This window comes from Pleuronectes platessa, chromosome 22 (genome assembly GCF_947347685.1).
Source record: "Pleuronectes platessa chromosome 22, fPlePla1.1, whole genome shotgun sequence".
In the NCBI taxonomy this organism is placed as follows: Eukaryota; Metazoa; Chordata; class Actinopteri; order Pleuronectiformes; family Pleuronectidae; genus Pleuronectes; species Pleuronectes platessa.
This window is the reverse complement of record NC_070647.1, coordinates 15,264,015-15,506,303: the sequence shown is the minus strand read 5'-3', so window position 1 is coordinate 15,506,303 and position 242,289 is coordinate 15,264,015. Positions and strand designations below refer to the sequence as shown.

Below are 242,289 nucleotides of genomic sequence, written 5' to 3'. Positions count from 1 at the left end.
GGATGTTTTTAGCAGGAGGTTGTGTTTAAACTAATTGTTGTTTCCTCTTGTGTTTCCTCTCAGGCTGAAAGGAGGTGGGATACTCTCAGCTGACATATGAGCATTTACCTGCACATGTGTATATTTTTTATATTCCTTACACTTCAGTATTTCCTCTTACTTATTACCACTACTATTTTTGACTCTTGCTATAAAAACCTTCAGCCACAATATGCACACTTTAAAGGTTGTCAGAAAAAAGGCCAGTTCAGATTGCTCATTAACAACTGCCACAGAAATGCAGACAGGTTTACAAAACATTGCTCGTTAGAACCAAAATCCTTTGTTTTCCCAGTGGCCGGGCTGAAAAGGAGCATCTAAATCCTCCACCCAACGCCGTAGGAGGCAGCTAAGCTGTTACGTAACCCCTTACACAAGAGCAACAAATACTGAGCTGATGTTCGGAAGGGATAGCCCATGAAACACTGACCGGGAAGATTAAATCATGGAGAAAGGAAACAGGCCGTACAGGAAGCATATTCATAGGGCTGTGACAGTCAAGAAAAAGTCATAATAAGCTCAAGAATCAGGATAAAAGTGGGTGGGTAATTAAATCTAACATGTTTTGATGCTATATCAGAGCTTGTGAAATGGGTTTTTTGGGGAGCTGTTTAAAGTTATCAACTGTAGCAGTTGCATTTTATTATGACTTATACGATTTATTGATCCTCTGTTGGAGGAATTCACAATCGACTCAGCAGCACAAGGGAACTGCGGTGGAAGTCAAAGCTTGACGTCATACTGAAGCTCGTGTAAAATATTATTTATTTTGGGGAGTGTCTGTCAGCTGTCCCGTTATCGTCACTGGTAAAAGTTGCTGTTTACAAACATTTTGATGAAGCTAATATTAAACTACTGATCCACACACCGGGGGGAAATTCAGCTGTTACAGCAGCAGACAGGTCAGAATAAGGGAGACACGAGAATAAAAACATGTACATAATAAACATCCTTCACTGTTTGAATAGAATGTTATAAAGTAATCTGCAGTGGCACAGGATTTGAAAATCCGTTTGTACATAAATATAAGGACATATTGTGATGTGCAGATGACACACAGGTGCAAAAAGTTAATTCCCGTTAGACACACTGCGAGGGACATGAGAATAAAGACTAATTTCACAACTAAGTAAAACATGAATCTTGTGAGTATACTGCTGTTGTAGTCGCTGTTCGTTCTGCAGAAAAAGGCCTGTAACAAGTCCCATTGACATCACATGTTGCGGGGATGTTCTCATCGTTTCCATCTCTTGACCCCCCCTCCCCCACCCTGAACCGCATCCCCCGGCGCATGCGCACTGATAGGGGAGCTATACCCCGCAAATGCTGGTGCACGAGCTGCACGGACGTTTTTGAAATAACTTTGCGGGACGGACGCATTCGAAAGTCGGGGCTCGATCTGATCGTCGTCAAAATCGCAAACGTCCATAAAACTGCTCCGGAGGAAGAAACGCCCCCTGTCGATTTCCTTTTTTTCCCGTTGTAGTTTTCGGAGAGGATAACGATGAATTCACGGGTTTAACGTGAAGGCGACGCGGTTCACTTTGAGAATTAATGGCGCACGGCTGCTGAAGATCGGGTCAGTTTTTGGGAGACGGTTGTGATGACATCATGCAGCCAGTATGTGTGGGCGGGTCCTGAGCTGAGAGGGGAGAGGGGCGCACCCGGAGATCAGCTGCGATCCGGCGCCATTAGCGAGCAACGTCCCCGCGGTGCGTTTTCCAAATCCTCACGCAGACTTTTCCCCCCGACGAGAAACAGCTGATCCCTCGCGAAGTGATCCCGTGTGGCAGTGTGGGAGCGCGGAGGGAGACGCCAGATGACCGCAGCGGGCGAGACGCGACGACTTCATTTCGTCGCTCGGTCGCCGCTCGTCGAACGGGAACAAGATGGCGTCGAGGATTTTTTTTCCTTCCCTTTCTTCTGCTTGGTCGAGCACTCAAGGGCGGAGGCGCCGTGCGCGTGCCCGCCACTGTTATTGTTTCCTGTCTTGTGTTAAATTCACAGATCCGAGTGCACGTGGTGTCACATTTGTTTGTGGTAAAAAACAAAACAACGACGCGTTACTGTGGGAATGGGTCGCGATCCAACGGAAAAAAACGACTCTTTTACATTTCTGCACCTTAGTTGTTGTGAATATGTTTGTGCTGCAGTTACATAAGCACCATTCCCCTCCGCCACTGTGGCAGAAAGCAACGTGAAGGGTTGATACGTTCACCAACATCTGCTACCAGCTGTTATGAGCTTCTGACACCATCTAGTGGGCCACGCAGGTGGAACATAAACCCCTTTGCATCCCTGTTGAACACAGTTTGGTTATTACCACGTTATGAGGAATTCAATGAGGGTTCTTTTAAATGATATCAATAAACATCCCACATGACAAGGTTATTGCCACTAGAACATTTAAACACCAAAATTGTGGAACAAAATAAACAGAAAACCAAGTGCATCACTATGTGGAGGTTTAAGGTGGTCATAACTGCCGGCCAGGGAGACTATATTTTATGTGTAATACATTATATGTCATATTCTATTTTATCAGTGGCTCCCATGTTTTGTGAAATTTCATCATGAGGGTTAAGGGTGTATCAGATTTTTCTTTTTACAGCTTAATGTTCTGCATCAAAGCTGTGATCCACCAAGAGTCACATCTTTCCATAAAAGCAAGATCGAGCACACAGCTTATAACGAGGAAATTGCAATGATCTTCTGTGAGAGATTAGATAAAATCATTCTGAGATGAGCACTGAAATAGCCAATAGTGTCGTAAATAATATATATATATATAATTATAATAAATACAATACCAACAGACGGAGGAGATATAATATTGCAGACATACAACTTGAATCTGATGTCAAACTGTGAGGAGCAAGTTTTGGGCAAACCGCAGCATATGATAAACTGTCGCTGGGGTCTATGTACAACTGTGTCACATTAGATTTATATATATCAGTTTTTCAAAACAACATTTTACACTTATGAAGTGCATATCCTTTTTTAGAGATAATCAAGAATAGTCACTGCACTCAGTGCACTGTTCATGTATAGCATTAGTTATGCATAAAGACTTATAAGGCTTCATCCTTTGGACCAAATATAGTTTACTTTACTTGATCTAGTATTGCCACATTGAAAATACTCAGTCCAAAATCCTTCATTGCAATGTCACATAAGAAAAAGTGTGTCCACTGGTCAGTAATAAGTAGTCAGTATGTTTTTTTAAAGTTAATTCTGTGATCAAGATATTATTAATCTAATCGGCCTATTACTTAATTTGTAAAGATTAAGGGAGAAGTGATACCTGCTCACCATATTCCACCATGGGTAAATTAACATTTTAAAGGAATAGGCAGAAATTCTTCACATTTGAGAAGATGAAACAATGACATATATCTTTACACGAAAAAATACTGTTGACAGTGCTCAGAACAGTGTCTGTGAATTAATTGTTTTGGCTCAATGTGTGTAAACGTTTGGAATGTTACATTTTTAATAAACCACATAATTACTCCTAAATCAGTTCGGTTATTTTATTTCATGTGCTTAATCTGTAAAAGATCAATTAAAACTTGAGTTGACATCCAAAGTAGCAGACAGTAACAGAAGTACAAGTACTGAAGAACTGCATTTGAGAAAATGTATTTGTTTGCCACAATACCATTTTTTATAGTGTAGCAACACTGGTTATAATCGGCCCTCATTATTTTTTACGATTCATATTACACCTGCCTGGAAGAAGTATATACCCACCACAACACAGCAACATTATTAGTATTATTATTATTAGTAGTAGTAGTAGTTACACAAAATAACAACTAACAACAAAAATGTTCCGAAGGGAGCCTCAGACACTCTAACTGTGTATTCTGTTAATCCAGGGTCTAGGTTTAGGATTTCATTTTAATATTTTAAGGCTTAATATTTGTATATACAGTATATGGGTTTAATCATAGACTGTATGGGTTTAATCAATGTATTTCCAAGAAGCAGATTCGACGAATTATTTTTATTAGATTTTTCCAGTTTAAATTGATTGAATATACTTTTAGATGACTCTGCTAATCAACCACCTTCTGTGTGAGTCTGAGTAGTTTCTAGGAAATGTACCGACGTGTGCTTGAGTTTGTCTTTTGGAACGAATCTGCTGCCGCTGCTCGTCATGCTAGCTAACAACACTACGTCACTTCCGGTGAGTTCAGGCGGGCTGGTTGAAAACGCAGGAAGGAGGATCGTCTGCTTAATGTAGTGCAACACAAGTAACGATCATCCGCTTAGTTTAACGCGCTAGTTCGCGTTCAACTACACGATTCACCCGCTAAATAATCGCACGCACGTTTGTGTTAAAACCATCGACAGTTAAAACTAGCTTAGCGTGTAGCAGCTAGCACACGTAGCCTGTGTCGACACTGGTCGGTGTTTGTGTTGATGTAGCAGCGGATGTAACGTTCTGGTAAATTGTGTTAACCGGATTAAAAACTTCTTTAACGTGACCAACTATGGAGCGACCATCAAGGTAGGAGGAGATTTTGTTTCCGCCCCTGTTCATTCTGTTGTTAGCGTATGTTGCTTGACAAGTTGTTTGTTGTTTACACACAGGAAGACGAAGAGTGTGAACTACCGTGAACCCAATGACTGTGACGATGGTGAGTTCGAACTCACAACTCGTTAAAATTATAACAACATAACGGCTAGATATAAGAGATAATAATATTACTACCGTTGGATGGCAGGCTTAATGTTTTGTACTTAAATCTACATGTCAGTTTGATCTTCTATTTGACTTAATATAAACACAACAGTCATCATCCCACATGCAAACAGCTTCCCCAATGTCATTTAGTCCCTTTAAGAATTCACACATCCTATTTATTAAAGTACAAAGTGCTGTCAGAGCAGGAAAACTAAGAATACATAACCACCATAACATCTGCATTGTCGACACTGACCAGACGCCCGATCAGGCAAATACGGAGACTTCACATCAGCCTGTAATATTTGCTGTTTCACATTCAGCACATTGTGGCCACCCCGAGGCCGGACCCTCTCTTTTCGTGGCACACAAGATGGATACAAATCGGTACATTAACACAAGACCTCTCTCACCACTAACGCACAGTATCTTCATGTCGTGACAGATGACGATTTTGCCTGTGCGAAGGCTCCGCCCAGCAAAAAGGCCAGAGACGATGTGAAACATCAGGAGCACAAGAAAGCGTCGAGGCAGTCGTCCAGTCAAGAGACCGACTCTCAGTCCAGCGAGAAGAGCAGGTGGGGAGTGTGACATCTGACCCTGTATATAATGACTAGAGGGGTACTCGGAGTACATACCTCTGTCAAGGGCAACGCTCTATCTCGCAATGTTCATTTTCTAATTGAATTTCTAATTACCAGGGATGACACACTGTATAACAGAGTATAAAATGGATCAAATCTTGAATTATTTCTGACATTCCCCCCCCATAGAGGACCATTAGATGAGAGGTTGTGTGAACGAGCTCTAGAGGCAGCCATCACGCTTTCTCTGCTCAATACTGCAGAGGAGGTGGAGAGCCAATCACCATCCAGTAAAGGTATGCTGTGTCTTTTAACAATATAGATTGAGTGTGTATGATGAAGGTGTTTTTCAAAATTTCTAAAATCAAACATTTTAGGAGACGTCAAGGTTCCTATTCCATTGGATGAAAACACAGATCCCTCGTCCCTGCACACGTCAAACTGCAGCGTGAATGCTGCAAGTCTGGGTAAATCTCCCATATCTTTGTCCAATGTGTTCAGTGCCTCATAATTTACAACTTCATGGTCATCCATCCTCGGAAAAGGTTTGAACAGTTTGTGAGTCTGCTGTGCTTTGATTTCTTCAGGCCTGGATGAAATCTCATCAGAAAAGGTGTTACCAGTCTCATCCAGACAAAGAAAAGCCGCCATTGAGGAGCAGAGGAAGAACTTGAAGGAAGAAGATGACGACTATCGACCCAAACCGATGCCAGGTTATTATCACTTGTTCTTACGTTTGTGTTTTTTTTTTTTGTGTACCACTGTTGTTTCGATGTGATTAAAATAACAATAATTTCCAGATTCAGAAAGTGATGACGATTTCAGCGAAGCGGATGAGAGTGAAGAGGAGGAATTCACCGTGAAGAAAGTCAGCAAGACTAAAAAGAAGGAGCACGTCGCCAAGAAAGAGAAGATTAAATCACCACGAGCCTCAAAGAAAGAGAAGCCGCCATCAAAGCCTAAATCTGTGGCAGCTGGTGAGTTCCCAAGATTCATCAAAGCACATTCAGCTTTTCTCCTTGAAGAATTATTCTAATTATTATGACTACTTTGATCCACGAGCAGTTTCCACACCAGTGAGAAATCCTCCAGCTTCCAAACTGGCATCCGAACGACCCGCTTCATCCCCCACACTTCCCTCCTTTAAACCTTTGGATTCTCTGAGTCCAGCAGGGGGCAGGATACCCAAGTGGAACCCACCAGGTGCAGCATGAGTGAACAGCAGCTGTGATGCCCACAGGTGTTTACACATTTAGTCTGAGTCACTTGAACTCTAAATTAATTATCTTTTCCTTCGCAGGTCTGATGGGTAAAAGTCCCACGTCGTCCCACAATCCCTCAGGGAAGTCTCCGGGTCAGGGTCTGCGACTCGGACTGTCTCGTCGTGTCAGAGTTAAACCGCTTCATCCCAGCGTTGCAAGTCACTGACTGAACTCTTCCACTGTCCATGTTTGTGTCAGTGATGTTCAGCTATAATATCCTTTTAGCTTTAAATACTACTTTTAAAAAATGTCGCTTGTAAATATTTCTTTCTTGATTTGTACAATAATAAATATGACGTGATTTCCTGCTTTGGCCACAAATGCCATATTTTGCCTCAAGAAAAAAAGGTCAAGAAGAGTTATAGTGATAATAATTAAGACATTAATTTGTCATGGTTTCATGAGTACAGTAATTTTGGGAGATTTACAAATTTCACCTTTTCTCTTTTTTCATTCTTGGTCTTATTTTACTAATCTCTCTATCCATTTTACAATGGCGTGCAATTATTGTATATTGTGTACATAAATTTGTCAAATAAAAAGTAAAAGGCAGTTTCAACACCAGGAGTTACTACATACATTTCAAGTTTTCCTTGTTCACAAATAACAGAGTCTCCAGCAAGGAAGAGCGCCTGTAAAATGGAGAAATTAAGTGATATATATATTTTATCTTTATTGTTACTTTTGAACCGACCTCTTTCTCAGTTTTTCCCGTCTATGAACCAAGTTCAACGTCTCATCAAGCTCTGGGGAAGAAAAATTTGGAATAGTTTAACTTTCTGGTAAATATTTCATTTTCCTGAAGAGACGCCGGGAGCTCTGTGAGATTTTACAGTAATGGTCCACTTTGCCTTTAGCAGTGGGAAATCCATACTTCCACAATTGTACTTAACAAGAAAGGATTGTGATCTCAGATTACACATTATCCTACCAGTTTCTCTATTGCTGGTGATATCCTGAGTTACACTTGGTTTCTTTTCATGTACAGTAATAAGGAAATTCTTTTGTCTGAAAACACGGGAGGACTCCGCCCTTCATTATTTATGAGATTGAAGTAAGAAAACAATAATATTCAGGTTGCTAACTGACTACGATGAGAGTGGAATTGCTGAATAATGTTTCAGAACAAGGTTTGAAGGTCAGGGATTTCGAGACCTCACCTGGAAACATTAAATATTGACACAGTGGATTTGTACAGCATTAAGCAATATTTATTATTATAGATTAGTCTGCCGTTTATTTTATCAACTGCAGAAGAGTGATTTGTTTTATTAAAACTTTTGTCAATACATAGTGAAAAACGTCATTGGAATGGAGCTTTGACTAATGATTAAAAAACAGAAAGCAAATGAAAGCAACTTAATAAAAATTTTAAATACACATAATCAAACTATAAAAGCGGTTCAGTATCATTAATAAATTATTTTATTGTTGATTAAAATTGTAAGACCTCACACAAATAAAATTAACATCCAAAGTTTGCTATTTAATCAAGAAGAAAACCTGTTTTGGCTAGATGATATGATTTTTTATGTTTTATGTTATGCTTATATAATATTTTGTTTATGTCGTTTACGTAATTATTTTCTGTGTTTATTTCGCATGAGCCATCATTTTTTAGCATGATACAGAAATAAAACCATTTCTTTAAGGGAGCAAGGAAATCATCACAAGGCTTGCCAGGTGTGTCCCAGAGACAGAAGAGCTGAGAACCACCAGCACACGTCGGTGAACTACAGGATATCAGATCACTCTCCGGTAAGATGTGTCACTGCATGTGGGTGTGAAGGGAGGGAGGGACAAAGATGTTTGAAGTTGAAGTACTGTTTACTCCTTTTTTGATTCAATGTGACACTTGACTTAAAGTCTCAGCCTACGCAGCAGCAGCAGCAGCATGATAAGGTGTGGCTATTTCAAAGTGACGGTTTTAGCCTTGGCCACGGCCTCGACCCTGCTGTACCTGAGCTCCATCAAGAATGAGGTCCATACCCACTCGGAGAGACTCGAGACGGCCCAGCACAACGATTCCATCAGGGGCCAGGGGATGCTCATAAGGTTGGACAAGATGGAGAAGGATATAAACAGGCTGCGTGAGTAAAATCCAAATAATCTAAATCAAAGTTTATAAATTGGTTGAACTTGATTTTTAAGCTGGAAAAACTCTGTGTGTCATGATCCAATAAAGGAGGTTGTAGATTATAACTGGGTTCAATTTGTTTCCAAAGTAAAGTTAAAAAATTTAATGTTTCCACATGTAATGGACCTGCTTCATGCTAAAGTGTTTATATGGACAAGAGCTGCGACCATCATTTTAATTATCAGCTACTATAATTATTTCCCAAATTAATCAATTATTTGCCCTGAGACCAATGTGGCCGTGTCAAATTTCTTGTATTTCATATATTATCCAACCAACATTTATAAAAAGAAAGCCAGAAATTATAGTAAAAAAGTGATCACAACTAGATAAAGATGAATTTCCTGCAGATCACAGAACTTAGTGACTCACTGAGAAACTTTTACCGAAGAAACAGTGACTTTTAATGAAGTTAGGTAAAGTTTGACTTTACAGGGAGCCAGTGACAGAAAACATCCTGCTCTCTGTTTTCTGTCCACAGTCGGTGTGATCGGCAAGGTTGAGATGAAGGTAGCAGCGGGGCAGAAGGAGGCAGAGGTGAAGAAGGAGAGGAAGGTGGTGAGGAAGCTGTTCCCCAACTCGTACCTGTTCAGTAAGTGGGGACAAGAGCTGTCGGAGGAGGAGCAGAGGGAGGCGGAGATGCTGTTCAAGAGGTACGGGTACAACGCCTTCCTCAGTGACCGACTCCCCCTCAACAGAGAGATAGCTGACACCAGGCCCCCCAGGTAACCCCCCCCCCCCTCGGAATCTCCCAGATCATCTCTGCACACACACCACACTCTGGTTAAACACGGGTGGAGTGGCTATCAATCAGATGACAGATGAAAGCTTATATTGATGCACAAATACAATTAATATCCTCGTGCATCACTGTCAATCAAGTTGTGTGTTAGCTCCATATTCTGCCAGTTAATGAACATATTCCCAGTGTGTTGGTTCCGGTATCTTATCTTATTTTAGGTATATACCGTATTTTATAATCCAATAACTAATCTATTCCAGGATGTGTCCGCTTATGTTTCTTAGCTCTGAATAAGTCTATTTCTGTTGATCAGAAAATGTATCATTACCTAAATGATCTAATAAACATGAGCAAATTCATTAAACTGAGGAATATTTATCTTAGTCTTGTGTTAAATAATTAATAACATTAATCCTGCTCACACTGTTATTGCATATTGTAAAGTATAGACTATATTATATCAAATTAATGACATTTAATATTAATATGATTTATTGTATTTATCTATCCTAGTATATGCATGTATACCTTTTTTATTTGATATTATTTTCCCTTGCACTATATTTGCTTTACCCTTTCTAAACATGAACCAACATGGATTTATCTTTTATTCCCCAGAAAACAAACTTTTTGTTGAATTGGACAAACATGTATACAAAAAAAAAAGTAGATTTTACTCTTTTCAGTAAAGTAGGTGCCTTTTTATTTAATGCGGATTTAATGTGAAAATAAAACCCATAATTTATGCATTTCTGATTTACAAACTGATCAATACGCGATGGAGAAAAACAGCAACAAAGAATTTTGGCTCCCGAGATATCCTTCCTACATTTACGTCTGATTTCCCACTTTTCTCCTGTGACCATGACGAACACCAGAACTACATATTTAAATTTGGATTTAAGATGTCAAAAATAAACACGCGTTCCCCCCCGTCACAGATGTGCTGAGAAGAAGTACCCAGCTGATCTGCCCACCGTCAGCGTGATACTGATCTACCTGGACGAGGCTCTGTCTATCCTCAAGAGGGCGATTCGCAGCATCATCGACAAGACGCCGGCTCATCTCCTGAAAGAAATCATCCTGGTGGACGACCACAGCAGTAACGGTAAATTAGATAATCTGCTTTAAGGCTATGGGAGATTATTCTGCGATATAGGCTGCTTTCATTTTTTCCACCATTTGTCTCCGACACATTATTTAAGACGTACAAAGACAAACAAAATGTTGACTGATGCTTCAAATCAAGTAAGAAGTGTTGCCCCCTGCTGGTCATTTGAGAGAAGACAGGTTCCACTTTGGCTTCACTTTCCAGACCTGGAGTTTATAAATCCATTTTTAGAAGCTTACAATGTTAATGCTAAGCTAACTACCTCCTGGCTTTAACTTCAGATTTAATGTAATGTTCAAAAACAATTCTTTTAAATATATATATATATTTGAATACAATAATATTTTTCTTCCTTGTTGGCGCCACCAGTGAAATTATCTTTATTATGCTGGGGTGACGTTTTGGTGGTGGACATTTCCAAATCAAAATCAGCTGCATGGCAACCGTCACTTTTAAGGCTAGTTTTTAATAGAGTTTTGTAACTAGACTGAGCCTACAGCAACATTAATAAAACCTTCACTGTCAGCAGAGGATATAAAGGAGAAACTGGACGACTACGTCACCCTGATCAACGAGGAGCGTCCAGGCCTGGTGAAGAAGGTCCGGCACTCCGAGCAGCTTGGCCTCACGCAGGCCAGACTGTCGGGCTGGAAAAACGCAGTGGGGGACGTGGTGGCCATCTTTGACGCTCACATCGAGGTCCATGTGGAATGGTTGGTTCAACACCTGAGTGATGCAAGTTAATTTGTCTTTTGGAGCGTTGCCGTGCTGGAGAAGCTATCAGTGCACACGTTGTTTCTGTTCTGTCGAGTTGACCTGTCACTGTTTTTGCAGGGCAGAGCCGCTGTTAGCTCGCATTAAGGAGGACCGCACCATCATAGTCACACCGGTGTTCGACAAAGTCAATTTCGATGACCTGACGCTGACTCCCTACGAGTCTGCAGCCGACGCCTTCGACTGGGCTCTGTGCTGCATGTACGTGCCCTTCAGACCAGAGTGGTACGCGCTAAAGGACGATACGCTACCTGCCAAGTAAGTTCAACGATAACTAGCCAGTTTAGCAAAACCCTACTTTGGTTAGGTCAGAAGGTCAACACGTATATCCAGCGGGGGAAGGTTTTGAATGTTGAGAAGTGGTAATCATGAAAGATAAAAATATTACTTTATTTGCAGCAAGAACGTTTTCAAAGCATCAAAATTATGCTGGAGATTATGTTTTGAGTGTCGTTGAGTATGCAAAAACTACTGAACCAGAGGTTTTTCCAAATTTTCGTGAATTTCTCAAGAAACTAGACTTTTTAAATACAATAACTTGCATCAAATAACACTCTCATTAAGATCGATGAATTACTCTCTGGGAAAACGTCGGATATGTTGAAAAGTTAAAGAAAGTTAAGGAAAATCCCGGAAATGCATTCTGATCCGGATTCGGCGCCAAAATCGAATGAGATGGCCAAATATAATTACAGTAGCTAACAGCATTTTCCCACAATAACACATTGTAAAAAGGACAGGCAAGTTGTATCCTGACTGTAGATGGTGCATGTTACAGTTAAATACGGTTGATATCAATTGCGTTGCACGAGGCGGTTTTGAAGAGGACCTCGACAAGAGAGCATGGAGTATAAAATATAAGGTAATGTTGTAAACTAGATTGATTAATTGTGGTTTTCTGTAAAAAAACAAAACAATAAATTGTTGTAATTTATATACAACAAAAAACTGTAAAACTTATCCTGTAATTTACTGTAGTTCTTTAAGTAATTAAGCATACTTTATTGGCAACTTTTTGCCAGGTATTTACTATTAATTCTACAGTCAATTCTTAACATCGAAGGCAATAAAGTGGCCAGTCAGCCTTGGTGGAGGTATGGGCTCGCTGAGTGTCCTTATAGTAATATATATTGAATTTATCATATTACAAACATTTGGAAATCTGAAAATTACGCATAGATTAGCTCTTTAATGTAAATATCATGTATTTGTCAATCTTCCCTCTTTACTACTCTTATTTCTGCTTTTATTAACCAGCGTTTCAATTGATTTCCACATTGTCGACCTGTCACCAGGAGTCCCTCCGTCATGGGGATTCTTGTAGCCGATCGCAAGTTCTTCGGCGAGATCGGGAGCCTTGATGGTGGGATGAAAATATATGGCGGTGAAAACGTGGAGCTCGGCATTCGGGTAATACTGAAGAACTCGGACTGTTTTTTTGGCTTAGGGTTCTGTTTGTCAAAGTCCGGGCTTTAAGATGATTTCTCCGGAGGTAATTATCTCACCATATCATTTGTTTTTCAGGTGTGGCTCTGTGGAGGCAGCGTGGAAGTCATACCTTGCTCTAAGATCGCCCACATTGAACGAGCATCGAAGCCTTACCTCCCGGACCTGAGTGTCATGATGAAGCGAAACGCACTGAGGGTGGCCGAGGTTTGGTTGGATGAATATAAATATAATGTAAACATTGCCTGGAACCTTCCTTTAGAGGTGAGAGCTTTTAGCCTCCGAATTCAAAAGACTGTTTTCAGAATTTGAAACTGACGCGAACGCTGCACTTCCTCCCACAGAATCATGGGATAGACATTGGGGATGTGTCGGAGAGGAAGAAGCTGAGGAAGAGTCTGAACTGTAAGCCGTTTCAGTGGTATCTGGATAACGTTTACCCCTTGCTGGACCCCTGGAGTGACCTGGTCGGCTATGGAGCTGTGAGTTTAAAATAGAAAATCATTCAGGGTGTCGTTTGACCTGGGAGTGAATACCATCTATTTCCATTCCCATTGCAGAAAAAAACCCAGATGTTAGTGGGTGTTTGTGAGTTTTTCGACCAGTGGAAAATTTGATTTTAGGTTTGATGCAGTGACACTTTGGATGCTATAAGAGTACATGTCCATGTCTGCTTCTGTCTGCAGCTGCAGTATGACTTAAAACCCAACCTGTGTATAGACCAAGGCCCAGTTCCCGGGAACACACCAATTATTTATCCATGTCACTTCTGGTCGCCTCAGGTATGTTTAAAGATTTATTGCAGGCAAACTGAGTCATTGTCATCTGTTCTAACCTACATGCACAGACTGATGTGCTTTAAATGTTTAATTGAATGTTTTTCCTCCCACATTGAAACAAATATTCCAATTTAAAAAGGAAAAGTTGCTGTAACACACAGACTATGATTTATATCTGTTGAATAACTGCTTTTCTCTGGTGCAGCACTGTTATTATCGCACTAATGGACAGATCTACATCGGCAGAATCAAATCTCACAAGTACAACAACCGCTGCCTGGTGGACTCGGGCTCTGGAGCTCCCCCGGGGCTGTACGACTGCAAAGTGGCCAAGCAGAAGAATTTCCCCATGCTGTGGGATTTCAAACAGGTGAGTAATATGTCAGTTTGAAGAACAGAAACAGAAATTGAACCTAAAAATGAGTAAATAAAAGCTTTAAGTACTCAAAAGGCAAGAGTGTTATAATATGGGAAATGTATTTACAGACATCTGATCCATATTGATGGAAAACAAGAATGCAAAAGTCAAAATACAAATAAAAAAATCCCATCGAAACAACCGCAACAACACAAAAGTATTTAGGTATTATTTAAAAAAAGGAAAAAAATAAAAAAGACGCCTGCCTGTCTGTTTGAGGTATTACAGTACAGGTGTTCTTCCTTTTTGTATGCTCCGGTACCGTAACATCTCAAACAGACGGGCATCTTTTTTTTATTGAAACAAACACATATAAGAGAAATAGTGGACGACAAACAAAGTTATACTAGGAAAGGAAAATAATAATAATAAAAAAAAGACAGAGGATATTATGAAAGAGAGAAAGGCTCAAATAGAGCGTAAATAAAAATCGTCGGCTAACTTGATCAGAGAAAGTAACGGTGCTTGTCTCATCGTCAACATCTGTCGTTGTTCATTTTCCGCTGTGGTTGCGTTTCAAAGTTGTGTGACCTTTGCATTTGTGTTTTCCATCAATGTGCTTGTATGGCACCTCTCAGCCACCGTAGAGAGGTTGACTAAAACATGTTTCATACCCAGGGCGAACCGATCCAGAACAGAGACACAAAGAGATGTCTGGAACTTGGGAAGGATGAAAACGGCTACTCCAAACTGGTTGTTCAGCAGTGCACTGGGCAGAACTGGAAAATTCAGAATCTCGTCGAGGCCCGTCTGCTAGGCCCTAAGAAGACGATATGAGAAATGAGCGTTTACTGCTCAAAAACAACAAACCAGAACAACCTGTTGTGCGAGGCGGTGGACTAGTGGCAGAAACTTGGACTATGGGCAGAAAAGGTCTCTGGTTCGTCTCAACGGAGAAACAACAAAAAGACGAACCTGGATTGACCTGTCCAAAAATCCAAGAGGATTCTCCCTACCCGGTCTAGTGCCCCTGAGCAAGGCACCTTACTCCCCCAACATTAATCTTAATCTTAATCTTTGCTTTGGTTTCGAGGGTGAAGTCGTGAACTGGAGCCCAAGAAGTGATCAGTTTTTATTATACGGCTTTTGACACTGATATATCTATCTATCTATATATATATATCTGAACTGCCACATACCTGAACTGCCACAGAGCAGTAGTGATTTTCAGTTTTTGCTTTGCTTTGCATAGGAAAGAGCTTTTCTGTTTGAATTTCCCACCAGGGCAGCCTTCCCCTTCCCGCCCGTGTCAGCCTTTTCCTTTCACAGAATAAACGGCAGTTATCAAGAGGGCACTCATACATTTTATAAATAAATAAAAGGCCGACAATGTTTAATTAGGGTGGAGTTTTTAAACAAACATTCAAGTCCACAGGATCCGTTGTGGTTCAGTCAGGAATGATCAGCGATGAAAGTGTCCCATCGTTTCTGCCACATGACGCAGCCCCTGTCCTTAAGGTGAGCCGGCAGCGAGCTGTACCTGCAGGAGGGAGGAAGGGCTCATGAGGGGGAACCACCAACAGACGAGGCTGAGACACCACCACAATTAAACAAATAATAAGTCTGTTTGTCCTCCGGCTGGATCAGGAGGCGGATCCAGGGATTATTTTTCACTTTCTTGTGTGGCATTATTTTCAGATTTCTCACAGAATCCTTCATGGATATTAATTAAAGGGTGCAATTTGGTGCGGATCCAAATATGGATGAAGATGATGCCTTCATGATCTGCATTGTTTCTTTGCTTTAGCGGTGGATTAATACACATTCTGAGCTCCAGTGTGTATTTGGGGCAGCAGGGGGATGTGGTTTACATCCGAACACAAAGTGTATGTGTGTTTATGGTAATTTAGGAACTTTGCGAATTGTGTGTCTCCTGCATTTTGCTCCATGGCACAGAAAATAAGTTTTGAGGTCAATTCCCTGATTGTTTTTGTCTTTTAAGGGGTTTTGCTGAAATATCATATCATATCCCCAGTTAACACGTTAAAACCTGTTGATTCCGACCTGATGGAGTTGAGAGCCAGTTCCTTCAGAGTGCCCAGGTTTGCTTTCAAACCTCCGATGCCCACAAAGGCTTGATAGAAGTCGTAGGAGAGGCCTGTGGTGCCGAACAGAGACGGGTCGTCGGAGCTGATCACCATCGGGTGGCCCTCGGACATCAGCACGGCGGCCGGGTGGTTCCTCAGGTCTGATACCAGCTTCAGCACCTGGAGGCCGGAGGTCAAACTTAATATACAGACAGGGACCTGTTTTCTCCTCGTGTGGGCTAAGAAATTCAACCTGGTTTGAGATGGGGCACAGCTCCACAGCCACGTTTCTTCTTCTGGAAAGCTCCTTCGCTAGCGGGTGGTGTGCCAGAGCGTAGCCGTGCCCAATGCGGGTGGTGTTGAACAAAAGGGCATCGAGGATGTTCTGATCCACGTCCGTGCCTTCGTCATCTGCAGAGAAACGAGAGGTGTGGCGTTGACGGGATCTTGGCTTTGCAACGGATGATAATGAACTTGACCGGCTCGTTCCCGCACCCACCTGTTTCTCCCGCATGAAAGAAGTATGGCAGCGTGACCCCCAGGTCAGCTGGCATGGAGAGCGCCTCCCTGAAGTACCACAGAGACCTGCCGCTGTCCTCCCTGCCCACCTGGAAGCCACAATGTAGGCAAACTTGGGCGTCACCACAAAGAGAACAAGAGCAAACCTTCTCTGCTACTGTTTGTTTCCTGCCATGTCGCTTTAAAAAAAAACATCAAACCTGAACCCCAGAGATGTTGGAGTGTGTAATGCCGTGAGTTCACTGAACGATTCTAACTAACTTGTTAAGGGTGCGTTTTAAATTCATCGTGAAATGTTCAGAGCATCAATTCATAGTTTGAGATCACTGCCGTCAATGTAGAGAAGGAGGGAGGGGGACTTTCATCAGCTCAATGGACACTATTGTACATGCATTCAGTCAAACACCTGTTTAAGGGTGGAGCTGTTTTGAGTCTTAGATAATCCTATAGTTTGCCCAGTGGAGGTTGGCTGCAGGGGTATAAATCTATAAATGCAACGTCCCCCTCCCAGGCTCCTCAAAGATCTGGAAATCTACAAATTAAGCCATGAAAGTTTACTTTTCCTTGATTTGTTTCCCCTTTTTCTTAAAAAAAAATTCACAAAAATAACCTTTTTAGTACCAGATTGAAAAGCAGCAGGGATTCATTTCTAATCTAAACGTTCCTTATTCTCTTACCAAGTCAAACCCTGCCACGACGTCTGGGAAGTCATTCTGCAGCTGAATGGCCTCTTTTATGGCTCCTTTGACCTCAGACACACTCAGAGCCCTGGAGGAGGCAGCGAGGAGAGAACACAGGAGTGAGGACACGACTCGGTAAAACAGGATCGGGCGACATGCAGCGTCAGCACTAAAAATATACATAAAATGTCTAATGTTCAATCGAAGGTGAAAACAACCGGTGCATTAGTCAGAGTCCAAAGATTATGATGCATTCAGAGGAGGTACTCAAACATTTCACTTGAGTAAAAGTAAGTACTTGTTTCTGGATGTACTTTAAGTACTTTAGAAGTACCTGTCGCGTATTCCTAAAGCAACAATCATTAACTGTTCCCACTGTTTAAACATGAATAATACAGGTTCTTTCATATTAATAAAGAATTAGCAATATGGAATCTTGGCCTCTTTCAAATCTATTTCTGGTGTTTTTATATATTTAGCAATTTCCCTGCTGATCCAAATAAAAATCTGGATCTAGTGGATTTAAATCTGGTTTCATAAGTGTCAAGGGTTTTTTTCAGCCGCTGCACAGAAACAAACAAACTCCTAATATGTAGCTGAGAAACAATACTGAGTGCCATCTTAAATCTTACTGATGAATTTATTTACCTGTGGACCGAAATGATGATGCGAGCCCCAAGAAAGTCTGAATGATCATCGACAAATTTCTTTGTGACTTGTTGAAACGTCTTGAGAGTCCAGACCTTATCGTGAACGGTCCCGTCGAGCTCGTACGTCTACAAAACCCAGAAAACATTTTTCATGTTGCAACGTGCAGCAACGTCAGAGCTCCTGCTGCTTTCTACCGAGGCCGGAGCTGCAGGGATCAAGTGGGAAACCAAACGAGGGTGAATGAAACCTTGGAGATGCCGCTCCTGAGCTCCAGATACATGATGTTGTCCTGGTGGAGCTCCTCCAGGCCCTTGTAGAAGTAGTCCCTCAGCACAGGAGCATGGGTGATGAGCCCCGCTGCTGCGATGAAGGCTTTCTCAAACTTCTCCCACACAACGTCCTGGTTTGGATACTCGTTGTCTGGATCCTCGGTGAAGAGAGTGAGGTGCTGCATCAAACTAGAACGAAAACACACACAAAATGAGAATGAATAATGTGTATTAAGTTCCCTTTGTTACGTCTTGACCTGGATATGTGTGAGGGGGAGTTTTTAAATATTCCTTCAACCTGCTGTCAAAGCCCGTGGGGTCTCCTATCTTGGCTCGCAGGGTCTCAAGCAGCTGCCAGTAGAAGCAGTCCCACCGGGGGAACGGCCGGCGGTCGGAGAACAGGAAGCGGACCGAGTTGTCCCACGTGAAGCAGATGTAGCAGTGAGGCCTGTAGGTGACGTTTCTCACCAGCCAGTCCACGCCGACCAGGGTGGAGCCGTGGATGTGGAGGGCTGCACCTGCCGGGGACACAGCAACGTGACCTCAGGACTTTGGGCATCGAACCCATGAGACAATGGGCCCCTGAGCACATGACTACAAGGTCATCCTGTGTATCATTGTTTTGGACGTCTTAGTAGTCCGTTTCTTGTCCCTTTGCAGTATTTATTTTGACATAACTACATCATCTTGTTTCTTGGTAGTCAACTAACATCATTTTGAGCTAATTGGATGTTTGTGTCATTGTTTTGTGTATTTATTTATCCTTCACATCATTCTGTGTTTCATTGTTGTCAGTTTGCCTTACCGTTTTGTGTGTTTAATTTTTGTTCTATCACCTTTTTCCCTCTCTGGAGCTACTGACGATTCAAAAGTTGCACATCTGCACTAAAACACCTCTGCGTAGATATTAGGCTGCAGCACAATATACACATTACAATTGGAATTCATGAAAAAAAACCTCTGATATGCAGGTTCTGTTTCCTCAAAGCAGAGTAAAACCTACTTAAACCGATTTAGCCATGTTACTGTCTCTTAAAGAAATGACCCAGTTTGCTGTAACATGAAGGAAAAACCTGTCTGTGGCTCACTTGCTCCCATCATCACCTTTAGGCATCTTCTGCAGCAGTTTGAAGATGGAGCTCTTCTGAATGAGAGGCTTTGCTTTGAAGAAGTGAATGGCCGGTGGGAACTGGGCAGCAGACATCTCCCGCTCCTTCTGCCGGTGCAGGGACGCTCCCAGCTTCTGCTCGGCCGCCGTCAGGGCCACCCGGCCCCCGGTCTGCCTGGACGCCTCCTGACGCATCAGCAGGTCCCTCTGGGCGGGGTCTGGCATCCCGTCAGCCGACCCCATGAGCCCCAGGAGGAGCACATAGGGGGCCACAGCCGGGAAGATGGAGATCATCTCTGGGTGCCACTGCAGGGTGCCGTCGTCCTAGAACATGGTCACACTATCTGTGACTGGTCGTGTAAAGAGAGAATTACTGTGCGAATGAACTAATGAGATTTAAGTCTCTGCATCGGGAGCAGGAGGTCGCAGGAGTAACAGACATGATGACACGCTGCTCATCTCGCATTACAGCGCTGACAAGAGTCCATTCACTAACTTGACCGTGACCGCTTAGCTTTCTAAATCAGACATTTCCGGGAGCAGAGCGGAGGAAAGTGAAATAATCCTCATGGAAGCTTTTACAATAGATTCGAAAAAACTAAAACTAAGTTACAGGCTAAATGAAGCAACTTTAGAATCATAAAAACACTCACAAGCAAGCCGGAGCTCCCGAGGTCCTGCGTCTCAGCCGTCTCCCAAAAGACTCCTCTTGTTTTCCACACGCCTCTGTCGACATGTCAGCAAAATACTCGGAGCAGCCGGACAATTGGGGCATTTTTGTCTGACAAATACCATGTGATAAACTAATGAATGAAGCATGAATGGCCAGTGTTACAAAATAAAAGTAAAAGCCGTACGTGGATCGGCAGCGAGGTCACAAATTAAAAATAAAAAAAAGCACACAAACAATCATGTGAACCTAAGGATTTATATTTTATTATGTTTTACATTTTCCACAATTTAACATTTTTCCAGTTTGAGACACAATCTCAAAAAAACAAACAATAAAACAACAACCACACATACGTATAATTTACTCTGGAAACCTCATACACATACAGTGCCCGCTCTGGAATGACAGCACCCACTCTTGAACTCATGACGGAAGAATAACAGACAGGTCGATGCAACGGCAATAAATTAACTGCGGAAGGTCAAGCTCGGGTTCGGTCTCACGGACGCTATTTGTTTTTTGCCTCTGTTGTGATTGGTTGGAGCAGACACCCGTTAGCAACACAATGCCCCGTGCAACTTCTAATTGGGGGAGAGGTTAATGACAGAGGGAGAGCTGACACACAGATGACGTGTGCGTGTCATGAAGCCTGATTCAATAAGAGGGCAACCTGTTAAAACATCCAGCCATCCCCGACTCATCAGTGTAAACCGAGACCCTCGGAAGGGGGGGGGGGAAGGAGAGTAAACCATAACAGCTGTGCAGTACCTTCGATGATGATGATGAGGACGATGATGATGCACATCTGTCAATTTTAAGTTGCAGCGTTTATCTCGTCCCTAAATTCACAGAAAAATACAGCAACACATCACACAACAACAACAAGGCGTCTCTTCGGCGTCGGAGATTCCATCGCCTCGCACACACGAGGAATGACGTCTTTCATTTGACCACATAAAAAATAAAAAGGGGGGGATTTCCGTTTTCCTCTGATCCAGCAGCTCAGTCCAGGAACTTGCGGTTTGGGTTGGCGCCGAACAGAGCCACTCGGATTTCAGGCATCATCTGCGGACAGAGAAGAAAGTGTGTGTATGAGCAGGAGGGTAAAGAAAAAAAAACTCAGTGTTTCCACATTGAGACAAGTGCTGTCAAAAACATGTTTGTTAAGTGCTTCGCTTGGTTTATTTTAAATGGTAATTCAATTTCAGGCCAATAAACGTCTGTTGACCTTAAAGCCAGCTCTGCTTCATTGAACCGGGGACAGACTGACTGGAGAAAGAATTAAACCAAACCTTAAACATATATATGAATCACCAGACGATAGCTCAACTGGTACATGTACGGCAGGATTACAATTACCTATGAGGATGTGTGAGCTCTAACTACCTCCTGTGTTTAATGACAGTTTAAGTGGAGACAATTTAACAAAGTCAGGAGTTGTTTGCTGCCGGTAATTATATTTATTTAAGAAGGTGAGAGGAAAAAAATATACGTGACATGTAAAGAGTCTCTAACTCGCCTTGAAGAAACCTGTCCATAAATTATTTCTCCATTTTAACGATAACACTTTAAATACAGAATATTTATTGTCACATGGTTATAGATCACAATTCAAAGACAGAATTTAAAAACCATAAATAATGCTGATAGATGAATAAGAAAATAATGTACGAGGAATATTTACACAGGGATGAAAAGGAGGATTTAATATGAGCCATCACTGTTTCGTACCTGCTGAGCCATGAGGTCCAGTCTGCTCTCCAGAGTGTTGGCCACCTTGATCTTCCCGTTGCTGTTATAGACCTCAATGCCTCCACAGCTGAAAGAGGAGAAATATTGTAAACAAAATGCTTAAACATTCTGGAGCAATTTTTTCCCCTTGATTCAAGTTTCCAGTGTGACGGTGCTCACATGTCCGGGGAGAGGAAGTTGTCCTGGTCGATGCGTACCTCCAGGTTGTTCTTCACACCTTCCTTATAGATGGGAATGTTCCTCTGGATGGACGCCTGAGGGAGGAGTCACCGTGAAATCTCTTTTATACTCGTCTCACACAAAGTAAAACATAAATTTCCTCTGCTAATATGTCTTACTACACGCACCTAGGACATACGACCTGTCATACATGCAACATGCCGCGGCCCCTGTGCTCCTGCAGCCGTCTCCTCAGTGCCCACGTAATCAGCTTGTTTCTATCAAAAGCAGCAAAGCCACTGAGGAGCTTTTCACGACTATTTCCGTCTTAATGTGATTCATTTTGATTCACTGGGCAGTGACAGTTATTTGGGCTGAGGAGAAGGAGCCAAATCCTTGCAGCTGACAAGGCTTCATCTAAACTGATTTGATGTTAAAAGGGGTCGTGACATTACTTTAGTTCTCACTGGTTTTATTCGATGTTTACCCTGATGAGGCCGAACGTGCACTCGCTAGCTTCACTCACCTGGATCAGCGGCACGTCCTGTTTACGGCAGCGAGTCGTCACCTTGGGCTCCAGAAGCTGATAGAATCCCTGGTGTGAGAGATTATACAAGGTTTTCAAACCTCAGTTTGTGACGTCAACACAGTCTCATCACAGAAAAACATAATATACACTCAGGGGCCAGTTTATTAGGTACACATAGCTAAAACCAAGGCAGTCAGTGAAAACAGTCCTGTTATTAGCTTCCCTGCCACTCCTCTAAACTTGACAGTTAGGAGTGGTTGTTCTTTCCACTTATTGAGCCACATCCCACCACTATTAATAAGACAATCACACGCAAAAATATTCATTTTAAAGCATCATATCACTGGTACAGAACGTTTAAGGTAAAAAAATGCTAATAAAAATTTGATTTTATTTTGAATATATTTAAATACTTTTTTCCACAATCATCTGGTGATGCCCAGTAATTATTCGAGGGAGTTACATGTACACTTTGAAGTAGGGAAGGAATTGAAGTATTGATATAAATCTGTCTGTAAAACAAGTCAACCATCATTAAGTTGACTTATCCTCTGCCGAACATCAGGATTGGTTGCAGCACTGTTTTATTAGGTTGTTACACTATAGGCAGCTGTACCTAATAAAGTGGTCACTGAGTGCACGTGCTTTATGTTAAGTGAGAGAACAGACGAACCTGTAAGATCAACCCATCCAAGAGAGAGGGATACCTCGCCGGGTCTTTTGCGACATTAGCGAGCCGCTGGCGAGCCTCATTCAGCATTTCCTGTCGATCCAGACACACAAATGTTTTATCATCCACACAGAATCTTTTATTAATCTCCTTCTCCTGCTCCTTTATGGACATTAAATATTTCAGCACATCAACAGGATGGTGTTCAGCGTCTTACGGAGATCATGTCATCTCGGGCCTTCAGGACCTTCAGTCGAGCCTGGTTCATCAGGTTGGACATTTGACTGTAATGTTGACAGATAAAACACATCTGTTAAGATTACTAAGGGAGCTATGTTTGTTCAGTGAGACACAAAAGGGTCATTGTGTGATAAACCAAAGAAATAAAATCACAGGAACATGGCATCACACACAGTCATTTATTTGTCCTGAAAACCGAGGGCAGGACTCGCCCTGTCCTGTGAAGTCTCGTGGTGACTCACATTTTCTTCTGCTGCTCGATCTGCTTCTCCTTCTTCTCGTAGTACTCCATTATCTTCAGCCTCTGGGTTTGGACCAGACGGCCCTTCTCGATGTTGAACTCCTCCTCCGCCTGCAGGGGGAGACACAGTTCACTCAGAGGCGGCAGGGCTCTTCCGTTACAACACCAGAGTTAAGAATTAAAGTGTGTCCACAAACATCTGCACGGCCTGGTCATCTATAATAAGTCACAACTATGTTAATATGTATAAAACTTTTTTAAGTTTTTTAGTTAATTGTAAAGTGTCCACAGTTTCCCTGAACACAAGGAAATGTTGCATTTTTATTTCTTAACCAAACTAGCAACCCAAAACCCAAACAAACTAATAATAAATAAACTAAGATGTATAATATGTTCAAATCAAATGATTGTTTTAACCCTGAAAGTTCATTTTAGTGTTGTTATTATTATACATAATATTTCATTACTTTATTTTTGTCCAAAAGAACATTTAATATGAACATATATATTTTGCAGCTAGAAAGAAAAAAATTACACTTGAAGCTTAAAATAAATTAACTCTGTGGCTCTGTGTTTTGGCAACTTCTACACTGCCTGGTCAGTAGGGGGCGCTACAATAAACTTCAAACTCTGAAAGGACAAGTGCAACATTACAGGCCAGGATTTAATGAACCCTTGTGCAAAGATTGGGGTGAATAGGTTTTCTTCGTGTTTTCCTAACATTTGAGATGGATTAGTCAGAGGCTCTGACTGGGACTGAAGGTGCTGACGATGACCAGTTCAAGTTGAGCTGGTGACTTCTGACTCTTTCCCATCACTCCGCTGCTGACTCATTCAGAAAAGGGATAAAACTGTCTAGAGCTGATGTGCACGTGTGTTTATACCTTTGCATCAATTTCCTCTGCCTTCTCGTTGGCCTCCTGCTCGATGAAGGCCATCATGTGCTTGATCTGCGAAACACAAACAGGAGAAACATTAAGAGTCACTCAAAAAATATATTAAATGTTGTTTCCACCAAAGCAGGATTCGTTGAAGCTGCCTCATGTGACAAATTCAAAATCACAGCCGGGGTTTTCCACAATCACCAAAGACTCTTCTCACCATCTGGGTGGAAAAATATATTCTGGATGTTGCACAATAAAAAAAAAGAGACCACTTCCCGAATTGTAATTTTACTTCCTCAAAGCTGTAAATGAGCCGGGGATCAAACCGACAACCCTCAGTGGACGACCCACAGCCTCCCACCCACAAGACATAAAGGAATAAGACTGGGAGTTTCATTCTTTTTAAATAAGTGTCAGTTCCTATTCTGAACATTGATTTAATTTAATGGACTACATTTATTTTGAAAGTGCTCGCAGGGGTTATGTTGAGTCGTGTTGTTTTATTTTAATTTGTATGTTGCGTCCTGTTGTATGTTGCTTCTAGTTGTTTGTTGTGCCCTGTTGTATGATGTGTCCTGTTGTATGATGTGTCCTGTTGTATGATGTGTCCTGTTGTATGATGTGTCCTGTTGTACGATGTGTATTGTGTCCTGTTGTTTGTTCTGTCCGGTTGTACGTTGTATGTTGCATGTTGCATGTTGTGTCCTGTCGTTTGTTGCATGTTGTGTCCTGTTGACACACTGGAAGGCAGTTTTCCTCAAAATGAAAGCAGGGTTTTGTTGTGTTGCTGTGAAGTGACTGGTGCAGCCTCTCACACCACGATGAGGAATAGCTCCTCTGATTTACTTTCACACATGTACGACTTGTACACCCCAGGATGAAGCAGATAATTAGCCTCTTAGCTTTACATTCGCTTGTGTAGCTTTACATTCGCTTGTGTAGCTTCACAGTAGCATGTGTAGTTTTATTCCCCTCTGACTGAAGCTCACCCCAGTTCCTCATCAGGCCCCTGACATGGGTCTATCACGTGATCACGTGGGAATATGAGCCTCCACATCCCAGCTACAACTTCCACACAACACGGGACACAAAATGGCTTCTTATTTCCACCAACACTTTATTTCTCATATCTAAAAAAACAGCAGCTAATCAGTGGTTGAGCTGCAATGTTTGGTTCGATGCTAGCTTACGCTGTCAATGTCATCCCCCTGCACAGACGCATTAGCATTAGCATTAGCCCGTGTGACGATGAGAGGAAACCGGGTGCGTGGAGCGCTGCAGCCGCTTGTTGGATGTGGATGTTTGAATCGTGTCATGTTGAAGGTGAAGTCGCTTCGTTTACCTGCTTCTGAACGTCGGCATCGCTGAGCGCCATGGCTGCGGTTGTTAAAGAGATCCGCCCGGGTCCTGCCACACACAAGAGCAAAACACCGAATGACACACGAATCAAACGCACCCACACGCACACAGCAGAGCATCGTGTACACACGTGAGAACAGAATCGAGTGATGTGAGTGTTTGTCGGATCTTTCTTTACCGGAGAGTCTCAGAGGAAGAGCTTTGAATTAATCGCCGCAGTCGTGACTCTCAAAGATGTCTACGGAGGGTCAGCTGATGCCCCAGGTCACATGATGTTTACTTCCGGCCCCGCGGCCAATCAGGCGCGAGGGCCAGAGAGGGGCTTACGTCAGTGCAGAAGATGGAAATAGTAATTAATATATATTTAATGTGACATTTCTATTGAAGGATTATTGTCTTTTTAATTATAGTAAATTGTAGTAAATTGTAATGATAATATATATATACAGTATATAATATTCACAACATTGCAACACAACATCCGTTTTAATTGAGGTTGCATTATCTTTTTATTATTTGAGTCTTACTTTTCCATGAAAAAAATTATTTATGAACAAGGTGTCTTATAATTAATAGATATATTTATAATATATGACAGGAATGTTTTTATTCATGTACTTCCTTCATTTGTTTTCCTGTTGTACAGTGCTTGGTACTTTGTGTTGAGAAGTGCTCCATATATGTTATAATAATTATTATATATTTTGTATGTAATATTTTTATGGTTAGAGGCACAATGTCATATTTTTATTCCATATTATTTCTACGATATATGTTTTATTATGACTGTGTTTTATACTGTGAATTGCCAAACTTTAACTTTAGGCAAAAAAATAGCTTAGAGTGTATATGTTGTTATACTGTGTTAGTGAACCACATGGAGCCTCCTGGCACAGGTCCCTGTCTTGTTACGCCTCTTGCCAGCAGAGGGAACTAGAAGGTGGAAAGTTCAGCTTCAGAAATAGCCCCTCTCCCCGTCTGACATGCATTTTCCACTGAGTGTCACTTGCACACACTGTTTAACCTGCTGTTCGAGCAGTGAACAATGAACTCAGAAAACAGACCTGGACGAGACCCACTGACCCCTGTCGACCCCTCAGACAGTGGACACACAGGTCAAAATCTGATTTCACAGTTAAACTGTCTTTTATTTTTCAATATTTACTTCCATTAGTCATGTTTATTCTCACTGAGGACAGACAGCAAAGTCACAACTGCGTCCTCTGCAGCCAACTGTTATGTCATGGATTTAAATGGGATGGGGGGGGGGAGAGAGAGAGAGAGAGAGAGGGAGGGAGAGAGAGACAGAGAGAGAGAGAGGGAGCAAGAGAACAGCTCGTCCATCCTGTCATTCCTGTGCCAGCTCCAGTGTGCATGTCTGCCTCTCTGTTATTCCGTGGCTTCGTGTCTGGATCTCACTTTGATTTCCAGCCTCTGCTCGTCATCTAAAGACTCACTCAGCACAGCACCAGGAGGACACAGGTACACCGGGACGTTACTTTTCCTCTTTGTTCACATTGCAGAAAGTTTTAAAGCTTGAAATCACGGTGAAGTCTGAAAAGTGAGGAAGATTGCCCTTTGCTGCAAGAGTCAAGACTGTGATTTGATTATCGAGGCCTTTGTGCGCTGAGTGTATCAAATGTAAACACGTCAGGGTTAGAGGGGTCATTCTGGGTCACTGATGTGGTGAAGGGTAAATATCTCACTCTGCAGCACAGAGACACAGACTCGAGGAGCTGGTTTGTCTTTGTGTCCGACGTTGACATTGAAAGGTGACCTCTTGTAAATCGTGGTGTGTGTGTGACATCAAATTGTCTTCATCGCACAGCAGCACAGAAAGCGTTGCCTAAATCACACTGATCATTCAGTTCACTATGAGTCTGTTATCTCTGGGACGGGATCAATGTCAATCCAATTACTCAAGTAGGCCAGCAGGTACAGGAGGATCACAGAGAAGAAAAGGTTGATTGGTTTGTGTACAGACAGGGACCCAGACAGTGTGTGTGTTTGTGTGTGTGTGTGTGTGTGTGTGTGTGTGTGTGTGTGTGTGTGTGTGTGTGTGTAAGCTTTTAAATGTTTGTGTGGACAACTTTACCCGAGAGTGGCACTGCAATCTGCCATATTGTCTCTGTAGAAGGATGACATGGCAGCTAATGGGTCATCAAATCACTGATGTCTGGGCGACTCAGGGTGGAGCTAACCCTTTAGCAAAGGAGGAGGGGGGGGGGGGGGAGTTATATATTTACATTAATAATAAATCATGAATAAAATATAAATATATTTACATTTCAAATAATCCCTCATTAGTCCCAAAATTGGGAAAATTGCCGTGTTACAGCAACAAAGGGGAAAGTGAAAATAAGAAACCTTATGTAAAAGCAATAAATAAGTGAGCATGCAATATAAACACAAGAAAATATGAAAAAAATAAATCACATATATACATATATAAATGTAAACAGGGAGGCACATATACTATACGTTATTGAAATTGTACAGGTAGAAAATGAGGATTGCACAGTTGAATAAACGACTCTACCCAAGTGAAGAATCAGCTGATTTTGTTGAATTGCTGGAAATGTTGATTCAAAGACTAATTCAGAGATTATTACGATTTAAAGTTATTATGTGGAGCTGTTGTCGTCTCAGAGTCCAAAGGCTGAGTTGAACGAAAAGTACCAAACTATTGCACAACTCTCAGGGAGCGAGTTTACTTTCCCCTCTGAGGCAACACAACAACACAACAGAAACACAGGCGTGCATGTGTGAGTGTAAATTTAGAGGAGCATTTTAACCTGCATTTCTTTTGCAGGTTACATTCATCGAATTTCTTTCAGACGTGGGAACAAACATCAGTAGTTCTTCGCAATTCAGAGCAATGGTGCAAACTGAAACAGGAAACAACATTAATCAGCATTAGCTCTTAATGTGTAGGATGGACTTACAAATAAGGTGGAGTGTAAATGTAGCGGATACTCAAGCTCCTGTCAAAGGATTTGTTCTTGTTAGGCAACATGATGTGAAACCAGAGGAGACACAGACAGACCATATGTTGTGGGTGTGATACAACATTAGTGAGAGACGAGCGAGTGTTGAGAAGAAAAATCTATTCTGGGGCCGACGGGGGCGGGGGGGGTTGAATACTCTCTGCAATCAAAGCTGAGACGTGGGACAAGAGGGTGTAGTGGGTCAACTTAGGTACATTCAAACTGAATTCATTCAAGAAGCCATTTATACTGTGATATTTGTTGTGTTTAGCAAGAAATTGGGATTTTTTATTTTAGAAATTAAGCGAAAATCCTGGTTTGGGTCCGAACCAAAGGGCGACAGACAGAGTTTTTATGTCTCCCACGTAATGAATGAAAAGTCACTTCCATTTTACGTTGGCCAGATTCTCACGCATGTGAAATATCTGAAATAGCTTCCACTCGTGGGCGACAGATGGAGATGCATATAGTGGCTAAACATAGTAAGATATGCAGGTCGAGGCTATAGATAGCCACGGGCACTGTACTGCATGGTGGCCCCTGGACAACTTTTTCCAGTCACAGTGTCACTGACGTCACAGCGCAGCCAAGTAAGAAAATAAAGTTGATGAGCAGGAGAGCGTATAGCCGGGCTGCCCAATATCATTTCATCATGTGAAGAAATAGTCTTGTTGTCCTCCAAGCAGAAGGTCGGCAGCTCGATTCCAAGTCTTGCCCAAGATAATGATCTGCCCTCATAGCAAAAGGAGAAGAACTGAGAAGGAAATAATAGTACTACTGCAGGACTTAGGGGAGTTTGGTCTGGAGCTTCAGACTTTTCAGTTGAGTCCAGTGTGAAAGGGGCCTCGGACCAACAGACCAAAATGTAGTCCGACCAAAAGAGCCTTTTCCAGTTACTTGGCCCCGCCCACAAGCGGACAGGATTGGTTTCTGAGGTTTGTGACATCACAAAGCCTGGCAGTCTGAATCCATTTTTCACACTCAGCGATAGTCTTGACTGTTTAATTCACCAAAATGTGTCATTAACATGTTTAGAACTTAATATTCAAAGGACAGGGAATTAAAACGGATCTGTTTTGTCCCTGCAGTGTTCAGCTGTCATTCTGGAGGGAAAGGCCCCAGTCGAGTGGAGCAGGGGGGATGGAGGAGATGAGGAGGCCAGCTCCTTGAGCCCCAGCCCCGCTGCTCTGCCTCTGACCCACCCAGAGAGCATCGGGCCCTGGCAGAGCGAGAGCCTGCTGGCAGAGTCCTGGTCCACGATGGGCGACATGGACGCTGAGGACGCAAAGAGCCTCGACAGCAACGACGGGGCGGCTCTGGCCGGAGAGGAGAACCACTCCTCCAACTCCGACATGGTTCACCTGGAGCGAGAGGAGGTCGAGATGCTGGAGGAGGCGGTGGAGGAGAGGGCGAGGAGAGCGGAGGAAGAGGAGGAGGACGATGAGGAGCTGCAGACGAGTGTGTTGAGTGTTTTAGGTGGGGAGAGGGAGGAGCAGGACCTCCAGGCTCCAGAAACTCAGGAGCTCCTGGTGTCAGCAGAGGAGCCCCACGTGGAGAAGGAGCCCGCAGAGTTCAGGCAGGTGGTTCCCCCGATGGCCCTGCCTCCTCTGCCTATCGTCAGGCTCGATCCCCCCTCAGCAACCACCACCCCGGTCCCTTCCACCACAATCTCTGAAGCTGAGGAACTCCTTTCCCTTCAGGGGCTCCACCCTCCGTGCATCCTCTCGCCGCTGGCAGCAGAACCCCGGGTAGAACGTCTCCAGCAACTCAAATTCTCACAGATCCCTCTTTCAGAGGAGGAGGAACATTCAAGTAAAGAAGCAGCGTCAGAGAAGCCACAGGCCCCTGCTCCTGAGACCAAACCTCTGAGCTCCACGGAGCTGCTGTGTGGAGGAGCTGCTCTAGTAGCTGTTGTCGGAGTCATGGCGTACGGAGCTGTGGCCTACTGCCGAAAATAAAACCTCCCACCCTTTCACCACAGGCTCTGTTTTTAAATATATTCACGATCGATTACTCCGCCTCACTCTCTGAATTCTGGATTTCACTCGTTGTATTGTCATTATTAGTCACATTCGATTTTTCAGGTTCATTTTGTGCTACCTCAGCTCATATCAGAGCTCATGGCCTTTGTTTCTGTTTTTCTCAAAGGAAATTAAAGCTGTAAAATGTTAAAAAAAAATCATGTACAAGCTGCAATTTTAAAGAATCCTGAAACTTGAAACGTTTGTTGGATTTTTCTTTGTGTGATTGTGTCGCCCGTCACGTCAAGAAGTTAGTGACAAATTCCTCTTCTACCGAACATATGTCAAGTTACTCAGGATATTGGTAGATTTAAATTGGACTATAAATTTTTTTAACTCAGAAACTAATCTCATCCCCACAACAACACTGACCAATCACATTGTGTGGTTCTTATAGTAGAAATATAAAAGATAAAAAAGGAAGTTGTCTGATTACTTACATTTAATGTGCTCAGACCACTTCCTTTTTTTGGCAAATGAATAATCTGGATAAATAATTTGAGTTCTAAATCATTTATTCGTCAAAGTTAAAGTAAGAACAGAGTAATTCCTGCATCCACAACAAAAATGTGACGCTTTATTCCCAGAACCGGGCTTTGTGCCTCGAGACACTATAGATATCAGTAATAACCAATATTCCTGATTTCCTTTTTTCAAGATCCATGAATTATTCTCTGATAAAACCATGAAAATGTGGAAAAAGTGTTGAGGTATTAAAATCAGTCATAGTTGCTGAAAACTGAAGCTGTTGCCCCAGTTGAGCTCAGCCTCATCCAGCTGTGCCATGGGATAATCCAATAAGCAGTCGGTCTGTTTACACCAACAGCCACTGGGATGATATTCTAGTGTCTCAACAGAAGCTGAAGCACCAGTGTGGCCTCACGATGCTGTGGAGCAAGAAACCACTTCCAGCTCACGTGATATGAGCCGTGACCTTTGACCTCCCTGCATCGGGAGAATCAATGAAAAAACGAAAACACAAAAAAACATGTTTTGTTGAACATAAGTTTTGCTTCTGGCAGTGGACTGAAGCTGACTGTTGGTTTGATGCTCTGTCCTGTCACCTACTGGTCAGGCAGCATCATTACAGTGAGACCAATGTCAACCTCAGGGTCAGAAGCACTCAAACTATGAAGCATCAAAGGTTGGATTTTTTTAGGGACACGACTACAATCTCATTGCTTTCAATAATGTATTATTATTAGTATTGGTAGTATTAGTAGTAGTTGCAGTTGTAGAAGTATAGTAGTAATGGTAGTATTTGTATATTTGGGGATATTCTTTTCAAGAAACAACAGATAAAACCTTCATGAAAACCAGACAATACATTTTTACATTAATTAATGAACTCACTTTTGGTTAGAAAGGGAGAATAGGTCTAAGTTAATCGTTAAAACTATCTATGATGTAACTTTTGAAGCTTTAAGAGCCAAATGAGAGGAACTGGAGAAAAACATGCATGAAATTGAAATTAAAATGCAAAAGAATAAAGTATTTTGCTATGAATATAAAAGCTAAATAAGTGGTTTATGGAAAAGGGCTTAAAACTGAAATAAAAGCATGTTAATTGTAGCACAAAGACAGAGTCTACACCGACTCGACCAACCATGTCCATCAGTGTTTTTCCAATCCTCTCAACCAGGACACGAGCACGAGCCATAAAGATGATAATCCTGCGGTCACACAGCGCTCGGCCTGATAGATGAAATACACCCAGTGTGGCTTTGACACTTCTTGATTTTCATCTAGTGACAGTAAATAAAGAAGAACAATGGGCTCCACTGTTGGGGCTGTTCCCGCATCGGTGTCAACAAGCACGCAGCTATTGAATTGAGAAGGGGAAGGAAAGTGCTTCTTTGTTTGGAAAGATAAAGCTGCAGCGTGTCTGCATTGAACCTGAAAATATACTGTACCACCTTCACAGATAAACATTCATCTGTGTGTGTGTGTGTGTGTGTGTGTGTGTGTGTGTGTGTGTCTTTTTCCCCAACCTACTCCCTCACGCTCAACACACCCACCTGAGCAAACCTAACCGCACAGTCACTGGGGATTTACTGTCGCCCTCATCATTTTAATATCCAGATAACAGTCATAAAAGCATTATACCACAGTGAATGGTGATTTAATGTTGTTATTCCATGTCAGATGAAGTCAAATGATCCTTTAATTGGGTCAAATTAAATAAATTAAGAGAGATTTTTTTCTTACTCAATTAGAATCAGATGATTCACCTTCATTCATCTGCGCGAGGACAATAGACGCACAACAAAAAGGAGAAGAAAGAGGAAACTCTGTTAACCACACAATCCAGGACTTTAAGCATAAAAGCTTTATATGAGGAAGTTGTCAGGCATGATCTAAAGTAATAAATGTTACGTCTAAAACATATCAGAAATAAAGAACGCAGAAAGAAATGAAGCTACGCAGCAGCTGGAGACGTGTGAGGGGCTGAGATATGAGAAGATGAGCAGCAGGCGGTATAAATGATTTGGAGGTTAAAGATAGTTTCATGACTTGCTCTGGATTTAACTGAATTTAAGTTTCTATTACTTTCTCGATGTCTTCAATCTTTTAAAGGTAAAGCAGTCTGTTGCCCGTTTGATCCATTTAATCTAATTTATGTCGTCTGAGAGAAGTAGAGACATGTGCCCTGAACCCATTTAACTGAAGTGAACACAATATATAAGAATAGAATGCGGCATAATGAAGTAGAACAGAATAGAATTGAATAGAAGACAATGAATTAGAGTAGAACAAAATGAATAGTTCACAACAGTATAGAATAGAGTATAGGACGGAGTAGAATCAAGCAGAATAGAATGAAGTTGAATATAATAGAACAGAATATAATAGAACATTCAACATTAAATAATGTAACGGAACTGAACACAATATAATAGAGCACAAATAAAAACGGGTAAACCTTAAGAGAAAAATAGAAATGAATAGAGGAAAAGATTATGGGACAGAACAGTCAATCAGTAAAGTTTTATGCTTTGATGATTTCTAATCTTATTCTATATAAAACCTACAACTACTGGAAACAACTTGGTTGGAGCAGCGTGGTCCCAGCTGCAGTGCCACACCAACACACTGCCACCTTTCACTTAGGAAACGTCCCTGAGTGGAGAGAGAGAGAGAGAGAGAGAGAGAGAGAGAGAGAGAGAGAGAGAGAGAGAGAGAGAGAGAGAGAGAGAGAGAGAGAGAGACAAGCACCAGGTTTGTGGTTCTTTGTTTTTATCAGCGTGCTGCACAGGCAGGAAACACACACACACACACACACACACACACACACACACACACACACACACACACACAAACACACACACACACACACACACATTTGCATGCTTGCCCACATACACACACACATGCAGGTAATTAACTATGACAGCTGTTTGTTTTCTTTGCTGTTTCTCTCCCCCTTTTCTTTAAAGCTAAAAAGCAAGAAAACTTTCGAAATGAGTGAAATTTCAATTGGCACAAATCAAATCCCATCAGAACCGGGTGGTTTGATAAAACCTCTGTCACGTGTTAGTGGGACGTGCTGATATAATCTGTGCATCTCCACTTTCTCAGGCTCCATGAGGTTTCCAGCTCAGGATTCAGGCCTGACCGCCGCCGCCGCTCTCTAACGGGACTGAAAGGGGAACTTCAGGAGCAAGTCAGTTGATATTTAAAACTGCACGCCTGAGAGAAATGCACTTCTCAAAAAGCCTCTGTTTATTTGAACGGGGGGAGGGACAAACACACAGGCTGTGTTTAACAGTATTAACCATTAACCTTTACAAGACCATTTATCAGGAGCTGAACATGGCCAATTGAAAATGCAAATAGTCATTAGTCGTATTTAAGATTAAGAGTAATTTTATAACGATTTCGTGACACTATTGTAACAAGAGCATCATTAAATCAATTAAATAAAACAGCAACATGATTAAACAATAGGTTTATAAAATATTGGGATTAAAATGAAATAAATATTAAATGAAATGATACAAATCATTTAAAAAGAATGTAGAGGATCAGTTTTATTGAAGAGGTTTATGAAGAATGCAGATGTGTTAAATGTTTTTTGTTTTTATTGAATATGTCAGTAGTTATAACATTGTTTTTTCAAATGTTACGCAATTTAATGGGAGAAATGAATTATAATAATCAATTACCTTCCAAAATATTCACAAATGAATAAATGAACTTGACACGTATTTTAATTGAAAGACAAAAAAACATTTAAAAAGTAATTAAAGTCAATGAATTAAAAAAAAATTTCACTGCTGTGTGATAATCAAATGTTTCCTTCAATTCTTCATCTGTTTATGGTGCTACCTTAATAAACGTTATTACTTAAATAGATATTAGCAATGAAGATATTTCATGATTTATGTGTTACCAGTTACCAGACGTTTGTGTCCAATAGGGCCCCAGGCTCGTGTCGTGCAAATATTCTTCTCTACTTGTGATGTTTATGCCAGAAAACAAAGGGGCCACTGAGGGGAATTCACAGAAACTCCTTAGGTCTTATATTTGAACTTATAGGACAGTAAATAACTGAAGAGCACTCATTGTAGATGTGTGTTAGATACATAGTGTATCTCGCCTGCTATGCAAATTCCCCGGTCAGAGAGAGAATTGGTGGTATTGCTGGGAGTGCACAATAAAAGAAGTGCTTGTTGTTTGTAGATTGTAATCTCCGCTGTGAGAGATGATGCTCGGGAATCAGATCATATCTGTCCTTCCCAAAAAAGAAGAAGTGTTCGGCGGCATCGCTCGGTGACGTTAACATATTTAAATTGACCAGCCTCTCAACCTGCTCACCTGGATGAATGGTAAACAGGTACTGTAGGTCTGGGGCACATATATGAAGCCGTCCACAAGCTGCAGAGCTGCACTCACACTATGGCCTCGACCGAAGGACATACTCCGACGTATAAGATGGTGAGTTGACAGGCTGATGGTTTTTATCCTTCAGATATTCAGAGGACAAATAGGATTGTGAATTTTTGTCCTTTACAAGTTCATATATTCACTTTTTATTTGTGTTTGTTTTTTTGTGTGTTTCTAGATGTCCTTGGACGGCGACATCAACCAACACTTCCAGGATGCAATCGACGTGATTCAACAGCATTCGAATAACTCATACTACGATTCAGGTACAGCAAAAAAAAAAACTTATTGTAGAATAAAAGGTATATTTCTATATCTTTTATTCTACAATTTATTATATTTATAGATTTTCTCTGCAGAATCTTTGTGTTTAAAAACCTAAAACGTTCCCTCTTTTTGATCCATTGATTTACATTTGATTTGTGTTGTTCTCTTTTCAGAGTATCCACATTATGAGACTCTGGGCGCTCAGCATCCGTCTCTGCAGTGTCACATCTCCTGTCGCGTGGTCACACACCCGCCTGACGCTCCGGCTCCGGTCTACGACTGGAGCGACACAGCTGTAAGTTGTGCTCACACAACAGGAATTATAAAAACTATGTGTGGACGCACAAATATTCAGAGGTTTGACTCGACTGTTTTGTCTCCCTGCAGCAGTCCTGGCCTCAGGTCATCCCTGACGTCTCACTGGGTCACTCCATACCTACTGAATCCCCTCAGTTCTACTCCATCGTGCCACCACAGAGGAAAGGTGAGCGTCACACATCAGCACTTTACACACAGGTTAATTATAATTTTTCCTCAAGAGTGAAAAAAGAGCATTTCCATGTCCTCAGGTCGCAAGAAGCTCAGACTTTATGAATACCTCCATGAAGCCCTGAACGACCCCAACATGGGCGACTCCATCCAGTGGACGGACAGCGGCAGCGGCACTTTCCACTTCATCTCCAAGAACAAGGAGAAGCTGGCCGAGTGCTGGGGCCAGCGAAAGGGCAACCGGAAGACCATGACCTACCAGAAGATGGCCCGAGCCCTGAGAAACTACAGCCGCACGGGCGAGATCATCAAGGTGCGCCGCAAGCTCACCTACCAGTTCAACCCGGACATCCTGCACAAGCTGGGCTCCACTCAGGGGCCCCTGCGGCTGCCCTGTCACCCGGCACAGGAGGAGGCCCACGGCCAGCAGCAGCCGAGCCCGGGCGAGCAGAGCTACTACAGCCCCTCGGCGGTGGACTGGCACAGCTGGTACAGCCACTACCAGCTGCAGGAGGACTACGACCTGGCCGCCAGCTTCACCTCACACAGCACGACCAAACTCTGAGGAGGAGGAGGAGGAGGAGGAGGATGCTTTATTTGAAAAACAAAACAATAAAAAAAAAGCTAGAATAGCACTCAGAGAAGTAAATACCTGCGTAAAAAGGCCCAATCTTCAAATTACACGGACTCATAGATACCGGTTCCCTAAATGTGCCGTTTTTCATCTATGATACATAAATTGTTCCCTGGGAAATTGTTGAAACTGTCAAAAAAAGGCCAAATATATGAGGGTCAAAAATACTCCTGGATTCACCCCCTGATCCAAAGTTCAGTGGGACCCAAACCGTAAGATACTTTAAAAACCATTTCATGAGACTACATTAAATAAGCTAAATACATTTATATCTGCATGTAGCTGATGCTACCACTGTAACTATATTTAAGGTTTATTTGTATATAATATTGTGTCCTGCTGAACGATATGATATCTAGAAAAAGGGAAATATTATTGAAAACCCGTCTACAGCTTCAGCTTTCAACATTGAGACAATTTCAAACGCCTTTTTATTTTACTGTTGCAACCACTTACAATATAATAAATACAAATAATTTCATAGATGAATTTAATTTAACATATATTTTCGAATCAAAGCCGTTTCCAATACATTTCCAAAATGTTCAAAATGGTATTAAAGATTGTATTTGATCATAATAATGATTTACATGTAATATAATTTACTTACAGTTCCTGTTGTTCGAGCAGCAACTAGTATAAGTATTGTGTTGAATGACATGTATATATTTATGATTTTCTTGTTAAAGATTTTATACTTGTTGTATTTATAATGTAACTTTCCTTTTTTTTCACAATTTGTTGGACCATTTCAATATGATCAATAAATCAATCTGTGTTTTCTCACATGTGCTCGATTTTACTGACTTGACGAACAACTAATTTCAATCGTGCTTTTGTCCCCAACACACACACATGATCACAGTAAAGATACAAACACTGTGTTGAAAGGTTTGGCACTTTCTCCATTCCGGTGAAATATTACAACAGACGCGCTGCAAAACACGAAATTAAGACACATCCTGAGAGGAAAAATATGGCAGCAAGTGTGTTTTTCCTGAAAAGAGCGTTTTGCGCAGCGGCTGCCTCCAGGCCGGGTCTTATCTGCTGCAGCGGGGAGGATGTGGTCAGTGCTGGGAGGCTTTGTTGATGGGTTGACTGGTGCTGGTGCTGGGGCTGTGTGGGATGGTTGGTCATTGTTCCTGTGAGCCCAGGGTAGAGAGCGTCTGGTGGTTATGCAGAAAGGCACTGCTCCTGTCAGGGGGGGGGGGGTATAATAAGAGGCCGGGTCCTTGAGTGCCTCATAGTCACTTTTGAGAAATTCTCCCAAACTGTCAGGACTCTGCCGCGTTCAGCTCAACCTCATCTGTGATGGTAAAGATCGCATCAACAGCAATTCATGCATTGATCAAAGATGAATTTCAATGTCTTATCCTTATCAGAATTCTTTGCAGGACGCTCAGTCTGATTTGGAGGTGATCTTAGAGTTCCTGGAGGAGTACTACAGACAGAACTCTGCAGACAACGGTAAGAAGGAGAGCTCCAAAGTTAAAATGTTTGATCCTTTATGAGTCTTATGAGTTATCTTGTGCTTCTTCCAGAGGACAAGGTGCACCACAGTGAGGCTGGGGAGGAGAGGAGTGCACCTGTGGATGAAGCATCGTATGAGCAGCTGTGGACGTACTGTGACCCACCTGTGAGCATTGAAATGTGATGTTTTTATTGCCGTCTGGCCAATTTAGGGGCCTGGGTGCCACAGAAAATGATGAACTGTGACCTTAAAAGATGTAAAACCACCTAAACAAAGTGGGAGTTGCAACAGTTGTGTTATTATTGTGTTATTACACATGTTATAAAGGTTATGTTTCTCTTAATCTGAACCAGCCCTGCTTCAATTACCTTTGCCTCTCGAAAAGTATTACCATTATTCCTCTTTTTTATGATTTACTTATTCTTTTTATTATTTCTGGATGTATTTGTGACTAAATATGATTTTGTTGTTGCTGCTGCTTGTCTAATTTGGGCCACTCTTCTTTCTGTTGGGCTTTGGCAGAGGTATGAGCTCTATTCAGCGACAGTCTAGTTTTCCACGACACACCCTTAAACCATATTCTCATATTGAAAACTCAACTGAACATTTGTCTTTTTCATTTCCTCCATCAAAGATCACCAAACCTACACCTGAGCCGTTCCTGGCACGCGACGCCCCTCCAGCCCTCGGCCAAAACCCGGCCGCGGCAGCACCTGAGGGTGGGTCACTGCCAAACTGTGCGTCGGCAAGACAAACAACCAAACGCCCGGCCACAGCAGCAGGGAGTGGTGAGTTCTGCTTTTTCTGGTCAATAGATACTGTTATTACCCCGGCTGCTTGTAGCCTGAGGGAAACAAGACCAAGAGAGCAAATAAGAGACCTTCCCTTTACTGAAAAATAACAATGGAGCCGTGCATGGCTTAGCTCAGTAGCTGTTTTTACATACCTATCAGATAACCGCAGTGTTTACAGCTGTGTCTCCACTAAAGGGCATCCCGCCAGTGAAGAGATTTTCGGGGAATTGCTGTATTTAAGGAAATGATTAACTGTAAGCAGCACTAACTGGTTGTGGTGTGGCACAGCAGCTGTGATATTCCCTAAATCCTACTTCCCGGTGGCTGCAGGTAAGAAGATCCGACTCTTTCACTTTCTCTTCGAGATGCTGGAGGATCCCGGCATGGCCCACTGCGTGTCCTGGGTGCCAGCGGCTGCCGGCGTCTTCCGGTTCTCCTCCAAGAACAAGGACCAGGTAGCGGTGCTGTGGGGCCAGAGGAAGGGCAACAAGAGGCCCATGACCTACCAGAAGATGTCCCGGGCCCTCAGGAACTACGCCCGGTCCGGAGAGATCTTCAAGGTGAAGAAGAAGCTCACCTACCAGTTCAGCCTGGACACCCTGACGTCACTGCAGAGGTGTCGCCGAGGAAAGATGTGTGATGAACACAAGATTGTGTATCGCTCGGATCCTCTCGTATAAAACTCTAAATGTGCTCTTTTTTATATGTCTTTGATATGTTCTCTTCACAGTTTGTGTAAAATATAAAATGAATTAAATAAAGGAAAAGATGTTTAACTTTACTGTCACGGTTTAAAGTCACTATTGTTAAAGTTGGTGAATTCAAGAGTTTGGTGAAAAATATTAATAAAAGATAGATAGATAGATAAACAGACAGACAGACAGACAGACAGACAGACAGACAGACAGACAGACAGATAGATAGATAGATAGATAGATAGATAGATAGATAGATAGATGGACGGATAGACATTTTCCTGAGCCGTATTTAACTTTGCATTTTATATTTTACTGTAACAAGACTTCATTGTCCCGCTGAGAGAGAAGAGTCCAAATGTCCATGTGTGTCCTCCTCTGTCATGTTTGACGGCTGTTGGAAACCAGAGGGTGTCAGTGTCGTCCATCTCATGGCCTCGGCTGTATTCCCCCCCCCCCCCCTCTGTGACCTCATGGTTAAACCGCCTCTGTGATGTGACCTCTCCAATACCAAATGGTTTTGCGCTCTTTGTAGTGGACCCACATGATGCTTCCCTAAGCCCAGTATTTACTGCTGGAGCCCACTCTAAGTTATAAATGGGCTAACTCAGGCCACGGGGGTCTGGTTACAGAGAAAGGCCACATAGTTCCAGCTGAAGGATGAAAACAGGCTTTTTAAGGAGAGAGTGGGCTCTTGATGAAAAGCTTCCACCTCGCACCACATGCATCATGCTGGAGTATAGATTTTGTTTTGGAGAATAAGTGCCAAAGATCTTTGTGTTTTGACTGAGTGATGATGATGATGCTACGTTTCTGACGTCAGTTTAAAAAAAAGAAAAAGGCTGCATTCCTGCTCACAGACAGTATGGACTGGAAATAGAGCTGTGCCTCGCCTCGACTGTCCCGATGGCTTGTCTGAAGAATTAATTGTGCATGTTTCGAGTTCTCCTCCACGTGGAGACCATTAACATTCTTCGGTGGTTGGGGTATTGGAAATTAGGCGAACGGAGACGGTGCCCTCGTGAGAGTCCATTCTCAAAACGCACTCCTGACGAGAAGCCCTCACTGATTTCATCTGAGTTGTTTGTTTACTTGAATAAGAATTTAGGAGCCACCCTTTGTTCCTCAGGGATGGAGAGATGCGTTTGTCTGCCTCATTTGAAGGAGCCTTTGAAACGGGATGGTCTTCTAATGCCGGCTCAAAGGAGGCGGCCCCCGGATTGAGTCGACTGCAATTTAATATAAAAATAAAACTAAACTCCGTGTCTGACTATACAGACCCCCCCCCCCCCCCCCCCAGGCCTCCTTAAAAACCAAAGAACACACCGGTCTAGTTGCTTGTAAATCCAGCAGCTCTCAGCCTCTGGTTAATCCCCACGACATTAACAGGGGACACGCTTGCTTTGTCCCTCGAGCTGGATGTGTTAAAAGATTAATTGGGCCCAAAGTAGCCACTTGGATGACATAATTCACAATAAAACCCTCTTTTCATGTCAGATACACACGTCAATGTCAAGGTTTATGACGGCTTCTAAGTATAGGCCACCCGACCGCCGCCCAGGCATCTCCCCAGTATTGCTTTGCCAGGTCGGAAAGCTCTGCTGTTCTTGGACAGCCCTCCTCCCGGATTAAGCTGCTATCTGGTATCTGCCATTGCTGCACTCCTCACTCATCTCAAACCTTTTCTCTTAACAAAGAAATACAAAGATGCTCCGGACATGTTGAACATCATCTGAGGGCAGCGCAGGATGTCGGAGAATATGACATCAGTCAGTCCGACCTGTGACCATGACGGCACCTTTTCCCTTTATATCACACCACCTGATTTACCAGTCTCCTCCCTCACCACCTGCTACTGTATAATAACAATAATAATAATAATAATAATACCAATAATAATAATAATAATAACATCATAATAGAGTTCCATCTGGAGCCCCACCCAGCCTGCAAATAACACCACAAGTCACAAAGAATGGGTCGCCATAATGATACTGGATAATAATATCTTTTGAAAAAGTATTGTCCTCAGCAGCAGGACGAACACAGGGAGTGTAGTTTATTTTGGGTCGATCCCACACACACTATCCTGCAGAAGCTTTAAATACTCTCCAGGACACCAAATCTGCCGCCACAAATAGTCCCTCAATACATCATTTGCTTATGTTTGAGAAACATTCGCTAAAACTGAAATGCCTTCGAGGAAGTTATTTACTTTATTCTATTTGTTCTTGAGTGATTACGATTTAAAGATTTGCATCTGCGTTCGCTGCTGATGAGATTAAACAGAGATTTGTCCCAAAACAGCTGTGGTTCAGGAAATAGATCTCTTTATTTGACCGGCTATCAGATGGTAAAAATACTGCACAGCAATTTATAACAATCCAGTAAAGTAAAGTTGTTTTTGCGTTAGTGGAAATATTTGGTTCAAGTTACAGAGAAATCCAGCAGGAATGGTCGCTTCTATGCAGATGATGTTGTGTTGCGGCGAAAGTTGAATTAAGTTCAACTTACCGACGCTCTGGTTTGGCACAGTGCCACCGCGATGGCACCGTGCCCACGGCAGAGAGGTGAATTCAGGTAAAAATAAACCGGCTGTTGTATTGTTGCTTTTTCCATTTGCCGCAAAAGGAAAAAACTGAAATATTACTCGAACCTTTAAGTAAAAATCACAAAGTCATTTTAAAACCAAAGTGTGTTAAAGTAAAAGAGCTGGCACAGGAGCGCGTGGTGGGGGGGCAGTGATGCTGCAGATCTCCACTTTCAATTACCGAGAGGAGGAGCGTACCCCCTCTCTATAAAAGGCCTGAGAGCCTGTCCCCCCTGTATGTGTCCCTCGTCCTCTCTCCTCCCACACTGAGACTTCCAAGCCGTATCCCTGAGCCCTTCTCATCTCCCATCACTGTGGTCCGAGGGGTCCCGGAGGTTTTTGTCTGCCACCATCTCATCATCATCATCATCCTCAGATTTTTTTGACTCCTCAACGCTTTTCCTGGGACACGGCTCAAGATGCCAGAGCCCACAAAGAAAGGTAGGAGTGTGGAGAGTGAGGAGGGAGTCAGTGTGATGCTCTAGCATGTTTTATCTGATTGTACGACTCCTTCAGTGAGTTGAAGCGAATTCTGTTTCTCATTGTTCTTAATTGAGAGGAGCAGACAGTTGATGTTTGCGGCTGGGAGCTCCATCCCCAGCCGGCTTGCTCATAGGAATCCTCAAAGTGACTTTGACAAGGGTGTTGTATTACTGGTGCCTGCAGGAGAAGATTTGAGGTTTATGAACAGATTCTATTGCTGCTGGGGGGGGTCGGGCACGTCGGATGGTCCTGGGTGATGCCGCTGAAGAAAAGACGAAGCGCCGAAGCTCAGCGGAGGAATGTTGTCGAGGGCCGAGCCAGACGCGAACCCATGATGGATGATGCAATTGGGATGAACTGAGCGAGGGTTGGGCCTCAGGAGGATAAGTGCTAGCTTGACTGTGTTTGTCAATCTGATGACTGGAGGGACAGAAGAGTTCAGACCCCCTCAGACTTGCCCTCCTCGCGCAATTCAGGTCCAAATTTAACCGCACACATCATCTCAACCCGTGTCCGTCCTCCACACCGTAACGCCATTCATCTGCACCATCGTGTCCATCAACATTCCCCTTTAATCTGCTCTTGTCTGTCATTACGATATGGTGTTACTCCCACCCTCCCCGCTAGCCGCGCTCTTTGAGGGGGAGGGGGGGGGGTGGGTCTGCCCGATGAGCCAGACATGCCCATGTAGAGGAAACTGAACATTTTGTTTGGGTCTTGGAAGCCTTCCTGATGAGAGCTGATACAAGTTTTTAATAAACCTGTCATCCTTACATGGACCTCTGACCTCCTCACATGTCAGGCCTGACTTGTACAAACTGTAGATGCTAACGAGGTCCGTCCTAGATTGTCCTTCTTTGAAGATGTCTTCCTTCCTACGTCTCAAAATAGCTTTTGTGGAGTTTTGTCTTCGGCCTAACAAAAGTTAAAGCTCCACAGGCCAGTAGGGAAAATTTGTGATTTGAAATATCGGGTTATTTAAATAAATAAAACCTTGACTGAGTGGACTCTTGCCTCCCTTTTGAGACGGGGTCTTTCATTGGCATTGATGCAGACTGGCTCCCAAAATCCAAATATTAGAGTAAGAAAACCAGTGTCTCATAATGTAGCTCTGTGCGGTGGATAGTGTACAGTACAGATGCCCCCACAGTGATCCCTGATCCCCTCAGAGACAAAGCAGTGGAGAAATAGAGGCAGCAGATTCCTGTCTACTGCAAACACCCCCCCGCAAATAGCCACAGAGCAGCAGATAAATGAGGGTAGAAAAGTATTGTTCTTTAAATGAGTCTGAACAGCTGAGGAGGAGGAAGCCAGAGCTGTTGTTTTAGACGCCCCGCTCTCCGGCCTTTAAAAAGTCCGAACCAGAGATGACGGACTGGCTGAGTTGTCCCCCCCCCCCCCCCCCTGGATCTCTTGGGACCGGGATTCTTGTCCCTGGAATAGTTCAGAATGAGTGCGCTTTTAATCCCCATCCCTTGTTCCATCTCCCTCCGCTGCCACCTAAACCCTCGTCCTCTCCTGTGCCACACGCCAAAACAGACACCTCCCTCCGTTAAGGATGGATCACTCAGTGACCCCGTCCCCCGGGGGCCCCCCCAGGACTACCCCCGCTGCTGCTACGTTTTGGGTTTCGGTTGCGGTGAAGCCCGTTGTCTTCACGTCGTGAGATTTACTGTCACAATGGCCCTTCACTCTCCCCGGGTTTTGTTCTCCGGCATTGTTGCTTTGTGTTACTGAACACCTCCTCATAAATCAGACCTGTGGTAAAACCCGAGGGGAAAGGCCTGTCAGCAGCTAATTGCCGCCGCAGCGCAGCTCTCATCCTGCAAACAGGGTCATGCAAGTTCCCCCCCGTTGTAAATCCCTTTCAACACAGAAATTAAAAAAATAAACAAGGAGTGAACAGAATGAGAGCATCCACATCATTAATTCAAGCTCATCATTAATAAAGTAACGGTCTATATTAGGAGAAATGAAGCTGCCGGCCGTTTGGCCCTTGCCGGAGCCGGTGTGAGCCCTTCTGTCTGCAAGCCAGCAGCGGCAACAGCTGAAAATACCTGCAGCCCTGTCAGCTGCACTGGGAGTCCTCAGAGGTAAAACAAAACCTTTCTCCACTCTCATTATCTCAGCGGTGTTGAGACAGGGAGCGAGCAGGGCTCATTCCCGGCCGCATGATGTGACCCTCCAGGATTGTGGCCCGGTGGCCAGCGACACATTGTTTGGAAGTGAGGTGGGAGAGCGGCTAATTTTGACAAAGGAATGCTGAGAGGGAATCACAAATGGAGGGATATCAGAAGCAACGGGGCAACAGGAGAAAGTGGATGGTAACAATGGTGCATAGTGCATTGACATACCAGGAGTTATAAATATTCATAGACTGGCCAAGACTTATCGAAGGGGAGGAAGGAGTTTCCATTTGCAAAGGCGCTAAAAGAAGAGTCTCGGGTCTCGTTGCATAAAGAGATTTAAAAAATGTATTCATAGTCAGTCACCAAATACATGAGGAGAGAGAAAAACTGTGTTGGAGTATTGATTTTATAGACGCTAATAACTCTTCATGTTAACTATTAAGTATTTTGAGGAGGTCCATGTCAGCTGCGGCACCGACACGTGCCGGGTCCAAGGATCTGTCACTCAACTCTTAATCCCCACCACCAGGAATTCAAACTGAGCGAGGACAATAAATATATCTGCTGCTCCAGATGTTTTATGAGGTGCCTGAATCTCTCATGCGTCCTAGACAACCTCTGGTTGCTCCATGTGTCATTAACCCACTAATAACAAAAGAGGTTAACGTTTTAACCCACGTCATTGGATGCCAGGGGCTGTGTGGAAGCTTTGATCGGCTGAGGCCCCCACCGAGTCCTGTTACACGGTTTTGATCGTCGCATCGTTACATGTTTCTGTTGGTGCCCCCCCCCCCCCCTCCATCATTAGCTTCATAGGTCTAGACGAGGCAGAGGGCAAACTCGTGGTGCGTCATGGGGCCTCCGTCATAACCAGTTCAGACTACGTGGTGTCTACGCTAGAGGAGCCAGTCTAACAAAAAAAAGACAAAGAGATTTAATGAAGGTTGATCAATGAAGTGAGTCACAAATGGAGAGAGATATTTGAGTGGATTGTTTCCGGAGTCTTATGACAAGAGATCTTGATTTCCTGCTTGACACTGATGTTTTTTCTTTCTTTAGATGAGATGACTAACGGCCAACCAGAAGGTGAGTGGTCCCCCCCCCCCCCGTCACCTCACAGTCAAGCAGATTGTATCTGTGCACATATATATTTTGCCTGAAAACACTGGGGGGACTAGTCGAGTCGTGCAGCTTCAGAAGAGAACACCCGACTCAAAGCGCGCTCCTCAAACACTCATCCCTTATTTACACTAAGGTGCATAAGCACAAAACCAAACTAAACACGTCTTCACTTGCAACACAACAATCACAATTTGGCTTGAATGTGCAAACACAGCCGCACATGAGTGTAAATGTGGGTCCGACAGTCTGCCATGCGGATGTGCTGCTGCTGAGTGATCTGTGGCGACGGTCGAGCTGTCAGCATCTCTGACATTCCTCTCGCCAGCCAGCTGATCCCTCTCTGTTGATTCAGTTGACGCCCCCCCCCCCCCCCCCCCCCCCCCCGCCTTCCCGTGTGAGCAAGGTGCTGGCATGCGACTGGCCTTTTGCCGGCGCTAGACTTTGACCTTGCTGCAGCATCTTGAGGCTCCAGCGTGGTCGGGGTGGAGGGGGAGCTCAGCTTTTTAGGGTCCAACTAAAAATGTTTGTATAGGTCACATGTAATGTACCAACATTATTCGCTGCCGTTTGCTGCGTAACATACATAAAACTTTATTACATTATTGAGTCGCCTCAACAATAGCGTTTCGACTGATTGACCCCTAGTGGCCGTTAAAGTTACATGTTGTACGTATTCTCATAGTGTGTATCTGCCCAACACTGCTCATAACACATGAAACTGGATTAATTAGGAGTTTTATATGTATATAATATACAGTATGTGTAGTGCAATCAATAAAATAATACATAACATAGAAACAATGCACAATACTTCCTGACAAAGCATCAACAGTCACAAGGCTGTGATTCAGCATATTAACTATAATGATTTTACAAAACTCTATTCAAACCTAATATGTATAGTTGATGATCGAATATCATGGATCTATATCTATATTTCCTGTCTGGGTCATGTGTACATATCGAAAGAAGTACTGTGAGAAAGTGTGAATGGCGACATGCGGTCAGGTGGGTGGATGAATGCGTTACTCCACGTTTGTGTGTTTCTAGGTCTGTGTGTGTGTGTGTTGGTGTGTGTGTTTGTGTGTGTCTGAGACATGAGAGAAGTAGATGCTGAAGCTTTGTGCTCATTAAAGCAGCTGTTCCATCCACCGTTATATTTGTCACACGCTCAGAAAGTGTTGCCCCAGAAAGTAACGGCGCTCCGATGCCGCTACCTGAGATTACCCTGGAGGTTTCTCCCCCGCCAGGTGGGTAACCCTGATGGACGCCACCCCCCCCCACACACACACCCCCCTTCACTCTGTGCACAACGCTCTCACATCACGTGTTCGTTTGGTGTGTGCCATCACTGTTTTCTGTTGTTACTCAATTCACTCTGAGAGGCCTGACACTGCACTTTTCTTGTGAAGGTATGATTGTTCGATATGTTCACGCAAAAGGTTACTTAGGTTAGCTGTAAGTGAGCCCCCCCCCCCCCCCCTCCCCACACACACACTCACTGTGCACATGTCCACACACCCGCACTGCTCTACATGCACTTTGCCTTGGGTCGTGGAGCTGTCACTAACCGGTGCTGTGGCTGCTGTTGTATTTGCACGACTTTGACAAACTGAGTCATGACACTGGAGGTATGAAGTGAAGGGATTAGAGAAGTTGGGTTTTACTGACTCTGTTGACAGAGAAAAATTGAAACTAGTAAAAGATATCAGGTGAATTAATTAGTCATTGAAATGAAAGGAAATTCATTTGAAACTATTTTGATAATAGATCATTAATTTCAGTCTGAAATACAAAGAATTCTCTCAAGTTGAGCTCTCAGGGCCACCGTAGAATGTTGGATAAATAATAATTGGTTTTCTTGATAAAATTCAAAACTTAATTGAATTTGAATCTTTTAAATATAACATTTCTTTGTCTTCCGTGATAAAAGATGAGATGTATTTAGGTTTTGAAAAACTGAATACATTTATATAAAAATATAAAGTATAAAATATTTTTGCTGTTTCAATTTTAACAGGTTTATCTTTCTTATTGATAATACGGATATTTTATGCATTCTGTGAGAGTCAGTGAATCCCTGCTTCTTTGATATCTTCACAGTATAGATATTAAATGACCAGATTAATGTCCAATCACAGCTCCAGACACCATCGTATACCTCGATTAAGCTTCAATCATTTCACAACAGTATTTTGGACGCTTAATTCGCTCATTTTGTTCAATTTGATGAAATTACACCTCTGGAGGATTGGATCTGGTCATTAGATATCTATACCATTCGAGCAAGCATTGTCTCGCAAGGCCTTGGCCTGCCCGTGCTTGTGCGCGATGCTTGCCGCTGCTCCAGCCCGGCGCTTTGTCTGCTGTACAGAGGCGGTAGCAGAGGGGCAAGAGCCAGTAGAGCCTGTTGGGAAGATGCCAGAGCCCCCAGAGCCTGAGCCGTTACAGGCTGTGGAGGCTCAGGAGCAGAGTCCCCCTGAGAGCGGCTCAAACCAACCGCCGCCTGGTGGGGTTGGGGTGACAGAGCAAGCAGAGGCCGCTAGCCCGGCTGTAAAGGAAGAGCCGGGCCCTTGCTCCCCCCCACAACTTGGTAAGTATTCCTCTTAAATACAAACCAGTCCGACGTCTCTCCTTGTTTAGGTGCATGTTTTAACCCCTCAGACAAATCAATAAGAAGCCCCGAACGACTCACTAGATCGTTAACTTGCACAATACATGGCTCAGCAGCTTCTTTTTATCTTGCATATCTAAAACGTGGCTTTTCCTGCAGCAGAAAGCGAATAGATGACCTTTACTTCCCTGCTAAGAATGCAATGGACTTCGCTCTCACTGACTGGAGCCATGCATTGAGTTATAATTTGCTTTTAAAAACGATGCTTCCGTCCCAACTTGGTTTTAACAGCATGTAAACTTCGAAGAAAGAAAAACAGATCAAATCAGATTAAAGACTAATATAGACGAATAGATAAGGATTTATTGATGTAGTGTGGATTAAATCCTGAAAGGCCACAGGATTCTATTTGTGTGCAAGGTGAGTAAGCGATCTGAATTCATTCCTCTCTAATCCAGAACCATGAATGTGAGAACAGAGCTGCAGAAACATGCTGACACTGTGTAGGAAGGACATGTCAGCTGGTATCTACTGATGCTTTGATCTTCATCGTGTGGAAGCAGAGAAACACAGCTTCACATTCTCTTTAGTAACACAAGGTTTTCTTCTTTGTTGCTTCTTCTTTTCATGCTACAAGTTCATTGCGAGTGCGCTTTTGTCTGCAGCTCGAGCACATGAATATTTCCATGCACATTTTTTCTCATCCCTCAGTCACAGAGTAGCTATGTCTTCATGTGACACAAGCCAAATTGTTCAGTTGACATTCTGGTCCCCATTCCAGCTGTCCAAGAGCTGCATGTCACAACCATCCATTCATAGTCTCGTCTCGCATGTGAGTCTTGTGTCTTGTTGGCCTGCCAATGATGGACTTGGAGCTTTTTGATAGGTGGGTCTATTTGTCTATGACGCCTCTATTGCAGATGACGATCATGAAGCAGCCACTACCCCGTCCCCGACCCCCCAAGCAGGTTGGTGACCATAACAAACCTCAGTACCTTCCCCATTTGTTCCTCCTCACCTCACTCCTTGAGGACGGTTGCGATGGCCCACTCAGCATAAGTTAAAACCGACAGGAATATGGTGGGGGGGATATTACGTAATTTTACAACATATGTTCGTGTCAAACCTGTAGATATTCCGATGTATGTCGCCGTAGACATACATGTTGCAAACGTGTGATTTCTACATGCACAGTGCCACAGAAAAACTCATACAAGCACATCAACCTTTATTTATTGATCTTAAGTGAAGGTATAGATGTGACTATGATTATTTCACATGTATGTATTCTAAATAAATACATGGACGTTTTGTGTTTGTGCTTGTTAACATAAGTGCACTTTACTGGTTCACATTTTATGTTGAATCTTGTGTATTTGTTTGTTGATGTTTCTTTGTTCAAGAACACTTTGTTAGCAGTGAAATTTAAAACACAGCATGAATCACCTCGGATATTAAAAATGGCCAAACTCCGGCCGTCAGAATTATAATTTAAATCTCACATCAGTGAACTTTGTTTGGATTTGATAGAAAGGATTAATGCAAACGAAATATCTTAAGTTGTTGTTAGGCCATATTCCTTTTAATGGTGATAGCCTTGCTTTTTTCATTTGTCTTTGTAAAATACTCAGACATTTGGGAAATTTGCTTGATATCAATTTTAATTTCGAGTCTAGCTAGTGCCTTAAACTAGGTAGGTGACGTACACAGTATTGACCCAGCTTATCAGAAAATAACTGGCCTTTGTCATAGTGAAAAGAAAATATGAGAGAGTACAATATTGAATACTTACATATTATAATAAAAGATAATGTGTACGTAAGACAAAGCTTTTGAGAAGGAGCTTTGATGGAGCTCCTTCTGCATTTAGCCTCTATGCTTTAAAACGATTTACATGTTCCAATGTAAATCGTGTTAAATCAGCAAGTAGAAAGTAAATCCACCAAAATGTCTGAGTATTCCAAATTGTATTGGTTATATTTTAAGTATTATATGTTGATGTCAGTATCTGGAGCTGTCTCAAAGACCATCCTTGATGCTCCCCATTAAAAAGCTGAGTAAAGCAGCTGCATGTGGAGCCTTTTGTCCCGTAAAACCAAAATATATAATACAATTTATAAAATATATAAATTTCTCATATGCAGATTATCCAAATAAAGGGCCTAAGTCTTGTCACCTGATTAATTTCAATGATGAATCTGCTTTCTTCACAGAGGATGCCCATTCAGTCAAGAAACTCTCAGTTGATCTGCCTAGTAAGATCCCTCTATTAAAACCTTCCACTACTGTAGTAGCAACCAAACCAGTAGTTTATTTTAATTCAGACCCTGACGCCTGTCTGAACATATGAAACATGTTGGACACATGTTTGTTTCTAGATGTTTTGTTGTGTGCAGATTTAAGATTCTCAATAGACGGAAAATGTTCCAATTTTTCCCTTTTAACATATTAATATTGCCCATTAATGGTCTGATGCAGTTTTTTGACCTTTTAATTTGAATTATTAGGGAGTTAAATCCCTCAGGTCAGTGTGTTGAAGTCTTTAATTGCTTGTTGGTTACTTCTCATCAGTGTGTGCCTGCTCCAGTGGACTTTACAGTACTATTCTGCACAATATGCTGTAAACTTCTCTCTGTCTTTGTTCAGATGATAGCGTCCATGTGTCAGCCATGGGGAGAAAAGACTCAGGTAATAAAGTGGAAGACGAATACGAGACTATTAGAGTAAATAAGTTGATTTTTAAAAACACCACGAGAAGAATCTCAACTGATCGAAACATTTGGTCAAATCAAACCTTGCTCAGCAGCTTTCGGGGTTAATTGGTCTAAATGTTGTGAAAAGTCTGTTTTCCTGGAGTGTTATCTGTCCTCCTGGCCACATAAAGGGTATGATGGGGCTCTGGGGGAATTAAATGTCTTCGAGGATTCGATAAACAACATTTTGTCGAATGAAAGCATCTCAAGTAAAGACGGCCCCCAGACAACAGTGTGGGATTCTGGAAACAACCAGATTAGTGTGATTCATTCGCAGTCAGGCCTCCAGGACCACACAGAAGAGTGGAGCATCAGGAAAAGGAGGAATTTACAATCGGGAGTTTTCCGAATAAATACACTTGCTGAAAATGTCCCTAAATCATGTTCTGCCTCGGAAGCGATCCACCCTATCTGTGCTTCATATTGTCCGTGCCATGCTTTCCATGCTGCAATGAGCTTAAACTCCGCTGTTGTACGTGGTGTGTGTGTTGAAAGTGAGAAAATGTGCGTCTCTTTAAGTCTCTTTCGGTTTCTCTCTGTAACTCGACTCTGGTAAGGTTAAATCTTTCAGGTGATAGAAGGTGGCTGTGTGGAATACTCACTGTAACACTCTTACACAATGGCAATGGAGATCTGTGTCGTTTGTCTCTCCTGACGGAGCAGTGTGGTCTCTGGGAGAAGGCCAGAACCCAGATGAGCTGGACAAGCCCATTAACACCCCGCCGCTGTCCATCCTGCTGATAGAGAAACCTCAAGGTGGCACCATCCCAGTGGGTGAGTGACAACACAGGGGAATATGTGTTAAAGAGGAGAATACAGACGGGAATTCCTCACACTGGTTCCGTGGCCATCAGGTGGTGAACAGCCCAGTTATTACTTAAACAACTGATTGGTTATTTTGTGCCTTGTGACCAAAGGGGCCGACATCAGCTTCGTGGCCAAGGTGGAGTGCAAAGATCTCCTCCGCAAACCCACCATCAAGTGGTTCAAAGGGAAGTGGATGGATCTGGCCAGCAAAACAGGGAAGCACCTGCAGCTGAAAGAGACCTTCGACCGACTCACCAAGGTACCCTACAGCAAGGCAGCAACACACACACACACAACCTGTCAGCAACACACAACATGCAAATGATTCCTACCGATCACCCTCCCTGACAGATCCACACATTTGAGATGCACATCATCAAGGCCAAAGAGAACTATGCCGGGAATTACAGGTGTGAGGTCACCTACAAGGACAAGTTTGACAGCTGTTCCTTTGACCTGGAAATCAAAGGTTTGTCCGAGTGATTATGTTCATTATATTTATATTTATAAACATTGGGAGATACAGACTATAAATAAAGATAGACGACGCGTCTCCGGTTCCTCCCACGATACAAAAATGAAGCCAAAATATCTTCAGATGCGCGTGTTGCCAAAAACAAGAAATTATTTGATGCATAGGCCTTTTTATTTTGGTCCCATCGACTAACTTGAAGGGAGCATGGTTTATGATCTATACCTCAGCTAGCCACCAGGGGGCGATCAGGATGCTTTGGCTTCACTTTTTTGAGCTGTCTATCTTTATATAAAGTCTACAGAGGAAAAATAGCACAAACGCTGACTAGCATGTGTGTTGTTACTGTCTTCCAGAAGCTGAGCAGGGCTCACAGAATATTGATATCCGATCAGCTTTCAAAAGAAGGTAACAAAAAGAATGTGATAAGACATATTCATATTCAGAAGAGATCAACAGCAGCCATTTTTTGAATTCAGTATTCAAAAGTATTCTTAACTGTTTCGGAGGATCTGGTCTCTAACAAATGTTCTGTACTCATAATTACTCCTGAAACACCAAAGAAAAGAGAAACTATGAACATTTCACCTTCAAGTAATATATTCGATATTACATGTAAGTGTGACAAGATGGTTGTAATCATGTCATTAACCGTTTGTCCCGGTAAGTAAACTCCACGTGGAATTAAAGGCCAACACTTGGATTTGAAATCTCCTTTACAAAACAATGACAGCAAACGCAAAGCATCCCAGCGTCATTGCATCACCACAATGTTGCTGCTCGTTATGTTGTCTCAACATTGACTCAACATCGTGGGGATGTAACCTGGGACGACTCTCGACTTGTCTCACACAAACCCCCTTGTTTCAAGCTTTTACCCCGATAAGGCTAAGAAAGTTAAAAAAGGGCGGGTCTTGTGTGCGGACCAATCGCGTTAGCTCGGAGTTAACACGTTGACGTCGAGAGTCTTCTGCTTTGGGTTGCTCTTTTAGCATTGTTGTCTAGTGCCTGTAGCTGTTCCATCTCTGATTACGTCTTCATTAATCTCTCCTTGTTAACAACAGCAGTGAAGGACAAGAGGATGCAGGCGAGCTTGACTTTAGTGGTCTCCTTAAACATAGGTGAGAATCACATCCACACCCCGAGTGGGGTTTTCTGTTTTTTTTTACACCATTTTAAGCCCCTTTTTTTCCTGGATGTGCTTCTTCTTCTGTTTCTACAAGATCATGTATCTGTAATTTGGTTTGTATGAGGCCTCTGTTTGAGAGGCGAGTTCATGTCGACATCAGCTATGAGGCTATAGCCGGGGTTTTCAAAGTCTAACACTGTGAGCGCCCACTTAATTAACAGTGAAACAACTTTAACCCCGCCCCTTTATCTCCACCCTGAACAACACAGTTTATCCTAATGACCAAAAAAATATCAGAATGACAAGATAAGATAAGATCTGAGTCAATGCTGGCAAAATTCACATGTTACACCAGCAGATAGTCAAAAAGAGGCAACGAAATATATATATGTTTACAAAACGTAAAGATACATAAATAAACCTTTACCAACAGACTATGTTGGGTAGAGGAAGTAGAATATATATTCTGATACAAACATATCGGCAGGAAAACCATGAATATCTAAGAATATACTATGCAACATGAAAGAAGTTAATATTAATTGATTTTGTCGACCATATTATCTTCTTTGACTTCGACTAAAGCCACATTTGTTGGCCCATGTATGTTGAATTGAATGGAATTTTCTAAACTTGTATTTTTTCATTCTTAGGAAAAATTTAAAATTAATTATTTTTTAAGATCCCCCCCCATGCCCCTGTGGGCTAAATGCCTCAGTTTGAAAACCTCTGTGCTATACCAGAATTTCTATGGTGCCTCCAAACACCATCATGCATATTGGCATATTGGAGCTGACACCCTGCAGCGTTTTAAAGTGTGAGCTCAAACAGACCTATAGGCAGTGACACTGTTCACCGGCGACATTCCACATTTATTTTGGGCTTGTCTCTTCTTCTCCCCCTACATATTCAGAAATCAAAGGTTAGTAGAGAGAAAACCATAGGTATTAAAACGATTAGACCTTACTGCGGGTGAGTACTGTAATCCTGTAGAGTCCCCAGCATGACATGTAGCTGTAGGAACTGGACGAGTAAGAGTGTTGGCCTACTGTAGAACGGTAACACTTCATTTGAACGCAGCATTCCTATCGGCTCCGACGGCAATCGGCGATGATGGAAATGGGCCTCGCAACCGCACACACTCTGAAGTGACCGCTTCACGTTGAACGGCACCTTCACGAGGCAGAGAGCGCCATTTTGGATCATTCACGATGTGCTCGTTGGCCGCGGAGAAATGAGGCTGGAGAATAGTGCTACCGCTACATTGTCATTTTATTTCAATTTAGAAATATAAGACAAAACCCCACCATGTTTATTTTGGCCTCCTTCTTAGTTGCCTGAAAATAAACGGATGAGAAAACACACGCAAAGCAAAAATGATATAATCCTTGACGCTATTCACCTCCAATCTTTCAGACATTTGGGTAAATGTCTGTGAAAGAGCGGACTGACTGAATGTTCTTTATATAGACTAACGTACCGTATGCACTCATGTGCAGGGCTATATCTCCTCTAACCTCTCTGCTAACAGCTCCTATGGACACACACGTCATCTAACAGTGTCGGAGCCGCTCTGAAGTGATCAACCAAACCAACATTAAACAAAGGGATGGGCCAGTTCACTGGAGCGACAGGAAAAACATCAGAGTCCTCATTACAGAGTCCCTGCATGCTGCAAATCAACATCTTAGTACACAATGATTGACACGTTTACAAGAACAAAATCCTCCATTTTACATTCGTCCACCAATTTACCTGGTAATCTGTCTAACGTACCAATAAATAAACATAGAAAGCTGACAAAAACAAACAGACGGGGGAAAACAAAGGAAAATTGAATTTTGGGTATTTATTTGAAATTTTTATGCTATTCCGGCGAATAAAAAGGAGTTAATGAAGCATTTCTAAACGAGAGTCCTCTCCTTATCAGTGTAGAAAGATATTTTATACAGCAAATCAAAGCAAAGAGGAAGCTAAATCCTAGGGGACGTGTATGTTATTTAAAAAAAAACATGCAGACACAATTAACCCACAACAACTTCCAGTTAGAGTAGAGAACAGCTCTATGTCGTGTATTCATAGCACTGCCTCCCTGTCACCGTTAACATATGACTTCAGAGCCAATGTTAACACACAGGTGGACAGCTCACCATGCCCATCCCTTTGTGTGACATGTCCTGAGGAACGTTCTCTAAGAAAAACAGTTTTAATAAAGCTTAATGTCTTAGAGTAGGAATCCCCTACCTTTACTAGTCCCTTCTTATATAGACACCACTGAGTAGCTCCTCAGGACACGTTGCAAACACCAGCCGATGACTCGTTCCCTCACGCTGTTCCTCCGTACTCGGCACCACTAGGGAGCCGAGACAGGACGACACCCCAGAGGTGGACGTGTGGGATATCCTGAAGAACGCCCGGCCCGACGAGTACGAGAAGATCGCCTTCATGTACGGCATCACAGATCTGAGGGGTCTGCTGAAGAGGATGAAGAAGATCCCCAAAGAGGAGAAGAAGAGCGAAGGTGATGCAGAGTGTAAAGGACTTGAAATGAAGGGGGTTTGAATGTGCTTTGTTTGGTGAACTTAATTTATTGTCTTTTCAAAGCTTTTGCAAAGAAGCTGGAGCCGGCTTACCAGGCGGACAAAGGCGGGAAGATCCGCCTGGTGGTCGACCTCGCCGACCCCACTGTCGATCTGAAGTGGTACAAGAACGGACAGGAGATCAGGCCCACTCCCAAGTACGACCCCCTCGCCTCTGTGTCTCCTCTCTGTCTTCTCTCTGTCTTCTCCCTGTCAACACCACATGAACAAAGTGCATTTTTCCTCCTGTAAAAATGCACTTTGTTTGTATTCGCTTACTTCTTCTCTGATATTCTGTGTTTTACATGTTGTGACATCTCAAAAGCACAATGGTTCACATGTTTGATTCCACACGCTACAAACATCCCAACAGCAATACAACAGAAAGGATTTAACCTTAGTTCAGTCACACATTTATATAACTCTGACTGCACTGTGAACCATTGCCCGGTGAGCAAATAACATTACCTCGACTCTAATGTGGCTCTAATTAGCTTCCATGCAGTTTCACACACATAGGCAGCATAAAATAAACGAGAACAGAGCTACATTTGGGTGTGATGCAGTGTATGATGTCAACTGTTCACATTTACTGTTGTATATGTGATACTTTGTGCAGGAAAAAGGCCGTGCCTCCTTCACAGGTCTTTAACCAAGTCTGGCTTTGGAACAGATTTAATTCTGTAGACGCTAAATCAAACAAATATTGATCATGTATTTAAGAATAACTTCTAAATCTTTCAAATCCACCAAGGATGAAAGAATGAGTATTTTTTTTTAGGAATCTGGAAAGTGAGATTTAGGACTCATCTTAGTGAGTGGCAACAAAAAAGTTTAAACATATGAGTAGCATTGTGACAAATCTTCAAGTTAAGATTGTCTTGCCAGAGTAAAATACTACTATATGAGATTGATTTAAAAAATGCTCAAGCTTTAAGCTCCATAAAAGCATTGGATCAAATTTACATTTTCAATGTGAAAGGGGTCGTTTGTACTGACACTCTTTCCTAATAAGGCTAATACCAGTTTGAGTAATAACCTAGGAGTCATTCTAAAGTGTTGAATAGATTAAGTTTCATGTAAACTACATACATACTACTATTAACCAGGCATACAGTGACTGAGAGTTCTGTTCAAAGCCACTTGAAGTTAAAGCCATCTGGGAGGTTATTGCTGTTTTCTGCTTCTGGTCTCCTGGGGCTCCCTCTCTCCTCGAGGCCTCGCTGTCAATCGCTGTCTCTCTTCTGATCCTTATATCTGTTGTAACACTATTGCTGACAACATTCTGTATGCATCCAGGCATGATGTCTCTCTGTCCTTTGTCTATGTATCTGTGTGTGTGTCCGTCTGTCTGTAACATTATGGTGGTCCTTCCTGTCTGTGGCACCATTCTGGCTCCTCTGCCGACCTTTAGTCAAAGGAAGTAAGTCTATCAGTCCGCCTCAGTCAGTTTTGGTACAAACCTGCTTTCACTGTCTAGTCACATTTCTGGGTTTGCACCAAGTATTAAATGCATGTTGACTGAATGATCACATATTATTGTAATGTGGTTTTAGGAATGTTTTTGTTTCCTGTAGATCACCAGTTTTGTCTTCTTCTTGTCTAAAGTATTTTCTATTTCAATCTGAACTGCTTTTTATTGGCTAATATATTCATCTGACCACTGTTGTAACTAATGGACTTACTGTTTAGGTATATTTTTGAGCATAAGGGAACACAGAGGATTATGGTCATCAACAACTGCAGCATGAACGACGACGCAGCCTATTCTGTGGCTGCAGGAGACGAGAAGTGCTCCACCGAGCTGTTTGTCAAAGGTATCTCCATTAAATGTTCACGTCTTCCTGCACTTATATAAGATTCTTCAATCTTTTTAATACCCGTCCATCCATCTGACTTCAGTCTCTTCTTCTGCCCTCGTCCCACAGAGTTGCCAGTTAAGATCGTTAAAGGTATTGAGAAGGTGAAGACGACAGTGAATGAGAGGATCGAGCTGGAGTGTGAGGTGTCAGAGGAAGGTGCTCAGGTCAAATGGTAAGATTTAAATAGGATAAAAAGTTTAAGGTGCATAATTACTTAAAATAAATGCAAGATACAGTTTCGAGACTTTGTATTTTCTCAAATTACATTGTTCTTTTCTTTTAGAATAACATAAAAATAAAATAAAGCTTCTTCCTCCTTCAGGATGAAGAACGGTGTGGAGGTTCCCACAGGAGTGCGCTCCAGATACCGAGTCAAGTCCGAGGGAACCAAACACTTCTTGGTGATCGACGACGCCTCCAGAGAGGACACTGGGACATACTCCATCATGGCCACCGGGGGCACATCTGAGGCTCGCGTACAAGTCGACTGTATGTAACGTCTTTTTTCTTCTTTTTTTTTAAACGTTCTGAATTGCTTTAACGCTTTTCAGAGAATTCAGCGTTTGTTGTGTTGCTGTTCTTTAGTGAAACCACTGAAGATCTTCCAGGACCTGCAGGATATCACAGTGAAGCTGGGTCAACCATTCAACATGCACTGTGAGATCTTCCCTGGCAACGTCCCAGGCCGCTGGTACAGGAATGGACAGCTGATCCAGCCCAATGACCGCATCAACATCATCCACAAACATAAGTATGTCCTCTCTGTTGAACTTACTCAATCACAAGCAGCTTCAAATGGCTGATAAGTGACATTAATTTGATTTTTTCAGGGTCCACCGACTTGAAGTTGCGACTTGCTCTCTCCACGATGCAGGAGATTACACTTTTGTACCTGAGGGATACTCACAGAGCCTCTCTGCCAAAATTCACATCATTGGTACAAACACAATTCTTTCCTGAAATGGAGCTTTGAAAATGTTTCTATATATTATTTTATCTTTTAACAATCTGATTTTATGATGTGCAGACCCTCCCAGAGTGCACTTGGACAGCTTGAACTTACCGGAACAAACCATGACGATTGTGGCAGGGAACAAACTTCGCTTGGAGGTCCCCATCACTGGAGAACCAGCGCCCAGAGTGGTGTGGATGAAGGGAGAGCGGGTGAGTCTTCAACTCTTCTCAAAGACGAGACTGCTTTGAAATGTCATCTGTTGTTCACCAAGGCTTCTATTCTATTTCATTTTATAGCTATAGCGTTTCGTTTACGTCTCTTCCGCCTCAGGTCATTCTGGAGTCAGGCAACCGGGTCCGAGCTGAAACGTACGGCGATCAGACCAGTCTCACAATCGACGTCACAGAGAGGGAGGACACAGGGAACTACAAGATCGTCCTGCAGAATGAGGCCGGTGAGGCCACGGCCAGCATCAAGATCAAGGTTGTAGGTGAGAAATCACAAGAGGTTTGAATCTAAAGAACATAGAGAGGGTTGTAAATGTCTCTTTTGAACCCTGAATAAACGTTTGTGTTGTCTGCAGACATTCCTGACCCTCCAGAGGCTCCCTTGGTTCCAGTGGTTGGGGGGGATTGGTGCTCTATGACATGGGAACCACCGAAATATGACGGGGGTTCGCCAATATTGGGTAAATGTTTTATGCATCCTTTTTATTACCACAGTTTTAAATGCATGTGTTGGTTTTAAATGCCTCTGATGGTCCTGTGAAGGCTACTTCATCGAGAGGAAGAAGAAACAGAGCTCCAGATGGATGAGACTGAACTTCGACCTGATCAAAGAACTATTATTCGAACCAAAGAAGATGATTGAAGGCGTGCCGTATGAAGTGCGGATCTTTGCGGTCAATGCCATCGGCGTGTCCAAGCCCAGCGAACCATCCAAAGCCTTCACTCCCCTCGGTGAGTAGCCCAATGTCTCCACTTAGCAGTCTATTGAGCTGCTCGGCTTCACTTTATCTATCAACCCTCCCCTAATAGTGGACACAATTTCAAACAGTGAGCCTTTGGTGGTGCATGTGAAATCTGCCCTTGGTACCCCGGCAACGCAGCTGTTCCTCCCCGTACTCCACCATCCCAAGCATTCTGACTGTGACCTCCACGAGACACGCAGGAGCTTTAGGGGATATTAAATATGTCTTTATAATGGCTGCCAAATCATCTGTGGATTAGAGGTTTAGGCGATCAGGTCTGTCATGGGGTTCAATAGGAGTTAAGTATGATTCAGAATACAAGAATAGACGGCAGGAGCAGGGACTAATGAGATCTGCCAGGGAGATTGATACCACACCAGCCGCAGAGAGAGGCGCCTCGCTCATGTAGCTTGTGACTCATCGAAATGAGTGTTTTCCGATCTTCTTCGTGCCATTGTTGGGATCAAACTGTGGCTGCTCTGATCTCCCCTCAGCTGTGACCAGTGAGCCCACCATGCTGGTTGTGGACGATGTGACGGACACCTCAGTAACTGTAAAGTGGCGTCCTCCTGAGACCATCGGAGCTGCCGGTCTGGATGGATACTTGGTGGAGTACTGCATAGAAGGAAGTGAGTCAAGTAAAGAGATACTAAAGGGTCTAACAGAACTCCTGTGATCTGGGGTTCCATAGACACCTACCACACCTATGACAATGTTCTTTCACATGGAGCCAATCCCCAACATTGGGAAAGAGACAGGTTATAACATGAACAGGTCACCTGAGTATAGCAGGGACAACACACAGAGTAAAACATCCTCCACAGTCACACCCACACTCAATTAAGAGGCTCCAATGTCTCTGGTCTGTTGGAAGAACGTAGAGTAAACTGAAGTAAACCAACGCAGACACAAGGAGAACATGCAAACTCTGCACCTAAAGGTCATCAGGTTCAATCCCTGCACCTTTTTGACATTTATATTGTAGCCTTACACACGATATTATGTCATCAGCGTGTGAAGCAGAAACTGAAATTAGTGACTGTTTTCCCTACAGCTGATGATTGGGTGACATCCAACACTGAGCTGACGGAGAAAACGAAGCACACCATCACTGGACTCACTCCAGGCACCAAAATCTTAGTTCGAGTCAAGGCCATTAATGCTGCAGGTGCGAGCACTCCCCGGACCCTTCAGCACTCCGTCATGGTCAAAGAGGTTATTGGTGAGTTTAAAATTTAGCGTGAAAGTCTGACATTATGGATGAAAAGGTGAAAAGGAAATATCTAACATCATTTCACAGGAATTAACCTACGAGCCTGTCTCCTCCTCAGAACCGCCCAAGATCCGGGTCCCCCGCCACTTGAAGCAGACGTACACTCGTAGAGTCGGAGAAGCGGTCAACCTCGTGGTGCCATTTATGGTAAATCTCTTCTCGCTCCAGTAATCCTCTCTCTTCATCTCTGGAGGAGAAAAACTGAACTCATGCTGTTCTGTGTGATGTCTGCAGGGCAAACCCAGGCCAAAGGTCTCGTGGTTGAAGGACGGGAAGCCCATAGAGCCTTCCCACGTCAACATCCGCAACACAGAGTGCGACAGCATCATCTTCATCCGTAAGGCAGAGCGCAGCCACTCTGGGAAGTACGAGATGGCAGTGCAGGTTGATAACCACGTGGACGCAGCCATTATTGACATACAAATCGTAGGTGAGCAAATGTATCATGCTCAGAAAGATAATCCAGATCATAATACAATTCTGATATTTTGAAAGAAACAAACCATGAACTCATTATCCATTCTGTGACGTTTAGACCTTCCTGGACCTCCCCAGTCCATCACAATTGAAGATGTATGGGGAGGGAATGTGGCTCTGGTGTGGACTCCACCAAAAGACAACGGCAACGCCCCAATCATTGGCTACACTATTCAAAAAGCAGACAAGAAGACAATGGTAGAAGATTGATTCATACGATAATAAAGATGCATGAGAAACATCCAACATATTCAGCACTTCTGCAGAGTTTACCCCTGCTTCTCCTCTCTGCTATTCAGGAGTGGTTCACGTGCATCGAGCACTACCATCGCACCTGCATCACCATCACAGAGCTGGTGGTCGGGAACGAGTACTTCTTCAGGATCTACTCAGAGAATATGTGTGGCCTGAGCGAGACCGCCACCCAAACCAAAAAGAGCGCCCTCATCATGAAAGAAGGTACAATTGACTGAGATATCAGGGGGTGGAATCGTGCGGGTTTGTGTGTATGAAGTAGAGATTTTAATTGGTTTGAATGTCTCCGGGGTTTGACAATAACATGTGAGGAAATTGTTGTGATCAAATGCGATCAGGAAAACGTCCGGAACATTCAGGAGGTGGCGTTTGGATTGAGCAGGAAGGAGGCTCCACATGACGTAGACAATGTGCGATACGTAGCTTCGGGTCCATCACGTATTAGATAAATCAAGACGCCCAATTGCTCACTGAATGTTCAGAACATTTTCCTGTCGTATTCTGGGTTCACTCAGACATTTTCTGGATATGCAGGAAACTGGAAAGAAAGGTTTCCAAAAATGTCTGGAGTAGCCGACATTTGCACTCTCACATCCAGCCCCTTTTGGAAAAATGTCTGGAGTCTGGTGCATGTCTGAAAGTAGCTTTAGATAAAATTTTAAGTTTGTATTTCTGACTTTAAAAACTACTAATTTTCGATGAGGGAAAATGCTTCCAAAGTGAAAACTCTTGGAACAAACCACACTGGTATTGTATATTGAAAATATTACTCAAGCAATTTCTGTTATCTGAAAGGTACTGTCAGTGATCCACCCTCAAATACAACCGGGGGTGGGGCTATGACTGACAGGCCCCTAAACGTTGGTGTCTCAGTCGCTGATAAATAAAGAAACATTGTCTTTCCCTCATTACATAGGGATTTCCCCACATGATACCACTCAGTATCATGCACAACCCCATTCCTTTACCCTTACCCCCACAGGCTTGCAGGTGAAGACGCCCGAGTACAACGACCACGACTTCAAGGAGGCGCCAAAGTTCACGCAGCCGCTGATCCACACTTCTGCCGTCGCAGGCTACAATGCTACTCTGAACTGTAGTGTCCGAGCCAACCCAAGGGTAGGTGGGAGAACTGCAGGTAGATATGGCACATGTTTAGGACACACTCAGGTAAGTGTATGCTGCAGTAGAACTTGTTTTCTACATAAATACCTTGTTATATCTCATTTTAAAGGATGGGACCATTTAATGGAATTCTTTGAGTTTAGGAAAACATAATAATAATATAGTTTTCATCAAATTAACTACGGAGATCAGGAAATAATTCAGATGGGTGGTACAAGAAATGTAATTTAAGAGAAATAGATTCTGCCATTAAAACCACAGTATGTAAATGCCTTCTCCAATCTGTCTGCTGGTATAACATCCTCTGTTTCCGCCTGCAGCCCAAAGTCGTCTGGATGAAGAATAAGATCATGATTGTCGACGACCCGCGCTACCGCATGTTTAGCAACCAGGGAGTATGTACCCTGGAGATCAGAAAGCCCAGCCCCTATGACGGTGGCCTGTACACCTGCAAGGCCGTCAACGACCTGGGAGAGGCCCAAGTGGAGTGCAAGCTGGAGGTCAAAGGTCAGTGTGGAGCGCTGTGTCTGTATCAGAGTCAGGTTTCCCAACGTTTTATTTTATTTCCGCTGCTTATTAGTCATGTCTTTGCATCTAAGAGGAAATCTACTGAACCATTTACTGTCATGAGTCTGTAAAGAATGTTAAATAGCAAAGACAACTTTGGGAAACCTCCTCCATCGGGGTCCCCCGGTGTTTGAGCTGTGTGTTACAGTCTACCAAGCGGCTGACCATATGGCGATGGATGTGTAAGTATCTGGACTGGGTTGCACCAGCTATTCGTAAATTCAGTGAGTTCTTAGAGACAAATAGATAGTTTCTAAGTGAACATTTGCGAAATCGGTTGAAGACATTTCTTACATAATAGATTTAACTAATGTGTAAAAAATCTGTTGCAAGGACCTAACAACACATTAAAATTAGCTGACAATCATGAATAAATAATTTATTTTATTTTAATGACTTTATTTGTTGTACATGTGACAGTGAGAAGCTCTCATAAGGTTTATAATGAATAGACAATATCCAATGATACAAACCTAGCTCACCCACTTCATTGGCTGTTTCTATTTAAGGTATATTGGGGTTTTTCTATGCATGTTAAACAGCATTTTATCATGTGGGTCAGATTTATATATTTACAAAACAGTTCATTATAAATATTAAGTTAAAACTAATTTGGTGTTGCCAGTTTTTTCAAATGTAACGATAAGTAAATCTCTACCTAGTAAACACTTATAATAAAACTTGGGAAGGTCTGAGCTTATGAATATCTGGTGCAATGGGCCACTGGACCCCATATATTAAAATAGATGTAGTAATAATCCGTTCCACTTCTCCATCACCACGACATGTAGAGGTTTATCCCCCTCTCCTCACACACCTCTATCCAGCCCAGTTCATCCAGCCATCTCATCCCCACACACCATATCAACAAACAGGCCTTGTCTACGCTACTGCAGGTATTTCTCTGAACGGATATTTTCCCCGCAGTTCCGTCTCTGTCCACATGAACTTCGTTGAACAGAATATCCTTGTCCGGACGAGAACGCAAAAACAACTACAAACGCTCAAACAAGCATGTCGGTCCAGTAGGTGGAGATACGATCAATGAACCATCAAACACTAAGTCATATTTGGCTAAGGCAGACGCCTGTGACTCCCGATAATGTGGTGCAGTGATGCTAAATTGAGCTTCAAACTTGTAATTTCACCTTGCCTTCCTATCCAAACTAGCAAAATCTAACCAGGGTGCGCAGTAAGCCGTGACAATATCAATTCCCAAACGGAGTTCTTGAAAATCTGCACTTTTGGAGGGCGTGTAAAAATCACTTGCTTTTAGTGACCTAAGTGTGGATGAGAGAATCAAGAGCAAAGGAAAAAGTTTGTTTCGCAAACATATCTGCATTAGCGTGGACATGACGAGAGCCTGTCACCAGTCACTCCTCAGTGGGCATAACTTACAGAGTAGTTTTAGTTAACTGTTCTCCACAGATTCCACATGGTTAACTCCTCATATAAAAGAGTTCAGTAATAACTCAACAGTATTCCCTGGTGCACACATATAACTCCATGTAAACATTGTGTTAACCCCTCTTCTCTTCTCTCTCCCCCAGTCCAAACTCAAGAATTGTGAATGTATGTTCACATAAGGTAAGCTTTCATATGGTTTTGGCATATGAAGCTTATGTTACTCATCATGCATCTTCTCAGCCGGCCCTTGTAACCTCGCTCGTCACAGTCACTGCGACTCGAGCAGCTTCTCTTCCCCAATAAACAGGAATCAGAGAAATAAAACTGGACGTGCATGATGGCTTTTGCTAAACGATGAGTATTAGCTGGCTGACTTTAACCAACTGTTTTGAATATGTACATTGAAACTATGTGGATTTAAAGTCAACCTCTCATGTTACTTGAGCCGCAGAAAAGGTGAGTAAAAAAAAGTTTTGCCAACTTCCTAACTACCGAGGGCAGCATCTGTTAAAGCTGGGACTGATGTTAATGCTATATAAATGTCTATATACATGTTTATAGACAGAGGATCAAACTAACAGCGGGTATTTTCCATGTTGTGTTTGTAACTGCCAGACTACTGACGACAGCATTTTATCTGTTGCAGGCTTTGGCTTGTTGTTGATGACGAAAAACATTATTCAGCAATGCAACAATATTCACATGCATTCATTTGCAATAATATGTGTCTTTCCTTCTAGTTCTGTGAACCTGAGCAGATAAAGCTCTGTCCCAATTCCCCACTAGACACTAGTTGTTAGAACGTTTATGGCAAGTCTAGAATCTGATGAGAAAACACGATATAGAACATAGAGTATAACTACAATTTCAATAGGGCCTCTCACCATTCGGTGCTCGGGCCCTAATAAAGTATTACTAGCAAGGGAAATATCTAAATTTCTACCAGATGGACTGGCACAAGACTTTCCTGGCAGAGCCACTGTGACGTTGACATCTGCGCTTTTGTGTTCAATAATTAGACTAATGAGTAGATTTCCAATCATTAAACATGAAAAAGGTTTTTCCTCATAACGTCGATTGCCGCAGCTCCTCCTTTCAGCCTCTGCCTGAAACACTTGTTTTAAGCTCCTGTTTCTTTAAGGCCCTGCTCTAATTGGCCAGCCGGCTACACTATTTTGTGATTGGTCAACTGCTAACAGCACGTGAAGGAAACGTCGGCCTCAGACTAGCTGCTGGGCGGGCATTATTTAAATATGGGGCATTGTGACGTCAAAAAGATGAGGAAGTATCGGCCGAACTTTTCTGTAGGGTAGAGGAGCTCCTTCTCCGAGACATTTAGTGTATAGTGAGGACTTGGGACGTGTTAGAACTGTGGACCTACATCCATGAACTTTTCTGACCACCTGTCTTCTCTCTTTTCACTCCAGTGTTGTGAACGTCTGGCCTGATCTCTTTGCTTTGTTTGCTTTGCTTGGTTCGGCCTGTTGCTCCTCAGCTTTCTTCTTCTCTCTCTGTTCTTCCTTCTTCACCTCCGCCTTCTCTACCTGCCGCCAATATTACAAGAGTTTTTTCCTGTCGTCCACCAGGGGGCTTCACCTTCTACGAACTCATGCAACGCGGCGTGCCCCTCAACCTGATTGACAAGTACCTGAGCGAGGTGAAGGTTGTCGAGCAGGAGAAGTAAAAAAAAAAGAAAACCAAAAAATGGACACAATTGCAATGAGACACTTTAGCTTTGCAGACATTTGTTGCCTTTGAGTGAACCTCGTCTCTCACCTACGGAGGCTGGTGGCCCGAAAGCGGATGGAGGGACGGCAAGACGTATAACTGGGAGTGGGAGAGAGCGTGCTGGTCTGTGGTGTGGCATGCTTTACACCACAGGGGGGGGGGGGGGGGGAAGGCAGTCCACTTCTTTGTCCCCCTCTTGTGTTTGTAAGACTGTGTCGGTTCAGATGCATGTCAGCAGTGTTTTGGTTCTAGCTTCATGTCGAGTGTAAAAAAATATATTGAAGCACTTATAACACAAGCAGTATTTACATGTTCTTTGTTTTTTGAAGAGTGTTTGTTGAAGATAGGAAAAGGGGATGTACACTGTAAAAAAAGGTTTTGTGTTCGTATGGTGTTGCTGAACTTCTATGTGGAAAGAAACCGGGAAAAAAACAACTTGAGTAATGTTGGATAATGTATGTGTTGACACTTCTGAGGATAATACACGCTGGTATTTGTTAATTTCACTTGGTTTAAGTCAATTATGTCCAATAGAAAAATGTAGAGGTTTAAAAAGACAGTCCATATTTTGCATGATGCATTATGATGTTTGAATTCACATTGGACTTGAAGCTTGACTGAGGCTCAGACATGTGTGCATGACTTTACCTTTGTAATTATGACCCACAATTACAATAAATAGTTCATTAAAAACTCCTACTGTTGTGTGTTCTCTTTAAGTTTGGATCTACTTCATTTGTTCATCATCTAACAAATCCAACCCAAAGAATTGATTGTGGCACAAAAGTCAGACCAAATCATTAATATGGCTTTTTATAACGTCAAGAATTTGTCTCTGCCCCCTTATTATTGATTTTCAACTATACTAGACTGACAATAATACAATAACATAATCCTGACCTTATAAATAAGAGACACCTTATTCATAATTAGGATAACTCTGATAAATTCTGTATGTAATCAAATTGCTGTTAACTAAACTGGGTTGTTAAAATACTGTACAAATAAATACATTTAGTTAATAAATCCTTTACATAGATGAATAATTTTGTAAACTAATGTGCATACAACAATTTAGTTGATAAATCCTGTACATTAATAAATCAACGTCATAAACTACATTACCTAAAAAAATTATGTTTTAATAATGATAAATGTATGTTATAAACTAGTGAACATACATTTATTATGTTATAATAATGATAAATTAATGTTGTAAACTAGTAAACATACATTTATTGTGTTATAATAATGATAAATTCATGTTATAAACTAGTGAACATACATTGATTATGTTAAAATAATGATAAATTATTGTTGTAATCTAGTAAACATACATTGATTATGTTATAATAATGGTGAATTCATGTTATAAACTAACCTGACTGCTGCTGTCCTGAACATTTGTTCAAACCTGGCGGTTCTCCGGCATATGTCTTCCCTTCCGGTCTGTCGCTTCCGGTGGAGACGTTGCTCGACGGGAAACGTTGAGGGACTCGTCGTCTCTTGGTTCCGCAGTGAAAATGGCCTCCCGTGCCGCGAGTGACAGATGAGCCGCAGTCCACCGCCGTTCACCGACACTACTGAGCCGTGGTCCGAGTCCCTGCGCCCGGGTGTGTTGCGGAGCTCGTCGCGGAGGGTCTGCGAGGCTGACGAGGCACAAGAAGCAGCAATGCCACATCCCCTGTGGCCGGAGCCGCTGTCCGCAGCTCAGCTCAAGCGGCTGGAGGAGCACAAATACAGCGCGTCCGGCCGATCGCTGATCGAGCCCCCGTGTCAGATCTACTGGAACTGGCTCGTGGAGCAGACGCCGACATGGGTCGCCCCGAACACGCTGACCATCGTGGGCCTGATGGTCAACATCGTGTCCACCGTGGTGCTCGTGTATTATTGTCCCACGGCGACGGAGGAGGTGAGTTCAGCGACCTTGGCTCAAAGTTGCCACCCGGTGCCGCGAAGCCTGTTTAGAAAACTACGTGAATTAAAGTTCCATCGCCGTTTGCTAACGTAATATACATCAAACACCGCGACGTGGCGTATTTTTCCAAATCAGCAGAATCCATTTGTTAATTCGGCTCACACGCGAACCTCGTAACTACTTTAATCTTGAGGTTATATCAGATCAAGCCTCACGGTTGGGGTCATGTTTCCCGCTAACGCCCTCAGCGTTTCTGGGACACGACTTGAGGAATCAGTGCAGAACCAATACACAAAGTGCACGTGTTATTTATTTATACCCTCATTCATGTATGCCCCCTGAAGCCGAATTACAGATGTTCCCATGCTGATTCAGGAAATATGCAACATTTTAAGGTGCAGTGTTTGTTTGGCCTCACACAAGCTAGGACTCGTTAAACCATCAGATCTTTAACGGGGTTCGCTGTGGGTAGATTGAGACGTGATGGGAAGTTGACATCTGGGACACGTGGTTTTGCCCCCGACATCATGTGATGCAGATGCTGTTGATACCAAAACAGCAGTTTGCACAAAGATGGGATTTTGGCTCAGATCCCTGTTAAGAGAGGAGGCTCCCTGTTCATTAGCTGCTGAGGTCATTGGAAATTAACTGTGACTTCAAAACTCAAAGAAACGTCTGTTGATGTGAAATGAGTCCAGATCCGCCTCAGCTACGGATGAGGAACTGTTTTGAAACTAAAATACATAAAAACAGCGGCTGCAGGGACCAACTGAGCCCAACACATGACCTGTGATCCACTTAACCTGTGTATCTGGGTTCACTGAGGAGCAGCGACCTCAGCCTGACATGCATAGGTGTGTGTGTGTGTGTTTATCAGATGTACACCTTTGTCCAATCTTCCCAGGAGAACCTTGCCACTCAGTCCACAGTCCAGGCAGCACGCTGTGACTGTCAAATTCCACGAGTGCAAAGGCATTTCACTTTCCTCCCTTTTACAATCGAGCAGCAGTAAATCAGGCCTGCGTCCACTCCTCTGCTCTGAAAGTCAGCCTGTCCCCGTGCAAACAAACATAGATATCACAGGCACGTGAGCAGAGTTTCCCCCGAAGTGACCTCTGTGTTGACCCTAAACCCTCCCCAGCACGTTCGGGCTGATAGAGGAAAAGTAGCTGTCTCTGGTCTCTGAGTGTGGAATTCTTGATCTCTCTGGAAAAACAGACGTTCTTTGTCTCGCACACAAACACAAACATGCTCACACACTCACATTGTGGTGGTAAACACGCTGTGTTGGCGCAGCTCTAGTGTCCAGATGGTCGGTAACCTCCACCCTAGTTGGAGGAGCCGACACACTCCCGTCAGCTGGAATCCCTCCCTCTCCTCACTCTAACTTCACTCACTGATACACACAGTTTATGTTTGGATGATAAGACGACAAAATGACATGTGTTTACATTTGATTATCCACATGTCGGGGGATTAAATAAATCTTGATTGTGTTTTTCTGCCATTTAAACTACTGACATTCTCACTCTTCCTTGCAAGTAACAGAATCAAGCTCAACTAGTTTCATAGTTTAAAAAGTTTTGATCATGCTTCAGACAACACTTTCCAAACATAAATAGAGATAATAATATAAGTGGTAAAAAGTTAGTTTGACTAACAAGTCAAAAATAACTATAATGTGCTAAAAGGGCTTTCTGTGACACACAAACCTCGGCCAACAATTCAGTCAAGCTGCGCCAAATTCCACACACTCATAGATATCAGTCCACTTTATGTGCCAGGTTTTTGTTTTGCCAGATCCATGAATTATTCCCTTAGAAATCTGGGTCAAAATTCACAGTTTAGAAGCCAGAACAAACTAGAAGATTGAATTGTTCAGGATCCAAACAGCTGCAGATAACGTTTCTCTCTATTGATCAGTCGTCTTATTGTTCCAGCTCCTCTACTTCCTCCCTCAGTGTGAGTTGCTTCACAGTAGAACAAGGTTCAGGTCTTTTTTCTGATCAGGTTTCCCTAAATAAGAGTCGTGCTCTGTCTCCTCTTTCCTCCCAGGCTCCGTGCTGGGCCTTCTTACTGAGCGCTCTGGGCCTCTTCATCTACCAGTCTCTGGACGCCATCGACGGGAAACAGGCCCGGAGGACAAACAGCAGCTCGCCGCTCGGGGAGCTCTTTGACCACGGCTGCGATGCCGTCTCCACAGGTGCTTTGACAAAACTTCCCCTGTATTCATGGAGAAGATCTTCATCATGTGCTTGTGGACTAACGCTCTCTTTCTCTCTCTGTGTTTCCCTGCAGTGTTTGTGGCTATCGGAACATGCATCTCGTGTGGCATCGGTAGATTTCCAGACTGGATGTTCTTCTGCGGCTTCATTGGGATGTTCATGTTCTTCTGCGCCCACTGGCAGACCTACGTGTCCGGGACGCTCCGCTTCGGCCTGTGAGTCCCGTGTTCAGCAGCTCCCCGCCTGTCCGGCCTTCACCCGCTTGACTTCAGCTTCTCTTCTTATTTCAGCTAAAGCTAAAACTCACTCTCCGCTGTTACTCTCTGCTCAGGGTGGACGTCACAGAGGTGCAGTTCTCCATCATGGTCATGTACGTGATGTCGGCTTTCGGAGGCGTGGGCCTTTGGCAAACTACGGTAACTCAGGAGGAAATATTTGCACGGCCACATGTACACGTCTTCAAATGTTTTGCACACCCACACACATGGGAACACTTTCATTTCACCATGAGTGAGAGATTCTTTAGCTCCACACTAATCTTATCTGCATCAATTCCTAGTTTTTTTTTTTAGTCGTCCTTCTACACTTTGAATAGAATTTGTGTTTTACTTTCACTCTGCTGCCTCTGGAGGCTTGACTTAACATCACATGTGAGAAGGTAACTATGGGTAGCTAACGCCAACAGGTCATCTACTGGACATGATCTGGCTCAAAAAGCTGATGATGTCACCCGCATTTCTACTTTTATTTACTTTTTACTTATTTACTTTTTTTTTTGCTTTGCCCTCCCATCCCGCTCAGCATGCCTGCAGCTCTCATAAAAGCCCCGTATCTTATTTCTGTGAGGAGGCTTTTCGGTCTCGGCATTAATTTTGACCTCCCTGTGTTTCCGTAGCTGCCGATCATCGGACTGGAGCTGTACGTCTTCCCCATCCTGGGCATCATCGGGGGGGCCCTCTACTCCTGCTACAACTACTTCTACGTCATTTTGAACGGGGGTGTTGGCAAGAACGGCTCCACCGTGGCTGTAAGTCAACACAGATTCGGGAACATGCCTGATCTTGTAAAGCAGATGACGCAACTAATACAAAAATCCCTGTTGTGTAGGACACCAGCGTGCTGAGTCCTGGTTTGCACATCGGCCTCATCCTCACCTTGGCCTTCATCATTTTCAAGAAGTCTTCCAGCAGCCTGTTCGAGAACCACCCCTGTCTCTACCTGCTCGCCTTCGGCATGGTCATCGCCAAGATCTCCAACAAACTGGTGGTAGGTTTGATTTCATTTTGAAATCCTCCCTTTGAGACCTTATTATTCCTCCATGTTATTCAGAGCATGTGAGTCATGGTTCCTTTGTGTCTCTTCTTCAGGTCGCTCACATGACCAAGAGTGAGTTGCACCTCCCGGACTCGGCCTTCATCGGCCCGGGCCTCCTCTTCCTCAACCAATACTTCAACAGCTTTATAGACGAGTACACCGTCCTCTGGATCGCCACGGTCAGTACCACAGATACTAATGATTGTTCTCATTAAGATCCAGGAGTTATTCTCAGAGAAATCTGTGAACATGTTCTTCTCCTGCTCATACATATCCTGGCTTTTAGTTCCAAACATGGGCGGAGCTTAACAAACACATGGTCCTACACTTCCCACAATGCAACTAGCATTTGTTTCCATCAGACTTCATTGTTTTCCTACTTTATTAGATGAGTAAATCTTAAATCTACGGTTTGCCCCTTTTGTTTATTTGTCGCCTCGACACTGATACTAGTGACCATCTAATCACCTCTCAGCCTGTCCTGTGCAAAGTGCAGCAACCGATCTGACTGTTGACCTGCGTTCACTGTGTCTCCCAGTTGTAAATGATAAGTTCTCTTGATTCGTAAGATATTGTAATGGTATATTATCTTGTGACATACATTGGAGTCACTTGACGACTTCTGAGGGATTATATCAGGTTAAGTAAATATTTAAATACATGTTTGCTGTAGATAAATGCTCCGTGTTTGTCTAGTGTGGTGTTAAATAAACGTGTCACTGCACTAATGATAAATACACCCACACCCCCCCACTGAAGAAATGCAGAGATGTGTCATCAAGACATGTTCCCAATCAAAGCCCTCCGTGATTGTTGACGATTATCTGCTTCCGTTCAGAGCGGTATATTAGATTGACAGTTTGATTAGGGGGTGGAGCCTCAGCAGAAACCTGCAGGACAGGTGAGCCTTGTTGACTAAACAGGAAAAGAAGCAGCTTGTTGCATGGTGGTTCAGAGACGCTGGTTTCATTTAATCAGAAACTTAGTTCAGCTGCAGGTCACGGTCACGTCCCTTCACACCGATGACGTTAGATAAAACTGCTTTGGCAACTCAGCAACTATAATAATACTTTAGAGGCATCCTCTTTCCTCCTCAGTCCTAGTTTCCTCTCCATTTAATCCCCAAATACATAAACTCACTCGTTACCAAGGAGGTTGTGTTTCCTTCTGCATTTGTGAGTCATCAGGATTACGCAAAAACTACCCAGACAATTTCTGTGAAATCATGGTGGTGGTTTGTGTTCTAGTTTCAAAGTAGTGCTGTAATACATATGTTTCTAAAATTGTTAATTGTCTGTTTTCGCTCTTCACTTTTAACGAAGTAACTTTTCTTTTTTTTTCCTCCGTCAGATCCTCTCTCTTCTGGATCTCGTGCGCTACTGCACAGGCGTGTGCATCCAGATCGCGGCCCACCTGCGCATCCAAGTGTTCAGCATCACGCCGCCGGGCCACACGCACCGCGACTGACGGCCTGCCCGGCGGGAGGAGGCGGGGGGGGACACGGACATCTCCCCGCTCCTGGAAGCAGACGAGAAGCACGAGGGCGAGAAGCGACCCTCGGCCCTGAGCCACTGCAGCCTTGACAAAGTGACCACTTCGGATTGAAAACTGCCTCTTTGAGCAGACGGGGAAAACAAATTAAAACCAACTGGAATCTACAGACCAAAAAAATAATAATAACAAACGTTTGAAAAGCACGGATATGTGGAATTAGGAAATTAAGCGGAACCAGAGTTTCCCTTGAAATGGTTTTTAATTTAATCACGAGTGCATGTCCAAATAAAAGAGATTTTTTACGTTGAAAGGGTACTCTTTACAAATCAATACCAAAATGTTTATTTTTCAGTGGATATTTCAGTTTGGGCAAATATCAAAGCATTTTTATCAGCTTGGAAGTTTTAAAAGAATTTGTCACATTACGGTCGTCGCACATTAAACACGTGGCCATCAAATTAATCAAAATTAATCAAATAACTGTCTGCCCAAACTGAAAAGAGGAGCCACCGAAATCTTTCTGTTTTTATTTATTAAATGAATGTGAATCAATCGGGGGGGGGGGGGGGGGGGGGGGGAATGAATCGGTTTTAAAAATACGGATTAAAAATGACCTTAAAAGCCCAAAAAATAGTTTCCAGTGAAGTTTGCGCTGTGGCAGATTGTCAGTGAGCTACGTGAAGGGGCAACGGCTTCGTGTTAAGGCTGAAAAAACGCTGATCGGGTTTTCTATCGGGCTTCGCTCACCAACATCAGTTATTTCATCTCATTCTGCAGACGTGGAAAAATAAAGATAGAAGATTTACCTGCAGCCTTTTAGTGCCGTCAGCTGATGAAGCGTTAACACTGGACTCGTCCTGCTTTCTCTGTTCTTCTCCCTGAAGGGCTAACGCTATAATTATATGTGATTGTACAGAATTCAACTGAAGACGCCTTAAAATATTTTTGTTGTAATTACTGTTAAACTTTGTGCATATTTAAAGTTCCTTTTTTTTTTTTCCTTTCCTTTTTTCCACTGAAATGTCGCGTACCATCGGAAGCTGTTCCCTCGGGACATTTCTTCACTTATACAAATGTAAATGATGTATAGGTGAGTGATTCATTCGCAGATTTGTTGGGTTGTCGGTAATTTTTACTCATTATTCAGGTGCATTCTGGAGGAAAAGGGATATTTCTGTAGTGCCGGGAAACTATTTAGAGGTATAAAAAAAAACAAATTAACCAGCGGTATTCTTGATTTGCTAAAATAACATTTCTTCAGGATTGTGGACTTTATAAAGAGACATGTCCTTAAAAAAAAAAAGTTGATTTTGCATAAGTGAGGATGGAGTGTGGAACTATGCATCATGACGTATAACGTTGATTTGAACACCATGTTGCACTGTTGAATTATAGGAAGACGCCTTTCTACTAACAGACACGAGTGGAAACGATTGTAATAAAGAAAGTATTTTTCCTGTGGTTTTGTCGTCCGTGTCAGTTGTGGGAAAAGAGTCCGAACCAGAACGAGTTCAGAAGAGAGGAATCCAAAAAATGTAGATACAAGTAAAAGAGAGGAAAATTACCCCTGTGAGTAATTTGATGTGTCGTAACAGAGCCTCTGACAGAAAAACATTTAGATAAAACCTTAAGATGAGAAGTACTGGAGTGAAAAGTACAATAGATCAATATAAACTGTCCATAGAGTAGAAGTGTGAAGAAGAATGAAATGGAAAAATGCCTCATAACTGAGTCAATGTAATTTTCTACAATGACAGAACACGAACACACAAAAACAATTTAGAGGACATAACCAAACCACTTTTATTTCAGTCAGAGGAACTGCTCCACTGATGCAATCATCATAACCACATTTCCAAAACACACGACTCATCGGCTCGCCTGCCTCGCCCGGTGACGCCGCCCCCCCCCGAGGAATCACATGACTCAGAGGCAAAGCGCTGACAACATCTGGGAGTCGCCTCCGTGTCGATTTGACATTATTATAGTAAAGAAAGTTAGTAAAAGTGACATTCAGAGATAAAGGTCATGAAGAGGTGACGAGCAGCATTCACATCGGACGCACACGTCGCTTGTCTCACGACAACAATGAAAGTGAGTCGGAGAACATGCCGAGGGCGTCTGAATTTCAGACAGCGGCGATCCTGTCGAGTCCCACAGGGACACACGTGCAGGCGGCCATGACAGGTGCAGCATCACGTAGCTCCGACAATCAGATGCATTGGTACCAGAGTAAGAATGATCATTATATTATCCTGTTTCCCATTCATTCCCATTGTACATCACTAGGTCAGGGTGTGATGTGCACGGGTTAATGTTTATAATCAGACGTTTAAAAAAAAAACTAATGTTCAAATGAGCAGGAATGAACAAAGAAGGCACTTCAAGTTTTCATGGTTGAACGACAATGGACGTAAAACGACACGCAAATGAATTACTCCTTATTCGTCCTCTAGGTACTTCACGCACCTTTCCTTTAAAATAAAGCCATCGAGGTAAACGCCACACAACCAAACACCAAGTTAGAATCTTCTTCATCTGCAGATCAATTTTCAGACGACTGGCTATCGGGACGTGACGAGGATTTCAACAAATAAGATAAATAAGATGATTAAAAAGTGAGAGAAGAGAAACAACTTACCAACCCGATCTTTTATCAATTCATCGTTTTGTCTATAAAATTGTGAAAAAAGCGACATCTTCGAAAAAACTGTCTGTACCATCAAGTTAATTGATTTATGAAGATTTAAGAGGAAAGAGTAGAAAATAAGAGCTTTAAGGAGTACCATCATTTTTGGCTTGTCTGGCTTTCGGACTTCGTGATTAATATCTTTTTTAAATAGTTGAAATGATTTGTTCCAGGTGTACACACACACACACACACACACACACACACACACACACACACACACACACACACACACACACACACACACACACACACACACACACACACACACACACACACACACACACACACACACACACACACACACACACACGCACACACACACACACACAGTCCGATCAAGTGTTTGACACCTCAACACATCGATCACTGACACAGAGGACGGGACATGAGGAGTGGTGCCCTGCAGGAGGGGAAGTGTTTTATGGTTTGTCTGTGTGAGAGTCTCTGACGCCCCCAGTGGACGACATGAAGATGCACAGGCTTCTCATCATTTCGTTCGTCGGCCAGCCCCGTCCATCATCTTCTGAAATAAAAAACGTCTCATCGCCACATCTCACGTGTGAGTGTCTGTCGTCCGGCCGTGCTGATGAAACACGAGCGGCGAGGACGTCGGGTTCCTGTTTCCACTCCTCGTCTGGATCCACCCGACTGAGCCGGGAGGAGAGAGGGGCGGAGGTGGAAGTGCAGAAAGGAGGAGGAGAGGGAGGTCTCCCTGTATCACACCCGCTCGGGGTTGATGTCCTGGTTCACTCTGCGTCTGGGGAACAGCTTCCTCTTCAGGAGGATGAGCTGCAGGAAGAGAGGAAAGGGCATAATGAGACGTTGCATACAGGGAAGAGAAAACAAGAAACCCTTGTGTTGTCTGTCTGTCAGCGGGAGGACGACTCATATGTGAGAGAGGTGAAGCTGTTTAGCTAAACGTGGGAAATACTCTTCTTCAGAATCACTTTCTGGCAGAGTGATAGATCCGAGAATTGATAGCAGGAAGCTGTCAGGATGTTCCGATGCCATCTGTCCCTTCTCTCTTTTTCCGATACCTGATCTTTGCCTATCGGCCGATGTGACATTCCTTGCTTATGTTACATGTCAGGGTTTTAGTTGAGGGACTTTCCAGAGTGAAATATGACCAAACTGCTGATACTTTAACTCTGGCTCACAACGTACTTTGAACAAATATATTATAAAGACGTTCATCAGATCGGTACATAGATTCCTGTTCTCCTGACCCAGTATTTTTGGCTGGTACTAGTATCGAAACATCTCTTCTGCACGCCTCCGCCAAGGACCCAGCTGCACCACATTGGACACAGTCATGGATATCAGTTCCCTAAACATGCCCTGTTATCTTATGTCATGTTAAAAGAGTCACCTCCTGGATCTGGTTTAAATCTAACAAAGCTTAAAATCCTGTTTGGGACCGAGTGACCAGCCGAGGGGTCTCACTCAGAAACATCTAAAGTCTTTGTGAGGTGACAGACCCAGTGGACAAGTCCGGCACATTCCTCACTGGGAGAACTGGTCCCACGGGCTCCTGCAGGGGAGGGGGGGGAATTCTCCTCAGGTCACTGCAACTATTAACCTTTCTTTCTGTTCGCCGTGGAGAAACTGGAAACCCTTGGATTAGGGAAGTGCCTCCAGGAGCTCAATGTCGAGCAGAATTAGTTAATTAATACTTTAGTTTGACAGGAGAAGTCGCAGAAGAACAGGATCCAGATTCATAAAAATATTCCTCTGACTCTTTCACAGCCAGAGCTAAAACTTACCTGGCAACAAAGCCGGTAATGACAAGAACTGTCTGACCCAAGCCAACAAAGAGCGACACGTCTCTTCTTTCACAGAGGACAACTGGGGGTCTTTCATTTCTGTAAAGTCCGGTCCTGGCTCAGATCTTCTCACTCGTGGGACACACGAGACGGACCCACCTCTCGGAGCAATCCCACTAACGCAGGTTTCAAATCATAGCTCCAGTGGGAATCGGGGGGAAACGAGGTGTGTGTGTGAACCTAAGTCCCTTCGTTTGAATCTGTACATTAATGTGTGTGTGGTCCGGCCCGTGGACGCACTGACCTGTTCGGCGAAGAAGGACAAGACGGTGAAGATGACGAGCGTCACGAGGACACAGTGCGTCCAGAACTTCAACTTGTCTCGATAAATCCGCCTGCGGGAAACAAAACAAAAATCAGTCGGTTATAATTACAAGAAGCAGATTCATGCGTCGGTTCCACGTCCGACATCAACAGATGCAGGTGTAAAATACATGATCCCTGATCAGGACGTCCCCCTGGAGGACAGACCCGCTGTGATATTATATAACGAGACAGAAGTGTGCATTATCCAGAGGTCAGCGGGGCAGCAGGGTGACGAGGTGACATCACCTGACGCCATCCGCCTGGCACCTCACAAACCAAAGGGGAGGAGGGGTGGGGGGGACGAGAGGCTCAGCTGTGCTATGATCTTACAAGTATCTTGAAGCTGGTGGCTGGTCTTAAGCAGCGGGGTCTAATGTTACAGTCTGCTCGCGAGGCTGGCATGAGCACAAGAGCAGGAGCCATGAAAAAAAACAAAACTCTAAACCCCCCCCCCCCCCCCCCCCCCCCCCCCCCACCGCTCCGACCTGGCAGCGCTCCACCACAGCCACGGATTCTTAACTCAGAGCGACTGGAGGGAAAAAACTAAAACAAGACCTTGACAAATTACCGGCACACAAGCGACAAGGACCCCACTTCAGATCTGGTGTGTGCGCTTTTCAGACATCAGTAACTGGTCGTCTGTGATGAATCAAGTTAATTGGTTGACAGAGAATTAATGGGCGACCTGATCCGATCGTTAAGTCACTTATCAACGTGCACTTCGCTTTCTCCAGTGTGAGGATTTAGAGCTCTTCTGTCATAACCTCTGCCAAGACCGTCACATTTCCACAGCTCAGCAACTACTCAACTCATCTCCGTCACATTTTCCATTACATTTAGGAGCAGATCCGGATCAAGGAATATTTCTTTCGTTTTCTTGAACAAAAAAACACCTATTTTCTCCTTTTCATCCCTCACTTTCCTTCTTTTGCTTTAACCGTAACTCTGGCATTAGCGTTGTCTACCCGATGGAACGTACCACTCCTGGAGCTCGTCCATGTGCAGGAACCTGTTGCGATATTCCCTGGGCAGCTCGAACTGGGACGCCAGCGGGAACATGGACTCGTAGAAGTCTCTGAGCACAGCCTTCACTGTGGCAGCGTCTTTGTGGCTGTGGTCGATGTTGTCGTTGAGGCAGATGAACTTCCTGTTGGGGGGGAAACACAGACGTTAGTGCAGTTTGATAACACGTGCATGGAGGATGTTAAGAGGGAAAACTGATCTGTGCAAGACCTCGGATTCTTCCTGATGTCGTCTAACTGGCCGACCACATGCGACACGTTGGTGCGCACCATCTTGAACGCTATCTCCTGCTCTCCCATGATCTCGAACCTGTCCGACGGAAAGACACGTTAGCAACGGGAGAACCGGACGTCTGAATTGTACGATGTTAACAGTGCGTGAAGACACACTTGTACTTATTCTGTTCTCTGAAGGCTTTGAGGACGCGTTCTGTGATGGGCTGACAGTGGAGGACGAGGCCTTTTGTAACAGGAGGCTGAAAAATATCAAATCAGAGCCGAATAAAGTCAGCTACAAGTCCAATTTTAAGGAATTTACAGAAGTGTTGAATATGTCTCACCATGCTGGGGTCGTAGTAGGTCTCCTGAGTGGGGTTCACCAGGTGGAGCAGGGTCAGGTTAGTCGGGAGAGTCTTGGAGCAGTTGATCAACATCTGCTCCAGACCTGTCAGATCCTACAAGACGCCACAACGACAGATTTAAAGAGAATGACGTTATCTTCTTAAAATATGTTAGTGGGAGATGTGTTTTTTTTTTACAGCCAGGACCGACCTGGAGGCTGAGGGGCAGCTCGTGGATCCTTGTGGCGAGAGTTCGAATCTCCCGGTCGGACAGAACGCCCGAGTGATCCGTGTCAATCTCGTCAAACACCTCGGAGACGTTGAGCTGCTGCTGGGCGCTCATCAGGAAGTAGAAGTACGAGAAGGCGAACTGCATGTCCTCCGAGTGACGCACGTGGTGGGCGGACGTCTTGTCAAACTCCTCTGGGAATCTGAGGGAAAGTGTAAAGATGATTTTAAGATGCTGCCTCTTCAGGAAAACGTATATATGAAAAACATATAAAAGTCTCACGTGTCCTGCATCTCCTGCATGATGAGTCGGTCGATCATGTGTGGCATGTGTGCCGGGACTTTGCGGGACGTGAAGCCAAACTGCTTGTTGAGCAGCTTGTTGACGTAGCGAAGGGATTCGCCAAAAGTGTCCCGCAGCCTCCGGGCTGTGGCGCCGCCGTCGGTCACGTACATCAGCTCTTTCTTCAGACGCTCCCCTTCCTGTGGAGGCGACACAGAGGACATGATGTCAGAGGAAATACAAAAAAACCTTTAGATGAACCGTGAAAGTCGTGGGCTCATACCTCAAGTAGTCCCTGGAAGTACTTCCTCTTCTCCCAGGGCAGGAAGCCTCGATCTGAGGAGGTGAAGTGCTGGAGCCTCCTCCCGCCTGGAGCTCCTCCTCCTGCAGCGTTGGTCGGATCATTCTGACTCTCAGCACTTCTGATTTTGGAGATTTCCTTCAGCAGCTTGAAAGGTTTTTCGATGGCGGCTTTCACGGGAGGTTTAGATGTTTCCAGCTCTTTGTGCACATCATCGATGAGGACGGGGACAAGAGGAGTGACCGGTGGTTCTTTCAAAGCCGCGTCTTTATTTGCGTTGTGATTTTGCTGAATGATACTTTCAGCTTCTTGATTTGGCTCTCCCTCCAGGTCTTTATAAGGCTTCCTCTGAACCCTGGCTTCACCCTCATCAGCGACCTGCTGCTGTTGAGCTCTCTTGAAAGGTTTGAGAAGCTCGGCCTTCGTGTGGTTAAAACCCTTCACAGTAATGTCCCCGTTGAGCAGCTTCTCCTCCAGCTTCTGCAGCTCAGTGCGGACGACAGCTGGTAAAAGTGACACGTTCAGTGAAGGGACCTCGATGAAGATCTGCTGCTGCCTCGTCTGGATCCTCGGACCTCGTTTGTCCTCTGGAACATCGGAGAAAGCCACAACGGGCTCAGGAGCCAGCGTCGGCTTTGGCTCTATGCTCTCGTCTTTGCTCGTGGTCTTGGACACGTTGGCGAGAGGAACCTCGCGGGTGTCGATAGCTACACCGAAAGTCATCGTGAACTCCGTGGCGTCGTATCCTTGGAAGGTGAGGTTGTACTGGATCTGCGTGGCGTTGTGCCCGGGATAAAGAAGCAAGTGCACGGTCTGCCACTTGTTGGCGACAGAGGTGTGACGGACCACCGGGTTGTCGCTGACCTGGGCCTCGGACACTCTGCGGGCGAAACTTTTGAAGCTGAAATATGGCCTGACCTCTCCCAGGGGGAGGGTGTAGAGGGTCCGGTTCCTCTGGAGGGTCACACCGTGCAGCTCGTCAAAATGCTCTACAGACATAAATACACAATCAAGACTATGACGCCATTAAAAGGTCGACCGAAAAGAGTCGTCCTTGAACAAAAGTGAGGATTCTCTTTACATTCTCTTTATCTTGAAATCATAAGCATCTGATTGGCTGTAGATTTACCTTTGCCACAGTCGCCCACGTCGAAGCCGCACGCCAGGACATTGCAGGCCTGGTCGCAGAACTTGTCAGCCAGCCAGGAGTTGGCACAGCCTTGATTGCAATAGGACGTCCCCCCGAGTCCTCCGATACCACCTCCGTACTGCCACAGATGTCCGGCCCCCACACCGGGCTCGCCACCTACACCCGGGGCGAACCGACCGTTCCCAGATGAGCCTGTAAGGAAGAGGGCAGCACTTCATATGTGGACGTGTAGGACCAGGGAGCTACGGTTACAAACAAGTTGTCTTCTAAAACTTCTTCAATCCATTTTTAATGCCACTAGAAATTAAAGCACATATGTGTACGTTAGATTTCACCACCTCAAACCCCAGGGTCCCCAGTTTGAAAGACTTTGAAAGTCACTTCCAAGTATACATCAAACTAGTATTCAGGTATCCTTGAGTACTTTTCAGGGACCTGCAGCCGCCCTGATGACAAATACAAGCGTGTGAACACAGACTTGACAGTGCTGGCTTTACCCTGGCAGTCTCCTCCATCCCAGTCACACAAAGAGTTATTGCAAGTTTTGTCACAGTAGCCATCTTTGATCCAGGAGCCTGGGCAGCCCTCAGCACAGTTAGGAACCGGCCAGGTGAGATACACCTGCAGAGAAGAGAGAGAGGAGCAGACTCAAGGTCAGTTTGTACTCAACTATCACAGACTACTTCCATAATGATATTTGATACTCCCATGATGCCGCGTTCTCACCTTCTGTCCTTTGGAGTGGCTGTAGAAGTCGTCCGGCCACACCTCCTTGCCAAACATCACGTCGTCGTTGAGGTAGATGAACTTCTGGGAGAGCCCCGGGATGCGGTGGATGTGGGTCTCTATGGCCGGAGAGCTGAAGGTGGGAAGGTGGCTGCGGTTCTGGAAGATGTCCTGCAGGTCAAAGAAGAAAAACGTTGATAAAACAACAAACACTTCCCAGTGCGACAACATATGCAAGCATTAGTTTGGTCACTCATTTGTAACCTTTCATTTGCTTATAAACTTGAACACGTGACACATAAGATTAGACGTCAGTAAAAACCCGTCTGACAACCGAACACGTGGTGGAGCCTCTTACCTGATGTGAGACCACGGTGACTCTGGGGTTGTCCAGGTTGAGCCAGGAGGGAATCTGCCCGTTGGTGACGATGAAGATGTGCCTCACCCAGGGGGCGTGTTGCTCCACCGAGCGCAGCGAGTAGCGGAGCTCCTCGTTGTCCTCGAATCTGCTGGCGGAGACGTCTTCATCGTGTTTGGACTGAGGATGAGAAGAAGAGAAGAGAGAACTGAGCCGTCAACGTATCCTGGCTGTTCTAAAATGAACCTACACAGTTTTCATTACTTACTCATATTCTTTGACATGTGAGAGACAGGAAGGAGCAGTCGTACCTGAGAGATGGCGGTGAGGTCCCAGAACAGGTAGCCGGGGCTGATGGTTAACTCTTTCCCGTCCAGGGTCAGGTTCTTCTTCGCCTGCTGCGTCAGGTCAGAGAAGTCCTGCTGGGTGTTCAGGTGGAGCAGGGCGATGCTTGCCTCCGAGTACAACTCAAACTGAGGAAGAAACACACAGAGATCATGGTGAGCGAGCTGTTTGTATGTTTTTTACTAATTTAGGATTTGTGTTTTAGGGAACCTCTCAAATATTAGATCTCCAGGAGCTTCATCATTTCCATAAATTAAAATAATACAGTGAATTATCATGGAAACTAAGCATCCTCCTCTTCCTGGTGCATCTAATCATGATCTACTGACTTCTCCTCTGCCGCCACCGTGAGGTCGACATTTGGGGATTTGAGTGAAATATCATGACAACTGCCGGGTGGCCTGTTGTGAATGTGGCACAGATAACGCCGGTCAGATGAGGACAAACTCTCATAACTTCGGTGATCCCCCGACTTCCTATGTGGCGCCATCGTCAGGCCGACTTAATTTGCCAGATAGTTTGGCTCGTGACCAAATACCTGCAAAAACTAAAGACATTCCCGGAGATAATTAGCAAACATTGGTGTGATCATGGGCCTGACCTAGAATAGCCCAAAGTAGAGTGTATATCTCCGCCCAGGCCCCAGAGTCTCCTTATGAAACCCCATTTAAATTCACAGGATCTGACTTTCTATTTGGATCTGCACCAAGTTGCAAACCGGGATTTTGACAAATGCTGAAACATGGAAAAACAAAGTCCTTGGCGCAGGTAGTGTAGCAACTGTTTCAGGATACAGAACAATAACTTATAAGATCTACTTTACAGTACAAACCAGTTGGTCTCCTGTTGCAAATCCTTTCCAAGCTCAAAAGCATCTCAAGTCCTCAGAGATGCAGTGTTGTGCAACCTCACTGTCATCAGGTCAAGTCCGTAGTTTCCCAACTTTAAGCCCAAACAACTCAAATCCTCACATGCACTGTGGGGAAATCCCAAACAGTGATTTCTCAAGAGTCACATGACGAGCAGCGTGATGGGATCTCGTGACAGAGACGTCTGTCATCGACACGGGAAGATTTCTGAAAGATGGACACGAGATTTATGATGGGATTTGTGATCCTGACAGCTCAGGGTGGACCTTTGACCCCAACGGGTACAGAGGTCAAATCAAAGCTCCCCATGTGTGTGTTTGTGCTGGTGTGATTGTGTATGTAAAGAGTTGTCAGTTTGGAAAGTTCTTCTCCGAGGGGGTATGATGGAGTTGACTCTCTGTCTGACCTCGGGGGAGCTATGAGAGGCATCGTGTGTGTGTGTGTGTGTGTGTGTGTTTGTGTGTATGTACTTGATGTATGTTAGTGTCCCCCTGTGGCCTCGTCTCTTTTAAAACCATCTGTCCCGCCTCCCTCGTCTCTCTAACTCTAATCTTCCCAGAAAAAGACCGACCTTGTCTCCCTCCATCATCCTGAACCCACAACAACGACCCAGCGTCTCGTGTTCTGTCTCGACTCGTCCATTCTCCTCCGCTTCCGTTTTTAGGTGAGGAGACTCGCAGAGGCTTTAAAACACAGCCGGGGTCCAGCCGTTGAGAATGCCTGGCCCCTGGATCAGGTTGCCATCTTTATTGTAGCTCTCTTTATAGTCTTGATAAGTGTGTAACACATGCACACACAGCATAGGCGTGAGGAGGCCTCACATAAACACATACGGCTGTTTACTTACATCACAATGCAGATAAAACATTAAAATAATAAAATACAGAGAGAATATTTTGATTCATTGACTTTTGATGAGGATAAGCAGCATAGATAAGGGATGGATAGTGTTGTGGAAATCGTGTTAATTCACTTTGATTGTTTTTTATTAGTCTGCATTGTTTTCAGGCCGCTCTAACCCAGGATGACAGAACATCGTGTAAAGTCAGGAAGAAGATTTTTCCATATTTGTGCCATAATACCGAGTTCCCATAACTAAACCTTCAGTCATGTGCTTATAATGACTTATACTTCAGGTGAGTATCAGTCCCCGTAAGCAGGCATGATTAGGGGATTGATATTTAGGAGTGTGGGCTATTTAATGCAAACTAGAAATTCAGATCTAGTGAATGTTAATGTGGTTTCTTAAGGGGACCGTTGGGCCCATCAGCACATAGGCAAACATCGTGAATTTTCCTTGTCGGTGGAGACGAGCCACCGTGTGACCCGATACACACTCATAAAACTACACACTAATACAAACACATCAACAGGCCTTTACACAAACGCTGAGGTCACGGCTCGACAGGCGACGGCCCGGGCAGATGACCGGGGCCGCGGGGCAGCTTTCATCACCGGGACACAGTCTAACACCGGCTATAAATACCGACCGTCTCTCACTGCTCAACCTCTCCCTCCACACTATGCACATCATCCCTCTTTCACAGAACTGGCCCGGCGACGCCAGGAAATACCTTGAAATCCAAACTGTGCATTGTGTGGTGGCGCGTGGAGCTCCAATCCCTCCGCGGCCAAACACGCACACACACACACTTTCCATCATCCCTCCTGAACCTTGTGTGACTCCACATGTCCCGGAGTCGTCTCTAGTCCCAGTACACACACTCAGTTTGACGCCTGCTACACTTGCCCCGGCTTGTTCCACTTGTAAAACATCTCAACTGGTGTTCAAACAGGTAAATCCAGGTATAAATAATAATAATGATACGAGAGGACGGGGTGTGGGTGTATGTGTGTGTGTGTGTGTGTGTGTGTGTGTGTGTGTGTGTGTGTGTGTGTGTGTGTGTGTGTGTGTGTGTGTGTGTGTGTGAGAGAGAGAGTGCAGGGAAGGTCAGTAAAATCCTGCCGACCTTTCAGCGCACTGGTTGGCGCCATGCCACCCCAAACAGTTGTTCCCCTGTTAACCCCCGCACCGCCAGCTAAGGTTACAGGCAGAATACCGCCAGTTATTATCACATGACCCAGCAGGCTGCACCGCGGCAGAACCTGGAGACGAATGGAATGGCACGATGGGACAACTGGGCTCCATGATGATATGTAGGTTAAACACTGTTAACCTACATATCATCACACACAATGTAAATGCACTTCTGACTCCGCTGAGGGACGTGGACGCCGCTCGTTCACTTGTGACTGTTACAGGATCATAACATTGTGTATTTGATCTATTAAAGGGTTTAATCAGACTCATTAAGCTGAGTTTAACATTAAGATCAGTGAATATAGATTGTTCATAAGACATAACATTGTTTAGGTTTGTTTTATTTTGTCTATATCAAACATTAAAATTTCCATTTTGAAAAAAAACACCTCTCAGCCAGCATCACAATATCATTTAGACTAAAAAGAAAATCTGCACATTCCAAATTAATCATGTAGTATTGATTATTAGACTTAAAAACAACATGTACATTACTGTTTTACTTACTTTACTTGTATTATATATTAATATCTTCGTTATATTATAGTTTTATATTTTGAATTTCATGTATTTGTGTTTTGTTCGTCTTATGTTTTGTTTTTAATGTGTTCCAGCTTTGTTAACTGAAACAGCAACAAAAAATAATCTCTTAAATCCCTGCATTAACATCCATAAATAACATCATACTATTATTTTATGAAAGTACTGGAGAAATACTTCGGTATTTTCAGGCTTTGTAAAAGATCCACAGATAAATCGAACTGTTTCACACCTTTGTTTTGCAACCAGCTGATAAAAGGACTGTTAGAAAAGACTAATCTCCAATTAATCCTCATCAGCCGTGTGATAATGTTCATTATCAGAGGACGGGACAAACACCTGACTCGTCCCCACACGTCTGATGTCCACTGACTGTCTTGTTTTCCTTGATCATTTCACAGTAATCCAGGCTCATTAGTGACATTCCTCGCTCTCAAAATATACAGCACGCCCCCCCCCAAGCTAAACACAGATAAACTACTCTTCATCCACATCACAACAATAGTGATCAGAATGGAAAAAGAGCTTATTTAGCAGGACGGAGCAGATTATCTGATATTTGTTAAGATGCTGTGATGAATAAAAAGATCAAAAGGTAAAATAGAGTTGATGTGTCTTTAGTGACAATGACACACAAACATCCTCTGACAGTGCAAGAGCGACATCTAGTGACAGAGTCAGTGAAGTTCACATGAACTTTACAGAAACTTACATCAACTTAAGTGATGGAAACTGCAGTGACTGTTTGTGCAACTCTGCCTCCTGCTGGTCAGTCAGGAAGACAACATGGGCTCCAACTGTTTGATCGTTTTTATGGATTTATAAATTGAAATTTGATTTTTTTTTTTATTATTAAACCATTGAACCATAAACGAAAAGGGTCGGACGCATCTAAAAATGTGGAGTTGTCCCTTTTGGTTATTTTTACAAAATGCAGTGTAATAAACAACAACAGAATGATTTCAAAAACTCGGGATAGGATCCAAATCTGTTTGACATAATTGTCTTGTAGTGGGTGAGCCCTAAGTCAGTCGTGTAGTATGGACTCACAACTTGAGGATTCCGATGACAATAGGTTGTGTATTCTGAACTTGGCATCAGCATCACAAAACCACCGGGACTCACTTCAACTAGGAACCAAGTATTGTTTTTCCAATTCACTGCCTGGTGATCTGCAGATTTTACCTGTTTGATCTTGCTGGTTATGACCGAGGGGAGTTTGACTCTCAGCGTCTCCGTCTCCTTATAGGACGCCGGGAAGCCGCTCAGATACGCCAGAGTCTGCATGCGGATCAGACCTGGAGCTTCTTTATCGGTCGTCTGCAAAAACACACAACAAAGACAAAATTCTTTTAATCTGAGTGGGAAGGGGGGAGGGGCAGGGTATTTGCATCACATTTCAGTACAGTTAGGAACTCACCAGGTAACATCTGGACACCGTGAATTTCTGCTCTTCTCTGGACACATCTGTAAAGGCTTTATCAGCTGTAAAACAAACAGCAAGCAGAGTGAGTGACACAGCAGCAGCAGGATGTTAATAAACAGATAAAAGATGTGACCGCAGACTTCTCGTCACCACTCAGACTGATGAGTTTAAATGTGGGCAGACTACAGGAGGGAGTAAACACTTTCCCAGCACAATACTTTAAACAGACAGCGCTTCTGATCGACTAACGGCTGCGTTTCTCTGTGACAAAAATCAAGTTTCTTTCTGGTTTTTGAATCAACGTGTGTGTGGACATTTCTTGTCCTCTGGTTTCCATTGCATCGGTCCAGCAGCCAGTGTTTATCATTGTTACCGTAGACAGAGCAACATCGGAGGCTCAGTCACCAACAATATTCACACTAGTCAATAACGAGTTGATAATCTGACAGCTCAGGAGCGATAGAGCAACATATTTCTATATTTAACCCCTTTATAGTGTGTGAGAGTTAATCACTGGCTTATTAAGTCTTTAAAGGGAACATAAACCCCTGTGACGTGGGTTCACTGTGGGTGGACAGTTTATTCTTGTGTCTACATGGGTCACATAAAAAACAAGTTATGTGCAATCAGTCCATCGGCTATTGTCTGATGATAAATTCGCCTAAATCAACGGAAATAAGGAGGCTTCTGAATTCTTCTCCCTCGCCCACAGATTCCACACATTCACATGCAGAGTCTGTTTAGAGACAAGTTATGTGTGTCACACTTGTTTTTTTCCATTTCTCTCCCTCCAGAATCTCTCGCTCCATCAAATCAAAGAACTCTCTGATCTCATTCTAGCATTTAAGTGTTTCTGAATTCACTTGTTTTTACCGTCAGCCTGCGAGTGGAAGACGACCACAGACACCAAGGGTTTGGTGATCAGCTGCAGCTCTTTGGCGGCGGCGAAGGCGGCGGAGAGCGACGGCAGCTCTTTGAGGGAGACGTTGGCCGGCAGGGCGGGGTCCAGGGCCAGCATGGGCGCCAGGATGCAGTGGGACAGGAGACATTCTTGCTTACCACTAAAAACAAGCAGAAGAGGAAAATCATATACATCTCCACGCCATCTAAGTTTGTGGTTTTTACAATGAAAGATAACTTGGGTGGGGGGGGGAAATGCGCATTGAAATTAGTCATGTTCACACAGTCTGCAAAACATTTCCTTTGTGGAAATGTTGCATCGAGCCCCTGTTTGCATCTTCAGGTGAAACAAATAGACGGATGGACGAATTTAGAAACTCTTAAATCTTCATATGGCAGAATCTTTTCTTTGCAGCACACAAAGGGTTAAACTACAAAATTAGTAAGTTACTCTCAACTAACTGATATCCAAAGACTTTTATTCGATCCGTGGCGAAACCCGACTCGACTTCCTGTTTCAACTTTAAAGTCTGGGTTCACACATGTGGTTTCATCATGTCTTTAACTGACACTTCAAAGAACAGGTCTGAGAGTCAGAGAGTCTGAGGTGTTTCTGCAGTTTTGTCGACCTCATTAACCGACACCAGGGGGAGAGGTTAAAAAAAATAATATTCTGTGAAGTGCGATAAAGAAAAGAACACAGCACTCGCTGCAACCTCAAGATATAAAGATACAACATATTTAAAATTAAGAGCTTTCAGAAAAGGAGTCTTAAGGTTAAATTCGTGCACATAGGTGTTGTACTTGATGTAAAAAATAAACGTGGCCAGTGAGTGTGTGTACAATGAGACAAAATACCGTTGTGTACACAAAGGTACAAATCCTTTTCACATATCTAGTTATATTTTGTCTTTGTGGCAAATGGTTTCAAAATGATAGAGCTCAAATACTTTATTACTGTTAAATCGGGCCATGTTGAAGTTGATAATGATTATAAATTGTATTTGTATGACTCGTTTAACAAAACTTTACAAACTGTGGGATTCAAAATAACAGAGAAGGCAAATAAAATCAATGAACTTATTTGGAGCCATCTGTGATATATTGGAAAAAAATATAGGAAAGTAATAGAAAACCTCAGTAGCATTATAAACGACACAATGATAAAACAGCATGCATGTGTAGTGAAACATTATGGAGGTTGACTAAAGGGAGCATGTAAAATGACTGCATTAGTTTGAGTTGTGTCCTGTAACTAATAATCTCACCTGTCTTTTGGGACTTCAGTTGTCTCGCTTATATTTTTCCCCAGACGTTCCCTATAAGAAAAGATTCACAACAAATTGAATTCATATTATTTCATCACAGCGGCAGATTTTTTTCATATCATTCTACAAGATATTTCATAAGAGAAGAAAAGTTTTTGAGGCACTTCTCCTGAGGCGTTTTCAAACCTTTGACCTCTCTGAGTGAAGATGACAAATATTGCAGCACAGGTTTGTATGTTAATACTAACTCTATTCAGGCTGTGAAAACTCGTGAGTGTGTTTGCTCCTGATAGTTTCATAGACTGAAGTAAAAGGTTTATGTTGAACTGTGACCACAGGTTACACAGGCTGCAGTGTTTCTGCATAACCGTCACATCGGCATTGCAACAGCTCAGGACTGTGGAGCCACATCTACCTCAGAGCTCTTTGTTCCTCCTCCAGCTGCTCTTTGACCGTCTTCAGCTCCTTCAGCAGAGCCGTGTCTGTGCCGTTCACCCACGTGTACACCACGTCGATGGGCATGGGCAGACAGAGCCTGGAACACAGAGACACTCGTGTAACTCAGACTGAAACTGCAGAGCTGCGACCCCGTTTCCCTCCCCCACAGTGAGCACCTCGCTGCACCTCGTCAACTTCAAGAGAACGATGCAATCGGTTTGGCTCGTCAGTTTTTTGCAGATATTCGGATCGTGATTTGCATATTTCTGCAAGCCTGACAAATCCTAACCCCTTTATGTCAATGTAAATTTTATCTCAGGTTCCATATATTTGGTTGCATTTCCATATTCATTTACTGATGACTATTAATCATAAAAATCTTTATGGATGAAAAGAGCATTAATCACATTTCTTTGCATGACAGGTTTGAATAAAACAAATTAGGAATTATTGACGATTTGGCCAATATGTCAGTATGGAAAATGTTTTAGTCGTAATTATCTCGATGAATTAATTCAGACGTATTCAGGGCACTGACATTTCTCTCCCCTAGACGATTTTTTAAACCTCTCGCTCTGACTTCAGCAATAAAAAACAATCGTCTGCTTTTGAACTTTCCCATTTGAGTAAGTGAGGGGGAGAGACAGTTGTGAAATTCATTGGTAAATGTAGAGTTTGCTCACCTGCTTTGGAAAGATTTTCCACCCACGTTATCTCTGTAGGAGTCAAACAGAACATGATACTGGTCTCGACTCCACTCAACCACCACCTGTAAATGCAGAGAGGGGACGTGAACCCAGAATATCACACTGGAAAAGTCACAGATTTCTTGATTCTTGCACCGATAGTGACTCAGAAATATTAGGAATTGTTATTTAAGGTGGAAAAATATCAAAACAGCACAAGAAGAAAACAATCTGGACTTCCTTAACAACTTTTATGCCAAATTCACAAATGTTTCTCAAAGAACTGATGAAGTAACAAGGTTTTTACAACGTTCTTTGAATCAATTCTTCTTGTGGGGGTTTATTATGAGGCCGAATTTGCACGAGTACTTTAAAGATTCGTGAAACGTCTCGATTACAGCTGATTAGTTCGGTTAGTCGAACAAAGAGGTTGATTACTCCCTAAAAAGGAGGATTTCTAAGTGGAGCCTGGTTGGAAGGCAGGAGGTGCAGCTCAGCCGGAACTGCACCGGGTCGGCGGACGCTCGCTCGCCCGGCGGACCTGACAGGCTGCCCGGGGAGAGAAGTCAAGAAGAACCCGCTCACCTCTCCGAACTGGAAGGCGGAAACGATCATGAGGACGATGCCCCCGAAGCAGAGGTAGAGCCCGTAGCGGTGCGACAGGCATGTGTACGTCTGCCGCTGGACGAGCTTCAGCACCGAGTTGACGACTACCATGATTCCACGCGGCGACGCATAGCGCTGCATTCATTCAGAGAACCGCGACCATCATGGGAAAGTAAACAGCACACGGGCCGACCCCGGATCTGTCAGCTGACCCGACGCTGCCCGAGTCACATGACCGCCGACCGCCGGGGCCTGGTGCCGCCCCCTCGCTGCTGCCGCACGTTGACGCCCTCTGCCGGTGGGGAGTAAGATCCTCCCCCTTTCCCTGTGATACCCTGACTGACAAGTGGGCACGTAAGAAGGACATAAAGTGATTAAAACACTTGCAGATAGAAAATAACATGCAAATAGAAAACAATACGTGCAAATCAAGAAAAACAACTTCATCAACTTAACGCAATACATGCTACACACGCAAATACAAAAACGTGCTGCAATGAAAAAACGCAAACTCACACGTATTTGCATGATCTGGCACTATTCTGGCTCAAGATGGCAGCGTTGGTATCCGCTACAACTTTTGGCTTCATTTTTGGAAAGTGTGAGCAAGTGGAGAAGCGTCGTCCATCTTTATTTACAGTCTATGGTTCAAGGGCCACAATAATCACACTGCTCCTGTTACAACCTGTAACAATTGTTCAAAGAGTAAAAACATATTGGCCACAAGGGGGCGAAAGAGGATACGTCATCACAACACTGACATCATGTCATACTATCACCCTATGAAGTTGTAAAGGGCAAAAAGGTCCTGATTCACACATTGAGCAGATACAAGGAAGCAAATATCATGTATTTAGGGTTACTTAGAAGTAACATATAGTTGTACTTCCATTGCCTGCGATATATTCTAAACTCAATGTTCACTTACTTTTGAGTTGTCCTCAGAGTTTTCTGTTGTATTTCTCCACCGTTGTCAAGAGGAACTTGCTCAGGTGTCCTCTTGTGACCGAAAAGTGGTTTCTGGCACGTGCATGACTTCCTTAAACTCTCTCAGGGCATCAACTGACTCTTTATTTTGTATTATGATTGTAATGTTTTCATCACAAACAGTTAAACGTGTTCCCTCAAGCCAAGAATGAAACTCTGGGTCCTTCAGTTATTATGATAAATGCAGGGGTAATTTCAACAGTGCAACATTTCATTGTCCGTTATCTCAAAGTTTTACTATTTCTGTCTCCTCTGCAGCTTCTCCCTGCTGAGTCACTACAGTGGAACCGAGCAAAACGTTTCTTAAAGTTGCATCCAAGTCAGACTTTGGCGAGTTTCATCTTCAGCTGCAGCAACAGCCGAGGCTCAGAAGTGACTCCACTCGGCTCAGAATGTAAGAAACACGTGTTTAGAAGCGTGAGCTGAAAGACGTCTGGGTTCCACTGGCTCTGTCCCTTCGTCTTTACAGTCAACTCAACTCCAGTGGTGGAAAACTTAACCCAATTTACCCAAGAATTTAAAACATGCAAGAACATATACACTCCAGGACTGTACCACTAACTGAGGGCATTTCAAAACTGTGAAATTGTTTGTGGTAATTTGATTCGTTGCAAATTTGTAGGGAGAATTGCTCAAATTAGGTTTCATAGACCTTGACTGTAAAGGGTCTTAATGCATTTCCTGCTTCTTTACCACATGGCCATGTCCTGTAAAAAGGCCCATTGTGTCAAATCTGTATTTGTGTATTATTTTTAATATTTAGCCGACATACGTGGCAATGGATTCAATCAAGTTATCTCAAACTGTCACGTTGTGGTTGGATTGTGGATAAATGGGCTGAGGGACATTGGTCGAGGGGTTCAGAACTCATTTCTAGACTCCTCATGGTCGAGAGCATTGTGTTTTCGTGTCCATTTATCTGTCTTTTACCAGGATAACTCAATACTGGACCAATTTCCATGAACTATTTTATTTTTTCTATGTACTATGGCGAGAGTCGGCCTTGTTGGAGGTGTGAGAAAGAGTCTGCTAATTGGGGACCTGTTCCAATTTCAATTCAAACCACAGACTTTGCAACCGGAGTTTTTCGGTTATTCTACTTTTACCTAGAAGTAAAATATTAAACACATGACTCACTCACGTTTAGCTCATTTCTTCTTCCAGCACGGTTAGGCAAGCTTTCATTTCCTCTCAACTGAATTACTGTAACTCTCCACGTCTGAGTCGGAAGAGTCCACGTTAGTCTGTGTCAAAGGCAGCAGCCAGACTTCTCACCAAAACCACAACAGCACATGACTCCGGTTTGTAGCTTCTCTCCATCGAGCTAAATATTAGAAATGATTTTAAGACTTTATTAACTTTTAATGCCTGGTCCTAACTTGACGCCTTGTTAGGAACAATCTCCTTAAATAGATCCATCCAACTTAATAAGTTATTATTTTTAGAATTGTTTTTATCGAGGCGCTGATCATCTCCTGGGTCATTTACATCATTTTAAAACATTTTATTTAATTGTTTTTAAACTTTTTTTATCATCTGTCACATCTTAAATTTTATATTTCTGCCCATAAAACTGGGAAATTCCTCAACCTGGTTTGAAAAGTTCCTTATTATGTGGCTTTATTTCATCATTATTCTCTTGAAAAGCACCTTCTGACTGGATTTGAGGAGGAACCCTTCCCCTCTTGACTCTGAGATCGTACAAATATCAACAGCAATTGTTTAAGTGATGGGAAGGAGGAGGAGGAGGAAGAGGAGGAGGAGTAGGAGGAGGAGATCTGTGGATGTAACGGGTGGTTTTATTTGCGCAACGCCAGCCCACCCGGAGTCATTTTGGGGAAGAGGTCACCGGAGCTGTACTGTATATGAGTTTATTGGAAAGAGGCAGAGCTCATTCTGCTGCAGACGATCACCACCATGTGACTGTCGTTAACAGACTCACACAGAGAAGAGGCGCACAACCTGATCCATGCGTCTGGATCAGCAGCATCAGACGTGGATTCCTCCTTCTCCTCCTTCTCCTCCTGCTCAGGTGGTGGCACGGTTTTCTGGAAGTTAACGCGTAAACAAACTTCCCTGAGATGTTTTGGTTCACGCAAGGTCTGTGCTTCCTGCCAGTGTTTCTGGTCGTCTGGTCTTCCTCCACCTTCATCATTTCCTATCTGATCGCGATTTTCAGGGGCGACGTCGATTTAATCTTCCCATACATCAGGTGAGATTTACATGTTGATCTTTAACAACCTGCGATCCAAAAGCACACACATGTGGTTTTGTGTGTTCATACAAATCAGACAACTGTGGTGCCGTAAAGTTCAGTTTCGTTTTCCTCGAGCGTAAAGCTTGGCCGGTACCCAACCTCCAGCTGCTACTTCACAGGAGCTGTGCAGCTTCACGCAACCTTCTTTCACTTCTCCCTTTTTTAATGTTACACGTGTACGTTGACTAGTTTGAATTTAGAAAGTCATGATCTGTTCTGTGTTTAGCTCAAACCACAACATACACGATCTCCACGCCAAAGGTTAACGGGAGACAAGAGAGGGAGAGGTCAAGTGTAAAATCAGGGCTAAAAAATTGCCTTTTTCCCCTTTTCAGTGACACAGGTGCTAAACCCCCGGAGAGCTGCATTTTTGGCCTGATGACATTCATCTCTGCCTGTGCAGGTATTTCTTCTTCCCCCTTTATTATAAATGTGAACTTGGGCACTTGGTTTATTAAGCAACGTTGGGTTTTCCAGACTCTCCAAAGATGTTAGTCACATTTCCCCTTCTCAAGAAAGAGAAAGCAGAATTTATGCCTTAGGATGCAACAAGGGGGGGGGGGGGGGGGGGGGGTGCTTTATTCTTCTTTTTTTTATCCTTTGTTGTAAAAGCACAATCTGACTTTTTCGTGTGCAGGAATATCCACCATTTTCGCCCGATACAAGTTTGTGGAGAAGCTGGGTGAGGAGAAAGGGGCGAGGAGGACGGGTCTCAATAGATGTGCTCTGGTGGCGGGGATGCTCTCCTGTCTGAGCATGTGCATTGTGGCCACCTTTCAGGTATGTCTCGATATGTGTGTGTTGCATGATTTTAAATATAACGCAATGAGACCTCTAACAGCGCCTGTCTTGTTTTGGTTTGCAGGAAACAGCAGTGATGTCAGTCCATGACCTAGGAGCGATGCTGTTCTTCGTCTCCGGCATCGCGTACATAATCCTCCAGTCGTTCATTTCCTATCTGACCTATCCGTTCGGATCCTCCTGCAGCCTGTATCGAGTGCGTTCGGGCATCGCCTTGCTTGCTGCGCTGGCGTTTTTCCCCGGTATCCTTTTCCCTGAAGTCCAAGCTGAGAAGATGCTCAGACTCCCAGATGTTCTAGTGTCAGTTATTATTGCCAGTAGATGTGTCTGTTATGCTTCATTGATAGTTTTTTCCTTAACGTATAATTCAGCTGTCATCTGTGCATCTTTTGTGAAGCAGAGCACGCTGATCCGAGACCGAGACGCGAAGGTGAGCTGCAGACGTGTCAGCATGTTCAGACCTGGTGTTAACCTCCAGCCTGAGAGATCACGTGTAGACAGCTCCAAAAATCATCAGTTCAAATCAGTCACACATAATCCAACGTCTGAGTGTGATCATCCAACAGTTTATTAGGAATCTGCAGCAGGTCAGAGGTCGGCAGCTAAAGAGGCTTTTAAATGTGACCCCCACAGCTGAAAGAATGAGACCACACTGCCTCAGAATGTGTCCATGGGTCTTAGCTGCGTTCACACCTGAACTAAGAGCTGACCACTTGGGATCGGATCCCTCAGGACGGAGGTTAAACCAGATCTGAACAGGGTCTCCATTAGAAGCATTACTTACCTCCATCAAGGAGTTTCTTTCTTGGTCCATTTCCCATCCTTCCACCAAGTGTCGGTATGGGGGAGGAAACCTAACCTCCTTGGTTTTTCTTTATAAACTGAATTTATTCATGGTTTTAGACTCAGATGTGAGAGGCCATCTTGGGTTTTAGGAAACCACGGCTTTAGTTAGATGACCTGATGATGAATGTACTCCATCATTTTCCACGTGGACTGACTTGTGGCCTCTTTTCCAGGACTATCCTTTCTACCTGGCCAGCGCTGTGTGTGAGTGGGTCGTCGCCTTCAGCTTCATCCTCTTCTTCCTCACGTACATCGACGATTTCAAAGTGAGTTTCGGACCATTAAACACAAGTTCAAGTCTTTTTTTATTTACTGGAAATGAGTGACATATCTCTCCCTTCTACTTCCTGCAGGTTTTTACTTTACATGTGAGAACAGAGCTGGAGGAGTCGTAGTGATCTGCAGCTGAACGCCAGTATTTTTCTTTTTCTTTTTTTTTTATGAGAGTTTTATGCCGTTTTATTTTCATATTTGGAGTTTATTGGGAGAACAGGTTATTTTCGACATTTTTCTATTATTACATTGTAACAGCTGGCCGTCAGATTTGGGGTTTAAGGAAAAAATAACTGACCACAGCCTAATTCTTTATACGACCCCCAAGTGTACTCATGTGTTCATGCCGCCCGTGGTCACAGGACCGTCACTTTGCACTTTGCTCTCCTGACTCCTTCCACATCAGCTGAACACTTCCTGTCAGACCTGTGACCACTTATACGAGAAGTTGTGGTCGTGCAGTGATCACCTGACCGCTGCACATGTGATTTAATCTCAAACCAATTAAGTGTTGTTCTGTGGGAAGATTTGAGAAATGCCAAACTAATACTGTATATGCATATGAGGTACTGTGTTTACATTGCACACCAGGAAACTGATTTTTTTGTAAGCATCACTGTTTGGTACTGACAACAATTAAGGGAGTTAATCTCTTTCAGTGGATGCTCCAGTTCAGAGTTTCGGTTGCATGTACTGACTGTACACTGCGGTCATATAGTGCAGCTGTAGATGTGACTGTGCACGTGTCCACATCCGGGAATCATGCACTTAGGATCAAGCTGTTTAATAGAGGAGAATTAGATCATTAGTTGCTCAATGAAACTGCCAAATTTCATTCTTATAATAAACAGGAAGAGGTGTGTTCGATGTGCTTTAAAGCCGTCTCAGAGAATGCATGGTGTTTCCCTAAATTCTTAACTCATGACCCTTTAGGACTAAATGAAAGTCTTAATTTCTTTCTCTTGTTTTGAATCAAGCACTAGGATTTATCCACATTCTAACGCCTTCACAAGAACACAGATTCACCTTTTTCCACAGCAGATACTGTATTTACATGGGAAAAGTTTTGTTTGTTCAATTACTTTTGTATTTTTGCTTGTGACAAAATACTGCACATATTATAATTCCTGCTGAGCTTAATGAGAAGATAATATGATAGTATGAAGAAGAAGGATGCACTTTTTGAACAAATTGTATGAGTGTTTATTACAGGCACAAATCACAGATGCAACAATTATCTCTCTTGTAACCAAAGTGTTTTTCAGACGTCTCTACACACTTGTGTAATGTCCATTCATAGAAATCTTATCAAAAGACAATAAATGTATTTTGTACTAAAACAATCTTGGCACTTGGCGTAAAAGTAAAATCTACAGGCCCGAGAGACATTTCAATGTAAAAATGTTAGTTATGGACGAATCTAAAACAGACAACAAAATATTTCCAGTTATCGCTTACTGACTTTTACATCATCAGAAAAATGTATTGCCGTGAGAGTTATGCACCTATGCAGAGGCCAGCCACCAGGGGGCGAATGTGAAGCATTGGCTTCACTTTTAGGGAATTGCCATTTCTCCATCTTTATATAGTCTGTATACTTTCCGAAGCCACTTATTCTGCCTAAGTTAATAAAGTCAAAGCAACAGTGTCTATACACTGAATCTACACAAACCCTTTACAACATGGTCACCTTCTATGCTGCAGTAAATCAGGGTAAAACACTTGAAACACATTATTCTTCAAGTGCAGCTTGTTAACTGTGATGAGACATGTATTGTTTACTGGCTCATCATGTCATTTACTGCTCGTGCACTTATTTAGAGTATCAGTGTTTCAAGCAATCGGAATTCCAGCCAAAAATGCTAACGTCACTGATGCCAAACCAAACCTTACCGAGCAGGTTTAAAGATAAACAGAAGACTGATCCTGTAACAACATTCATGTGAGTTTTTCTCACCCTGACATTAACTCAGAGATTAGAAAAGGAAAGGACTAAAAGAGACATAAGATGATTTTTTTCTTCCTCTTGTGTGTTAAATAGGGTTTTTGTAAAAGTTCTGCAAAGTGAAAACACCAGAGAGTCTGTGGTAACAAGAGCTTCTCTCCTCCACAGAAAACACTGGAGCTTCTGAAACACCACATCAGTAGTTTGGCCGATACTTCTGCACCATCGTAATGTCACATGACTTGATTCACCACATTTTACATGGTTATCGTCTTGTGGTTTGGCTGGCAAGTTGGAGTGGGCCAGCTAGCCAATCAGAGCAGAGTGGGCTTCATCAGGAGGGGGGGGGGGCACTTAAAGAGGCATGAGCTAATTCCAAAGTGTTTAAGCCAGAGGCTGAAAAGAGGAGCTGCAGCATTGGATAGTGAGGGTAGCGATGGGTTTTATGAATATTGGAGCACGTCAAATGTTTCAAGTAATATCCAAAATTAGAATGATGATATGAGCAGAATATGTCTCCTTTAATCAGTTAAATCTCCAACATATATTTTAAAGTGTTATCTGGACCCTGTAACAAAAACAGCAAGAACTGTCAAGTGATGACTGTGATAGAAACATCACTATCACAGAAAACCTCCAGTTTAACTACTCCTCGAAAACTACTTGCTAGTGCCATGTTCTGAGGACCACAGGGTTCATTATCAAAGAGGGAAATAGTTCTCTCTGAGTTGGAAACAACAATTGTTAATCAAAAATGCTTTTGAGGAATCAAACCACGTATCGAGGAGGTCCGATCGACCCTTCCAGTTTGTTCAGACTGAAATCACAATCACTCGGGACACGTTTCCAGGCACCGACATCTGCACCTTCTGTATCCTCGTGCGAGCAAAGTTCTGAATCTCACACAGTGATGTAAGGCGCCTTCGCCGGAAAGCTTTGCAGTGAGGATGACGTAGATGAAGATGTCAGTCGCTGAAAGATGATTCGCTGTCGGAGCTGGTGGCGGCAACATCCGGATCATCGGCGCTCCTCGCTCCTCCGTCGGGAACCGGGGCGTCCGGCGTGCTGTCGTCAGCAGTGAGGGAGTGATTATTGGTCAGTTTAATGAAACACAAATGCAGAGACAACGATCAATGTTAATTGTAGGGACACTCACTCAAGCAAGCTGGAATCTAAACCCTCCAGGACCATTTTGTTCCTTATGGCCATAACTGGAACACCCTGTCACAAATTAAACATCTGATGAGATGCACACATTATTTCTATTTTTATCCTCATAGTGCAGGTGTGATCCTAAACTCACCACTTGAACCATTTTCAGGTATCGGGCGTAACGTGGGTCCTTGGCCACAGTCAGGACATTTTCTGCAGCTGCTTCTGGAACTGGTTTCTGCGTCGGAGCAGCTTCTTGCACAGTCTGAGTGGGCTACAGGGGAGTGAGGTAACACGTGGTTAGAAGGTTTAGCATTTCTGGTAAGTGTTCTACCTTTAGAGTTTAAGATCCTCTTTTTATCAGATGTTTATAACGGAGCATAAAATACTAAAAACGCAAATCTCACAGTGGGCGAACGAGCCTGTTGATGAAGTTTGTGACAGGCGACTGACACAAAACTGGAAGAATATAAATAGCTCAGGGTAAAAAGAGGAGCCAAACACATAGAAGACAAACTCCAGAAAGAGTCTGGACCCATTTTCCAGAGTTCATGTCTGAAAACGGCTCAACTGTTGTTAGAACCAGTTAGCAGTTTAGCTTAGCATATCATTTGGAAACAACTGGCCTGGTTCATTCCTAAGCTGAGCAGCATCAGCAGTATCTAGTTTATTTTATCAAGTGTGAGTGTAAATATGACAGATTGTGGTTTTTAAGTGCAGTTACGTGCTGAAACCTTTTCTCTCTGGGTGAAGTTTCCAAGTGGACTGAGGATCAAACAAACCACATGTAGCATTTATTTGTGTGCATGATGGTAAGTGTACCTGTGGGGGTGGTAGCGTCTCTGCCGGTGGACCACTGGCTTGGCTCTGAGTGGCAGCAGTCGGCCCGTTAGCCTGAACAGTTGGCTGCTGCGGCGGCTGCTGACCGATTCCCTCGATTGTGACGTCCTCCAGGCCAGGAATGGAGGATAGCTGCTCAGAGCACAACAACGTTACTTATAAGATGAGTGCCCGGACGCGTAACTGCAGAGAGAACAACAGAGGAGGCTCGGGAACTCACCTTGGCTTCCAAAATAGACAGAGTGGTTTCAATCTGCTGGATGCGAAGAGATATGTTTGCAAGTTTCTGTGGGGAAGAGGTGCGACAGGTCAGGATCTGATCTCAAGAGCGACAGACTCACGTAAACATCGACGTTACGGTATAATTAAACAAACCTCTTCGCACACTGTGGAGAAGCGGTTCAGGAATCGAACCGTATGCACAACAAACTGATTCAGGTAGGCAACTATTCTTCTCTGTTGGATGGCAGGAACCTGGAGGAAGCAGAACAGATACTTAAGCACGAGTGGTAAGAAGCAGATAAGCAGCAGAGTGTGAGGTGCTGAGGAAGTGAAGCAATTCACATCATCTGTATGATGCAACTTCTCTCTCTCTCTCTCTCTCCCTCTCCTGCAACAGCCAAAAAGACATTGACAGATGTTTCACCTGACTCGTGTTCATGGTGACCTTCACTGTCTGTGTGTCAAGTTTCAAGGGATTTTACTGCAGAATTTCAGAGAACAACAAAGGCAAAGTTGGCTCCTTTTCCATTGTGCCACTCTGAACTTTTAATATATATATTGCTTTTAATTTTCTCAGACATTCTACAGTAAAATATCGGGAAAACAGGGCTCAATTGTTTCAGGACAATAAACCAGGGATGGACAGATGAGCTTTTCAACCACACATCAAATTCTCGTGACTGTTTTGAATTGTTAGTGAATAATTTGAGGAATTTCTTCGAGCACAGACCATGAAAAATGATCAATGGCTCTATTGTTTCTCGTTCTCAAATATGAGGATTTCCTGCTATTCTGAGAGACGCGTTATTATAAAATGAGTAAATTCAAACATTTGAATCTCATGTAGTGAAATTAACATGTTTATAGTCTTTACTTTTGGAACTTACGAAGAAAGAAATTGAACCTCACTTAAAATGTGCATAAATTAACAAAGAAACGTGGATTGTAAAAGCCTTGTCACGTAGACACCTCGAGATTTCACAGGATTCAAACGTGCTGCTTATAGTGAGATGTTCGTCCGCTTCCATTAAAGCTCAACAGTCATGAAACCATCACTGACAGAGGATTTCCTCTCATCGTGTCTGTGTTGACGTTAGCGAGCCGAACACGAACCTTGGTCAGATCCACTCCGGAGCCCACGATGGGAAGCCCGTCCTCGTCCATGTTGGATCCACGACGGCTCCTGTTTCACTTTCACTTCGCGGAAGATGTTTCAAGCAGAGAGAAATCAGTGAAACGTGAAGAAACCAAACAACATTTAGCAGAAGAAACGTCTCATGTGACTTGAGGACTGAGACAGGTCGCGTCCTGACGTCACCCGAGCCACGCGAGAGTAGGTGGAAAACCCGGATGGGATTTGTGTTATGAGCTTTTATTTTGTAGTCTGTGGCAAGCAACAACATCCGGCAGTGAGTCCTCTGGCTGAATATGATTATATTTCTTTTTTTCAATAAAGATCTAATGTATTGGCATGTTAGAATGATCCTGTAAAGAAAATCTAAGAAGATTATGCTTTATCTAGCCACCGTAAATTATCACTTTATTATTATCACAACAGAAATGTACATTCGTATGTATATAAAAGATAAAACAGTTAAGAATAGAGATAGATTATATGTATAGGCAGGGGTAGATATGTAAAAGAAAAGTGTTGTAGATATTGTGGAAGTGAGTGTGAAAATATCTGTTTCTGAATATTTATTATGCAGAATCATAAAGTTGATCAGATACCAGAGGGCGCCATCTAATGGATTAATATTGTAACAAATAACACATTCAAGGGGCATATCAGAAAAGATTAAAAAAACTCATAAAAGTATCATTATCTGTGTATACTTGGAAATAGTAGAGTCTATTTTATGTTTAACTTCTTTAGCATGTTTTGATATATTATACAAGGTTCACAAAGCTTGTATTCTCAGATTTTAATCGCTATAAAAAACTCTCCTCTAGACACAGTTTTCTGTTTGTAAGATAGGGACAGAAACAACATTTCATATTAAAAGCACTCACTGCAAGGCTTCTAAGACTTTTATTTTGAAAACAGGAAACGCGGGGCAAAAGTATGTTTATTGCTCAACGCACAACAGTCGTGTTTCAGTCATGGAGGTTTAAGAGTCCTCAGAGAAAATAAACGCTGAGTTTCGGGTTCTGTTTATGTTCAGGGTCTGTCTATATCTATATCTAGGAGTCATGTGACCTGTGGACCTGTCACATTCAAATAAGAAACTTTATTGATCAAACACTGGGACAGCAGCAGATTGTCAGAAACAGAAAGCATAACAATATAATGAAATAGGTAATAATAATAAACATGAAGAATATTTACATAATATAAATCTTTCACTACAGGTGGAGATATTTGTTGAGAAATTTTACTTGAGTAAGGTACATGATGTAAAATGTTAAGATATTGAGATTGATATGTATATATAATCCACAATAATTTAATGTACAGCAGTCTACTGTAGTATATATTAAAACAGGGATGCGTGTAAATATAAACTTATAATAAAGCTCTCTTGGCATTTTTCTTGGGACTTTCTTATTAGATATTTGTGTTTTTATTATTTTCTTAATTTTTTGCCATTTAATCGTTTAACTATTTCTTTGTTCAGGCCAGTTTTCAGTGGCGTCGAAGCACATTATACTTTAGGGCGATGTTTCCCAACCTGGTGACCATATGAGAGGCCAAGGTCCAGAACAGAAACAGAAGACTTGTTTCTTGAGACCTTTATTTTTTCCTACTGCTGTATTTCTGCATGCACTTGATGTGTCTTTTTAATGATGGAGATCATTAATTTCTGTCCAGAGTTCTCATAAAACGGAACGACTCTTTGAGCTGAGCAAAGATTAACCAAAAATATCATTTCATTTCCTCTGCAGACGTCCAGCTGTGTGTGCAAAACTCCAACAGCTGGAGGCGTCGGAGTTTACTGACAACAGTTTGGAGGCGTCTTGTTGTCTGTACTGACAACAAGATGCCTTATCTGTCTGTGCAAATTAAATTACAAGATACTATTGTCAGCTGCATTTTATTATTTCAATTTTTCTAATCCAGGAGTTTTAAGTTTAGCTTCTACAGCCTAAACAAACAGAATCTGTAGTATGAGTCTATACCGCCCACCCTTCCTCTGCCCCCACCAGTCTGTCTGGGCATTCCCGTCTGTGCCATCGTGACAATATTACAGTTGCCCTTTTATAAAAGAGTCATTTTACTGCATTTAATTAACGGAGAGGCTTTAAATAGCTCTGCATAGGCGGGGGGGTTAATGAGAGGGAAGCCAGACAGGAATCACCAGGATGGTACTGACTGCGTCGTCCATCAGGGAACCCACACAGAGATTTCCAATGGAGGTTTTGTAATGTCAACTGTTCTTTGTCTATGCACTAATTCATGTTTTTCAGGTTCAATTGTAAGTAACCTGCACTCCGGACTATGTTCTCTTAATAATTTATTTCATAAAAAGACCAATAACCTTACTAATAGTAGTAAACTATTACTGCTAATAATAGTTATCTCGAATATTCTTGTAATTCTATATCAGCAGATGTCTGAGAGGAGCTGAGGATTTGAATTTGAGTATTACAAAATCTGTGTTTTGCATGTCTTTAGGAAGTAAATTATTATTATTTGTCCATAAATTAAAATGACCTTTTTTATTAAACTGATTTCTTAATTGATTGCCCATGTAGGAATTTATTACTTTCACACTGTAATGTTATTGGTTTCAATTATCTATAAATATATGCAGACTAACAGCCTATTTATTTTTCTTAAAAGTTCAATATCATTAAAGTTAAACTCAGAGAAGGTTTTAATGTTTTACAAATATCACAGTGTAAAGTCAATGATATTTTTCTCCCATCATTTTTAACAAATGGACCAAAGTCAAACTCTCCTCCACACCGGGAGAGGGGGTGCACAGTCGGACTCCTCAGTCCAACCCACTGCACTCACCTCTTGCCTTCACAGGAGTGAGGGGCAGCAGTGCGCGAGCAGATGTCTGGATGTGACTGTCAGCGGAGAAATTCCGAGAGCTGGTGACCATGCAGGTGGAAAGAACGTCCGAAATAAACAGATAAATAGGTTGGAAACAAGGAGGCTGCGGAAGAAGATAACGGCCCGACGCAGCACCCATCAGCAAGATTTACTGTCCAGTCGCTGCTGGTCGTCTTGCTGGTGGCTTAATAACCAGTCATAAAGAGGTGGGAGGGAGCTTGTGTGTTGGAGGAAGACGAGTGTGAAAGCATTGATAAAGGAAATTAGAGAAGGTGAGTGTGTAAAAGAGAGAGAGAGAGGAGTAGATAAACCCGGAGCAGGGACCATGAGCTCTGCACTGCCGTACGACTCGCTGTCAGCTCGGCCGAGTCCCAGCAGACGAGCTTTGGACTGGGAGCGCGACCAGTTAGCGGTGCGAAGACTGTCCTGCCCACAGGGTCTCAACCTTCTCACTCCTCCTCCTCTTCCTCGTCGACCCTCGGCCATCCCCGGCTACCTGCTGTCGCCCTACCAAGACCAGGAGGAGCACCACCAGCAACAGCGACTATCCTTGTCTATGTGCTCAGAGGCCTCCCTGGGTCCCCCTGCACCTCCTACTGTGGGGACTCCCCCACCCTGCTGCCGCCCAGTGGGAGTCATGCACCTCCTGCGCCTGGCACTCCTCGCTTTCAGCTGCCTTTTCTGGGCAGCCGGCTTGGCCCTCTTCACCCTGGGTGTTTGGGCTCAGATTTCCCTGGCAGACTTCATGCTGTTGTCTGCCAATCGCTACCCCAACGCCCCGATCATCCTCCTGTCCACCGGTGCTGCCGTCACCACTTGGGGCTTTTTAGGTTGCCTGGGGGTGGCTGCGAACCTGCCTTGCGTGCTGAGGGCTTATGGGTTCTTTCAACTTGCCGCACTTATAGCCGGTTTGGCCGCTGGACTCTCGGGCCTCTTCTACCGTGAAGATATCGCTGGAGGATTTCGCAGTGGCTTACAGCGAGCGGTGGCCGGCTACACAGAGGATGAGGGCCGTGCCGATGCTCTAGACAGCCTTCAGAGGGCCCTGGAGTGCTGTGGAGCTGAGGGTTGGCATGACTGGCTCACTTCAGATTGGGCTTCCCAACATATGACCTTCCTGCCGAATGAGAACAGTTCCTCGGTGTCCCTGCCGGACAGCTGCTGCGCCAGGCGCAAGGGTTGCAAGAATCGTCCTCTTCTGTCAGATGATAACGACGAAGTGGTTGCTGCAGGAATCCATCCACACGGCTGCTTCCGTAAAGTCTTCAGTCTGGTCAACGACAACGTCTTCCACATTGCTGCCACTGTGTTGGGATTAGCCTTCACCCAGATTGGAGGCATTGCCCTAGCTTGTCTGCTCGCCAACAAACTAGCACCCAGACAGCATCGTCGGGTGGTGGCCCATTAAGGCTCAATCTTAAACCAAGGATCGGTAATTAATGCCATAAAGGATCAGTGCTGTTGCAAAGTTGGGGGAGTGTTTCTGGGCATTCAGGGTTCCACAGCTGCCCCTCTCACTTTGCAACTCGTTGACCCTCATTGTTTGCATGGCTCTCTTTACTGTACAGGTTTAATTGATTCAGTCTAAGGTGAAAAGAGATGCAATTAAAAGTCCAATTCTGTCCATTTAGTGCATTACTAGCTAGTCTGAGGTCACATGATCTTGGGGCCAGATTGAATAGCTTCTTTTATTCCCACAGACGATGGCATGATGCCCGGGTCTTTGTTAATTTCAGAGCGACAAAGTTGAGATTTTCTGTCCAGTGGCCGCATTGTGTGAATAGTAAATACTCTTGTCTCCATCTGAGCATCCATTGATGTGTTAATCTTTAAATGAGGTGAGGTCAGGTGCGTTTTTGGTGCATTTCTATCTTGTGCTGTTGACCAACAAACATCTGGTCTGAAGTCTAGGTAGAAGTATTTTACTGTTATGGTACAAGATCAGTATAATGAAATAGACCAACTATAGGTTGATGCACAATGCACATACACTCTGCTATCCACACCTGCTTCACCTCAGGGATCCTGTTGTTGCTCTATATGGTTTAACTTGTGCGCTTCACTTCCGAATGCATGAGCAGATGGTTTTTTTCATACAACCTGGCAACTGTGCCTTTATTATTATAATCGGCTGTGGGGCAAGCATGCCAGACTTTTAAAGGGAATAGGAGATGGCGCTCTGATTGGCTTATAGCATGTTAGCAAGAACACCCATGATTTTATTCAGAGACCAAGTAAAACCCTTTCGAACCCAATGCGCCTGGTGCAACGATCTTTGTCACTCTTTAACTGTTTGGACCCTTAATGTACTCGCTCCACATGCGTAGATTTTTACAATAGAGCCTGATATGCTTGTAAAAATTATGTTTTTCTGCCTTTTATGATATATTCAGTCAGAAATATTAAAATAATGAATTAATTAATGTACCGTTATTGGTTAGACTTTAACTTTTCTCATGTAGTATACGTGAATGCACAGGAATGTTCACCAGCAGTTTTCCAATTTAGACGTTTTTGTCTGTTTGTGTTCAGCAGATGTTCATCTTCACATCATTTAGTTTTGCCATCACAAAGGCGACACTGTGCTGGAATGGTGCTGTAGCAACTGAGCTAAATACTGTCTGTGAGCTTTTGTCTGTGCCATTTTTTACTCTATCCTGCGCTTTGTAAAAATCAGCTTTTCAGATTTGGTGAGAAAATGAACGCTTTTCCGTCTCTGAAGGCTCGAAAGGCTTTGAAGCACAAGTTTATCTCACAACATTAAATGTTAGCGCACCTTCCCAAATCCTTGATTGCATCAGCTCGACCCACATATGGGGTTTTAGATAGATTTTAGAATACTGCGGTAAAATAATACAAATCCATTAGCCTCGCTTTGAGCCTCATCATCAATTATGTCACCTTTCCTCTTCAGGATAGGCATTATTAATGCTTTAGTAATTGTAATATATGATATATGTTTACATTCTGTAATATATAATCCATATTTATTGTTACCAGCGGTGCAAACACGGCATGATTGAAACTGTTAACAATACACGAAAAATCTTTGCCTCATATGATATCAATATGATATTGATTCGACACTGGGAATGTCATGGTCTGCCGTCCTTGAATATATTAAATGTATAAATGATAACAGCATTATCGTGATGTAATGGTGGTGTAAAAATCTGCACCACACAGCAAGGCAAATGTATATATTAAAGATTGGGTGAATGTTGAAATCTCGTCAAGAGTCATTATTTTATTATTTTTTTGGGGAATTAAGTGAAGTATTTATGTATCAATTTGACAGGAGGGAGAGAGCGAAGCTGCCATTTGCATTTTAAATACCTTTTGAAACATGTCTGAGTTACAATTTTATGACCAAGGCCATAGTGGACGAATACCAGACTGGTACATTTTCTGCCCTGGGACTGGTCGATCCTCACATGAGACCTCTGGAGACCCTATACTGAATTATGGCCAACTGGACGACATATCATTTGTAGCACCTGAGACGACAGTGATTGGATCCGACCTTGAAGGGAGACAACACAACAGGCCCCGATGCAGCAATCGTTAGTTTATGGAGCAGAAAATCATGAAATACATCCTCAGCCCAGAAGATGATTTTCATACATATATCACAAACCCCCTTTTCCTTAAACCCTTCATACGTCAGTGATTTGATACAGCCTGCCTGCTGCGCTCCAAACTACGACGGACGTTTTCATGACCTAATTATGCTATTGATTAGCCTACATTAGGCTCTAACAAGGCTTGCGGATGCTTTCTGTCTGATTGCAATGTCCCAGTTTAACCTATTTGGCTTGAAATCGACATATCCATGATCATGCTTTCTACATGCATAAGATGAGCTCGGAAATATATTATACATCACACCTCAACTAAGGGAAAACACAAGGGGATCTCTATCTAAAATCCCTTTGTTAATTCATTGCGTACAGTGATCTAGATTACACAAAATACATTTAACTATACCGTCAAATCAAATTACAAAATTACATTGTAGTTGCATACAGCCCATAATCACAAAAAACTTCTTTACAAGGTTCAATAAGGAGGGAAAAGACACTCAGGAGGGTCACAGGTGAGGGGTGTTGTGTGTCTGTGTGTGGGTTTCAATCTCTAAAAACACAACCTAACTTCACTGCTATATTTCACATTACAATACATTCAGAGTTATTTAGAATTGACAACATGCTGTGGGCCACTATTATCATGTTCCTGCACTTGGAGCCACTGAAAATAAAGCTGGCCTCGGGCCTCTACACACATGGGTGTGTCCTGAAATCCTCTGCAAACCTCCGGAATCTGAAAACAGCTCTGATCCCGTTTATTTGCTTTTGGGACTTGGCAGTTTCACACACCCGTGCCTGGGCAGGCTGGACAGACGTCTCACACCCGGGATATGTAGCTTGGATGTAGGTCTGGATTTGGCTTGTGGGGCCCAAGGTCTTTTTATGCAGATGTCGTTAAAAGTAGAGAAAAACAGGGGGATGCATCTTTTCTCTCCTCGTCTGTCGCTCTGCCCTTCATCTGACTCTTTTTAGTGCCTTGCAGTTTGCCCAGCAGCCTGCTCTCTGCCCTATATTTTGTTTGGCAATTCTCTCCACCACCACCAACACAGCAGCAGCAGCAGCTCTCCCGCTCTCTCTCTCTCTCTCCAGTCCGTCGCTGCGTAAAAACCATCAGCCGCGCTGCGCATGGAAATGTAGCTGTTTTTACGCACGGCGTCGTCTCCAAAAAAAGATGGACCTAAAATCCGAGCTCCTCAAGTCCATCTGGTACGCGTTCACGTCGCTGGACGTGGAGAAGTGTGGCAAAGTGTCCAAGTCCCAGCTGAAGGTGAGTGAGTGGTGGTTAGTTTAGATCAGGAAACCGGGACAGACTGACTTTAACTGCGTTTTTGTGCCACTTTTATCCTCTGTTGAAACAAACCAGAACTCTTTGGATTCTTTATCTGCCTTTATACCGTGTATACAAAATCATGTGAGTCTATGTTGTAATCTGTGCACTTAGTGAACACACACACGCCCTCCAGGCTCACAAACAATCCCAAATATGTCCCACCAACAAACACGTATCCCACTCAGATTAGAGGAAAACCAGCTTCGGGCTCAAAGTCCAACTTTTTTCCCTCTGTGGCTTTTCCTACTTTATTACCAGAAACATAACAACACCAGCTGTGTCAGGGTTTCTTTTAGAGAACGTCACATGTGAGTGTTATTCAGTGTGTCGTCAGGCTTTCTGTCCAGTTCCTACATGTCTGTGTGAGCCCCCACTGCAGGGAAGAATCCAGGGAAAGAGCTGAAAGCTGCCCTGACATGCTCACTCTCTAGAAACCAGCTGTCTCTGCTTGTGTGTGGATATATGGAGAGATATAATCTGCACAGAAGAATCAGTCTGAAAGTGTGATTATATATACCTTATACATGCACTGTGTGTGTGTGTGTGTGTGTCTAGGTGCTTTCACACAACCTGTACACTGTGCTGAACATCCCACACGACCCCGTGGCTCTGGAGGAGCACTTCCAGGACGATGACGATGGGCCGGTGTCCAATCACGGCTACATGCCCTACCTCAACAAATATATACTGGACAAGGTTAAAAAAAAATAATCGGAACACATGTTTGTTTCACTTCCAGTTATTGTGATTGTGACTTTATTTCTGCACTGACTGTAAATTATGAACAGGAAATGTCATAAATTGGCCCATTGACAAGGTTACTCAGAACTCAGCCACTGATGAATTCAGCTGTTCTACTATGTAGCTTTCCTAAAACTTTAAGTAAACGTTTTTGACAAGATATAAGATATATGCACCTATCATTGGAGTTTGAGCTTTTTTGGTTGCTCTACAAGGAAAACTTGGACATTTCAAACGTTACTCAGAAGCAGAAATAATCGTAATAGTTAAAGTTAAAGCATCTTTCCATCGATAACTCTTTTATTTCAGACATAACAACTGATGTTCACACCCTGTTTCCTGAATGTTTCATTCCTTACGGCCCATGTTGTTCAGGTCAAAGCGGGGATGTTCGACAAGGAGAAGTTTGACGACCTGTGCTGGATGATGACCATGAAGAAGAACTTCAGGGGGTTACCACAGGGGGCGCTGCTATCGGAGAGAGACTGTTTCAAGCTCTTCTGTCTATTCAACCTCTTGTCCGAGGACCGCTACCCGCTGGTGATGATCCCAGAGGAGGTAAACCATGATGTCAGACTGGGATTGTTGGTGGCATTCAACAACGGAGATCGTATATTTTATAAAGTAAAAAAATGATCCGTGTGCATCAAGAGAGAAAGTCACCAACCGATATGAAACATGGAACAAGTGCAAAACTTTGTTGTGATCAGCTAATTGCGTGAAATAAATATTAGGTTACACAGAAACTTAACGTGTGTCCAAACCAAATCGCTCAGTATTTTCACAGAAGTGCAAGTAAGTGAGTTAATGAGGCTCTTCCTTCCTGCGTTTCCTCCATTCTGCTCTTTGTTTCCTGTCGAGACCAAAATAAACGGGGTTTGAACCCTTGACACAGAAGCCTCCTTTAGTAAGAGTATTGAACAGAAGTATACTGATGCAGTACGTCAGCGTACTATCAGGATCGGCCCATATAGTGTACTGATTTTTTACAACCACGCATTTGGTTTTTATGGTTTCAATGGCTTGTAGGTGGAGTATCTCCTCAAGAAAATCTCCACTGCGATGAGCGAGGAGTGGGACGGGAAGCCCCTGGAGGACTTGATATCCCAGGATGCCACGCTGCTGGAGGAGGGCATCACTGTGTGGACGTTCCTGGAGCGGATGATCGCGGGCCAGCTGCTGAGGGTCACCAGTGCCGAGGCCTTCAGTCTGGCTCTGCACCAGGTCTTTCTGGAGATGTACCACAACGTCCTGAAGAGGGTGGGTATTTATGATCGTGTTTAATTACCCAGTTCTATATGTTCTCTTTGTCTTTTTCATTCTGACCAATGTTCTCTTCAGGGTTATATGTGGAAAAAGGGGCACGTGCGTCGGAACTGGACGGAGCGCTGGTTTGTGCTGAAGCCGTTCTCCATGGCGTACTACGTCAGCGAGGACCTGAAAGACAGGAGAGGAGAAATCCAGCTGGATAAAAGCTGTATCATAGAGGTTGGTGAGGAGGTGCATTGTGGACGTGTTCACCGAAAGTGTTTGTTTCCCACGTACAGCCCCCCCCGGAATATTTCAAGAATAGTCAGGACTTCGGTGAATGTCTGAAAGCAGCTCAAGATGTTTTGTGTCTCCTCCTCTCCTCTCTGTTCCAGACTCTTGCAGACAGGGAGGGGAAACGCTGTCTGTTCTGTGTGAAAACCCACAATAAAACTTTTGAGATGAGTGCGTCCGACCAGAGGAAGAAAGTGGAGTGGACTCAGGGTGAGTTGTTGCGTCTGAGTAGAAACACAAGGACAAGGTCACCTTTGAACTAATCTGATTAGAATGTGTGTGGCCGCTGCTGTGTTTTGCTTGTTGTTGTTACCTGAGGATTCAGAAAATCCTTTTAAAACGAGTTGTGGAACCAGGCTGACAAGGAATGTGTATATATTATGTGTATATATTTTTGAGTTATTTGGGCGTCCTTGGAGTGGCCTCTTCGATCAGTTTAAGATATATTGGATAATTAGATTTTCGTGCATTATACAATATTAAAGGCTGTTTGTGTGTGTGTGTTTGTGTGACCTCTCCAGCCATTCAGACAGCCCTCCGTCTCCAGGGCGAGGGCAAGTCCTCCCTTCACCACGAGCTCAAGCTGAAGCGACGGGTCCAGCGGGAGCACAGCCAGCGGGAGCGCAGCCGGAGCTCCCGCAGCAGCTGCAGCAGCCAATCGGACGACTCCAACATCCAGGAGATGGAGCGGATGGAGAAAGAAAAGGACAAACAGGACCTGGAGATTGAAAGCATCATCCAGGTGAGAGGGGAACGGGGTCGATAACGGAATCACAGGGGTCAATAATGCCATAATTATAATTATGTGTCAGCTTCCTATATTATCTGTGTCCGCAGCATGCACGGGAACTGGAGAGCAAGCGAAGGGAGGCGGAGGAGATAGAAAGGAGGAGACAGAGGGAGGTGCAGATGGAGCTGGAGAGGCAACTGAAAGAGGCAGAGATGGTAAAAAACAAAAAGAAGTTTGATAGATGACAACATGTATTTGCTATTTTTCTGAAATGGGATTTAGCATCCATCCCAATCTCTCTGTTCTCTGAAAACAGCATTAAGACTCTGGCATTATAAAATTCAGATTCAACCCTCAGTGATTTTTAGTGCTTTTAGAAAAGGTTACAGGATTCCTGGAAGAGGTGAATCAGGAATAGGACAGTTCTTTCTACTCAGCTGTTGCTGCGTATGTGTGTGTGTGTGTGTGTGTATGTGTGTGTGTGTCCAGTTGAGAGACAGCATGCAGGCGGAGATGCAAGAGAAGGAAAAGGAGGCCGAGCAGCAGAAGAGGAGGATTCTGGAGCTGGAGTTGACGCAGCAGAAATTGGAGGCAGCGCTCAACGTGGAGATCCAGGCTCGGCTGGAGGAGGAGAGGGTCCGACAGGAGCTGGAGAGGTGAGAGAGACACACAAAAACATTTCAGAGAACAAAGATCACTATCACTACCTTTCCATGCATATGTCTCTGTTACCTCTTATAGTCTCTTGGCCTCATGTCTCTAAACTTCTGCTCTGAACCAAGATGTTTTCTGGTGTTTTCAGCAACCTTCCTCTTCTCTTTAGGTTGCTGGAGGCTGAGGAGGAAAAGAAGAGGCAGTGCCAGCTCCTGCAGGAGCAGCAGAGGGCACAGCAGGAAGTCAGCCCCGTAGAGGAGGCCTCCGATGTTAGGACGGAGGAGGAGACCCCCTCTGCCCTTTACTCAGCCTCGCAGGAGCTCCAGGATCTGCAGGCGTCTCGCCAGAAGAGCCACCAGCGCCTCGAGGTGCGAAATGTGTTTGGATCATCTCAGTGAACCTCATTTTCTATACAACACCAAACCTAACTCCCAGTTTCTACCTATCCTCTCACTCCAGGAGGTTCAGGAGAAGCTGAGGAACGCCACTCAACATGTGCGGCACTGGAACGTCCAGCTGAACCGCCTGATGACGCCCATCGCTCCTGGAGGTGCAGTATTCTCTTTGTTGTGTTCAGGTCACCCAACAATATTAAAAACTAAATGAAACCATTGCGATATCAAGGAGCAAGAATTTCTACTCTGCTCTAGGGGCTATAATAGATTAAATCATCCAAAGAATGAGTAATTGTTTGGTATCACAATTCATCCACACAAGAAAATAGGACAGGATAGAAATGTGGTATACATGAAGATAACAACAATAATTCAAATCTCATCCATTTTGTTTTTGTAGAGTGTTTGGGGCAACGCCAGTCGTCCAAACCAGTGTGTCCCAAACAGGAAGGAGCGCTGGCGAGTAACGAGTTCATCACTAAACTCAAGAAACGATCAGATCAGATCGAACAGATCGATCACATGACAGAGGACGACCGGACGCTGGATGATTACATGGAGGCCGCCCACCTGTCGGACGGATCCGAGGAATCACAAGGAAAACCCAACGGACAAATGTGATAACCATGCTGACTGTTTTCAAATGAACAATTCAAAAATGTTAAAACTAAAAAAAATGTGTAGGACTGTGAGTGGAGGCAGACTCGTCATTTACAGTAACATGTAGAGAATCTGCAGAAAGCATGGTAATATATTTATATTCAGAGTTTTACCCTGAGATGATGGAGGACAATGATGACGAGCTCAATGTGATGCTGGATTCAATAAAGACCCATTTGACTGAGATCAACAGAGATGTACAGTTTTGTACAATAAAGTTTATTGCTGAACAATAAAACTCGATGATTTTCTGATAATTGTCATCTTTTACTACTCTGCTCCTGAAAGTTATCTGCTGTGATCTGACGACAACTGGAAACCACAGGAAGTTTTGGAAGTAAAGTTTAAAAACACAATTGATGAATTTACCCTTTTTTGATCATCTAATTAGCTTTACCTATCATTCTTTGCCTAATGTTCTTTTACCTTATAGAATCAATATGTCTAGTGAAATCCATTTAGTAATTTATAATGTATTAATTATATATAATAATATATAATAATTAGTTGATGCATAAGCTATCATATACTTCACATCTATATATATTCACATAAGGATTTATATAATCATGTATATTTTATAAACATGTATTTACTTTCGTTTATTATATATCGTTTTAGTTATCTTATTTATTACTTTTGAATTGAGTTGTAAAGTGTAAGTATATATAAAAATGTTATGTTTTATATTATTTCGTGAATAAAATTTATCAATAAAATCATGGCAGAATCTGACCTGAGGGGGGCGCTGGAGTTCATATGGGTCTGACAATGACCCGGAAAGAAAACAGTCGAACACTCCCTGGTTCAGACAAGATGGCGGCGCCCTGCACTGGGTCATGCCGGCAGCTGGAGCCTCTGTGTCGGGTGTAACAGTTGATTAATCTCGGTCGGTCCACTGGTTCGTTCCACAGGTGCACGATGGGGTGGCTGTGACCTGTGAGGACGTCATCAGCGGAGCAGTCCACCATGTTGAACCCGGTGCTCGGCAGCATGTCGGCCGCCTGCAGAGGGAAGAGGCTCGGCTCTCTGCTGTCCCTCAGCCGGAGTCTGGCCAACAACCAGCGAGGATCCCCGGATCCCCCGCCGGAAACCTCCGCTCCTCTCCCGGACAGAGAGCCGGAGAGGAGCTGGAAGCGGCGCAAGGACCCCAGCAGCCGCTCGGTGTTCCTCTTCCCCGGGCAGGGCAGCCAGTTCGTGGGCATGGCCCGGGGTCTCCTGAAGTACCCCAACGTGAAGGAGATGTTCGACGCCGCGCAGAAGATCCTCGGGTACGACCTGCTGTCCCTGTGCCTGCACGGACCCGAGGAGGAGCTGATGAAGACGGTGCACTGCCAGCCCGCAGTGTTCGTCACCTCTCTGGCTGCCGTGGAGAGACTCAACCGGGAAAACCCAATGGTGCTGATCACTCGATTAATCGGATCAATCTGCTAAATCAGTTAACTGAACGTTTTAATCATAAGACATTGGTTCTTTTGTTGGTTTCTCTGATGACTGCATCATGGCCTCAACTGACATATTTGTCATCAAATTTTTTAGTAAATATTAAGTACTCAATATACATTAAAAAGGTTGTTATTATGAAATGGCAAAGAAAAACATCTAATTCTTTTATTCATTCATATTCATTGATTCGTGAATTTGAGCTTGATACATGATTGGGATTGTCTAAATTGATGATTCATTATTTGACAGACTTATTAATAGACTCATAGCTTCAGCATTTATTCAACATATTAATATTATTCATGCACTTTATTTTATTTTTCCTCACACATGTGTCTGCAGGCTGTTGAGACGTGCGTTGCCGCTGCAGGTTTCAGCGTTGGAGAATTTGCTGCTCTGGTTTTTTCCGGTGCCATAAACTTCACAGAGGGTAAATATGACATCACATCCTGTCGTGTGCACCGCGGACAGTGAGTGCGCCGTGCTTACCCCCTTCTGTGTCCTGCAGCCCTGTATGCGGTGAAGGTGCGTGCCGAGGCCATGCAGAAGGCCTCCGAGCTGATTCCCAGCGGGATGCTGTCGGTCCTCGGACGAAATCAGGCTCAGTATAAATACGCCTGTCTGCAAGCTAAGGAGCACTGCAAGAGTCTGGGGGTGGAGGAGCCGGTGTGCTCTGTGGCCAACTACCTGTTCCCTGACGCCAGAGTCATCGCGGGACATCAACAGGTAAGGATCCAAATCCAAGTTACAACCACACCATATCAGGTTATACATTTCTACCTGTTATAGGTGAGACAGGGCTTTAGATCTAAGAGGGGACATATATCTGGGTCACAGCTGTCAGAGCGTCTCCTGTGTCATGTCTTTTAATCCGATCACTCTTGTCATTCTAGGCTCTGGATTTCCTGCAGCAGAACTCGAGACGTCTCCAGTTCATGAGGACCACGCCTCTCCCGGTCAGCGGAGCGTTTCACACAGAGCTGATGGCCTCGGCTGCTGAGCCCCTCCGAGAGGTTCTTAGACAGGTGGAGGTCAGTCTGACTGCTGCTGACTCACATCTGCCCTTCATGGTCTTTCTATACGTTTAAAGCTCACAGCCTCACAACTCAGTTTGTTTCGGTTTTATCGTCTGACTCCTGGATGTCTCCTCCTCCTCCTCAGGTGCGGCGTCCCGAGATCAGCGTGTACTCCAACGTCGACGGCAAGCGCTACATGAACGAGAGCCACGTGCGGCGGCAGCTGGTGAAGCAGCTGGTGTCGCCCGTGAAGTGGGAGCAAACCCTGCACGAGATCTACGAGAGGACGCAGGGGGAGCGGTTCCCTCAAACCTACGAGGTCGGCCCCGGAAAGCAGCTGGGCGCCACGCTTCAGAGATGCAACATGAAGGCGTTCAAAACGTACACGAATGTGCAAGTCACCACGTATGAGGACTGATAACAAAGAGACGTGGATTTGGAATTCAGCAGCAGGAGGAGGAAGAAAAAAAATGGACCTTAGCAAGACCAACTAAACGTGCAAGCTCCTGTGGTTGCTTCTCAAGGTCTTTGTTTGTGTGTAAGTCTGAATTAAATCAGTTTTTTTTTTTTATTCAAGACACTGGAACATTTTGTCTTTATGATTTTTTTTATTAGCATTACAAGAAAAGCAGTTTCAAAAATCTGCAACAGAAAGTCCAGCTCCCGTCATTTTATATTAAGCCAGGGTTCATATCATCTGTAAAAAACACATTTTTTCTGGGCCTCTTAAACCAGTAAGAAACGATGTGGATACAAAAGACTGCAGGCCAGCAACAGTCCAGTCATGGAAACGTGTGTGTGACCTTAAAAAACAACATTTCAGTGCTACATGAAACTGGCCAACTCCTTGGCTAATGCTATAAAACTGATTGAAATCCACCTGCGTTGGGATATTTTTTTGTCACTGGTACATTTCCCAGTAAAGCTGCCCACAGCCACCTGCGTCAACTCCAATACCGCTCGTTAAAATAGTACAAAAAGAGAACTCAAAGTAAACACCAGAAACACATCAGTTAGCAATAATTATCACTCGCCTGCAAACTTTTTTTTTCTTGTCAAATATAATAATGGTGGAAAAGTCATTATTATTATGGCTCTTTAATCTTTCCACTCCATCCATAAGGCACCGAGGAGGGTCACTGCAGCCACCAGTGCCACAGTCACCAGGGCTCCTCTGGTCCAATCAGTGCTGGTTATTGGTTTAAAACTGGAAACCTGCAAAGTAAAGGAGTAATGAATGCAACATGAAAACTATGAAGACTTGGGTACCTTACAATACAAGTTTGCCAAAGGTCAAAACGTGGAATAATATTTGTACATGTTTAACAGTGACATGACCTTGACATTTGACCTTGTTAAACTGAGACACATGTATAATGCTAAGGAGGAGGATGAGTGTTACCCAGTCTGTCCAGGCCTCAGCTCTGAAGAGGCCCTGCCCAGGAGCAGTGCTCAGTATCCAGGACTTCACTGCAGCAGAGAGGCCCTGGAAGCCCCATAACTGGTTATGGAAATCCCTGGAACACATAAACACCAAGTTACACCATCAATCGTTTGAAAATCTGATGAGTGAAGCATAATAAATGTGATTTTAAAATTGTTTTACCGATACATGGTCCTGGTCAGCACCTGAGCAGGTCTCAGCATGCGTAGAGGAGTCGGGAGCCGGTTTCGCCGCCTGCTGGTCCACTCCCGGTCCATCTGGTCCCCGATGGCAGCCAGTTGGCGGGCGAAGGCACGTGATGTCCCGTCACCGATTCTGAAACAGGAACAAGAAAAGATTCTGATCAATTAGACAAATAATTATTATTTGAGAAAAACGATTTTTTGTCAAACTACAACAACAAAATCCCTCTTCATCCTCCAGGTGATTTGAAAGCGTTTGTTTTTGGCACAACTGATCCCACATGGTCCGTTGCCTGAAGCTCAGCCTGTGTTGCTGTTGTTATTACCAAACACACTAGTGTGTGGAGGGGGGCTCTGCTGTACCTGAGGTTAACGTCCAACAGGCCGCCAGTGTCCCCCTCACCAGGTCCAGCCTGGAGCGGGACGACTGGACTGGGCTGTCTGCTTTGTTTCACCATGTTTGTTTTCTGAGAGAGGAGACAGAGAGAGAGAACCGGTATTATGCAAATTGATCATTATTAATACAAGTGCCTGGAACTTCATGCAGGACACATAATGGCTCCGTGGTTCGACACTGGTGTTTGTGCTTCAGCCTTGCTTGACTTCCAACGTTCACAAACAGTCTGTGTAAATAGTGGCTCATGTTACCAGGATAGGTGGCGGCTGTGTTACCAGGGAGAGAACATCCAGGTTGATAAAAACAGGCTCTCCCAGGTTTGAAGAGGTGACATCATGTGTTTGGATTAAGTCCAATGGTCGTTGTCCACCTACGTCTGGATCGATACTCAGGGAGTTTCAGCTCTGGGGTGGACATGAATCTACCTTCATCACTACACTCCTACATACGACTTGTTATTTTCTGCAGGTTGGGATCCTCCTCCACACACCTGCACTGATACCAGTTCCTGTTGTACATTCAGTCCTGCCCCTGAATGCAAATGCACCATTTCCATAACTCAAATCAACCAAACTGCCTCTGTTTGTTTTCACGTAGAAGAAATAAAACATAATTTCCTCCAAAAAATCTGCTCATATAGACATTGAATCTGTATTTCTACAAAACCTCAAATATCCTGAGGAAATCCCATCCGCTAAATCTGACTTTAATTAATAAAAGCATCAAATTAAAACCATACATTTTGGGAAATTAATCACACAATCATACACAAAATGAAAAAGAAAGGTTTTGGAGTATAAATTATGTAATAACCTGAAGTGTTTTTTCCATATTGCCACAACAAAGAGGTGATCTCATCCCTCTAAAGCAAACAAAGGTCGTTTTCAAGATCACATATTAAATATTAAATGACCCATTAGATCCACAGCAGTGAAAAATCTAACACAAACACCATTTCCTTGTAATAAGGTTATTGAATCATATTGCAATAGATACTAATCGAGTATAAATGTCCCCTGTCACCATAAACGTGTACACATACAATAAAAAATAAAGTAAAACCAACCTTCTGAGTAGATTAAAGTCGACGCCGCCCTGTAATAGATATCAACACATTGCAAGTTAAAATGTATAAGAGATGATAAATTAAATAAATATTCTTTTGTTGTTTTCCTGAACTTACAGCAGCGTCCTTTAATCTCGTTGCTCTCGGGTAACTGCCACGAATGAGCCTGGCCACGCCTTTACCTGCTGATACAGAGAGGAGCAGAGAGGTGACATAACGTGAGCACTCTGACAAAACAAGATGGAGCTGAGTTTCTCCTTTATTAAATTACTTTATCTTTCAAAATATACTTTTTTTCAACAGTGGTAAAGTGAATTATAGTTAAATCTTATACTACATAGTAATACATATGAGTTAAATCTTTGAAACATTGCAAAACATTGCAAAACATGTATAGTTGAATCCCATAATACATTATAATAGATTTAAAGGTGAATTTCATAATACATTATAAGACAATATATGGACTTAAATCCTGTAATACATAATAAGACATATAGAACTACATATTATAATAAATCAAACATCACGAAACAAGTTTAGTTAAAACTTAAAATACATTATAATGCACTGCAATACAAATATAGTTCAATATTTCTATACATTACAATACATCCTAATACATATAGATTTACATCATATAATACATTATAATACACAATAATACATAGTCTCATGATAGATTCATGGTGTGAAATGGTTTGTGATGTATTCTGAGGACATTGTGTTGCTCAGTTTGTTGTTTTTTAATGTGTCACGTTTTTTGTGAGTTAAAGTTTTTAGACAAATAAAGGTTGATTGAAAATGAAGATACCGCCTCCTGCTGGTGATCTGCGGTAATGACACCCTGCAGTGACACCACTGCGTCCTCCGTTGCTAGGTTATTTGTCCCGGGGAGGCCGAGCCCACAGCGGGCTGTCTGATGTCTTTGACAAATTATTAAAATATAAACAGTTTAGAAATTAATCGCTGAGGGTGGTCGCATGTCCTGATTAACACCGGAGACTTTTATTGTGAAGAGGAGTTTGTTGTCTGTCCGGCTTCACGTCGCCTGCCTCCTCGCTAGCATCAATAACAAGCCACCATGGGAGGGACGTCTGTCCTGCGGTGATGTTTGACCGACCCTCTGCCGCTGTGCTCGGCTGTGAGTCCCGCTAACCTCGGCTCCGGTGACCGGGTGATGTCAGCCCAGCTTCCGCAGCAGCAGCATCAGCAGCCCGGGGAGGATCCAGCAGCAGCAGCCCGCTAACCTCAGAGCCAGCCCGGCTAGCCGCTGCTGATGACTGGCTGTTTTACTGACATTGATTTTCAGGTAGGCTGCACATGCGTCTCCTCCCTTCCACCCTGCATCGTTCTCCGCCTCACAGCCTTGTTCACCCCCTGGTGTGTGTCTGTGTTTCACCTGCCCCACCCCAGAGGGAGGCACCATGGCCGGTAAGGTGAAGTGGGTGACGGACATAGAGAAATCAGTGCTCATCAACAACTTTGAGAAGAGGGAATGGATCCCAGTGACAGAAAACGAGGACTGGAATTTCTACTGGTAGGTTTCACACCCACACTGCACATGGTTCTTCAGTCTTGGGACACTGTTCGTAAGCAAGCATCGGACACAATGCGTTAAAGCAACTGTGGAGGAAGCACTGGGATTGTTTGCTTCTGTAGAAGTACCAGTATCATACAGTTAAAGGTTCAGTGTGTAGAATATAGTGACATCTAGTGGTGAGGTTGCATGGTGTAGCTGAATGCCCCTCCCATCACCCTCCCCTTCCAAACATGATGGAGAACCTGTGGAAACCTTCAGTTGTCCAGTCTGGGCTACTGTAAAAAACATGGCGGCCTCCGTAGAGGGGACCCACTCCCGATGCAAATATAAAGTATTTCAATATAAAAGGCCCAGTTCTAGTGTAATGAAAAGATTAATTTGTTCACTTTAGATGAAACACACTAGTGAAAACTGAAAACTAGGATTAATTATATAAAATTTCTCCCAATAGATCCCTTTCACCTACATCTTACACAATGGATCTTTAAAATATGAAGTTATGTTCAAGTTCAAGTAGTTGTTATGCAGAAAAGTGCCCTCAGTGACCAGTATGTTATTAATTTCTTTAATCATTTTGATAACATTGATGCGGAGTGAGGAGGAACCAGTTGTAACCACTTTATATAGTATATTTTTGTGCAGTGGTTCCCAACCTGTATTCAAACCACTTCCTAAGGGTCCTATAAGAGGCTCTAACCAGAGGAGAAAGTCCAACAATTTGCACAGAACTATTTTACTGTTTCATATTTAAGTACCATCTACTGCAGATGTATTTGTGCCCACGTGCAGGATGAGCATCCAGACCATCAGGAATGTGTTCAGTGTGGACACCGGCTACCGCCTGTCAGACGAACAGATGGTTAACCACTTCCCCAACCACTATGAGCTGACCAGGAAGGACCTGATGATCAAGAACATCAAACGCTACCGGAAGGACCTGGAGAAAGAAAGCAGCCCGCTGGCGGAGAAGGACGAGAATGGAAAATACATTTATCTCGGTATCTGAAAATGCATATTTACCTGCCTCTCTTCTCTTTTCCCTCACAGACACACAATATAAAAAATGTGACAAAGCTGATTACATTCACCTTTTTTCTCCATGTTATTGGCAGATTTCGTGCCTGTGACGTTCATGCTCCCGGCCGATTACAATTTGTTTGTAGAGGAGTATCGGAAGAATCCGTCCAGCACCTGGATCATGAAGCCCTGCGGGAAGGCCCAGGGCAAAGGCATCTTCCTCATTAACAAACTGTCCCAGATAAAGAAGTGGTCCAGAGATAGCCGCACCTCCACGTGAGTTAACAAAGACATCACACTAACATGCGAGGCTGCAGCCATTACTCATTTTTCTTTCTATTTAATGGCAGAACTATCACAAATCATCATGTTTTAAATCAAATTTCAACTTTTTAAATGAAATGCTCATCAACACCTGTATAATCTTACTGTTTGAGCATTGGATTTCCAGGTAATCATCAGAAACTGCTCATGATCATTCTTGTAAAACATCAGCTTGGTCAGAGGCTGTGGTTTTTGCTGACGCTGGGTGTCTTGCTGTGTGCCGCAGGTTTGTAGCAGCTGCTAGTGGTAAGGAAGCGTATGTGATCTCCCTGTACATTGATAATCCTCTGCTGATAGGAGGGAAAAAGTTTGACCTGCGTCTCTACGTCTTGGTGACGACCTATCGACCTCTGAAATGCTACATGTAAGACCTGGCTACTAGCATCATTCAATAATCTAACAATATATCTACTGCAGCATGATTCAGGCTATTTTCTATTCAGCTGTATTTGAAACATTACACGTTTTCTCACTAGTTTTTTTCGGTTTTGTCTTTCAGGTACACGCTGGGCTTTTGTCGGTTCTGCACAGTGAAGTACACGCCCAGTACGAGTGAACTGGACAACATGTTTGTCCACCTCACTAATGTGGCCATCCAGAAACACGGGGTAAGTCTGTAACGTGTCTGGTCCTGTTTGAATCACTGTTAGTCACCAGTAAAAGGTTTTATTGGATTTTAAATGGGTCTCAACTTGCAGCAGACGCTGTAGCATCCTTCGGCAGACATCACCTAAGAGCTAATGAAGATATATTCAACTGTATTGATGTGTTAAATTGGGGGATTGCTCCTGTAAGCTAAAAGGTGTGTTATGTAGCGTTTGCCGAAGAGATCCAAAGACACCAATCAATTCCAGATGACAAGATATTCCAACACATATTTAGACTGTGTGCCTCTGATGCAGGACGACTACAACCACGTTCATGGAGGCAAGTGGACGGTCAGCAACCTACGTCTGTACCTGGAGAGCACCCGAGGAAAGGAGGTGACGAGCAGACTCTTCGACCAGATCCACTGGATCGTGGTGCAGTCGCTGAAAGCCGTGGCCGTGAGTAGACGTGATGTAGAAGTTCCCTTTTTACTCATGTGACAGTTTCCCTCACACTTACTGGTTGACTTTATAGGAAGAAGAGCCCAACTGATATGGATTTGGAGGGACTTTTATTTTGTATTGTGAAACATATTGTCCAACACTTAAAGGTGCAGTGTGTACGATATAGGTGAAAGGGATCTATTGGCAGAAATGAAATATAATTAATCCTAGTGATGTTTTTGCTAGTGTGTTACATCTAAATTGTACGAATTGTTTTTTTTCTTTACCCTAGAGCTGGCCTTTTATTTTGAAATACTATATATTTACATTGGAAATGGGTCCTCTCGACGGAGGCCGCCATGTTTTCTACAGAAGCCCAGACTCAACAAACCAAACACCTTTTGAGTTTTTATGCAACTGAATGCTAGCACAGGTTCTCTATCATGTTTGGAAGGGGAGGACGAGGGGAGGGGTATTAAGCTGCAACTTGCAACTTCACCACTAGATGTCACTAACTTCTACAAACTGAACCTTTAAGTTATATTAGGCACGAACTGACAGGATAACAGATGTTAATGTTTGAATAGTGGGTTAGATATGTCTCAAAAATTGAATTTCTGATTCTTTAATGCTTCTAACTTCTTTGATATGATCTGATTTGTTTTTAGCCCAACACTGCACTCAGCTTAATACACACTTCTCCTTCAAAGTGATCTATTCCACTTTCTCTCTCTCAGGCCTCTATACTCAGGCTGCTGTGTGCTAATAGTTACGTCCACTGGTGATGTATCACAATCGCTAATTGTTTACTTTCTCGCTCTAATTTGGTCTCCCTCTCTTATTTCTCACAGCCCGTGATGAACAACGACAAGCATTGTTTTGAATGTTACGGCTATGACATCATTATCGATGACAAGCTGAAGCCGTGGCTTATTGAGGTGAGTCATTTAACAGGAGTTCATTTTGCAAGCACACACACCCACAAACTCAAACTCAAAAAGGGTTTAATTGAGTAAATATTAACCTCTGCTCCAAAAAAACATGTTTTCGGTCAGTTCCTGAAGGCAACAGTTACATATTTTCACCAAGCCCATGATACTTCACATGCTTACACAGTGACTCCACTTTGGGTTGAGCAATTTTAAATGGCCTTAAGGGTGATCTTTGTGTCTGTTTGGATGTGTGCCTCTCTGTCTTTAATTGTGTGCTGAGGGCGTTTCTTTAACCCATTCTAGTCTGATTATCCCCGTTGTAAAACATTGCAACAAATGCAGTGTGTGAACCAAGTGATACAGGCTGTTGCAGACTAATCACTGGCTGGTGTTTTCCTTAATAAAGGAGGCATTTGTTATTGAATGTCATCCTTGTTGAGAAGCTGTCATCTTTTTACTGCACTCGCTCCTGACAGCTGCACAATGAAGTTGCTGGGTTTCCAGGCTAGGTCTCAACTATTTTTGTTCACAGACACCGATCTGATCTATTTTGGTCGACACCCAGTTGGTTGTAGGGCATGGACGCTCCACAGCGACAGACGGATCAAACATGTGCCACAAACCTTGTCAGTAGCACTCCCTGTCAGTCATTAGTCCTGCTACTTGCCACTTGCTCTGTTTCTGGTTGACCTTTCAATAGTTGTGAAGGCTTTTGTGTATCAATAGAGCGACAAAAGAAGTCTTTGTTTGTTAACTCAAGACAGTAAGCATGTGTATGTTTTGAGAGTAATTGAAAGTAATTGCTTAATGTCTCTCTGAGCATCCATGTACGTTTCTGGCTCTAGCTGTTGTAGCACAGTTACAGCGGCATTTCCTGCCTGATAAGAACTCGTTGAATATGATATTTCAAGTCTGCCTTGAGAGAATTCTTCATAAAGGCCACAGAGACCCCTTGGGAGTCTGGCAAAAAAAAAGTATGCTGCCTGCACTGGTTGGCGGAGGCAAGCAACGACAGGGCAGTAATTGTCAACCGAAGATCAATGTCTTTAGAAGCAAAGCACCTCCTCTTCAAACATGAAATGTACTTTTCTGTTTCTCTGTACTCCTCAGGTCAATGCATCCCCCTCACTCACCTCCAGCACAGCCAATGACCGCATCTTGAAGTACAATCTCATCAACGACACCCTCAACATCGTCACACCCAACGGGGAAATCCCAGACTGCCGCTGGAACCGCAGCCCACCCCGGGAGGCCCTGGGCAACTACCAAGTCCTGTGAGTGACACCGGAATCCATCAGCTACGTTTAGACACACTGAGCGTAGCTGGAGGGCCACACAGCAGCTAAATATAGCACTCAAAAGTGAACGCTCACTGTTTTATTAGGGGTGTTGCACTCTGAGTCCCAACCTTCGATAGCTCAGTTGGTAGAGCGGAGGACTGTAGTGGAAATACCAGGTATCCTTAGGTCGCTGGTTCAAATCCGGCTCGAAGGAATCTTTTACTCTAACATTGTTGTCCAGCACAAGCTGAAACAAGGACACAATCTGACTGAACAAGTTTATGCTGAACTGTAAATCATTAACCACCATGTAGTTCAAGAGTAGTTGACAAGTAGCAGCAATATATGTCTCTGTTTGTTTCATTAACAAAAGACAAAGACTGAGTTTTTGTACTGATTCATCAGATACACCGCTATAGGTCTTCTTTAATTCCAATACATTAATGTACAGACTGATTTTGCTGCAGAACAATACTTTTTTTTTTCTCTTCCAGTACCTTGAACCTTTACTTCATACTTTACAGATATTATCTCTGCTACACTGTAAAATTAAGTCTCTTACGTTGTAATAACATAAAATAAAAAAAATTGAGTTTATTTTTTGCAGTGATGCATCCTTCGATTGCAATCGAATGAAATAAATGATATTTTACATATTTTACACACAGTATATATTTTATTTGTACTGTGCACTACATTGCATATGGTTCAGCCTACAGGATCTGAAAAAAGACCAGTCCTACTCTATAAATCAAAACTAGAGCAATAGTTGAGGACTACCAGGATGAAGCACTGTGGGGGCCAGTATGTCTCATGAATGCGAAATTGTTATAAAATAAACAGGAGAACGATTGTCTTGCAATTCATCCTATCGGGACAAATCATGTTGTTTTGATATTTCAATAAGGGCCTTAGCGGTTAATGTCATGGTGTTGTTTTTTGACAAATTTGGGGACTTTGTAGGAGAAATCCTCAGGGGACAAGGATAGTCTTTGGTGGTATTTTGAGTGCTAAATTGACCTTGTGCTGGTTAAAATGTGTCTCCTTCGAGCCGGATTTGAACCAGCGACCTAAGGATACCTTGCATGCTCACTACAGTCCTCCGCTCTACCAACTGAGCTATCGAAGGGACAAATGTGACATTTTACAGCCGAAAATTTGACGGGAAACTTTGTACTGTGCACCGCATTGCATATGGTTCAGCCTACAGGATCTGAAAAAATACCAGTCCTACTCTATTCATCAAAACTAGAGCAATGGTTGAGGACTACCAGGATGAAGCACTGTGGGGGCCAGTATGTCTCATGAATGCGAAATTGTTATAAAATAAACAGGAGAACGATTGTCTTGCAATTCATCCTATCGGGACAAATCATGTTGTTTTGATATTTCAATGAGGGTCTTAGCGGTTAATGTCATGGTGTTGTTTGTTGACAAATTTGGGGACTTTGTAGGAGAAATCCTCAGGGGACAAGGATAGTCTTTGGTGGTATTTTGAGTGCTAAATTGACCTTGTGCTGGTTAAAATGTGTCTCCTTCGAGCCGGATTTGAACCAGCGACCTAAGGATACCTTGCATGCTCACTACAGTCCTCCGCTCTACCAACTGAGCTATCGAAGGGACAAATATGATATTTTACAGCCGAAAATTTGACGGAAAACTTTGTACTGTGTACCGCATTGCATATGGTTCAGCCTACAGGATCTAATAAGACCAGTCCTACTCTATTCATCAAAACTAGAGCAAAAGTTGAGGACTACCAGGATGAAGCACTGTGGGACCAGTATGTCTCATGAATGCGAAATTGTTGTAAAATAAACAGCAGAACGATTGTATCGCAATTCATCCTCTCAGGACATATCATGTTGTTTTGATATTTCAATGAGGGCCTTAGCGGTTAATGTCATGGTGTTGTTTGTTGACAAATTCGAGGACTTTGTAGGAGAAATCCTCAGGGGACAAGGATGGTCTTTGGTGGTATTTTGAGTGCTAAATTGACCTTGTGCTGGTTAAAATGTGTCTCCTTCGAGCCGGATTTGAACCAGCGACCTAAGGATACCTTGCATGCTCACTACAGTCCTCCGCTCTACCAACTGAGCTATCGAAGGGACAAATGTGACATTTTACAGCCGAAAATTTGACGGGAAACTTTGTACTGTGCACCGCATTGCATATGGATCAGCTTACAGGATCTGAAAAAATACCAGTCCTACTCTATTCATCAAAACTAGAGCAAAAGTTGAGGACTACCAGGATGAAGCACTGTGGGACCAGTAGGTCTCATGAATGCGAAATTGTTGTAAAATAAACAGGAGAACGATTGTATTGCAATTTATCCTCTCACGAATGCGAAATTGTTATAATATAAACAGGAGAACGATTGTCTTGCAATTCATCCTCTTGGGACAAATCATCTTTGTTTTGATATTTCAATGAGGGCCTTAGCGGTTAATGTCATGGTGTTGTTTGTTGACAAATTTGGGGACTTTGTAGGAGAAATCCTCAGGGGACAAGGATAGTCTTTGGTGGTATTTTGAGTGCTTGACCTTGTGCTGGTTAAAATGTGTCTCCTTCGAGCCGGATTTGAACCAGCGACCTAAGGATACCTTGCTTGCTCACTACAGTCCTCCGCTCTACCAACTGAGCTATCGAAGGGACAAATGTGATATTTTACAGCCGAAAATTTGACGGGAAACTTTGTACTGTGCACCGCATTGCATATGGTTCAGCCTACAGGATCTGAAAAAATACCAGTCCTACTCTATTCATCAAAACTAGAGCAAAAGTTGAGGACTACCAGGATGAAGCACTGTGGGACCAGTAGCTCTCATGAATGCGAAATTGTTGTAAAATAAACAGGAGAACGATTGTCTTGCATTTCATCCTATCGGGACAAATCATGTTGTTTTGATATTTCAATAAGGGCCTTAGCAGTTAATGTCATGGTGTTGTTTTTTGACAGCGACCTAAGGATACCTTGCATGCTCACTACAGTCCTCCGCTCTACCAACTGAGCTATCGAAGGGACAAATATGATATTTTACAGCCGAAAATTTGACGGAAAACTTTGTACTGTGCACCGCATTGCATATGGTTCAGCCTACAGGATCTGAAATAAGACCAGTCCTACTCTATTCATCAAAACTAGAGCAATGGTTGAGGACTACCAGGATGAAGCACTGTGGGGGCCAGTATCTCTCATGAATGCGAAATTGTTATAAAATAAACAGGAGAACGATTGTCTTGCAATTCATCCTATCGAGACAAATCATGTTGTTTTGATATTTCAATGAGGGCCTTAGCGGTTAATGTCATGGTGTTGTTTGTGGACAAATTTGGGGACTTTGTAGGAGAAATCCTCAGGGGACAAGGATAGTCTTTGGTGGTATTTTGAGTGCTAAATTTACCTTGTGCTGGTTAAATGTGTCTCCTTCGCGCCTGATTTGAACCAGCGACCTAAGGATACCTTGCATGCTCACTACAGTCCTCCGCTCTACCAACTGAGCTATCGAAGGGACAAACCAGCTCTCCTACAGGCAACATATTGACAGAACACTTTAGACAATGCATGCTTGTCAATGGAGTGTCCATTCTCAATTGGTGGGAGGTTTATATGTGCTTAGTGCTCACCAGGGGGCTGTTGTTGGAGTTAAGAGCAGTAGAGTGGAGCGTTGTAGTAACTATGACAGACCTCCAAAGCTACAACAATGATAGCGGCTAATGAATGGAATGGAAACATGTTCGTCATGTTTGGCACACTGTCGAAGCAGAAGAGTTTTGTTTTGGCAGCGTTAGAGATCCATGACTCAGTGGGTACATCCAGTTTAAAAAAGCAGCATCTGTCAAAACAAACTGTTCAACATCTGCTCAGCACAAGGGCATCGACCCTTCGGCCTGTGCTCTTTTCCAAGTACCCTTGTGGTACTCCAGGGGAGAGTCAGATTCATAAGCCACACAGCTTTCAGTGATACTCTGTTTAATGTGGTTAAATATCAGTCCTTCAGGCCAGATTAAAACCTGCAACCTAAGGATGCCTGGTATTTGCCCTACAATCCTCCGCTCTTCGAGCTGAGCTATCGAAGGCCTGGTAGAGCTCACCCTGACCTTCATAGCAAAAGTAACTGTAGGATTGATCCTCTGGAAACTATGAATGTCTGGACAAAAGATAAGTTCCAGGGTTCGATACAAACAACAAATTAGGCTTGTGTAGACCCGCCCTCATACAGTAAAGTGCATAGAAGTAGCCTATTGGGGTGGTTGACAGGATGGCACAGCTAAAATGTAACCTCCTTCGAGCCTGATTTGAACCAGCGACCTAAGGATGCCTCTTTACCCCACTACAGTCCTCCGCTCTACCAACTGAGCTATCGAAGGGTTAGATCTATAGAACATGTCGTTTTTGTAGATGGATTGCTCTTTTGACTTCGAGGGCCCATTTTCAATTGTTTGGAGATGTTGTGTACTTAGTGCCCACCGGGGGGGTATTGTTTGAGTTGGACACAGCGGTTATAGTGGAGGATTTGAGGTTACACTTACACCCATTGATAAAATGATAGTCGGATTGATCCTCTTGGGACCATCAACGTCTGTTGACGTGTCGCATTAGTGGATCAATTAACTAGTAATTCTTTAATGCAAGTCAGAAAGAAAAGACACATTACCAATATCTGCCATATGTGTGATCTGGGGACTTTAAACATACGTTCAGATATTGCAGGGGTCCAGTGACTGACATCCTCCTCTGTTGAGTGGCTAGCATAGTTAAAATGCCACTCCTTCGAGCCGGATTTGAACCAGCGACCTAAGGATACCTTATATTACACCTACAGTCCTCCGCTCTACCAACTGAGCTATCGAAGGGCTGGGGTTGAACCCTACTTGGCTATAGCCCACTCTGAATGGTTGTGAGGGTGATGTTTGCTTAGTACTTACCAGGGGGGTATTGTTAGCGTTAAGCCTCTTGTTCCCTATGTAAAGGCAAACAAAGGTGGCAACAGGAACGCGCTCACATGTGTTTCTGTACTGCATCACTCCACTGACGAACTCCTTCTCGGTGTCACCAGGTACGACGAGGAGCAGGCACAGAGCGAGAATGCTGAGCGCGACCTGCGGAGCCGCTCGGGTCAATCGCTGGGGTCAAAGGGCTCCAAGGGGAGTGCAGGCATTCGCCCCGCCGCCGCCACCTGGAAATGAGGTGATATTGTTGACTCTTAATGGCTTCCTGTACAATATTACAGGGTCCAGCGTGGGGGATACAAAAAAGGACCACCCATACTTTTTTTAATACAACTATCCAACAGAGGACTGTTCTCTCTCTCTCCACATCTGACTGAATGAGGCACACAGGGCAATAACCCTACTGCTGGAAGGGAGAAAATCAATAATGAGGTCATGCTGTATTTGGAGTTTAAAGGTTGGAGGCTGTTCTTATCAATGTGCAACCAGAAATGTAAAAAAAAAAAGAATGGTATGGGATTTCAGTGCGGTCAGAACAAGTTTTGGTCTCTTGAAACAGCAACAGGTCTCGACCTAGACCAAGCTCTTTCCAAAGAGAAGGAAAAATGACCCAAAAAATGCTTTGATAGAAGAAAATATTGAGTGAAACCTCTTGAGACGGCCCCGACAGCTGGAGATTTCAGGTACCTGCCACAAATAGAATAGTGGCGGTTACACAAAGTAAAAAAAAGTTTCGCCAGTTGGAAAACAAAGTACGAAAAACCAACCTGAGCAAGAAGAATTAACAACGTTAGCGATGCATGATTACTGAGCACTGATGTCTTAACTCGACTCACCACACAGATGCTAAAATGAAGGAGCTCTGTGAGATGAAGTGAATGGAAATAAAGATGTTTTAGATATGATTTATTGATAGGCAGATGATACTTAGATAGATAGAATTATCAGAAAGAAAATATATCATGACCTTTAAATAGATGAATTGAATAATGTTTTATTTGTTCATTATCTTTTCGCGCGGGGGACGCTTTAAGATTGATTGTATTCAGTGCTGAACCTTGTTGCACTTTATCACTTTTTTTTAAATATCCCATTATGCATTTTGAGTTGGACTGCTGCATATTTTCACATTTATCTTATATATAAATCTGCATTTTTCCTGCAGAGGCTGAGATATTGAATCAGTGATGATGAATAAATGTCCATATTTTGAATTTTACTAATGTTGGGCTTAACAGTATTGAGAAATAACTGCAAGTTTTGTGATCTTATTTAAATATTACAATGCATACAGTTTAATGTTAAAGCTGGATGAATACCAATCAAACCATAGACTGTATATAAAGATGGACGACGCATTTCAACTTCCTCCCACTCTCCAGAAATGAAGACAAAATATCCCGGATACGATCACTGCCATCTTGTGCCTATGACGTCATTTGGAGCCATTTGGAGTTCCTGGACAAATGAACACTTTAACAAACATCAGTGTGATAAGAACTATTTAAAATCACTGAAACCATCTTAGAGAAAAATGTATTTAAAGTGTACTTGCGGTGTCCATGTCCTGTCTGCTAACATGGAGTTTATGACTCCATGTTTATGACCTACACTGCAGCCAGCCACCAGGTGGCGATCGAGACATTTTGGCTTCACTTTCGTGGAGCTGTCATGTCGTAAATCTTTATTTGCAGTCTATGTTTGAAACCTAATCTGATGTTTGTTTTTGTATTAGTAGTACCTAAAAAGGCTTTTTCACCTTGTTCCTGCAAAGCAAGGTTAATACAGTCAGTCAAATGTGTGTTGATCTATTATTTCCTACTAAATTCCCCTTGTAGCCATCTGATCTGTGTCAGGCATTGCTGGACAGTGAGATAAAAGCATAATTACATTCCTCTGTATGACAAGTTTATCATTTCAATTCATTTTCATTTTTTGTCTTGGTTTCAATAAAATATCCATATTGGTGCTGCCTAGACACGTTTTTTTACATTTTAATCAGGGGTATGTTGGATTATATGGGTGTACTGGCCCTTTAAGAAGGTTTTGACACGTTTAAACCTCATTGATTGGCAAGAATCTTTTTTTAAGTTGTGGTCAGTTCTTACATCCTGTTACACTGCAACTGATGAAGAAAAAATAGAAGTTAAAATATACAGCTCTAGATATAATACTGTCTATAAATATCTGGTCATGTTTAAAAAGTGAATGGCTTCTGCTTGAGTAAAAGTGTCTCTCTCTCTATATATATATATATGTGTGCAAGAGACGGTTTAAACTTATTTTTAAAAAGACTTTCGAGTCTTTTTTCTTTATTAATCGCGGTGACTTTCAATTTGTTTTAGGAGACTCACTTTCAGATAATTATTTTAGTTTGCACCTAAACATGTGCCAGGTTTACTATATTTTACATGTACTATAATATAAATTGTGAACTTGGCTGCCATAGATAACTATTATTATAAAAAAAACTTGAACTAAATAACTTCCTGAGCAGGTCCTTCATCGTCACCTTACCTTTTCAAACCAAAATATAGTATTAAACCATTTTTTTCACTCATCATAATCAAGACCTGAGTGGGTTTCATAGAATTGCCTTACGTGAAGTGAAATGAGCTGAAAAGCAATAAATCCTCCTGACTCTTTCTCTGATGAGTTTATAAGAGAAATCTACCTGACCCTCATTTGACTCCTCATTTACTCATTTTACAGCCACAGTTTTTTCAAACCCCCTGTTGGGAACCACTCAGGGTGCTATTGATGAGATTGCCCAAGGGATGTGACGTCAGACAGGCGCGCCTCTTCATAGTTTGCAAAAAGCTTACCAGTCTGCAATAGACTGAGAGATCAGGAAGTCTGTCTATCAAAGTAAAAATGTTGATAGTTACTTGACACCGGAGAACAATCATGCCAGTTATTGTTTTCAAACAGAATTATTTACATTACCAAACAGGATTTATGTTGTTTGGTTTTAGCTGATGTTATATTTAGATAAGTTATATTAAATTATAGCTCAGTCATGCAAAGTTCAATAAAATAGATGGCTGTTACTGCAAAAAACACTCAGATATCAGAATCAGGTATTATTGCCGAGTAGGGTTACACATAGAAGGAATTTTCTGTGGTGTGTGTGTGAAAGTGTGAAAAAAATATATAAAATGTATGAAAAATATATAAGAGGGGACATTTTTTTTATTATTAAAACACCCTGTAAATGATACCGCTTTGAGTTGAATTTGAATGTTGGTTCTTACAGACACTTGGGCGACTCCACACGAGCAGTATGGAGGCATGTCATGTTTTTTTTATCTTAGTTTTTTACGTTTGAAGAAGTGGTCACCATTAACTTTAGTTGTTTTGGATTTGGCTGCAATGCTGTTTACCCCTGAAAGTGTTTTGTGGACTCAAACACTTCACCCACCACCGCTATCCGTCTATGTTTTACCAAATATGCCGAAAGCTAGACAATGGGAAGCAATAGAATGAAACAGTTAAAAGTCACCCGAAGATCACAGATCATCAGAACACAAATTAAAGAACCAAAGTCCTAAAAGTGGTTCTCTAAGTTTCCTCCCAATTTCCTCCTTCGATGTAGAAACAAAACGCAGCCTGCCCCCTCTTGGTTTTATTCTGAAAATCCATACAGGATGTGCTGTGCGGCTGTCACCTACGCTGGATGACGCTGGTGTCAGTCAGTCGATCGGTGGTTCCGCTGCCGAGCGGAGAAAACGACCCAAAAAGAGACTGTCCGCGGCCCCGAGCAGAGAAACAGTTCTTCAGCTGAACCCGAACCGTCCGGAGGAATAACACAAACCCAGGTACGTTCACACCGACGCTTTAGAATTGTACCATTTAAACTTTTTTTTCGCCCTTGTACTTCAGCGGGGCAGCGGCTAATTCGCTACCAGTAAAGCTAGTGAGCTAACGTTAAAGTTCACTAACTCACTCTGGGTTCGATGCTGTTCGGACCTGGAGATATTCAACACAGGGGTTAAAGTGTGGAAGTGCAGTCTGACTAGTTCCGCACTGATTCACTGGGACTCGGTTCGGGTAACGCGGGTGTTTCGGGTTGGAATTCAAAAAGTCCTCAAATGGAAGCTAGCAGCGTCAGGTTCGTGGTTAACAATAACTTTTGTGATTAATGGGGGGTTTAAGGTTGTCCTGAACCGGGTTAATTCCCGGAGAGGTTTTTATTTTTTAGCCCAGCTGTCTTTTAGCCGGGAGACACTCGTGTTTCGTTGCCTGGAGTGATAAAGGGTGGGGCAGCTCACCCGAGTAGAGATAACGTGAAGTCCGCGTCGTGCCCTCCTGCACATGCCTACATGACAACATATACAACAAGTCCACTTCTCAGCTGCTTGTGTAGCTGCCAGTGCTCAGGGCTGTGATCTGGTCTGGGCTGTGATCTGCTCTGGGCTGGGATCTGCTCTGGGCTGTGATCTGTTCAGGGCTGTGATCTGTTCAGGGCTCTGATCTTCTCAGGGCTGTGATCTGCTCTGGGCTGGGATCTGCTCATGATTTTGATCTGCTCAGGGCTTTGATCTACTCCGGTCTGTGATCTGCACAGGGCTGTGATCTGCACAGGGCTGTGATCTGCTCTGGGCTGGGATCTGCTGCAGGGCCACCGAGCTTCCAAGTTCATGCTCCTAGTCATTCAAATCAAGTTCTGGCTTATTAGACTCCCGAGTCCTTTCGATGCGTTTCACAGTGAAATCCTTATCAACACGAGGTCAAATTAATCACAGGGAACAGAGGAACCTGGGGGCCACAACTCACCGTATTGTAATGAATGAATCACTGGAAGTTATCAGTCATGAAGGAGTGACATTAAGAAAGGGGGGGAGGAGGGGGGAGGGGGGGGGGGGGTTATAAATGTGTGTGGTTTGTGTTTGTATGAGGAGTAGTGTTGTCAGGGTGAAGCAGTAGTGAAAGCCCACGTGAAAAAAAGACGCTGGTTCCCCTTTTTTTAAAAGTGGGTGTGGCTGTTCTACCGAGTTAAAGTTAGAATAGGTGTTCCAGTTTAGGCTGCTCTCCAGTTAAGGATCCGTGTTGGTGTATTAGTCTCACAGAGCTGTGTCCTGTCGGTATAAATAAACTTGAACTTCCTCTATGAAACAAAAAATCAAAAGGGATTAGAAAGAGTGATTTCGATTCCTCACTAAATTCATCACAAATCGGACTCTCCTAAATTGCTAAATGTGCTTTGATAGCTGAGACCATTGGGCCGTGTATAAAGAGGGTTGACGCCTTTCCACTTCCTGCCACTATTCAGAGATGAAGCCAAAATATCCAACATATACGAACGCTGCCATCTTGCGCGGATGATGTTATTTTTTTGGAGACAGCGTCTGTTCAGGGATTGATCTGTGGTATCGTGGTCCTGTCCATACAGGTGCTTGGATTCAAGGAAATCATAACTGGAATTAGCAATCAAGAAAGTAAGCACCAGTCTATAATGAAAAATTTGAACACACTGGTCCTCTGTGATTATTGTTTTTGTGGGAGAATCTCTGATGTGGACACTACACAACTTCTAAAGGTCAAAGGCTGATGAACTTGCTTTCATCACACTTTCCTGAAGCGTCTGCAGCTTTAAAATGCACCACATGAGGATTTGCCTGCCGGTGACGCAAGGATCTCCCCTTCCCTGCCATGTAATACTGTATTTCCCTCCATTATGTTCTTCTCCGCTCAGCAGGCGGTTCCAGTGGAAAATACCTGAAAGTGTGGAACAAATGCCATTGTTTCCCCCTGACCACAGAGCAAAGGGTTTTTGAGCAGGCGGACCAGTCAGTCATTCCTCAGCTGGAGTTGACACTGGTGTTGATGGACCAACGGTTTCATTGTCTTATGTTTAGATTCACTTGACCGTGGAATAAAGCTGTGGATATGGTTGTGGGTCTGTAATGGAGAGACTCTACATTGAAAAGGCCATATTCTTCAGTTCACTAGTCGCATGCAGCTGTTGAGCTCACATGAGGAACGAGGGCAGAGGTGATTGACTGACAGGGAAATAAAATCAAGGCCCTGACCTGCAGTGGCCGTGGAAACTTCTGACCTTCAAGCTTGAGGAAGCAAAGGAATGACTGTATTATTTTTTCTCTCGCAGCTCAGTCGGGATTTAGCAATGTCCTGCTGTGGTATTGCAATATTGAAGGGATAGATCAGCTCAGCCGCGCTCCCCCCTCCGTCTGTGAGGTATTGCAGGCGTTTAATGCAACAAAAGAAGGAAATGGAAAACGTACAAAAAACACCCGCGGCCAGATAAGCAATTTTAATTTGGCAATGCAGAACACTTAGTAAGCTTTCAGCTCTTATGTAATCACTCTGTCTTCCTGAAATGTTCATGAACAGCAGGGCTGGTATTGGTAGTGTGTGTCGTTATTGCAAAATGAGATCCTAGAGATACTTACTGTAGCAGGTACAGACTACTGGTGTTTGTACCTGTTTTATCTGCTTGTCTGTCTTTTTGTTCGTCCGTGCGTCGGTCTGAGAGTCCGTCTGTCTTTCTGTTGACAGATTTTGTCACCACGATGGAGTCATACCCGTGCAAGTTACAGTCACCAAACTTCCGGTTGTGTGGTTAAGATCAAAATGAAGGTGCAGTTTGAAAATGGGTCTGGTCTATCTCTATGTAATATAGTAATGATTACTCAGGCAGAGGAAGTGATGTTTTCTTTTAAATGTGTACACCGTGTTCTCTTGGTTGCAGTGACGATAAGGTGGACGGGACTTGGAGGTCTCAGTATTTAGCAGGAAACACACTATGATGTGACAGTAGCCCCCAGTGTAGTTTTGCTTACTTCACTTGTTTCCCCTCTCCAGCAGCTACTGAGTCAAATAGAGACAGAATGACTGTTTTCAGATTGTGTGACATTAACAATAGCGATGTCCTTGCTACACACTCTGATAAGACTCTGTTCTGTGACGGGTCTGATTCCACAGAAGTTTAAACAACTTAACCTCACACATCTAACAAACATGACTCTTTCTCTGGTTCAGAAATGGCCATTTATAAAGTGTATGTGCAGTGTGTGACGACTCAGGTTGGTCTGTACATGCTCTGATTATATTTTTCACACATCAATAGAAACAGTCACAGACTTTAAGGCTGGTCAGCTGTGTTTGTACTCGTCTCTTTGGTCGGTATCCTGTTGTTTCCTGCAACTCTGCTTAGTTCCTGATCCTGACACTGTTTCTGTGTGACGACCCCCAGAGAACCTTGAGAAACATAAACATGGTGTGAATAGACAGCTCGCTGCTGGTTTGTGGGAAAGAATATGTTCAAGGATGCATTCTTCCTTCCATCTGTCCAACAGTAACCTCAGTCCCTCTCTTGCATCTACGTGTCTCCTACCTCCTCTAAACCCGTTTTTATTGCATTAATTAACTAATAAATACCAAACTCACCAGAGAAATTAACACTTGAAAAAACACCAGTGTGATAAGAACTGCCCTAAGTGAGAGATAATTGGCTGAGCCCAACCCGAAACTCGACAGGCAGATCTAGATACTAGATAGCCTGGCACTGTTGACTGAAAAACCCGACCTGAACCAGAATATCATTTAAAAATGGTCAGGTATCGACATTCTAGTGGCAAACGAGACAGTGCCGCTTAATTTCGTCCTTCTTATTACACCGTCTATGATTTCTTCCCTTTAATTCAGTCGTCGTCATCTCCTTCGAATTGCTCCCTCCTTGCACCAGCTGGGAAAGGACACTTGGATCTCGTGTCTGTTGCTTCGTAGTGACTCAAGTTCAGCGTTCATGTGCTTTTAATAACACACGAGTCACCTTTTCCCTTTGCTGTCTCACTCTGTGCATGTCCTCCCCCTTTAAACTGGCTGCAGGCAGCTGCTGCTCCCTGCACCACCATTCACTAATTATCACAGGACACCTTCTACTGTAGAAAAATGTATTTGATAAATGGGTGAGATGGATAATGAGAGCATGGGAACTTGCTCCTAATGCCAAGGCTCAGTTGAGGCATGGCAGCACTGAGGAATGCATGTGCTCACTTCTATCTTGAGACCGTTCTGAGCGGCCAGATTCCAGTGTGCTCAGTACATTTACTTATCAGCTGTTAGTGGATATCATTGTTGTGTTTGATTACGTAATCTCAAAGGCTGTAATCGTAAGGACCCACATTCACACAGGTTCTCTGCAGCTTTGATGGAATCATGCGTTTGTTGCCTAGACAGATTGTCCTGTGTAATTATCTCTCGCTGCTTATTTACATGTCAATAAGACACTGTTAAATAGCAGTTTATCCATTTAGCGTTGTTTACATATTCTCTTCATTCCCATGTGGCAGAGTGTGGAATTATATCAGCGTTCTCCTGCTGAGTGACAGATTGAGTGGACTTCAGACCTCAGCTTAGTCAAGAGCATTGTTTACAGATCTGGGTCAAGTCATGTACAATTGTTTAACACAGCCCCCCCCACACATGTCCTAGAGAGCCAAGGGTGTGCAGACGTTTGTTCCTGTTTGCTCCTGATTATATCGGACCTGGATAAAGGGCTTTTGTGCTGAAGGAATTCCCAATAGATTGTTGTAGATATCATAGATGTTTTTGGCTTGCAAGGTCATTTTCCATTCATCAGTGTATTTAAAAATATCTAGTCATTAGAATGAAGCTGCGTAAAGGTCGAAGGACCAAAAGACGAGGTCTCAATCCAGAACAAACTGAACCAGGGCTCGTTTCGTTTACGATGGGAAAACCATTTTTTTCCCAATAGTTTGGACTTTCTGACCAATTGCAAGAAGTTGAGACGACATTAAACAATAGAAGAAGAAAAAGCAAAGGAAGTAGCTGGCAGTATTACTTGCAGACTACATCACGCCCCAATGTTTGAATGAAGAGGACATTCATTTGGCGGGTTCTAGGCTACTCCCCTCCAAATTGACAACGGTGGCGTCACAGAAGTCAGATGCCCATCTACAAACCAATCATTGTCAAGTATAGGTAGAAGCAGCCCATTCAGGTTTTAACGACAGGACCTACTACAAATTTTGCATCCTGAATTACGATCTGAAACCAAATATAACAAAAACGTGAAAATGCCCTAAAACTAAATGTTACGTTGCCATTGTGCCAACATCACAGGATAATTTCTCAAAAAATTGTGTGTGTAATATCATGTAAAATCACCAGCAGTCACCAGTATGGCATCACCGGTAACTGGGTATTTATTCATATGTTTTGTGTGATCTCTCAGCTCTTCCTGCTTGTGTGTCAAAGGAGGAACTTGTTCATACTAAAGTTGTCACACGTTGTAAATCTCACTGTTGTGATTGTGTTGTGGAGGTTTCTCTGAAGCAGCGGCACTTGTTGCCATGTTTAGAGCAGATATTTGCGGCCCGCTCCATGTGTCCCTCTCTGGGGCTGCAGTAGTGATTGGTGAATGATGAATATGGACAGCTGGTGGGGAAACGTCTAAAGGAGCAAGACGACAAAAACTGTGTGGACAAAGTGTGATCTTCATACTCAGACATGATCTTTGGAGTATTTATGCATAGTACAGTCCTGTATGTGCTTTGTGGCCAAAAGCTTCTTTGATTCAAAATGATTTCAACTCTGATACACAAAATATAAATACTGAAATCATAGACTCAAATACAGCTTGATTAATATAATGATATTAACTGTTTTCTACGGCAAATAATTACTTGACAAAAGATTACGATCACATTAAACTGACCCCTGACTCCCTTTCTTCTCTGATTATGCTTTTGATCTTTTATTTGATCAATAATTTAATTCAAAGCTTCTGTCTTGTAAAGATGATAATCACGTTATCTCTGGGAATATGACAGAAATCAGTTTTTGCGGTTGTGGCTTTGTGTGTCTTTGGTTGTGTGACTGACCTGATTGTAAACTACAAATACAGTTAAAGGGAGGATTGTTCGTTCGCCTCCTCGTCCTGTGGTGACCACAATACTACCCTCTGTCCAAATGCTGCCCTCGAGGGCCACGGGCCACTAACCATTGACCAACACACACACACACACACACACAATGCATCTTCTGATCACAAGTGGACCACTCCAAATTAGAGATGGGGAATTTTGTCATGAATCACATTTTGTGCAAAAATCACGCGGCCATAAGTATATTTAATTGTAATTATTTTTTAAACAAGAAAAATAGTTTTGGCTGCAAGCAACCATTGTAAATATACTGTATGTGTGAATTATATATATATATATATACACACTAAGTCCTTTGTCAGTCTGTGTCAGCTGGACGGTCTGAATGTATTTAGTTGCAAGAGATACTAGAGAGGAGAAGAGGCTCCAGTCTGAAGATGAGGAGAGGAATGAGAAAATGGGCAAAGGAAGAGGATGGAGGGGAGGAATGAGGGGATAAATAAAGAGACTGTTTGGGGGGGATGTTGGGTTTGAAATGGATGTGAGGACAGAGGAGGGGTAGAGGAGAGTAACAGAGGACTGTCTGTGGAAGCATTGAGACGGATACGGAAGCTGCCCGCAGTGTCTAGTCTCCTTTTCTATCTAGCTGTCAGAAACACACACACACACACACACACACACACACACACACACACACACACACACACACACACACACACACACACACACACACACACACACACACACACTTCTGTAGTTCAGCGGAGACTGTGCTGCTGCTGCCAACAACCACTGTGAATTGATTTTGTCCCGTGTTGAATGTGATGAGTTTATAAAAATGGATGAAAACACCCACCTGCTGCCTCCATTATCAAACCCCTTCACACACTTTCTCTTCCCTTCCACTTCTTCCATTCTCCGTATCAGTACTCTCAGCACTGTTGGTTTGATGCTGTAGGTTTCATAGTACACACACACACACACACACACACACACACACACACACACACACACACACACACACACACACACACACACACACACACACACACACACACACACACACACACACACACACACACACACACACACACACACACACACAAAGAGATCAATGCAATAACAATATGTCTCTTCTTCTTGGTTTCACATATTTCACTTTCTTGAATGTCAGCGTAACTCCTGGTGTTTTTGAGCAGAACTTTTAACAAGATAAAGCGAAAGATGAAACAAAAAATAATGTTTACTGTATGTACATTTTTAATTAGTAATTTATCATCTTTATAGCTGTACTTTAAAAACGGAAAGTGACAAGTTTCCAAGACATATTACAGCAGGTATTTTTCACCATGACATTTTGCTCTTGAAGTGATTGTTGTAGATGCAGATATTCAATGAAGTTGTTCGTCTTTGACTCAGTGATGATGTTGTATTCATAATATTCACATAAGTTAATGTTTGTAATTTTCCAGGCCCCTACAATCTGAGTGTAACTTGAGGCAGCAGCGATGTCGGGCTCCTACGACGACTCCATGATCGATGTCTCCAGTGATAGCTTCTGGGAGGTGAGACAACATAACTTCCTCTGCACGTCCACATTTCCCACGGATGTTCTACTTCCCTTTCTCACCTCTCTGTCCCTGTTCCTGGTTCTCAGGTCGGTAACTACAAGCGAACAGTGAGACGGGTAGACGATGGCAACCGGCTCTGTAATGACCTGATGAACTGTCTCCATGAGCGGGCACGTATTGAGAAGTCGTACGCACTGCAGCTCTCAGAATGGGGCAAACGGTGGCGGCAACTCGTAGATAAAGGTACTTAAGTAAAAATGCTTTTAATTCATTTCTGTATATAACATAAACATCAAAATGTGATTGTGTTCTTCACTCTCTTAGGAACGATGCGCTACATTGTGCTAATGCAGTTATTATTAATGCATTTACATCAATGTCCAAATACTGACAGGTGATTATGTCCTTCTCAGGTCCTCAGTATGGTACACTGGAGCGGGCTTGGTCCGCTCTGTGCACGGAGGCAGAGAAGGTGAGCGAGCTCCACATGGAGGTGAAAGCAGCGCTGATGGGAGAAGACTTCGAGAAACTGAAGAACTGGCAGCGAGACTCCTACCACAAACAGATGATTGGCGGCTTTAAAGAGAGTAAAGAGGCGGAGGACGGCTTCCGCAAGGCCCAGAAACCCTGGGCCAAGAAACTCAAAGAGGTGCGGGTTTCTTCAACAGTTGTTCAAACATGTTTGCAAACTAAAAGTGCTAACATACAAGCAAACAAACGACGAAGCATTTCACCTCTCCTTTATGTGTTTCAATGAATCATGATTCATTTCCTCAGTCACACGTCTTTAAAACGATGATGTCAGGAATGAGAGGAACAGGTCTCATCAGGCTCTAAAGAGAGAAGCACACCTGGACCTGGTCTTTATGTATCTGTACCTTAAAGCTGCACCCAATCACACACACTCATAGATATCAGTACCCTGAATATGCCTGATTTATTAATATCTAGATCAATAAATCATTCCTTAGGAAGTCGGTAAATATATAACAAATATTCCATTTGAGTGGCAAGCTATAAACTTCCGAGCAAGTGATTTCCCACCTCACTGATTAAAGCCGTTCGCGTCAATTTTACCGTTCACTTCACATGATTAAATATTACTGACACATCATTGTCTCTTTTCTCTCCATGACTACCTGCTTACTGAACAACAAACACGCTCAGGGATATCTGACGCCACTAAGTGCTGCTCATGAACCTGAAGCTCCTGCCAAACATCAGTCACATTGTGCCGAGGTGGCAGCCAGTTATCCTGTCTGACTTTGATTGTCAGTGGAAAGGAAGGAAACACCGAGGCCACTGTCACCTCTCAGTTCAAAATAAGCTCCATGTTTTTCCTACTAATGCGTTCACTTTGGCAGCCTGTTTACTCTGCAGCCCTCACGCTCCTCTATGTTTCTGTGTGGTCTCACATACACATGTACAAGCAGATATGTGTGTGTTCAAAGCTGCTGAACATTTTTGTAACCTTCAGGCTCTTTTCCCCCCCTGTTTCCTGCGCGAGTGATGTCACCAGAGGGGTTGTGACATCCTGGCCTCTTCACCAAGCAGAAACAGAACAATGCATTGTTGCAGCCATTAGTGACTTATTGATCCACTGTATAGACGAGGACAAGTAGTGGAGGGCAGAGAGGAAATGAGAGTAATTAACTGGTCTAGAAAATTAGGGGCTGACATGGGTGACGTAGGAAGAATGTCAATATTACGGGAGTACATACATTCCGAATGAGAGCTTAGTGTTGGAATTTTATATTAGAGGACACTCACTCAAATAGAAGAACACATGCCGGACAGTTTGAGCAAATTAAAGAGAAGGAAGACCCTGTTCAGAGCTGGTAACAACATCCGGCCTGAGTGATCAGAGAAGTGGTCAGTGCTAGGTCCTGGTCTGAAAACATCCATATGCGTCCTGTGATCTGATCCCTCTGACCACATTCTGAGCAGATCAGAGACTCATGGGGCCACATTCTGTGACGGCTGTGGCTCAGTAGGTTGAGATAAGGTCTAAAAGAAGGTCGGAGGTTCGATCCCCCACTCCTCCAGTCTGCATGCCAGAATGTCCTTGAGCTAATTGCCCTTGACGGCTCTGCTGACAGTGTTTGAATGGTATGTGATACAAAAAGCACTGTGTATAGAACCACTGTTTGAATGTGACTAGTCAGGAAGACTGGAAAATATACGTTCTGTCCATTTATCATTCTCTTCGCTGAACGAAATGCCTCCCGGGTCACTTAGGAAGAAACGTCTACTCAGCTGACGTCCTCTGATTCTCTACAGTTTCACAATGAATCTGACTTTTATTTACACTCTTCAATTATCATATGTACATTTTTTGTGGCCACAATATCAACATGAACCACCATCTAATGATTTAAATGTCTCTCTCTCCGCCAACACACACGAAACAGGCTCATCTGTATAATCAGACACACAACATAATTAGATCTTCTTGAAGAGAAATTATATATTAGTGTATTTGCGTATAAAGTGGGGAAGTAAGATCTGATCAAAAGTGGTCATACATCCAGGACGTAAATGAATACCAGGTGAATTAAGCCCTGTCCATTTGTAATTGGACCTCTCAGGACGGATGTTAATACCAGATCTGACATGTCTGCTCGAGCCTCGGCCAAGAGTAACACTGTACTACACGATGTTTCATAAATAGACCCAGACTGGATGAGTTTGCTTCCTCTATTTTTTAACTGTCTGAGCATTAGCTCTTTCCTAGACCTAGAAAAGATAAAGTACTGGTTTATCTAATCACTTGTGTTGATATTAAAGATATTAATTTGAATCCACAGGTGGATACGATGAAGAAATCTTATCATTCCGCCTGCAAAGAGGAGAAGCTGGCGGCCAGCAGGGAGACCAACAGCAAACTAGAGAGCAACAACAGCCCTGAAGCCCAGAAGAAGCTCCAGGAGAAGGTGGAGAAGTGTCAGCAGGAGGTGCAGAAGGTAAGACTTCAGTACTGTGGGATGGGAAAATAAAATTCTCTTTTGCATTTTCCTTTCAAATACAAAATCATGTTTTAATTGTAATCTCGTCGTCCCTTCTTGTCGTCCAGACTAAAGAACGCTATGATAAATCCCTTGAAGAGCTGGACAAGGTGACCCCTCAGTACATGGAGAACATGGAGCAGGTGTTTGAGCAGTCGCAGCAGTTTGAAGAAAAACGCATCAATTTCTTCAGAGAGTTGCTGCTGGAGGTTAAACAGCACCTGGACCTCTCAACCGAACACAGGTCAGTCACATGACCCCGTCCCAAGTAACCAAGTCCGTCAAATATCTAATCAAACGCTCAGAAAATAATGTTCTTCCTGTTCCGTACCGTCACCTCAGATTCCAGACGATCTACCAGACGATGGAAGACACAATCTCAGCCACTGACGCTGAAGAGGACTTGAAATGGTTCCGGTCCAATCACGGCCCCGCCATGCCAATGAACTGGCCCCAGTTTGAGGTAAGTTCATGAGGGGGGAAGAAAGTATGTGGATCATCTAGAGTGGCTCCAAAAACTTTTTCATGTCATAAACAGACACACACCAGGTTATGAACCCTTGATTTACCTAATCACAAGTACTCTTAAGCAAGGATTGTTGCTGTTGCTGCTGACTTCAAAAGATGAATACACAATAGTCTTTATTTATTATTTAGTAGAGAACTTATGAGTGAAGTCCTTATTTATCTGGAGATGCCTACTGTGTCCTCTTAAGAACCATTGGTGCTCTGAGTGGCCCAACTGTGAGAAGCATCAGTCAGAAGGACAAGACAAACTAAACATGTTTGAGGGAAGGGAACTTCAAGCGGAGCACTGCTATAGTTTTATTTTCCATGTGCATTTATCCGAAGCTGGAGTTATGGCCTGGTATCAGTCTTGTCACTGAAGTGTGCTGTTTGGCAGCAGAAGTGGAAGTTAATCTCTCCTTGGCCATCGGGGGGGCGACAGTGAGAGCGATGTTATGTCATCTTCTCAACAGGAGGTGAAAAATGAAAAAAGGAAGGAAAGGCCCAAAATGTGCTGCATGTGCTTTCTGCGCCATAATTTAAGAAGCTGCTGAGTTTTCTTGGAGGTATAACTGTTCCAGTGAGGCCCCCCCGCTTACAACTTCCATCATTATTACTGCTTGGTTTTTGCAAGACTATTTTGACAAAGAGGATTAAATCTTGTTTCTGTCAAAATACACTCTAACATGAGCCTCAACGCTGTAGATGTGCACAAAACATTTATAGGCTGTCAAAAACAGCATGCAGGAAAAATGTTAGTTGCTTGTAGAAGCTACTGACTGTTGTCATTTCACTGTATTAAGTTGATTTAACAAGCTGAAGTAATTAGCTGATTTAGGTTATAACTTCTGTGAAAGGCTCATATAGGCTAATAAATGAGTGTTTTTTGTTGTTGCATCCACAAACTAACATTTTTTGCAGCTTGTAGTTTGTTCCTCTCCAGTTTCAGGATTAGACGTTGTTGTTTGCATTAACCCTTTTTTTTTTTTTACACCTGCTTCCCTTTCCCATGTCTGACAGAATTTGGACTGGTCCCATCCTCGCTCCTTTAAGAGAAGGTCCATTGTAGTGAGTTCTGCATGGGAGGGCTGTTCTGTCACAGCAGCCATGGGAGGGGGGGGGAGATCTTCTTCTTTTTTTTATAGAGCACTAACACACTCACCACTTACTGCTTCCATTTGTGTGTGTTTGAGGTGGTTGTGTTTGTATCTTTTAATTCAAGCTCCAGAGAATTATATAAGATATAAAAGGCAAAATCCCAGTGCACTGCACACAGACACCACCGTCTCTGCCATAGTTCTGTATGTTTATGAAAACGTTTGGCAAAACCTGCATCAACTCTCCAGCCTCTTCTCCTTTTAAATAAGGGAGGTTTAAGTAGATTTTCCTGGACGTAAAAAATCCTAGAATCGATACCACTATTCTCGCAGCTTGTTGTTGCCGTTCCTTTTAAACAGTGAACTCTGACCCCTCAGTGACCCTCCTCAATCATGAGTGCTCTCCATGAGGAGAAGAACATCAGCTCAGCAGCGCCACAGAGTCTCAGGTCGTCGGCCAGACCGGAAAACAACTTTGATCTTTAAAATTTGAGAGGCCTGAGAAATCAGAGCGGTCAGACGAGCCCTTTGGAAGCTTAGAGGTCACACTTACTATTGTTATATATAACATATAATTTATATATATATGAGAGGCATCGCAACTGCTGGCTTCGTTTTAAACCCCATTACCTAAGCAACATCTTAGCAGATCAAAGTGTACGAGCAGTGGTATAAGGAATGAGGAGGTCTGCAGGGTGAAGTGGTGCAGGGCCACTTCAATGGTTAGAATGGATTTCAAGCACCACGGGTAACTGGGTAGTTCACCATTACAAAAAATAGAGCGATGAAACCAGACATAATGCTTTGGAGCAATATTTACAACTGAATTCATAAACAAAAGACACAGGTTGTTTGTTTTGCTCACTCTCCCTGGTTGGACTCTGGTGTGAGGGGGGGGTTCCCTTGGTGCTATGTTTCTTTCAATAGGTGATGGATTCTGTACATTTTTGTGTCTCTCATTTTATCAGGAGGTTTGCACAGTATTGTATAAACACACATGTGCATGTACAGTTTCAAAGTCCAGATTTGGTGCCACAGTCTGGGAAATGTTTCACAGATTGTTGGATTGTGTGATAAAGTGTGTGTGTGTGTGTGTGTGTGTGTGTTTATATTGCAGTGCATGAGTTGTTCTCCCACCGCTTTCAAAGTCAGCACAGTCACATGTGTCTCACAGTAATATGTGTGTGTGTCTGTGTGTGTCTATCAGGACTGGTCCATAGACCTGAACCGAACGCTCAGCAGGCGAGAAAAGAAGAAGCCATCGGAAGGCGTCACGCTGACCGGCATCAATCAAACTGGATCAGACCAGCCTGTTCAATCTGTCAAGACCAGCAGCAGGTAGATATCTAATCACTCAACAAACACAAAGGAAACTGGGCACAACACAACCACACACACACACACCCCCGCTCTGACTTTCCATTCCAAACCTCCCCACATCTCAGATAATCCCCCCTTCTTAAGGAATCCTTGTAAACATTGCATAAGTGCAGGGAAGCTCCGGGTCTGACGTCAAGTTGCACGGACGCTTCCATAGCGACAGTAAACATGTAGTTACAGTTTGCTGGGAAAGAAGTCGTCCCCGAGAGACGGGGAGTCTGCTGCTGCACAGCTGGAATGAGGCCAAAAGTAATGTGGAAAAGTTACTCATACACAGGGAGACGTGTATATTTATACTGGTACTGGAAAATTCAGAGAAGGCAGGATTAGTGTTGTTAAAGTCAGACACACCTGCAATTCTCTTTTAGACATTTCTGGTTCACATAAAGAATAAATAAACATTTAGATAGAAAACCGTTTTTTAGTCCATCAAAGCGAAGAGAAACCTCGTATAATTTACTTTATTTGAAATTTACGGCAACAAAATCCTTTTTATCCTTCACTCTTGATTTGAATGCAGGACTTGTGATCATTGATTTAATATTCTAATGATCTAATTACATATAAAGAGATTAAATGTCTCTACAAGCTTCAGAGCCACCTGATGTTCGATTGGCATCTTTTAAAAACATTACGCAATGTCTCTGACACGAGATGAGACAAAGAAGTTATTTTGCTCTGGCAGAGAAATGTGTGTGTTTGGTGTTGTGGCAACAGTGGTGCATGGAGATGGCAACAAACGGTAGATGAACGTAAAAAAAACTTTCATGCCGTGTTCATCACAGTAAAAACACGACACAAAGTCATTTGCATAGAGATGTATCTGGAAAGATGTGAGCTCCTGTGTGTGTGTGGGTGTGTGTGTGTGTTATATATTTCGGGATTAAGTGCGGTTTGCTGTGAGCTCCCTGGCCTGTGTCTTAATGCTTCACATTCCTCTGTGGCGCCGTAACGAGGTTTCCTTTATGAATTAATGTACAAACACCTGCTATCAGCCCTTATCCACACATCAGTACAAGTGGTGTGTGTGCAGAAACCACAAGCGAGGAGTATGTGGAGGAGTCGACACGGGGAATGTAAGGCACGGAAAGCATTTGACCTCTGAACTTAAAAACGTCAAACGCTCTGCTGCTCCATCAACACTGCACATTGTTCCCCCGGTCGTTTCCTCCACATAAGGATGCTGCCTGTCTGAAATCGAAATCTTGTATTGTAGGCATGTTTTAAGATTCAAGAGAAGAATATATATGAAGATTCTCCATATGTTCATGATGAAACCCAATTTTCAAGTTGGTTAGGTATTTAAAACTCCGGTAGCTGGTCTGAGCTCAGCTTTCGTCCCCAGCTGTGGCCAGCAGAGCTCCATTCACACACCTAAGAGACACCAATTGGTGATAAGGAGAATTTTTAAATAAATACACAATAATGGACATTGATAAGACAGAAATAAAGCTCTTTACATACTTCAGTATAATTTGCAAGATCAAGTGTGTTTGTTTACTGAACCCATCTAAAGCTACTTTGTGCCAGCCTCTTACCCGAGCTGTGTTTGCTGTTACAACTCCTCCGAGTCGAGCCTGAGGAGTCATGCATGGCATGACTGTACAAACAAAGGCGTTCAAGTTTCTCCGCTTCACACTCTCCAGGGCCAACTGATGTCTCCTGCTGTTAACGGCCCCAATATTTCTGTAAATAGAGAAAAAGAAACCCTGTGTTTCCTCTGATGAGGTGGACTGCACCAAAACTTTGTCCCTTGATGTGTAAAGTCACAATGGAAGGAAACAAACTGCACTCGTGTGACTTTTTCAGAGAGATTTTGCAGACACAACTCGCAGCAGACACAGTGTGTGATGAGTCACTCAGGGAAGTGACTTATTAATGTTTTTCTAAGGTTGTGTTAATTATAAGGTGCAGGCTTTATCATAACAAAGCCAATTGGTGCCACGTTGTCTCTTCTATCTGTGTTTAGTTTTAAGTTTTAAGAAGTTGTTCTATTCTCTGATTGTAATACCTTGTTTATTGTAAAATCGAAGTACAATAATGATTGGCTCATCTGTCTCCGTAATTTTCTGCTCAAAGTATCACTTCCCCAAACTGACTGTGGCCCGCGGTTTTCTTTCACTTCACACATTCAATTCTACAATGCAGTATTAGGGAGATTACGAGGATAATGTGTCCATTCCGAAGATGGAATTCCACAGACTGGGAGGAAATTAACTGTGAGGAGAAGGAAATGGCGGATTGGTGGTTGAGGGATGTTGGTGGCATCTGTGTGATATTATGATACATGATACACTGGGTGGTTGATTTCTGACAGATGAAGACGAGAGAAGGGTTCTTATTTTTAAGAGGCAAACCATTGAGTCTCGCCATCTCAGAAAACTGCAGCTCAAGTAGCGAACAAGTTAAGCTTAAGTTTACTGAATCGTTCTTTTTTTTAACTCCTTAACAGGGTTTTAATTGTATACTTTGTTACAAAAATACTACTGTTCCAGACCAAAGTCAGTATTTGATATGTGCAAAAGACACTGTTTGGGGAAGTGGTTTTATTTAAGGTCAGAATATCAAGCTGAGCATCTGCTGTAGAAGATGCTGCTTTGGCACCGTCTTTGTCACGCTCCCCCCCCCCCCCCCCCCCCCCCGGTCATGTTTGTCACAGGTCTGTACCTATACGTGTGAGTTCTTGTCAACAACCCATCTCTCACTGTGTTCCATGTCGTCAGCCTGACTGTGCCCACTAAAACAGCACCAGTGGGCTCGAACCCCTTCGAGGAGGAGGAGGAGGAGAAGGAAGAGGAAATGGCTGTGGAGCAGGAGACCACAGTCAACCACATCAGTGTGGAGAAAGAGGAAATAAAAACGTTGGTGAACAAGGGGGCAACTACTGTGCCAACCCACAAACTTCTCGCCTCCCCTTTTCTCTGTCTCTTCTCCGTGGTTTGCCGTTCACTCCTCGTCTCCTGCCTTCACTTTGTTCCCTTCTCTCTGGTGTTCCCCCTCTCGTCCTGCAGGTGGCAGGTTGTTGTGTTGCTCTGCATGGTCACTGGAATGACACGGCACACAAAGTCAGTGTGTGTGTCTGTCCTTCACTTCTAACAGTGCCATGTTTTTCAGAACGTTACATGTGATGTGCTGTCTTACAGTCAGATCTGAATATCTACACACTCGTTAACACTTTACACTGGTTGTTTATACGTTTTCTCATAGTTAAAAGATGATTAAAACACAATATAACATTAAATAAAGCGCATACACATGTATAGACATTTTAATTGGTATGATTACGGTACAAATACATGACTTCAACCTGTTTGATGAAATGTCATGCTGCCTTTTTATACTCAAATTGAACAAGTTGAATAGTAGATGTTGCAGCTGTGTCCAGGTCTGACTGTAAATAATTTGTGTGTGTGCTGGTGTGTATTTACTGTGTTACAACTATCATGTCTGTCAAAGCCCAAATCTCTTTTTGGTGTTTTAGTGGCTCCCCCTACTGGCCATTCAGGTCAAACACCAATCATGCATCCACTCACATGATTTTCGTCGCTGCTTGTTACTGAACTTTTCACGTGTCTTCTGATGTGTTGTCATGTTGGTTTTGTTTCATTGTGTGCACTTTCACTTTGAGCCTTTGATTTTGAAGTGGTAACTTTTGAATCATGTTGCCTGACACAAACACAAATCTTGCCTTGTAGCTCTGATGTCGTACGAAAGCATGTTTCCCACTTGTTGGAGTTTGTTTTTCAGGATAAATCCCAAAGCTGCCCGTGGATTCAGAGAAGCTTTCGGGCTTTGTGTGTGTTTTGTCGTGACTCTACTTGGTGTTGTGTTTATTTTTCTTGCCTTTTCTTGCTCTAACATTGATCTTTTGCTCCTGCTTACGCCTGCCAAGCTGGGTTGTCCTGTCCGTCTACGAGGCCCTGAGATTTAGAAGGGTTTCTAAATGGCTGGCCTATCTTTGTTCTCCAGTGTGGGCAGCATGGAGAAGACTCCAGACTGGTCAGACGAGGACACAGGAAGTAACCCATTCTCCGCAAATGGTGAAGGGAACCCATTCGAGGACGAGTCAGCTTCTCCGGGTCTGTCTGTGGCTGTCAGAGCCCTCTACGACTACGAAGGGCAGGAGCAGGACGAGCTCAGCTTCCAAGCAGGTAAGGAGCCGAGATGAGGTGAAAGATTCCGAAAGGAACCAGACTACAAGAACAAAGTATTTATCTGATTCTTTCTCCTTTTCCAGGGGATGAATTAACCAAAATTGGCGATGAAGACGATCAGGGTTGGTGCAAAGGCCAGCTCAAGAACGGGAAATTGGGCCTATATCCTGCTAACTATGTGGAGGCCATCCAGTAGTGGATTGTCACAGATGAATCCGAATGTGAAGAAAGTGTTTTGTTCAGAAATTACAGTGCGGCTGGAAAAGGCTCGGCCTCGTTTTTCAACCCTTCTCTCCCTGTTGATGGAGACTGGACCGGCGTGGGAGAAGGACGGAGAGGATGCGGATTATAACAGGACCACTCGACATGTTTTAGCTTTGACCCGTCGTAGAAAAGTGCTAAAGTGGAGATTAACCTCCAGTTTCCAGATGATTCCAGGCGAGGGAAGAAAAACAAAATTGCTGTCAGCGTAAAAATATGTTACTTAAAATCCCATTTATGCTGTTACAAAAATAATAAGTATTCTAGTAAATATATATATTAGATAAAACTCAATGAACTTTATGTGTGAATCTATATATTGTTTTAATGAAACACTGGGATGACTCCGACAAATTGTTTTGCAATGTTAGCCATGCAGACTTTATACGTAAGCCACTGTGGATTCATGAAGGGAGACGACCCTTTTTTTATAACTTTGATTAACCATTTCTGTTAATAAGAGTCCATTTCATAAATATTTCAAGAAACTTTTGGAGAAAAAAGGCCCTTAATGAGTATTGTGTCAGATTTAACTTGCATTGTTCTGTCGTTCCTTTCAGGGTTTTTCATTTCACTGTTCGGGTTGTTTTTTTTTTTTACAAGGAATGATAACGACATAATTCTCACATAGTCCTCATTTAGCTCACAGTGGGCGGGTTTTCCTCGAGTCACTGCGAATGAATGTATATTCACTGATAGTATTTCTTCACCTGTCCATCATTCACTATCACTGATGCTGGGTTTTCGCCATCACTCACACCTCGAACAACTCTCCACCCAAATATCTGTAATGCTCTACGTTTTATTTCAACTCGACACTGAAAGATTTTCGCACTTGAATCTCCAATGTTTTAGTTCTCTCACTTCTTGTCAAATACAAAGTTATGGGAGAGTTTTAGTTTTTTGGGGGGTTTGACAATATATTACAAGTTATAGCAATAAAACCATACGTGCATGTAAATAGCCTGGATTAATTGAACCTTACGTCAACATCAGATGAAATGTAGTTGGAAATTGATGATTGTTAATTTATGATGCCACAAGTGCTTTTTTGTTCTACTCTTGTTATAATGCTGTGACTGAGAATCAGTTTGTACGTTAATTGAATGTCTAATGGAAAAATATCCCTTGAATTTGTCATTTTGTTGTGTTTGTAAATATGACTATTATTCCCCCCCCTGCGTAGAGAGGGCTATATTCACGGAGTAAATCAACAAATACTTTGTGAATAATTGTTGATTTGTTTTCTCTAAGGAGCTATGACATGAATGGACGTGCCTGATTTCATAACCTTAAAACATGTTTGGATTAAGTAGTTCTGTCTGCTTGAGTTTTTTTTGTAGAGCTGAACTTCAGGCGAGAAACCTCTTGTGCCAGCTCGAAATTCATTAACTGCCTAATGTTCTGATGAAATCACTGAAATATGCTATTTGATGCCCTCAACTGCAGCACAAGAGGAAGATGATTATTTTTTTGTCTTGAATAACAAAGAGAAAGAAGACGTTTTCAGGGCGCGTGCTGTCGTCAATGCGCAGCAGCAGCTGTACTTGTACAGTAAGGTTTGTAAATGTTGTCCCACAACATAATAAATGAATTTATTGGAAAGAAAATACTACATTTTGTCCTGAGTGCTGATTTTATTCCGTGGTTAAAATTGTAGTATTATAAGCACCAAAATATTCACAATTTATGTAGTAGGAAAGGAAAATTAAGATTTTTGGTAATTAAAAACAAGATATTTAATGAATACTTAGGATATTAATTGATAAAATACATAAATATATAGCAAAGACACACTCATGCATGAAATAACAGGAAATTAATACGGGTCATTAGAAGGGTAGTGATACATAAATGTTTTTTATTAAAAAAGTAACAAATGAGCCCTTGTTAATTATGCTTTTTTTACAATGATGAAACAGTATTATAATTTTATTAGAACATTTTATTTTGTTATTTTACTGTCCTTTTTTATACCATTGTATGATGAACATAACATTCTAAATAAACTTAACGTTAATAGATAATTAAATAACCCTCTTACAAGCAGTCATTAAATACTACTAGTAAATATTAATACTTATAAAATACTTATTTCTCATTTGTTTAGTCAGCTGAGCCACAGGCGTCGAGGTGAACTACGTTACCCAGAATCCCCGGCGACCACAACACAACCACGGGCTCCTCTCCTCCAATCAACGGCGAGACGTGCTGTTTCTCCACCGACGTGTCGCACTGACTTTTTTTAACCGTGGTGTTTTCCCCTCATGTAAACGTCACTCGTGTTTTCAGCGGGTGAAGAAGCGACCGACAGACACAACACAACAACCGACCACAGCGACGATGTCCGAGCCCAGTAAACCGGACATCTCCGCCATCTTCAAGCGGCTCCGCTCCGTCCCCTCCAACAAGGTGAGTTCTCCCCGCGACGAGGAAGTTCAGCTCGGGTGTCTGACACGTCGCACTGAGGCGGCTGCCACTGGAATCTCCACCACCCTGCTCTTATCCGGTTAATGTCGCGTTGGGAAACCAGTTGGTTCCGGTGGAAATCAGCCTTCGTTAACGTTTCCAACGTGAATTACAACGAGAAACTGCGAGAAACTGTAACCGGACGTTGGGTTAGCTTTGTGGCTAGCAGCCGAGCTAACTAGCTCCGTGTTTTGACAGTTGACATTAGCCGCTGTTTGTTTGGCTACGAGCTTTCCCCTGTCCACTTCCTGTGTGTAAAGAACGTCGTGTGGGATCGTTACAAAAGGGAAACAGGAAGTGACACCAGTTTAATTCACATCCCATTTCACGAACAGCTGTTAGAACCAGCAGCTGCTTCCACTACTGACCCAGTCTGTTGGCTTTTTTTTACACTCGCAGTGAATTCAGGGGTGACATGTCAAAATGTCAGCCCTTCTGTTTTTTAAAGGGACAGTTCACTCCACATCCACCTCACCACTGTGGCGATGAAGGTGGAAGGTGAAGGGTTCGAGTCCTCAACACATGTTTTTGGAGCTTCAGGGATAAACAGCGTTTCAGCCAAATCCGATACAATTGAAGTGAATGGCGACTGATTCTACAAACGCAAAAGAAAAACATAACCTGTCCCCAAATGTCCTCTGTGAACCACGCTTCGACATTTAGGATAAAACATGGTTTCGAGTTATATATGAATAATGTGGATTACAGACACCTGCATGACACAACACAAGCAGTATGGAGGCATTTTCTGTTTTTATTATACGTTTGAAGAATTGGTCGCCATTTACTTCAATTGTATTGGATTTGGCTGCAACACTGTTTACCCCTGAAACGTGTTTAATGGACTCAAACCCACCCACCCAGAGTTGAGCTGAAGCTTCATTATCTTTCTTCCTCTCACCCCACAGGTTTGCTTCGACTGTGCAGCTAAAAACCCGAGCTGGGCCAGCATCACCTACGGCGTGTTCGTGTGTATAGACTGCTCGGGCACCCACAGGTCTCTGGGGGTGCACCTGAGCTTTATCAGGTAAGTCAGGATTTATTAATAAAGCTTTTTAGACCAAACCTTCACAATATACTCGAGTCTGAGAGACTTGTTCATCCTCTCGACGGCAAACATTTCAGATATGTGCTCAGGGCCCTGTCCATAAAGTGAGAGCTCCACACACTGCAATTTAAGAAAACACATGCAAATACATAGCGAAAACGACAATGGAGATGTTTCCAGGGGACCCAATGAGTGATGAACCTGGCTGTAGTTCAGTGTTCAGAAGTTGTTTTCTCAATATTTGCACGTGCTTTTTCTATTTGCATTGGTTAAGCTCTCTCTGCCATCGTAATAAAGCCACTTTCAAACACGACCTCTGGAGAATGTCCGCACACAATCCCCTTTCTCATATGAAGATATACGCAGCAGGAGATTCATCAACACAGAGCGTTCCGGTGAGGGGTGGCTCAGCCTGAAGGAGTCAAATCTAGATATAAAGACACAAAAACAGGATTCAATTCTCTGCAGATTCTAAAGAAAATTTTGGTCTGACATTTGAATGTGTCTTTATTGGAAAAAACAATCGTGCTAATCTCTAAACAGGAACAGAACGTGGGTTAGTTAGAGATGTAGCTTGTCTCTGTCTTATCACATATTCTTTAACTCTACTTTGTTACACAGATCTACGGAGCTGGACTTCAATTGGTCCTGGTACCAGCTGAGATGTATGCAAGTGGGAGGGAATTCCTCCGCTGTAAGTACTCAAGGACAAACATCAACAGGCTGTAATTCCGGCATGACGTCACACAGACACACATGATTCAATGTGATGACTCGTGTTTGTTTTGACTTTACTATTGCAGACTTCTTATTTCGGTCAACATGGCTGCATAACCAGCGCTGCCAACGCCAAGTACAACAGCCGAGCCGCTCAGCTGTACAGAGACAAGATAAAGAATTTAGCCACACAAGCCACCAGAAGCCACGGCCGTGAGGTAAATACAGATGAATGAATGAATGAATGAATGAGAAAAGGCTCGAGCTGAGTCCACACGTGGTAAAACATTTTATTTGCTTATCACACCCTCACAGTTAAATTGGTTCTTTCTTTCTCTTTGCAGCTGTGGCTTGATTGTCAGGCTCCTCTCTCTCCACCGCCACCAGAGGACAAGCATGTGGATTTCTTCAGTCTGCATACAGTGGTGAGGTGGTGCACTTGGACTAACTTTGGTGTGACTGCAACCACATATATTTGCGCGCTGGGTATTCAGTCATTGACAAAGATTCGTCATTTCATCGTGTGCTTCTGTTCAATTCCCAGGAGGTTCCAAAAAACGTGAATACTGCCGAAATGAATCTGAGCTCCTCCACATCAGAGAAGAGTTTATACCCGGAAAAAGATGAAGACAAAAATGGTATCAACTGCTTCTCCTGAGCCATGTAACAGATAGAAACATCACAAAACCACACCAGTTGTATTTATACCCACACAATTCATGGGGTTCCTCATTTTCAGGTAATACAGAGGAGGGTCCAAGCGTGGATTCGCTGAGTGTTTCTCCAAAAACTAATCCAGGTTAGTCTTCATGTTTTGGCTTCAATATCTTATTTTTGTATTTGTATTATGACTAAACTGCAGGAGATGTAACATAAAAAAACGTCCTTCAATCCTTCCAGAGCCGTCTTCTCTTTTTAAGAAGAAGCCCACTGCTACCAAGAAAACGGTATGTACACAGCAGTATTTTGAAAGTAGACTCATTGTATTACTGCTTATTTGACGGTGTATTTAACTGAATGTTTGCTGGAAGCTGGGCTCTAAGAAAGGCGGTCTAGGTGCTCACAAGGTCAGCAGCCAGAATTTCTCCGAGCTGGAGAAGAAAGCTCAAGCTGCCGACAAGCTGAGAGAGAAAGAAGATGGCGCCGTGAGCACCAAGAAGAGTGTTCAACCCGAGGAATCCGTGTACGTCCTTTTTCTTATTTTGAAGCAAATGATTCTGCCGCCTCGATGAGAATGTCAGAGGTTAGCTGGTGATTTTCAATCACCTGTTTCTGTTTTCTCCTGTTTAAACTTGTCTTCCTCCTCTCAGCTCTTCATCGATGCGACTGGCCTATAAAGATTTTGAGCAGCACAGGAAAATGGAGGATCAGAAGATGAAGGGATTAGAGGGGAAGAAGAAGGAGCAAGCTGAGAGACTTGGCATGGGTTTAGGCATGAGGAGGTAAGTTGATGAAGATGAAAACACTCACGATCCTGTACCTGGAGCTCTTTTGTCATTTCTCACATGGTCACTGTGTCTCTGCTCGTCTCTGTAGTGGAGTTTCACATTCTGTGACTTCAGACATGCACATGATCGAGCAGGAGAATACCCTGGGCTCAAAGACCACCAAGGGACGAAGGCTCATTGAGCCAGACGATGATGAAGGGTCCTTCACCTCCAGGTCAGATGAAGAACGACCATCTACCTGTTTCTCCAGCTTTTAGTGATTCTTTTTTCCACCTGATATTAATGTGAACTTGCTCTTTCTTCAGGTCTGTGTCCCGGTTTGAGGATCAGGTTGAATCTTCTGATCAGTTCACTTCGCGGTGGGATGACGGCGTCGAGGAAGGAGGCTGGATGAAGGTGACAAAGAAACCAGAGCCGGACTTCTACTCTTCCTCCATCATAACTTCACTTGACGACAGGTAGGAGACAGTGAATCATGACTAGAAATCGAAGTGTTAAATCAGAGTAATGGTTGATGCTGTAATTGATTGGATTACAATTTTATTATTTCTTCCATTTAGCAGACACACAGCCAGGAGGAAACCAGAACCAGTACCAGTGCCGGACACGGGAGAAGCTCGGAAAAAGTTTGGAGATGTCAAAGCAATCTCCTCTGACATGTACTTTGGAAAACAAGACCACTATGAGGTACACTTTTTATACACTCATTGGATTGAACTAGTGCTAATATTCATTTTGAAGAGTATTCGTAAACCTTTGAAAAGATCTCTAGACTTTTGCATATAGCTGCATAACATATTCTGTAGTAAAATCGTTGTTCTCAGAAAAATCACTGCTGGAAACGTTTCAAACGTTGTCTGTGTTTCTGTTTCTTTAGTACGAGGCCAAATCTCGACTGGAACGATTATCTGGGAGCGCGTCTATAAGTTCCGCAGACCTCTTTGATGATCCAAAGAAACAGACTGGTAAGGCAGCGCTGCAGAAACAACTCTGCACATGATTTACTCACTGATCAAATGTGTTATTCATGCATATATGTATGATGACCTAAAGACAGCATGGATTAATGAGTGAATCTTGTGCCCACAGGGAGTTCGTACAGTCTGACCAACGTGCTGCCCAACGCTCCTGACATGTCGCAGCTCAAACTGGGAGTGCGCTCAGTCGCAGGAAAACTCTCAGTCATGGCCAGTGGTGTAGTTAACTCAATTCAGGTCAGTCCGAAATACAGCACTTGAATCCAATCATACAATGAATAGTAGTAATAATCTAATGATTTATATTATTTTCTTTTCCCAGGATCACTACAGTACCTGAGTCATGATGCGTCTCCTCTTTGATTCAGCGTGTGTGTCGTCGGCGTCGACATAACCGGAGTTTGATAGTTTACCTGGTGAGAGACGGATGGAGATCAGCTCTCTGAGCGAAACCTCTGCTTCGCTGCATCAAACTCTAGCCCTAAAGTGACCCTGTATACATTTACATCTATTTTTCTTTCTCAGATAATGTGTATAGAGCTGGTGTTAGAATCAGGATGACTGAAGCACAACATTTGCTCATCTGCAGACACCTTGAAGTGCGATTTCTGTGTAAAGTGAAACCATGTGGAATATTTCGTTTGCATTATATTACTTGATTTGAGGTTTTGGGGTTTAAATACTTAAAAAAAAATACTTTATGTAGCAGGTGGGAGATTTCTGGTGTCATGAAGGAAGGGTTTACTTTTTGATTCCGTTAGTTGATGAGGTCAAAACCTAAACAGCAGAGCCAATTCAGTTTTTTACAACTGAATTGGCTCGTGCACTTTCACTCGTCACACGCTCTGTGCAGTGTGTTCTTGTACTTTATTTTCTGAAATCTTGCACATTCCCACCATTTTTGAAAGTGTCCTTTTCCGTCCCCAAAGTGCACTTACGTTTGCTCTTCCACAGGCGGTACCAAAAGCTGATAACGAGGCCTTGTGGGGACCAGATATGTGTGTCTTAATTGAGGATGATATCAGTTATGGACATTGGTCTTGATCTAATTAGCAGATAGGTTTCATTCTCCTGCAAGTAGCCACGTATTACTTTTTGCTTTTGTTGTAGTTTATGCATCCATAGTGGAAAAGGACCGGATGGCAGTGAGGATAAGTAGCTAGAGAGGTCTGAAGGAAAAGCTTGATGTTTTGGGAAAGTGCACTTTGCCTAGAATTTGATGCCACTTTTGAATATATGCATTTCTTTGTCAGTAGGTGGATTTTATTACCTCTGGACAGAGTCAGGCTAAACTAAGATATGAGAGTGGTGTCAATCTCAGCATCTTTCTCTCACAAAAAAAACAATGAGCACTATATCCCAAAATGTTAAACATTTCTATTAAAGGAGACATATTCTGCTTATTCCGTTTTTCTTTCATCTCATGCGTTAAATAGATTTGTGTGTGTATATAAAACTTCTGCCATGTTAAACTGCCCACAGTCCACAGTGAAGGGAACTCGCCTCACCTTCAGAAAACACATTTGAGTGAGAGTTGACCAGCTGGCCAATCAGAGCAGACTGAGCTGTATCAGGAGGGGGGGCCCTTAAAGAGACAGGAGCTAAAACTAAGTGTTTCAGACAGAGGCTGATGAGAGGAGCTGCAGCAATGGACAGTCTGAGGAAAGTGATGTGTTTTCTGAACATTAGAGCACGTGAACCTTTTCATAAAGAGAAGAATATGTCTCCTTTATAAAACTCAAGTGTTATTTCTTTCCTAATCTTAATCCAGACTTTACAATCAAGAATAAGGTCAACATGGTAACACGTATATGTGTATATAGAGATTTATTTTCAATTTGGAGGGTTTCGATAATGTTTGGTTTGAAAATTGTGTTTTTGTCTTCTGCGGTGGATTCCTATGTTTTCGCCTCTGGCCATATTTTTTAAGTGGCACACAGATTCTTGAAGGGTAAGATTTCCTGATGCTGTTTTTCCTGAGGCTGAAAGCTACACACATACATGTGTGTAGCTTTCAGCCCCTGATCTCTAGAATCACATGTCCACTTCCAAAACATGAATGTACACTGTACCTTTTTAAAGCGTTCAAGTTCTTTGTTGCTGCAACATCCCGCCACGGTCCGAGTGATATATTTCAATACATCAAAAACAACCGAGGCAGTGATGAAGCACAAATAGAACGAGAAGTGATGCTAAAGTTAGATTTTTGGATTTGATATTTAAAAGCAATGGAGATGCACATTGAAGTCTGTTTACCTGAAGTCTACTAACGATTTAAAGCACTAAGTGTTTCTGGCGCCCGGACTGGGGACAGGATGGATTCATTTCCGATTTACTTCACTGTACTATTCTTGCTTCTCAGGAGTAAAATATGAAACACTACGAAGCACTAAAAGCGTTTCACATCCTTCAATGACCAAATATTTGTTTACTCCATCACTGTTTGCCTTAGACCAAAGATCTCTGAAGCATAACGTCTTTAAATTTGCAGTATCATGGAGTCCTCTCGTCAGTTCCTCTTTCTTTTTTTTGCACATAATTTTTTGTACGTGGCAGCTTTTGCAGGAATGTGACGAACCTTTGCCTCTTTAAGTTGATGCTGCGTCCTTGCTTGACTTGAGTTTTGCTTACGTTTGTAAGTTTGTGTGTCTGCTGCTGTTGAGTATTGTTAAATGTTTCATAAAAGAGTAGCAGCTTGTGCATGTTGGCCCCCTTGTAGTTATTTTATCACCCGGACACATCCTGAGTACTCGATGGCGGACGGCTGCTGCAGCCCATTCATTTAAACAATAATGGGGGGGAGAGAATTGCTCGATATTTACTGTAACGTAGGAATTCTATGTTGTATACGGCTTTGAATGAGCTTTTATAGAAAATAGAATATTGATAATCAGATTTTGACAATTTTTGACATTTAAAGTTTAAGTTACGTTTTTTGGAAAACTGCCAAATAAACTGTTCGAGTATGAATTCCTATTTTTAATGTTTTCTCTGTGTCCTGTGTAACTTGTGTTCAAATTCTACATGATTTTAGGCTTTATTGTTTTTTTAAATAATAGAACATTTTGTAAAATTCTCATCCATAAGTTCCTTGGTTGTCAAATTCAAATGTGTTTAAAGAAATATATAAAATTTACAATCCTATAAAACAGAAAAGGACATTTTTACATATGAGACACTACGTGAAGTTGGTGGAAAATATTTGTTTGATACATCATCTGGATTATCAATCAAAAATATTTGTGGATACATTTTCTTTCCATCACCTGATTAATTAAAGTATTTGTTGCAGCTTCACTTCCGGGATAGAAGCTGGCAGTAGCCTACGTGGCTGGCTGAGGCGTTTGGGGTACTTCCTTCACTGTCGGAAATATGACAATTACGACAGGAGCTCAATTGAACCAACAAATTCGTGTAAAATACAAAAAATTACGATTTCATCTAAAAGCTGTTTGTCTTGATAAGATACAGATAAAACACATTCTATGTGTGTGTTACAATTACACACGACACGAAGTTTCAAGGTAAAATGCCTGAACTCTTCGTATATACGAGCTTTTTAAGGACACTTGAAGGCAACATCTTCCCAGCCAAGACGGTGAAGCTTTTGAGGCGTTTGGTGTTGTCAGAATTAGGCAAATCACAGCAGGAGCTCGAGTAAAAACTTACTAAAACCTGTGACTTTTAATCAATATATTTTTCCTTTTGAATTGAACATCAAAATGTGCATTCAAATTGATCCACTTGTCACGTTTTTTTGTCCAAAGTGCATTAGCAGCTAATATCTACGAGCTTTGTAAAAGCACCTGAAGGCCACATTTGTCCCAGGAGCCGTGAAGCTGAAGAAAACGGAACGTGAACGCAACTCAATCTCATTTCTCTACTTCTCCACATGATGAACTTTATTTCATATTCAGCTGAGCAGCGTCACCAGTAACTTCTGTTAAGTTTTATATCTGCGTGGTTTCCCCGCGGTGAAAGTTTTAAAATGCCCTCTGAGGTGAAGCAGAGGAGAAAGACCCCGAAGCAAGGTGATGAAGAGTCAGAAACAGCGAAAGCAAAAAGCAAAGATGAAGAAAAGGAGAAAAGCCCGATGGTGAAGCCGGAGCCTGGAAACACGAGCACGTCTCCGGCTGTGGACGTGAGGAGTTTCATGTGCGTGTTGTGTGTGGCTGCGTGTGGAGCTCTGAGCTGGTGAGATCCCTCTGTTCAAGCTGATCCAACACACTTTTATTGTTGATGTTGTGTGTCTGTGCTAATGTGTGTTGTTGTTGTTGTTATTGTTGTTTCCAGGATGGTGCTGCAGCAGAATCAGAGGTTTTCACTCATGGAGGAAAAGTACAAATCTCTTCAGGGGAAAACTTCCAGTCTGTTCAACATGGAGGAAGAAGTCATGAGAGTTTCCCAGAAGGTGCGTTTGATTCACAGACCTGGAGCCGAAGGGTCAATTCACCCAAATCACAAAAAGAAACAACACAGACTGTAACAACAACTTATTGTACAATGTTGTTTTTGTTGATTTTATTTGCACAGGTTTGGAGAAATGGTGAATTTCAGTGGAATTTAATTTGTTCACACTCAGACAGTCTTAAAGGTCCAGTGTGTACGATGTAGGTGAAAGGGATCTACTGGTAGAAATTAAATATAAATGAAATCCTAGTGATGTTTTCACTAGTGTTGTTTATATAAATTACACAAATTGTTGTTGTCATTACCCTAGAAATGGCCCTTTTATATTTAGACACTTTATATTTACATCAGGGTCCTCTCAACGGAGGCCGCCATGTTTTTCTACAGTAGCCCAGACTGGACAAGCTAAACATCTTTTGAGTATTTTATGACCACTGAAGGTTCTCCTTCATGTTTGAAAGTGGAGAGTGAGGCGAGGGGTGTTCAACTGCATCATGCAACTTCACCACTAGATGTCACTACGTTCTACACACTGAACCTTTAAGTCTGGAGCTGTGTAATGGAGAAAACCCAATGCAGCTTTTTTTATTAGTTTGTTTGTACTTCCACACAACAAAACAAAGAAATCTTATATTTAAGATCCTGGACAAGTAAAACTCAACCTGCTTGGTTAATCACCACTTGAGCTAATTGTGTAATTTGCCTCCTCCATGTTAGTGGTCAGGACAGGGGTCAAACTAACAAGTCCCTATCGTACATGTTCAAGTCCTCTACATATTAACATTGAGTTAAAAACTTACCTCCTTTACCCTCATGTGCTCCTTCAGTTCATTATTTTATCTTTTACGGCCTTGTTCTCTGTGCATGAGCTTTGTTTCCCACTGTTCATGTGTTATATATAAATACTGCGGACCATAGAGCTCCTACACAAACAGCCCTCATGTTCTGTGTTGCGGCTGCAGCTTGCCGCCTCTGAGGATGACCTACAGGAGGCGCTCTCCACCGTCTCCCTGGCATCAAGACTCCAGCAGGACCTCTCCGACCTCCACGCCGCGGTCACGGCGATGCAGGCCGACGAAAACTCCGCCTCCCGCGACCTGCAGGCGGTCAACGCCCGATTCCTCAACGTGACGGAGACGTGGCAGGAGCGTCTGGCGGTCGTGACCTCTGACCTGGCTACGCTCAAGGTCGAGTCCAGGGAGGCTCACGCCGGATCCACCGACCGGGTGAACGAGGCCGAGCGGAGGGGCCGGTCGCTGGCAGAGAGGCTGGAGGAGCTGGAGGACAGCACGAGGAGGAACGCCCGAGCTCTGGAGCGCACGGAGGTGGACGACGCCAAGCGAGCGCAGGACCAGCTGGACTGGAACACCAAGCAGGTCCACAAGCTGGAGGAGCAGATCAGCAGCCTGAGCAGGAGGGAGGCCGAACTCAACACCCAGCTGCAGGAGCACATCCCCCGGGCGCAGGAGTGCGAGCAGCACCTGCCGAAGGTGGAGGAGGCGGTGCGCTCCATCCTGAAGCTGGGGGGCGACCTGAGCGGGGCGGAGAGGCGGCTGGAGGAGGTGACCCTACAGGTGTTCGGAGCCGAGGACAGCATGCTGAAAGCGCTGAGCGAAATCCTGGAGATTCGTCAGGAGCTGGACACACTGCAGGCTCAAAACAGCATCCTGAAGATGAAGAACGAGCTGTCCGTGGTCAAAGAGGCAGTCCGTGAACTCACCATGGTGCTGAGGGAGAGCAGGGCTGACGGAGAGATAGACACTGTGGCAGAGGAGGAGGAGGAGGAGGAGGAGGAATGGAAGGACAATGAGGAAGAGGAGGAAGAGTGGGAGGGTGAATTAAATCAACCTCTTCATGAAGACATCACTGAATGATGTCACGGTTCTAACGAAGGGAGGGAGAAGGAGCGGCTCTGTTTTATTATCTGTTGTTAAAGCTCAGTGATAATGTTTTATATCTCTGCACTGTAGTGTCACACAATCAATAGAATGTTTTAGTGGCTCAGTTAAAGTAGATTAATGCTTTTAGTTTTCCACAGCAGTTATTTATTATTCTTCAGTCTCTAGTTGCGGCTCTTCAGTGGCAGATTTGCTGTTTTTCTTTATTATTCCATTGTTAACTGAATATCTTTATTGTTTGGACTGTTTGTGAAGAAACAGGCAACTTGATGACATTATTATCTTGTGCATTTGGAATTTTTATAGACATTTGTTGGACTAAATCATTCATAAATCTGTGTAATGAACTTTTATATCGTTATATTTTAGTTTCAAATGTTTATAACAATCTTGGTTTAATTTAATAAAATACTTTTTATGTACTGTTCTTTTTTGTGCAAATTTGTTTGATTCTCATATTCAAAACTGTTGAGTATTTAAAGCACCATTTCCCCCCCGAGATGATTTCAGTAAACAATGACAATGTCTCACTTCACTGTCTCCTCCACTCCATGTACTACATTGTGTTCCAGGGCGAGAGCGTCCAGTTGATGCTGGAGGGTCTGGGCGGTCAGCTCGGAGCTCTGCGGCCGCAGCTGGAGGCTCTGGAGCAGGACGTCAGCCGGCTGAAGGAGTGGGCGTCTGGGCTGACGGAGAAACGAGCTCAGCTGCAGACCAGCATGGACGCGCTGAGAGAGGCCGTGGGGCAGATTGAAGGACGCACCTCCAGCATCACCGTGGACTTTGCCAACAAGGTATGTGGGAAATCAATTCATCTACCAAATGTTTTATTGTTTCATGTTTTGGCGATTAAAATGTGTGTTATAATCACTTAAAACGTCTTCTTTTGTCCTTGGGGATGGGGATGAATCATTTTGATGAATAGAGCGTCTAAGTTGTGTTTCTCAGTATCTTTATTTCTTGTATTCCCCCTCTAGGTGGCGTCAGTGAGGACCGACGTGCGCAGGATGGACGGCCTGCACTCGGAGCTGGAGGCTCTGCTCGCTCAGGTCGGAGAGCTGGAGGACAAGACCACCCAGATGGAGCACAGCATGGTCAAACGCATCGGGGATGTGCTGACCAGCAGCATGGAGCGGGTCTCCAGTCTCCGGGCCGCATCCGAACGCAACACACAGGCCATAGAGCAGCTCCGCAAGCGTGTCCCTGAACTCACCGCCGCAGACAATGAGATCTCTGAGCGTCTGAGGGAGCTGGAGAGCGGCAGAGCTCGCCTCATAAGGACGCTGACCTTTGCCAGTGACCTTAAGCCCAAGGTGGCCAACATCAGGAGGGATTTTGGGGCCTTTGATCCTCAGCTGTCGGATCTGACTCTGCGGATCGGACGCCTGGCGGAGGATCTCACGAACAGAGAGCAGGAGATCACTGAGCTGAGACAGACTCTGACTAATCTAACTGCAGTGGAGGGAGATTTAAGTGTCACAACCAAACAGCTGAGTGAAATAGCTGATATGTCTGATATTGGAGAAATGCACCGGCCGACATGAGTCTCGCCCTCGGACGAAGTTTCAGACTGACTGAATGATGTTATTTGTTTTTCTCTCAGTTTTACATCCGGTCAACTGTCACACTGCTGTTACTGAATTACTGAAATAAATATGGAACCAAATCGGAAATTTTCTGCAGCGTTGAAGCATAAATCATCACTGATGGGTTTGTCTGCAGCTTCATGAGCTCGTGACAAAGATTCAGGACTCTCTGATTATTTTCAATGGTTTTATTTTAGTTTTAAATATTCCACAGCTCTTAAATAAAGATTGGTTTTTGACGGTATTCAGTCAGGACACAAAATAATGGCTTCAAGGAATAGTTCAACATTTCGGGAAATAAACCTATAAGCCTTCTTATAAAGTTCTAGATGTCACATTCATGTGTCACAGTGAAGATGATGCTACAACTAACCCACCTGTTACTGAGTTATACAGTATCAGTTACAGTTACATGTGGGGGCCAAGAATGACCTTTATCATTTATGCTAAGCTAACTGGCCGGGGTATTCACATTCATATTCAGCAAACACACATGAGAACGGTTCCAGGAAGAAACCAAAGAAGCACTGCATACGTATCCCTGATAAAACTCACAAGACAAACACGCTGGTGTTACAACTTGATCTTTATAAGATTAAAGTGTTGATGCAGCTCTTGCACCTTGAGATGAGGATGAAGGCAAATCGCTGCCTTGTTGCAAAACTATAGGTTATAAATTTTCTATGAGGAATCTCAGTCATTTAGATTTGAAGACATTTCATTTTAGTCGACTAACGAAGAGACTTGAAATTCCACAACTACTTAATACTTCACCGTGTACTTGGACGCTCAGTGCGAGAAGGAGAAGGACACGGTAAGTTCCTTTCGGGGGAAATTCTGTTGAATTGTAAACTATGATGCTGTTTGCAAGATTAAATGTTTCAATCTGTTTAAATTTGAGTTGCTAAGTTTACATCTGTGTACTAATGGAGTTTTAAAATCTTCTTCCATGTGCAGAACTGTGATCACCAGCCCCTCTGAAGGACTCTGCACCGCTCGGACCTGCAGCACCGGTAATGTGAGTATTTCCTCACCTCTCCCGGGGCCCTGCAAAGTATTCATTATCTTCTAAACACCCTCAAGCAAAACGGGTAACTTTGAAGTCGTCGAGCGAAGTGGCCACACGCCAGCGGGAGGAAGCAGACTTCTGCAGAACAGCTGGGAGAGGATCAAAACTAAACGTCCACAGAGGAAATGATGTGTTCTTCTGCACTGCTGTTTGCAAATTGAAGAGCTGGTGACTGATCTTCAGTCTGACTCCACAGGTGTGATACTGTATGTCCTGATATAGATTTAACAATGGTTTGGAGCTGTGGGATACATTTGATATTCATAGAATTATTCGTCAGTAGTTGTAGTGTGAATTGTGCAGTCCTCAGGTAAATCTTGACCATTACCAAGTGTACAATTTAATTTCTGTGATGCATCAAATAATATCTCACAATTGTTGGTGGACGAAAGCTTTTTATTCCTGTAAAAACAACAACAACAACAACAAAATGTAGTGAGTAAACAAAGGAGTTCTCAAGAGGAGCTAATTATTTCATTTTCATGAGGAGGTAAAAAGAAAAAGCAGCCCTGGCACAGAAAAACTGTAAAGTAAAGAAAACCAACCTATTGAAACATTCTAAAATAAAAGTACAGTGCAGAATGGGCGTGGATTTGAATCCACAGATTCAGCAGTCCAGCTCTGCCCCGCCCCCCTCCTAAGTGTGCACCATCAAGTTCTGCTTTTCAATTCTTCATAGAGTTAGGAGGAGGGGGCTGTGTTTGGATTCATCCCTGTCCCTGTTCTAGTTTCCTGATGTCACGTCTCTCACCCAACTACTTCTTCTTCTTGGAGGCGCCTGCCAGTTTCTTGATGGTCTCCTGCAGAGCTTCCTGAAGAGCAGCGATGGCCTGATCGTGGCCTTCAAGCTTGGCGGCTTTGTCCTCCAGCCCAGCCACCATCCTGCGTAGGCTCTCCAGAGCAGCGAGCCTCTTCTCCAAGTCCTTCACCTGCTCATCCAGACTGGAGTCTTTCCCGGCTTCCACCAGAGCGACTACGTTTGACTGCAGCTCCCCCATGCTGCTCTTCAGCGTCTCCAGCTCCTGCTCCAACCCAGCTTTGGCCTTCTGCACCTGTGCAGCCAGAGCGCTCTCGTGGGTGTCCAGCTTAGCGAGCAGTGATTCCACTTTGGAGGTGATTTCTGACACTGAAGCCGACAGTGAGTCTCCACTCTCCTCTGATGCTCTCACTCTCGCTTCAAGCTCCTCTGACCTCCTCTGGGCCTGAGCGGCCGCTGCGTTCGCCTCTCTCTCCACCTCACGAGCGACCTCGGCGGCCTGCTCCACCGCGCCCTCCACCACCAGCGATTTGTCCTTCAGGGCCTGAACCTCGGCCTCTGCCTCCGACAGCGACTGCCTCAGGCTCCCGACGTTCTCCTGCACCACCGACCTCACCGTTTCCACCTCCTGAGACAGCGAGGCCACCTCCTGGTTGCGAGTCTGGAGCTCTTCCCTCACGGCGCCAATCTGCTCCCTGATTGAGTTGCCTGAAGAGTGATCCGCCTGGTTGGACGTCTTGATTTCAGCCACAGCCTCGACGATGGCCGAGAGCTCCTCCTTGATGAGTGCAGGGTCTTCCATGTCCCCCAGGCGGGCTTTGAGGTCAGCCAGCTGGCTCTGCGCCTCGCCCTGAGCCTCGGTGACCTCTGCCATGTTGACCTTGATGGACTGGCTCACCTCGGCCAGGCGCTCCTCCACCGTCTTCTCCAGCGAGGAGAAGTCCCTCTCGCGGGCCTCCTTCACCTCGCTGATGCCCTCCGAGAGGTCCCTGAGGAGGTCGTTCTGGAGGTTCTGGAGGGCCTCCTTCACCCTCCTCGTCTCCACCTCGCCCGTCTTCATGCGGCTGATGGCCCCCTGCAGCTCCACCCGGGTGACGCTCAGCGAGGAATCCAGACCGTCCACAGAGCTCCTCAGAGACTCCACCTGTGCAGCAAGACAGGAAAAGTGCTTTTCATAAGATAACACAAAAACACCTCTTTGTACTTTGTGCTTTTTTTTAGATGATCCACTTGGTTTTTATTCGGCTTTGGAAGTAGGAAACTTTTCTCAACCCATGGAAAACGTACCCAATTCATCTGAATAGTTAGAAATGACTTAATTGGGAATTTATTTGAAATGTTTGTCATGTTATTACAATTTTGAAGTCTTAAAGTTTGACAAAAGATTATTCTTTTAACTCAACTTCTACTTATTTGCCTCTTTTTTTTGCTGTAAATTGCTTCTCAGTCTTCTTCAGCTGATTCAGTTGCACCATAGATGAGAGTCGAGGTGTTGAGTTGTGCTTAGTTAAAGTTTTTCTACTTGAAGCAAATGTGAATTTAGCACAATATCTCCATGTTTTACATTTTTGCAAATATAGGATGAAGCAGGAAACAGAAAAACTTGATTTCTTTATGGCTGAACTCTTGATATTCACAATAAAAGACAGGACTTTTAACTGCTCCATTATTTTAGAAGTGAGTGGAAAAGTAAATGTACATAACAAACATGCTGCGCTGACAAATAAACATTTGCATGAAAGAAGTTGAGTAACACAACTGAAGTGTGCCTCGCAGATATGCGGCCTATAAAAGAGGTGTCATTGAGATTAGTTATGCACACTGTGAATAAATGGATGAATGAATACATGATGTAATCAAGTGAACAGATTTCCAAGGAGCTTTCAGACCTTAGAAAGAGTTAGTCATCAGCCATAAAGAGCCAACTACCGTACTTTACGCATGAAATGGCACTTAGCTTACGTACAAACTGTAGATGTGCCCCTCCCCCTGACGGTGTGAACTGATCCCTGATCTGCTCTTTGCTGCTTAAACAACCCCCCACAAAATAAAATGATGAAATAAAAAACAAGATGCAGAACATTAATTTAAAACAAGTACTTTTAAGATTTTACTCGTTGGATGTTTGCACGGTGGTAAAATACTTACAGGGTGTTGACCACATCCATCAGTGCAGTACACCACATACCTGCTGAGCGTGTAACTCCAGTACATGAAGTACAAGTATGTGGAAAGTTAGGTAACTTAAGAACAAGGGTCTACACTTCACATCCATCACTTTCTAGTGATGCTAAATAAGTTGGGTCCCACTGAAGCTGATCTGGATGAGTCGTTCTCTTCTTATCACCCCCTGCTGATACTTGCGCATCACTTTGCTCCATACCTGTAGCACGACGCTCTCCATTTTACTGCCCAGCTCCGCGCTCCTCTGTGCGCTCTGCTCGGTCCTGGCGTTGCTCTCTCGGATCTCCTCCACGACCTGCTGCAGGTGAAACGCTGCAAACCCCGCGGCTCCGATCAGCGCTGCGTAGAACACGGTGTTCAGGAGGAGTCCGATGCCGCCCCGGGTCCGTGGCCCCTGGGGTCCCGAGGAGCCGGTCGACCCGTTGCTGGGACTCTTCTGGGTTTTCTTCGGCGCCTCATCCTGGCTGACGGGCGCTGCGCTCTTCTCGGCGGAGCTGCTCTTGTTCTTGTTCTTTGCCGTCATTGTGCGTGGAGGGAGCTCGGCGGCGTGTGGGTGTGTGAAGAGGGAGCTGCTGCTTTTTGCAGTCGTGGATGTGGAGTGAGTTCCTGCGTCCAGGCGCAGCAGCGTATCAGTGAGCGCGTCGTGTCTGTCCACGGGGCTCTTTTGCTCTGAGGTATGCGGATGGGGGCCGTCCCACGGTCCCCTCCAGGAAACAATGGATGGACTCTGCTGCTGCTACACTTTTGGTTACTTGTGGTTTTACCTTTCTGGGACCAATTCAGCTAAAATGGCACAGTAAAGCTCAAACCAGCTCCAAAGCCCAAATGTGAACCAATCCGCACCAAATTACGCACACTCAGATAAATCAGTCCCTTGAATGTGCCTGGATATTTTCTTCAAGATCCATTTATTATTCCCTGAGAAATTTGTGAAAATGTTGGAAAACGCCTACATCTTTGAGGTTTAAGAAAGTTTAAAAGTATTCCTGGGGTCGCGCCCTGATTCGGATCCAAACCAAAGTTTAATAAGTTCTTCCCCAAAGCAGAACGCACACTTCAACCAAGTTTCATGGCAATTATTGTCGTGTATTAAAACCAAACCAACGAACAGGGGTGAAAACATGACATCATTGAATAAGGGACGTTTTTGGAGACGCAGCTATGGCTTCTCAAGGTTCATATCACAGTAAGCTTTTGGCTAATGTCACTTCTTAATTCTGTAGAAGTGAGAAAGTCACTGCAGTTCACAATAAGGGGATGAAAGACGCTCCATCTTGGGACAAACCGCAGTCCCAAAGGAGATCATCCTCATAAGTCAATAAATCTGTGAGTCAGCGGCATACAAACAATCCGATTTATTTGAGTTACAGCTGTGGCACACCTCCACAAATTATGTTACAAGTCTGATGCAAACTTTCTGCAAGCGGCTTTTTTAGAGGAAGAGCGGTGTAAGGACGGAGGGAGGGAGGGAGGGTCCTGAATCCTTCGCTCCTCCTTTCATACGTGGCAGCTGCAGCTTCAGTTCTGCAGCCTCGGTTCTGCAGGTCTGCTGCTGCTGCTGCATCACCAACACTCTCTCTGCACAGGCAGGCTCAGAGGAAGCCCCAACTCCAATGTGCATAGGCAAAGACGTGAAAAAGTCAAAAAATCGTTTCCTTCCCTTTCCTATAATAGGCTGCATAGGTGAAGGAGTCATTTTATGACCCTTAAATCTGGGATTTCCTTAATTAACAAGTGAGCATGTCACTGGAAACCAAATCACATGTCTTGCAGTAATATTCATATTCATCCTACTTCATTGTTCTCAGCACTGCTGGACTTTCAATTATTAAAAGAAACTCACCTACAAAAATTTTACAATAAATATAGATGCACGGTTATATTCTTAGTTCAGACACTAGATGTCGCTAAAGGAGCGTTTTTTGGTGAGATGAGGGTAAGACACAACATGAAGCCAAAGCCACCATGTAGATGTACAACCACAATAATTAAAAACTATTGTATGCTATAAATGAATGGTTGTTAATTGTAATTTATTTCCATTACGTTATTATAGCACCTGTCTGTAATGGGCAGATCACGGCCAGGTTATTATAAGTCACCTTTCTTAATGGTTTTATGTTCTTAAAAGTCTAAACATGTTTGATACCAACACTTCAGTAATATCAACTTTAATCCAGAAATAGCATCAATGGTTTATTCTGGGGGCAGAGCATGCATAATAACAAAAAAACTAAATGACTAAATTATGAATAATTCCTGTAATTTAACCCAAACTTTGGCTGGGTAGTAAAGTGTCGCGGTGTCCGAGCGGACCGTGAAGGCAGCATGACGCTCCTCCCGGACGCCGTGACAACAGACGCCGCTCCTCGGTGCATCAGTCCGGGGCTTTTCTGTGAGACACCACGGTGAAGAACCGGAGCGTCCCGGAGCCAGTGACCAGTGACTCCACGTGAAACGACCTAACGTCGGCATTCGTCGTCTGGGTGTGATGCCGTCTCCCCGCCCCCCGCCGCCTATTCCATCCCCCGGAGAACGAGGCGGGAGCACAGCCCAGATGAAGCCCGACGCCGGGAGCGCAGTTTGAGCGTTTGCGCCTCGAGTGGAGGAGAACAGTTAGCGGCTAACCAGCTAGCGGGACAGCCGTCAAACAGACAGACACCCGGCCGCGGGGGGGCTCGGACCCCGGATCCGCTCGGACCATGGCTGGACTCATCAAGAAGCAGATCCTGAAGCATCTGTCCAGGTCAGTTAGCGTCAACAGACACGAAGCCTCCACCGCTCGTTAGCTGACACCTCCGCTAAACGGGCGAAAAACATCGTTTATTCCTCACTGGACGTGGGTGGGGACGCTTCCGCTCGGCGGTGCAGCCCGTGGAGCCCTCACCCCCTGCTGTGTGACCGACTGTCAGTTGTGGTTTCAGCGGGTGTTAACCCCGCCTCGACCCCGGGACGTGGCCACCCCGCTAGACCGGCTAGCCCTGCTAAGTCCAGGGGAGGGAGGGGGGTTAGCTAGCTAGGTAGCTCGCGGCTAATCTCTCGACACTTGCCGCGGCAGGTTGAGCGAGAATCGACTGGTTGAGCCAGATTGTTTAAAATCAACAATCTCAGCTTCTACATAGATGCAAATCACCCTCCGGCCTTTTAAACTCACTTCAAACAAACATCACCGACACGTTACAGACGCAAATTTGACTTTGAGTGGAGTGGAGTGGAGGGGGGCTGGTGCAAAGGGCGATCCAGCGGGGTGCAGGTTTGTTTACACCGGGGTTCAAACCTCCACTACCCGGCCTCCTCGACACTTGCCTTCGCTTTATTAGAGATCATGCATCCTCCACATGAACCCCCCCCCCCCCCCCCCAGCAGGAACTTCAGGCCCTTCACTCCTCTCTCTCTTAACTCAACCCATTTAATGTCACTTTTTTTTTTAAAGCTGTACAGTTTTATGGATATAAAGGTGGATGAAGTGTATCGATCCAAATCAGGATTCATTATTGTGCTACAGCAGAATGTCAAGGGCACTGCACATAAAGCGAAGAAGCAATAAAACAGAAAGAAATAAAACCGCTTACATTTCTTTATTTTTTTTCAAATCATTGGTTCTGGATCAGTTTTATTATCCTGTCACATGCTCTGTTTCTTTTTTTATTATTTTTATTATTATTATTATTGACCTGGGTGCAGCATTCAGCTCTGTCTGCTTCACATGCATTATTCATTCTTTTCCACTGTCCCTCAGTGGACTTTCAGCAGCACCTCTTTCCTGTTTCATTCCAGTGGGAGAACTGGAAATCGCTAATAACGACACCATTACAGAGCCCATTCACACGTTAAACCCGAGTCCTCCGAGTGTCTTGAATGATGAAGGAGGTGATGGTGTAGATCAGGTTTCATGTCAGTGATGACTTGGACTTTGAAGCTCACCAGTATACAGGTAAACTGGTTTCTGCAGAGCACAGAGGTCATTGTGCCTGACGAATGAATCGGGGGTCATTTTTCACTAGGTGGTTGATTCCTTAATGTTTGTGGGTTGTCTTTCCTTCACATACACACACACACACACACACACACACACACATTGTCACAGCTGAGCTTTGCGTCGCCAGCAACACACAACCTATTGTGTGTCGTGCCCTTCGTTGTCCTGCTGCTCTCTGTGTGTGTTGAGTGCTTCTGCCTCTATAGCATTAGCATCACTGCTGACAGGAAGCGACCAGAGGAGTAGTGATGTCATCCATCCTTTTGGACTCGACATCTGATCCACTGTGTGACGTCCTGATTGGTGCTTCGCCCGTCCGGCAGTCGTCCAATCCTGCACCTTTCTTAGTAGTGATGTCATGGTAGAGATGCGGGTGTCAGAGGCAGCATCATCATCTCGTTCGCTCCAGTGTGTAAATAAACGGTCCACTATTATTATTGTTATCATCGTTATGTTTTGGATGATTCTGGCTGGATTTGGTCGTTTTGCTTCCTCAGCACCAGCCAGGAATAGTTTTGCACTTCTCGCTCGATTACTCACACAACACTGTAGGTTTGTTTACACAGCTACAGGTTATGTTGTGGGTGTCAACATGTCAGCGTAGCCTCCGTGCTGAGCTGTTGCAGAGGACACCCGTCTCCTCGATGTCCTCTGCGACCAGGACGGTCTCGTCTCGCTGAGGCGGCAGCGGCACCACGTCTTTACAGTTCATTGACTCAGACGTCAGTTATGGCTGTTCCTCCTCTGGCCAAGACAAGTGCAATGATGCGTGTCTTACATATTACACGAGTTGAGGGGGGGGGGCATTTTTCATGTGACACGATGAGTTTGTGAATGTGACACGACGTCCCCGAGTTGTCGGCGTGTGTATGTTGTGTGTTTTTCTAACGTGAGAGGGTATTGATGAAGTGTTTTGTCGAACTCAGGCAGCCCCCGGGGGTGAGATGATGATGATGAGGTGTGTGTGTTTGTGTGTGCGTTACACTATTACACACACACATTTAGATCATCGACGAGCCCCTGGTGCAGAGCCAGACGGTGGAATATCCTATTACACACAGTGACACTCACAGAAACTCAGATGGATGGAGTAACAGCTAAGCACAGCCTGTCGTGCCCAGTCACATTCTCTTTGCTTTGTTCCAGAAAAGTAGAATCGATCTCGTGCATCTGAAGAGAACGGTCAGACTCGGCTACAGAGCAGCGTCGTGGAGCGAGCAGGTCGGGAACTGAAGAATGAGAATTATACGTTATGTGAATGACGGGTCTATAAGAGCAGAGGAAACGCTGCTTTCCTTCCTGAAGTCTGTCATTATCGTTTCCGTCTTTCCTTTCAACTTTTGTTTGAATGATTTGTTTTTCATTTGTCCCTGTCCCGTCCCGTCCTTCCATTCCCTGCAGCTTATTAGTGACACATGACCCCCACTCTCTTGCTAATTGTCGGCAGTATAATTCACATGGAGTCCCAGGGGAATGCAGAGAGTTGGAACAGCAGAGAGAGATTTGCTTGTTTGTGCATTAAACAAAGGCATTAGAAGACTTAAACTGAGTGGGCCCTTAGTATGAAAAGATTATCACTTTCTCCTATAATGGAAAGAGTTCACAGCCCTGAAGATTAGGCTTCTTACAGTCTGGCTGGTATGTGACGGGTTTAAACCAGAGCTCTATATGAGAATTGACCTGATGGCTTAAGTAAAGCATATTCCTGCTGAATGTGAAGAAGAGGAGACAGTTTATGGAATCATTTTTACCCTGAAGCTTCTTTCATTCAAATCTCCTGAAGTTTTCCAGAGGGGCTGTATTTGAGAACTCAGATATCAGAGTCAGTTGTTCCAGACACTTTCTGGAACTTCTCCCGTCAGCTCCTTAGTAAAATATCTTGATAATGTCAGAGTGGGCCCATGTGAGAAGTCAGCAGGAAAATGTCTGGGAAAGCACAATTCATACGTCGTGTTCTACCTCCACTATCTCCTGCTTTGTCTTCATATGTAAAAAGCTGATCTCCAGAAAATGTCTGGACCAAATTCCTTCTGTCTGAAAGCAGCTTTGCAGCTTTGTAATGTTCATGGTTTAAATTATTCATCTTTATTAAAGTTGGGTTTTACAATAAAAGGATGATTTCTCATTATGACATTATTTCATATATTAAAAGGAATTAGACAACACCCATAATATTATGTGCTGTAATAAGTAAATGGGTATCATATGAATGAGCTGTCGAGTGTATGGCACACGTCTCTTCACCAGTGGAGTTTTAGTGCACGTCACAGTGGGAGTGATGGGTCCAGGGGGAGTGATGGGTCCGATCCTGCTGTTGTGTCTGCGATCAGGAACCCGACTCTTTCCATCCTGCTGAGGCTGCGTGATGATGATGATGCATTAATCGTGACAATCTCCACTATTCTCAGCGTTACTGCGAGCCGTTGGTGGGAAGGCTATAATGGCATGAGTCATGACTGGGCGCCTTGCTGTGGGTGTCTAATCGCTGCGTAGCTGTGAAGTATTTGTGTGTGTGTGTGTAGTGAATGTGTGAGAGGGCGACATTTGGACCCTGGCCCTCCAGGGCTTGGCGTCCTCTGCTGCTGGTAACCAGGGGTTCTTGGATTGTTCTGTTTTTTCGACTCTAACCTTTTCACCGTTTCCTCAGGGTCATAAATATTGCAGGACTCTCGGGCCTTTTGCTGCCAACACAAACTCACTAGACTCTGACAGACTGATTGTGTCTTTCTGAATTGTTGTCCACATGTTGATTTGTGTGTAGAGGGGTTTTGTGTATGCCGGCTGGAAAGTAAGTCCTCCCTCTTGATAATAAGTTTGAGGCGTTTTTAATAACGGTTTTGTTCGGGTTGCACAATGTAATTTATTTTTCATCAACATATATTTTCACACTGAGCAAATAGCTGTGACAGAAGTGTAAACTTGCGGTGGATCATAAAACAAGAAAATATTTCTAATATAAATTCATTAAATGGTTGATTCCTCATATTTATATTATTTCATCTAGATATTAAAAGAGCCTAGACAACACCAACAGATCATTATGAAAAGGTTCTCGAATGTGGAAACATGTTATTTATAAGTTTTCCATTGGATTTGCCAGCTCACCCACAGTGTGGGCAGTCGGCCTCTGAGCACAGCAGAGCCTCAGTCCTCCAGCAGCAGCCGAGGAAGGGAGCAGACAACTTAGCATCTCTGACAGGCCAATAAAAATACTCTTTAAAGTCATGATAATAGATAACATCTGATCAACCTGAGCCGTTATAAAATATAAGTGAGATGATGTATTCACCGGGATGTCCGTTAGTCTGTTGGTTTGTTTGTGAAGCAAAAACTATAGAATGGATTTACACAAAACCTGGTGCATGGCTCTCACACTGGCCAAGAAAGAACCCACTGCCACCCTGTAAACAGGATTCTGTGATTGACTGGATCATCTTCTCACTACTGTCCTGTGAGCTTCAGTGGCTGTTTCACTTTATCCAGACGAGTTGTCGGGCCGTTCCTCCGGACTCATTACAGTCTGTTGTTGACCCTGAATGGACCAGTGAGGGATTTAGAGGCTCGTTTAAATGTCAGTCTCTGTTCATGTAGTCGAGCCAAGTCTCCCGCTCGGTCAAATGAGCCCTGGCAGGAAAGAATGTGGAAACATCCCAGATCACTTTTTCCCCTGGATAACCACATTTCTAATTTCAAGGACAGTTTCCCAAGAATACTTTCTTGCTTTTTATTTTTATATTTGTCCGTGTCCCGTTCTTCCTGTCTGTCTCTTTCTCTTGTCTTCTTTCTCTCTTTATGTTGCCACAGCGTCGGTTGCTAAAACAAGCTGGTTTGACTGAGTCACTCTGGCCATCTGCCCTCAGCCGCCGCTCCTTCTGGCAACTGATGTCATCAGGCTGCGCCATTGAATGCATCATCAGAGCTGGAATAAGCTCGGAGACTCTGGTTGTCCTTTCACAGACGAGTGCGGAGGATTCACTCTGCTCAGCTCGTATTGTGCTGGGCTACAAGAAAAAACTGCCTTGTCGTGACATTTAAAATATAAAACATGTGCCTGTGGAGATTATTTTAAAAGAAATGCCTCTAACCTTGCAGTTTCTCACTTAAGAAAGAAGATGGCGGGGGTAAAACTAGATTATGTAAAGAGGAATGTTGAGAGGTTAATTTAGTGTTTGACAGGCGGGTAGACCCGGCCAGTGGCTGCTCCTAATCTCTTTATGGGCCTGTTTTGGTCTGGTGAGCTCGGCCTTGCTGACTGGAATAATGGCTGAAGTCTTGAGAGGAGAAATCAAAGAGATGGATGACCGAGTGTGAACTAAATACCCTCCGCCTCTTGCTGCTGTTCTCACACTTCAGACGTCAGCTACCTGTCTGTGTAACTTTGCTTACTTCCCGTTAGAAGCTTTCATATTAGACAGCTGATTAACAACATATTACTTGATCAAAGGTTTGGCTTATTTATGAGTTTGGAGAAGGAGGAGAGGAAGCAGATAAGGAGCGAGTGGGCGGGTGAAGTTAGCTGGCGAGCTGGCTGATACTTGATCAGCAGTGGGGATGAATATTTCACTGGTCACACGGCTGAGAAACTCCAGCGACAACATCCAACCCAGAGAAACACACTAACTAACTGTGTGTGTGTCACTTGTGAGGACAAGTGCACATCAAATTCATTTGTGCTGCCACCGCTGAATAGTTCACAGGGAAGTTGAATTAGGGAAGAATTCAACACGGTCAGGAGAAGGTGTTGAGTGGAAAGACAGTCTGAATAATTCAAAAGGCCGGTGTCGGTCCGCGCCTCGTTCAGGCATCGAACAACGACACAACCAAGCTCCATCAGTTTCAGTCTCTTTGTCGGGTACAATATCCAAGTCAGTCACAGTCGGCTGCCAACTCAGGTTTTTAGCAAAACTTGGTCTTATGGTGCATTTCACACAAAGTATCCCATGGATGGATCCTTCTTGGGCCAACCTATCCCAGGATGCATTGCACGCGGGGATGAAGCTAATGAGCTAGCCGTGCTTGAGGCTTCCGCTGCTTTAAGTAGCTGATGATGCAACGGTTAGAGAGCCGGGCAAGCTGGTGGTGCAAATAGAAAATTAGGAGGCCCCGCCTTCCTAGACCGAGCGATCTGAAGGATGCAGCCCCTGAACTGAGAGACAGCTTTTAACTCTGAGAGAGTGAACTTCTCTCCATCTCCTCATGTGGAGCTCCGTGTTGCTTTTCTTCATTCACACAATCTATGTCAAAGTTCATATAGGACAGAAACTCTCTGCCGCTATATGAAATGTTACATGTTCTTGATTCATCTATACACTGTTTGTCTTTATCACACTTTGACTCTGTCGACATTTAGTTATTTGCCAGGTTCCCCCCTGCACTGAAACGATTGCTATACATTATTGTCGTGATTTCCATTCTCCCGTCATGATGAAACATTCCTTTCATAGTTTTCATACAGTATTAAAGACATTGTGATATGTGAGTGAGGAACTAGTGCAGCGGGCTTCAGGGAAAACAAAAGCAGCATTGTTATGTTATCAGTGCGGTAAAACAGGTTGTGTACTCCCGCTGATATTGATTTCAAATGATACCTTGTGCCATTGTTCAGTCATTTGCATTAACATTCACCGCAGTGTGCATCCAAGTCAGAAGGGAAGTTCAAACACTGAGGCTCCATCCTGTTGTCTGGATGTCAAGGCCTCGATAAGCAGGTCACTGATCTTTGTTAGTTGTGAAACTCGGATCTGGCACCGTGTGCCTGTGAGAGATTAGCAGAGCTCTGCCGCACTGTGTGTTTTAAGGAGAGTGAATTTGCCACCATTTTGGTTAAATAACTGGATGTGCAGCAGGAGATGGTGCACGAATATCTGAACTTGACCTTTGTTCATCACTTAGTTGAAGGCGCGTCGCTCTTGACAGCCAGAGAATGTGAAATCAATGCTGTCCATGTTTTACGAGATTTCCTTAAACTGCTGTGTGGAGATGAACGGGTCAATAAACCATTCAGGATCTGAGCCCTCTGCTAACTATTAACCAATAATCAAACAGTGAATGGCTGCGGTAAACACTGTCAGGGACATGGAGTCTGTTTACTCAAGCTAAAGAGCAAACAGCCCAAACAAACACAATCACTTCATATATACACAAATGTTTCCTCAAGACGCTGAGATTATAAAGATAAATTTTGGTTTATAGCTTAATTAAAGATTGTTATACCTTTTGTGCAATTTAGATGAAGTGTTTTCATTAGTAAACCCTCTGTAACTTGATCCTTTCTCCTCCATATCTTTATCAGATTAAGCTGTAATGCTGGAAACAAAGCAAACGTGTGTAGTTAACAAAGCCTCACACTGCTCTGGTTTCAGTTTAATTGATTATTTATTTCCATTCCTGTAGCTGAGTTGATTGTCAACCCTTAAATACAGGTTTATTTTTGAGTGTTCTATTAAAAGAAGTGGGTTTTGTTCTTGAAATTTAATTAACTCTGATTTAGTCTGAAATTCTTGGGCTTGTCTTGTAGGAAAATTACTTTTGGGGATTAAGAGGAAACAGTTGCGGTTTGTTTTTCGTCGCCCGGTCGCTTTGCCAAGATCGTGCTTCTATAAATATTCTCACATGCTGCTCTTCTCATCTCTGTCTCACAGGTTTGCTAAGAACCTGTCGCCGGACAAGATCAACCTCAGCACGCTGAAGGGGGAGGGCCAGCTCACCAACCTGGAGCTGGACGAGGAGGTTCTTCAGAGCCTGCTAGACCTGCCCACCTGGCTGGCTATCAACCGCGTGGAGTGCAACAAGGCCGCCATTCGGGTGAGGGACACGGTCCTTGAGACAGTTTGTGCATCTTAAAGGAACAGTTTGACATTTTACAGTCTCTCTTCTGAACTGTAAATAAAACTGAAGGGCAAAAACATGTGGTTTTAATGGAGGGTTGTGGTAAAAGGACTGAATTGAACACACCTGACTGTACAGGTCACATTCACCCATTTACACACATATCCATACAGCACCCATATACTCAGTGATATTTCTGTCACACACAATTTGGATTGAATCACTATCACTATCTTCCTTGAAACTGCTCAGAGCCAAGAAAATATTCTGGGCAATCGTCCTCAACCTTCTGTAAACAAGCTTATTGTTGTTTTCTATTTAAGTTTTTGCAGTTAAACAGACATTAGAATCTTCTTTTTCAAGTTTATGCAACAAAACAGCCTCTGGGTTTTCAGACTTTATTGCTTGAAGTTGTAAACTCTCTAAATTAGACTTTGTCACTTTCCTTATTGCTATTGTCAAAGTACACAGATAAGACAGATACTGCTGATTGACATTCAAGTTTGCATGCACAACTGATTTATGTGGTTTTTCTTCCGGCCTGAAACCAGGAGAACACTATCTCTTCTGTTTCGGTACAGACAGGCACATGAATCAGGTCGGAGTAAAGTCGACACACTTATTAACAACCATTGAGTCTAAGTTGTAATGCACACCCTCTCTCTGCTGGAGCTGTGTGGTGCCCCTGATGGTAGTCATGGTCGTCAGTCATGTGAATGGGCAGACTGACACACCCTGGAAACAGTGAATGGAGCTGCACAGTTTCCATTATGACTGGAATTTTCTTTCAGACCCAGGTCCAACCTTCCACCTCTTCTTTTCCTCCTCACTACCTTCCTGCACTACTCGGCTCTTAAACTACTTTATCAACTGTGTTTGCCATCTTTCTTAGAGTGGCTTATTAACCGTCTTAATTTGATTATTCCTTAATCTGACAAATACATTATTCATGTTAGGATAATCAGAGAATGCTTTTCAAATGGCAGCTTCCCGTTCAGACTATTATCTTAACCAGGTTTATTTTGTTATGCAGTGTTGCAGCTGTAATCATTTACAGAAAGTGTTCAGGGTGTCAGATTTCTGTTGAACAGTGGAGCCGTTGAATGGAAACCTGTGTCAGCGCCTGTATTTCCCTGTTTACTGGTAAACTGGTAAAAAGAGAGAGTGAGAAGAGGTCACAGATGTGTATCTCACTTCCTCTCTTGTTAGATCTCCATGTCATCTTCCTGTTCCAGTAAACCCTCTCTCCTCTTCACTTTAAACGACTGACGCTCAGGTTGATCGTAAAGGAAAGTGGCTCCATTGATTGATATAGATTGAATAAAGTTTACAAAATCAATTCTGTAGCAGCAGGTGAGGCTCCTGTAGTTATACACACACTCATAAATAAACACACACTGCAATAAATAAGTGACAGACATGAGTTTACACCCCCTACTGGCACCTCACAGTATTTCTACAACTCATGTGAATGAAATGTGTCTAATTCTATTAGTGCAGCAGATCCAACACCGTTTCTCACCTTTTGATTTTTGATGTCTCACAGAACGAGGCCGTCTGTGTAAAATAACTGAAAGTCAACATGAAAGTTTAATCTCTTTTCCTATATGATATGACACAGACGTGAATCAAGAGGCTGCATGTTGAGGTTCCACTCTTCTTTTTACTCCTTCCTCTCTGAGCTGCCTTTCCTCCTGTTTTGACTTGATTCAATTTGGTGCAGTTCAGTTGCATATAATTTAATTTGTATGTCAGATTGACTGGTAATTTATTTTGTTATTTTGGAAAAGGAACAAAGGACGATAAGAATATCACAAGGCCGAAAAGCTGAACCGCTGTTCTCATTTGATTACAGATACCATGGACAAAGTTGAAGACACATCCCATCTCTTTGGTAAGTTTGACCTAGAACAGATAATTAAAAAGGAAAGTTTTTTCTTTTAAATTTATTGACATTTAATCTCTCCTAATTCAATTTACAAATAGATAAGTTAAATTAGTAAAATTAAACTAATTTGTGTTTTACAGTGTATAGGATAGATTAACCTAAAGATATGCTTCCATAATTTACTTATGGTCCATCACATGATACATGATGCAGTTTATCACAAAGTGAAGAGAGGGAAATCCACTGAACATGTCATCGTCATGACAGCACCCGGTTTGACTCTCGCTTCACAAACAGGCCGTCTCCAGCCTCCGGCAAGGACTTGGAGGGGCCCCACATCCAACTGCAAAGAAGAAGAGTAACACCACTGACTTGGGCTGTCCAGAGTTGTTGTAGACACTGTTTTGTCCCGAGCCTAGTTTTCTCTTCCAGAGCTCCTCAGCCTGGGTTTTATAGGAGTTAGAAGCTGGTGCTTAGACGTTGGCCATTTTCTGCAGGATTAAGCAGAGATTTTTGCTCAAGCTTGCTCTCCGTCAGCGTCACTGCTGCCAGCTTCTCCCTCGTGGCAGCCGCCTCGCTGAGCGGGGCGCAGGTGTTAGGTTGACAGGCCGCCAGGCTGGTCCCAGTCCCCAGGTAGCTGCGAGTCCCAGCACACACTGGTGGAAACCAACAACAACAGAATGAAACGTACGCCACTTTTTCCAACCCTCGTCTCAGCAAAGCGTGGTGTGTGGTCCACAAGTCTCAGTCTTGATATAATCGTCCCGTACCTGGTGTTTTCACAACATTATTTGAAAACTATCACATTATATATAATGATTATCAGGACCACATTATACGAGAGCATTGTCTTGAAGGGCTCTTAGTTGAATTCTCTATCTGTGAACACAAAGGAGTCACACCTCCAACGATGGCAAGGAAATATACAACAGAGTGTTTGTGATAACACAGATTGTTCTTCAGGAGAGTCAACTGTACTAAGGTGGAATGTACATCGATAAAAAGACTCATCAATGAACCTGTGTCTCGCCTCCTGTTTCAGACCCTGGATAAAGTGGTGATGGAGATGAGCACCTGTGATGAACCTCGTCCCCCCAATGGCCCGTCTCCCATAGCTACCGCATCCGGACAGAGGTTAGCGCCATGATTGTTTTTTTACACAAGTTTCATCCATTTAAGTTGTTGCTGTATTTTTATGCACTCAAAAAGGGTTTAAGGGGTTTGGGATATAACTAGATATCTAGATAATGAAATGTGACTGATTTAAGTTTGATCCTGATAATGGCTCACAATACGTTGCTTTCCATTTGTTGCTACGCTCTTCTTGTTTACCTCACTTCCCTCCACTCATGTCCACCTGTGTGTTACAGTGAATATGGCTTCGCTGAGAAGGTGGTGGAGGGGATATCTCTTTCCATCAACTCCATAGTGATCCGGATCAGTGCCAAGGCCTTCAACGCCTCCTTTGAGCTCTCGCAGCTGCAGGTCTGCAGCGTCAACACCAGCTGGAGCATCGGCGACCTGCGGTTCACCCGCATCCAGGACCCTCAGAGGGGAGAGGTCGGTATATTTAGATATCTGAGTAAAGACTATGAGGTCGTCATGTTTTCTAAATGGAATCCTGCCTGCTCTGTCCAGATCCTGACATTTAAGGAGATAAGCTGGCAGATGATCCGCATCGAGGCGGACGCCATCCAGAGCACCGAGCACGAGATGCTGAGCGCCCCCATCCGCCTCATCACCAACCAGTCCAAGATCCGAGTCACCCTCAAGCGACGGGTCAGAGACAAACACAGATTCAGACATTTTCACTTCACGAGATTTGATGAACCAGAGTTAAAACACAAACATCCTGTGGTCTGCTGTGAACAATAATCCCTCTGTTTGAACTCGCAGGATCATTCATCACACGTATAGTGTTTACTTAAACAAAATAACAACTAATGCATGTGTTGAATATTTTATATAATGCAGCTTTTATTTGTTGTTTGAAGATATTTAACACCATTTGTTTCTTAAGGCTGAAGTTAACTGCTGAACCAAGGTTTTACTCACAAAAACCTTTTCTCTCTAAATAAATGCTGTTGGTGCAGTAACAGCTTAACGTTAACTCAAGTGCTGTATTTGTATATGTAGAGTTATATAATTTAACTAACAATGCCACAGGACGTTAAATGAAGCTCTCCAGCTGACCACACCTGCATAATGAATGTTAACACCATGGCGTCTGTCTCACACAGATCAAGGACTGTAACGTGGTGGCCTCCAAGCTGATTCTGATCCTGGACGACCTGCTCTGGGTGCTGACCGACTCCCAGCTCAAAGCCATGGTGCAGTACGCCAAGTCCCTCAGCGAGGCCATGGAGAAGTCCGCCCAGCAGAGGAAGAGCATGGCCACAGAGGAGCAGGTACTTGTACACAGCATCACTGAGGGGATAACAGAGATATGGACTCCATCCACATGTAGATGAGGCTCCAGAGAAAATCTTTACCAACTACAAACTCTCTCTGTTTGCTCTCTGCTACATTCACATCCCACAAAGATTCACATCCAATTTCCTGCACTCTGTTTTTGTAATTTGGTCTGACACGCCATCTGCTGGATGGATGGAGTACTGCCTGAACCAGTTGTTACTTTGAACCGGATTGGCTGTAAACTCTGTGTAAATATTATTTGATGTATATGCATCTTGGTTCACCAGGCGTCATCAGTGCCGCCCACAGCCCAGCAGGTGCGAACCCAGCAGGCGTCCACAGCTGCAGACCAGGGCGCCACCATGGCCAAGCTGTTCAGCGCCTACGATGTGTGTGAGACGTCCCACCACCTCCAGATCACACATCTGGACCTGCACATCTGTGATGACATCCATGCAAAGGACAAAGGTACCATACACACATACTGTCAGCCCCAGAGAAGTCTTAGAAGAAGAACTTCACTGCCACACATTTTTTTCTACAACATAAGTCCTTGTTTTTAATTCAAATTTCTTTTCACCACAGACATTAATGAAACCAATCTTTGATGCAGTTTTGTCAAGTTAGTTTTTCTGCTTCTCCTTCCCCTGTGCAGTGCCTAACAAGAGGATAACAGGAGGGGCCATGCAGCTTTCCTTCAGCTCCATCACTCTGGACTACTACCCTCTCCACAGAGCAGGTATGAATTAATCAAGGCCAATAACAGCTCACCATGAAACACTGCAACCTATTTACTGCAATGCATCCTTACCGTCTGTTGTGTCACATCCAGCAGTTTAATAACCAGCCTCTCCTAACTGAAATGATTTGAAGGATATTAAGATTTTTCCACAGCTTAAAAGAGTAAAGTCATATTTTCATCTGGTGTTTCTGACTGTATCGGACGTCCAGCTACTAACCACCCATTTCCCCACTCTCCAACCTCCCCAGGGGAAAGTTGTGCCCACTGGATGCACTACAGCGAAGCCACTAAGGCCAGGGAGGTCTGGGCACGGAACCTTCTTGACGAGTTCAAGTCCAACGTGGAGATGTTAAAGAGTGCAGTTCGAGACCAGCCAGGCTCGGCCCCGGCTCATGGTTCCCCACAGCATGGTAAGAGTTTTTCCTCAGCTTGTTGTAGGTGTGCGTTTTTTAGTGGACACGCTGCACCACACCAGCATTTATGTGGGTTTTCTGTCCTCCAGTGTCCCTTAGGGACGATGTTTATGGGCCTCTAGGAAGTCAGGAGAGATCAGGAGGAGGAGGAGTAGGGCTTAGGGAGGCAGATGAAGGACTCCTAGAGTGGAGCCCGCACACACAGCCTCCAGCCCAGTGCTGCTGGTGCCTAGAGCCAGGTACCGCGGTGTGTGTGCGCACAGACTTGTGTGGTGATGCACACCTTTTTTTCCAGGCCCAGTGGCTTGCTATCGGAGAACTGAGTGGTCGATCTGTTTGTCTCCTTCTTGGTTTTTCTTTTTTCATTTTTACACCCCTCTCTTTCTCCCTTTCTTCTCATCCATTGCTTTCTTTCTTCTTCTTCAGGTAAAATAAGCACCTGCTCCAGCAGTTCCTTCAGTCCTCCTCCCACACAAACCTCCAAGACCCAGCTCATGTCCAGCTCCATCGTTCTAAGGGTGGCTGACTTCAGCATCTATCAGGTCACCACAGACGTCCTCAGTCGTACAAAGCTTCAAATACACAGTCTCTGAGACTAATACATCTCCTCTCTCCTTTACCAACTCTATCTATTTGTGTTGCAGGTGTCGACGGCCGACCAACGTCGCTCCAGCCCCAAAACCATGATTTCCTGTAATAAGAAGTCCTTGTACCTTCCCCCAGAGATGCCAGCCATCCACGCCGAATTCACAGAGTACTACTACCCTGATGGAAAAGACTACCCCAGTATGACTTCTGTGTTTTAACCCCCTAGCTACAGTGAAATCACGAACGCAGCGTCTTGTATAAGAACAGTTAATCTTGATTAGTAATTCACGAGCTGTGTAAAAAGCTGGTTTTCTACACTGCCAGCGCCTCCTCTCTTTCTCACCTCCCTTTTAGGATCAATCCAGCTCGTTCATCCGGCTGCGTCAGGTCCTGTGTGCCTGAGGACATTGATTTTTCTGAATTGCACTCAGTGCTTGGAATGAGGGATCACCCAATTAATTCATATTATGGATTTCTCACAAATTCTCTCCATTAGGAAACATTGGTTGAACATTTAAAAGATTTCTTCTCTGATTAATTATTCAGTGATCTACACCAGGCTTCCCCCCCCACCAAATATCAAACACAGCAAATGTCTTATCCTGCCCCCTGCTGTTTGCTTAAAGACGAATTAATGCAATCTCTCCTCCACCTCTGCTCCCTTCCTCCTGCTCCTCCAGTCCCGTGTCCCAACCTGTATGCCCAGCTGAACGCCCTGCAGCTGGTCCTGGATCCTCGCAGCCTGGTTTGGATCAACCTCTTCGCCCTCGACCTCAGGCAGAGTCTGGAGCAGTTCATGGAGATTTACAAGCTCAGCGACTCGCAGAAACCTGAAGAGCATGTTGACATCAAGGTCGACGGCCTCATGCTCAAGGTGAAGACGACGGCACACGTGTGATCTTTATTCATCTCTGACCTTTACCTCATGGTATTAACCCCTGATACTTGGTTTGTGCTTCCCATCAGCTGGTGATCCCCACGGACCGAGACGCCTCCTCTCCTCCGGACCTGCCTCGCTCCATCTCCATTCAGACTTCAGAGATGGTGGCCACTAACACCCGGCACCCGGCCAACTGCACCCGCTCGCAGCTCGAGGCCCTGCTGCAGTCCTTCGAAGAGGAGCCTTACTTCTCTTCGTCTTTCTCCTCATTCCCTCGCTCCTCTTCCTCCCTGCCCCTCCTCCATCCTGTCTTCCAGCTTCACGCCCACGAACAAGACACCAAGCTCCACGATATCTACCGGGGCCTGGTGGTTCCGACGATGGGCACAAACTCCCTCAAGATGCCGGCCGCCACAGACTTTTGGGCGCTGCACTTCGCCCAGTTCTGGGTGGACTATGAGGGCACCCGGGGGGGCAAGGGGAGGCCGCAGCCCTTTGTGGACTCCTTCCCCCTCACGGTGTGGGCGTGTCAGCCGGCGAAGGTCATCCAGCACCAGGAGAGGCTGAGAAGTGCTGCTGGATCAGGTCTGTCCCCGAGTACATCCGTAGAAGCTGTTGCACGCCAGCAGAGGAAACGCCTACTGAAGGAGTATTACAGCACTGAAGCTGCAGCAGCAGCAGCGTCTCACAGCGTTGATGCTGCACCGCCCCCCAGTAACGGACTCCATAAGCCCCTCTCATTGGAAAGTCTGCCTTCCTCCTCTTCATCAACATCAAGTAAAGACGCAGACGTTCATGTGTTGGTGCAAGTGCAGAAGCATTTAAGTGCTCAGGTATGTTTGTCATCCTTTAAAAAAGGAATTCATATCAAAACAAGGTCACACACATTAACAACCCTTATGTTTTCTGAGCTCTCGGGTTTCCTTCCTTGCTCGTCGTGAAGAATAATGTACAAAATGTTGAGGCGGCAGGCTTGTCATTTTTTGTTGGCACTTTCCCAGGGTTGAAAAGACAGTTATTGCCTGCAGCAGATTACGGCAGCTGTCGATAATAAAAATTCATGCTGTCATTAATTCGCTCTAAGGCCAAAATGATGAACTAAATGATCTACTCTCAAGTTAATGTACTTTCTGGTGTTGGCACTTGGCCGAGAAACGTCTGTAAGGGGAAGAAATTCCGCCCTGAGATCACAAGTGGAGTGTTATTGCATGATGTTGACATTTCTTCCTTCCATGGTCGTCTCACTTGAACTATCAGCTACCATGCCTCCCACTATCTTCGGTGGTACTGCTCTGTTTCATCTGTTTTATCTTTAAATTTGTGATAATCCCCAATAGCTAAATGGATTTGATGCTGTATGCATAGTGATAAGTCAAGAGCAGGACTGTTGCAGTTTCTTCTTCCCTTGGTGATCTGTGGGCTTGATTGCCCACAGATCACCCATTATGTCATTATATATTCACTTTGGTGTTTTGGTATGTGTGTGTTTGCAGGTGAGCCACCGGCAGTATGTGTTCCTGATGCAGCTGCAGCGCAGCATCAAGGCCCTGCAGCAGACGCTGCAGCAGGACCTGGAGGCGATGGGCTCCAAGAAGGAACGCAAAGACCTGTCTCAGTGTCCGGCCGACCACCAGCCCTTCACCGTCTGCCTGGGCCTCCTGCTGAAGAGCGCCGAGGTGTCCCTGCTCCTGAAGCCCGTCGCCCAGCCCGAAGGTTCACGGTCTCCCATGGTGCCGGAGCTCTCGCCATCAGAGAGCCGAGGAACTCTGGAGCCAGGCAGCGATGCGGGAGAGGCGGCGGGGTCTGATGGAGGAGGAGCCAAAGGGACATGCACTGTAGACCAGCTGCTATGTGGTGAAGGCTCAGAGAGCGCGGCCACACAGGGTCCTGCCCCCCTCGTCCCCACCTCCATGACCGCTATGCCCCCAGACTCAAATCACCAAGACTCACTGGAGGAGAGGACTTCAGCTAAGAGGCGGAGTTCAGAAGGAGGGGGTGAGGTGCCAGTGGATGGGTTGACTGTGGGAGACGGAACGGGGGTTGGACTGGACTCAAAATCCCACACAAGTGATCCTCTGTCAGACCCGATTGGCAGCAAAGACTGGAGCGACAAAGACAAAGCCGCAGCTGCTAAGATGCCTCAGTCGAGTTCCAGGTTTGTCTCTAAAATGTCCCCGAAATGTCCTGAGCTGAACTGATACCACACTAAATAAAATATAAACATTGTCAGTGCTGGACACAAGGTCAGCGACGGATTTAAAAGAAAAACATTTGATTTGCGGCTATATAAAATAGATAAAAGTAGCAAATTATTTTCTTAATGATCATTATGGAGCCCTTAAAATATCGCCTACTTGATGAATACCTCTCTAACTGAATCTGTCTATTCCTGAACACAAGCTCTGTGTGTTGAACCCCCTCATGTGTGTCCCCGACCTCACGTGTCTCTGACAGTTTGTGTGTTGGCTGCTCTGAAGCTGCCATGTCTTTCTCTGTGTGTTCTACTCATCTCTTGCCTGTCAGCACCATACATGTTGTCATCTTTCAACTCATCCACTTCCTTTTCTGCCTCTTGAACGCTGCTTTGATCCAATGCGAGCTGTGTGTGTGTGTGTGTGTGTGTGTGTGTGTGTGTGTGTGTGTGTGTGTGTGTGTGTGTGTGTGTGTGTTTGCGCGTGTGTGTGTGTGTTCTCTCTCTACCAAGGAAAGGAAGTTTGTCTTTGGTTTCTAATCTCCTCAGCTCTTCAAACTCCAGCAGATCCACCTCCCTTTATTCCATTTCCAACATGTAAGGCCCTGGATCTGTGACTAGCTGTGATAGTGACAGTGTGTATGGGTGCATATGTATGTGTGTGTGTGTTTGTGTCCTTGTTCCCAGTGATTGTTCAAACGTGCCTGTGTGAATCCCCTGTGGGCATGCATTTGCATGTGTGCATGAAACCCTGGTGTGTGTCTGTGTGTTGAGTTTTCTGTGTTCAGCGTCCAACCACCGCCTCGTGATGAAGGTAGAGATGCCACTAGAAGCTCTTTTTGTTTCAGTCGCTGCCTTTTGGGAGCTGCTTTGATTTTGTAAGTCATGATTGTGCCTGGGATCATTTCTGGTGCTCGGGACGGAGGCCCACTTGGTTCTTACACGGCCTTAAACAACAGCACGCAAAGGAGAGGAGCGATATTTAATTCATGACTTGTTGAGTAAGCCCTGTCAGCTTTCTGTGCAGTCGCCTCTCACAAGTCCCGGCTCAGTGACTGCATCAAAAATACATCTCATATCAGATGTGGGGAAACGGAAGCAAAACACTTGTTTTTATATTAATCTCTGTCTTTTTTGCGATCTATGTCTTTTAAATGTAATTTAAAATCTATAGCATGCATGGTGACGTTTCCCTGGAAGGTATTTAATCTCCTCTCTATGCGTGTGTGTGTGTTTTTGCTGTAGCGGTCGTTTGATGCGCGATCGCTCTCAGTCCAGTTTCTCAGTGTCCTACAAGAACATGAAGAAGAGCCCTTCCCTGCAGTCGCTGGACAACATCTCCATTGACAGCTACCAGATGGAGGACGGAGACGCGTACAGCCTGCTGGAGAGAGGTGGAGCAAACACACACTAATGACAACTAATCGTTATTTATTCAGGGTCTCTACGTAGAAGATGGTACAAACAAAAAAGTCTTTAAAGGGAACAAGTCCTGTCTGTGTACCTGCAGGCAGCTGTTTTGACCAGACGGTGGCAGTATTGTGCTTATAGGCTATACTCAGTGCATGAATTCAAAAAGCTTGAGGCTGTATAAAAGCTATTGTCCCCTGTGTGCTTGTTTGTGTGAGTCGTCATATTTTTCATGTCTCCGTGTGTAGACGACGTGTCCATGTCGGGCTTCAAGGACGGCGTCAGTGAGCAGAGCGCCACAGAGGCTGCGTTCAGCCAGGAGCAGGAGGGGGGCGTGTCCCCCGACACGGTCAGCGCCACCTCCCAGAGCATCGACGAGCCCATCAAAGATATAGTAAGATGTGACCCTCCCCCGGAAAGAAGTGTATTTATCTAAATCAACTGAGGGAAATAGAGAACAAGCGGCTGATCATGTCGCCTGTCATCTTCCTCCAGGTGTCGGTGCTGGTGCTGAAGGTGCGGTCGGTGTGTGTGGGCATGGAGGCGGTGGGCGAGAGCACGGCCGTGGCTCTGGAGGTGGGACAGGTGATACCGAGCCAGCTGGGGAACGTCAGCCTCAGACAGTACCTCAGCAACCGCAGCCTGGGTAAGAAGTCGTCCACACACACACACACACACACACACACACACACACACACACACACACACACACACACACACACACACACACACTTAAACTCTACAGGACTGAGCATGAAACATATGTGATATGATATGTCATACGGATATAATATCTGTTTTTGTAAGGCTGCTTGGACTCACAGTTTAAAATTGCGTGCCAAGGACAATATTCTAACAACAAACAGTCATCAACACACTGAATTTATAAAAGGTACGATAACTATTGTATAGACTTCGAGCGTCGTGTGCGTCAACTGTCAGGTTTCATCATTACTGCGAAATGGAGGAAGTGGAGATGTGTCGTCCATCTTTATATTGAGTCTATGGTCGCAGCTCAAGTTGGAATCCCCTCCTCTACCTCACACACACACACACAGACACACACGCACACATATTTACACACTAACAGAGCCACCCCCTCCTCCTTGTTGTTTACCTTGCCATAACTCCCCACAGGTATGGTGGGTTCAGTACCAATACCTGCTCAAAGCAGCCAAGGTAACTGCTGTGTCACTCACAAGCTGTGACTTAACGTGCATGTTTGCCTCAGCGCGTCTTTTCCTGCCCACTGTGAACAGTGTGTGTCTGTGTCCTGTGTTTGTGTATGTGTGTGTGTGTGAACGGTTTGTGTGTTAACAGTGTGTGTGGGCGCTTTTTCCTTGTCATATCTCATTTTCAGACTGGGGACTCTAGCTCGACAGCATGCTCTGCAGATGCACATAGACTCAGTGGGTTGCAATCCAAGTGATCGCATGAAGCAGCCGTGTGTGTGTCTGTGTGTGTGTCTGTGTGTGTGTGTGTATCATTTTCCAGCAGCAGGGTGTGTTTATGTGAGGGTAAATTTGACAGTAATGGAGTGAGTGGGTCCCATTATTTGCAACATTAGGCCCACAACCTTTAAGAGTGTGTGAGTGTGAGAGAGAGAGAGGGAGAGCCAGATTCAAATTAACTGCAACTATCTGTGCAGTCTATATTAACCCCTAATCTTCCTCCTCTCCTCCCGGCGTAATTTGCCATTTTTGTTTCTCCCCCTCTCTTCCTCTCTCTCTCTATCTCCTCCCCCCTCTCTCTATCTCCTCCCCCCTCTCTCTCCCCTCTGCCTCCCTCATCTCTCCACTGCAGCAGACTTTGCAGTTTCAGTCCAATGATTCAGGCAATGAGAGAAACGCCAGATTTTCCCCCTGACTACCTTCCTCCTCCTCCTCCTCCTCCTCCTCCTCCTCCTCCTCCTATCTCACAAGAGCAACCCCTCCTCCTCCCCTCTTCCTTCCTCCTCCACCTTTCCTCTTTACTCCTCCCGTCCGCTCCTACTCCATCTTCCTGCTAATCCTCTGTCATTTAAACCTCCCCTCTCCTCTTCCTCTCTCCACCTTTCCTTCCCCTTCCTCGCTCCCCCACTCTAGGCCATCTTCTCTCCCTCCTACCCGTCTTATCTCAGCTCCTCAGTCCTGTGGCGGCTGGCTCCCTCCCTCCCTCCCTCCCTCTCTCTATCTCTCTCTTTCTTTCACCTCACCCACTCCCATCTCTTCTTTTTTCCCTCTCTCTATCTCTCTCTCCATTTTCATTCCATCCCAGCAGCTCAGGATTGAGAGAGAATGTATAATTTTACCTGACAGGATTGTGTGTGTTTGACTTGGTGAATGTCTTTCACTCTGTCATTAACCCTCTCCTGACTTTCCTTCAGAGAGAACATGTGATGCTCTACTCGCCATAATGAAAAAAAAAATTCTTCAAGTGTCCATGTTCATGCCTCGCTGAGTGTTTCTATCGCAGCTCGTCATCTCTTGTGTATTAAAAACTTGTGCCTGTACTCGTTTGCTTGCGGAAGTAGAGTTAATATTTGTGTGTAAAGTGACAAAAGAGGTTACTTACCTTCCTCTAAGGTTTGACATCTCACCTCCTCGTCTCTCATCACCTCCCGTCTGTATTCTCTCTCCCCACTCTCTCACCTTTTCTGCCTCTTTTCTTCAAGAACAAAAAACTGCGTCATCACATTGTGCGGCACCGAGAGTCAAATTCAGGTCATTCACAGATTAAACACTTTACTCGACTTGTTCCCTGTCGCGTCTTTCACAACTTCTCCAAGCAGAATTTTGAGAAATGTCTAATTCACAAAAGGAAGAAAAATAAAATGATTCGGTGGTTAAATCCTCACTTTGAATCCTCAACTCTTAGGTGGGAGTTTCCACCGAACCCGCTAATCCCTCGTCCTCGGAGATGATTAAACATGGCTGCAGTGAAAGGAGCCGGTGGGATTGAACAGAATCTCACTCTCCCTCCATCCACCTTTTTACCTCATTCCTTCCTGCTTCTCTTTTTTTCCCAGCTCACTTTCTTTTTTCATCCCTTCTCTCACTTTAACCTTGTTTAAACCTGGTCTTAACATGCACCCTTGTTTTAAATGAGCACATTTACACAAAATCAAGCTGTAGATTCACAAATTGTAACATCTGGAAAACATAACCTTGCTCTTGACTTATCACTATGCATACAGCATCATCCTTTTTTTATTATACAGTTAAATTCAATTGTCTCATTTAAAAATGCTGGATGAGGAATATTATTATTTTTATATTATAATTGATATGGTTTATGATATGAGAAATCCTCTTCTCTTATCGGGTGTATTTTAACATCCGGTGTAAACGTCTCTGAGCCGAACCATCGCTCGCTCCACAGCCGCTGAAGCTCGAGCTAACGCTAACAGCCTCTCTCTCCCCTCACAGGTGGTGGCGAGTTCGGCTCGGCGTCCCTCGGCTGCGGTCACAGCCCGGAGGTGCAGGCTCGCCTGGAGAGCGGGCCCTGCGCCGCCGCCCACTCCCCGCTGGCCGAGCGCAACGGCTTCCTGCAGCTGCGTCTCAACGGATACCAGGCCAGCTTCCTGATGTCCACCATGCGCAACCTGGCGCACTTTCTGGAGGACGACTCTGCGCCGCAGGTGCTGCCCATGGAGATCAGCGTCAGGAACACTCATATAAACCTAAAGGTGAGGATCTGGGCTGGTTTCAGTCCCCTGTAATAAGGGTCATAACTCACTGCCATCTTTTACAGCAGCTCCTTAAACCAAGTTAAACATTTAGAATCGGGCCGTAATTGGAATTTGGATTTGAACTGAATGTTTAATGACAGAGAAAAGACCTTTCTGCCTCGGCTCTTGGGTTCCATCACGGGTGGATGGATTTGCTGTGGAGCTGATGTGGAAACTCTCACTCTCTCTCTTTCCGTCGTCTTTACCCGCACATTAAAACTAACATTTACTTAATGTCTTTCAGGATGAGGGCCCCCGAGACAATCCCTCCGACCCCGAGCCCTCGCCCATCACCCTACACGTGGACAGTCTCATCATACACAGGAGAGACGATGGTTCTTTCTCTATAGGAGGTGAGCAGCCCAGACACACACACACACACACTCACACTCACACACACACACACACACACACACACATTCTTTTCTGGCAGATACTTCCACCTCAGGGCTGATTCACAGCAGTTACACAACATGCTCCTAAGAAATTCTTCTAAATTCCCATTCGGCTCCTTCACATCTACAATTTCCCTCCTGTTATTCTCCCCCCCTCCCCCCCCCCTCTCAGTGGACGGAGCAGCGGAGGCCAAACCCAGAAAAGAGGGCGGGGTCCCTCTGGCTGTGGACGGCGCCTGCAGCGCATCAAAGGCTTCGCAAACCCAAGCTCCGCCCCCCAGCCCTCCTCCATCCACCAGGGAAAAGGTGAGAGACAAAACAAAGGAGTTCTGTGGGGGTAAAGTATGGGAACGCCACCCGACCACGGGTTAGGACCAAAACTGGTTCAATGATGTCTGTTTAGGTCGAAGAGATGTGTGACCGTCTAGTTTATTTGACTTTCATGCTGCTAACACACACAAACACTGACTCATCTCCACGGCGCCTTCTTCCTGGTTTGTTTCCAGATGCTGACGGACGAGAACGAGTGCTTGAAGGTGGAGCTGTCGCGAGCCAAGATGGCGCTGGCCGAGGCGCAGATGGAGAAGGACTCGCTGGTTCACCGCATGAAGAACCTCAAAGTCAACAGCAGCTAGGTCCCGGCTCTGTCCTCGTCTACCGCGGCAGAGGAGACCCACACGGTCGGCAGAATGATTCAAGGCAACATGAACAAGTCAAGAAAAAGGGAACGCGGCTCCCTCCAAGCGCTTATTTGTCAATTGAGCCTCCGTGTGACTTTAGACTTCTAAAATAATTCCTCCATAAAGCAATGCAGAGTCTGTGGGAAGACTCAAGAATACACAGTTTTACTCGCTTGTTGTCTGTTTGATGTTCTCCACTTTGGACTGTGGAGGTTCGGAGAGTGGAAACCGGAGGAATGACATTTAGTCGGACTGTGTGTGTGTGTGTTTGTTGTGTGAGTTTGTGTTCGTGTGTGTGTGAAAGAAGAAAGAAAAAGGACAAGGACCTGAATCTGGGGTTGTGCCTACAGGAAGCCCCCCCCACACGTCTGTCGTCTAAGTTAAAACGGAGCAAAAAATAAATAAATAAATCACAGCTAATCGTAGACAAGCTTTATTTAGATGTATGTGTGTGTGTTTGTGTGTGTGTGTGTGTTAAGCAACACTGAATGTCGAATCTTCAGAGGAATGTCTCCAAAAAATAATTTTGCACTGCGCTCAAATGAAACTCGTGTTTTAGCGCTTTCATATTCCGAGGGGACGAGACGCGCTCTCACTCGTCCTCCGAGTGTGTACAGTGTATATTGTATAGGAATTTTCTACAGACCTTTGAATGGCGATGCAGTGTTTCACTTGAATGTGTGTGTCTGTGTGTATCAGCCGGAAAACAAGCATTTCATTACTATAAGATGGTGAATTTCTCTCTGTCAGTTCTCGCCCCCCCCACTCGGCCGCGTCCATCCTCCTATTTTTCTACGTGTAAATAGCCACGAAACCTTACGGAGCACTTTTAAAAAAAAAAACGGAGGCACTGTAAACGCAACAATCAGAACTGTGAGAGACGAGCCGACAGCGGAGAGCAGTTCAAGAACAGTCACACGTAGACTGTAAATAAAGATGGCGGACACGGCAGCTTAAGTGGAGCCACTGGCCCGTTTCTCCCTCTGGTACAACTCCCGCCTTCTCCATGTTAGCAGATGGGACGAGGACGGGTTCTGTCATGTCAGGCTCCACGGCTGCACATCGGCACAAGATGGCAGCGTTCATATCTGGAATATTTTCTAAACAGTGGGAGGAGACGCTTTATTCACAGTTTATGAAGTCGACCACGTGTTTTACTTGGTGGAAGAAAAAAAAAGAGGCGTAAATAAAGGCACATTGAAGGTGACTGACGACGTGTGTGTGTGTCTTTATGTTAATTCCTAATATTAATAATGAATATGAACGTGTCTGCTGCTGTTCACGCTTCGTGCTGACGTGACGTCTTCGGCCAAAAGTCGATGATAGTTAGAAATAATGACTAGAATTTACTTTTTTTTTTTCTATCTGCACAAAAGATGATAAAAAACTCAAAGTGTTAGAACCAGTGCATCCATCAGTTTACATGTGAAACTCTCACAACCGGAGCTTTTAGTCCATTTTCTGTTCTTTACCAATTCTGGTTCACGACTTGTTCTGCGCACAAACGTTTTGACGAGAGGATTTTAACTCGACCGTACGGGAAGACTTGTTCGTGGAGAAGGAAAGATTTTTTTTCCCCTTCATGTTTCCTCCGTTCATCACAGCCCTCCTCTTCCTCCTCCTCTTCCTCCTCCTAACTGGAAGCCTGTGGAGGAAGAAAAAGACAAAGAGAAACAAATAAATTGTATTTTGTCTGTCAAAGCTGCTGAAACACTGAAAATAAAAGAATGAAATTAAAGGTTTTAACTTTGGCTGTTTCTTCTTCTTTCCTCTAAATCAAATGTGATCATAGATTATTAGAACCAGACATGTTCACTTTGAGAATAAAGCCGACTGGTTCATCAAATCCATGCAAGTTTGTGTAGTTTCTCTTGGACTGATGCAGTTTTGGCACCATCTTGTTTACTGATCAACAAACAAAACATTAGATTGACCAACTCTCTAATTCAGTACATGCAAACTTCCTTCATGAATTAGTAAGAATGTAAAAGTGTGTGTTGCAGATTAAAGCGTCTTTAAATGTAAGTGCACTCTGTGAGCTGCAGGAGAGTGTGTGGACTTTGTGCACATAAATGGTCATGACATTTTACAGCAGGAGTTGTGCACAGTGAGTCATAGTGAGTGTGTGTGTGTGTGTGTGAGAGAAAAGTTCTGCTCTGCCGCTGGAAAGACTGTTTACACACTGAACATTAATGCTTCTGTGATGACGACTGTGTCACAGTGCAGCAGCGTTTATATAAGCAAAGCATGTGCACGTACATGTATATAGTGTGTGTGTGTGTGTGAATGTGCAGGACAGGAGGGGATGTAGGAGAGTCTGACAGCACCGAGCACAGCTGGATTGTGGGAAATCTGGTGTAAGAGCGGGGGATCAAGTTGTGTGTTGTTCAGAGAACAGAATCTCAGGTCACCGGGATCGTCAGCAACTTTTTCAATAAGGTTAATGTACAGCAAAAAACACTACTACATAACATGATTATCCATGATCTCATTGAAAAGGCATAATGAAATATTGACTTACTTATTGTTAAAATAATAGTGCTGCAATAATCATCCTCTTGGTGAATTAATCAATAAATAATCCAGCAATGGTAAACATGATTTATGATTTGCATTTTTTCTCTTTTATGTCTGTGTAAACTGTTTGTCTTTGTTTTGGCCAATATCCTGATCGATTCAATATAATTTATTTATTAATTAAAATGAATTGATCAAAATCATCTGCAGGTTAATTTCTTTATCAAAATTATTTAAACTCTGAAATCACTTGACTGAGCTACAGCTGCTTTTTATGGGTTGAGAAGGTCCCACAGCAGCTGCAAAGAAACTTCCTCACAAATTCCAATTAAACAGCAGAGAGGCAGGTCCCAGCATGCAACGTGTGTGTCTGTGTGTGTTTGTTTGTGTGTCTGTGTGTGTGTGTTTCCCTACAGATCACACACACATTAAAACTCATCCTCCTACATCCATTCTCAATCCCCACATGACACATTAATCTATTTCAGGCCCTCACCTGGTGTTTCCTCGTGCACTCAGCTGCAGCCGTGCACGCGCACACCTCCAGCGTGCACCAGCACTGCGCATGCATGTCTGTTTGTTTTTTTTGTACCCCTGTGGGATGGAGAAAGTTTGAGGAGACAATGAATGTGACACCTCACAGATTGATAACAAAGGCCTGTTGGAGCTGTGTCCTCCACACCCAGCCTGCACAGGGGGCTGCACGGCAAAACACACGCACGCACACCGGAAGTCAGGAGTGTTGGGGTGTCAAAGTAAAAGCAGCGAAGAGGCCTCAGGGTTTGTTGTTAAAACAACAAATAACTGAAGCGTGTGTGTGGGTTTGATCAATAGTTGTTTTGAAATTGAAGTTGCATGCGTAGATAATGACTCCTGCTTTATTAGACACTCACGTTCTTCTGTCTTCAATGGGCCTTCGTCAAAAAACCTTCATGTGCAGAACTTGGAACAAAGCATGATGGTTTGTTGTGTGATGATTGTATTTCTATATTTTAGTGCTGGATTTTGTCATTTATCTATTTCTATTTCATTATAATACCGACCCATGAGTCTGAAATAAAGCTTTACAAACTAAAAGATGGCTTCTTGCTTACATGTTGCATATTCAGCAAATCTGAGGTTCAGTATTATTATACAGGGGGGAGCTGCTTGAGCTGCTCCCCCGCGACCCGACCCCGGATAAGCGGACGAAAATGAGATGAGTATTATTCCATCTTAAAAATTAGTTACTGGTCACCATGGTGTCCCACAGCATTTTGTTCTGGTATTTTGACAAAAACCTTTAAAAAGTCTCTAATTCAACCAATATTTCTTTATATTTGAAATGATTGTACCGTATTTGCTTATTTAGTTTCCATATACTCTTCTTTTTCTTGTCAGATTAAAATATTTGCCATTGTTTTAGATTCTATTTCATTGCTGCTCGCCCTCAGTTCTTAGTTCTGTCATTTATTATATTCAAATTGCAGCTTGGTCAGAGACCGTACAGCACGTCCGGAAATGGCAGCTCTTATTCTGACAGCAGCAACCGGAACCAGGTGACGTGGTGGGGTCTAGCCTTACACGTGTCTCCTCTCGCTCAGTGCAGTTCCTCCCGGTGCAGGTGACGAGTGCAGCGGGACCGAGGAGCTTCTCTCAGCGGGGAAACAGCCTCTCATCTCTGGCCTGTGTTCAGCCGCAGCTCCGGTCCAGTGTGGAGGTTCCGCTCGGTCAAAGAAGGAGTTTGTGTGTTTCTCTTCTTTTCCGCTGGTTCACTTCGCTGTTCTCTGCGGAGTCTGCGGTCGGTCCCCCCCTCCCCTCCCCGAGCAGCGCCGCTTTGCGCTGAGGTTACACCGGCGAGCAGCGCGCTTCAGCCGGGGCAGCGCCGGAGCAGGAGACGGAGCAGCCGAGCGGACGGAGGTTAGCGGGCACCGGGGGAAGCACCGTGCGGAGTCGGTGGAGGCAGCAGCCGCAGCAGCACGCAGTGACAGGGATGCTCTCCCCCCGCAGACACTGAGGGAAGGAGCTGCCTCTGGAGCTGGAGGATTTATGGGACATATTGGCCGGATTTCCCCCGTCGTTGCAAACTTGTGTCCGGGATGGGGAAGGAGCAGGAGCTGCTGGAAGCCGCCCGGACCGGGAACGTCGTCCTGGTGGAGAAACTGTTGAGCGGTAGGAAGGGGATCCTGGGGTCCGGGTCCGGCTCCATCCCCCTGCCCAACCTGCTCAGGTGAGAGAGACTGTGTGAGAGAGAGAATGAGAGAGAGAGAGAGAGAGAGAGAGAGACAGAGTGTGTGTGTGTCAGAGACAGAGAGAGAGAGAGAGAGAGTGTGGTCCAGGTATAACTCATGTTTTGGGAAAATTATGGGGAAAAAATGTTTTAAGGTCAGGTTTAGACTAAGGTTAAGTTTAGGTTTACATTAGGGTTAGGGTTATGTTAAGGTAAAGTGTAGGGCTACGTTAGGGTTAGGTTAAGATTAAAGTAAGGCTTAGGCAACTGGTAACTATGCTTAAGGCTTAAGCTTAAATTAAGGTTAGGTTAAGAATAGGTTTAGGTTAGAGTGAGGTTATGGCTAAACCTAGGCTCAGGTTGAGGTTAGGGTTTAGCTTAGGGTTAGGGAAGTAGTTACTATAGTTAAGGCTAGAGTTAGACTCAAGGATATCCATGTTAGTCAATCTAATGTTCCCGTGTGTGTGTGTGTGTGTGTGTGTGTGTGTGTGTGTGTGTGTGTGTGTGTGTGTGTGTGTGTCATATATAACTAAGCATCACCATAAAGATCGATGCACCAGTGATGAAACTACTTCTCCAATCCCAGCTTCACCTTCCTCAGCTGCAGCATCGACTGGTCCCTATATAAATAGACTGACAGTATATTCACACTAAGACACATATATATATACACACACAGAGCTCCGTAACAGCAGGACGTTGTTTCCATACATCGTCCCTGAGATAAAATAGTTTTGCACCAGTGGAGGAAGAGAAAGCAGAGGATGTGTGTTGTGAAAAGTCCACAACAGTTGTGTGAGTCAAGGTGCTTATTTAAAACGCTGCAGGCCAACGTGTGTTCTAATCTGCAGCCGGCACATACCTCAGATAGGTCCTGTTATTACTGGACAGTGGAACAGGGGTCGTCGTCATGTCCCGCCGTGTGGGTGTGTGTGTGTGGGGGGGGAGAGGCCTCTGCACACTGAGCACAAAAAGAACAGACAGCACCGTCATGCCTCCACCGGACAGCTGTCTTAACGCTGCTTTCCCGAACATGACGAGGAACCGGTGGGATGCTCAAATGATGGAAAACAAAGTCCAGTGTCTATTTTCATGTTTCTGCCCCAAATATCTGCATATTCCTTTTCTTGGGTAGCAGTAGAAGTAGCCTATGTGGGTTTTGAAGGCACATAGGCTACAGGGGCCTATGTGCCTCATAGGGGCTGGAAATGTCCACGTTCTAACCCTTTCCTATCGCCACGTGTCAAAATGCTACACGTGATATGACGGCACGGAACAATTTGTACAACGCGAGCAAAACAATATTTTACTTTCTTCACAGAACAACGTGCTTTGCAGATCTTACAAATGCCTCCTGTCTACAATGCTGAGTTTATTTGAAGGAATATCCTAACCTATGAGATCACAGAAACGATTAATGACGGGCCAGTAGGGGGCGATAGAGTCTACATCGAACAATTCCTTGAATAGCAGGAAAGAACATCGTGAGAGGGGGTCACTGAGTTTATCGTTGTTTTCATTCCCTTTGCTTTTCCTACTGTGACATGACAAAATATCAAAGGCCTGTGGATCCGTGATCTCAGATTTCACCTCTTCACCTTTGACCTGAACCATGAATCAAGATTATACTTTGCTTGAGGAATTTGCAAATGGCGCCAACAGTGACTATTGCAGGTGAAGCATCCTTTTGTTTCCCTACTGGAGCCGCACCAGTCTTCTGCTGGGAGAACAACTAACTGCTGGGGGAGTTATGGCCCCCCTCCTCCCGCCCCTGCAGCCCCTCCCTGCCTCCCTGTGCCGAGGCCGAGCCAGGTGACGAGGAGATCAAAAGCAAGGGCGTACCGGGAGGAGTACCGCCTCGGGGCCCTTCGTGCACACAGCCTCGCGAACCAGGCTGAGGTCTCACGGTGGCGGGCGGGGCACACACACACACACACACACACACACACACACACTGGAGCCAGAGGTTCACACACACTGGGAAACCACAGGGGTCCGGGGACTCCTGCAGGGGCCTTAAAGGGCAAGAAGCGGCCTCGTTCAAAATAGAGACAGCGTGATTTAAACTCTGGTTAATTCATGGGAAGTCGGCTCCGTGAGGGGGGGGCATTTAAAATGCAGATTCTGATCCGAGGATTCACTCAGAGGAAGCGACTGCAGCACTCACCTGCGAGAGCCGCAGAGAGTTCAGCAGCTGTGATGAATGCTTGGTTGACCCTGGACAGGCTGATAAAATGGTCTATTTTGATATCTAACAGATTTCATTACCGGCTGTAATAAGTGGTCAGGAGCCGGCGTTTCTATCGGTTTGTGGTTTTGCTGCCGTGGTTTATTCTCATTGTGTGTTTCTGTTTTTCTGGACCTTTTATTTCCTCCTTGAGAATAACTCGGTCGAGATGAGGAATCGTTGAAGCCGCTCGCACGCTGATGTTCGACTGTTGGTTCCCATATAATCTTTTTATGAGAGCAGAAGTAGCTTTGTCACATAATAGATGTAATAATTTTCATAGTGTCACTGAGTTTTACTGCTGCTGGCGTGGCTCAGTCAGTGTTTCAGTTTGATCAGTTTGAACTCTGGGAGACATTCATGGTCCCCAGAGGACGAATCCTGCTGATGCTCAGATGTTTCTTGTGTGAGGTTCAAATCACTGGAATGTCTCTTGGATGAGTTGCTGGGACATTCAGGGTTTTTGAGACTCTCTCTTTTCCTCTTGCTCAATCGTCTGGGCAAGTTTTATATTTTGTTTTTCTCGTATTCATATCTAACGTTCAGCATAAATGTGACTTTTCAGAGTGAGGATTCAGTGACGCTGCTATTTTACAGGAAAAAAGTTGCATATTTTTTACTTTAAACTTGATTAAAAATGAGTGTGTGGTCTTAAGTTATCGTCTGATCATGTTTGTGCTTCACCAGATGAGTTTGTGTTGATAAAAAACGACTCGTTGAAGATTAATAAGCTCTGCTCATCACTTTGTGTATCTCATCTCCCAGATTGTGAACCTCTAAACATCGTCACAAGTTGTGTTTGCTTTGTGAATCAGGATCAAGTGTAATTTGTTGAGAACAGTGATTATTTACAGACCGATGCAGACACACAAGAACACATACACACGCACACACACATCTGTTGGAATCACGTGGGTCTGTGTGACCAGATGTGCGACACACCTCCTAATTGAGAGGTTTTTGTACTTACTAGCAGATGAGTGAGTCAACAGAGAGGTCTGTGTGTGTGTGTGTGTGTGTGTGTGTGTGTGTGTAGGCTGATGTTATGGGAATGATCTCCTGGAATCGATGCATAGTTTCCCATCTTAAGGCCTCTGAGCCATTCGCAGCATTCCTAAGTCATGAGGTTCCTCTTTTCGCTGAAAGAATCACACTAAACCGCCAAGTGGGACATGACCGTGGACACACACACGCACACACACACACACACACACACACACACACACACACACAGGATGTAGAGAAGACGACCCTCTCCCTCCAGTTTTTGTGGTGTGCACATGAACACAGTGGAAAATCGATACTGGATGATCTCACTGCTCTTTAATGGGTCATGTTCCCTGGTAGATGACCTGTGCTCTACATAGTGACGGGATGTTGGTCTGCCCCCCCCCCACATGACTTCACTGTACCGTCAGCCCGACATGCGGCCATTACTGTGGTCACGCGATGAAACAGGAGCACACTGGGACACGTCCAGCAGCTGGTGTCCCGTATAAAGAAATTGATCATTTCCCTAAAGGAATATAAAACATGGCGAATGCTCAGATGTGTGCCGACAAACAGCAGCTTTCATGGACCAGAATGCATTGCAACCCAAGCACATGCTGGAGTTTGTGTAGATTTTATTCAATTTTATGACGATGTTTATTTATTTATTTATTTATTTATTATAGAGGCAGTGATCCCTGCATCTTTTTCTCTTCCAGGACTGATTTCAATACGATTAATCTGCTGATAGTACATTTATAATCTGTTTACCTCACTATGGGTTTCAATGGGATTATTTTGAACAGAGATTACAGAAGTACTGAGACTCATTCAATGTGTATTTGTGCAATATGTCCCTTAAATCCAGATTTCTATTGTACAAGTGTGATATGTCCATGAACTAGATTCTTAGGGTCACATGTGCCCAGTGTGCAGAAGGAGTTTTAATGAAGAATCAGCTTTTATCATATCCTCTCTTTGCTTATGTTTCTACCTTCGCCCACTTGATGCAAATGTAAATTGCACAAGAAGTCAGGTTGATGGAAATGTTTGACAAAGCATCTGCATCTGGATTTTCCTTTACACACACCGACACACACACACAGACACACACTCATATTGACAGTGACAATGAGTTTGTGATGACAGCCTGTCGCTGTACACATCCTGCATATGATGATACTATTGTGTCATAGAGGAAATGAGGATATATACGTGCAGCATGTGTTACAGCTCAGTGATGGAGTGACGGGGACAGAAAGCCTCTTCTCCACCTCGTTCAATACTGTGCAGGGGGAAGCCCATCTTGTCTTTCTCTCTGTGTGTGTGTGTGTCTGTGTGTGTGTGGGCAGCTAGGTGTGTTTACCTCCCTCCTCTGCACACAAACAACCTTCAAGTGGAATGAAGCGACTCCCAGAGGAGACACACGCTCCTGTTTGGTCTCGCTGATTTAATTGGCATCTTCACAGGCGTTTATTTTTCTGAAGTCTTCCCCTGCTCATGTTGGAGTCTTGAAGCGGCTATGTATCTTTGTAGCTCACAGCAGGGGGCTGCATGTGTGTGTTTTGGTGTGTGTAGAGCGATGAACGGAGATAGAGAGAGAGCAGCAGCACTTGAAAAACCCAGCCTGGTTTGCAGTGTGGTGCGGGACAGTTAAAGTGGGTCAGACGTTCACTGTGGAGACTGCCGGTCACGTTAAGAGGAACAAACACACAGCAGCTTCTGTGTGTCAGCTATTTTTGTGCAGATGGGATTTACAGGCACCTGTGCTCAGATTGTGCAGCTCAATTTTTTGTATTTAAGTGATAATGAAACATCGGGTTTATATCACAATAGATGCTTTTATTTTGATATTCTCGAGTGCAGTATATGATTCATTCAGTGAACCTTTGCACGTTGTGTTTTCTTAAGTTTGGGTTTAACTGCTTCAGGCCATCGGGTTTGTCTGGAGCCTGACTGATCGAGAGGCAATGAAGGTGTGTGTGTGTGTGTGTGTCTGTGTGTGTGCGTGTGTGAGTGTATGCGCGCTTGTGTGTGTGTGTGTGTGTGTGTGTGTGTGTGTGTGAGATCAAACTCAGAGGCTTCTTACATCTCCATTAGGGTCTGGGCCAAAGCTCTGCTGCATCATCCTGCCAAGAAAATGAGACCATCACACTTGCCAAGTTACACACACACACACACACACACACACACACACACACACACACACACACACACACTAATACACACATCCACGCTCTAATCCTCCTTCTTTATTCCTCCCTCCAATCTAAATCTTTGTTTTTTGTCGGAGTCTCAAATCTCTTTTCTCTTCTCTGTCTCAGTCCATCTGCTGCCCTGGATTCTCTGTCACTACCTCTCTGGCTTCCTCTCCATCACTTCACTCCATCATCTCTCTCCTCCCTCCGATCCAGGCTCCCCACTGTCGCTCTTTATCATTTTCTCCTCCTTCTACTCAATCTCTCTTCCCTGTATCGCTCTCTCTCTCTCTCACTCGGTCGGCCTCTCTCACTCACATCTCCTGGTGCACTACATCTGTTATCACCGTGTGGGAGCATCTTTTACCCATCATGCCGTTCAGGGCGACGTTGGTGTTAGTTGACGGTGGCAAATGGGGAATTCGGAGAATCCACAGCTCTTCTGAGAACTGCTCCCCCCCCCCCAAATCTTTACAACCACAACCTGAGATTTATCACCACTGCTCAGGCCGTGTCTACAGCGAGGAGAGAAATATGACTTTGGCGATATCTCTGGAAAGGAAGTGATTTATTGGTAAAAGAAAATGTGGCAACGCTGTGACGTCCAGTAAAATATAAACACAAATAAAGATCTTTTCAGTTGTGTCACTATAAACAAGTTAAGAGCTGATATGGAGCTTAAAGACTTGTGTGGTACGATGAAGTATTAGTATTGAGGCAGTTGAACACATATTAGTACATTACTTTGTTCCAAAGCTGCATTTAACTGCACGTTGTAACACATAATCACAGTGGAGCAGTTGTTCCAGAGCGACGCGGAGAGCCATGAGCGTAACGAGCGACCTAATTCATGTTGTTAATGTGCTGAGTCCATTACCAGGAGGCCGCTGCCGGGAACGGCCGTGTCTGGCCCGTTTGTCAGCTTCAACACAAGTTGAGTTTACCCACTTCCTGTTGTGGCATCGAGGAGGCGAACGTGTTGATGCTGAGCGGAGGAGACACGGAGGCAACATGCAGCCAGAGGACGGAGGAGAGGTGTGTCGTCCAGTCTGTCACACTAATCTACAAGGCTGTGACCCCGCAACACACACACACACACACACACACACACACACACACACACACACACACACACACACACACACACACACACACACACACACATTCCACCCGGCGCCCTGCTCTGTGAGAGATGGTTGTAGTTAATAGAGAGCAGCGTTTGAAGTAGATAAGATGTGGAGAGAAGAGGGCCAGAAATGCTAATGTCATTATTTGGTCGTGGCTGCGGCTGCGCTGCGAGGCGGTGGAGTGAAGTCATGCATATAAGTGTGTGTGTGTGTGTGTGTGTGTGTGTGTGTGTGTGTGTGTGTGTGTGTGTGTGTGTGTGTGTGTGTGTGTGTGTGTGTGTGTGTGTGTGTGTGTGTGTGTGTGTGTGTGTGTGTGTGTGTGTGTGTGTGTGTGTGTGTGTGTGTGTGTCTCTCTCAGTGGTTCGGACTCTTTTGAAATCAAATCCTGATTCTTTTTGGAATTACACTGACAGGACAGTGTTTTGTACCTATGCTCAGTTTCTCTCAGAGGAACTAAGTTTGAACAAATTTCTCATCCTGTTGTAGGATATAGAGCAAGGAGCCACTAGGACGACTGCTGTATTACCACCGTCAAGGAGATTCCATTTTGTTAGATTTTTGGTTGTTGAAGGATTGTGCTTCAACGAAACTTGTCCAGAACTGACCTCCGTATAAATGTCAATAAATGTCTGAGTCAGTGGTTAAGGTTATTCTCCAGAGTTTTGCTGTCCTTCACGTGCTCTATAGCGTCACCACCTGAATGTTCCACAGATTTAGCTGTTTCTGAGAACATGCTCGACCTAAAACAACCTGCTGTTTTCCTCATAGAAAATGCCTGAACCCAATTGTCCGGACATTTTCTGGAGTTCATGTCTGAGAACAGCTCTGGTGGAAGGATGGGATTATAGCACAGATCCAGGTCTATTGCAATTTTCTTATTTCAGAAGCAGAGATACTGGAGTCATTTCAACCATATTGCACTGCAGTGTTACACAGTCATTGATGAAAAGGCTCCAGAAACACTTTCATCTTCAGTCTGTGAATATGTGGAGTTCTGCCAAATTATGCAACACACGCACACACACACACACACACACACACACACACACACAAACACACACAGCCCCCCCCCACACACACTAATCACCTCAGATTAGTGTCTGTGACTGAACACCACCCTGCTTGTCACAAAGAGACTCCGCATGAATATTAAACACACATTCAGACGACGTGTGTGTTTTCCTGACGTACAACATGGCTGCTTACAGGTGTTTTCTGTAACAGGTGTGTGTGTAACAATGATACAGTCTTTACCTGAGTGAGTAATGGAGCTGAGGGCTGAGTTCACAGTGTGTGTGTGTGTGTCTGTGTGTGTGTGTGTGTGTGATATCTAGCCAGGGTGTGCGTGACGGCCGTTTTAATTCCCCACTCGTCCTCTCTTCCTTGGTGCTGACAGTGAGGGAGTGCGTGTGCAGCAAACAGGAAGTGAATTACCTCGAGCTGACAGCCTCCCGCGGGACGCACGTTTCCCAGCAGGCACTGCCAGCAGACTGCCTCCTGTTGTCTCTTTCTCTCAGTAACTGTCTCGTGCTCACACTCAGTTTATAATAAGGGCTACGGGCCTGTATGTGCAGCACCAGGATGAGGATGTATGGGTTTAGTGTATTAAGAAGGTAGTTTACTCTCCATGGCCGCCAACACATAACTCAGACCTGTAGGATTCAGTGATGCAGCAGCTTATTTACAGTCATGTCTCTACTCTCCACTGCTCCAGATGAAATCGATTGGTTATGTAACAGAATCACCTTGTTTTGAGCTAAAATGTCAGGAAGCTGCTTTATTTTAAACCTGAATAATCACATTACTTTTTACATTTGAATGATACACAACTACAGCAATTATCTCCAAAGATCTTTTTGTATCAGAGTTCATATTATGAGTACATTTCAGGGATCGTTATCAAGAATCTTGAGATTATAAAACTTACAGTATAATATGTAGTATAAGTAAGACCTGTTGATACCAGAAATATTACATTCCCCAAAATGTATATCATCATCGGTTTTAGAAAGTTCTCTGTAAATCTTTCTCACCCCCATTCGACTGACAGTCACTTTGCTCTTCATGACATTAAACCCACGGGTTCTGGGCAAATAGAAATGTTTACCTGAAGATTTGAAAAGTTACTTGTCAAGTTTATCGACCTGTAAACTCTCAAAAAGTTGTATTACTTTCAGAATGGAAAGTAATACAGGAAAAAAAACTTAAAAGCTCAATATCTCAGACCCTAAATCGCTCTAAATGCAGATGGAGCCTCATCCTGCGCCACAATCCCCCCCCTCCCCCGTGTTACATTTCTAACTCCATCACCGGCGTGCTCCGTCTTCACCATAATGAACCACAATAAGTCTGCCTCCGCGTCACCTCATCCTCCACTCCGACCGGCGCGGGGCTCCGTGATGAATGAGTCCTTTTTAAGAAAACGGTATCAAATATTCATCCAACCTCCAAACTCCTGAATGAAGAAGTGAGAATTGATCTTTCACGAAGGGCTCATTTTACTTTCCCCCTTCTCCCAAATTCAGAATTCACTTATCCTCCAACAAGCGGTGGGCGAGGCTCCTGGAAGCAGCCGGCTGGGACTGGTCCTGCAGATTGTTTCATGCACGATGGTTAAGTTGGAGATTACTTTTGACTGATGGGAAGACAAATCAGAATCCAGGAACGCTTCTCAGTCTTGATTAGAGTCGTCTCTGCTGCATCAGTTCTTGTCCATATTGAGACCGGAGAAATCAGAGGACAAAATAAGATTCTTTTTCTATTTTTGCTCGTGTCCTCCTGCTCTTTGAAGTCTTTGTTTCAAACTGTAAGTGGCAGCCCCCCCCCCACCCCACCCCCACCCCTTTCCGATAAATATAGGAGTAGGACGGAAGCAGGAAAAGACGCCGGGTGAAAGACTTGTGGAGGACTAATGAGTGTATGTGTGCGATGGGGGGGGGAGGAGAAGGAGTGACAGAAAGGTCTGAAGGTGAGTGTGAGGGTGTTGTGTGTCTGCGGCTCCGGGCTGTGACAAGATGCAGGTCCTCCCCCCCTACGCAACCCCCCCCTCCAACCCCTGAGGGACAGGTCTGCAAATTAGAGCTCCAACCTGCCCACAACCCTTCTCTCTCCCCTGCTCCCTCTTTTTCCTCTTTCACCTCTTTCCTTACAACCATCTTTTCATTGGAGATGAGGCCGATGCATTGAATTGTGTCGGCCCAGCTTCCCTGGCACCTCTTGATAAAGTACAAAATGAGTATTTCTGCAAATCTCACCCTCGTATAAGGACGTCCCTCTCCCTCTCCCCCCCTCGTCCCTCGTTGTCTGTCTTTGTCTGACACCGGAGCTCTGCTGAGTAAGCACCCTTGAATTGTGAACTGGTGAACACAGCAGACCCCCTGCAGACTCCGGCCCACACACCCCGGCAGCCCTCGTCTTTGTGTGTGGTGTCGATACGTGCTGGCGTGGTTATCTCTCTTTTGTCTTGTCCTTCAGTGTCTTTCCGTCTTTCCTTCCTCTTCTTGTCTCTTTTTCTTCCCTAATTGTGTGTCTGCTCGCTTGTATTCCTTTGCCTCTTTGTCTGTTATCTGGATGTGTGTGTTTGTGTGTGTGTGCAATCCCTGTATGTCTTCCTGGCATCTGCACAGCGCCAAAATGATTTTTATAGCCTCTCCCCTGCGTTTCCACCCCCACACCCCCCCCTGTTTTCCTGTCTCTTTATTCTGAAGTGGATGGGTAAATGTGTCTCTTTGTCTTGCAGTGTAGTGTAACCCGCTAATCAGGCCATTCTCTGATTACACGCCTCACGCTAATCACGCCTGTGTCTCGCTGCGTGTGTGTGCGCCGCGCCTTTGTGATGGTTTGTGCGTTTGTTGTGTGTCATTGTGTCTGGCGGAACAGCGAGGGGCAATTGTTGACACAAAGCCTTGTGTCGTCATCTCATTGCTCGGTGCTACGTTCAAGTGCAACAATTGAATTTTGCGACTCCCTGATTCGGAGAAGATGTATTTACTGCAACTTCCTGCTGTGCTGCCTTTTTGTTACCTGCGTCCAGGAATGTGTGTGTGTGCGCATCTGTGTGAACCTGCAGGGAGAAAGAGCGATGGCGGGTTTGGAGGAGAGAGATGGGGGGGGTGTAGCAGGCGTGGTGGCAGGGATGAAGAGGAGGGATGTGAGAGGGGTGGGGGGGGGGACGTAGAGGGGAAAACCAATTATCGTCCAGATAACAGGCAGGCTATGGATTTTCTACCAGGTCACTTCTGCAGCTCTTTCAATCCGTTTCCTTCTTCCCCCTCTCTCTCTCTCTCTCTCTTTCTGTCTCTGTCCCTTTTCCAAATTTAAGCTCCTGTTCAGAAAAAGCTTTATTGACATGATTGAGAGTCCCATGGTTTAGATTCTATAATTAGGCGTAGTGGTTTTTGGTTCTGATTAACTACAGAAAATCCTGTTGTCAGAAAACAGAGGCTGACATTTTGTCGATACGCCCCCCCGCCACCTCTGTGTGTGTGTGTGTCTTTGTGTGTCTTTGTGTGTGTGAGGGTGACACTGTGACCGGCAGACAGTGGCATTATCTAATCTGCATCCTCATGCTGCCCTTCGACCACGGGCGTCCTGACTGAACATCACATGGCCCCGAGCAGCAAGTCCACGATACGACTTCTGGGCCAAGTGTTAGTTAGTGATGATAACAAGCTAGTTGACTGTGCTAACAAGTTGGATGTGCTAACAAGCGAGTTGACGAGTCATCACAGTAGAGGCAAAGTTCGAGCTCAAGGTTAAAACTTTCCGTTAAAGTGCCTGTTTCCTGTTTATTTATGAAGTCGTTGTTTTTTCAGTTTGCTTTGCTAATTGGATGCAAATGTGTCACTGAAGCACACGAGTGCAAATCCCTCACTGTGACGACAACATGTTAAAGAGCTCGGTTGTTAATTGAGCCTATTTATACTCTAAATGAAGTCATTATTATTTTTGATTAGCATAAATGTGCTTAATGACATTTTAGTAGCACTGCTGTTATTGGGACTTAGCGGCAGGTCCATTGTGGCATCACACACTGAAGCCTCCAGAATAAGAGTGGAAGGACAGCATGTTTAACATCGTGGTTTTGGGTGCGTACGTGTTTGTGCATGTGTGTTCACACGTTAACAACTGTGACTCATCATCCTCACGGTTTCCTGTTTCGTTAATGTCCATCTTTTCTCCTCTATCACTCCTTTTTCTGTCTCTTTCTGTCTTTCTTCTTGGCAGGTTTCTCCCCGTTCCTCCATCCTATCATCCCAATGTCACGGTCCTCTCTCTTTCTGTGTCTCACTCCATCTGTCCCCTGGGTCGTCTGGTTTTAGACTTTCTTTAACTCTTAAAAAGGCTCTGTCTCAAACAGACACTTGACCTCGCTGCCCTCTCAGATTCCATCTCTGTTCCGGGCCGGCACATCTTTCTACGCACACACACACACACACACACACACACATTTGACTCTGCAGTGTTTACACACTACATTTGAAGCAGCACATAATGCGCAGATGTTGCTTAAATGACGGTGATATTTCATTCAGTTGAGCACATAGAAGCATATACGCAGAGAGAGAGAGAGAAAGAGAGAGAGAGAGATCAACCTCTGTTTGAAAACGTTATCAAACCGTCCTTCCTACCTTTAGCTGTCTGTCATCCCAGTCTGTGTCTTATCACAGACTGGGATGACAGACAGGCGGCTGTTGAGGGTGGAAGAGGAATCCTACAGTTTCAGCAAACTTTATATTTTAAGTTGCAAGATTTTCGGATTCCACGGGATGTGATTCACCAAATATTATATCTGTGTCTCAATTCAGAGGCTGCATCCTTCAGAGGCTGCATTTGAAGAGACTAGACTGTTCCATTTACACTCCTCCATGTCTGATTCTTACACTTTCTCTCCAATTCAGCCAAACTGCTAAAACAATGGGCTTTAACCTTTCTTGTCATGTCTGTGTGCAGCTCTGTTGCTAAGTGAGACTGGTGGGCACAAATATCGGAAATCCTCTGTAGACCATACTGACTCATTTCAGTTTAACCACTTCCTTTCGTGGGCCTTGTAGACCGCGTTCTGTGAAAGAGGCGGCCCCTGAATTGGGACTAAGTGTCCCTATAAGGTGTTGGTTACAGATATATCTTCAGTGAGAGCTTGGTGATGCACATTCAGATTTAGCTTAAAAAAATGGTCTGTTTGTCTCTGTTGGCCCTTTGATTGGCTTTTGTGGTAAATAGTGAAAGATTTTCCTTATGTTCACTTTCTCATGATGAGAAGATTGGGGCTTAGCTTAGCACAAAGACTGAACAACAACTTTTCATCACTTTGATTAATTAATGATTAATGATTCTGGCTGTAGCTTCATATTTGAAGCTTTGACAGTCACAGTGCTTTACAGGCATGTATCAATTCCTTTCGTCTTCCTAGGCAAATTCTTTACTTAAGTTGATATGATGGAACCAGTTGAACTTATCTCAGCCCCGCTGGGAGTTCAAGACTCGACATGAGATGGAACGACTTGTTCAGAGAATATATTTCTGTGTGCTGCAGAAACAGCTGATATTCATAGATGAGGGGGAGAGACAGTGGGGGGGAATGGAGAGATGTGTGGTCGTTGATAGAGGGATGTAGAGATGACAGAGTCATTATGGTAATGCTCTCTCAGTTGCTCTTTCTTTCTCTCATTCCTAAAGTAAAAATTCTGAGCCTCAGATTGCAGTTCGCCCGTCTCAGACAGCCTTCACAGACACGCTGATAGTGACTGGCATCCCGGCCATTTTCACAAATGAATGGAGCTTTCACAAATGATCCGTCATCCCCATCTATCTCTCTCTCTCTCTGTCTCTCTCTCTCCCTCCCTGTCCTCCTCCAGCCCTCACACACCAGCACATTTAGTAACACACACCAGTAAGCACACACGCTCCTACTGTCATCTGCCACCACCTCTCAGTGGGAGCAGTCAGACCAGATCTCTGTCCTCTGCCTGCTGAGGTGTGTTCTCCGGACGAGGGGCCATCTTACCGTCTGCTGATGGCACGGAGGACACCTTCACGAGCAGGTCCCACCATGTGTCCCCCTGACCGCCCCTGACCCAAGACCTGCTGCAGGGCTGTTTCCATATCACATACAGGCACAATGTGTATGTCCCTGTCAGCAGCAGTATGAATCATGTTTGATTTATTAGGAAGATGGGGAAATTGTATATAACCGGCTTGGGGGAGGTTTCAAGGGCTTCTAATGTTACTGAGGTCAAATTGTAATGTTTAAGTTGTGTTAATCGGGAAAAAAATCTTTAATCCAACCTGATTTTGTTCCTGGAAGTCAAGTGTAACTACACGTAAACGTGACTAAAACACTGATCCAGCAACATTGAGTGGCAGCATCCTTCAGCGATCTGCCTCCTCTCCTCCTGCAGGGCTGACGGCCATGTGGGAGTTAAGTCACTGCTCAGCACAGGATTCCTCTCAGGCAGCCTCCCTCGCTGCCAATGAATCATCGGGGTAACTGTGTGGTGCATGGGCCTGCCTACACTGTAATGGATGAAACAATGGATGTACAGGAAGGAGGGAGGATGGAGTTTTCCTTTACGTTACCTCCAGCACTCTCTCCTTCTTTTAAAGTCCTCATACTGTCGTGCAGAGTGTGAGGAACTGCTCTGCCCTGCTCGCTGGCAAGGCAGGAACTTAACACTCGTTAATTTGAGTGACTAAAGAATTGATGCAGCTGCAATTTCCCTGTTCATACCAGCAATATTTTGACTCGGTGGAAGACATGAACAGGCGGCTGAGACGCTGCAGGAAGAACAAATGGGTCCTTGAATTAATTAGTGTTTTACCAAATGCACAAAAGGAAACACAAAGAGATTTTTTAAAAGGATATAAGTCAGTAAGGACGTGATAATCTAGAAATCTAGAAAATAAAGAGGAAAGAATGGAAAGAGAATAGAATTAAACAACTGCACTTCCACAGTGTCCTAATTCAAGGTTCTTTTGAATGCCCTGGCTATTAACAGGAACAAATGACATGTTATTCAATGATTCATCAAATATTCAACGAATTAATTATTAGTTAAGTGGATTAAATGTCAGACATTTAAAAAAATTGCCAGTGATAGGTTCCATTTAGCTTGTTTTGGTCAAACAACAGTCTCAGATTTATGAGGTGTTTGATTTAAAATCATATAAAACAGCAAATCAATCTATTGAGAGTGATTATCTTTATTTTCTCTGATAATAAAAATCTGTGTTTGACCAAATTGGGCTTGAATTTGAAATGAGTGTGTGAATGTTTGTAGAAACTATCCCCCTGAAGGTCATAGTGCAGCTCTACAGGTAAATAAACAAGTATCAGTGTCTATCTGATTTTCCTGGTGCTCCACAGATACCAGCCGTTGGTCCAGGGAGAATAAATTAAAATCTCTCTCTCTCTCTCCTCTTCTCTCTCTCTCTCTCCATCTTTCTCCATCTCTATCTCTCGGCTCGTTGCTCTGCGCTGCATTTCACTCCATCTCTCTCACGGCTTCTCACTGCCTGTCACTTTGTCATCCGTGGCCCTCACACATCTGCCTGGTTGTGATAATAGCTACTCCTGTCAACAAGAAGCAGGGGAGGGCAGCGCAACGCCGAGGGGCCTGCACACACACACACACACGCACACTCACACACACTACACACACACACACTACACAAGCCACGCAGCCTCAATTAAATTACAAATTGTGTTCCCCGGCCTGATGATTGCGGGATCGGTAAATGTTCGCCTGCTCAATGAACGCTTGGTTGCCGCCCGGGAGCCGCCGAGTTAGTTAGCATGCAGGATGTTCATGGAAGGCTGAGCAGGCAAGAGGGGAGGAAGAAGAAGGGAAGAGGAGGGGGATAAGAGGAGAGAAGAAAGGAGAAAGGAGAGAGAGAGAGAGATAAAGTGCAGAGTGAGCCACCGGTTTGAAATTGTAGAATCACAGCCGACCTTCACCCAGAATCCTTCTCTAAACAAAACCGCTGTCAGTAATCAGAGCCGCAGGAGGTGGAGGATGATCATTTTTTTTCTGCACAGTCATCATTGAGAATTTAAACAAAAACCCTTAAGTAACGTGCTGAGTCATGGATTTAGGCATCTGCATGTCTACGTGAGTCGGAGGAAGGTCACTCTAATCACCCGTCAGTCTCGTCCTTTCAGCGGTTCCCATTGGAGCCCGAGGATTTGGAGTTTTGGGGGTCGATGCTGATAAACCGATATTAGGGTGCGAAAAACTACCCCCCCCCCCCCCCCCCCCCGTCTTTTGAGAAAACATTAAAACTCTTAGTAACTCGACTCAGGACACGTATTTTCTTGCAGTTTGCAGAGTTTGTGAATGATACCATCCATCCTCTGCTCAGTGTCCCTGTGAGTCTTTGCTGAGTCACATTTTTTTCCCCGGACGATGAGTGTGCAAGGGAGAGTGCATGTGAATGAGCATGCATTCATACCTTTGTGACTGTGTGTGTGTCCGTGTGTGTGTCTCTCTTCTTATGGGAAAGGTCTGTTGGCATCAGCTGCCACTTCCTGGCTCGTTCTGAATCGGGCAGAACTAGACAAGCTGTACTGTCCCTTCTGCATCTCCCAGACAACCGCTGGGGGGGGTGAATCTGAGGGGTCAGCGGGGCACAGGGTGCGTGAGAGAGCCTGTGTGTTTGTGTGTGTGTGACTGTGTGTGTGTGCTGCTGTCTCGAGGATGTTTTGCTGCTGATTCAGACGCCCGATATAGAACAGAATACCATTCTTTTTGTATTCATTGCTGCATGTGTGGTGTGTTTGTGCCCAGTTTTTGGGGGGTTGGTCTCACAGCCTCTTTGAGACCCACTGTTGGACGGGTGAAGACGAAATGTGGTCAAATATGTTCCTGGTCCCCAGAGGATGGATCCTATTGACTTTGCTTAGAGCTCAGAATTCCCTCTCGTATGCACCGTTTTTCTAAGGAAACCTGTGAAAATAACGGCATCAATTTTACGATGAGATTACGGAATAATGACAACAATATATAATGCGTCACTGTGTTACTTGTACCGAGCCACAGCGCCCTCTGCAGCCACACGTGGGGATTGATAAATGTTGGGCTCCACGTTTGACATGTCCATGGTTGTTCCCCAGCTCTCGACCATTGTCAGCTGGGATTGGCTCCAGCTCCATCCCCCATAACCCTCAAGGATAATGCATCATAAATCTTAAAAAGGCTAAATAATAAACTTACTGTACAAAGGGGTGATAAGAGCATATGTGGGGGGATATTAGCTGCTGCAGAATAACACAATATTTGTATGAACTTGGCTTTTGCAGCATACTTTGGCTAAACTAATGATTTTCTTCTCAGTGATAAAGAGGCAATATTAGCGAAGGTGTTTTTCAGGTTTTTTAATCCAGTTTTCTGCTGCATAATCAACTTTACAGCCGCACACACCTTCCTGCACGACTCTGGACTTATTGTTCTGCTCTGAAAATGCAGAGGTGATGAAACTAGCGGATCCCACGCTCACCACTGAAAAACGTCTATAAAATCAATGAGCTGAAGGGAGATGATGAACCTCGTGAACCTTGTGACTGAGAAAAACAGGAGAAGTTTGATAAAAAAGTAGATAACGAAGAAATCTGTGTGTGTGTGTGTGAGTTCAGTTCAGTTCACCTCTTACTGCCACCAGGTGTTAAATAACGCCAGTGTGTTTGCCTGAGATGGTGACACAGCAGTTATCTGTGTGTGTGTGTGTGTGTGGGGGGGGGGTGTGTGTCCGCTGGTCACAGGACGTTGCCTGTGGCGGTAAAGCTGAGCCATGCTAACCTTCCCTGTCTGTGAGCACGCTCAGACATTTAACCAGACATCTCTGCACCCACTCACATTCTCTCACTGCAGCACATTCCGACTTTAAGTCGAGAGGAATCCGACACATGCTGCAGGCGTCTGCCAGCAGAGCCACGTGCAGCAGATGGTAGTTTATCGTATGATATTGAGAACGCTTTCATACCACACACACCTTTGTCCGGGTCGGGGCCAAACGGTCCTGAGCTGTTAATACGCTCCGGTCAGAGCTGTTTACACTTTGTCTGCAAGTTTTGACTCGGCGTGCGTTTCGAATCCCAACACGGTCGTGTTCATGTCATCAGAAATGGATGTTCTGCTGTAGCTGCTCTACTGTACTTTCCCACCAACGCTCAAAACAATCGCACACTGAGTCAGCGTTTCATCTCATGGCAGCCATACCCAAATGATTAAAAAAATTGGCAGACTTCACCTGTGATATTTACTATAATTAAGAATTATAATGATAAGAAATTAGATTATTATCTGCTGATTCACATCCTGTCACACGCCAGGAGCCAGGAGGTAAACAAACAGCTGTAATTTGGTTGAGAAAAAATCAATAATGCTGAAGTATAAATAAGATTATAAAAATACCCCACTGCAGCACAATTATGCTGCAGTTGTTTAAGAAACTCTTACTAATGTGTAACATTCTGTTTATCTTTTCTTTTCTTTTCATTCTTCCCCATGAAAGGAGGCTGTTCAATGCTAAACTGCTTTGACATGTGTTTTCAAGCAGTAGCAGCAGAACAACATTTTGATTCATGACAGAAGAGAGTGAACATCACAGAAAACCTTTTGGACGATTCAGCAAAACTCCAGATTATAAATCCAATAACAATGTTTTGGGGAAAAATTGGGATGACCTCTGCCACGCATGTTTTAATTGTCGTTTGCAGGATTAACTACTAAACCCATGGAAGAACCCATTGGTTGCATGAAGCAATAGAGTGTTAGCCCTGGAGGAGGTATGCACTCTCTGAGCATCATTGTAGTTGTAATTATGGCAAATAACTTGCATTTAAAGAAGTGAAAACAAATATACCACTCTCATATTTACACGTGTCATCGATCGTCTCTGCTTCGTTAACCCAGTCAAACTATTCTTGTTAAAGTTTGGCAACAAAATCCCTTGGTTTATTTTAATGAATGATTGAGGTCAGAGTAAATCAAATAGTAAAACGTTAATTGCCGGTCTGTGACAGCAAACCTCAGGCTCCCACATTAACCTCCTACACACCCATCCACCACTTGACCTTTCCATCCTGCTACATACAGGACACAACTCTTTCTGCACTGGCGATCATGAGGTGTGGAATCGTCTAAGGCCTTAATCCTCAGAATTCAAACCGTTACAGCCACTCTTACCCTGAACAGATACTGTAAAATACAACCATTCAGAGCCGTGATCTTTAGGTAAAGCAGCTTGTGACTCGAGGACTGTCTGTTCAAAGTCTGGCTCAAGTGACGTGACGCCAACATTTGCCCTCGATCTCCTAATCCTGATTGGATAATAAGCTTATCGGGTGCGTTCCAGGACCTGGTTGTGCAATGTCTCCTCACATTGTTTTGGCGTCACGCTGCTGCTGCTGCATCAGAAAACAAGAGATGTGGTTCACCGACCTTCCAGTAATTCTCTTATCAAATTTACACCAGCGGCCGTGACAACCCTCACACACTGTTAACCTGACAGCGACCCGGGGACGTCGACACAGTGAACTGAGGCAGAAACTCATATTAACGACAGTCAGGGTGTCGGGGGGGTAAGAGTGTGAGCTTGTGGATGATCTATAGTAAAGATTGTGATTGATTGTGTTTGCTGCTTAGGTGTGTTTGTCTTAGTTGTCTCGCAATGGATCATTAATATGGATCTATATGGCAACATCTCCTCCATAGATCTGTGCTACAGAGATGTCAGCCAGTGTTTCATGTTTAGAGTAAAACTGAGGCTACATCCATACTACTGCGTTTTAGTTTGCAAACTAAATTGGGAAACAGCCACGTTTACAAACTTTCTACCCGGAGCAGAGAGGATTCTTTAGCGGATGAAAATGTATGGATGTAGTCTTATAATTTAAGTATTTCTATTCGTGGTTTGCTCCTGTGCTGAAGTAGGTCATACTGTATGTACTCCTGTAAAAGTACTGTACAGAGCTATCCATGTGTACATGTATATTTTATGAGCCTCGCCGTGTGTGAGTGTGTTTTGAGAGGTTCTGGGTTCTTTGTCTCTGAGCTCAGCGGGAAAGTCTTCCCCGGAATTCTCTCGTCAGTGTTTCTGCTCCTCCGTCGTTAATTAGAAAAGGCAGCGAGGGAAGAGCGAGTGAATGGAGGCGAGCGTCGGGAGAGAGGCTGCGGGGCTCAGGAGGGACGACGATGGCGGAGGGGTTAAACGAGAGGGGAGGTGAGAAGAGGGAGGGATCGACGAGCTGGAGGTAGAGGAAGAAGAAGGATGGTAGAGCGAGGGAGGAGAGCAGAATCACAGTCACGTGTGGCTTGATTCTGTTTGTGCATTTTAATCTCACTGACCTACCACTGTGACGGGTACGTGACCAATCGGCGACTCGGTCTCAGTGTGTGATTTAAAAAACCTTATACGGACAAATTGGCTGGAGATGAAACCTTAATGACTCCTGTGGGGAAACTAGGACAAGACAGCCAGAGAGAATGAAGTCGATACGAGTTGAGTTTTTATTTGTAGACACATCCTGACACATCGACTTCTCCTGAACCTCTGCTGACATCACACGAGGAGGCCAAGTGGATAAAGTCTGTAGAAACTTGCATATTTGCGTCCAGTGCAGATCTGAAATCAGCTCCAGTGTGTAAAACCCTCTGTTGATGCAGAACTAATGGATTTTAAAAAGTAATTTATTCCTGCTGCCATCAGCCTCTTGAATGACTCATGGTGATGTATTTGTACAGTTGTCGAATGTTTTATTGTTATTGTGTGGTTTCACTGTTTGTGGTTTCAACAACTTATCTCCCCCTCTGGGATAATAAAGATAGTTTTAACCTTGTGTTTGTTGGACGTCGATACCTCGGCTCCATCCAAAGATCGCTGTGCCGCAGACTCTGACTCCAAATGACGTCTTTTGCGCAAGATGGCGTTGTTTGTATTCTGGATGTTTTGGCTTAATTTCTCGGTTGTGGGAGGAAGTGGAGACGTGTCGTCCAACTTTATATATCGTCTATATTCTGTCCTCACTGTGCATTTAGGTGACAATAATCTAGTTTCTAAAATAATTTATTATAAATCAGAAATCACTGATATCCCTTAAACAAGAGCTCTATAGAGGTGTAGTAGTTGGAAGAGTAGCAAGCAACTGCATTTACAAAAGTATAAACTCGCATTGTCCCTCATGTTAAGACACATAATGTTTAATTAGTGAGTAATCAACGTGTCCCCACAGGACAGGAAGTGCAACACAGCTATTAATCTGGAAAACATGAAGCAGTTTGTGCACCGCTGGGGAAATGACATATTCTGTTGATTTTAGAAGTAGAAATAAGTAAATACAACCCCTGCAGCTACAGCCATTAAAAATGAGCAAATTAGAAAAGTCTTCAAACATTAATGCACCGTTACTATTGAAAGACGGAGCACAGAAGACACACACACACAGACACACAAACACACACAATCTGGATACTCGTAAACTTTAAGGACAGCGCTCTGTGATCCAGTGGGGGACACAAGTGGGGTCGGGCCGGGGTGGTGCCTCAAGTGGACCTTTGTCTGTCTCAAACAGATTCAGGCTAAAATTAGCCTGTTTATGTGATTTGCCGCATTCCTACAGGCATAAACGCAACCACATGACAGGGCCGAGAGTCCCGCTGCAGCTCGTTGTGGCGAGACTAATCTGAGCCGACCGCAAACAACATTCTGCAGCTCGATGAGTTATTGTGGTTCATTCGATATCACACTTTGTAAAGATCTCTGCCAAACCTGTGTGTGAAGCACAAACGGAACTTTTTTTTATTTTTTTTGAATAAACGTAATATTTTCCATTAGTGGAAATACTCAAGATAAATGACCATTAAGAAGAAACAAAAGATGTTTCAATTAACTTTTCGAGGCAGTAGCTGTTTTATCTTGATATAAACTAACCGAGGGGCAAGTTGTTTATCATACTTATATATTACATTTAGTGTAATATAAATATATGTACTATATGACATACTTATATTGTTATTTGCATTTATATCTGCACCCAAAAAAGTCAAGCGGTTAATCAAGAAAATAATCAGCAGATGGATTTATAACAAAGAAGTTCACGTATGTCAAACAGACGGTATCAGGAAGTTATACGGTGATGAACAAATGATCTACCAGGAAGCTTCATCACAGGCGATTAAAAAGTCACACACGATGCTTTTAGAAATGCAAATATCAGAAGAGGAAGTGACATGTTGATCAGACCGTGTGCAGCCCTCCACTGCTTGTGAGCTGAAAACGAATCAGTGCAGAGGTCGGTGTCGTGCCGCTCGTTACTCTGTCCTCGCAGAAACTGTGAAACTAAAACTATTTCAGATGAGTGACGGCTGTGGGAGTTTCCCACGCTGCTCGCCGTCTCCCTCTCCTCCCCTAACCCCGGCCGAGTGGGCTTTTCCCACGATGTGGTCGGGCCTGCGTCTGTGTTTGTGCACGAGAGAGACAAAATAAATATGAGTAGAGAGAGACAGAGCAATGCATGCAAATTGTAAGATGTTCCTTTACATACCCGGTTGATTTTCACAGTTTGAGCCGGAGTTTGCAGCTGCTTTGCTTTTACAGAGTTTTGAACTTCTCTAAACCACATGGTCACATTTCACACAGCGGTGCTCTTTGATCCAGACGGCTTCATAAATACCTTTCAGTCCTTGTCCACCTCTTCTTTTACCGAGATGTACTGAAGCACTGGGGGATGCTAATGGTTTAATTCACGGTGTAACACGACCCCCTTTGCTTTCTCTCCTTGTCTCCACTTCCTTCTTACATAACTGTCTGCAGCCCGTACCGACACAGCTCTGTGTGTTGCTGAAGTCTTTCAAATCAACTGTCTTGTTTTTTTTACGCAAACACAGTCTTGTTGTGTCCTTAATAACCGTAGAACTGACCCAGTTAGCTAACGACTGTGTTGTTTACGAGCTCTGCATGATCGGTGTCTTACAGGATGTATTTCAATGCATCGTCGGTGGCGTTTATGGTCTTGCCCTGCCATGTATTTATAGTATGTGTAAAAACTGCAGGCCTGTTTGCATGTATAATAACACAGCGTGCTCACAATCTGTGTGCGCTCCGCATGATTGTCTCCACTCGGCCTCGATGTGGCTGCCCATAGATTTGTATTTTGGTCTGTAATTGGCCCTTGTTTGTCTGCACTTTTCCTTCAGAGGCGTCTTTCTTCCTGCAAGTGAGGGGATGTGTAACGTCAGAGATGTCAGGCTGCGTGCTGTGCGTGAACGCCAGCGCGTGTTTATGATTCTGTGTGTGTGTGTGCACGTTCCCGTCGGGCTTGTGTTTGTGCGAGACTGAGAAATGAATCCTTATAACTTTGGTTGTGTCCTGGTTTTTCCTCCTGAAACGACCCTGCACACCCGCTCCGGTCCTGCGTTGTGCCTGTAGGAGCGACTTTGGGTTTACCATTTGTTTCCCCTGAACGCATCGTGTCACTGTCTTGCTCTTGCAGGTGCTGTAGCTATGCAAAGTGCAACTCTGTGAAATGAGACTGCAGAAAACTGCACACAAATACACGGCGCCCCCAGAACACCTGTGACTCCTTATTCATATCACCCACTTCCCCTTGAATTGTGAGATTGGTGCAGAAAAGCTCCTGCTCTTTTTGTTACTTGTGCATCAGCCAAACAAGGTGGAGAGCAGCTTCTTTGAGCGGAGCAGAAGCGATGATGCAGGTCAAAACCCTCCAGTGAAAGGCTCGTCCACATAATTAAGTTTGTGCTTCGCTTGGTTTGTAAAAACTCTGAGCGACCACAATCCAGACCAAGACTTAAAGCACCAAAAAAAATGACACCAAAGCTATAATTAGGAACACTCTTTTCGGAAGTGATTTAAAAGAAGACGATGGTTTTACCCAAGTAATGACTTTATTCATTCCAAAGCCTGGAGGCACAGTTGCCTCTTTAAGGAACAACTTGCAAGGGGTGAACTGGCTCATGGCAGTTAAGATTATATGGTAGGTCTTGGAGCTACGTGTTTCTTAAAACAAACACTTTCTTTTACGGATCTTAGAGTTAAAATTAGTCAGTTAATGGATTCAAGCATCGGTATTTATATGTGGCATCTTTTGTTACCAGCCAAAAGTCTCTTACCCAGTGAGCTCCAGACTTTCCAATGTATTCGTTGAACCTCAGGCCTAAGCACAATGACAAGAGACAGAATTAAAGTGTGTTTCTATGCAGATGATGCACTGGTCATAATCATGGACCCAGGATTAGGCCTCTACTCATAAAAAGGCTGGAAACAAATGGGTTATATTGATGGACAAAACTCAGGTTGTGATATTTAATTTCGCTCCCACACGTGAATCCACTGCAAAATATAATTTCAACTGGTACGTGTCCCTCATCAAGGTTTTGGGAGTACGTTTACACAAATACCAATCTTCGTTTTTGATATATTTACCGATGCTTTTTTCCTTTTAGTAAGTTACACCATAGCACCAAATTACAATGAAAGGCAACAACAATGGGGAACAGAGCTGGACGCGGAAATAACTGAAGACATGTGGCTGCATGCCTGGGAAACAGTCGTCCTGGAGAGACTTCTGTTGGAAAAACTTGATTCGCTCCTTTTTTTTTTTTTATCAGTCTCAACCAGAAGTCTAAACAAACTGGCAGTGTTCTGCTGCTGAAGGGAATGTGGAGAAAACGCAGTTGATCATGCTCCACAGGTCTTGTCCCTGTGTTCAGCCTTTCTGAGAGGAATCGGTACCACATTCACATCCCTGTATTCTGGACATATTCTTAACACTTCAAAGTGTAAAAGGCCATTATAAAATACTGGATTCAGGGAAACTGTCTCTCTGCTACTACGTCATCATCAGTATAGTTAAACAGATCGTTTGTTTCTGCTGTTCTATTCACTTTTCCCTTGCAATTCTTCTAATTTGAATAATGTTTAGACATAAAACGTGTAAAGAAAAAGGATGAGACTATCACAATAATGTGGGAATCAATGCATGAATTACAAATTCTGAAAACAGGAGATTTTCTATATCTCTGCATTCAAAGAAACATGCCCCGGATCGCTGTCATCTTGTTGCTTGAGGATGATTGTGTACGCTCGGTGCTGCTTATCATCAGGGAACTGGCCTGAGAGGCTGTCTGTGATTGTGTGTGTTTTCAAGGACAAACTGGAGAAAGCAGCACTTTTGTACAAATAGCTGGAAAAACAACACCACTACACACGGCACCTCCATCATGTTCCCGGCTGTTAAATCACGCAGCTCTGCTTTCTCTGATGATATCTGTGGATAGCTACAACAAATGGTCTCTGAAGGACAGCGGATGAAAGCTCAAGTCCCATAAGCCACTGGGTTTTTTTTTCCTCTGTTGGCATAATTGGGATAAATTAATTGCCTCTCATGCAATAACCTTCTAGATTGAATGAGCGTCTCCCTTTCCAATTCCACCTGGGGACCTCGGTTAGAGCAGTTGTTAACTCAACCTGTGCCGTGCAATACAGGAAGCCGGGCCTAAATACTTTGAGTACTTCATATGTTGCGTACTACTATATGTTTACACAGGGGGATCGGAGAGAAACTGCATCTCAATCCCGTATTTGACTATGTTTGACTTAATTTGGCTTCTTTTTAACAACTGTCTAGAAATAGTTGCAGAAACGCAGCTAGTTCACATCGCTCAATTTCCTCGTACATACACTTGAAAAAATGCGTACGTGTGCGTTTCAGCCTCAGTTTATTCCGGTTTATTTGTCCTGAGTGATATCAATACAAGAACAGCCTACACGTTTGCAGCTGTGAGTGAGACAAGTACTACGCCAGAACCTGAGACACTTCAGGACAGACGGAGGCGACGAGAGGAGTGAGATTGATGTGGACAAGAGAGGAAACAAGCCGTTTTTATTTTTCTTTGCAGCGCTGAGACAGCTTTCGATCCTCCGGTGCATCGTAAGCTCGATGCCTCTCTCCGCTGTACACATGCACACATGCTCGCAGACACACACTTGGCCGGTTTATAGACATTCATGGACGAGCTATTTCGATAGATCTGATAAATGGCGCGGGGCCGGAGAGTCTCATGGTTTGAATACCTTTTTTTGTGCGGAGGGTAATTGCATGCAGCTGTGTGTGAATGCGACTTGGCAGCGCATGGATGTGTCTGTGTGTGCTAGTTTTTGAGGGGTGTTTGTGTGTGTGTGTGTGTGTGTGTGTGTGTGTGTGTGTGCGCGCGATTGGCGAGTAGGGGAAGAATAGCAACTGAGATGGAAAAGAAAAAGAACTTGTGAAAGGGAATGTATAATTTTCTTGTACGGTGGAGAGCAAAAAATGGAGAAGACAAAAAAGTGACTGAGACGGAAGCAGCCGGCTAATGATTCAACAGTCAAGATTCAGGTAGTGAGACGTCTCCAGTGATGAGTGATGGACGGACAGATAGAGTGTTGGCCGTGGCCTCGTGGGAAACTTGTTCCTCCATGTGTCATTTCTTATGAATAATGTGAAAACAAACAGATGAGTCATCATATTTTCAGACAGAGTATGAATGTCCGTATCGTGGTCCAAGACAAAACCAAGTCCACATGTAGCCGTGATGTTTAGCTCTCCACTCGGAGGGATTGTTGTTGTGGTTTGCCAAAGCACTGCGTTAGCATTAGCCGCTGCTCCCGCTCTGTGTCTCCCAAAGCAATCATGTGTAGCTAGCATAGCTTAGCTTAAAGACTGGAAACAGGTGTAGCTTGCATAAATTAGCTTAGCTCAAACACTGGTGTAAAGCTAGCTGCTAACCGTTGTTTCCAATCTTAATGCTAAGCTAACGATCTAAGGCCGCAGCTTTATATTCACTGTACAGACATGAGACTGTTGTCAATCTTATTCTTGGCATGAAAACAAAAAGGCATATTTCATGAAATGGTAAACTAACAATACAATGCCCATTCAAAATGTGCCTGTCGTTAGGGGATAATTGCAACACCTGCGTTAATTCAGCTAAGCCTAAACGAGTTCAATTTTATTTAAATATGCTAAAATGTGAAACTGTTCCTTTTATAGAAAACATCTTCATAACTGATATATAGTTTTTATCTCGCACTGCATAGAAAGCTGCAACCTGTCGATGACCCATTGACCTACAGATGAAGCCGTGCACTGGTATTGGCTATCGACCTTCCAGTTTCCCCTCAGGGATCGCCCAAGTTTCATTTCCCCTCATTTAGAGAATCAGCAGCAGAGAATATCTATTTTACTAAAATTCAATAGGCCTGTTTTTTTTGCCCTTTCACACGGAGAGAAAAATACTTCACAATGTCGATGAATGTCAACTTTCTTGTTACGCTGAATACGGTTGAACAAATACAATGAACAACCCACCGTATTTAAAGAGTGTAAATGGGGTTGTTGATCAATAGTAATGTCTCGAGGGGCTAATGAGTTTTTTCCTTTTTAGTTCAATTTCTGGTCCCGAAGTTCTTCTGGCAATCACACCTACCCTCCTGTTTGACTATTTATAAGAATAGCATGATAGTTTGGGAGATTTTTATCATTTTTATTTGCCAAGAGCTAGATGAGAAGATTGATACAACTCTTATATCTGTCATTGAAAGCTCTGGCTCGGTCCAACGGCACACAACCCTTCGTTAGAGCACAATATGTGTGTGAGCAGTGAGCCCAGTCGTTTTACTGGTGATTGACGTTGATAAAAAGCCACAGTTTAGCTTAATGCTCCTTCAAAGCTCTTTGCGCTTGGGCAGTTCTCAGAGAAGAGGGGATTATTTTTCATGTTTCTTGGGAGAAAGTCAAAAAAACCAAATTCCATCGCGGCAAATGGGCCCGACACTTCAAACAGTTTCTCTTGCAAACTCACAACACAACACTGGGCTCGGTGCCCTGGTGTTATCTGAGGAGCTGCCCAGTTACTGTTCCAGTAGAGGATTACTCTGTCCACACACTGTAGCACACAAAGAAATACAGTTCATTTAGTTTGTTTGCATGTTTCTAACATCACCACCACGGAAAGAGAGAGAAGTCGTCCCTCACAGCCCCTGTCAACTTCAATACTTAATCATTTGGGTTGCCTTCTATTCCCCCCCATGGTTCCCATACAGATAGATGGACACAGACGATACAGGTCAATCATCTCAACAATCATCTGGTGAGAGCAGAATATTCTGACAAATCTGCTCTGACCCCCTCGGCACGGTCGCTCGGTGTGTCTATCTGAGATGTGTTTACCTGTGTGGTCCTGCAGCAGCAGATGTGCGATGCTGCTGCGGTCTGAGCCGTCAAATGGGATGTAGCAGACCTGCTGACAGGCCTATTACACTCTCACAGGGGGGGTGGGGGACGGGGGGGAATACTCTCATGCTATGAGGAGATACAGCTGTCCTACATATCAACACCAGAATCTCCTCCAGAAAAATGTAATAAATCATAGGTATATATACATCTAGATAGACATATGAAGGGTTCAGGTGTTAAATTACCCAACATGCATTGCTGTCAGTGGCAGTTGTCATTAATTCATCCCAGGACATCTGCACTGAAAACAAGTGCAGATGTTGTTATTTCCCTTCCACGTTCTGTACAGGCGTTTCAGATGAATGTGAATGTTTTCGAATTTCAGATCATATGTTCCTCTTGATATATATATGTTGGGTTATAGGTTATATATATTGCACATTCCATTCTTTTTTTACTCTTAAATACCCCTTTAATTCCCTCTGGAATGGTTCACACATAGAGAATTTAAAGTCTGAACAGTGATTACATTGAACCAAAGAAAAACTGCAAAAACAAACCCTCTGTTGACTGTGACCTCCTTTTCAGACATAATAATTTTAATTAAAATATTTCTAAATTGTGGTCAAGGTTTTGTAATTAATGACTCAGCTTCTCCACAATTTGCCTTTCCATAAATTTATAATTTACACTGTGATTTTTAAAGTTTCCTGTTTAATATTTCTCGTCTCTCAGCTGACGTGACTTTACAGATTTTTATCTCACGTGAGTTCCATGCGGGCGGTCGCTCATTGTTTAGTAGCTTGGAGAAGCTGAGCGAGAGAGACAGGAACATGGAGAGGTCTGGATAAACCAGAACCCTCTGTCAGACCTTATATAGCAATGGCTCCCTGCTACTGGCCTGACACAGTACACACACACACACACACACACACACACACACACACACACACACACACACACACACAAGAACACACACACGTGCACGGAGGAAAATCCACCACCTTTCCAGGACAGATGCTTTGTCACACAACAAGTATAAAACAGTTTGTAAGTATAACACGGACACTGATCAGTAATGTAAATGTTTAGTTTCACAGCGACGGAGCAGTTTCTTTGTATCTTATAAAAGTGCAGCATTCAAACACTTTACCTCCAGTGCCTTCCCTGCTGTTCATCATCATAACCCTCACACTGATCTCGTTCCATCATGATTTCCATTGCACCTGCATGGCTAATTTCCTGGTGGCAGAGTGGGTAATGAAGATGGACTTGGCGTGGCTGCTACTCTAACCCGACGAGTTGCCAAATGATATTTAGCCTGAACCACAGAATCCCAGCACTTTGTATGGTGTAGTTTGAAGGAAATGGTCTCTGTGTAAAATGCATTTTTCCCAGTTGAGTTGACCTCAGACCTTTGAATATTAAACCCAGTTTAGAGATGCAGGCACACGTCTCTGTAATAATAATAATAACTGTATCTTGTACATTCTGAGGGAGCCTCCAGTAGGGAACATGAAGATATAGAGGCAGGAGTGTGATGAAGGTTGCTGAATCCACTTTGGGAAATCTGCAAACAAAAACAAAAACAAAGATCAACAAATGCATCTGTTCCTGCCATGGCGCCATTTAACGATCATCACATGAGAAGCGGCTGCTGCCCTTTGTAGAAGAGCTGAAAAGATTAGCTGATCCACAAAGTATTTTAAGGATTGATTAATCATTTAAGTAATTTTCTGAAGCTTAAATGCCAACCATTACCTGGTTCCTGTTTCTCTGCTGCAAATATTTGCCGATTGTCTTTGTCAGAGCTGAAGATATTTGGGTTTCAGACGGTTGATCTGACAGAGCCAGAAACACGAGGATGACATCTGGACTCCGGGGAAATTATGATGGACAGTTTCTCAATTTTCGGACAGTTTCTAGACCCAAGCATTTGATTGAATAGTAGAGAGATGTAGGACAGTGAGGGACAGGAGATGATTGTGTTTGATTGTGTTGTTTGTTTGGTTGATAAAATGTCAGAACAATCTGAGAAAAATTAACCCAAACTCAAGGTTACATTTTAAGATAAGATAGATAGATATAATAATCCCAAAGGAAACTCCTGTGCTTACTTGCTCCAAGATTACATTAACAGCAGCACAATTGATTACAATAGAGGATTAAGTTTGAATAAAAATATATAAAGTGTATATGGAGTAAATGCACAAGCAATTCCTCTTTGAAATAAAAGACTAAAAATACATTATCACACTTTTCTTTTATATTATTACCATCTCTCTCTATATCTGTCATGTCTGGGCTTGTAGGACCTTGGCGGAGGTCTGAGCTCCTCTGAGTGCTTTGTCTAGCTCGTTGTGTGTTTCATGCCAGTAGTATCCAGTCACACAGGTCTTGACAGTGCATGTGTCTGAAGAGTTCCTCTCATTCGATCTACAGTATAAAAGCATTGACCTGCTCTTACAGTCCACTCTGTAGATTGTTCACCCTGTTGAGATGGAGATCTGACGCTGACGTTTCCCCCCCCGACGCCACACAGATCTGAGCGCAATCGATGCTCGGCCCGATGCATTCGAGGCCGGCTGTTGTTAAGTGCGGATCTAAAGCTCCCTGTCGCTTACTTACAGTGAGGAGAATTGCCTCGGGAAGACACGCACTCGCACAGCTTCTACACACACTCACAGATTGTCTCAAGCTCCCCAGATCGTGACAGCGCCAATCAATAGCAGCAGCCAGCACCCATTCCTTCACCTCCTGCGTCTCTCAGTCGGATTAAAGAGGGTGGAGGAAATGTCGTCTGCCTCCATCGCTATCTTTGTCTCTTTTGTGGAGTCCACCGGTTTGCCTGGCTTTGTGTTCTGAAGCGAGCGTTCTGTCGACTGACCTTCAGGCTTCTGGCTCCTCTCTCTCACTGACGGGTTCTCTTATCGTCTTTATAGCGCCAGGGCGAGAAAGAGTCTGATAAAGTCTTTTGGTTGGAAAAAAAGAACATATAGGAACATTTGGATAAGACTACTTATAGAAATAGCATTTGATAGGAACAATTTAGCAAGACATGACGCTAGCATCATACTTGACACTGATCAGACACTTATTAAATTAGATTATCTTTATTGGTAACACCTGAATTTGTGCATTTATGGTGATGATGACACACTAACAAAAATAATTTCAATACAAACTTCCAATTCACTTAAGCTTCTAAATTTCCATTAGAATTTTTTTATCAAACTATTTATCACCAAGATAACAGAAAACAAATTAAGGAATACTTACAGAGGTTTGTCCTTGTACAGCAGAATTATGGAAATACACATTTTTGTTCAGGATCCCTTGTATTTTATATTAATGTACTTTTAATTATTGTGATGAAGAACTGTTCTGAGTGGGACATTGTGCAGGGGCATTTGCATTTTAAGATATATAAGACATTTAAAGCAAAGTTATTTAACTCTATCTATAAAGAAAGCTGTTCCAGTTCTGAATCACCACAATGACAGATTATAGTCTCAAGTGGTATTTCCGTTTTAGCTGTAATTCACACGAGGGCACTTCTACCAGGACCTCTCTCACAGCCTTTAATCAGAGGTTGACTTCGGTAAAAGGTTGGAAGTTAAGAGGGACTCCTGGGTGTCAGGACATTTATCGCCCGTTGGCCAGAAAACATTTAATTGTAGAGAATACACAGGCGCGTGTTTTTCACATGAAACCTGGATTCTGTATGCGAGTGTGAGGGAGTCAGCTCGGGACAGAGGAGGCATGTTTCCATCTCTACTTAAGGCTGCGGACTGTGAGACAAACTGCCAGATTGTTTAAGACTTGGAAGTAGACAAACTGTTCTAATGAAGCTGTGTGTGTTTGAGTGGAAAGTGTATTCAGCTGTCTCCAGACGAGGTATCATCCGGCCGTCCATCGCTCTAACTGTCTTCTCTTCTTCATCGGTTTTTCCCCTCCTCTTTGATGTGCTGCCTGATAAGCATTTTGTCACATCAGATCCATTTTCTCTTGCTTCCTCTCATTTGTCCTCCTTCATAAGCCGCACCCTGTCAATCCTGATCAATGTGAGGTCAAAGGTCAAAGGTCAGGGGCGTGTGGGTCTGCTTACACTGGGTTTCTCACACAGATACTGGACATCTGGTTTGTGTGTTTCCATAATATCATTATGTTTAGTTTTCTCTCAAGTGGAAATAAAAGGTGATATATATGTATTTTAATGAAAAGGGGTTATTGTGTAGCCGTGTGTCTGTTAAAGCTCAGATTGTGCGATCGCCAGTGAACGCCCATGTAAAGTGTGTGCTTGTGTGTTCACTGTGGCCAAGTGTGAGGCGATGCAGGAATAAATGAGTCCCGGAGACAAATGCAGGCATTAGTCTTCCACTGTGCAGTGTGTAGAGGGAGAACCAGCCCATTTACTGCCTCAGCTGCTCCAGGGATCACACTGACGTCCATACAGCTCCAACAGAGGCCCCAAAGTTTTCACACAACAACATTTGTAAACATTCTCTAAAGAAATTCATTTAACTCTGGACGTTTTCCCTGAAATCCTCCGGAGGGGCTGAATGTGAGAATACAAACAAGAGGAAAAACAACTCTTCTGTAATTTCTGAACGTGTGTGACCAGCAGAATATCCTTCTTTATTGTGAAAGGCAAACCCAAGACCTAATTTTCTGGAGTTCATGTTCGTGTCTTAATCTCGTAATTCTAAAACGGCCTCAAGTAAACACCGAATCAGCATAAAAACACATTCTCATGGGATTTTTGTTTGTTGCCACTAATTCCATGTGTATTTCTTGAGTCTCTCTCTCTCTCTCTCTCTCTCTCTCTCTCTCTCTCTCTCTCTCTCTCTCTCTCTCGCCCTGTGGACAAACAACATGATCAATGATCAACAACTTCATCAACAGACTCCCTAAATCCCAGTGGGGAGTTGTGCACCTATCGATTACGTGTGGCTGGTTTTAATTATTGGTGAGTGTGTGTGAAGGGAGCAGGGTCAGCCTCCCTTTAACCACTAAACGTGCATGCGTGTGTGTGTGGGTGAGTGTGCGTGAGTGTGTGTGGCCGTGACCCACTGTTGTGTGAGGGGTCAGTTTGACCTCATGATAAATTACTTCCTGTGATGACCAGTGACCTCCTCACCTATTGTACGTGTCAGTTGATGCTTGTTCCTTTGAGGCCATTTGTAACTGACTGACAGCCCCCCCCCCATGCATATTCATGCATACACACTCTATTTATATGCATATTTAACGATATGCATTTATTTATTTATTTACATATCCTCACTGTTTCACTTCCACACATGTGTTTCCGTTGGACCTCAGTCAAATCTGAGGCTTTAATCAAAGTAGTTTTTCAACCTGCTTCCTGAACAGGGTTTGAACAGGAGTGATTTTTATGCTCTTTTGTTTTGAAATGCAAATACTGTAAATGTCACCTCAATATTTCATGATGTAAAACATTGCAGAGTATATATATATATATATAAAAAAAGTGAAATGATCTGGCAAATGTTGCAGCGCCCTTGGCTCGTCCTCTCAGCTGTCACCCGGGGGAAGTTATATTTGAACAAACTATTTGTTGTATCATCTTTTACAGAGGCACATGTTTTTGGTTTGTTTCAGACCTCTGCCACTTACATGGGGAAGATTCCTGCAGCAGTTTTCCAGGGTTCACATAAATCAGACACTGTATTATTAGAACCCTGCGGCAGCCTTTCAAAATACAGTTTTGTCCAACATCATTTCTCAATAGTTATTTTTTGAAAACTCAAATTGCATTTTGAGGTTTGATATCTGCACTGAACAATGACTTGAGACGTCAGGAACAAGGAAGCTTTGTCTATTCGATTGGTTATAACTCTGTGTTTTTCAGCAGCTATTGACCTGATTTGAAAGTTGGATGGAGTCCCGTGGTGGGGGGAGGTGGGGATGGGGCGGGGGGTGCGGCACTGTGCAGCGAATTCAAATGAGCAAAATTGCTAAAGAGCCGTTTTGTGGAATATTAGCCTACTTTGCTAAATACGCAAAAACAAATGAGGCACTTTTACGAGAATAAGTTGAGCCAATTAGAGATTTGCCAGGAGCTGACGAGGAGGAGGGAGAGATCTCAGAGAGAAAAGCTGGGACATTATTCAGTAGTTTTGAAGTCTATTATCTAATTAGAAGTCCGTTAGATTGAATTGTTTTTATGAATAGGTAGATTCCAAGAAAACTCTGAGGTGCTGTCATTTCAAACGAGTAAAATTCTACCAAAATCTAACTGGCATTTTTGGGGCATAAAATCTTCCACAGGGAGCCAATCAGAACTAGAGATATAAGTATGGGTTTAATACATTAACTCTAAATAAAGATGGACAACGCGTCTCATCTTCCTAACACTAGCAACAAATGTCCGTCCTGCGCATCTGGAGCCAGATTCTGCGCAGTAGCAATTGGGGGGAGGAGCTGTGGTAATGAGGTCCTGACCAATCAGGTGCCAGTCTCGATTATGACGTTACAGCTCGTTTTTTTAAAGACAGGTCATATGTCGATGTGTTGCCTAATTAAGAAAGAGCGATTTGTCGTTTATTCTTTCAGTATTCATGTCCTGTAAGTGTTCCAGTGTAGTAATAATTTCTCTCATGGTCACAGGATCAGTAAGACACTTTCTCATTCCGACAGACCGGGCCTTCGATTGATATTTTCTCCTGCTGTGGATTTACTCGTCACTGTAATTGGTGCAGAAGTGGAGCAGCACAGAGTGGCAGGTCTGTGAGGAACGAGAGGGAGGGAGAGAGAGTGGGAGAGAGAGATAGAGAGAGAGAGAAGGAGGAAACACCTCTGAAAGCAGCAGCAGTGTTTGAGCTGCGTGGGTGTGAATGGGATTTTCTCCACGATGTTGTGGGAATATGAAGTGAAAATGAGTTCACTGACAACATGTCTGTTCATAACGCAGCCTGACATCTACAGGGTTTATATAATTAGCCAATATTGACGAATGCAATATACTGATACATATTCTCTGCTTGTATATTTGTTTAGAATCAATTTTTAAAGTTTTTGAATATATATTTTAAGATAACAGTTTTGTTGTTGATTTAAAAAAAAAAAAAATGTAAATATCGCAAATATAAGTTCCCTCAAAATCAACATGACCAAAGTCACATGTATATTAAACTTTAAATAAATAATAACGTGAACTTTACCCTTTATACCCCAGTCCTACTGTATTTCATAATCAAATCATCCAATTTTTACATTTTTGAGACATTTTAGCATCAGTGTGTTGTTTCCCTGACGTTCAGCCGCTGCTCAGCCCACAGACGTGTGTGCACGCAGGGAGACGTGTGACTGCGTCTGAGCCGAAGGCAAAGTTACGGCTCGGGCAACCCTTTGAAGTGCCGGGTTTGTGATACGCGAGCATGTAAACTCATTGTTTCTGCAGCGTTTGAAGTCGTCACTCTCTCTTTCGGCTCCTGCATCGCTCTGTATTTGAAGCGTGTCGGTGTGCTCATCTGCAAACACATGCATGTTTGTTTGTGCAAATTATAGAGAAGAGGACGAGAAGGAAAAGAGGGAGAAGGTGGAAGAAGGAGAAAATCGAGGGAGAGAGAGAGAGAAGGCGTTGATCTTCTCTTCTCTCTCTCCGCAGAAATTTAATTGGTCCTCTGAGAGTTTCCACACATATTGCACTATAATTGTCTGTATGGTTGAGTTGATCTCACCTGTGACACGCACACAGACCCACACACACACAGACACACAAATCTTATCCATACCTGCACACCTGCTCGAGACATTAGAATATAGAGCAGTATATTCGTGCCCTAAAGCATCATGGAGGATGAATTGTCTCCATGACAGCGAGGGTTTAAACATCAAACGACAGCACCAAAGAAAAGTATTTGTGTGTCTGTGTGTGTGTGTGTGTGTGTGTGTGTGTGTGTGTGTGTGTGTGTCTGTGTGTGTGTGTGTGTGTGTGTGTGTGTGTGTGTGTGTGTGTGTGTGTGTTTCTGCAGCAGGTCTCTTAAGCAGCAGGTATCTTTTCTGCTTCTTGCTCACAACAGGTTATGAAGCAGGTCCACTTCCTGCCGTGCTGCTATCAGCTCTCATAGCGAACGCACCTCGCCTCCATATTGGTTCCCTTTTTGATTTCCTGTCAAGTTATTGCTGTTGTTGTGTTTCTCAGTTTCGGCTGAAAAAATAGCCACAGATGATGTTATAAGGTGGAATGAGTTTCAGCCCTAGCTTTTGGGTCGGTCTTCTTCGAAATCTCCTAAAAAAATAATAGAAATCTTAAAAAGGTTCCGGGGTACAAAGGTTTTCCCAGTTTCTCAGCTCCTTTTCCTTTGAAGACAATGCTCTGCTTTGATGTTGCCTTGACTGCTGCAACATGATGTCAGCTGAAATATCTATCGTGAAAGAAACGGCAGCAAATGAAGAATTTAGATCTGAAATGTTGGATAAGAAGTGTTCATCCAAAATGAGTGCAAGTCAATTACAGATTAAAAAATCTCACTTTTAGAGAGTTGGGTTTTATGCAGTTTCTTGAGGTTATGTTTTTGCATCAGTCTCCCTCCTGGTGTTTTTGTAAAGCATGACTCATCAGCCTGTTAAGCTTCAGTGACAACGCAAATCAATTTTTTCTATTTCTAGCTTTAGAGAAGTTTTGCTTCCCACCGCGGTGACATACAGTGTGAAGAACTAAACTTTTTACACATTTCGTTATTTTTTTTAAACTTTTTGAACCCCTCTGAAGTGAAACGTTTTATCACCTCCATCAGGGAGGTTATGTTTTCACCCCTGCTGGCTTGTGGGTTGATTTGTTTCTCTAAAGTAAATTCATTTATTCAGCTGGATTGGGCCTCGGCCGAGCTACATGTTCTACTCAGTGCCATTCTAGTTCTAATGTGAATAAAGCTGATGTTGCTTCCCTCGTTAAGACGTTTGTGGAAACAGGAACAACCAAAGCAGCTTGTTCTTGTTGCTGTTTCCTGAACGGCGTCGTGTTGTAAATGAAGTTGTGAGAGCGTGCTGTGAAGGTGAGGCGGATCTGTCAGGCTGTAACTGAAGAAGGGTTCAAACACAGGGCAGCCTGCTCTACCTGCAGGCTGCCTTTCATGATGTTTGACCTCTCTACTTTTCAGTGCTTTAATTTGATTTAAAAAAAAAAAAAAGTGTTTGGACCTCGGCAACAGAGAAGTAGACGGGGCAGAGGGGCAGAAAATGTCTGTTCAAGGATAAAGTCACAATTCTCTGATGCAAAGACACACGATAGGTTTTTGTTGCGTGACGCTCGGAAAGAGGCAAAGTTAAAGAATTTCACATAAAACTTTTATCGAAGTTGCACACACACACACACACACACACACACACACACACATACATACACACACACACACACACACACGGAGAGAGTTGACTTTTCTAACCAGAGCCCTCCTTCACGTCGCTGCAGCTCCTGAGGTTAATTAGGCGGGACGTCGTCTGCATATTTGACTAATCCACTGAGAGTCTGCATTCCTGCTGCAGCACCTCTCCTCCATTATCTAATCTCAAGTCGCCTCATCATTCTATCTCATCTCCGCTGGCTGCACGGCAAACAAAGGGAGAAGCCACACGGCACCAAACTGAGGGTTGGAATTTGTACATGGTGGAGCAGGACATCAGAGCTGTGATAAGAAAACAGGTCTTTCTCTAGAGAATCTCCTCTTTCAAGTTGTTGTTACATAAGACTAAAGCTGCAGTGGACAGAATTAATTCATTTTTCATGGATACTGTGCAATAGAGAGTGAAAACAAGCAGTATTAAAGGACAAGGGTGGGACTATCACCAGTAGTAGAGGACAGTTTACCTGTGCAGTGGCATTAAAACCCATAATCCCAGCCTGATCCAATAGTCAGAAATCCAACCTCTTTGGTTCAAGGTACATGCACAACACAAATATATCCTTGTTACTCTAGATTTGAAATCTACGGCAGATACTGGAGTCGATTGCATTGATATTTAGTGGATTTTTTCAGGCCTGGACTTTAAGAAAAGAGTGAAGGCTGCCACGAGTTCCTCACTTGGGATTTCTGAACTCATTTTATGTTCAAGTGGTTCTTTTAAACTATTTTAAATTGAACAATTTGCCTTTATCAAGATGGAAATGTGTCTAAATGCAAAGTTACGATCACCAGATACACGCAAAAGTATTTTCTAAATTTGTTGGATTTCTTACTGTTTTGTGTTTCTGATTTGTTCCTCAAAGTAATAATTCACAAAATGCATAAGTGTTAAAATCACCCTTTATTGACGCCCACTGCTGGTGTCAGTGCACACACGTCCATAAGCCTGCACTCTACGACATGGCAAAGGTGTTGTAAACACAACACCTTGTTAGGCTCACAGTGAGGCTCACACACTGAGAACAGCGTCCACACAGTCCCTCACAAAGTGGCCACATATGTTTGTTTGTGCAGTTTTTTTTATGAAGGTTGTGCGACTGCTGTGCGTTGATATGCTGCGTTTGTGGTCGTGTAGGAAAGGTGGATTGTGTTTGAGGTTGTGCGGAGGTTGAAAGAATCTTTGTCGAGTTTGAATGAATCGGTGAGCAGGTGTTTGAAGGCAAATGTGTTTGTATGTGTTGGGTTCAGCAAACAACTATAAGATATAGAAAACAACTTAAGGGGAGTGTGTTGAATAACGCTGTATTTAATGAGGTAATGAATTAGAAATAAATTGCAAATGGAACTCACTTTAATATTTCAATGTTTGTGTAAAGGTTGGAATGTTTTAATCGTCTCTATCGCCCGAGTCCGAATGAATCAGACATGACGCAGTTAATTCAAATGCACAGAGTCACACAAGGTTGACGCACTCGTCTGTGATG

The 242,289-nt window shown here is 43.8% G+C and overlaps 24 protein-coding genes, 1 long non-coding RNA gene and 8 other non-coding genes across 40 annotated transcripts in view; 19 read left to right on the top strand and 14 right to left on the bottom strand.

Annotated features, from left to right (window-relative positions):
- The first annotated feature begins 4,234 nt into the window (after positions 1-4,234).
- Positions 4,235-7,140, top strand: rad51ap1 (RAD51 associated protein 1). Its single transcript, XM_053415138.1, has 9 exons — positions 4,235-4,558; positions 4,642-4,688; positions 5,181-5,313; positions 5,509-5,615; positions 5,697-5,786; positions 5,907-6,032; positions 6,120-6,296; positions 6,385-6,522; positions 6,620-7,140. The coding sequence occupies exons 1-9, from the start codon at positions 4,542-4,544 to the stop codon at positions 6,745-6,747; spliced, it is 963 nt and encodes a 320-aa protein (XP_053271113.1). The 5' UTR covers positions 4,235-4,541; the 3' UTR covers positions 6,748-7,140.
- Positions 7,141-7,729: 589 nt separating this feature from the next.
- On the top strand, positions 7,730-16,098 carry LOC128428861 (probable polypeptide N-acetylgalactosaminyltransferase 8). The gene is made up of 12 exons (XM_053415132.1): positions 7,730-8,339; positions 8,448-8,671; positions 9,200-9,443; positions 10,402-10,568; positions 11,101-11,284; positions 11,406-11,603; positions 12,641-12,755; positions 12,870-13,055; positions 13,136-13,273; positions 13,478-13,573; positions 13,776-13,940; positions 14,607-16,098. The coding sequence occupies exons 2-12, from the start codon at positions 8,476-8,478 to the stop codon at positions 14,763-14,765; spliced, it is 1,848 nt and encodes a 615-aa protein (XP_053271107.1). The 5' UTR covers positions 7,730-8,339; positions 8,448-8,475; the 3' UTR covers positions 14,766-16,098.
- Positions 15,250-19,536, bottom strand: ada2b (adenosine deaminase 2b). The gene is made up of 9 exons (XM_053415134.1): positions 19,239-19,536; positions 18,433-18,652; positions 18,113-18,323; positions 17,863-17,990; positions 17,212-17,302; positions 16,515-16,623; positions 16,269-16,426; positions 15,993-16,195; positions 15,250-15,468 (listed from the first exon to the last, which is right to left on the bottom strand). Exons 1-9 carry the CDS (start codon positions 19,534-19,536, stop codon positions 15,381-15,383), a joined length of 1,506 nt encoding a protein of 501 aa, XP_053271109.1. The 3' UTR covers positions 15,250-15,380.
- A 620-nt stretch (positions 19,537-20,156) lies between these two features.
- On the bottom strand, positions 20,157-26,039 carry atp6v1e1b (ATPase H+ transporting V1 subunit E1b). The gene is made up of 10 exons (XM_053415147.1): positions 25,928-26,039; positions 25,733-25,797; positions 24,391-24,456; positions 23,508-23,617; positions 23,243-23,309; positions 23,029-23,118; positions 22,353-22,421; positions 21,827-21,921; positions 21,647-21,734; positions 20,157-20,980 (listed from the first exon to the last, which is right to left on the bottom strand). Exons 2-10 carry the CDS (start codon positions 25,763-25,765, stop codon positions 20,918-20,920), a joined length of 681 nt encoding a protein of 226 aa, XP_053271122.1. The 5' UTR covers positions 25,766-25,797; positions 25,928-26,039; the 3' UTR covers positions 20,157-20,917.
- A 1,009-nt stretch (positions 26,040-27,048) lies between these two features.
- si:ch211-214j24.14 (uncharacterized protein LOC559160 homolog) lies at positions 27,049-30,957 on the top strand. The gene is made up of 2 exons (XM_053415146.1): positions 27,049-27,231; positions 29,825-30,957. The coding sequence occupies exon 2, from the start codon at positions 29,996-29,998 to the stop codon at positions 30,692-30,694; it is 699 nt and encodes a 232-aa protein (XP_053271121.1). The 5' UTR covers positions 27,049-27,231; positions 29,825-29,995; the 3' UTR covers positions 30,695-30,957.
- A 4,519-nt stretch (positions 30,958-35,476) lies between these two features.
- Positions 35,477-37,820, top strand: spic (Spi-C transcription factor (Spi-1/PU.1 related)). Of its 2 annotated transcripts, none has more exons than XM_053415142.1 (5): positions 35,477-35,695; positions 35,823-35,910; positions 36,085-36,206; positions 36,299-36,395; positions 36,481-37,820. In XM_053415142.1, exons 1-5 carry the CDS (start codon positions 35,657-35,659, stop codon positions 36,963-36,965), a joined length of 831 nt encoding a protein of 276 aa, XP_053271117.1. In that variant the 5' UTR covers positions 35,477-35,656; the 3' UTR covers positions 36,966-37,820. The 2 variants fall into 2 exon arrangements, with proteins under 2 accessions (XP_053271117.1, XP_053271116.1); XM_053415141.1 differs by having other exon boundaries at positions 35,478-35,695; positions 36,296-36,395.
- Positions 37,821-38,249: 429 nt separating this feature from the next.
- On the top strand, positions 38,250-39,988 carry spi2 (Spi-2 proto-oncogene). The gene is made up of 5 exons (XM_053415480.1): positions 38,250-38,348; positions 38,429-38,501; positions 38,576-38,670; positions 39,140-39,293; positions 39,630-39,988. Exons 1-5 carry the CDS (start codon positions 38,346-38,348, stop codon positions 39,977-39,979), a joined length of 675 nt encoding a protein of 224 aa, XP_053271455.1. The 5' UTR covers positions 38,250-38,345; the 3' UTR covers positions 39,980-39,988.
- Positions 39,989-43,003: 3,015 nt separating this feature from the next.
- Positions 43,004-67,945, top strand: mybpc1 (myosin binding protein C1). Its single transcript, XM_053415129.1, has 34 exons — positions 43,004-43,025; positions 46,256-46,282; positions 47,494-47,568; positions 48,693-48,911; positions 49,853-49,900; positions 51,146-51,187; positions 51,579-51,620; positions 52,349-52,459; positions 52,603-52,751; positions 52,844-52,961; positions 53,321-53,372; positions 54,029-54,085; positions 55,007-55,015; positions 56,451-56,614; positions 56,698-56,830; positions 58,087-58,095; positions 58,365-58,489; positions 58,601-58,706; positions 58,857-59,023; positions 59,120-59,285; positions 59,365-59,471; positions 59,562-59,698; positions 59,820-59,979; positions 60,073-60,177; positions 60,260-60,448; positions 60,954-61,088; positions 61,514-61,681; positions 61,791-61,879; positions 61,967-62,162; positions 62,268-62,407; positions 62,509-62,668; positions 63,447-63,583; positions 63,910-64,096; positions 67,150-67,945. The coding sequence occupies exons 1-34, from the start codon at positions 43,004-43,006 to the stop codon at positions 67,245-67,247; spliced, it is 3,849 nt and encodes a 1,282-aa protein (XP_053271104.1). The 3' UTR covers positions 67,248-67,945.
- An 843-nt stretch (positions 67,946-68,788) lies between these two features.
- Positions 68,789-75,703, top strand: chpt1 (choline phosphotransferase 1). Its single transcript, XM_053415136.1, has 8 exons — positions 68,789-69,203; positions 71,265-71,412; positions 71,508-71,649; positions 71,766-71,850; positions 72,330-72,461; positions 72,542-72,700; positions 72,802-72,927; positions 74,099-75,703. Exons 1-8 carry the CDS (start codon positions 68,841-68,843, stop codon positions 74,213-74,215), a joined length of 1,272 nt encoding a protein of 423 aa, XP_053271111.1. The 5' UTR covers positions 68,789-68,840; the 3' UTR covers positions 74,216-75,703.
- Positions 75,704-76,020: 317 nt separating this feature from the next.
- gnptab (N-acetylglucosamine-1-phosphate transferase subunits alpha and beta) lies at positions 76,021-93,033 on the bottom strand. Its single transcript, XM_053415128.1, has 21 exons — positions 92,790-93,033; positions 92,202-92,287; positions 91,496-91,615; positions 91,081-91,131; positions 89,786-89,973; positions 88,907-88,971; positions 88,672-88,806; positions 84,003-84,164; positions 83,692-83,871; positions 83,334-83,504; positions 83,105-83,228; positions 82,587-82,799; positions 81,440-82,446; positions 81,157-81,356; positions 80,857-81,076; positions 80,646-80,759; positions 80,476-80,561; positions 80,297-80,395; positions 80,043-80,210; positions 79,002-79,092; positions 76,021-77,723 (listed from the first exon to the last, which is right to left on the bottom strand). The coding sequence occupies exons 1-21, from the start codon at positions 92,949-92,951 to the stop codon at positions 77,652-77,654; spliced, it is 3,714 nt and encodes a 1,237-aa protein (XP_053271103.1). The 5' UTR covers positions 92,952-93,033; the 3' UTR covers positions 76,021-77,651.
- A 40-nt stretch (positions 93,034-93,073) lies between these two features.
- LOC128428886 (uncharacterized) lies at positions 93,074-96,142 on the bottom strand. The gene is made up of 3 exons (XR_008333847.1): positions 93,739-96,142; positions 93,327-93,495; positions 93,074-93,149 (listed from the first exon to the last, which is right to left on the bottom strand). It is a non-coding gene; the product is annotated as an uncharacterized LOC128428886 (long non-coding RNA).
- dram1 (DNA-damage regulated autophagy modulator 1) lies at positions 95,525-99,317 on the top strand. The gene is made up of 7 exons (XM_053415145.1): positions 95,525-96,009; positions 96,390-96,457; positions 96,692-96,834; positions 96,920-97,097; positions 97,227-97,285; positions 97,875-97,967; positions 98,055-99,317. Exons 1-7 carry the CDS (start codon positions 95,879-95,881, stop codon positions 98,094-98,096), a joined length of 714 nt encoding a protein of 237 aa, XP_053271120.1. The 5' UTR covers positions 95,525-95,878; the 3' UTR covers positions 98,097-99,317.
- A 9-nt stretch (positions 99,318-99,326) lies between these two features.
- washc3 (WASH complex subunit 3) lies at positions 99,327-103,451 on the bottom strand. The gene is made up of 7 exons (XM_053415149.1): positions 103,247-103,451; positions 102,287-102,385; positions 102,132-102,197; positions 101,894-102,043; positions 101,223-101,345; positions 101,076-101,140; positions 99,327-100,984 (listed from the first exon to the last, which is right to left on the bottom strand). Exons 1-7 carry the CDS (start codon positions 103,295-103,297, stop codon positions 100,885-100,887), a joined length of 654 nt encoding a protein of 217 aa, XP_053271124.1. The 5' UTR covers positions 103,298-103,451; the 3' UTR covers positions 99,327-100,884.
- Positions 103,452-106,461: 3,010 nt separating this feature from the next.
- LOC128429017 (tetraspanin-7-like) lies at positions 106,462-107,544 on the top strand. The gene has a single exon (XM_053415303.1). The coding sequence runs from the start codon at positions 106,462-106,464 to the stop codon at positions 107,542-107,544; it is 1,083 nt and encodes a 360-aa protein (XP_053271278.1).
- Positions 107,545-110,463: 2,919 nt separating this feature from the next.
- Positions 110,464-116,026, top strand: def6c (DEF6 guanine nucleotide exchange factor c). Its single transcript, XM_053415202.1, has 12 exons — positions 110,464-110,990; positions 111,609-111,749; positions 112,170-112,352; positions 112,824-113,054; positions 113,136-113,282; positions 113,438-113,546; positions 113,858-114,078; positions 114,174-114,281; positions 114,556-114,722; positions 114,890-115,088; positions 115,180-115,270; positions 115,516-116,026. Exons 1-12 carry the CDS (start codon positions 110,895-110,897, stop codon positions 115,734-115,736), a joined length of 1,914 nt encoding a protein of 637 aa, XP_053271177.1. The 5' UTR covers positions 110,464-110,894; the 3' UTR covers positions 115,737-116,026.
- Positions 116,027-116,591: 565 nt separating this feature from the next.
- mcat (malonyl CoA:ACP acyltransferase (mitochondrial)) lies at positions 116,592-119,116 on the top strand. Its single transcript, XM_053415264.1, has 5 exons — positions 116,592-117,173; positions 117,564-117,651; positions 117,730-117,947; positions 118,115-118,252; positions 118,383-119,116. Exons 1-5 carry the CDS (start codon positions 116,745-116,747, stop codon positions 118,653-118,655), a joined length of 1,146 nt encoding a protein of 381 aa, XP_053271239.1. The 5' UTR covers positions 116,592-116,744; the 3' UTR covers positions 118,656-119,116.
- bik (BCL2 interacting killer) lies at positions 118,815-123,852 on the bottom strand. 3 transcript variants are annotated; one of them, XM_053415265.1, is made up of 7 exons: positions 123,625-123,852; positions 121,444-121,511; positions 121,327-121,355; positions 120,227-120,330; positions 119,844-119,996; positions 119,640-119,754; positions 118,815-119,452 (listed from the first exon to the last, which is right to left on the bottom strand). In XM_053415265.1, the coding sequence occupies exons 4-7, from the start codon at positions 120,319-120,321 to the stop codon at positions 119,336-119,338; spliced, it is 480 nt and encodes a 159-aa protein (XP_053271240.1). In that variant the 5' UTR covers positions 120,322-120,330; positions 121,327-121,355; positions 121,444-121,511; positions 123,625-123,852; the 3' UTR covers positions 118,815-119,335. The 3 variants fall into 3 exon arrangements, with proteins under 3 accessions (XP_053271240.1, XP_053271242.1, XP_053271241.1); XM_053415267.1 differs by having other exon boundaries at positions 121,444-121,508; XM_053415266.1 differs by lacking the exon at positions 123,625-123,852 and having other exon boundaries at positions 121,444-121,651.
- On the top strand, positions 122,307-134,376 carry ttll1 (tubulin tyrosine ligase-like family, member 1). The gene is made up of 10 exons (XM_053415263.1): positions 122,307-122,638; positions 122,743-122,866; positions 123,659-123,867; positions 123,982-124,162; positions 124,437-124,574; positions 124,710-124,818; positions 125,113-125,256; positions 126,093-126,179; positions 127,284-127,447; positions 132,517-134,376. Exons 2-10 carry the CDS (start codon positions 122,754-122,756, stop codon positions 132,644-132,646), a joined length of 1,275 nt encoding a protein of 424 aa, XP_053271238.1. The 5' UTR covers positions 122,307-122,638; positions 122,743-122,753; the 3' UTR covers positions 132,647-134,376.
- On the top strand, positions 127,581-127,667 carry trnay-gua (transfer RNA tyrosine (anticodon GUA)). The gene is given in 2 exon segments: positions 127,581-127,617; positions 127,632-127,667. It is a non-coding gene; the product is annotated as a tRNA-Tyr (tRNA).
- trnay-gua (transfer RNA tyrosine (anticodon GUA)) lies at positions 128,496-128,582 on the bottom strand. The gene is given in 2 exon segments: positions 128,496-128,531; positions 128,546-128,582. It is a non-coding gene; the product is annotated as a tRNA-Tyr (tRNA).
- Positions 128,987-129,073, bottom strand: trnay-gua (transfer RNA tyrosine (anticodon GUA)). The gene is given in 2 exon segments: positions 128,987-129,022; positions 129,037-129,073. It is a non-coding gene; the product is annotated as a tRNA-Tyr (tRNA).
- Positions 129,475-129,561, bottom strand: trnay-gua (transfer RNA tyrosine (anticodon GUA)). The gene is given in 2 exon segments: positions 129,475-129,510; positions 129,525-129,561. It is a non-coding gene; the product is annotated as a tRNA-Tyr (tRNA).
- trnay-gua (transfer RNA tyrosine (anticodon GUA)) lies at positions 130,022-130,108 on the bottom strand. Its single transcript is given in 2 exon segments — positions 130,022-130,057; positions 130,072-130,108. It is a non-coding gene; the product is annotated as a tRNA-Tyr (tRNA).
- trnay-gua (transfer RNA tyrosine (anticodon GUA)) lies at positions 130,882-130,968 on the bottom strand. Its single transcript is given in 2 exon segments — positions 130,882-130,917; positions 130,932-130,968. It is a non-coding gene; the product is annotated as a tRNA-Tyr (tRNA).
- Positions 131,741-131,827, bottom strand: trnay-gua (transfer RNA tyrosine (anticodon GUA)). The gene is given in 2 exon segments: positions 131,741-131,776; positions 131,791-131,827. It is a non-coding gene; the product is annotated as a tRNA-Tyr (tRNA).
- Positions 132,227-132,313, bottom strand: trnay-gua (transfer RNA tyrosine (anticodon GUA)). Its single transcript is given in 2 exon segments — positions 132,227-132,262; positions 132,277-132,313. It is a non-coding gene; the product is annotated as a tRNA-Tyr (tRNA).
- Positions 134,377-136,059: 1,683 nt separating the features above from the next.
- On the top strand, positions 136,060-155,868 carry pacsin2 (protein kinase C and casein kinase substrate in neurons 2). 4 transcript variants are annotated; one of them, XM_053414681.1, is made up of 12 exons: positions 136,060-136,227; positions 143,754-143,846; positions 143,939-144,095; positions 144,266-144,501; positions 146,660-146,815; positions 146,926-147,101; positions 147,200-147,320; positions 148,385-148,432; positions 149,669-149,799; positions 152,565-152,702; positions 153,811-153,992; positions 154,079-155,868. In XM_053414681.1, exons 2-12 carry the CDS (start codon positions 143,790-143,792, stop codon positions 154,189-154,191), a joined length of 1,515 nt encoding a protein of 504 aa, XP_053270656.1. In that variant the 5' UTR covers positions 136,060-136,227; positions 143,754-143,789; the 3' UTR covers positions 154,192-155,868. The 4 variants fall into 4 exon arrangements, with proteins under 4 accessions (XP_053270656.1, XP_053270657.1, XP_053270658.1 ...); XM_053414682.1 differs by lacking the exon at positions 148,385-148,432 and having other exon boundaries at positions 136,060-136,228; positions 143,756-143,846; XM_053414683.1 differs by lacking the exon at positions 152,565-152,702 and having other exon boundaries at positions 136,060-136,228; positions 143,756-143,846.
- A 602-nt stretch (positions 155,869-156,470) lies between these two features.
- Positions 156,471-162,174, top strand: arfgap3 (ADP-ribosylation factor GTPase activating protein 3). Of its 2 annotated transcripts, none has more exons than XM_053414771.1 (16): positions 156,471-156,668; positions 157,634-157,752; positions 158,395-158,467; positions 158,577-158,708; positions 158,835-158,915; positions 159,035-159,128; positions 159,230-159,289; positions 159,391-159,437; positions 159,522-159,673; positions 159,801-159,932; positions 160,027-160,152; positions 160,244-160,396; positions 160,502-160,625; positions 160,816-160,903; positions 161,028-161,152; positions 161,238-162,174. In XM_053414771.1, the coding sequence occupies exons 1-16, from the start codon at positions 156,600-156,602 to the stop codon at positions 161,253-161,255; spliced, it is 1,593 nt and encodes a 530-aa protein (XP_053270746.1). In that variant the 5' UTR covers positions 156,471-156,599; the 3' UTR covers positions 161,256-162,174. The 2 variants fall into 2 exon arrangements, with proteins under 2 accessions (XP_053270746.1, XP_053270745.1); XM_053414770.1 differs by having other exon boundaries at positions 156,472-156,668; positions 160,499-160,625.
- Positions 162,175-164,497: 2,323 nt separating this feature from the next.
- Positions 164,498-167,650, top strand: ikbip (IKBKB interacting protein). Its single transcript, XM_053414772.1, has 3 exons — positions 164,498-165,109; positions 165,209-165,326; positions 166,288-167,650. Exons 1-3 carry the CDS (start codon positions 164,904-164,906, stop codon positions 167,197-167,199), a joined length of 1,236 nt encoding a protein of 411 aa, XP_053270747.1. The 5' UTR covers positions 164,498-164,903; the 3' UTR covers positions 167,200-167,650.
- A 124-nt stretch (positions 167,651-167,774) lies between these two features.
- LOC128429202 (inhibitor of nuclear factor kappa-B kinase-interacting protein) lies at positions 167,775-168,911 on the top strand. The gene is made up of 2 exons (XM_053415479.1): positions 167,775-168,017; positions 168,201-168,911. Exons 1-2 carry the CDS (start codon positions 167,775-167,777, stop codon positions 168,765-168,767), a joined length of 810 nt encoding a protein of 269 aa, XP_053271454.1. The 3' UTR covers positions 168,768-168,911.
- Positions 168,912-170,083: 1,172 nt separating this feature from the next.
- On the bottom strand, positions 170,084-173,467 carry ckap4 (cytoskeleton associated protein 4). Its single transcript, XM_053414603.1, has 2 exons — positions 173,019-173,467; positions 170,084-171,779 (listed from the first exon to the last, which is right to left on the bottom strand). The coding sequence occupies exons 1-2, from the start codon at positions 173,340-173,342 to the stop codon at positions 170,634-170,636; spliced, it is 1,470 nt and encodes a 489-aa protein (XP_053270578.1). The 5' UTR covers positions 173,343-173,467; the 3' UTR covers positions 170,084-170,633.
- Positions 173,468-175,172: 1,705 nt separating this feature from the next.
- On the top strand, positions 175,173-200,683 carry bltp3b (bridge-like lipid transfer protein family member 3B). Its single transcript, XM_053414602.1, has 24 exons — positions 175,173-175,565; positions 183,440-183,602; positions 185,482-185,520; positions 186,557-186,648; positions 186,885-187,074; positions 187,153-187,293; positions 187,755-187,922; positions 188,217-188,397; positions 188,585-188,668; positions 188,920-189,081; positions 189,511-189,626; positions 189,729-189,870; positions 190,353-190,546; positions 190,639-191,385; positions 192,046-192,707; positions 193,257-193,340; positions 193,989-194,137; positions 194,402-194,547; positions 194,649-194,799; positions 195,291-195,332; positions 197,561-197,820; positions 198,107-198,215; positions 198,430-198,563; positions 198,764-200,683. The coding sequence occupies exons 1-24, from the start codon at positions 175,522-175,524 to the stop codon at positions 198,890-198,892; spliced, it is 4,329 nt and encodes a 1,442-aa protein (XP_053270577.1). The 5' UTR covers positions 175,173-175,521; the 3' UTR covers positions 198,893-200,683.
- Positions 200,684-229,460: 28,777 nt separating this feature from the next.
- LOC128429201 (ankyrin repeat and sterile alpha motif domain-containing protein 1B) overlaps positions 229,461-242,289 on the top strand; it is a 27,829-nt gene continuing 15,000 nt past the window's right edge. Inside the window, exon 1 of the mRNA XM_053415478.1 lies at positions 229,461-229,595. Within this exon, the coding sequence (XP_053271453.1) occupies positions 229,573-229,595 (23 nt within the window). The 5' untranslated portion in view covers positions 229,461-229,572. The remainder of the gene's footprint in view (positions 229,596-242,289) is intronic.

Coding starts and splice junctions, on each gene's coding strand:
- rad51ap1 (XM_053415138.1), top strand. Junction 5,314..5,508: donor CAGTCCAGCGAGAAGAGCAG/GTGGGGAGTGTG, acceptor CCCCCCCCATAG/AGGACCATTAGATGAGAGGT. Junction 5,616..5,696: donor CCAATCACCATCCAGTAAAG/GTATGCTGTGTC, acceptor CAAACATTTTAG/GAGACGTCAAGGTTCCTATT.
- LOC128428861 (XM_053415132.1), top strand. CDS start 8,476: ATGATAAGGTGTGGCTATTTCAAAGTGACGGTTTTAGCCTTGGCCACG. Junction 11,285..11,405: donor ATCGAGGTCCATGTGGAATG/GTTGGTTCAACA, acceptor CTGTTTTTGCAG/GGCAGAGCCGCTGTTAGCTC. Junction 13,056..13,135: donor CCTGGAACCTTCCTTTAGAG/GTGAGAGCTTTT, acceptor TTCCTCCCACAG/AATCATGGGATAGACATTGG.
- ada2b (XM_053415134.1), bottom strand. CDS start 19,536: ATGATCTCCATCTTCCCGGCTGTGGCCCCCTATGTGCTCCTCCTGGGG. Junction 18,324..18,432: donor CCCACGGGCTTTGACAGCAG/GTTGAAGGAATA, acceptor TTTTCGTTCTAG/TTTGATGCAGCACCTCACTC. Junction 17,303..17,862: donor ATCATCATTTCGGTCCACAG/GTAAATAAATTC, acceptor TGCCTCCTCCAG/GGCTCTGAGTGTGTCTGAGG.
- atp6v1e1b (XM_053415147.1), bottom strand. CDS start 25,765: ATGGCGCTCAGCGATGCCGACGTTCAGAAGCAG. Junction 23,119..23,242: donor CCCGAGATGACATGATCTCC/GTAAGACGCTGA, acceptor CTGGATCGACAG/GAAATGCTGAATGAGGCTCG. Junction 21,735..21,826: donor AACTTCCTCTCCCCGGACAT/GTGAGCACCGTC, acceptor CTCCTCTTTCAG/CTGTGGAGGCATTGAGGTCT.
- si:ch211-214j24.14 (XM_053415146.1), top strand. CDS start 29,996: ATGGGCGACATGGACGCTGAGGACGCAAAGAGCCTCGACAGCAACGAC.
- spic (XM_053415141.1), top strand. CDS start 35,657: ATGGCCTCGACCGAAGGACATACTCCGACGTATAAGATG. Junction 35,911..36,084: donor TAACTCATACTACGATTCAG/GTACAGCAAAAA, acceptor TTCTCTTTTCAG/AGTATCCACATTATGAGACT. Junction 36,396..36,480: donor CGTGCCACCACAGAGGAAAG/GTGAGCGTCACA, acceptor CCATGTCCTCAG/GTCGCAAGAAGCTCAGACTT.
- spi2 (XM_053415480.1), top strand. Junction 38,671..39,139: donor GGACGTACTGTGACCCACCT/GTGAGCATTGAA, acceptor CCTCCATCAAAG/ATCACCAAACCTACACCTGA. Junction 39,294..39,629: donor GGCCACAGCAGCAGGGAGTG/GTGAGTTCTGCT, acceptor CGGTGGCTGCAG/GTAAGAAGATCCGACTCTTT.
- mybpc1 (XM_053415129.1), top strand. CDS start 43,004: ATGCCAGAGCCCACAAAGAAAG. Junction 47,569..48,692: donor GGAGGTTTCTCCCCCGCCAG/GTGGGTAACCCT, acceptor TCTGCTGTACAG/AGGCGGTAGCAGAGGGGCAA. Junction 59,980..60,072: donor CATCAAGATCAAGGTTGTAG/GTGAGAAATCAC, acceptor TGTTGTCTGCAG/ACATTCCTGACCCTCCAGAG.
- chpt1 (XM_053415136.1), top strand. CDS start 68,841: ATGAGCCGCAGTCCACCGCCGTTCACCGACACTACTGAGCCGTGGTCC. Junction 71,413..71,507: donor CTGCGATGCCGTCTCCACAG/GTGCTTTGACAA, acceptor GTTTCCCTGCAG/TGTTTGTGGCTATCGGAACA. Junction 72,462..72,541: donor AGAACGGCTCCACCGTGGCT/GTAAGTCAACAC, acceptor CCTGTTGTGTAG/GACACCAGCGTGCTGAGTCC.
- gnptab (XM_053415128.1), bottom strand. CDS start 92,951: ATGCAGCGCTATGCGTCGCCGCGTGGAATCATGGTAGTCGTCAACTCG. Junction 81,357..81,439: donor ACTTCCAGGGACTACTTGAG/GTATGAGCCCAC, acceptor TCGCCTCCACAG/GAAGGGGAGCGTCTGAAGAA. Junction 81,077..81,156: donor ATGCAGGAGATGCAGGACAC/GTGAGACTTTTA, acceptor ACTTTCCCTCAG/ATTCCCAGAGGAGTTTGACA.
- dram1 (XM_053415145.1), top strand. CDS start 95,879: ATGTTTTGGTTCACGCAAGGTCTGTGCTTCCTGCCAGTGTTTCTGGTC. Junction 96,010..96,389: donor TTAATCTTCCCATACATCAG/GTGAGATTTACA, acceptor TCCCCTTTTCAG/TGACACAGGTGCTAAACCCC. Junction 97,286..97,874: donor TCCGAGACCGAGACGCGAAG/GTGAGCTGCAGA, acceptor CCTCTTTTCCAG/GACTATCCTTTCTACCTGGC.
- washc3 (XM_053415149.1), bottom strand. CDS start 103,297: ATGGACGAGGACGGGCTTCCCATCGTGGGCTCCGGAGTGGATCTGACC. Junction 101,346..101,893: donor AGACGCTACCACCCCCACAG/GTACACTTACCA, acceptor ACTCCCCTGTAG/CCCACTCAGACTGTGCAAGA. Junction 100,985..101,075: donor TTAGATTCCAGCTTGCTTGA/GTGAGTGTCCCT, acceptor TGCTGACGACAG/CACGCCGGACGCCCCGGTTC.
- LOC128429017 (XM_053415303.1), top strand. CDS start 106,462: ATGAGCTCTGCACTGCCGTACGACTCGCTGTCAGCTCGGCCGAGTCCC.
- def6c (XM_053415202.1), top strand. CDS start 110,895: ATGGACCTAAAATCCGAGCTCCTCAAGTCCATCTGGTACGCGTTCACG. Junction 113,055..113,135: donor ACCACAACGTCCTGAAGAGG/GTGGGTATTTAT, acceptor TGTTCTCTTCAG/GGTTATATGTGGAAAAAGGG. Junction 114,282..114,555: donor AACTGAAAGAGGCAGAGATG/GTAAAAAACAAA, acceptor GTGTGTGTCCAG/TTGAGAGACAGCATGCAGGC.
- mcat (XM_053415264.1), top strand. CDS start 116,745: ATGTTGAACCCGGTGCTCGGCAGCATGTCGGCCGCCTGCAGAGGGAAG. Junction 117,948..118,114: donor TCATCGCGGGACATCAACAG/GTAAGGATCCAA, acceptor TTGTCATTCTAG/GCTCTGGATTTCCTGCAGCA. Junction 118,253..118,382: donor AGGTTCTTAGACAGGTGGAG/GTCAGTCTGACT, acceptor CCTCCTCCTCAG/GTGCGGCGTCCCGAGATCAG.
- bik (XM_053415265.1), bottom strand. CDS start 120,321: ATGGTGAAACAAAGCAGACAGCCCAGTCCAGTCGTCCCGCTCCAGGCT. Junction 119,755..119,843: donor CTGACCAGGACCATGTATCG/GTAAAACAATTT, acceptor TATGTGTTCCAG/GGATTTCCATAACCAGTTAT. Junction 119,453..119,639: donor CTGAGGCCTGGACAGACTGG/GTAACACTCATC, acceptor TTTACTTTGCAG/GTTTCCAGTTTTAAACCAAT.
- ttll1 (XM_053415263.1), top strand. CDS start 122,754: ATGGCCGGTAAGGTGAAGTGGGTGACGGACATAGAGAAATCAGTGCTC. Junction 124,819..125,112: donor TGGCCATCCAGAAACACGGG/GTAAGTCTGTAA, acceptor CCTCTGATGCAG/GACGACTACAACCACGTTCA. Junction 126,180..127,283: donor TGAAGCCGTGGCTTATTGAG/GTGAGTCATTTA, acceptor TGTACTCCTCAG/GTCAATGCATCCCCCTCACT.
- pacsin2 (XM_053414681.1), top strand. CDS start 143,790: ATGTCGGGCTCCTACGACGACTCCATGATCGATGTCTCCAGTGATAGC. Junction 144,096..144,265: donor GCGGCAACTCGTAGATAAAG/GTACTTAAGTAA, acceptor TGTCCTTCTCAG/GTCCTCAGTATGGTACACTG. Junction 147,102..147,199: donor GACCTCTCAACCGAACACAG/GTCAGTCACATG, acceptor CCGTCACCTCAG/ATTCCAGACGATCTACCAGA.
- arfgap3 (XM_053414770.1), top strand. CDS start 156,600: ATGTCCGAGCCCAGTAAACCGGACATCTCCGCCATCTTCAAGCGGCTC. Junction 159,129..159,229: donor AAAAGATGAAGACAAAAATG/GTATCAACTGCT, acceptor CCTCATTTTCAG/GTAATACAGAGGAGGGTCCA. Junction 159,290..159,390: donor TTCTCCAAAAACTAATCCAG/GTTAGTCTTCAT, acceptor CAATCCTTCCAG/AGCCGTCTTCTCTTTTTAAG.
- ikbip (XM_053414772.1), top strand. CDS start 164,904: ATGCCCTCTGAGGTGAAGCAGAGGAGAAAGACCCCGAAGCAAGGTGAT. Junction 165,110..165,208: donor GCGTGTGGAGCTCTGAGCTG/GTGAGATCCCTC, acceptor TGTTGTTTCCAG/GATGGTGCTGCAGCAGAATC. Junction 165,327..166,287: donor TCATGAGAGTTTCCCAGAAG/GTGCGTTTGATT, acceptor TTGCGGCTGCAG/CTTGCCGCCTCTGAGGATGA.
- LOC128429202 (XM_053415479.1), top strand. CDS start 167,775: ATGTACTACATTGTGTTCCAGGGCGAGAGCGTCCAGTTGATGCTGGAG. Junction 168,018..168,200: donor CCGTGGACTTTGCCAACAAG/GTATGTGGGAAA, acceptor TTCCCCCTCTAG/GTGGCGTCAGTGAGGACCGA.
- ckap4 (XM_053414603.1), bottom strand. CDS start 173,342: ATGACGGCAAAGAACAAGAACAAGAGCAGCTCCGCCGAGAAGAGCGCA. Junction 171,780..173,018: donor TGGAGAGCGTCGTGCTACAG/GTATGGAGCAAA, acceptor CTTGCTGCACAG/GTGGAGTCTCTGAGGAGCTC.
- bltp3b (XM_053414602.1), top strand. CDS start 175,522: ATGGCTGGACTCATCAAGAAGCAGATCCTGAAGCATCTGTCCAG. Junction 189,871..190,352: donor TGATGGAAAAGACTACCCCA/GTATGACTTCTG, acceptor CTGCTCCTCCAG/TCCCGTGTCCCAACCTGTAT. Junction 193,341..193,988: donor CTTTATTCCATTTCCAACAT/GTAAGGCCCTGG, acceptor TTTTTGCTGTAG/CGGTCGTTTGATGCGCGATC.